The sequence below is a fragment of the Eubalaena glacialis genome, chromosome 10 (assembly GCF_028564815.1).
Source record: "Eubalaena glacialis isolate mEubGla1 chromosome 10, mEubGla1.1.hap2.+ XY, whole genome shotgun sequence".
Classification (NCBI taxonomy): domain Eukaryota; kingdom Metazoa; phylum Chordata; class Mammalia; order Artiodactyla; family Balaenidae; genus Eubalaena; species Eubalaena glacialis.
Window position 1 is genome coordinate 13,634,490 of NC_083725.1, and position 225,827 is coordinate 13,860,316.

The following is a 225,827-nucleotide window of genomic DNA, read 5'->3' on the forward strand; positions in this document are numbered from 1 at the left end:
ACAACTAGAGAGAAGCCCGCACACCACAACGAAGAGCCCAAAGATCCCACGTGCGGCAACCAATACCCGACGCAGCCAAGATAAATACATAAATAAATAAATTTTTTTTTAATAAAAGATATGATCCCCATGAGATGCAGTGAATACGGTGATATTTTTAAATATTATTTTTGTTGGCTTCCCTTTACCCCCGTAGCCCCACTTTAACCAGCCAAGCTTTTGCGTTTATGCTTCAGTGGAAGGATGTGACAGCAAAAACCAGGGGAAAAATTGGGAAGCCACTTCTGGCTTTTACATCTCATTTGCCTAGACCCTTAATAAGACAGAAAGGAGCCACAGCCTGGACAGAAGATGTGGAGAAAATACCTTGGGTAGAGCCAGGCCTCCCATTGGCATGCCTACCAGCAGACACAAGCCAGAGGGAAAGCACAGAGACAGCAAAAAAACCAGAGAGGGTTTTGAGATCTGACCACTGTGGGTCCCCACCACCCCATCCTGGGTAGGTCCTCAGATAGGGGACAGGTCCCCAGAAAGAGGAAATGACTGCAGAGTGCAGCCTATTTTGGACACAGCTGGAACCCTGGACAGCATCACATTTTCTCATGCTACTCTGGGGCCTGGAAGCCGCAGAATAATTCTCAAGTGTCCCAGAATGACCCAGAGGTAGCAGAGACACATCAACCCTAAAGAGGCCACACAAGCAGCTACCAGGAAGCAGACATCCCAGTGGACACTTGGATGGCCACTTAATAACAAGGGCCACTTCCTCCAGGGTTTTAGCAAATACGTATGGGACACCCCCTGGAGCTCAGGCAATCCCTGGAGAAAGGAGGGGCAATTCCATCAAGTGACTGAAACTCCGTGTTGTCCACCACTGCAGTAGAATAGGGGCTGGCTCCAAATAGAAATATAGTTATATTACAGAAAGACAATGTTATGTTTCCTGAGTTGGTAGACTAAGAGAATACCTCTGTTTGAGAACTATGGGAGGAGAGAAGTTGGAAACTAGCAAATTTCTGGTAGCAAACTGGATAGATGATGCTGCCATTCATAGATGTGGGGATTAAAGGAAGAGGAACAAACGGTTGGAAAATGGTAAGTTTAAGGTTTGGACGTGTTGAAATTGAGATACTGATGTGATGTCCAAGGGTATGTCAGGAGGCATTTGGATAATTATGACTGGTACTCAGGAGTGAGGTCCACCTGAAAGTACAGATTTGGGCATCGTCAGCCCATACAAGTAGTAGCTGACGGATGAGTAGCAGATCAGAGTGGTCTTAGGCACTCACTACACGCCAGGCACTATTGAGAGCTTTTCATGTATATGAACTCATTTTTTTTTTTTTTTTTTTTTTTGGCCGCTCCACACAGCTTACAGGATCTTAATTCCTCGACCAGGGATTGAACCCGCGCCCTCGCAGTGAAAGCACAGAGTCCTAACCACTGTGGACCGCCAGGGAATTAGCGAGATTTTCATGCTTTTAAGGGGAAGAATTGAGAGACTTATATGTCAAAGGGAAAGCTGGTAGAAAATGAAAGTTTTAAAGACAGGACTCTACCCAGGGACAGTGGCTGAATGTGACGGGAAAGAATACTGAATGGAGACACTTCCAATCCACGATTTCTAACCTCGGATGAGCCCTTGATGCTGCCTGACAATCCCACTGTATGTCCACAATTCATTCGTTCACTCTCCCACTCACTGGCATGCACTAGCTAGCTCTCAAAGGGCCGACCCCAGACCAGCAGCCTCAGCGTCACCCAGAAACGTGTTAGAAATGCAAATTCTCAGGCCCACCTCAGACCTCCAGAATCAGAAACTCTGGACGGGGCTTTAACAGACTCTCTAGGTGATTCCGATACACACTCAAAGTTAAGTGCCCCGAGATGACTAGTTTATTAACTAGCACCACACACACCTCTCTAAATTTCCAGCCCTTCCTCCATCCTCACTCTCAGCTGACCTTGCTTCCTAATTCACTGAGAGAAAAGAGGCCATCCTAGAGAATGTCCACTAGCTCCCACAACATCCATCCACCTCCCTACATCGGTGCCCAAATACTGTGCCTTCTCTCTTCTTACTCTGGATGCACGCTTTGTGCCCTGGCCAAAGCCAAGCCCTCACTTCTGTACTAGATCCCATCCACTCTCACCTCATCAAGGACGTTGCTCCACTGATCTCTCTCCCGCATCGTCTATTCTGACTCTACTGGCTTTTTCTCATCAACATACAAACATATAATCTCATCAACTTAAAAAATTTTCTTTGTAGCTGAGCAGGACCCTATGGGGTCCTCCCGGGACAGACCTTCCCATGTCCTCTGCCTGCTTCTTGCTTGTAGAAAAACTTTAGCCTCCTAGGGCTTCCCTGAGTTCCAAAGAACAAATTTAATCAGAGAAGTGAGAAAATGCAGAAACAAAGGAAAACAGTCAAACAAGACAAAATAATAAGAGTTTAGCCATTAAACCAAGTCAAGTACCTTTAGTTCCTCCTCAAGGGCTATAGATAATATTCTGAGCCATGTCCTTTGAGCTGTTTTGCAGATACTGAAACCCCCACCAAGTGGAAGAAGTTAACTGCATGCTGACCACAAACACTTAAGACTCCAGACAGTTGGAACCAGAAGGTTGATGATAGTAACTCCTGATTATCTCACCACCAACCAATCAGAAGAATGTTTACCAGCTGATCACACACCCCCTCAACCCTCTCCCTCACCCCATCTTTAAATCCTTTTCCTGAAAGTCATCAGGGAGTTCAAGTTTTTTTGAGCATTAGCTGCCTATGCCCCTTGTTTGGCATCTGCAATAAACATTGCACTTTCCTTCACTACAGCCCAGTGTCAGTAGATTGGCTTTACTGTGCGCAGGAGAGCAGACCCCAGGTTGTTCGGGTAACACCTTACCCTCACTTCTCCTTTTAGCTCCCACCCAATCTCTCTCCTTCCTTTACCACAAAATTCCTCCAAAGAGTTGTCTAGGGGACTTCCCTGGTGGTCCAGTGATTAAGACTCTGCACTCCCAATGCAGGGGGCCCAGGTTCGATCCCTGGTCAGGGAACTAGATCCTGCATGCTGCAATGAAGATCCCACACGTGGCAACGAAGATCCCATGTGCAGCAACTAAGACCCAGTGCAGCCAAATAAATAAATAAATATTTTTTAAAAAGAGTTGTCTATACCTTGTCCCTCCCTCTCCTCCCATTCTTTCTTGAACCACCCACAATCCAACTTTCACTCCACCACTACCAAAACCATTCTTGTCAAGGTCACCAACAACCTCATCTTACTTAACCCACATGCAGCATTTGACACAATTGATCTTTCCTCCTTGATAGGTTTTCTTCTCTTGGCTTTCAGCATACCATCACCTCCTGCGGTTTTTTCCCCTACTTCACTGGCCATTCCTTTCATGTCCTTTGATGGTTCCTACTCACTTCTAAAACCATTTAATGTTGGAGAGCTCCAGGATTCAGTCCTTGCACATCTTTTCTTTTCTATTTATATTTGCTCCCTTGGTGATCTCTTCTAATCTCATGACTTTAAATAACATCCATATGCTGATGACTCTCAGTTTTATATCTCCAACACAGACTTTGCCCAACGTGTATATCCAGCCTCTTTCTTGGCATCTTGACATGCCTAATAGACATCTCAAACTTAATATGTGTTAAATCAAGTTTCTGACCTCCCCGCCACTCCCAAATCTGCTCCTTCCACAGCCTACACATCCTCAGTTAATGTTCAGACCAAAAAATCCTTTTTTCTCACACCACCTAATCCATCAGGAAACTCTGTTGGCTCTACATTCAAAATACATCCAGAATCCAACCACTTCTCACTTCCTCTCCTGCTACCACATTAACCTGAGCCACCATCACCTCTTACCAGATGATTGCAGTGACCTCCTAAACAGTCTCCTCCTTGTACTCTGGCTCTCTTCAGGTCTGTCCTCCGTACAGTAGCTAAAGGGACTCTGTTAAAGCAAAGATGACATCCATGTCCCTCTTCTGCTCAAAATCCTCCAATGGCTCCTATCTCAGAGTAAAAGTTAAAGTCATTGAAATGGCCTAGGGCCCTGCAAGGTGAGGTCCCTCCCTTATCTCTTTGACTTCATCTTCCACTCTCTGCACTCCAGCCACACTGACCTTCTTGCTCTTCCTCGAAGGTGGCAATCGCATGCCTATCTCAGCACGTTTGCGTTTACTGTTCCCTCTACTTAGAACATTCTTTGCCCAGATTTCTAGATGGCTCACTCCTTCACCTCTTTCAGGTCATTCAAATGTCACCTTCTCATTGAGACCTCTGATGACACGTTATACACTCTGTATCATCCCCCTGCTTTATTTGCCTCCATAGCTCTTACTGCCATCCAATACTATATATTTTACTTACTTCCTTATTTGGTTACTGTCTTCTACTTCTACTAGAATGTAAGCCCCTTAACTTACTTTGCCTGTTTTATTCACTGTTATATCCTCAGTTCCTAGAAGACTACCTGGCGTGTCCAGTAGCTGTCCGTAAAATGCAATGGAATGAGGGTCCGAAGGTAAGCAGATGGGGTAGAAGGTCCCTGGAGAAAGAGAACTAGGCATGGCTTTCTTGACAGAAGAGAAGTCATTTTTGGCCTAAGCTATTTTGTGATCTAAGCCTGGCCACGATGCCAGCCTTTGAACAAGTCCCAGTAATTAATGAGATTAAGGGAAGGGAGGGAATGCAGAAACAAAGGAAAAGCAGTCAAGAAACAATAGTACAAACAACGAAAAATCAAAAAGAGAAATTAAGGAAACACTCCCATTTACCATTGCAACAAAAAGAATAAAATACCTAGATATAAACCTACCTAAGGAGGCAAAAGACCTATATGCAGAAAACTATGACACTGATGAAAGAAATCAAAGATGACACAAACAGATGGAGAGATATACCATGTTCTTGGATTGGAAGAATCAACATTGTGAAAATGACTATACTACCCAAAGCAATCTACAGATTCAATGCAATCCCTATCAAATTACCAATGGCATTTTTCACAGAACTAGAACAAGAAATTTTACAATTTGTATGGAAACACAAAAGACTCCGAATAGCTAAAGCAACCTTGAGAGAGAAAAACGGAGCTGGAGGAATCAGGCTCCCTGACTTCAGACTATACTACAAAGCTACAGTAATCAAGACAATATGGTACTGGCACAAAAACAGAAATATAGATCAATGGAACAAGACAGAAAGCCCAGAGATAAACCCACACACATGGTCACCTTATCTTTGACAAAGGAGGCAAGAATATACAATGGAGAAAAGACAGGCTCTTCAATAAGTGGTGCTGGGAAAACTGGACAGCTACATGTAAATGAATGAAATTAGAACACTCCCTAACACCATACACAAAAATAAACTTAAAATGGATTAAAGACCTAAATGTAAGGCCAGACACTGTAAAACTCTTAGAGGAAAACATAGGCAGAACACTCTGTGACATAAATCACAGCAAGATCCTTTTTGACCCACCTCCTAGAGAAATGGAAATAAAAACAAAAATAAACAAATGGGACCTAATGAAACTTCAAAGCTTTTGCACAGCAAAGGAAACCATAAACAAGATGAAAAGACAACCCTCAGAATGGGAGAAAATATTTGCAAACGAAGCAACTGACAAAGGATTAATCTCCAAAATATACGAGCAGCTCATGTAGCTCAATATCAAAAAAACAAACAACCCAATCCAAAAATGGGCAGAAGACCTAAAAGACATTTCTCCACAGAAGACATACAGATTGCCAACAACACATGAAAAGATGCTTAACATCACTAACCATTAGAGAAATGCAAATCAAAACCACAATGAGGTATCACCTCACACCGGTCAGAATGGCCATCAACAAAAAATCTAGAAACAATAAATGCTGGAGAGGGTGTGGAGAAAAGGGAACTCTCCTGCACTGTTGGTGGGAATGTAAATTGATACAGCCACTATGGAGACCAGTATGGAGGTTCCTTAAAAAACTAAAAGTAGAACTACCATATGACCCAGCAATCCCACTACTGGGCATATACCCTGAGAAAACCATAATTCAGAAAGAGTCATGTACCACAATGTTCATTGCAGCACTATTTACAATAGCCAGGACATGGAAGCAACCTAAATATCCATCGACAGATGAATGGATAAAGATGTGGCACATATATACAATGGAATATTGCTCAGCCATAAAAAGGAATGAAACTGAGTTATTTGTTGTGAGGTGGATGGACCTAGAGTCTGTCATACAGAGTGAAGTAAGTCAGAAAGAGAAAAACAAATACCGTATGTTAACGCATATATATGGAATCTAAAAATAAATGGTACTGATGAACCTAGTGGCAGGACAGGAATAAAGACGCAGACATAGAGAATGACTTGAGGACATGGGGGAAAAAAAGAAACAATAGTCCAGTAAGCAATAGTGAACAATAGTTTAATAAAACAGAGTCCTAGTTCCTCCTCAAGGGATATACATAACAATCTGATGCAAGTCTTTGAGTTGGGCTGGAACTAAGGCCCCCAACCAGGTGGAAGATGGTAACTATCTGCTGAGACCCTAGACTGGTATGAACCTAAGGAATGATGTTGACCTTTTCTGACACTCTAATTTCAATCAACTAAAGCTCTCTGTTAAACTTTGACCCAATTCTTTTTTTATTTTTTTTTTAATTTTATTTATTTATTTTTGGCTGCGTTGGGTCTTTGTTGCTGCTTGCAGGCTTTCTCTAGTTGCAGCGAGCGGGGGCTACTCTTCGTTGAGGTGCACGGGCTTCTCATTGTGGTGGCTTCTCTTGTTGCAGAGCATGGGCTCTAGGCACGCGGGCTTCAGTAGTTGCAGCACGCAGGCTCAGCAGTTGTGGCTCGTGGGCTCTAGAGCTCAGGCTCAGTAGTTGTGGCGCACAGGCTTAGTTGCTCCGCAGCATGTGGGATCTTCCCGGACCAGGGCTCGAACCCGTGTCCCCTGCATTGGCAGGCGGATTCTTAACCACTGCGCCACCAGGGAAGCCCAACTTTGACCCAATTCTATGCTGAATTCCGCTCAAGCCCCGTCACGAATACACAAGCTTAAAACTTCCCCAGTTTTGCTGTTCAGGGAGACACTGCTTTAGGAAAGATCCCTTGTATTCTCCATACTTGCTGCAAGTAAAACATTCTTCCTTCTCCTGATCTTTGGCCTGGTTGTGTCTTTTGGCTCAACACCCACCAAGAGGCGAACCCAGTTTTTGGGAAACATTAAGGAAACAAAAGAGTTGAGATCCAGAAGGGATTTGTCTTGGACAAGAAAGAGGGACACCTCTTTCACTCAGCTATGTTTGTACACAGAACTTTAAGTGTTTCCGTCCTGATTGCCTCTAGTTTCTCTAGGAAATAGAAGACTTGAAGGACTTGAGGAGGGTGGTGATGGACAGAAATACCAGCCAAAGAGAAGAGAAGGAGCTAAGGACACTTGGAAGGACTGATGGTCCAGGTGAAATTGAAAACCTGGACTTGCCTTGGCACCAATCTGCCTGGCTGTGTGGTTTTCTTCACCACTGTGGAGGATGGGGTTAAGGTTATACACAAAGAATGGGAACCGCAAAAATTCAAGTTTTCTTTCAGCTTTTTCTTGAAAGACAAAAGAGAATCTCTTCCACTGACTCAGTGCCACCGTTTACCCACTCAAGGAGGCACCATCAGTCACTGGTCTCATGCGAGAGCAGAGAGTAGAGAAAGAGGAGCGAAAAAGAGAAGAGGCAGAAGAACTGGCCCTCTCCCAGCCCGGTGGGAAGGAGCGGGAACATTTAGCCTTCCCTAAAAGCTAAAAGCTGATACATACGCCCTGGGATTCAACTTCTGAGCCTTCTCCCCATGACCCTTCCTCTTTCCCAATACCTTGCAGCTGTCCCGTCGTGTCATATTCAGGTCCACTTCAGGTGCTCCACCCCCTCCAAACTCGCGTGCCTTTCCTCCACGTGGTTCTCTGCATATATCGGTCGCCTGAGAGATCCTGGCTGGGCGGGGCTCTAATGACGCCACAATAGGAACAGGCCAATAGCAGTGAAGCGTCTCAGTGACGCGAGACGCGGGCTGTCGCTTTGCCCGCCCCGGCGCAATGAGGCGGCTGCTCGCTGGGTGGCGCCGATTTCCCAGGGAGGGCCTCCCTGGGCCCCCTGCGGAGGTGCAGGAGAGGCGGGCAGGAGCCGAGGCCAGGGAGCCCCCTCCGCCGGCTGCCGCTCATTGCGCTGCTCCGGTACCAGCCGGGACTCACCCGCAGCTCCATGCTTGTGCCCGGCTCGACTCGTCGGTCTTCGGAGAAGAGGCAGGTACGTGCCACCTGTCTGAGACTGAGGAGGGGGGATGCGGAGGGCAGTGCCTTTCGAGGCTCAGAAAGTGAGGTGTCAACGACAGCCTGGGCAGAATGGGCACTAGAAATGTAGGGCGAGCGCCAGCTGCGCTGAGGATCTCCAGCAGTGGGTACCAGTTGTCTGGGGGGCGGGGCCTGCCAGCTGACAGCCTAGGGTGCCGGGAAGAGCCATCTGTGTGCTGATCCGTGTGTTCTAAGGAAACGGTGCTTGGGCAGGACCGGGTCTCTGAGCCCTGTGTGGGATGTGGCTGAGAGTGACGCCTGGACCCTGACAACCCCTTCCCCACGTGTGGGTGGCAGCTCATTTACTCCCTCCTCTCAAAGCTCCTGGGGGCTGTCTCTGGTCAGTTTGCCAAAGAGGGTGGGGTGGGGGGAGGGTAGCAGTCAAGTGGAAGAGATTTTCCACCAATCCCAAACCAGAAAGAGGCATCTTTGAAATTCTCACCAATCCCAAACCAGCAGCAGGCACGCGGTGCTCCAAGGCAAGTAACTTATACTTAACAGTCTAAGGAAGCTCTGGCCAACCCATTCTAGCTAAGGTGTGAACATCTACCTCCTGATCTGGCTGCTCTTAGAATGGGCCTGAGCTGGATCCTGCTGATGCTCACCTCCCCAGGCACAGGCATGAGAAGGTCCCCAAGTCGGGGACGCATAAAGTGGAGGAAAGGAGAGCTGGTTGGGGTGGGGTTGGAGCAGCCACCACTCCTCTGATGCTGTAAATGATGCCAAACTGGAGTCGGAACGAGGACTAGAATGAGGGCCGGGTACGAGGGCGTCCTCTGAAGTGCATCATCATGACCTGAGCTGAGTCAGTAGCCTCTGCTGAGACAGGGTGGAGGCACCATCCCGGGTACTCCCAGTCCTCAGGGAGAGCCATCGAGAAACAGACTGGGAGCAGACAAGAGCACCAAGGCCCAAGAGGTTAAGAATCCAGCACCTTCCTCCTGTGACCCTGCCCAGCCAGCCCCGCTCCGTCGTAGGCTCGGGATCCTGAGCACTCCTACAGGTAGAGTGGACACACCAGAGCAGCCAGCCTTGCTCCTGGTAGCCTGGGGGAAACTGCACTTGCTATATTTTTCTGGATGGAGGAGGAAGGAGCCCAAGTGGGCCTGGCCCTTCTCTGATGGGTCGACTGGACGTCTGGGAATAGGGCAAGCCTCGTTTGCCTTGCCAGTTATGGGACATGGACCAGCTCAGAAAACCATGGCGCTGTTCTCTGGCATTAGAACAGAGCACTCCCGCAGGGTGGCCTGGAGGCCCTTTTCTCCCTCGCAAGCTTCACACGGGAGGTACTACTACAAATACTACTACTATAATACTAATTATAATAATAAGTGGAAGTATTCAATATAGTAATAATTATCATTTATTGAACCCTTACTATGTGCCAGGAAATTTACAAATATTATTTAACTCTCACACCTGTGAGGTATAGCATTATTATTGCTCTTGCTTTACAGACTAAATAAGGTCCAGACAGCTTAAGTGACTTGCCCACTGTCTCAGAGCCAATAAAAGGGAAAGACCCGGAATACAAGCCCAGGCCTAGAAGTCCATTATAAAAGAGTTTGGACTGGAAACTGAGAGAGGTCCCTCCTGCCTCTCCCTACCTGTGTGCCCTTGAGCGAGCTGCTGTCTGCCTCTAGGTCTCCTCCATTTCAAAACTAAAGGAGGTGGACTGAGGCTTCCTCCTCTTCTCCAGTTCAGTGACTGACACCTCCTTCTCCATATTTTTGCCTAATCCCACCCCCGTCCCTCTACCCTCTTTCCAGTTGTTTCCCCTTGAATCCTCCTTCTGTTCCATTTCAAAATGCCTCCTTTCAAACAGTCTCATAGGATCTCCTTGCCTGGCACCGGGCCACGTCGAGGGGAGGGCCTGCCACTGCCCCTTTAATTCTCCCCGGGCTTGGAATGCCAGCGAGTGGAGCTAGCCATCTCCGTGAGGTCAGATAAGATACTATATATATCGGAGTCGGTAACCTGAGCTCCGGATTACCCGGCCCGAGTCAGAGTCCTGCCTCTGGGCTGGCCACTGCACTCCCTGCCCTGCTGGGGAAGGAGAAGCCCCCAGATCCTGTCCAGTGTCCCCAGACACAGGTCAGTAACTGCCCCTTTGGTGTCCGAACTTCACAGGGCCGTTGTCCGGAGGGCCCTGGACTGTCTGTTTGGGGGAGCCCTGTCTGTCTGGGGGAGCCCTGTCTGTCTGGGGGAGCATGTGAGAGGCCGCCCCACCGGACCTGGTAGGTGCTACGGGACAAGACCAACGGCTCAGAGGCCAGGAGGAGGAATGATGAAGCCCTAAAGGAGAGGGAGGGAGCGTGGGGCTCTCCCCTGGGGTGGGTACCAGGAGAGTGCCTGGAAGGGAGGTGGTTGGAAAAGAGAATTTAAGGGTTCCAATACTGCCTGGGGGGCCCATATCTTTGCCTTTTCTTGGAAGTGTAGAGATGCCCACCCCCTCCCAACCCCAAATCAAGAAGCGCCCGATAGAGACACTGCCCTAAGCCCACCCACCTCTTCTCCTCCAGGCAGGATTCTGGCTCTAATCTCCAGTCTCTTTATCTTACCTCTTCACCCCCTCCCAGCCCTTGGGTAACTACTGGGATCTAGAGAGACTGAGAGGGACCCACTGCCCCTTGGATGACCCCCTGCCAAGGCATATTAGGTACTAAACTGGTGGGTCAGTGGGGTGGGTGCCAGCCCCTGGGAGGCAGAGCCGCTAGTGGCAGGCTGGAGGGAAGTGGGCCTGAGAGGAGTAAACAGAACTCCTGGACTATGAGAGCACAAATATCCCTCACCCTGACCTTCCACTGCACCTGCATCCTCTACTTCGGCCGGGACATTCCTCGCCCTAGGAATTGACGCTTGTGTGTAGGCAGTGCCCCAGCAGCTGGGCGTGCGGCTTGGAAAGTGTAGATGACAGGGCCCCTCTCTCAGCCCACTTTACCCTTCAAGGTCAGCTGTCTCACTGCCTCATTCCGATGTTGTTAGCAAGCGGCTTTGGGAAGCTCTGAGGTCACCACTGTGGAGGTTCCCAAGCACCTAGTGGAACTGGCTGGGATTCCCCACTCACCTGTCCCGGACACCTGAGTAGGAGGGAAGGGACTGAATCCGGCTGAGGTGCACCTCTGAAGCCCAGCTAGGGGCTCTCTATCCAGGCAGTGGCGAGGCCACAGAAGCTGGCACGCCTTCACCCCAGAAAGGAGAGCAGATCTGGGCAGAGAGGGGCCGTGAAGGCTGCTGGGATGTTGGGCATCACCCATCCCCGAGTGCTTGGGATTCCTGGGGAGCAAGTCCCTCCCCTGACTGGGCAGGTTAGGGAGCCCTTCACGTGAGCAACAGGAAATGACAGTGGCTGACGTAAAGGGCTGGTGGCCCCAGGAAGATAGGGTTCATTTAACCCCTAACTCACCTAGTCTGGGTACGTTGGGGGGTGGGCTGAGCTGCAGCAAGGGTAGGAGGCTGGGGGGCATGTCCATAACCAGGCCTTGGGCCAAGGGCCCTGGCTGGGGCCATACGCTGGTGCCAGGGGACATGCAGGAGCTTGGCATCATGGGTGAAATGGAGGCCTCCTGGACCATGTCTCGGCCGATCAGCATCGTACTGGGGCTCAGGTTGCACCTGGCTTCGCTTTCATTCGCCTGCAGTGGAAACTCGAAGGGCAGCTCCTGCGGGAGTCTGAACCTGCCATGCTGTTGCCTAGACAGTGGATGCCTGGATCCCCCCCAACCCCATGCTGCAGGCCCCCCACCCTGTGCCAGCTCAGGGAGAGGCCAGGGAAGTGAGAAGGGAGGTGGGGGGTTGGCTTCAGGGTAGCTGTCAGCGGACAGAGCCCAGGTAGGTCCCAGTCCAGCTCCGCCACTGCTCCCAGTGTGACCTTGGGGAAATCCACATCACTTCCCCGAACCCTAGTTTCCTCATCTGCAAATGGGCATAATAATAGCACCTGTCGCTTAGGGCAGTCGTGAGGATTGAGTTAATACGCAGAAGTCTTAGTGCAGTTTTAAGCTTTAATAACTTCAGAAATATGAATGCTAAATGCTTCATTTGAATGTTTCATTATTTAAACTTCTTGTCTATTTTTTTTAAATTTTGAATGAAAATATTTTGAATTTCAATTTAACGTAAAAAAATTAAACCTTCAAATGATGTTGGTAAGCCAGGGGCGCAGGGAAGGCTGTATGAGTGTTGGACTTCGGGCTGCTGAGAAATGAGAGGCTGCCCGAGAAGCACTCAGGGTGATGCCTGGTCCAGGGGTGCTCAGTACCTGCTGGCGGGGCAGTGGCCAGCTAGCTCACTCATCCTTTCAGGAAGAGGGATGCCACCACACCTCCCAAGAGAGGGAAACTGAGCAAAGCGAGAGAGAAGCCTGGCAGAGCAGGGAAAAGCCGAGGGCCCCGGTGGGATGGCACGGAGGAGGAGGCTGGCAGGGAGGCTGCCCCTGCTGTCTGAGGTGGCGGGCACCTGGGGAGGCACTGCCTGGAACCACATGCCTGTACTTGCCAGCTCTGGGTAAACAGTGAAAGGAGTCGGGGCAGCAGGGGCCCCATGCTGGGCAGGGAGGGGGACGGGGGATCACAGCCAATCGGCTGGCCTCCCACTGCCCCATGAAAGGGCCATTCAGTTCAGGCCGTTCCTTTGGCAACAAGGAGACTCGTGGCCATGTGAGTGCCCGTCCTGTCCCTGTCTTGCGCAGCAAGGCTATAGCCAGGGCCCCGGCCCACTCTCCCGCCCGGGGTGCGTTCTGCAGCCTCCAGGGACAGCCGTGCCAGGTAATGCAAGGGGCGCCAACCCAAGCTGTCTGCTCACCTGAAAGATACTGGCACTGTCTTCAAGAGTGAAACTGGGGGTTGGGGGAGGGGATAGGCATGCTCAAGGCCTCAGCCCCAATAGGGACCCTCTCCCCAGACAGGGGAACTGTAAACCAGCTGCCAGCGCTGAGAGGCAGCTTCCAGGGGGCTGTTAGTGATGGCACGACCACCTGAGACTGCAGGGAGGGAGAGGCCTGTCAGTTGCCTGCCAGATTGAAGTAGACAGGAGAGAGGGACTTAGGAGCCCTCCTGCGATTCTGGGGACCGGAAGGTATGGCTCCACCTCCAGACCCCAGCCCTTCCCAGTGTTACTTGTGGGCCACCCCAGGGCCGTCTGTCCCCGTCTGCTGCACCTTGTTTGGCCCCAGCACTTCTGCGGCAGCAGGGCCAGGAGAGGTCGCAAGCTTGGGGCACTGCCTGCAGAATACCAATTCCCTGGGAACCTCAATGTGGGGAGGTGTAGAGAGGCCCGAGGGGAGGAGGTACGAGCTCCTGCCCTGGTGGGGGTGGGGTGGGGTGGGGTCATATCTGATTGGCTGCCAGGTGTCCCAGAGCCCAGCTCCTGAGACCTGGAGTCTCTTTGACTTTGAATTATTGATGGCGCTCTCCAAAGTGAAATCGAGCAGGACTGGTCCCACGCCCCCGCCCCCTGTGCCTCTTTCTGTCTCTCCCCCTGGCCTCTCTCGGCCTTCATTCTCTTCCTTCTCTGGACCCCAGAAAGCTAAGCAGATGGGAGGGAAGCTTGTGGTTTCCCCTAGCCCTCCTCCAGTTCTCTTTTCCTAGAAAGGGGTGAAAGTCGTGCTGGAGGTGGGAACACAGTGGGGAGGGAGAGTACATGAAGGGTAGGGGGCCTGCGGGCCAGGCGGGAAAAGGCTGGACGATAACTTATAAGCCAGGCCTTTCTGATGCCGGCCTAGACTGAAAATGGCTGGAGGTCTCTGGCAGGGCCTAGAAGTTCTGTTCTGGGGCCTACATGGAAGGTGCCACCTGCTCACCTCCCAGCCCTGCACCTATCTCACGCCTTACGTGGACTGAGTTTCTAGAGCTCTCTGCCTGGCCCTCAGCACTTGAGGCTTGGCATCAGCTCCTCTCTGCCCTAACGCGCTGGGCTGCGGCCTAGGGCAGGCTGTGGGCTGCCCGAGCCACTGGCTGCCGAACAGCTAGATTCTGCCCACTGCCCGCTCATCTCCCTGGGGGCTCCTGGGAGAAGCCTCGTGCCCGGGGCTGCGGTCAGAGGCCCGCCGGGCAGGAGACAGCCAGCCCTGACATTATTACAGGCCTAGAAAGGGAGGAGCCGGGCTGCCTGGCGGGGGTTGGGGGAGGAGATAATAACCACTGTCATTGTTGAGAGCTTTCACGTTATTATCTCATTTATTCCTCGCAACAACCCTGTGAGTTAGGAATCATAATGATGATTATTAGACTGATTTTGCAGGTGAGGAAATTGGGGCTTGGGAGGTTAAATGACTAGGGCAAAATCACCCAGCTACTCAGCCACGGGGCGCGTCAAAACCGGCCCCTACGCGCACTCCTCTGAGAGTCCTGGATGACTCTGCACCCTCACCGCCCCAGGAGCCCCCCAAGAGCCCCTGCCGACCCTCAAGGAAAGAGGCCCGATCCTACCTGCTCCTCCCTCCTAGCACCTTTGCCCTCCAGCTCCATTATAGATAAAGCCTGCATGTTCACGGTGATGGAGGGACTCTGGGGGCCCCCACATGAGCCTAAATGTGATGGGGGTGCTGAGTCGAGGTGAAGTGGGAAGAGCACTGGGCTGGAAATCTGAGAGACATGGATGCCAGCCCTGGGCCTGCTAGTGCGTGACCTTGGGCAAGTCAGCGGCGCTTTTCCCATTTGTACAACAGAGAACTTAAGATGGATGACCCCTTCATCGAGTGGACACTCTCAGATGCCCAGGAAGGGGTTGATGGTCCTAACCAGTCTTAAATGGCTGGAGCATGCACTGGACACAGCTGACTCCAAGTTCCTGAAAAACAACTTGGGCAAACATCTTACGGTTTAGTCTGAGTAAGATCTGGAGGATGTGCAAGTCTTTTGTAGCAACAACTAAAGCGACCTTAACAGTGAGGGTAGGTAATAGGTGCAATGCAACTAACTGATAATCACCCTTGTTTCAGTAGTGGGGAAATCTGGGATGGATTCCCAAATCTGATGTCTCTGCGGTGAGACTTGGTTCAGGCTGTTTCACCTCTGTCTGCTTCAGTGTCCTCTATGTAAAGTGTGGTCATGGCTGCCCACTCCCTGGGACCTTGGGAAGATTCAGTTGTATGATGGATGTGGAAATGTCTTCTTTTACTTGTGGTAAAATATATATGACATGAAACTTAAAAAAAAAAGATGGATGACCCTTTAGGGATCTCAAAACTCCTCAATTCAGAGGTTCTGTGTTCCTTCAGCGGACCCACCCCAGCTGCAAGGACTGGGGGTAGGGACAGGAGTGCTGCCTGCAGTGCAGGATTTTAGCCTCTAGGGGGCCCCCTTTGCACAAGTCATTATCACCACGAGCAGTCTGTGATGGGTGCTGGTAGGGGAGAACCCCTGGGAGGCCACAGGGCCCTGACTCCACTTGAAACAGAAGTCTTAGATCAGTGAAGACGGTGGGCTCTACCACACGAGGATCCCCCACCGCAGCAGGTGACCGTGTCCAGGGAAGAACTCTGGGATTAGGTCTGGAGACCAAGGTCAGGCTCCTGCTCAGCCACTCGTCGCCGCCTCCCCCAAACCGCATGGGCCTCCTTTTCCTCATCAAGGATCTGGCTAAGTGATCCTCTCAGGTCATGCCAGCTCAGACAGTGTAAGATTCGCAGAAGACTCCTGCTCGTCCCATAGGTCAGAAAGCAGGGGAGCAGTCTTAACTCTTGGAACGTCCAGCGTTTCCAATCCAGGGGGTGAGGATGGTGGCCTCCCCCCATCTTGGGAGCATCTGCAGAAGCTGAGGAAAGGAAGCAGATGGGACCTGGATTGGAATACTATTTGTTGCTTGAAGGGCTGCAGAGGTAGGGCAGTCCCTGCCTCACCCTGGGGTCTTTGAGGGGAGCAATTGGAGTGGCCAGGACGTGCTGAGACTGATTGCCCCGTGTGGTTTATGAAAGCCAGCTCAGCTCTCATGCTTTCCCTGAGGTGTGAATGCATGGTGCGTGGAGACCTGCATGCCTGTGTGCGCGCGCACATGCAGAGGTGTGTCTCAGCGGTGGGCCAGCCTCTCGTGGAATTAGACTGTGTGGTCCCTGGTTGAGGTCTGGCCAGCTGGGGATGGAGAGCAGGTACAGTGGGAGCCTGACCCCCCGCAGGGCCCTCTGACAACTGCTTTCCTTGTCTTTCAGCCCATGAGGCTCCCAGTTCCCACTGAGTGCCGCCCTGAAGGATGTCCCAGCTCTCCTCCACCCTGAAGCGCTACACAGAATCGGCCCGCTACACAGATGCCCCTTATGCCAAATCGGGCTATGGCACCTACACTCCCTCCTCCTACGGGGCCAACCTGGCTGCCTCCTTCCTGGAGAAGGAGAAGCTTGGTTTCAAGCCCGGCCCCCCCACCAGCTTCCTCACCCGTCCCCATACGTACGGCCCCCCCTCCATCCTGGACTATGAAGGAGGCCGCCCCCTGCTGAGACCCGATGTCATCGGGGGTGCTAAGCGTGCAGAGAGCCAGACTCGGGGCACCGAGCGGCCTTCAGGGAGTGGACTCAGCGGGGGCAGTGGATTCCCTTATGGAGTGACCACCAGCTCCCTCAGCTACCTGCCCATCAATGCCCGCGACCAGGGGGTAACCCTGATCCAGAAGAAGTTGAACAGTCAATCAGACCTGGCCCGGGATTTCTCCAGCCTCCGGACCTCAGATAGCTACCGGCTAGACCTGGGCCGCAGCCCCATGCTGGCCCGCACGCGCAAGGAGCTGTGTGCCCTGCAGGGGCTCTACCAAGCAGCCAGCCGCTCTGAGTACCTGGCCGACTACCTGGAGAACTACGGTCGCAAGGGCAGCGCACCGCAGGTGCCCACCCAGGCCCCTCACTCACGAGTCCCTGAAGTCCTCAGCCCCACCTACCGACCGAGTGGCCGTTACACTCTGTGGGAGAAGGGCAAGGGCCAGGCCGCTGTGTCCGGCTGCTCCAGCTCCCCAGGGCGAAACACCATGGTGAGTTTGCCCGAGGGACCCGGTGATGGGCTGGGGAGGCAGCCACTGATGAGGAAAGGACTCCCAACTTGACCGATGATCGAAGGCAGAGGTTTTCCTTCCCAGGCCTCACAGTGGCTTCTCCTGCAGCCCAGGTGGGGAGGAGCCAGGGAAGTTACCTCAGCACGTCCAGTGCCCTCATGGTTTAATGCCTTGCCCAGGGACTTGCCCACTCTCCCCAGGAAACCCACTTCATGACCTGTGCACTCAACGATGGCCCAGCAGTGATCTTGGAAATGCTCAGCTACCCTCACGTACACTGGGATTCTTAGCCTCTACTTTCCCACCCAACATGCCAGGGTCCCCTGCAGGCCCTGCCCCATCCTGGACTGACTGCTGAGGCCCCCAGACCACCAGTGTGCCCCGTCGTAAGAGAGGCCCCCTGGCCCTGATTGCATCTCTCCTCCTGCTCAGGCTTTTACCTCCCAGTCCAGAGACGTGGCTTAACATTGGGACATAAGACATCAGGAGAAGAGGGTCTCTCCTCTGATGGACCCTGCCTGGCTCAGGACAGGGTGTCTGGACAGGAGTTGTTCTCACGTGTCTTTGGAGAAAATGGTGCAGAACATTTTGTCTAGGGCTTTAGACGATCCAATCCCTCTCTACTCCAATAGTGCCTGGGCTTGAATAAGGGAAGAGGCTCTGCTGGAGACAAAGTAAGGGCTGGCATGGCCCCACCTACATCTAATCCCTGAACACACTTCTCTTGGGGCACTGACTACAATTCTGCCTTTTCTGTAGTCATTAGTTTACCCATTAGATGGTGAGCTCTCATAGGATGAGAAAGAAATCAGATCTCTAGATCCCTCACCATGTGCCTAGCTCAGTGTAGAACTCAGCTGACGTGCTTATCATGTGGATGGATGGATGGATGGATGGATTGGTGAGTGGGTGGGTGGATGGACGGGTGGGTGGATGGATGGATGGTTGGGTGGATGAGTAGGTGCATAGAAGGACAGGCAAGCATATGGGCAGGAGAACTGGGTGTTGTGTTGCCTTCGTTGCTCTAGGTACCCTCCTCCTACTCTTAGGACACGTGTCTTTTGGAAACAATAGCTATGCCATAGCAGGAAATGCTGCATAGGGGGCTTGTCCAGAAAAATGGAGCAGGGGTGCAAGATAGGGGTGGAGCTTTGGGGCACAGATCTTGAAGCTTGTCATAACTAAAGGTCTTGAGAGGACAACTTTGATACCATTACTTAGAGAGTCTTGGCCTTGCTGGGCCATCTGTGAGGTGCCATGGGAGATGCAAAGGCTGGTGCCTCCCAGAGCGTTCAGGCCCTGAAAGGGCAGGGCTGGCTATGTCGGAGGGACGAGGAGTGGCACACGACAGAGCTGGCCCGGGAGAGAAAGACATGCTCTCAGGGCACGTGCGCTTGTGGTGGAGCGTGATTCACTTGAACAGGTCTGGTGTTGCTCCTCTCAGGGACAGTCAGAAAGCAGCTCTCAGTGGAGGGGCTTGGGTGCTAGAGGCCTCTGAGGGGCGCCCTCCCTTTGCTCAAAAGAGAAGGGCTTTTTTTTTTTTTTTTGGCTGTGTTGGGTCTTTGTTGCTGCGCGCGGGCTTTCTCTAGTTGTGGTGAGCGGGGGCTACTCTTTGTTGCGGTGCGCAGGCTTCTCATTGTCGTGGCTTCTCTTGTTGTGGAGCACGGGCTCTAGGCATGCAGGCTTCAGTAGTTGTGGCTCGTGGGCTCAGTAGTTGTGGCTTGCGGGCTCTAGAGCTCAGGCTCAGTAGTTGTGGCGCATGGGCTTAGTTGCTCCGCGGCATGTGGGATCTTCCCAGGCCAGGGCTCGAACCCGTGTCCTTTGCATTGGCAGGCGGATTCTTAACCACTGCGCCACCAGGGAAGCCCGAGAAGGGCTCTTTACGGGGCTCAGTGTTCCTCACAGTGGGGTCTGCAGACTGCCTACCTCAGGATCACCTGCACAGCTTAACAATTCAGGGGTCCGGGCCCTAACCAGACCCCCCGAGTCAAATTCTCTAGTGAGAGTGCCTGGAAATCTGCCCTTTTCACAAGACTTTCAGGTAATCGTCAAGCACACTGAGGTCCGAAAACCTCCCCTCCACAGACTAAACTGCAGAGCCACTCTCAGGCCCAATCCCAGGAGAGCAAGGCTTCCTCCTTCCCACACAGGCATATTCCAAACCTCCCTGGAGCCTGCTGCCCTCCACCCCTTCCACAGGGACACCCCAGCCCCACCTCCACCCCCAGGGCCAGGGTGAGGGGAATTCTGAGAGAAGACCTCAGAGGAGTGGCAGATTGACCCGGAGCAAACTCAGTCACCCTAACATCCCTCCTCCCGTCCAGAAGCAACCCACAACACAGGGAAGTAGCCAGCAGCCCGACAACTGAGCTAGCGTTTCACTGTGAGCTCTCGCTCGAGAAGATGCTATCAACTGGGAAAGGCCTCTCGTGGGCTCAGTGGTGTAAGACCTTGATTTAACCTCACCCTCTCTCTCCTCACCACCCTCACCACGCCTCTGGAGCTGACTACATCTTGCTGGCGTGAGATCATCCCTGTTCGTGGGGCCTGGACCACTTCTTCCTAGAACCAGGTCCAGTTTCTTTTCCGATCTCCATCTGGGGATCTTACTGTCTCATTCATTCATTTACGGTGCTCGGCTTACTAGCAGCATAACCTCAGAGAAGTTCTTGAACTTCTGAACCTGTTTCCTCTGTAAAACGAGAGCAATCATAGTTCCCACTTCATAGATTGTCGTGAGGAATCAAAGGTTGGCGTGTGAAAGGGCCTGGCACGTAGTAGGTGCTCCATACATGTCAGTCCTCCTTGCCCCCTTCCAGGTGCTCCAGGAGGCAGGAGAGGCGTGAGTCATGGCCCCTGCCCTCGGGCATATGCACAACTAACTTGGGGAGATAAGTTCCCAAAACAGTTGCAGTAGGAGGCCTCCCTAGGTGTTTTGCAGTGTCATAGGTGATGGGGAAGGGAGAGGTCATCCGAGGCTGGGATGGGCTGCTCTGACCGCTGGAAGAACAGTTTGCCTCTTTAACCTTGGACACCTCTCATCTGAGCTGTTTCCTCACCCATGAAAGGGAATGGTCATGCCTGCCCTGCCCACCTCCCAGCGATGTCATGAGGTTCAAAGCACATAATGGATGTGGAGGAATCTGAAACCAGTAACATGCGATGGGAGAGTCGGTTTAAACTTAAGGGGGGAAAGGAGATGATGGAAAAGAAGGGGCATTTGGCAGCTGACTAGAGTGGGAGAGGGGACCACCGCTGGGAGGAACAAAGGTGAGAAGAAAGTGCATCCTGGGGCGGAGCCAGCATGATCTGACTCCTCTGGGGCAGCCATGGCCCCAAGGCTCTCAGGGTAGCTGACCTGAACTACAGTGGAAGTACAGTAAAGGGAGGTCACAAGCAGGGCCACCCACCGGGGACTAGAACAGTTCTAACCAGACTCAGTCCCCTTGTTAACAGTAACACCCCACATGAACTTGGACTGTCACAGACTCAGCTGAGCACGGGTGAAGAACTGGTGTAGGGGGACAAGAATTCTGAATACCCCCCACCCCTCCCCCAGCTTGCTTAAGTACCAACAAAATGCCTCTCCACGGAGGGTGCAGCTCAGCCTAGGACAGTGAGGGCTGCCCCAGGCTCCAACTTATGACAGACTGGAGAGGAGGGAGGTGTGTTGGTTCAGAACTGATTAAACAAAACAAAACAAAACAAAAACCCTTTCACTACCCTCAGTGGGGACTCCAAGCCAGGAAGCCAGGCCAGGTGAGTTGGCCCTGCAGAGAGCCAGGGGCCCAAGCACCCAGCCTGGTCACATCCCCCCTCTGCCCCACCTTTCCTGTTCCCTTGGGCCTATGGAAGGACAAACTGTTCCCACTGAGCCCTTCCAGGGCTGCGCTTTAACCCCTACAATCCATCCTAATCCTCCTCCGCTCCCCCGCCCCCCCCCCACCCCCCCGGCCCTGGCATTCTGCCTGCTGGCCTCAGCCCTGCGCTCACCCTGCCCAGCCCTGCCGGGGCCACCCTCTTCTTTCCCCAGGAAGAGCCGGGGTTGGCCTGGGGCCCTCCAGAGCACAAGCCACGGGCCAGGCCGCTGCTGCTCAGATGCAGGGCCTGAGCCGGCCTCTTCCACACCCGTGCCCTCTGCTCTGGGACCTGTTGCTAGGAGCAAGCGGCCTGGGCACCTGGAGTACCTGGGTCCTATTTGCCGCTGGGGCTGCTGACTCATCATGCAAAGCCTCGGGTTCCAGCTGTTCAGTGACAGGGAGATTATATAAGCCGAGGTCATGTGATTTTTCTCTCGGGTGGGACTTTGGACTTGACTGCCGCCAAGCAGTGGGGGGAAGGGAGGAGTTTTACTCCAAAGAGAACCACTTGAGGACAGCAGGGGCTGCCCTAGGGCTCTGGGTGAGAGGTGTGACCTTCCTCTCTGTCCCCTGCCTTCTCACTGTTCACTCAGCCACGCTGAACTGCATGCCTGCTGTCTTATTTGTCCAGCTTGGCAGCCTGAGACCCTGGGGCTTGTCCTCACCCACTCGGCCACCCAGAGGAGGGTGAACTTCCTCAGGGCCTGAATCTGTGCTGACAGCATACGAAGGTCACATAGAGGAGCCCTTAAGCCAGAGGGGTCCCACGGCCAGGACTAGTACTAGCTGCTGAGAAAGAACGGGCAGTCGGTCTGTAGTCTGTGGTTAGAATCAGCCAGACACTGATGTCTCCAGCCCTTGAAGACCGGCTGTGGGCTATGACCTGGCTGGTGGCCTTGGTGCTGCCTTACCCAGGCTCGTTTTCTCAATCAGTGCCCCACAGTGTGCTCCCTGCCTCCCCCTCCACCCCGCCTCGGGGATGTCTCCATGAGTTAATGTGGCGCAGGGGTGGGCTCAGCAAGGCCGAAGTTAATCCAAGCCTGGCAAAATGTTCCCTGCCCCTGGGAGAGCCGCTCCACTGACCATCGGCTACAGAAATGAACAGCATGTTCAGGGCCCAGAGCTGCACACGTGGCCCCCTGCACCCTCTCACCTCAATGGGTACGTAAAAACTGGTGCCCCACACAGAGGTATAAACGAGAGAGGGAAGTGTGTGGGCCTCTGGAATCCAGCTGGTTCAGGCCAGACTGCCCAGGGGCTCAAAGGAGTACAGAGCTTTCGGCCTCCTGGAGTCTGAGTGATGCAGGGAGGCGGAGCTTCCTACAGACCTAGGTACCGCTGGCTGGCCCTCCCTCCCCAAGGGCACTCGTGGGCTGAAAGCCAAACCTCCTAACAAGGACTCTGAGCCCCTACCCGTTCAGTCAATCAGGCCACCAGTCTGTCCCGTTTGCGGTGGTAACAGCAGGTGCGCGCAGGAGCAGGGCCTAAGCAGTGTTTCCAAATCCAGGACCAAGCTGCCCACTAAGATCTGAGGGAGCAAGGTATTCGCTGTCTTGCCTTCGTAGAGCTAACCCTGACTTTAATTTACTTAAACACTCCATCCGTGCCAGGAAGGATCTGAGGTGAGAAAATACCTACGGGGGAGGCAGGCCAAGCACAGGGTCTGAGAAATGGCCGTCTCGGGCTCCAGGAATGAGCCCTGCAGAGATCAGCTCAGTGTGTCTGAGGCAGAAAGTCATGGAGCCAGAGCCAGATTCAGATCCCAGAAGACTATATGCTTTACCCACCCCACTTCACGAAATGGCCCTGAGGAGAAAGGGTCTCACGGGGGGGGGGCTTGGCTAGTTGAGAAATGACCACGGTTCTTCCTCGGCTGTGTCCTGCAGCCGTCAGACCTGCCTGACAAGACTGGACCCTGTGTGAATTCTTTCCGCCCCGGCTTCTCAAAGGGCTCCCATGCAGGAGCTTTCCCCAGCTGGGCCTCCCCTCTCCCAGCAATGCCCCTAACCTCCCGCATCCCGGGAAAGATGGAGAGAGCTGGCAGAATGTCATGATGTCCCGGGGTGGCTGGCCTACGTCATGGGGAGACAGGCCAAATGCTCCAGGGGGTGAGCACCTGATAGACAGCACTTCCTGCAGCTCACTTACTCAACGTGCAAACCCAGACTCCCCCCACCCTCTGAGGCTCAATGGGACTTCCAGGATGCCCAGCGGAGCCTGCTCTGGCCCCTTTTCATGATGAGCTCAACACCTTTATTAAGCACCCGCTAAGAGAACCCACAACCCTGCCCTTCAGGAGGTATCAGTGTGATGGGACAATCAACACACAAGCTCAGACCACTTACAGAAGTCTTAGAGACACTTATAACACAAAGATAAACATATTAAGACAAATTCATACAGTGGAAACTGAATGCTAGTAGACTAAGGGTATACAGGGATGGTGTTTAGAGCTGGGTGGAGTTCATTGGAGAAGGCTTTGTGGAAAACATGAGTTTTGAGCAGAATTTACAGGTTGGTAACTGGCAGAGAACAGGAGGGGCATTCCAGAATCTCCTGGTAATTGTTACTAGCATGGGTTTTGCTGTAGGATGGGTCTGGGTTCAAAGCCCCACACTGCCATTTACCAGCTATGTGGTCCTGGAAAGTCACTTGACCTCTCAGGGCTTAAGGTCCTTTATCTAGAAAATAGAGGTAATAGTTGCTACGTCACTGTGTTATTATGCAAGTTAGCTGGGATAATATATATAAAGCACTTAGCAGTGCCTGGCATTTAGTAAGTACTTCATCGGTGGCAGTTTTGTTTTTTAAGCGAGAGAAGGCAAGTGCTAAAGCAGGTTGGTTGGCAGCGGGGATCAGAGAAGAGTGAGGGTGGTGACAGTGGTGTCGTCCGGCCTATGGATGACAGTCTCACAGACAGGGCTACCTGAGGTTTCCAGACTGGATAGAAGAGTCGGGTGTTTCAGGGCAGGGGAGTGATGTGACGAAATGCAAGCCTTGCTGCAGACAGTGTGGGACTGGCTCAAAAGGGTGTGGTTAGGAAGAAGGAAGCATGGAGGAAAAGGCTGTTGCATTTTGTCCAGGGTCCAGGTTTGGTCACCGGCAAGGAGAGTGACGGTGGAGATCACCCCTCCTAACATCAAGCCTCACTTATCACCCAGGAGAACGCCCTGCAGCTCCTGCCACCTGCGCACTCCTCCCACCACCGCTGCTGGAACACACGGGGCAACCGTCTGTGCTCCCCTCTCAATAGCACAAAATTGCTGTTCTGTGGGAGGCCTGGGGTACAAGCCATACATGCGTCCTGGACACACTCCCCATGTGGCTGTGGTCGTGTGTGCCGTGTGCGTGTACATGTGGGGATGACAGGCCAAGGGAAACAGAAGGAGGCCACAGATGAGTAACAGCACACACTGCTGCCTCCCAGAGTATTTTTAAATGCTAAAAATACTGGCTAAAAATAGCCATCAAGCTCCAAACAAGATACTTTCTCCAGGCAGATTCTGTGTGGGTCCCTGATAGGTGAGTGGGGTGGAGCCTCAGAAATCTTCAAGCACTGCTGCCCTCAGGGTCACAGGAGTACACTCACCCCACACCAGCTGAGCACCTATTTCTCCACCGTGGTGGTACTTTCTCCCCATCTCCCAAAAACAAATCAAAATTTGAGATTCTAGGAGAGATGGAGTTGGGTAACTGGGTAGAAGAGGCTAGAAACGGTTCCTTCCTGGGGCCAAAAGGTACGGTGACGTATTGTACCATATAAAAATATGGGCATTGCCTCTCTTGACAGTGGGCCAAACTAGGGCTGGAGGGAGGAGGGGTGCTCAATGCCGAAGCCGTGGAAATCTACCTTCCTAACCTGGGTCCTGTGACCCTCACGGTCTGTGTCGATGTTGGGCTCCAAGAAAGCCCTGAATGCTGAATCCCCCCGAATGCTGTGCAAAAGTTTGTGCGTGGGTGCATTTTTCCCTGAAAAAAATGAGTACAGAGCTTTCATCGGGTTCTCAAAATGATCTGCAGCCCCCAAAAAGTTAGGAATCGTTTGCCGCCTTGGGGGAAGCTCACCCGGCTGACACTCGTCCTTGGAGACGTGTCCTCTGCGGGCCTCAAAGACAGTTTCTCGAGTCCCAACCCCGAGGTGGGTCCCGGACTCCGCGCTCCGGTCATGCCGGCCCCCGGGGGCTGCCAGGTCTCTGCGGCCCGCGGGCTCGGTCGGCGTCAGGGGGCTGGGGGCAGCCAGGCGGTGGGCGGACCCGCGGGAAGCGCGGGGTCTGGCGGGGGCTCAGCCTCGCTCGGGTCCGCGTGCTGGCGCCCGGGGGCGGGGCCCAGCAGGGGCGGGGCTGGAGCCCTGGTCCCGCCCCGGCGCTGACGTCGCGCGGCCAGCGGCGCCGGTGGGGCCGCCAGTCGGCCAGAGAGAGAGAGCCAGTGCAGGGGCGGTTGGTGGCGTGCGCCGCGGAGGTTGAGGCGGAGGAGCGCGCGGTCTGCCTGCCGTAGCGGTTGCCGCCGGGCGCCGCGGACGGTGTCCTGTGGCGGCCTCGCCGGCCTGGGCGTCCGGGCCGTGGGATCGCGCGGTACTACCCCGCGCCCCCTTGGCCAACGTTAGGCGAGGGGTCGAGCCCGCCGCCCGCCCGTCAGCATGCGCACCTCGTACACCGTGACCCTGCCCGAGGAGCCCCCCGCAGCCCCCTTTCCCGCCCTCGCCAAGGAGCTGCGGCCGCGCTCCCCTCTCTCCCCTTCCCTGCTGCTCTCCACCTTCGTGGGGCTCCTGCTCAACAAAGCCAAGGTACGCGGGGCCCTTTTCCGGGACCCCCAACGCCGAGGGCTGGGGTTCCGCCTCCTCCCCGGGATGCCCTCCCTCCCGCCCCCTGCTGCCGCGCGCCGGGCCCGGGCACGGAGGGTCCCCAGCCCCCACCCCTCCTTTCCCAGGGTCTCCCGGCAAGGAACGCCCCTCCCCGGGTGATCTCACGCTTACTCGCGGCCCCCTCCCCTTGTTGAGGTCCCAGCCCCTGAGTCCTCCGAACCCCCCTTCCCCCTCCCTCTCGTCGACCCCGGCACCAGGTGGCTCTTGGACTCTTAATTCCTGGCACCTATCAGGACAGGTGCAGGAAAGCGTAACCTTGACTAGTTCTCGGTGTGTGAGGGAACGGGCAGCTCGCTGGACTCCGCGGGCGTGACTCCTCCAAGGCCAAACCCAGCAAGAAAGGCTGGTGGGAAAGGGGCCGCCTCCCCGACACTCAGTCCCAAAAGGCCCTTTCCCAGAGGGTCGGTAACAGGGGTCCTTTGACCCCGTGAAGGGCAGAGGAGTTGCAGACGGGGAAAGAGGTCAACGTCCCTCCCCTTCGCAGCCCTCCCCAGTTCAGCTAAGTGGGCACTGGATCCCTCAAATGACGTAGCCGCCCCAGAGTGATGCTGGGGCTAAAGGCTGGGCCCTGCCTCCTCGGGGAAGAGAGAAGGGGGCAGAGCTTGACAGGTCTTATGTAGCAGCACCAGCTCCCGTGTTGGCAGTGTGTGCACTGCCCCGTGCCAGGGCCACACCAGGCTCCTCGGCTGCAGCCAGGACTCATGGCTGACCCTCATGGCACAGGTGAAGTAAGCCGGAAAGCCGTTTCCTGGGGTCTCGGGCGTGAAGACACAAACCTCCATCAGCCTTTCTTCTGTGGCCGGTGTTCCCAGATGTTTCCCCCGTGTTAACATAGAGCAGGCTCTTACGAGCCCCCTGCTCCTTCCCTGGGAGGTGAATGCTGTCTGTTTACTGGCCATGCAGGTGGCATCTACCTTCTAGAACAGTGGTTGCGACTGAGTCAAATTAGGTTTGCTGATGGCTAATTTTAAGGAAGTTCTTGACCCGAACTTTCTCCGCTCTTTGCACTTGAGTTCCAGCATCCCAACTGGAGTCGTTTCCTTGTCTCCTGGTGAGAGGCTGGCTGTGCAGGGTCTCTCCCAACTTCTCCAGTTTTGGCCTCTCCCTGTCGGCCCTGAGGTAGGATTGTTTTTCCCGTAAGAAAGGTCACTCCTGGGACATTTTGTTTCTCTCTGGAATGGAAACTGCTGACTTTCCCTGCAGCTCCTGATTTCCTATTCATGGCAGAAGAATATCTGGCCGGGCAAAGAACAGCCCTGCTCTCCCCTCCACTCCCACCCCCTGACTTCTGTCACCCAGCCGCCTTCTACACAGAGTGCTTAGAAATTGGCAAGTAGTTTTGAGCTCAGGAAATTTTAGACAAAGGCACAACCCAGAACTAAGAGGGTCCCAGCGATGCCTTGAAGGAGCCTCCCACATCTCTCCACCCGCCAGGCCATAAGCAGGGGTAGATCCTCAAGAATAGTAACCGTAGATCGTGACCTGTTCTTCTTGACCTTCCCTCTGTTGGGTCACAGTTAAAAGTGTCAACACCACAGGAATGCTTCATTAGAGAGATGCCGCCAGTCTCCCACTGCCCCACCCCCACAAGTGCTGCGTGACTGCTGCCTCAGCCAAGGGCCCGCTTTGGTAGACAGTGACAGTCACCAGCGGTAGAATGCTTTGCTTCTATGGCCTGTTTAGACAGATGTTGTCTGAGGCACAGGGGGTAAGAACTAATAAAGCACTGCCAGAAATAGGTGTAAGAGTGGGTGTTCTGGGGAAGAAAGAGCAGGTATTTGGTCGTGGGCAGACTTTAACGTTTAGTTCCGAATGGGCAACACGGAGACGTCAGTGTTTTTTTGGGCCCCATGTCTTCTTCAAAATGCTGATAAGGTCTTTGTCCAGGGAATCATCTCTGTTGTGGCCCTCTGACTGGAGCATCAGGGTTTAGATTGTCGTGAAGGTAAGATTTAAATTCTGTGTTTGGGGCCATACACTGCTGTTCTTCAGCGGGTGCTTATACCCCACCTGCTGCCAATAGGCTTTTCTTTCTAGCTGCAGGTGGACAGCAGGTCTCTCTGCTGGTTTAGGTATTTCCTTCCCTACCTATTAGTGTTAGACCTAATAATTGGCAAGGAGGGATCTTCCCACTTGTGGGATCAGCAAGGCAATACCTGAGAAAAGCCCTCCTTCAGCCTGCCTCTCCCCAGCCCACCCCCTTATGCTGACAGCCTCATGGGCTTTGAGCTGCTGACAGCACACGGCATGAGTAATTTTAGCTGAGTTATTTCAGGCTCCTGTTCTGATCAGGCTTGAGCTGGCCCCACGCATGCCCCAGCCAGTGTTGCTCCAGAGCTGCCTGCTCCCAGGTCCCCTCCCTGAGAGAGAGGGTGGAAGGCTCATCTGTAGGCCGATGCTTTAACCCTTTGAGCCTGAAGGTTTTCTCACTCCTTGGAAGTTGGGCCAGGATCAGCCAAGAGACCTGGACAGACAATGCGCAGAGTCCTCAACGGAGCACCTGTTCTCTCTCCCACCCCCTCACCAGCCTCCACAATAGGGACAAGAGCAAGAGTAGCACCTTCAGCCAGGTGCTTACCTCTGCTTGGCCGCAACCTGCCATCAGAAGGATTCCCAGCCAGTGGCCAGTCAGGGTGTTGAAACCTGAATCAGGCGAGGAGGATTCTCCCAGGCTTTAATCAGCCCTCAGGAGCTGAGCTCAGCTGGAAGGAATTCCACCTGTCTCTGGCGATTCAGAATGGCAGGCCAACTAGAGTTTTTCCCCAGCTCAAGATCTAAACTCAGTTGAGATGTTTTGTCATTGAACTTTTCAAGACCTCCTTGAAGTGCTCATTATGACAGCTGCTTTAGATATCAGACATCTCAGGATACTAATGTAGGTCACTTGAGAGAGTGCCTGGATTTGGGACCTGAAATTTCTTGGAGCCAGGTATATGAACTCCTGGTCTCTGGCTCTAATCTCCAGTCTCCAATCTGGCAGAGAATGAAAAGTAACATAAAGATGGGGGAAAACACGTAGTCGATAAAAGAAAGCAAAGCCTTGAAGAATATTTTTGTTGTGTGTTGAAAATGACAGGCATTCCACACCCCTCTTTCCTACAATGTACGTAGACTGAAGTTGAAGAGAGAATAATGTGTGCGGCTTGATGCCAGTGGCTACAACTGGCAGAAGGTTGCAGAGAGAACCTAACATAGGCCAGGCGTCTTCCTTCAGCCTGAATATGCCGCGTGTTCTTTGCTTACAGAATTCTAAGAGCACCCAGGGTCTGGCTGGTCTTCGAAACCTTGGGAACACGGTGAGTTCTTCCTAGCCCACTTCTTTCCTGAGGCCACTCCCTACCATCCCAACTGGGACCGTCTAACCAGAGTCCCCTCCTGGCTCCTGCTGACTCCCTACCCTCTAGGCCAGCTGGTACCTGCCCTTCCTGGCTGGTGTTTTACAAAGTTGCCGGGCTCTTCCTCGTCCCCGCCCCCAGCAGGAAGCCCTGCTAAAGAGGAGTCGCCCTTTGAACTGGCAGCTTAGCTGCTTTCCTGGATCCTTCTCCTCGAGGACAGCCATCACTTCCCACCCACTTCTGTCCAGCTCCCCCACTCCCTTTTGTACACCTCTGTAGTAAATAACCAGTTACATCACCTGTGCCAGCAGTGGGACCTTGCCTCACTTCACCGCTTTACTTACGAAAAGAGGCACTTGAGGCTGTGGGAGGATTCATTTCTGGGCCAGATGGACCAGAGGACTCTAGGTGGGAAGTAACTAGACGTGCCAGCCAGGGCCTTTGTTCCACGGCTGACGTGCAGGCGGTCTCTCGCAGTGCTTCATGAACTCCATTCTGCAGTGCCTGAGCAACACCCGGGAGCTGAGGGACTACTGCCTCCAGAGGCTCTACATGCGGGACCTCGGCCACAGCAGCAGTGCACACACAGCCCTCATGGAAGGTGAGGGGCGCGGCCCTGCTCCCCCTCAGGACGCTTTTCTCACTCTGCTGTCGCTGCACTGGTAGTTGTGTGTCATGTGTTCCTCTCCTATTTCTCTTTCTTTGGCTTCTTTTAGTTGGGACTCTAGTTTAAGAATTTCGTAGAGAAAATGGCTCAGCTGTCCTCCACGCCCCTCTCTACCCTCTCCTTCCAATAGAGTTTGCAAAACTAATCCAGACCATATGGACCTCATCCCCCAATGATGTGGTGAGCCCCTCTGAGTTCAAGACCCAGATCCAGAGATACGCACCGCGCTTCGTCGGCTATAAGTAAGGGCCTTGGGCACGTGACCTCCCCGGGGTGGGTGGCGGCAGCAGCAGGTTCTAGGGGCCAGAGGTGTCGCTCACTCCCTTTTCTTCGGATTCAGTCAGCAGGACGCTCAGGAGTTTCTTCGCTTCCTTCTGGACGGGCTCCACAATGAGGTGAACCGGGTCACAGCGAGGCCCAAGTCCAACCCCGAAAACCTCGACCATCTTCCGTAAGTAGGAGGAGAGTGCTGGGGGCAGAAGTACACGAACTTCTCTGGGGGTGATGATTTGGGGAGGATTTTGGATATGAAGGATTTAGATCCCTAGGCCTTTAAACTTATCATGGTTTGAGCTCTGACCCAATTATCTTCCTCTTTCTGGGTCCTAGTGATGATGAGAAAGGGCGCCAGATGTGGAGGAAATATCTAGAACGGGAAGACAGTCGGATCGGGGGTAAGTGCGGGCACGGGGGGAAATGCCTGCCTTCCCTGCTAAGTGCTTTGCCCGAGCAGAGCATGAGAAGCCCATTCTCCTGGGGACCCCTCCTGCTACCCAGTGCCCAGCACCCAAAGGTCTGAGGCAGGAGCGGTGAGAAAGGAGACACAGTGTTTAAGCATCGCATGTCCGTCTCTCCCCAGATCTCTTTGTCGGGCAGCTGAAGAGCTCCCTGACGTGTACGGATTGTGGTTACTGTTCTACAGTCTTCGATCCCTTCTGGGACCTGTCTCTGCCCATTGCTAAGGTACGCACCCCAGTCCCCCTGCTTCTGAAACTCCCGCTCTTACCCTTTCATGTCAGCGACCTCTGACCTTCATTTTCCTCTCTCCCAGCGAGGTTATCCTGAGGTGATGTTAATGGACTGCATGAGGCTCTTCACCAAAGAGGACGTGCTTGATGGCGATGAAAAGCCAGTAAGTCACCCTCCGTGGCAGCGAGAGTGCATCTCCCTGAGCCCTCTCGGGGGCGGACCAGCCTAGGAGTTGCTGGATTTGCCTGTTGGCCTCTCTTGTGAGTCCTTCCCAGCTCTGTCTATCCTGTCTTTCAGACGTGCTGTCGCTGCCGAGCCAGAAAGCGGTGTATCAAGAAGTTCTCCATCCAGAGGTTCCCAAAGATCTTGGTGCTCCGTATCCTTCAGCTCGTCAGGGCAGGGACTTGACATTAGAGAGTGACTAATGACAAGGGCCCAGGTGAGGGCCAACAGAGTAGGAACCTCAGAAAGTCAGGCGGCTTTTCTTCTCCCGCGTGCCCTTCTGCTTCCTGAGAAGCGCAGTCGCCCTCAGGGGCTCTGTCTCCTGTTCTCTGACTCTGTTCTTGCCACCCTGTCTGTCCTTGACTCACACCAATACCAGATCTGAAGCGGTTCTCAGAATCCAGGGTACGAACCAGCAAGCTCACAACATTTGTGAATTTCCCACTAAGAGACCTGGACTTGAGAGAATTTGCCTCAGAAAACACCAGTAAGTATTTTTCGGCTGGAGGCGCAGAACCAAGGCACAAGTGTCTAAGACACAGCGGGGAGGCCAAGAGGTGGAGGGACGCTGCTAAGGAGTGAGACGTGGAAACTGGGAGTAGCGGCAGGATGGGGCGGGGGCCGGGGGGCAAGGGATGCCTCGGGGGCTTGACGCCTTGTGCTTCCTCCTCAGACCACGCTGTTTACAACCTGTATGCTGTGTCCAATCACTCCGGAACCACCATGGGCGGCCATTACACAGCCTACTGCCGGAGCCCGGTGACAGGCGAATGGCACGCGTTCAATGACTCCAGGTGAGACAGGCCTCGGGCGTGGCTCCCGGCTGTCAGGCACCTGTACCTCACCGGAAAAGGTCAGGGCCAAAAGGGGTGTAGCTGTGCATTTGAAGACCCTCCAGAAGAGGGTGGCCTCGGGTGTCCAGTAGATCAGAGACGGGCCCTCACGCTCCCCCGGCCGCTCTGCCGCGTCATGGGGCCCCATGGCCGCCAGGCTGACCTGTCTTCTCTCCACAGCGTCTCCCCCATGTCCTCTGGCCAAGTGCGCACCAGCGACGCCTACTTGCTCTTCTACGAGTTGGCCAGTCCGCCCTCCCGCATGTAGCAACGAGGAGCTACATCTCATCCTTCCCCGTGGTGACCCTACACCCTAAGTTTTTTTAAAAAGGCAAAAAAAGGCAAAAAAAAACCCACCTGACTAATAAGCGAAATATAAAGGAAAGTGAAGCTGCCGAGCAGGAGTTGCTGCAGCCTGGCCAGGGTCTGGAGTGGGGAACCTGGTGTCCCCGAGCCCCGCCTGGCAGGGAAGATCGGCAGGACACAGACTGAGCCAGCACAGTGTCCCTCAGCTTCTCATGTTTGCATTTGTAAGCTTGTGGTTTCTTCCTGTGTGTGATAAACAACAGCCGTCTGTGGGGGGAAAAGATCCTCATCCACTGGCCCACTGGCCAAGGCTCCAGCCCCCGCCTCCCGGAAAGACAGCGCCCTCTGGAGCCTGCTGGGGAGGATCGCCGCCCATCTTCACCTGGACCCTGTTCACCTGTCCAGGAGCAAGAAAAACACCCATGAGCCAAGAGCCCTCTTAACGCTGCTAACTCCAGGGGGACAGATGAGGGGACGTCTTTGAAAAAAGCTGTTTTTGGTTTTTACAAGCCCACCTTTTTTTTTTAATTTACCGTAACTAAAGTTTTCAGACTGGAGATGCTCTCTTTCACACCTCTTCACAGCTGGGACGTTGTGCTGGTCATTTTTCTTTTTTTTCCTTAATTCTTCAAAATACAGCTTTTCTCGTGCCAGCCCCCAGTGGTGCTAGGTGGGAGTTGGCCAGGCCCCAAGCACAGCCACAGTAGACTGGGCTCTGACAGGTTTTTTGTTTGTTTTTTTAATGTTTTGGATGGAATCTAGTTGCCTCCAAGAATTGTGCCTTATAGCATTTGGGGACCAGGGGGTAACTGCCCCTCCCTGAAATATCCCTCAGCCTCTTCCCTTTTCCCCAGTGCCATGTTCAGAACCGCGGGGGAGCCTCAGGGTCGTGCCCGTAGCCCCTGGCTTGTTTTGCATTGCAGTGAGGTGAAGAGGAGAGCAGGTAAAAGGAGATTTCTTCTGATAGTGTTATCAAGTTCTTCCCGCCCGCTTCCTCTAACCCAGCCCCGGGCTACTCCCCAGCTGTTGGAAGGATAGCACGAGCCCCTTACCCTCGAGCTTCTCTCACCTTTAATTTATTCCTCCTTAACTTGCTTTTTCTCTCCGACCTTCCTGCCCCACCTCCCCTTCTCAGAGCCTCCTGATGTAGGCCCTTTGGACCGAGTTTCTCAGGGATGCCCATGCCGCCCCCAGCTCCTCTTGGCATCGGTCTACAGTCCAACCTGGGAGCTGGAGCCTGGGTGTTTGGGGACATCTTGCCTCGGTTGTATGGTTCCTTCCCATGGGCTTGATTCTGCCCTAAGTAGTTGGGCAAAACTCTGTGCTGTCCCCTAGAAAGAAGCTGTTCAGCACCAAGGCACGGAGGTCTGTGCTTGGAGCTCTCTGCACACCCACACAGCTGGGCCCCACTTGTGCCCCTCGGAGCCCAGAACTTTCCAGTGTTCCCAGGAGGCATCAGAAAAAGACACCCTGAGTCTAACTGGCCTGACACCCTTCTCCAGGGAAGACCTGTGAACCTGAGCCAAAGGGCTGGTGTACACTTGTTTACTGTGTAAGCAAGAGTAGAAGAATGTGTGATGTACAGTGGAACCTTGTACAGAATAAATAATAGCTTTGAGAAATAAGTTGGTAAGTGATGGAATCTTGATTTGGGAGAGGTCTGAACCCAGGAAGCGCTCCTAGCCTATCAGTGGAGATATTTTACTGCTTCAATCAGATTGTAGATTCCAAGTTCTGGAAAAAGTTAACTACCCACTTTTTAGCTTAAACTTCTCAATTCTGTAAAAAAAAAAAAAAAAAAAGCTGGACTAGTACACATTTTGAACACTCTATTCCTTATCTGGATTCACTGATACATTAACATTTTGCCACATTTGTTTACGTATACTTTATTCTTTGGGGCAAAACATTTAGGGGCAAGGTGTCCTGTCACCACTTCTAAATACCTCAGTGTGCGTCTCCCACGTAACCACAACCCTGGCTTCACACCTAAGGAAATCAGCATGTCTAACGGACATCACTTTAAATGGACTGTCTGCTTTTTAACTGCTAGTATGGGCACTCTGGTGGTTCTCTGTTGACACACTTGGGTGCCTGTATAGACCTGTGACGAGGTGAGACAGGTCTCTCCAGCAGAGACTGAATACAGCAACGTTTGCTCTTAGAGCAGAGTGGCTATGCCTGGGTGTGGAGTGATCAAGGTTTGGTCCTCAATAAATTACATGAAAGATCTCAACTTGCCCCACTAATACCTGGAAACAGCAGCCTTTACATTAAAGGTGTTGTTCTCTAAAATGGTGTTTTCAAGACATCACCAGATTTAACTCCTTGAAGGGAGGGCCTCGTTGGGGTCCCCAGGGACTTGGCTCCTTGGGTTTTCTCTCTTCTCAGAATTGTTCAGATTTTCCATTTCTTCCACCAATCCCAGAACTTGGGAAACTTAAGTCACCACCAGTTGAGCTTAAAGTGTTTTATGGGGAATTTTCCTAACTGTCATCCGTGCTCCACACACTGAGAAATCAAGGCCTATCTCTCCTTCCCTTGCTTGTCACTCTCCCAGCGGCACCTGTTGTCACACTCACCTCCTGGGCTGAGACTGGTGGCGGCAATTTTTGGGGGGGGGGCATTTCCCAGAAAGGATTGAAAATAACAGTGACTGAAGCCTGAGGTTTCTCCCCGGCCTGCCCTGGAAGGGGCCCGATGCAAGAAAAATCATTTCCCCCAAACCACAGGTGAACAGGATCACCTTCAAGATGGAAACACTAGGCTTAGAGCAAAATGGATGGCTGAGCCCCAAATCAATGTAAGGTGCTGTACCTCTCCTGTGACTAGTTTTTCACTGGAGGTCGAAGCCACCTGTGTGCTTTTGTTGTGTTCCACTGGGGAACAGACAGACTATAGCTAACATCGAGGGCGGGGGCTCAGCCCCCTCCACCCTTGCTCCCAGCCCGCCTTTCTGTACTTAACTTGTGGTGCTTTCTCATCCCCATGGCAACAGGTCCTAGTGCTGCACAGATCCCCAAACACAACCTGTCCCCGTGTTTCCTTACCCATCAGCTTTGCCTCCTAGCAACTGGGATTTCTTCCCCCATTCGCTGCTGGCATCCCAGCAGGCCTCTCCCTAGGGGTGGAGCTCTCCCTGCACCTGTTCTTGTGTGACCTTGAGCAAGAACCTCCCTCCCTCTGGGCCTTAGTGTCTCATCTGTGAATTCAGGAGATTGGACTAGAGGATCTCGAAGGTCTCAGCTCAAGTGTTATTCCAAGTCACTTTTTCCCTAAGTACAAGTCCTACGTTAGAGGACTTGCACACCTCCGGTTCCCTGATTCCACTTTAGAGAGTTTATACGTTTTAAAGTGATCAGTGCTCAGAAAATGCATACTACTTTCCGTAGGGGTCACCTTGTCCACGTTCTTATCTTGCCAGTGAGGACACGAGCTCTAAAGAAGCCTCGAGTCCACCAGCTCGTCGGTGGCAGGGGCAGGACGGAACCCAGGGATCTTGACTCCCCACCCAGATCTCTTTCCATCTGAATACTCTTCCTTTTGGTCGAATAATTGACAGCATTTTGCAGGACATTCTGCAGCAAATTTCCCAGCCCCGTGTCTATCAGCAACTGAGCTGAACAGCAATGTAACCAGGGAACTCCCTGATTCTACACATTCACACACCCAAGGGCAAAACCAGCACGATCTGTCGCATACCTGGGCCCACACACCTCTGAGGGTCCCGTCCTTCACTGTTCTAGGGGCACAAACAAGCACCTGTGCAGGAGGCAGGAGACAGCGGAGTCCAAGCATTCCTAGTCCAAGCAAATTACTTAATCTCTCTGAGCCTCAGTTTCCGCCTCTGTAATCTGAGCACAACAAGAGCTACTCAGAGTCGTGAGTGTTCGGCACATAGTAGGTACTCAGCGAATGTCTATTTCCCCCACCGCACCTCTATTTCCACTACTGCACCATCAATGCTCCACTAAGATTCTCTTAGTTGGGTGATCCTCAGCAAATGCTGAGTTCCCCTGGCCTCTCAGGGTGCCTCTGACTTTTCAGGAATGCAAAGTAAGTACAGCATCGCCCAAACCACACAGAGTTAGTGAGGCAGAGCCACTGGTTGGGCATTCCAAAGCCAAGGGCTGAGCTTTTCTGATTTCCTGATACTCGGTGTGACCTGCCTCTTGGAGACGGCGGTGGGTTGGCTGGGATGGAGCTGCAGTCATCCGGGCTCCTAGAGACTAAAGATCCAGGAACCAGAGGGTGAGAGTCAAGGGTAGGGGTGGCAATGAACAAGGAGAGGAGAGAGTATTTGACGGATCTGGGGAGGGTGGCGGGGAGTCAAGTCCTAATGCACGTCTATAACGCTGGCCCTGGGAGCCAGCAAAAGGAAAGCGTTCAGATCAGAGGACAGGCCTGGACAAAGACAGGTAGGGTGGGTACAGTGTGCCAGGGACAAGGAAGAGGCCGGTCTGGCTGGAGTGGAGGGTTGGAGCTGGAGGGCCAGCAGGAGGGAGAGCTAGTGAGCCAGAGTCTAGAAGGTGATAGCTAACCTCAAGCTGGCCTTGCCCCTCCTGGTTATAAAGGGGCCACAGAGGGCTTCCCTGGTGGCACAATGGTTAAGAACCCGCCTGCCAATGCAGGGGACACAGGTTCGATCCTTCCCCTGGTCCGGGAAGATCCCACATGCCGCGGAGCAACTAAGCCTGTGCACCACAACTACTGAGCCTGCGCTCTAGAGCCCACGAGCCACAACTACGGAAGCCCGCGTGCCTACAGCCTGTGCTCTACAAGAGAAGCCGCCACAGTGAGAAGCCCGCGCACCGCAATGAAGATCTAATGCAGCCAAAAATAAATAAATAAAACAAATAAATTTTTTTTAAAAAAGGGGGAGCCACAGAGAGCCAGCCAGGCCGAGTTGCAGGGATCCAAGCTTGCAGGAACAAAAGCAAAAGCCCAGTGGAGATTCCGGGGGTCTAGAAATCACTTGAGCAAGAAAAGAGGTAACTTCCCTTTGCTTGTTAGTTTTATCCGTAGCCGCCAGCAGGAAAGTCCATGCAAACGTCCCCACAGCAGCAAGAAAAGGGAGGGCTGGAGACACAGTGTCCCTGCAGGCAGTGGGGGAGATGGGGAGACCCCCGGAGAAGGAAGAGGCAAGAAGGCCAAGGCCCCGGGGCCTGCAAAGGAAGAAGAGGAAGCCCAAGAGGCAGCCAAGAATGAAGCAAGCAACCTGGAGCTCAATGGCCGCAGGCCGGAAACCTCCCAGGGCTTCACAGCCCAGGTGCCCTCTGCACACCTAGCCTGCAGGAGTCCTTGCCCACAGGCCCTCTCGCCCCCACTATTCTACATGGTTTATAGAAAGAACATGGAAAATGTAAAAGAAAGGAAAGAAAAAAAAAAAGGGAGGGCTTCCCTGGTGGCGCAGTGGTTAAGAATCCACCTGCCAATGCAGGGGACACGGGTTCGAGCCCTGGTCCAGGAAGATCCCACATGCCACGGAGCAAGTAAGCCCGTGCACCACAACTACTGAGCCTGCGCTCTAGAGCCCGCGAGCCACAACTACTGAGCCCGTGTGCCACAACTACTGAAGCCCACACACCTAGAGCCCGTGCTCCACAGCAAGAGAAGCCACCACAATGAGAAGCCCACGCACTGCAACAAAGAGTAGCCCCCGCTCATCACAACCAGAGAAAAGCCTGCATGCAGCAACAAAGACCCAACACAGCCAAAAATAAAATAAATAAAATGAAAGAAAGAAAGAAAGAAAGAAAAAGACCAAAAGCTGAGAATCAGGAATCCAACAGACCCAGCTCTGAAACCTAGCTTGGTAACTGGTGCCTCAGTTACATCTGGAAAATGGGAACAAACACACCTCCCTGACCTTGGCTCCCAGGGCTGTTATGAGGGTCAAATGAGCTGATGAGCTGAGGGGTGTCTGTTCTATTTCTTTCATTGTCCCTTTACCGGTGCCATTCTCCCACCCTGACCTGGCCCCTGGCCTGGCTGACCTTCTCCCCTAGGAACACGTCCATGAAGCAGCCAGTCGCAAGGGCGCCTATGCCGGCAGAGCCAGGGGTGTCGTGGAGGATGGCCATGGGCAACTGCAAAGCCAGAGAGAAGCTTCCGGCCCTCCCAGCCTCCCCCTTGCCTCCTTTCCACCACCTACCCACAAACAGGCGCTGTTCTAAGACCCGGGTCTGACTAAGCCACTCCCTGCTTAAAATGGGTTACAACCCAGCCTCCTTAGGCCCATAGTGCTAAGTACCCCCTCCTTTCTGGAATCCCTACCCAACCCCCAAGTTCTACCTATTAAAATATTTTTCAACTCTCTAACTTTAGACTAAATGCCCACCTCTTCCAAGAAGTCCCCCTGCCTGTTATAGCTATTAACATTTACCGTGTTAAAATCAGAATGGAAAGGAATTAAAATATTTTCTTATTAATTTTTTTTTTAATTATTCGGCCACACCACACAGCATGTGGAACCTTAGATCCCCGACCAGGGATTGAACCCACACCCCCTGCACTGGGAGCACAGAATATTAACCACTGGACCGCCAGGGAAGTCCCTTTTCTTATTAATTTTTAAATAAATTTTAAAATAACAGCAAACCTTTTACATGCTAATATAAATAACATTTTTTAAATTTTTTTTTTTTTTTTTTTTATGTCGTGCCGCATGGCTTGGCTTGCGAGATCTTAGTTCCCCGACCAGGGATCGAACCAGTGCTCTCTGCAGTGGAAGCGTGGAGTCTTAACCACTGGACCACCAGGGAAGTCCCTTTTTTTTTTTAAACTGCATTTTCCAAAACAAAAAGAACTTAGTAAGAAGGATAACTTTGTTTTACATTTTTTGCAAATCTCATTAACGCCTGGCTGGATTCTCACCTCCTTCACATCATGCAGCCTCTGGAAACCACGCTGTTCACTCAAGAACAAGGAAAGAAAGGGAAAAGGACAAATAACACCTACGTGTTATTATAGAAATACTTTTGACCTCTCAAACCCTCTAAAAGCAGTCCACATGTTAGGACCAAGGGAAGGCTTGTCCCCTAGACAAAAGCAGCCCCGGGCCCTCTAGGGGGTGAAAGGAGAGGATCTGCGTGTTGAGGGGGATCTCCTGAGCGTGAAGAGAGCTGCCTCGGGGGATCGCAGAATCTGTCTCCTTTGTTTCTTCTCTCCCCACTGGGTTCTTCACTTAGTTCCCCTCTGTCACCAGCCTGCCTTAGGCCGGTGTAGAGTGAAAGACGTGTGTCAGAGAAAACGTGCGCTTTGGATTTACCCAGTCCTGGGTTCAACTCTTGTCTCTGTATCTTGGGGAAGCTGATGTGACCTTGGGAAAGTTACTTAACCTCTTGGAGCCTTAGGCCATCATTTGTAAAATGGCTATGCTCCCTCACAGAGTGATTCAAGGAGAGAAACTGCGCATAGGACCTCTGGCCCAGGGCCTAATACGTAACAGACATTCTACAAACAGTAGCCAGAAATATTATGCTGCCTCCCCACCTCCTGCCCTGCCCGACTCAGCGTGAGCACGGCTAACACAAAACAGATTAACAATCCCTTTCCCTTCTCCCTGAGGACAGCTGCGCCAGGCTGGGATTTTCCAAGAGAACTTCGCTCGTGGAGAGAGAGAGTCACGGAGTGATGTAGTTTGCAGAGGGCAGGTTTTCTACCCTGCAACAGCAGATGGCACCACCTGCCGGATTCCACAGCCCATCTGAAGGGCCAGCCCTGACCGACCCGTCCAAGGCCTTGGGCACCTTCACCTCCTCCACTGCCCTTTCTCCTACGGGCTGAGGCAGCCAACCCCTCAAGCTCCCCGACTCACATCAGCACAGACACAAGCAGCCCAGAAAGACTTATCTCCTTGTCCCGGGCACCCAGGTGTTTTACGGGGACTTCCAAAGACCCGGCTTGGCTAATGCCTCAGTCGCCCTGATGGCAAGGAGCGGTGGGCTGCTGGTCTGTCCAGGACCTTTAGGACTCACAGGCCTTGAAGCTGCCAAACCGTCACACCCGGCTTCGAAGGATCCCTCGTGCCTGCAAAACTGCCCCGCTGTCTCCCTTCCTCCCCAGCACCCCTCAGCCACTCACTCAGCACCTCAGTGAGGTTAGGAGAGGGGGTGGCCAGCTCCCAGGTCACACCCCCGACAGAGCGCCTAGCTTCCTCCACGGGGTGTTCTCAGCCTGCGCCTTTAAGGACTGCCGTTCTGTGCCAGGGTCTCGACCTCGGCATCCTCAGCTGAGTTGGATTAAGGGACCATTTCATGCCACTGCGAATTCCTTCTGGCTGCTGTCCCTTCCCCCACGCAGAGACAGAATAGCCAGTAGCTGGAACCAGCCTGGAGCCAGTCTGCCCAGGGCAGCGGGAGAGCTGGTCTAGCCTGGCAGCCCTCGTCCTCAGGGAGCAGAGGCTGCCCCTTTGAGAGGGGGCCTGGGGGCAGGGAGCGGGCCCTCTGGGGTCTTGGGCTGTCGCAGGGACTCGAGAAAGCCATGCAGAGCCTAGAGCCATGAAGGACTGCTCAGACATCATCCTCTGTGTGGAGGCGACAGAGCTGAGCAAGGTAAGGGTCATACAGGACCACTCCCGCAAGACCCAGATGCCCACCTAGGGCTGGCAGTGCCCAGTGAACACACCTGCCAGGCAGTGCTGCCACTGGCCCTCAGCCCTCAAGTCTCTCCCTTCAGACTGAATTCTGCAATCCTGCTTTTGAGCCTGAATCAGGGCCACCTTGCCCCCTACCCAGCCTCCAGGAGGACGCCAGCTGTAGCACCCGAGCTCCCTGGCATGGTAACCATCTCAGGGGGTGAGCTGGGGGTAGGACAGAAAGGCCCAGCGGCTAAGGGCTGTGTGAGAGATGCCCAAGGGAAAGGGCTCTCAAAATCCCACCCCACCTGCCCGCAGGTCGGCGTCCCCGAGGGCTGCAGCCTGACTGCCACTTCTCTTGGCTGTGTGTCCTCCTGCTGGCCAGCCTGCTGCTGCTGCTGCTTGGGCTGCTGGTGGCCATCATCCTGGCCCGTAAGTTCCCAAGGCCTCCATGAGTCTCCCAGGCCCTGCAAGAGATCCAGCACCTCTGAATCCCACTCCCTCGTCTTCCCGCCTCCAGAATTGCAGGCTACACCTGCGTCCGGGGCCTCCCATCATCCACTGCCTTCCCAAGGCCTCACCACCATTGGCTCCAGCCCCACTCCCATCCCCACCACCTCTCAGGCAACTGGGACCCCTAAAGGGCAACCGGAGGCAGGCATGAGCCCCGCACCCCAGTCGGGTGAGTACTAAGGGGCAGATCTTCCTGGAGAAGGGCCCAAGACGGCAGGGGGGAGGGGAGGCCGGGAAGAGGCATCTTGTAAAAACAAGTCTCTCTCCTTTTGACCTCTGAACTCTAACGTCCGTCGCTGCAGCCTGTGGGGGCCTCCTTCCTGGCCCAAGGGGCTTCTTCAGCAGTCCCGACTACCCAGACCCTTACCCACCCAACGCCCACTGCGTGTGGCATATCCAAGTGGCCACAGACCATGCAATACAGCTCAAGATCGAAGCTCTCAGCGTGGAGAGTGTGGCCTCCTGTCTTTTTGATCGCTTGGAAATCTCCCCCGAGCCTGAAGGCCCCCTCCTCAGGTGGGTCCCTCTGCCCCCAGGAGATCCCACCCCTCTCCTGAACCACTGTCTGGAGGGCAGAACCAGGGAACTGCAGTGGGAAATTCTTGACTGGGAGGAAACGGAGAGACTTGGCCTCTGGGCCCAGCTCTGCCACCATCTTGCTATATGACCTTGGGAAGGTCACTTCCCCTCTCTGACCTTGGTTTCCAAATCTGGAAATTGGAGCTCCCACACATCTTTCCCATGGATAAATGCCTCAAGGATGGACGTGCAGGAGCCAGGGAGGTCAGAGCTCTGCTGAAAATGAAGGGAACCTTTTGGACACATCGTCCCCAGGACGGGGCTTGAGGAAAGAGGACCACAGGGCCCAGGCAGGCTCCACTCTGGCTGGCCCTGAGCTCTGAGCCTCCGTCACCCCCAATCTGGCTTCTTGCAGAGTGTGTGGGAGGGTGCCTCCCCCCACACTCAACACCAATGCCAGCCACCTCCGCGTGGCCTTCGTCTCTGACAGCAGCGTGGAAGGATCTGGCTTCCATGCCTGGTACCAGGCCGTGGCCCCCGGTCATGGTGAGTGCTTTCCCGCCAGGTCCCCAGCTACCTGTCAACTGTCCGCTTCCCCCCTCTCCAGCCACTCCCAGCCCTGCAAAAGGGGTAGAGATTCTAGGGGGTTCTGAATCCAGGTGCCCACCCCCAGGGAGCTGTGCCCACGATGAGTTCCCCTGCGACCAGCTCGTCTGCCTGCTACCTGACTCGGTGTGCGACGGCTTTGCCAGTTGCGCTGATGGCAGTGACGAGGCCAACTGCAGCGCCAAGTTCTCGGGTATGGGCCCGGCCAGCCTCAGGGCGGGTACTGTCCTCAGGCATCTGATCCAGGTTCAGGCTGGCCTCCCCAGGCCTGGTCCAGCTCCAAACCTGCCTGGTCATTCTTCTGGCCCAGAACTTGTCTCCCCGCGGGGACGGCCAAAACTCTTCTCTGCCATCCCTGCTGGCCCTACCGGGCGAAGGCACAGACCCTGGCAAACTCATGAGCCCCTCCTCCTCTCTACAGGGTGTGGGGGGAACCTGACAGGGCTCCAGGGCACTTTCTCTGCTCCCAGCTACCTGCAGCAGTACCCTCACCAACAGGTAAGCCAGCGGTCCATAGGGAGGGTGGTGCAGCCCACGTGGGCACACCTGAGCATCCGGGTTAGTGTGATTGAGAACAGCATGGCAGATACTGCCTTGTACCTGGGAAGGTCAGAGATCAAGCAGGCAGGAAGGGAACATTATTAAGTGCTTACTAGGTATCCATGTTCCCGTGCTGGGTAAGCTTATCTCTGAGACCAGATAAGTTAAAGGCCCTTCCGCCACCAGCCACCACCGATGATGAGAGCAGTGTGGGCAGGGCCCACCCACTCCCTACCCCGCTTGCAGCAGGGGGAAGCCCATCTGGAGCTCAGCCTGGAGGCCCCGATTGGGACAGAAGAAGGAACCCATAAATTACTCCACCTGTGCCCTCCCCCAGCTTTGCACCTGGCACATCTCGGTGCCCGCTGGGCATGGCATTGAACTGCTGTTCCACAACTTCAGCCTGGAAGCTCAGGACGAGTGCAAGTTTGACTACGTGGAAGTGTATGAGACCCGCAACTCAGGGGCCCTCAGCCTCCTGGGCAGGTATTGGCAGAACCAGTGGGAGGAGCTGAGGATAAACCCCACCCTCCAGAGTCCGCCGTCAAGGCTTTCTACAAATCAGCCCACGCATGCACTAGCTTCATTGTCTTCTCCTGCGCCAAGCTGGAGGTCTCCTCACTGTCACCCTAAAAAAGGCTTGTCCTTCCTCACCTTCGTACCTGTCCCTCTCACCTTTGCTCCTTACATCACCTCCTCCAGGAGGCTCTCCCCGTCTCAGTTCTCCTACCTGCCCGGTCTATTTATAGCTTCCCCCAGAACCCTCACTGATTTTCCCCAGGTCGAAGGGGCTCAAGTGCAAGCAGTTTGTTTCGTTTGTTTAGTACTTTGTCTCCTGAACATGTGTGTCTTCCTCACCAGTCCCATGAGTCAGTGACTATGCCTCCCATCCCCTCTGGCATCGCCCAGAGCACCCAGATCCGTGCCGCATCTGCGGGAGGCCTAGTGCACGCTCGATCAGCCGGGGGGGGCCCCATGCCAGGACTGCTGTCTGCTTTGGGCAGGTTCTGTGGAGCAGAGCCGCCCCCGCGCCTCATCTCCTCACACCACCAGCTGGCTGTGCTCTTTAGGACAGACCATGGCATCAGCATCGGGGGCTTCTCGGCCACCTACCGGGCCCTCAATGCCACAGAGAGTAAGTGGCCCTGGGCGAGTGGGTGTGGGCAGTAGAGGCGCCTCCAGGAGAACAGGGAAGGGCTCTGGACCCTGGTCAGGGCACTGTGAAGGCAGTGGGGGTACAGGCATGTCCCAGGGCACTGCCATGCCCCCTGCGCCTGCAGACCCCTGTGGGCCCGGAGAGTTCTCCTGCCGGGATGGAGGGTGTAAGAATCTGCAGTGGATGTGTGGCATGTGGAGAGACTGCGCAGAGAGCAGCGATGACAACTGCAGCATCCCCTTGCTCCCACCCCCAGGTGAGGAGCCTGCCCCAGGGCACTGCAGGTGGGGCTGGCAGGCCTGAGCAGGCTGGGTGCCCATCCCTAGAAACCCACTGGCATGCATCATAACAGCTATCTCTATCTTCCCTGATGGGGTGGGGGGCCCACTAGCCTGACTCTGGACCACTCCACCAAATACTGGAGGGATTCTCCCCCAGGGGTGGCAAGGGTACTTAGTGTCACCCCCGAGGGAAATGGGAATCTGGGAGTTGATGGTTGAGGCTTCAAGAGCCCGTCCGGCCTTGTCACACAGAGAGGCCCTCTCCAGGGCCCACCTCGGAGATGGGGGGAGAGCGGGGGAGCTCCTTCCAGATGCCCTGGTCCTGCCAATGTTGGTGCCCCTAGCTCCCTGAGATCATAGAGGTGCCTGCATGATGCCCAGGGCTGGCGAATGATGCTTGGAGTAGGCTCTCAAGGAAAACAGGAATCCTCGACATGGATAAAGCATCTCTCTGTGTTATCTCCTTCGATTCTCCCCATCTGACCCATAGGGAGCGCTTAGGTGACTTGTCCCGGGTCACACAGCCAGTGAGTATTCCCCAGAGTGACCCTCCCCTCCCACCCCTGCAGAGCTGGCCTGTGAGCCTGTCCAGGTGGAGATGTGCATCGGTCTGAGCTACAACACCACGGCCTTCCCTAACATCTGGGTGGGCATGGCCACCCAGGAGGAGGTGGTGGAGGTCCTCAGAGATTACAAGGTGCTCCAGGGAGAGATAAGGAGGAACCACCAGGAAGGGGAGGGAACTGGGGGAGCAGGGTGCCTGAGGGCTGGTCTCCTCCTTCCACAGAGCCTGACAAGCCTGCCCTGCTACCAGAATTTCCGGAGGCTCCTTTGCGGGCTACTTGTGCCCCACTGCACCCCGCTAGGCAGTGTCCTTCCCCCTTGCCGCTCTGTCTGCCAGGAGGCAGAGCGCCAGTGCCAGTCTGGCCTGGCACTACTGGGCACCCCCTGGCCCTTTAACTGCAACAGGCTGCCTGAGGCAGCTGGCCTGGAGGCTTGTGCCCAGCCCTGACCCTGAGGCGGGCCCCTGCCCTCTGCTGCCCATCCTCCTTTGCCTATCAGGGTGGGCAGGCAGGGGAGCAAAGGAAGGGGGCCAGCATGGGACTCTGCCCATCCCCTCTGGGTCCTCCCAGGGAGGGGAAGAGGAGTCCTCAGCGGGGCTAACGGGACTCTCCCACCCTGCCAGATCCTTCTATCCTTTCATTTGCCCCAGCTGCTGCAAACAGCAGGCCTGACTCCACACTGTACCAGTGATAATCTAGATTGCTTCCCACCCAAGCCTCTGACCCCAATTTCCTACCTTCTGCCTTCCTCATCTCCATCTGCTTTTTCAGGCTCTCTACCACCCGCTTTCTGACTTTTTCATTTATTCAAAAAAAAAATGTATCCAGTGCCTAGTCATGTGGCAGGCCCTATTCTGAGCCCTGGGGATCCAGTTGTCTACTGCTTCTAGAACCTTCCACCCTCGGTTCTCAGCTTCTATTTCTTCTGGACTAGAGTGTTGTCTTTGATCTCCGTCGTGGCACCATCTCTCCTTCCGGTTCCTTGGAGCTGTAGATGCCCTGAGCGTCTGTTTCTCATGGTTCTGCCTCTCTGTGCCCGCCTCAAATCTCTCCCTCCTTTCTCCACCAAACTTTGGCCGGCCGCCGGGCGACACCACGAGTTATTTCCCTGCTATTTCCCGGCCCGGGCTCTTGGCCCCCGAACAACTGGTTTCCTCTTGGAGTCTGGGAGGAGCAGAGCAGAGCAGAGCCGGCAAGGAACGAACCGGGACCAGGGGGACGCCGAGGGCAGGGGGCGCCTGGCTAGAGAGAAGCACAGGGAAGGAAGGTAGCAAGCAGGGGTCAACTGGAGGGTCCGGAGTAGCGAGAACCCCGAAGGAGGCCACAGAGAGAGCGAGCAGCCCCGGGAGCCGGGAGGGGGGTGAGTCTGGTCGCGAAGGGGGGGAGGCGGGGAAATGGGGATGGGGGAGGGGACTGTGGGAAAGACTGGGCGCCGGCCCCGGGTGATGGTGGGGGGAGGCCCGGCCTCTCCTTCCCCCTGCGCGGTGCTCTCGGGGTTCTTGGGGCTAGGGACGCCCCCTTCTTCGTCCCCTCGCGGCCACTCAGCCTCACTCAGGGACATGGCAGTGGGGTGGGGACCGAGCCGGCTGCGCCGGGGCGGGGACCGAGGCAGGTCCCAGGATTCTGGGTCCCGACTCCTGTCCTGCCCAGCCCACAGACGACCAGAGGCCCGCGGCGTCCGGGCTCCGCGTGCCAGCGCCATGCGGCCGCTCCTCGCTCTACTGCTCCTGGGCTTGGCGGCCGGCTCGCCCCCGCTGGACGACAACAAGATCCCCAGCCTGTGCCCGGGGCACCCCGGCCTTCCCGGCACGCCGGGCCACCATGGCAGCCAGGGCCTGCCCGGCCGCGACGGCCGCGATGGCCGCGACGGCGCGCCCGGGGCTCCGGGAGAGAAAGGCGAGGGCGGGAGACCGGGTAAGAAGCGCCTCCGCTGGGAGGCGGGTAAGAGTGCGGCCCCGCTCCTGCTCCCGGGGGCCCGGGGCTCGGGGTTGCCGCTAGGGGGCGCCGCTCCCGTCCCCGTCCGACCCGGCCGGAGCCGGGAGAGGAGTGACTCAGCTGCGGGAGCCAGAACCCCTGGGACCCTCAGATCTGCCCCAAGCCCTGCAGGAAGCGTGGAGGGGGTCCTGGGGCGCAGGGCGGCCCCGGCCGGGAAGGGGCGGCTGGGAGGCTGAGGGAGGATGCTGGAGGCCCGCGGCGGGCGCGCCCTAACTGCTCCGCTTTCCCCCCACCCCCACCCCCGCAGGCCTCCCGGGGCCGCGTGGGGAGCCCGGGCCGCGAGGAGAAGCAGGCCCCGTGGGGGCGGCCGGGCCAGCAGGCGAGTGCTCGGTGCCTCCGCGCTCCGCCTTCAGCGCCAAGCGCTCAGAGAGCCGGGTGCCCCCGCCGTCGGACGCGCCCCTACCCTTCGACCGCGTGCTGGTGAATGAGCAGGGACATTACGACGCCGTCACCGGCAAGTTCACCTGCCAGGTGCCCGGGGTCTACTACTTCGCCGTCCACGCCACCGTCTACCGGGCTAGCCTGCAGTTCGATCTGGTCAAGAATGGAGAGTCCATCGCCTCTTTCTTCCAGTTCTTCGGGGGGTGGCCCAAGCCAGCCTCGCTCTCCGGGGGCGCCATGGTGAGGCTGGAGCCCAAAGACCAGGTGTGGGTACAGGTGGGCGTGGGTGATTATATTGGCATCTACGCCAGCATCAAGACAGACAGCACCTTCTCTGGATTTCTAGTGTATTCTGACTGGCACAACTCCCCTGTCTTCGCTTGATGCCCACTGGAAAGTGAGCGCATGCTCACTCGAAGGGCGGGAGGGCGTGACACTGACAGCTGCGTCATCCAGGAGGGCGGGCCCCCCTGGAGTGTTGTGAATGACCGCGGAGGTGGGGTGGGGGCCTCTCCATTCTGCTGCCGGCAGGGGATGCGGACAGAGGCTGAGATCAGGGCCGGCAGCACGGGGCAGTGGCTGGATTTCTGCCCTAGACCAAAGGAGTGCTGGCAGGCAGCGTGCTGGCGGTGTGCTGGCAGGTGTGAGGCCCCGCAGTTGCTCTGGCCCAGGACCCCAAGGTGGGGTGCTCCCTTCCTTGTCCTCTGCTCCTCTGGGTCCTCCCTCATCCCTCCTGCTCCTGGGCCCTTTTCTCAGAGATCATTCAATAAATCTTACAACAACAACAATAAAAAAAACCCTCTTACTGGCTCCAGCCTTTCTTCTTTACTGGTGGGGATGCCCTGATTCTGAGAATGGGGAGCAGAGGGAGGAGGGTGTTGGGGAGGGTGCTCAGGCAGAAGGGAGGGCTCTTAGGCTGGATGGAGCTATGGGCCAGGAGATACAGGAAGCAGGCCCAGGTGAAGGAGAGGCCGCTCCACAGACCTGCTGCGTAAGCGGTAGAGGTTGTGAACAGGAGCCCCCTGCTGAGGAGGGTGCCCTGGTGTCAGACTTTGGCCACCCAGAAGGAGGAGCCCTTTTTCTAACTCAAAGATGTCATATGAACTGGGTGGAACTTCACCACACACATCCCTGCCCTGACCAACAGAAGGGAAGCCAGGATTTTCATTCACGGCTGCTCTGGCTACTTGCCTGGTCCCTAGATGACTGGAAAGCTATTTCTCTGTCCCCCATGCCAGGGGAGTGGAGTGTCCCTGGGTGTCTAGAGATGTCATTTTGGAGATGGCCACGAGGGGGCACCCCAGTTCCAGAATGCAGCAATGACCCTAGGTAGCTGAGCTCCTGACTGCTAGGGTGGCTAGGGGGAGGAAGGGTATTGAGCTCTGCCAGCGGGATTCCAGATGGGGGTGGAGGAAAAGGGGGTCATTGGCTCCCAGCTCAGGAAGTTTATCTTCTCTCATAAAATGTTTATCCTCACATTAAACAGAGACTGGCAGGAACCAAGCCTCCCCTTGCTCAGCTCCCTCTCCAGGATTGGGGAAGGGGAAAAAAGAGCCCTTCCTCAGGCCTCCCAACTCCAAGGTGGATGTGCGGAACACTCACTCACTGAGCCGGGCCATACCACTCAGTCTGAGGCTAGCCGCAAAGCCCCTCCGAGGCTCCGCTCCTTGCCCCACCCCCGACCCGACCCGATGACTAGCAAACCGGGGCTGGCCCGCCCACATCAGCTCAGGCTCTCAACCCAAGAGAAAGTGGAGGGGCCTCTCCTCGGAGTTTCTTCCCATCTACCGCTTTCCCCTCCCCCGCCCCCTTCCAGAAGGCTGTCCCTGGCATCATGCTCCTAGATTTAACATACAATTATGGGGTGGTGTCCCCCTCTCTCTTGCAGGTCATGTGAGGATGGGTATGACCAATGGGGACTGGACCCAGTGAGCTAGAGACAGGCCTCCCAGCTGTCCACCAGGAGGCCCCACAGCCATACTCCAGCCCATCACAGCGCCACTCTATGCCAAGAGACACAACGACAAGCACCAACTCCTCCAGGGATCTGAGGGTAGGTTGGACTCCAGGCAGCAGGAACCCCAAGTTCCCTCCTGGGAAGAGTGGCACCAGAGGAAAAGCTGGGAGGGCTGACCCAAAGGGGGAGCAAGTTCACACTCCTCTCTCCTAGGGCTAATTCTGCAAAGACAGAAAAGATAAGGAGAGCTTTCCAAAAGCTGTGCACGTGAGAGGGCACAAATCAGACAGGGTGAAAGCGAAGCCAGCCACACCTGGCAGGGGCTCTCCCCAAGGCACCCTATCTTATCCCTCTGCCAGGTCCCCCACCAACCACACTTGTGACTCCGGCAGGACTGAAGGACCCTGCTGCAGCATCCGTCACCCTAACCGACGGCTTGCCCTTGCAAGGATGCACACAGAGGCCGTCAGAGCTGTAACAGAACTTCATTCATTGGATCCTGGGCCAGACAGACCCCTCAGGGAGATGCATACCTCTCGGCCCTGGCCCCTTCTGTATTTGGACCCTAGTGAAATGTGCACAGTCTGCCCTCCCCGATGCCAGGGAGAGACGAACAGAAGGGGAACGCCATTTCACTCTGCGATGTGGGGAGTGAAAGGGATAGGAGTAGAAATCTGGCTATTCCCCCTGCGGTTCCCAGTGGTGCTGGGGTGTCAGAGGGCACATGGTCCCAAAGCCAGGTGCAAACACACACACACCTAGGGGTTAATTCTTATCCCAGCTGTTGGGTCAGGTCAGAAGGGAGCCTCCTAAGATCATGACTGGTAGAAGTAGCTCTAAGGGCACCTGAGAGATACTACCCCCAAAGCCTGCCAGAGCACAGGGGCTCCAGCTGAAAGCAAATGTTCAAGATCATTCCAAGGCCCCTGAGTTGCCAAAACACCCAAATGACACTGATGTGTGTGGCTGCAGAAGCGGGGGAGGAAGTGGGAAGGGAGCAGGGAGAGAACCTGCAAATCCCCAACAGAACCACCAGAAGTGGAGAGGGGGAGCCCCAGGCGCGGGCATCTGGGTGGGCCCGGGCAAGCTGGAGGGGAGTCCACAGAGAAGTCTCAGGGCCTCGCAGAGTGACACACTCACTACCCTCGGCATCACAGGTACCCACTGGGTAAGGATAAGCTGTTACCCTGCCCCCAGCCAAGCCACAGTCTTCCAGAGTTTCCCATCTCCATGTCCTGGACGTATGGCTTCGAGGCTCGGCAGGACGGCCACAGGGGCAGGAGGGGCTTCAGGCTGGGACCCAGAGATCAGGTGTGAATGCTGTCCTAGCACAGGTGGCTGCGTGGAGCGTGGAGGGGTGGGCCGGCGGGGAGGGAGTCTTCAGAGGTAGACGTTGAGGGTCTGCAGGATGCCCCGGCGGCACAGCGGGCAGTTGCGGTGGTGGACGGGGTGGCGCATCAGGATCTCAGTGCAGGCCTGGCAGAGGCACAGGTGCCGACAGGGCAGAAGCAGCACTGTCTTGCTCTGGTCCTGGCAGATGACGCACTTCTTCCGCTCCTCTTGCTCCTTCAGCAATTTCCATGGGTCTTGCCCAGCTATAGGCTCCTCCACATTGAGCCTCTCCCGGCCCCGGGCAGCTGTCACTCTGGCCATCCTGACCTCCTCTTCTTCTGCCTCTGATCTGGGCCCAGCTTCAGGAAGAGCGTCCTGTTGCCAGGTCCTGGCTGAGGGCACCCTCCTAGGGCCACCCTGGGGGGCCCCGGGGGCCCCTCCCCGGTTAGGCCAGTTCGCCAGCTGCAGGCTACGGCTCCAGACTCGGCGCCAGGCCTCCAAGCCCAGTGCTAGGCGAGAGAGCCGCACAACATCCTCTCTGAGCCGGTGGTAGGATGGCCGGGCATGGAGCTGACTGAGCGCCCGGGTGGCCAGCCTCAGGGTGAGGTCCGGGTGCAACAGAGTCACTGTCACTGCCAGCACGCAAGCCAGCAGCACCAGGCCAGTGAGATTGACAAGCACAAAGCTGGCCAGGAGGCGGGCAGCAGAGGCCAAGAGCTCCAGTACCAGTTGGCAGGGGGTCCAGAGGAGGATGGACGTGGCCACGGCGCTGCTGGAAATGTGGGCTAGGAAAGCAGCCACTACATCCGTCATCCTCCACAGCGGTCCCATCACTGCATCCCACAGGGCCAGCACCAGGGAGAAGAGGTTCTGAGTGCCAATGAGGCAGATGTTGACCAGGCTATTGATCACATAGGCCACCAGGCTCATGGTGATGGCACAGATGTCACAGACCTGGCGCAGCAAAGCATGGCCATTGGAGACCATATTGAGGACACCCCGGTGCAGGATCTCCCGGCTCCTAAGCGCCCCGTGGGAGGCCAGGTGCCCCAGGAGCTTTAAGCTCTCCAAGCCAGAACAGCAGCTGTATAGTACGGTACACAAGGCCTGAAAGCCCCCAAAGGTGAAGGGAACCACGGCTTCGATGAAGGCCAGCAGTGACAGCAAGACTCCACGGCCCAAGTGCAGAAGACTAGTCAGTACCGTATGTGGCAGGTTGTAGATGAAGGCCAGGAGCCAGGCCAGGGAAGCCAGGAGGGAGGACACCAGCAGGAAGTTGAGGTCCAACACCAAGGTCAGCACATCCAGCAACAGGCCCACCCCATTCACTACCAGGTACACAGCCTCCATGATAGGGCTATGGGGGTTCTGGCTCCCGGTTGAGGCGGGTGTCAGGGCTGTCAATATTTGGGGGAAGAAGGAGGTCGGGGATTAATTTGGAAGGGAAGTGAGCAGTCTCCAATACAGGGAGAATCTAAGGAAGAAGTGGGTTAGAAGGAAGTGGAGTCTCAGGGGAGGGAAAGGGGGCCAGATGCCGGTCCAGGAGTCCCGGTTTTGAAGGCGGGCTCTTTGGGAGGAAAGAGCCCAAACATCTCTAAAGTGGAGGTGATCCCGGGCTGGAGGAGAAACCTCAGCTTTGGAGGCCTGGTGGTGGCATACCACGGCCGGGCAATGGGTCAGACCGAGAGGAGACCGGGAACGGAAGGGATCGGGCCAGGCCGGGGCCGGGTGGGGGCGGCGCAGGCTGGGCGCGGGCTCGCGGTCCAGCTACGCAGGTGCCTCTGTCCCCGCCCGGCCCCCGTCCTCTGGGCTCGCGGCGCTTTGCGCCCAAGGGAGCAGCGGGGAAGGGAACGAGCCTCAGCAAACCCCAGGCGCGGCATCTACTCCGCTGGGCGCCGCCATCTTGTGTGCTACAGGGTGGGGCAAAAGGCGTGACAAGGAGGGAGGGACGACGAACTCTGACCAATCGGTGAGGCCCAACCGCAGGAAACATCGAGCACTCATTGGTCCGTTTGAACGGCGCCCAAACATATTTAGTACTTTAAGGGGTGGGGTGGGGAAACAGATTGAAATCCCCGCCCCCTTGAGGCAGGGATTGGTCAATTGAAGGGCAGCGGTGAACTTGCCCCCTAGCCCCGCCCCCTAAAGGAGCAGGACTTTGGACTGGGATGATGTGGGCGCTCTTCTTTCACTTGGCCTCCAGCCTTGATTTTTTTTAGGTGCGGGTTGGCGGTCACTGCCTCTGAGCTGGGTTCTAAGATTGCACCGCCTCCGCAGCCTCAGACTCGGTCGTTCGTCCTCCTCCATTCATCCATTTATTCTATAGTTTATTGAGCCTGCTACAAATGCAAATGATGATTTGTATTTGTACAAACGAGGATACAAAAAAATGTTTAAGACGTGCCTGCTCACAAGTAGTTCAAGGGGAAACAGATTGTGATAGGGGATTCCCAAGGTGCTATTTCCAAACTGTTTCCTCAAGCTCTATAACGTTTTCTCATCATCCTCAGGAGATTACCTCATTGTCAGTGAGAAAAGGAGGTCACATGCCGGAAATAGCTCACCCTCCTAGCCCAGGCCCTATTAACCTGTTTACTTGAACGCTCTAGTTAGATATCTGCCTGGGCACCCTTAGTAGGCTCCTCAAAAATTTACCCTTTTCTTTAATATTCAAATAATATTCAAAATATCTACGATCCTATCCCAAGTATATTGAGAAGCCTGGTGTTCTCTACTAAGGCCAAGGATACTTGGAGGTCTTATCCTTCCCCTGGCCTCCATTGCTTTAATTTCCTGCTTGCATTTGTCGACTGAAAAAAAAAAAAAAAAAAGCAAAACATGAGAGTCGTGAGTTAAGATTTATTTGGGGTGAAATGAGGACTATAGTCCAGGAGACAGCCTCTCAGATAGTTCTGAGAAACTACTCTGAAGAGGTAAGGGGGGAGGTGAATATATGAGTAATTTTGGTAAGGGGGGCATACGTGCAATTCAGCACACATTTTGGCAGAAGGTTGCTGCTGGTCACAAGGAGCAGATGTCTCCATTAATGATTGAAGTGCTTTTCTAGATATGAGAAGATGCAAGAATTTGGGCTCGTAGAATCTTCTCCTGAAAATAACTATCTGAAGGCCTGTTCTGCCAGTTTTTCCCAGAGCACAGAGTGCCTCATTCCTGATCTCTGCCCTGAACTCCTTTCAGGGGATGTTGAAGGTCAGTGACTACGGTGGCTAGTGACAGTTTTTAGTTAGCACATTGAATTCTTCATCTCCACTCTGGCCTGGACTGCTGAAAGTGTCTGTCTCTGTCACCCCACCCTGAATACTGCCTGAATCCTTTCTTCCCCAAAGCACCACTGATGCATACGAAGGTGAGGGATGCAGCACACCTTTACTGAAACAGGGGGCTCCCAGTAGGGGTTACACCATAGTGCAGGGCAAGGACTGCAATTTCTAAAACTCCACTGGTTTTTCCCCAGCCTCTCTCTCACATCTGTCAGGCCCCAACTTAATGTTTTCTCTGAGACATGTTTTCCCTTTGTCTTCCTCTTCCTTTTGAGATTTCCCCTGCCTTTCTCTAGCCATCAGACTCCAACTTCCCATTGTTATTTTATATTACAGAACAGTCTATTTCTATCCCCAACCCCATCTATGCTTTAGCCACAAAATGCTAATTTCTCTAAACAAAGGAGAATAATATAAAGATTTGTTTAACCTCCTGCCCAGATCACAGTCCGTTGTGGTTATTGTTGCTGGGGTTTTTATTTTGCATTTTTCCCCTAATTTCAAATCTTGGAGAAAATGCCCACCTCCTCTTCAAGATACTTGAACCCACCACGCATAACTTGTCCTCTTCAGAAACCTTACCTGTCCAGTGAACACTATTATGTTCTTAATTTATCTTCCTGCAGCACTTGACATCAGTGACCACTTCCTCCACCCTTGGCCTCTGGACCTTACCCTCTCCTGTATTCTTTCTGTCTCCATCATGGCCCCCTCTCCTCTCTACACGATGATTCCCAAATCTGTGTCTTCAGCCTGAATCTCTCTTGTAAAGTTCAGGTTCCACCTGCTTCCTGGACAGCTGCTGGATATCTCACTGGTGCTTCAAACTCAATGTGTCCAAAATCAAACTCAGCAAATTTGCTGTGCCTGCACTGTGTGTAATTAACCAGCCAGCTTTCCAGGCCGAGAAAGACCTTGAAGTTGGCAGGATCCTCTAAGACAGTATTTCCATTAGTCTGGGACCAAGGCCTCCCCTTTGAGTGATCTGAGACACACTTAGCCAAAACCAGCTTAGTTTAGCTTAAACAAGCCACAACCTTTGACTCTGTGGGTGTTCTAGTTGTGGGCAGGCAGAGGTTACCTGTGGCCAAAATTCTTGTCACAAATGAATTACTGCAAGATGCTATCCATTCTTAAGCTAGAAATATAAGAAAGTACCATGTTACCACAAGGCAAAAGAAGTGCTCGGATGACCCCCGCCTTAGAGAAGCCAAGGCGCTTCCCAGTGCTGAGAGGTTGTTAACACTCCCCTTGAGGTGATCATTGTGGTTGGTTTGGGTTTGGACTCAAGCAGTATCTCTACTGACTTGATAATGTTTCTTTCTCCTCTAGGACTGTGTTTCAGATAACAGCTGGTTCAAACCGACTGATGCCAAAGCAGGGGTCATCCTCTATTTGGAGGCTGGAAAACTGGAGAGTGTTGGTCGAAAGAACTAACATCAACTGACTTTAGGGAGGAAGTTCAAATTGCTTACTAGTGTGAGTTGCAGTGGTTGAGAAGAAAATACGCCAGATCTGGAGAAGACTTAATGCCTGGAGGCGCTATCCCTGCAGAATTGTGTCACGGAAGATGATAGTGGTATGACCTAAAACTCTCAGGCATCTGGCCCAGGGGCCTCCCGGAAAAACAGCTGGTTTCTGCTGTTGTGCTAAGTGCAGGGCTTTTGTGTTGCTAGGTGAGAGACGCTAGCTGGGACAACAGAGGGGGTTTTTGGAGGTTGTTCAGGCTTGAGGATTAAGAGATGGGGTAAAACCAGAAAGAATGTCTAATTCAGGAGTTTTGTTTTGTGGTATTGTGTGTACTATAACCCTCGCCCTCATCTCCCCATCAAGCATTCAGTAAAATCCATATTACTGCCATGGTCTTAGAGTTGGATTTTTTTCCTTTTTGATTTAATTTGGCTTTTTAATCATGCAAATCATTTACAGGGTCCCAAAATCAACACTATATAAAAAGGTACATTCCTAAAAAGTTTGCTTTGGGGCTTCCCTGGTGGCGCAGTGGTTAAGAATCCGCCTGCCAATGCAGGGGACACGGGTTCAAGCCCTGGTCCGGGAAGATCCCACATGCTGCGGAGCAACTAAGCCCGTGCGCCACAACTACGGAGCCTGAGCTCTGGAGCCTGCTATCCACAACTACTGAAGCCCGCGTGCCACAACTACTGAAGCCCGCGCACCTAGAGCCCGTGCTCCGCAACAAGAGAAGCCACCGCAATGAGAAGCCCGCCCACCGCAATGAAGAGTAGCCCCGCTCGCCGCTAGAGAAAGCCCGCGCACAGCAACGAAGACACAACGCAGCCAAAAAAAAAAAAACTAAAAAGTTTGCTTTTATCCTGCCCCCTCCACCCTGTTCCCTCCCAGTACACCCCTAGCCCCACAAATCACAAACATACCAAAAAATATTTTCCTCTTTCAATCAGGATCCGAGGCTTGGAACCGGTACAGGAGAACCCATAACTCTAAACATCAGATCTGGTAATAACGCTGTTCCGGTCCAGAGAATCATTTCACGTCTCATAATCTGTGTCCTGGAAACATGAGGTGACTGTCCAAAATGCCACAAAGACCTGTGGTTCGTGCCAGGGAGGATTTGAGCCATTGAAGCACTTAGGGAAGAAAAGAAATACATTAATTAACTAGTCAAATCCTCTTGCTTTTCTTCCTGTTCCAGTTTGCGGTTCCAGAAGTACTCAGAAATTAATGTGGTATTTGCCATAGTGGCTGAGGAACATTTGTAATATTAATTCTTATTTTTAAAAATCTGTCTATATGTGAGTCTGGATGAAACACGTGTGCGTATTTAATTGGTTTTAGCCCTGTTCTGACTTGAGGGAAGGACTGGAAAAAAGCAACTTACAATTTTAGGCGTTGATTTAAAAGGATGTTGAGAGCAAGTTCATGATAACGGGACTGACATGGTTTAGTAAAAATAAAGGTGAACAAGGTCATTTTTTTAACGAAAACTCCAGAAGCGTTTTTTGCGCCATATGCCCTGTATGGCACATAGTCGAACTTGTTACTAGACCTTACCTTGACTGTGATCATGATGGCTTTCTTTGGAATGTTAAAAAGATTATGTACAATATTTTCTGGATCTACCCAAAGTTGAAACATCTTAGGAAGATACATATCACATTTGACCTTCCAACCGTTCTGGGAAGCATGATGAGAATTCTGGCTACATGCTGTTAAAACAAGTAGATACAATTAACACATGATGCTAAAAGAACTTGAAGAGTTAAGCAAAACAACAGAAGATTCTCAAATAAAGAGTAAATCATGGTCACAAGTAGAAAATGAAATTATTCTTGCATATGCACTACCCACAGATATTTGAGATGGACTGTTGCTTACTATTAATAATATTGGCAAAAGTTTAACAAATCTAAATCTAAGCTTGACTATTTTAGTTTCTTTGTTTTTTTTACATTTGATGAGCCAATATTGATACATTATTATTACTAACTGAAGTCCATAGTTTACATTAGGGTGCACTTTTGGTGTTGTACATCCTATGGGTTTTGACAGATGTAATGCCGTGTATCTACCATTACAGTATCATACAGAATATTTTCATTGCCCTAAAACTCCCCCGTGCTCCACCTATTCATCCCTTTTCTCCTTCACCCCCAGCCCCAACTCCTGGCCATCACTGATCTTTTTACTATCTCCATCGGTTTGCCTTTTCCAGAATGTCATATCATTGGAATCATGCAGTACATAGCCTTTTCAAATTAGCTTCTTTCACTTAGCAATATGTATTTAGGGTTCCTCCATGTCTTTTTGTGACTTGATAGCTCACTTTTTTTTTTTTTTTTTTGCATATGCTCTTTTTTTTTTTCCCCATTTAACATCTTTATTGGAGTATAATTGCTTTACAGTGGTGTGTTAGTTTCTGCTATACAACAAAATGAATCAGTTATAAATATACATATATCCCCATATCTCCTCCCTCTTGCGTCTCCCTCCCTCCCACCTCCCCCATCCCACCGCTCTAGGTGTCACAAAGCACCAAGCTGATCTCCCTGTGCTATGCGGCTGCTTCCCACTAGCTATCTATTTTACATTTGGTAGTGTATATATGTCCATGCCACTCTCTCACTTTGTCCCAGCTTACCCTTCCGCCTCCCCATATCCTCAAGTCCATTCTCTAGTAGGTCTGCGTCTTTATTCCCGTCTTGCCCCTAGGTTCTTCAAGACCATTTTTTTTCCCTTAGATTCCAATATATGTGTTAGCATACGGTATTTGTTTTTCTCTTTCTGACTTACTTCACTCTGTATGACAGACTCTAGGTCCATCCACCTCACTACAAATAACTCAATTTCGTTTCTTTTTATGGCTAGATAGCTCACTTTTTTCTAATCCCTGAATAATATTCCATTGTATGGATTACCTTCCAGTTTGTTTATCCATTCCCCTATTAAAGGACATGACGCGGTTGCCTCCAAGTTTTGACAATTATGAATAAATCTGCTATAAACGTCCGTGTGCAGGTTTTTATGTAGACCTAAGTTTTCAACTCATTTGGGTAAATACCAAGGAGCATGATTACTGGATCGTATGATAGGGGTATGTTTCACTTTATAAGAAATTTCCAAACTATTTTCCAAAGTGGCTGTACCATTTTGCACTCCCACCAGTAATGAATGAGAGTTCCTGTTACTCCACATCCTCTCCAGCACTTGGTGTTGTCAGTGTTTTTGGACTTTAGCTATTCTAATAGGTGTGCCATAGCATTTCCTTGTTGGTGGTGGGTTTTTTTAAATATTTATTTATTTATTTGGTTGTGCCAGGTCTTAGTTGCGGCCGGCAGGCTCCTTACTTGTGGCAGGTGTGCTCCTTAGTTGCAGCTCGCTGGCTCCTTAGTTGTGGCACGTGGGCTCCTTAGTTGTGGCATGCAAACTCTTAGTTGTGGCATGCAAACTCTTAGTTGCAGCATGCATGTGAGATCTAGTTCCCTGACTTGGGATCAAACCCAGGCCCCCTGCATTGGGAGCCTGGAGTCTTAACCACTGTGCCACCAGGGAAGTCCCTCTCCTTGTTTTAATTTGCAATTCCCCAATGACAAATGACGCTGACATCTTTGGATATTTGCCATCTCTACATCTTCTTTGGTGAGGTGTCTGTTGAGGTCTTTAGCCCATTTTTTTAATTGGGTTTTTTTGTTTTCTTATTGTTGAGTTTTAAGAGCCCTTTATAAATATATTTGGGGATTACCAGTTATTTATCAGATATGTGTTTTACAAATATTTTCTCCCAGTCTGTGGCTTGTCTTTTCAGTCTCAACAATGTCTTTCACAGAACTTAAGTTTTTAATTTTAATGAAGCCCAATTTAACAATTTTTTCTTTCACAGAGTATGCCAAAAATTCACTGCCAAACCCAAGATCACTTAGATTTTATCCTGTTATTTAGAAGTTTTATAGTCTTGCATTGAACATTTAGGTCTATGAGACTGTTAATTTTTGTGAAACATGTAAGATCCGTGACTTTTGCATGTCCAGTAGTTGTTTTATTTTCAAAAGGATTAAATACTTTCTTTTAAATTTCAAAATATTATCTAAAGCTAAAACGGCTGCATTCTAATAAACTATAAGGAAATGAAGCTTGACAGTACACTCTGTTGGCAAGGCTCTGGAGAAACAGGCACTCTCATACATTGCTGGTAGGAAAGTAAAATGTTACCATGCCGGTGGAGAGGAGTTTGGCAATATCTACACAAACATTATTACAAACCTGCCATAATCCGTACAGTTTGGTACTGGCATAAAGACAGACATTCATGGACTTCCCTGGTGGTCCAGTGGTTAAGACTCCATGCTTCCACTGCAGGGGGCGTGGGTTCAATCCCTGGCCCGGGAACTAAGATCCTGCAGGCCTCGTGGCACAAGAACAACAACAAACAACAACAAAAAATAGACATTCATATAGACCAATGAATGGAATAGAGAGCCAGAAATAAACTCTCACATATATAGTCAAATGATCTTCAACAAAGGTGACAAGACCCCTCAATGGGGAAAGGACAGTCTCTTCAACAAATGGTGTTGGGAAAACTGGATAGCTACATGCAAAAGCATGAATTTAGACACTTAGCTTACACTATATAAACAAGGGAACTCTACTCAATACTCTGTAATGGGCTATATGGAAAAGAACCTAAAAAAGAGTGGATACATCTATATGTACAACTGATTCACTTTGCTGTACCCCTGAAACTAACACAACATTGTAAATCAACTATACTCCAATAAAAATTTTTTTTAAATGGAACAAAGACCTAAACATAAGACCCCCAAACTTTAAAATTCCCAGAAGAAAACATAGAGGGAAAGCTTCATGACATTGGACTTGGCAATGATTTCTTGGATATTACACCAAAACGATAAGCATCAAAAGAAAAAATAGACAAATGGGACTACACCAAACTTGGAGGCTTTTGTGCATCAAGGAACACAATCAACAGAGTAGGGAGGACAACCTACAGAGCTGGGGAAAGTATTTGCAGATCGTGTATCTAATGAAGGTTGGTGTCTGGAATGTGGAAAGAGCTCCTACCACTCTACAACAGGAAATCAAATAGCTTGATTGGGGATGGGCGGAAGATCTGAATGGACATTTCTCCAAGGACGATGTGCATTTGGCCAGCAGGCATATGAGGGGATGCTGGGCACTTCTGGTTCTGACAGAGGTGCTGGTAAAGGATGCCACCTTGTGCCCAATGGGATGGCTGTTATCAAGGAAACAGAAAATAGCAGGTGTCCCCAAGGACATAGAGAGGATAAGCCCTTGTGCACTGTTGGTGGGATTGTGGAGTGGGACAGCTGCTATATAAAACAGTATGGAGGGTCCTCAAAAAACTAAAAATAGAACTACCATATGAGTTAGCAATCCCACTCCTGGGTATATATCCAAGAGAATTGAAAGCAGGGTCTTAAAAAGATATTTCCACACCCATGTCCATAGCAGCACTATCCACAATAGCCAAGAGGTGGAAGCAAGCCAAGTGTCCACTGACAGATAAATGAGTAAACAAAATGTGGTCTATTCATACAATGGAATATCACTCACCCGTAAAAGTGGTTGAAATTCCGACACATGCCACAACATGGATGAAACGTGAAAACATCATGCTAAGTGAGAAAAGCCAGTCACAAAAAGATGAATACTATACAATTCCACTTATATGAGGTATCTAAAGTAGTCAGATTCATAGAAACAGAAAGTAGAATGGTGGTTTCTGGGGGTCGGGGGGAAGGGGAAAAGAGGAGTTTTTATTTAATGGGCATAAGGCTTCAGTTTTGTAAGACAGAAAGGTTCTGGACAGCCGTTTCACGATAATGTGAATATACTTACCACTACTGCACTGTATGCTTAAAAAGGGTGGAAAAGTTAAATTTTACTTTATGCGTTTTTTACCACAATTAACAAAACAAAAAAACCTACATATGCATTTACCTTTTGACCCAGATATCCACTTCTAGGAATTTACTGTTAAGACACTTTCAACAAAATGAAAATTTATTGTAGCATTATTTATAATTGCAAAATATTGAAAATTATCTAAAAGTCTGAACAGGAGATTGGTTGACAAAACTCTGGTAGGTAAATCCAGTGGAGTACAATGCAGCTGTTAAAAAAAAAAAAAAAGGAATAAGGAAGAACTATTTAATATAGGGTAATTTCCAGTTTACACTTTTTTTGTTGTGGTTATAAATTTATTTATTTTATTTATTTATTTTTGGCTGCGTTGGGTCTTTGTTGCTGTGCGAGGGCTTTCTCTAGTTGCAGCGAACAGGGGCTACTCTTTGTTGCGATGCGCGGGCTTCTCTTTGCAGTGGCTTCTCTTGTTGCAAAGCACGGGCTCTAGGCGCACGGGCTTCAGTAGTTGTGGCACGCGGGCACAGTAGTTGTGGCACACGGGCTCTAGAGCACAGGCTCAGTAGTTGTGGCGCATGGGCTTAGTTGCTCCGCAGCATGTGGGATCTTCCCGGACCAGGGCTCGAACCCCTGTTCCCTGCATTGGCAGGCGGGTGCTTAACCACTGCGCCACCAGGGAAGCCCCAGTTTACACTTTTAAGTGAAAAAAAGCAAAGTGCAAAATATTATATATCGTATGGTACCTTCTGTGTAAGAGAGACGGCGAAATAAGAAAACATAGGGGGTTCCCTGGTGCTCAGTGGTGAAGAATCCGCCTGCCAATGCAGGGGACACGCGTTCGAGCCCTGGTCTGGGAAGATCCCACATGCCGCGGAGCAACTAAGCCCGTGCACCACAACTACTGAGCCTGCGCTCTAGAGCCCGCGAGCCACAACTACTGAGCCCGTGTGCCTAGAGCCCGTGCTCTGCAACAAGAGAAGCCACCGCAATGAGAAGCCCGCGTACCGCAACGAAGAGTAGCCCCTGCTCGCCGCAACTAGAGAAAGCCCGCACACAGCAGTGAAGACCCAACGCAGCCAAAAATAAAAACAAAATTTAAATAAAATTTTAAAAATAAAATAAAATAAAACCATCATAGTAAAAACTGGTTCAGGCCAGAACCATTAAGGGATGCTAACGTATATATTACTTATGTAGTATTCCAGCCTGGGGTGCATAACCCTAATTTAAGCACAAGATTACACCAGACAAATCCAAATTAACAAATATGAAGCAAAGTCTGAGGAACTGTTGCAGATTAAAGAAGAGTAATGAGACCTGAGGACTAAAGGCAATAGAGAATTCTGTACCAGAGGGGAAAGACAAATGCCACAGTGGACGTTATTGGGACTCTTGTCAAACTGGAATATGGATTATAGACTAGAAGTGTTTTGTATCAGTTTAAATCTTCTAAATTTGGTAACTGTTTCATGGTTGTATTGGACAATATCCTTCTTCTCAGGAAATACTGAAGTATTAAGGGACCTAGGAGCATGATGTACGCAACCTACTTTCATGACTCATAAACACAAATTATACATATGTACACACATATCAAATAAAAATTTTTAGTTAAAAATTTTAATTTAGAGAGGATAAAAAAGTAAAATCTGGGGAATTCCCTGGTGGTCCAGTGGTTAGGACTCCTCGCTTTCACCGCCAAGGGCGCGGGTTCAATCCCTGGTCGGGGAACTAAGATCCCGCAAGCTGCAGGGCACAGCCAAAAAAAGCAAAATCTGTGGCAAGATGTTAATCATCTTTGACACTAGGTAAAGGGTATATACAAAGACTCTATACTATGTTTGCAACTTTTCTGAATGTTTGAAATTATTTCAAAATAGTTAAATACGTATACACAGAAACTAAAACAAGGAAATAAAAATGTTTGCATGGGCATAAAGGAAAAGAATCACATGCAAGTAATCCCCAAACTAATTTCTAGAGAGACTAACTTCTGGTCAAGTTCAAATTACAGTTTCAATTGCAGAGAGATTTGAAGAAATGTAGCAAAATACTACTCTTTGGGGTTTTTTTAAATAATAGGTTAGCACTGAATAATTTGAAAAAAGTAAAACTTAAAATATGTTGACAATTATAATGATAAAGCTTTATAAGATGAAAAATATTTTAATATTTATAATCTGTGACTCCTTTATAATGTTTGAATATGACATATAAAATTTATGATTCAATTCTGATCTAACTATTGCTTTAAAAATATTAGTAATAATTTCAGTTTGGAGCAAAGTTTCTCTTTATTGAAATTAATTTTTTAAACATCTAAGAACAACAACTCAAGAAAAGTAAGTTAATTTGGCATTACTGGCAACAGAATATGCATTAGGGATTTTAGCAAAATGAAGGCAAGAAAATTTTATTTAATGGAATATTATATAATAACTATGAGTTGCATATGACTTTATTCTCCATCCGAACATTGCTGGCCCATCGTGAGGACACCCAGGCATGTGCAATGATAATTAAATTAAATTATCTTGGATATTTTGCTGACTTTGTCATACAAAAACTACAGCTTCACATATTTTTTAATTTTGTCATTAGAAAGGCTATTTGTCAAGGTAAGAGGACAGAGCATATTTAACAGAGTTGGTTAGCCTTCAAATAATTCAAATATTTCAACCTTCATTTGTATCTGACCTGGCCACACAAACATTGGTGGTTTTGGTCCTTTCATTGTTTCTATTTGAAAGTATAAATATAGATGTAGACCATATAAAATATTCATCCATTCTTACACAAAAGGTAGCATTCCACATGTAGCATTCTATATCAAGCTTTTTAACTTAAAACTATATTCTACATCAACTATACCTCAATAAAAAATGTCAATGACCCCCAAATAAATAAATAAGTAAAATTACATTCTAACGATCACTCCATATCAGCGTATAGGGAGTGTCCTTATCCTTTTAACAGCTGCATATACTCCACTGAGTGGAGTTTATTCAAGGATTGTTTATAGGGGACTCAAAAGTGTTGTGTCCCACCTCAAGTTAGATGTGGTAAGGAGAAAAGGCTACCAAGAGGCTCTCAGTCATGGTGGGTGACATAAGGGACAATGTCCCTCCCATGCTTATCTTTCATTCTAGTGTGGAGTGGTTATGATCAGAGGGATGGATTGGCTTGTTGAAATAAGGTCATAACCCAGGTGTAGCAGCAGCCTCCCCAGAAGCGGCTGGAAGTTTCCAACCTCAGTCACCCAAGGGAGAGGATGAACCTGGGAGGGGAAATGGGACCTTAGAAAGTGGGACCTTTGGTTCTGTCCCTCTGGGGCTGAACTCAGATGGATCTAAACCGATTGGCAGGTGTTCCCCTGCTCAAAACCATTTATACACACCCTGCTGTGCTAGATCATTTACCAGGGTTTAAAAATCCTCTGTAATCTGGCCTCATCCCTCACTAAATTCATTCCTCCCTTGCAGGATACTAACCAACCGCTAGTCATCTCCTGCACAGAGCATACTGTCACACTCCATTTACCCAGGTACCTACCATTATCCCTTAATATGAAGCTAGGTGTCAACTCTTCCAGGAAGCCTTCCCTGGTCACCTCAGGCTGAGTTAAGTAACTGTTTCATGTGCATCTTTGCACCCTAGTACTTGGCACGTTGTATTCTAATTGTTTACTTGTCTGTCCCCCTCACTAGAGTACAGACCTCTCAAGCACACGGACCTTGTCTTAGTTATCATCCCATCCCCCGCCCCCAACTTAGTACCCTACACACGATATCCTAGTTCAGTTACAAGACAGAGAAGGGAGCCACCACAATGCCCTTTTCCTTCAAAGCAAACCCTATCTGTCCACATGTCACCTCTATTTGTACTGCAGTGCTGTCATCGCTCAGGACGAATTGAAATGAGGCCTAAGAGTTTGGTTTCTGCAACTCATCAATCCAGCTTTTCAGTCCCCCCATCCTCCCACCTACTCCGTAAGATGAGAGAACAATTCAAACTAGGGGCGCCAGGGGGCGCTCTCAGGCAGAGAAGAAATAAAGAAACCATTATAAATCTCAATTTCACCACATCATTTTGCCATTGCTCAAGAACCTGCAGTGGCTCCCCATTGCCTACTCTATCTCAAGATCCAAGTTCCTCTCCCATGACCTAACTTCACCTCATCTGCCCAAGCTCTCACATAGATGCACCCTCTACCCTGTTGAATTTCTATTTAGCCATGTAACAGTTTATTTAGTACCAGCTGTTTGCATAAGGGTGGTACCAACAGGTGGTAGCAGTGGCTGAAGCTCTCCTTAAGACACTCCAAGTAAACATATAATGAAAGTGAAATCAGTGGGCTTGCCATGCAAATAGCAAGCAAGGTCTCCCAGCCTCCCCCATCAGCCTGATCTTCTAGCCAGTTGCCTATGCTGAAACTCTTCTTATACAGAAGAAGCAGTTTTCACTGTGCATGCCTCTTTCTTTCTTTCCCACCCCCTCTCATTGCTTGTGCCACTTGCCCTGCCTGGAATGATCTATCCTCACTCTTCCCCTATCTAAACTTGACTTTTCACTGAAGCCGCCACACGTCCAGAAAGGCTTTCCTGGCTAGTGCAGGCAGAGTCCACATGGATGCTCCCTCTTCTGAACCCCTGTTGCATTTCCTGTTTATACCACATAATTCGGTGGCATTCCAATCCGCTGCTTTCATTTCCATGATATGTTTACTTAATCCTGCTATAAATTATGACAGGTATGGGGCCCGGGTTTTGGAGTTAGATCAACCTTGGTTCAAATTTTAGTTCCTTGGAGTGATCAAAAAGTTCTGGAACTAGACAGTGGTGATGGTTGCATAACATTGTGAGTGTACTTAACGCCACTGAATTGTACACTTAAAATGGTTAAAAGGGTAAGTTTTATGTTATGGGTATTTTACCACAGTGAAGAAAATGTAGCTCCATTACTCACAGGCTGCCTGACTTTAGGTCATGTAACTCTTTTCACTTCAGTTTCGTCATTTTTTGTTGCAAAGATCAAGATAAACATTAGTGATGAAAATGACCCTTAAGTGATGGGCTGAGTTGTAAAGCACTGTGCAAATATTAGCTATGAGTAGCTTCTTCTCTCATTCTGAGCGCTGCCATGTCCCCTCTGAACAGTCACTGGTTTGGCCACTTGCCCAAGATTAGCTAATTAAATGGCAGGGTTGTCTCAAAGCCACCAATTCCTTCATGGAGTTTACAGCCGGGTGTTGGAGACCAAAGTTGAACCAGCACTTTCCAGTGTGATTGGGACACAAAGGGAAGGTGCCAGGGAGAGCACAGCCCCTGGGGCTTTTCTCTGACTCCGAATCCTTCCACTTTTCAAGTCCCCTTGAAGCCCTGGGCCCTGGGGTATGGGTCAGGGAGGCAGGGTTCAGGTCCCCAACTTGCCACCCCTCTTCCCTCCCACCTCTCTCCCCACCTCCAAGATCAGCTGTGGCAACTACAGAGGGGATCGCAGGCCCCTGCAGGGGTGCAGTGGAACAAGGCTCCCCTCCTCCAGGGCTCCTCATGGGTTGTTCAAAGCTCTGTGTGGAAGGGAAAACGCAATGCAGAAGTGGCCTTCAGGGAGGAGACACAGCAGAACCCGGGATCCCTAGGCTTCCTGTAGGCTCCTCTCTGGTAGACTACCTGGGCTTTCCTCAGGGACAACTCAAAGTCAAATTTAAACAGCTCTCTGGGGACATTGCTCATCCTGGGTGGTGGTATTTTGGGGAGCGGATGTGAACTTCCCTGAGGAGAGGTGTAGGCTCCCAGCATTCTGCCCTGTGCCCTCCCCCTGCCCCCAACTTGCTCCATGCTCCAAATTTAGGATGGCAGGAGGAAGTGGGAAGACGTTTAGGTCCTCTGAGGCCAGAGAGCAGAGCCCCAGCACTGGGAGCGAGAGGCTCCATTCTCACAGCTGACAGGAGTGGATCCAGCGGGGCTAGAGGGCGACCCAGGAGCCCGCACCCCTGCCCTGATGCTGAAATCCTGGCTGCGCGGTCCTACTCTCTCCTCGATCAGAGGTCACTGCACCCCCGGGAGGCCCGTCCGCAGGGACTCCCCATGCAGCCTGGCTCTCTCCCCAACACCCCAGCCCACCCCTACCCGCAACTCTGCCCCCGCCCCCCTCACTTCCCAAAGCGGAGGCTGAATCACCACTACCAGCCCGCGCTGAGAAAGGCCTGGAGACCGGATTCGGGGCTTCCGGAGAGCCCCAGGGTCCCCTGCCCGAGTCCCTCCCCGGCCCGCCACGGCCTGAGCATTTATGGTAATGTTTGGATTGGTACGAGAGCGGCCGGATGCCCCGCCTCCCCGCGGCCTCCGCCGGTCAAGACCTGGGGAGCAGGGGCTCCTGGGATCCCCTGGGCTGAGGCCCTGGGTGCTGGAGGGCTGCCCACTTGGAGAGGCCCCTGGGGTCTGAGAGGACTCGAGGGACAATCCCGGTCTGAAGGATGGCTCAACAGGGCGGGGGCTAGGATGGCAAGGATGTGACCCCCCTCAGTATACCCCACCCACTGCTACCCCTGCCTCTGGTTTATGGGTCCCTAGTCCCCAGGAAGAGTCCCCATGCACCCACATCCTCTTTCTCTTTCTCTCCCGCACTCCCTGGCAGAGAAGGGGCTGAGAGGAGAGGCCAGTAGCTCCCAGGGGAGTCGCTGGAATGCTGGGAGCCTGGGAACAGACCCCGCAGTCAGTCCCTGGGAAAGCCAGGCTGTGGGAATCCCACCCGCAGACCCCTCCCCAGGAGGCGACACCGGATGCCAGAGACAGACCCCACCTCCCCAAGAGGGGGGCTTTGTGAGAGTGGGAAACCCCCTGTCCAAGCCCCAGCCTGGCTCGACCCCAGAGTTCAGTAGGCCGGCTGTGACGGAGACGCCCCTCCCCCGCCCTCCTCTCCCCGGCCTGCTCCAGCATAATCCCCGCCATTGTGCCACCACCTCCCTTCCCCCTCCCCTTCTCTGGACCCCTGTACAATGGGGCCTTTGCCTCCTCCAGCACTCAGGGTGGAGATGAACGCACTCACGGTTTTTCCAAGTTTAAAAATAGCCCCTCCCATCCCCCCCCCAAGTCCCCCTCCTCCTCTTCCATGGTGTTTCTGGGGCACACCTCAATCCAGGCCGCACCTCCTTCTTCCTGCCCCCGGGTCAGGTGCGAAGGACATGGGTGAGACTGCATCTGGCCAGGATGGGGGCTGCTTCCCCCCATTCAACCTCTTCCCCAGCATCTCCCACCCAGCCCCGCAGTATCCGGTTTCCTGGCCCGCTGATGTCCTCAGCAGCAGCTGCCCCCCAACCCTCCTCCTACCCAGTTTTTCACTCCCTCAGCGCAGTCTTCTCCCAGCTCAGATCCCCACTCTGGAAAAATTCTCCTTCCTCCCCTCCAAAGACTCAGACCGAACCCTGCTTTCCAGCCAGGCCGGGGCAGGGGACGCCCAGCCTTGGTCATGGCCGACCCGCCCCTCCACCCACAGCTCCTTCTCACTGCAGCTGTAAGCTTGTCTTTCTAAGCTTCCTTCCTCCGCCCAACCCGCCCTTCTCATATCCTCCTGGTTAAGTCCCCTCCACCAGAGGGGTGAGTGGGAGACCACTGTACCCACTATGAGAGAGCGAGAGAGGGCTCCTGGGTTTAATCTCACCCCAGCAAGCCCCCAGGGGCAGGCCCAGCCTTGTCTTTTGACCTCCAACTCCACCGGGGTGGGGGGCACAATGAAATGAAAGCCCCCGCTCACTCTGGAGACGGGAGCTGAGGGACCCAGACCACAGCCACCACCCCACCCAGCCTCAGTTTCTCTACCTGTGGTCAGACCTATGCCCATGAGACACACCGAGGGCATTCTGCACCGCGAATCCCCTCGTGTCTGAGTAGCCTGAGTCTACCATGGGGGTGGAGGAAGGCAGCCTTCCTACCCTTTCCTTCCGGAGAGAAATGAGGCAGGGCATTAGGACTCTGGCCTGGGGCTCTTCTGATCTTGGCCTGCATCTGGGCGAGGCTGCCTCTACCCCAGTCCAGGCGCAAGAGTATCTGCCGACGGAAGGCCCGCCGCGGCCTCCTTGATCTCCCCTTCTGCTGGACCTCCATCCTCTCTCACTGGAAGTTCTTCCCCTGCCGCCTTCTCTCTTTCCTGCGATTGCTGAAGCTCTGTCTTCCGGCCTCTTGGAGGAGTTGGAGGGTTGATCCCCTCCACCTCCTTCACCCTGTGCTGCCCGCCGTCACTCCCCTTTCTTCTGTCTCCAGTCCCCTCTGAGTCCTCTCCAAAGTCCTGACCTCTTTCTGGTTTGGAATCTTAGTGTGCCCCCCTGGTGAAGCCGTCCTGGAGTTGTCTGCCCCCTGACCTCTGGCAGCCCAGATCGCCCTAAGCTACTGGCTTACTTAAAGGACAGTCTTTGTGCTTCTTTGGTGGGGACGTGCAGGGCACGGATGTCACCCTGGGCTCTAACCTCACTTCCCCTTCACTGCAGAGGCAGCTTCTCCACCCCCACCTAGATCCACTCGCCTCAGGACGGAAGAAGAATTAAGAACTGACCGTCCTTGGTGGTTAGCTGGCTTTGTTTTCAGGCCAGAGAGAGGAGAATGATTAGTTAATGGTGTTAAGTGAAGGGAAGGGGGTGGGGGCAGGGAAGCAGAGCAGCATGCCCAGCTCTGAGCTTGCCAGGGCAAACAGCATCCTTCAGCCATTCCCACTCCTGCCCCTGCAGACAAACAAACGCATCCATTCCATTCTGGGCCCTGGGCCAGTCCATACCTTCACTCTGGGGGATGGGGAAGCACCATTCTCCTCTTGTTTCTCCCCCTCCCCCTCCCCACCTCCCCCAGGCTCTAGGCCTCTGGCCTGGCCGGCCTGGCATGGCCTCTGGCTGGAAACTAATGGAGGTGAGGAGGGGGTCAGCAAGGTTCTGAAAGAAGAGGCTGATGTGGTTTGAGAGTCATTTCCGCGTCATCAAAACGCCATCCCAGAGCATCCTCTCAAGTCACCTGCCCATCTCTGGCATTTGCTGCCTCACCCTGCTCCTCCCCCAACCAGCATCAAGGCTGCCCTGCCTGGTGACAGGACTCTACCCCAAATCCAGGCCCCCTTTTGACCCTCCCTGTTGAAGGAGTCCCCGCTGATGTGGACCCCTTTCCCAGGGCCAGGGTGCTTGGGGTCTCCATGAGGCAAGACCGTCTCACTTGCCAGGGCCTTAGTTCAAGAGGCCAGAAGACCCAGGATTTGGGAATAAGAGGAGCTACAGGGTCCCCTTCGCCTCACTGTGTGGCAGATCCCGCTCAGGCAGGGCAGCCTGAAGTCAGTTCTGATTCCTCCTCCAAACCCCTACCCCCAGCTGCTGAGCCCTAAGCCATAGGTGAGCTTAGGGGGCTTGGTGGAAGGGGGCGGAGCCCTGCTGCAGGGGGTCCTTTCAACCCTCAGGAACAGCAACAGGTGCTGGGGGTCAAGCTGGAGACCTTGCACCCGTTAACTCTTTCTTCCCCCTCTTTTCTTCATTCAGGCAAGAGGAAAGTGAGTCCAGGCCGGGCTCAATGAGTGAAGAAGGCAGAAGCAGAATTCTCAAGATCTGGGCTTGGACAAGTGTGACAACCTTGGGCCTATGAATTCAGCCCCTCCCTCCTTCCTCTAGTCCAAGACGGACTTGCAGGAGCTGGGGTTGAAGGGGCAGTCCTTAGAACGCCATCTCCACTCCCCAGTACAGGTACCTCTGGGTCTGCGGGCCCCGGCTCAGTGTTCTTCCCTCAGAGCTGCCAGGACTGCCAGGCTTGGGGGCAGTGCCAGGCCGGCGGCAGCTGCAGTGGTGCAATCGTTCTGGGAAGCCTGATTTTCTCTGCGGCAGGGGTCTGGCGGGGTGGAGGAGGAGGCGGGGAGAAGAGCCTAAATGGGAGGGAGGCCCCCATCAGGGACGCCAAGAACCCGCTCGGCGGCTGCCCCGCCAGGAGGTCCCCCAGGGCTACACGGGCTGGCTGGGGCTGAGCAGGAGTGAGCGCGGCGGGGGTCTGACCCGGCGGGACTCCGGGCATCCAGGCCAGCTTCTCCTTGCTGCCGCCTCGGCCAGGCAGTCCGGCCCGGAGACACCTGTCACCGCCCCCTCTCCGTTCCCCAGCTGGGGGCTGGGAGGAAGGCTCCGGCCTACCGCCCCCCCCCCCCGACCCCGGCGCCGCGCGGCTCCGCGGCGCAGCTCCGGGCATCTCGGCGCCGGGCCCGCCCCCTAGGGCTGCGGCGCGCGGGGCGGGGGGGGTGGGGGGGGTGGGCTGCGCGGGGCGTGGCGGGCCGGCCTCGGCGCTCTGGCCCCCTCCCCCGCCCCCCTGACGTCAGCCCCCGGCAGCTGCGAGCTCCTTCACTTGGCTCTCGCTCTCCGGCCGGGAAGCATGGGACGGTCCGGGCTCATCTGCGCCTTCCTGATCGCCGCCTGCTGCTGCTGTCGCCGCGCCGCGGGTGAGTGAGCTCGCTGGTGGGGGGGGTGGGGGGGCCGCGCCCCCAACGGCGCGGCCCGGCAGTCTTCGGCTGAGCGTGCCCGGGAGGAGAGCTGGCATAGCGGCGGGGGCCGGGGCTTTGCGCTGCGTCGTGCGCTCCTCTTCTCCGGGTCCCAGGCACCCGGCGCGTTGCGCGCGTGCAACTCTTCTTTGCAGCCAGTTTGCAGCCTCTATTCCAGACCAGCCCGGGAGCAGAACTGGGGAGGCGGGGAGGGGGCTGCTGCCTGGAGCGGGAAGGGGTGGAGCCGAGTCCCTTGGGCCGCTGGTGAGAGCTTTTCCTCAGGTGCTTTCTCTGAGGGGCCCGTGATTGGAGCCTTGGCGGGAGGCGCCTCTACAGCGCATCCCCAAATCCTGAATCCCGCGCCCGCCTGTTGCTGGGAAGGGAGCTTTCTTAGCTGGAGGGGTGCGCCGACCCCTCTCTCTCCCGCCTGGGCTTCGAGCCAGGCTGGAGGTGAGCGAGCTGGGGAGGAACGGCGGCTCCCGCCCCGGCAGGGCGTTGGCAAAGACTGGAGGGCGGTGTGGGTCGCCTCGCGCCTACCCGGGTGACGGGATCACAGGTGGCAGGGACGAGGGATCGAGGATTCCCAGAGTGGAAGCGCCCCAGACTTGTTACACCCCCCGGAATGGGACCACGTTCAGGCGGCAAATGCGCCCCTGCACCTCGGAGTTTTTCTCTGGAACTGCCTAGGAGCCTGGCGCTCCCGGGTTCACGCTGCCCTTGTATGGCCCGCAACGGTGTCGCTTGTTTCTCTTGGCTCCCTTTCCCGGGCTCCAGCCGCTGCCTGGCTGGCGAAGGGGAGGTCTAGGCAATACCCAACTCGATGGCCTCGTGCCCATGCCGACGGTGTCCCTGGGGTACCCTTGGCTGCTGCCTTCCAATCCCTTCTGGGGAAAGGGCTAAATCGGGCTCCATCCGCTGCAGAAGGTCCAGCCCCACCCGGCCCTGCTCTTCTAGCTCTGGGGAAACGGAGTCAGGGATATGAAGCTTTTGCTCTGGGTTGAAGACCACTCCATCTGCCCTTGTTATCTGGGAGCTAGCCCAGGGCAACCACCCAGGCACCCGAGTCCAGCCAGATGGTATGGAGTGACATCACCCCCTCGCAGGGCGGGCAGCACACTAGCACCACTGACGTCACTCCTGCCCACTGCCTGGCCCTTGCCCTGACCCCTGCCCTGACCCCGGGGAGAGATTCTGGCCCCCTCCATGACTCTGAGCCCTCCATACTCACAAGACTCCCAGGATGGGGTCCCCTGAGAGTGTGGGATGTTCATGGCGGTGCTGCTTAAGGAGTATGAAATAAGGGCCTCCTGGCCAGGGTTGCCCTTTGGGTTTTATGGGGGATTTGGGGAGGGGGTTTGGGGGGGCAAAGGGTAGAGATGTCTTCCTCTGGGTGTGGGGACAAAAAGGGCCTGTGTGCCCTGGCCTGGCACATGCCTTGCATTCCCACACTCTGAGCTCACCCGGAGAGGAGGGAGCCTGGAAGGAAAGGGGCCTTCCTCTTGGCCCACAGCCTGGGTTGCCCCTCTGCCAGCCTCATCTGGGACGTTCCTGGTGCTCAGGGTCTCTGCTCCAGTGACCAGAAATGTCCATCCCCAACTCCCTTGAACCGGGAGAGGGCTGGCCCAGGGTTGGGGGGTAAAGAGTGGTTGAGGGGTAGGAGAGGACAGTGCCCTTCAGACCCTCGAAGTGGCAGGAAGAGCAGCTGCAGCAAGCGGGTGTGAGTGGACACCCACAGCAGCTGGAGCTGACACTGCTCCTCCCCCACCCCCTCCCTGCCAGGTGTGCCTGGAGAGGCTGAGTGGCCCCAGCCGGAGCTGGTGGAGGTGGAAGTGGGCGGCACGGCCCTTCTGAAATGTGGCCCCTCCCACTCCCAGGGCAACTTCAGCCACGCGGACTGGTTTTCTGTGAGTGCTTGGGCCCCAGAGAGGGCAGCAGGGGCGGGAGGCTCTGGCCTTCACGTAGCCCCAGGACGCTCACCTCCTCCCTGCCACCTCCCCTTAGGTCCACAAGGAGAAGCCAACACTCATCTTCCGTGTGAGTCAGGGCCAGGGCCAGAGCGAACCTGGGGAGTACCAGAATCGGCTCAGCCTCCAGGACAAAGGGACTACTCTGGCCCTAACAGGCATCACCCCCCACGACGAGCGCATCTTCCTGTGCCAGGGCAAGCGCCCTCGGTCCCAGGGCCACCGCATCCAGCTCCGTGTCTACAGTGAGTGCCCTGTCCGTGCCTTGTGGGCAGCGTGGGGCATCGGAAGTGGTGGTCCCATGCCCCTCCCCATTTCTCTCCCTTGTAGAAGCTCCGGAGGAGCCAATCATCCAGGTCAATGCCTTGGGCATTTCTGTGAACAGTGAGGAGCCTGAGGAGGTGAGATCTGCCGGGGTGGCCAGCGGGTAGGCAGGAGCTAAGGTGGGCTTGGCGGGGTCGCAGAGGCAGGGAGACTCACACCCTGTCCTCCTTAGGTCGCCACCTGCGTGGGGAGGAATGGGTACCCCCTTCCTCAAGTCACCTGGTACAAGAACAGCCAGTCCCTGAAGGAGGAGAAGAACCGTAAGTCGTCCTCTCTGCCCTTAAAAGTCATGCTTGTGGCACAATATGGGGACTACCTTGCATTTTATTTTACTTTTTTTTTTTTGGCCACACCATGCAGCATGCGGGATCTTAGTTCCCCGACCAGGGATCGAACCCGCGCCCCCTGCATTGGGAGCGCAGAGTCTTAACCACTGGACCACCAGGGAAGTCCCTATTTTACTTTTTTTTTAAGTACACAAGTGATCCTTGAAAATATTCTCATAAGAATTCAAACTATGGAAAATCTAGAAGGAAAATTTCCTGCCTGCCCCAGACCCACTCCCAGAAATAGCTCTGCTATCAGTGTGTATGTATTCACACTGATACAAGCCTTGATTTCAAGCCAACTTCTAGGTACTTACTCACACATGTAAATATATCTAGGACTATATAGGCTTTTTTTTTTATTATTATCTAAATCAGTGGTTCTCAGCTAGGGGTGATTTTGCTCCCCTCCGGAACACTTGGCAGTGTCTGGAAATATTTTTGGTTGTCGCAAATGGATAGGTGCTACTGGCGTCTAGTGGGTAGAGGCCAGGGATGCTGTAAACATCCTACAGGGCACAGGGCATATCCAGCCCCAAACATCAGTGGTGCTGAGGTCGAGAAACCCTGATCTGAATGGCACTGTGCGCTACACATTGTTACACAACCTTGTTTCCTTTTGACAACAAGTCTTGGAAATCTTTCCAGGTCACTCTATTTAGATCTACCTGATCGTTTACCTACTGCCGGCATTTCACACGGTGTATATGATATAGTCTAGCTAACCATTCCTTCCCATTAGTGGATGTCCAGAGTGTTTTCTCATTTCCTTTTTTTAAAATCCCTGCAGCAGTATTTGCACACATCCTTGTATGTGTGCCTATGTGTGTTTGTCTAGGGTAGATTTCGAGCAGGAAACTGCTGGGTCGAAGGGCCGCAGCTGGCATTGGTACCTGGCCCTCTACAGGGGCTCCCCTGCCATTCCCCCGACCCAGGAGATCATAGGGTGGGGTTGGAGGCGGAGCTGAGGCCGAGCCCTTCGCCCCTTCCTCGCTGCCCAGGGGTCCACATCCAGTCATCCCAGATCGTGGAGTCGAGTGGTCTGTACACCTTGAGGAGCGTTCTGAAGGCACAGCTGACCAAGGAGGACAAAGATGCCCAGTTTTACTGCGAGCTCAGCTATCGGCTGCCCAGTGGGAACCACATGAAGGAATCTAGGGAGGTCACTGTCCCTGTTTTCTGTGAGTACCGACCCCTCGCAGCGGGGCTGGGCCTGGCAGAAAGCCCTGCTAGCTCTTGGGCTGAGAGCTGCCCCCTTTGCCTGTGCAGACCCGGCAGAGAGAGTGTGGCTGGAAGTGGAGCCTGAGGGGATGCTGAAGGAGGGGGACCGCGTGGAAATCAGGTGTTTGGCTGATGGCAACCCTCCGCCCCACTTCAGCATCAGCAAGCAGGTGCGGGGGCCTCTGCTCTGGGTGCAGGTGGGCATGCAGGAGTGGCTGGAGGTGCACTCTCATCACGCCTTTGTCCTCTCCCAGAACCTCGGCACCAGGGAGATGGAGGAAGAGAGGACCGATGACAATGGGGTCCTGGTCTTGGAGCCTGCCCAGAAGGAGCATAGCGGCCTCTACGAATGTCAGGGCCTGGACTTGGAAACCACGGCATCGCTGCTGAGCGACCAACAGGAGCTGGTGGTGAACTGTGAGGGGCTGGGGGCCCAGGACAGGGGGACCAGGCTGGGGTGAGAGGGAATTTGCTCCGCCCTATCCTGCCTGACACGATTGCTGCGTCCCCAGATGTGTCTGAAGTCCGGGTGAGCCCCGCAGCCCCCGAGAGCCAGGAGGGCAGCAGCCTCACCCTGACCTGTGAGGCAGAGAGTAACCAGGACCTTGAGTTCCAGTGGCTGAGAGAAAAGGTACCCAGGTGGGCTCAGGTCTCCGGGGCAAGGGGCTGTGGGGTGGGCGGGCCTAGGAGTGACCTCTGACCCATCTCTCACCCCAGACAGGCAAGGTGTTGGCAAAGGGGCCTGTGCTCCAATTACGCAACCTGAAACGGGAGGCAGGGGGAGGCTACCGCTGCGTGGCATCTGTGCCCAGCGTTCCCGGCCTGAACCGCACCCAGCTCGTCAACGTGGCCATTTTCGGTGAGGCCCTAGGCAGAGATCGGGCGGCCCCTTGAAGCCACCTTGAGTTGGGTGGTTTCAAGCTCTTCGGGGACCCAAAGCCACCCGCTGCCCTGGGGGGCTCTGGTGGGGAGGGGGTAGCAGGCTGGCAGAGTTTGCTGTCTCACCCTTCCCCGCCCTCCCACAGGGTCCCCGTGGATGGCGCTAAGGGAGAGGAAGATGTGGGTGAAGGAGAACTCAGTGCTGAATCTGTCCTGTGAAGCATCAGGGCATCCTCGGCCCAGCATCGTCTGGAGCGTCGATGGCACGGTGAGCAGGCACATGGCAGCCTCCCAGGCTCTCGTCCATCCCTGCGCGGGCTCTGCTGCCACGACCCGGCGTCCTCCCCACCCCTGAACCGCGTCTCCTTCCTTGTAGGCCAGTGAACAGGACCAAGATCCGCAGAGTGTCCTGAGCGTCCTGAATGTCCTTGTGACCCCAGAGCTGTTGGAGACAGGCGCTGAGTGCGTGGCCTCCAACTCCCTGGGCAGAAACACCACTGTCATTATCCTGGAGCTGGGTAAGGGCTTGGTCCTGCAGAGTGGGGCGGGGGCAAGCCCAAGCAGGGCACGTTCCTATCCCACCCCCCCCATCCGTTTGACCTCTTTCACCCCAGACTCCAACAGAACCACTAGCCTCAGCACCTCCACCGTCAGTCCCTATGCCAGAGCCAACAGCACCTCCACAGGTGAGCCGGGCTGGACCGGGAGCAGGGCTGTGCCAGGGCAGCCTCATTCTGCCCTGACCGGGAGCCCAGGGCAGCCTGTCAAGAAGAGCGATCAGCGGCCCATCTTCCATCAGCCCTGGGCTGGGCGGGGCCGCGATGGTAACATGGCAGCCTGGGGCAGGGAGTGACTCGGGGTGTCTTTTTGGGACAGAGAAAAAGCTGACAGAGCCCGAAAGCAAGGGTGTGGTCATCGTGGCCGTGACCGTGTGTGTCCTGGTCCTGGCTGTGCTGGGCGCTGTCCTCTATTTCTTCTACAAGAAGGGCAAGCTGCCGTGCGGACGGTCAGGCAAACAAGAGATGTAAGCACGGCACCTGGCACCCCACGCCCCACCCCATCTCACGCTGCCAGCTTGTTGCCTCCTAAGGGATGTTCCCCTGCTGGCCCCTGTGCCCACTCAGCCGTTAGGAGCAGGAGGGGGACCCTGGGTCTGAGCGCTCCCCGCTTCACCGCCACTACCCAGCTTCCATCCACCACACCTCCTCCCTCTCACCCCTGTTGCCCTTCCCTGAGCCGGCCCAGAGCACCTAAGAGCCCTTCAGTACCCAGTCCCACATCCCTGCCAACAGCCCCCCTTCCCTTGCCCCCGAGTTGCCAACCTCTTGCCTCCCTCCCTCCTCCCAGCACGCTGCCCCCGTCTCGTAAGGGCGAATTTGTAGTTGAAGTTAAGTCAGATAAGCTCCCAGAAGAGATGGGCCTCCTTCAGGGCAGCAACGGTGACAAGAGGGCTCCAGGAGACCAGGTAGGAGGCAGTTCCTGTGGCCAGAGCCTGACACATCTTCAGGCACTGGGAGCGGCAGGGGCTGGCGGTTGCTGAACACTAACTTTATCCTTCCTCCTTCCCTGTTGGAGATGGGGAGCCGGCCCCATCTCGCCTTCCTAACACCACGCACAGACGGTAGGGCCAGGCAGGTGGCTGAGGGACCCTGAGAGAGGGTAGCTGCCAGGACTGAGAGCAAGACCCCGTCCCATCACCATTTCCTGAACAGCGCTGGCGGCTCACGTCACTAGGTGTGAAGTGTGGCCCAGTGCGATTCGGGGGCCTCATCTCTTATTCCCCGCCTTGCCATCCCCACCCCCTCCCCGGCTTCTTCCCTCCAGGCGGCTGCACCTAGTTCATCAGCTGTGGCTTCGGTCCCGCCTCTCTTTTAGCGCTCACAGCCTAAACCCTGGTCAGTGTCTCCGAACACCCCCCCCACTTCTGCTCTTCACCCATCTTTAGGGAGAGAAATACATCGATCTGAGGCACTAGCCCACCGAACCACACGGCGCTCCCTCCCCTACCTGGAACATTTCCTGTTCCCTGCTCACCTTCCTCCCCAGCACTCAGGATGGTCACCAAAGCCTCTAAAGTGGACTACAGAGAAGATCCCCCTCCAGCTCACCTGCAGACCCCATTTCAGCGGGCACATGGGCTAGGCCCAGAGCTGCCCTGAGAAGGACCTCACGTGGCCCTGGAGGCCCCCTCTTCAGGGACCTGTCCACCACTGTCTCAATTTGTTGAGGGATGCTCATGCCAAGGAGGGGGCCTCGGTATCCCAGAAGCGCATAGGAGAGTTTCTTGCAGAACTTGTTTTCTCTTTACACATATTATGGATGTAAATACCTGTCTTCTACCAGCAGCCGAATTAGGTAGCCTATTTATCTTGAGCTGATTTCCTGCTCCACTGCTCCAGGGCTGGCTTCATAATTCAGCCGTATCACTGAAGTAAGGATGCAGTGAGCCCAGGCCTCTCTCTGCTGGTGAAGTACGTTGCTCACACCAGTTCTGGAGAGACCCCAGCAGTATCTAGAAGCAGTTGCCTGCCTGCCTGCCTGCCTCTGGAGTCCCTTTTGTGACACTCTTTTCTTTCTCTGGGCAGAAGTCAGGACCTGGTGTCGTTCCTTAAAAGGTATCCTGGGTATATCTCATTGTCCCTGCAGTAAGGAAGCTGGGCGCCGCTTTCCAGAGTTAAGGCGATTGGGCCCGAGCCCCCGCATTCATTTGGCTCCCCTACCCTCTCAAGGAATCACGTAAGACTGAATGCTGGGGGTAGGGGTTGGAGATGAGGTCCAGACTGTCCTTTACGAGGGTTAAGGCTATAAAGTTATATTAGCACCAGACTTCTACAGCCTGAGCTAATGGGCCTAGACCTTAGAAGAAAGGCCGTAATGGGAGAATGGTACTTGGAGATGAGAAACGGGCCTGGCTAGAGCTTTGGGCTATGTATGTGTCTCTGCGTGTGTCTGTGCGCACGTGTGTGTGTATATATATGTGGTTTTGTTAGGTTGTAAATTTGCAAATTGTTTCCTTTTTATATATGTGTATATATATATATGAAAAATAAAGCTTAATTGTCCCAGAAATCTTACCCTGTTTTTTATTCATCATGGGTACCACAGCAGCCTGGGGCCTCCAGAATTGGAACTGCACCAAAAAGGAACACAAAACCCTTTGCAGTTGGGAGCAGGGACCAGGCGTTACCTCTGCTTCTGAGCAGAGGGCTCAAGCTCTAACTCAGGGGAAAATCAACCTACTCAGCAGCAAAGCTGCCCTGCTCTATCTAGGCAGCTTGCAGAGCCTGGTGAGCTGCTGGCAAGGAGCTGTTGCCCCTCTCCTGTCACTGAGACTGCCCTCAAGGTAGCAAAACAGACTTCTGCTGATGAATTGGTACGACTAGGCATCTGGCCCTATAGCTCCCCAATATATCACTCCCTAACCCACAAATGACCAAGAACTCGGGTCTGCTACAACAAAAGAAACTTTATTTAAAAATATTTTTTTACAGACATGGGTGCCTGAAAAAGCTCTTTAGTTAACTGTGTATGGAAATGAAAAAAATTAATAAATAACATTAGTATAACAGAACCTCTAAACATTAATACACTGGCAAAACAAAACGGACTTAAAATGAAAATGAATCTTAAAGCTCTGCTATTCTCTGTAAGAATATTTACCTTCTGTTTTATTCTTTACAGGTGAGAATGATTAAATACTGCTAATATAATTTTTTATATTAATGACACATTTTTAAAATAGTCCACAAAAATCTCATCTAAGTTTTCATTTTGTTTTATTTTTAACACTGATATACAAATGGGACTCTTCATTCTGGAGAAAAGTATCAAGTTCTCTCCAGCCCCACCCAGGCCAAGAATGTCAAAATCCTGAATAAGGAGGACTTTGAAAAGAATTGTTTCTATCTCCCAATTCTCTATTAGTTAAAGGCAGGGAAGAACTGAGAAAAGGAAAAGAGATAAGTAAAATGTCATCATACAGAAAACTTTCTTTCTTTTTTTTTTTTTTGGTTGAAACCTACAGTGGCCACAATACTGAGGACAGGCTTCTGTTCCGGTACGTGGTCCTTGCTGCCCTTCCCAGGGGAAAACTCGCCCCTGCAGAGGGCACTAGTTGCTTAATGCTCTATGTCTGAAGTTTTCAAATGAAAGGAAAGCCAAGTCTAAGGGAGAGGCAGGAGGTCTAGGCCAGTTCAGGACCCAGCAAAAACACAAGACAAAACGAACAACCAAACAACCTCCCCTTTTCGGGAGGGTCCACCCTACACTGTTCCATGAAGTTGGGTCATTAATAGGATCAGGAGGCTGGGTCACTTGAAATGGTCCAGAGTATGTCTGGAAATCGTGGAACGTTCTGTCTCCTCCTGCTGAACACAGAACATTCAACCTGATAACTAAGATTCTGACTGGAACCAACCAAATGATCCTGGGATACAATGCTCATTCCTTCCAACTAAGCACCGTGGCAGGGAGAAGGGACCGCGGATACGCTGCACCTGGGGGCCATCTCCCCAGCCGCACGGAGCACTTCCTCTCCCCTAGACCGGAGGGACTAATGACACTCAAGGTAGAGGAGCTAAGACTCTGGTATTTCCATATTAAGTCCTAAAATGCAGCCTGGGATACAGTGCTGCCTTAGAAAGGCACAAAATGTTTGGCTTTTTTTTTTTTTTTCAGTGTGCTAAAAATTGTTTTGTTTTGAATAAAGGAAAAAAAAGATATATAAGGTTAAAAATCCCAAGTCACCACAGCCAGGAAGCAGATGTAGGAGGTACCTCATAGCTGCCACACCCCTACCACACGTTTCAGCAGGAGGTCAAGGCCAAGACACTAAAACAATGCTGAGAAGGGCAGGTCAGGAGAGGAGGCATCCACTCTCATGGGCATGGCTCACTCACCCAGGCAGCAGAAGGAAGAAGCCAAGGAAGAGAAAACACGTAGTCTACAGATTTGTAAGCAGTTCTCTGCCTCTTCAGTTTCCAGACAGCCAAAAGCATGGCCACCCTCACCCAGGACAGGGTCAGAGGTAGACAGGGCGGAGGGAACTGACACAAAGGGCACATCGGCACCCATGTCAGAGTGCCGGGCGTGGGCACACTGCACACCCCACTTCAGGGCTTCAGCAGGAGGCAGCGCAAGGCCTGAGGAGGCTCAGAGAGCACGTACGGAGCAGTACTCCTCTGGCCTCCCGAACTGGCCCAGGGGTAGAAGGAGAACTGCGGGAGGGCGCCTCGCACATTCATTGTGGGGACTGAATGAGAATATGGGGCCGGGCAATCAGAACGCTGATTTGTTCCACTGCCAAATCAGTAGGAGACCTGAGGTTCACTTTCAGCCTCTGCTCTCTACAAGCACAGGGAGTGGTCAGCCACGTTCTTCTCAAGCACTGAACAAGGGAAGGGGCAGCGAGATCTCCAAACAGTTGTTAGTCTGTTAGTCAACAGCTGGCCCTCTGGCACCATGCTCTCTAGCCAACTGCGAGTGAGCCTCCAGGCAGGCCTCGCTCTCCCCACCCCGACTTCCCCCACTTACGCCTGGCTTACTTTCTGGAACCAAGAAAAACTGGTGCTCGCCTTTGAAACCAACCCAGATTTCCTAGAACTCTGTGAAGGCGAGTGGCACTGCTGTCCCTCTGCCCCTTAATTCTGGCGCCTAGGAGGGAATTTCAAACACGCAGGCCCCAGCCTTCATCACGGGCCTCTGTGTATATCTTTGGATTATTAGGTTACTTCTGTGTACATCAAATGACTCCAGTAGTTTAAAAAAGTTATAAGTAATTATGAAATGCCTTAATAATACAGGACAGGCTCCCGGATGAGATAAGAAAGATCAAAAGATTCAGGCAAGCGGAAGCACAGTTTTAAAAAACCAAAAAATAAAGGCTTTACTATAGGACGACAAAGGAAGCAACTGGACAGGGAGGGCAAATGCATCCTGTCTAAAGAGCTCTCAGTAAAAAGTCTCTCCAAATTGGAATCTATACCTAATTTATATCCTGGCAACTGTCCCAACTTTATAAATTCTTACTGGCAAAGTAGTTTCTGAGGTACCTCGGAAGGCCTGCCTAAGAATATTACTGCAGAGCTCCCCTCATAGAGGAGAGACCAGATAAAAGGGTGGGGAGGAGGGCGTGGAGGGAGGCAGGCCATGGGCCCATAGAATGAGCATGTTCTCAGCACTAAAACCTGAAGAGAGCCCAGAAGTCCATGCGTAGGGGCTACAGTGGATTTGTGATCCGCTCTCTAAATGACATCAAAGAAGGCTAGAAACCTGAGACTGAATGAAGGCTAAGAAATGTCACCTAAGAAAAGACTAGCTCCGGAACAGGAGAAACTGGTCCTAAAGAGGGAGGTAAGAAATCTTGGATGCCAAGACTCATAAAGGGAAGAAAAACAGGAAATAAAGAAACAAAGAAGACAGTAACCTAAATTAACTTTAACCTAAGCATTTCCTCCAAGTCCCAGACATAGTCCCATGCCTGCCTTTCCACTCTCAAAAAAGCAGTATGGTAAGTTTTACTACTAGAGTAAAGCATTTTAGGGTATCTATCCCCTCCTCCCTGAGAACCTCCCCCTGCCCCTACTTCCCATCTGAAGCAGCATGCCGCTGCTGCCCTGTGCGGCAAAGTCGGGGGTCGATACCTGATCAATGTGCTGGGCTGATCATAGTCTTTCTTGAGAATATGAACCAAGAGGCGCTGGGAATCTGTTAAAATGGTGATCCCATTTAATGGTGAGCTGGGGGTCGTGAGGACTGGGGTGCCTATTTTGGGGCCATGCATACCGACAAACAGACCGACGAGCAGGAGAAAGGACTAGCTGCAAAGTTTCTCAGCTCCACGCAGAATCAACTGTACCGCTTATCCTGGGTTGTGGGAAATACCCTGCATCCTTATGATTCCCTCCTTTCTTCTGCTTGAATACTTCTGTTTCTTGCATCCAAAGGATTGCTCAACAGGACGGTCAAAGATACAGCCCTGACCTTCCTCCACTATGCATCCATCTCCGTGCATTAAATGGCTACACACATTTCTAAAGAGAGACTGCTAATGTAGACTGAGATCAAAGTAGTAATAGTAATGCTTTATGCCAACTGAGAATACTTTAGATAGAATTTCTAGGGCCTGAAAGTCTAGGAGGATAATAACGTGTTGACTTTCATACTAAGTTCTACGGTCTCTAAGCTCCGTACCCCTAGAGATACAGGCTGACATTTTTGAGAACTGACTGAGTTCAACCTATGTTACTGCCTGGCTCTTGGGAGACCAAACAACTGGTTGAAGATCAGGACCCAGAAACAGGTGCCCATCCCTCTCGCACACCTTCAGCCCTTCTAAGACATAGGATTAGCTGAAAGGTTGTTGAAGGATTAGAAAACAAGTTCCACATAGAATGGGAGATGGTGAGAGGTCCCAGAAGGGTGATAAGAAAACTTCTTTATAAAGGGGATCAGAGGTACAGGCAGCTCAATAAAAAGATCAAGGAAGGCACTAGAGTGGAAAGGGGTCTGTAGGCAGATGCTTTACTTAAACATTTAACTGCCCTATTGTGCAACTCTGAGCCAACACACCAACCTACCACCAAACAGATTCTACTTAAACACATAAAAATGGTGGGTATCCATGAGACTTACATGGAGGAATCTCCCAGACATTGTCAAACCTATAGGAAGACGATAGGGGTTAATGGGAGTGTCTTGAACTGATTTTTAACCAGGACAGCTCTATAAGGAAATGTCTACATAAAAGAGCTGTGAATATAACCCGCACAATCTTACTGGGAACGGCTATTTTAGGGCCAAATGCACATGCTAGACAGCCCAAGTACAACCGCTAAACATCAGTAAACCACCATGTGGTGGCAGGGGAGAACACAGAGCTGACGCTTCAGGCTCATGGTAATCACTCATAAACACTTGCTGAATGAACAAACACAATGTTAGAGCCAAGCCAATGGTCAGAACACTGTTATTCCATGGGCAGTGGTCACTGCAGAGTCAGAAAGGCCAACAGCAAGAAGGGGGACTTACAGTTTGGGAAGAGGGCCTATATCCCTCCGCCTTTCGTGATGTGAGGTAGGAGAATATTCTGCACTAACAGCATGGCTGATCACACACAAAAAGGTCTACATCTTGTTAAAGAGAACATATAGCTGGTCCCTATTTTGCAAGCAAATATACAAAAATTCATGTGTAAGATTGCTGATTGGACCATAAAATATATTTTACCTTTCTATAGAGGAAATAAATATTTTAAGTGTGAGGAATAGCAACCCCCCAATTTTTTTTTTTTAAATCCACAAAACAGCTAAATGATACTAATAGTACCATCCCACACCCTGGGTCCTGGTGTTGAGAGTCTGTATAGGAAGCAAAAGAACAGAAGAATGGCAGAATATGTAGAGTGGCACTGGGGGACAGAGAGAGCTAGTGGAAGAGAATGGCCATCCACAGGTATATATCACTATTTATATAAATATTAACACATAAATGCTGAGACGATAAACTGCCTAATCTATTATTTACCTAAAGGGAGGTATATCATTGAGCCCACAGGGTTTTTCCACTTTGATAACTCCTGACTTTAATGGAAGGAGTACAGCAGGTGCAGCTGATTAAGTACTGCAAAGCAGGCACCCAGCAACAAGGCAGGCTATGTAAAGCAACCCAGGGAGACATGGGGAAGCAGGAGACCAGGTTGAACAGAAAAGCCTAGTGCACTTGAGAAAAAGGAAAACATCAAAGTGGTTTTTACCTTACTTACCTGACAGGTAACAGAGGAGGAACCATTTGTAATTAAGAGCGGGAAAGGGGATGTGTTTGCCGAAAATGGCGAAATTCAAAGCCCACTTGTGAAAGGGCAATCTTAGTTAAAATCAGAGCAGAGCCAAAGAATTTTAAATTGCCATACAAATGGAGGACGAAGAATGGGTTATTGGTGCCTTAGTCAAAGGAAAATTTAAGAAATTAAAGTTTTGGAAATATCCTCAAAACAAAAGCCATGCAAAAACTTTCCTGAGCCTCACCTGGCAATCTCAGGCATGGACCCAGGCGTGACCTCAGAGCATCCAAAGAGAAAACCCCTCACAGAATGGTCTAAGACCCTGAACACCTGCAGATACATGGCCGACAAGCTAAGAACCAAGCCATGCAATGGTGCACACCTAGTTCAACCTAGATCCCCACGTTCAACACAGGGATCTGGCACCTAGTTTGGGGGCTGACCTGACAAACCTCAAGGGTATTCAGTTATGAAAAGAAAGGATGAACCTGCCTTTAGCCTATGTAAGTAAGGACATAATCTTCAAAGAAGATTTGGGATGCACTCTGAAAAGGCAAAAGATATGCAGAACCAGTGCTTTGTTCTCTTGATAGAGCTTCAGACTATGGGTAGTATCTACAGACAAGGAAAAATTCCAGTGTGGAGAGGTATGCAAACTGCTGCCATTTTCTCTAGTTCTCGGTCTAGGCCTTCAACATCTAAACAAAGTGCAAAACTGAATGCTACCACAAGTGAAACACTATGCTGGCTTTGAGAACGAGATGCTAGTTACTGTTTCCTACTCTCTGCCGCTTTCCTCTGCCCTCTCCATCGCGATTCAGGCCTTCCTGCACCCGTTGGGGGCTGTATCATTTTCTGCCATGTAGAGGAGACACTGGGTAACCACAGCAAGTCAGCAAAAAGCCCTGAACTATCTCCTCTGGGAATACACATGGCTCTGAGGCAAGAGGAGAAAATCAAAAGACCTAGGAGTAGCTGAAAGCCAAGAGAAGAGTTAGATAAAGTTTTAGGTCCAAAGACGACAAGATGGGAAAGAAAACAGGCGTAAGGAGAGTCATTTCTCTTTGGATCTCATGACAAAACCATGATTTAGGTTGTGAGGAAGGTAGATTTATCAAAGAGGAGGCTTGCTTCTGACACGGAGGAAGGTTACACCCTGCTAGGGAAGTCAGTAAGAGGCTCTGGCCAGAGAACTAACTGAACTCAAGTGGTGCCTTGGCAGTATCTGCAGGAATGTACCAATGGTGCCCCACACAAGACTCTTGAGTCTTCTTTACAAACCGGCAATGGCACAAGCTGCAGGGCTTTTCACATGTTGTCTGCCTGCAGTAAAGTCATTTATTACACCCAGTGATGTCTAATTACTGTGGGGAATGCAGTCACTAAAGAGTGCATAGGATCTAACATGAAGAAGAAAGGGGAAGGAAAGGAAGAAGGAAGTGCTACATTCCCAAAGCCATAGGCACAAGAGAAAAGCAAGCGTGGCACCAAGGTAGGGTTGGTGCTCATTATCAGCAGAATGCTGTGCTACCATGGCTGGTATTCCCCCCATTCCTTAAAGGGCAAAGAAAAAAATCACCTCTGAAAATACCACCTGGCTCATATTCAAAGGGAGACACCCATATAAGCTGAAATTCACTGGGAAGAAAAACTGAAGAGATAAATCTTTATTGTCTGTTTTGTGCATTTTATGTACAACAAGGTAAAGAGCATGTGAATAGAGCTTCCTAAGAGCTTCATGGTATTTGGGCCAGAAAGCCATGCTGGAAACAAATGTTTTTCCTTCCCATTAAGTAGAAAACCTCGTGACCTACATTAGAACACACACCTGGCACCAAGGCAACTGACTCCCACAGACTATCTTCTGGGGAGGGCGTGGAATGTATCTGAAGGCCTCTATCTCAAATCAGTCACTACGTAATTAGGATAATTAAAACACCTTTTTGAAAACAGACTCAATGTTCCTATAGAAACAGTGCTTTGGAGTGACCAGTGTTCGCTGCGAGTATCAAACAGGACCATAATGATAGAGCAACAGTACTTTTTTCCCACCTATCTACCAAACAAATCAACACCATCACACACAATAAAGAACATCCTATAGGTTGCTCGGCTTCAGTAAGGCTGGTCATAGCAAGCCCACTGCCAATGACAGACACCAAGGAGGAGGAGGGAGGAGGAGACTGAGGAAAGGACAGAGGGAGGGTGTTCTAAAAATACAAGACTTCAGCTATGCACATGATAATCCAAGCCAAAGGGGAGTGTTGGAGTTGTAATACACACTGGGGTTGGGTATAAAACCACAGTTGATGGAAGTCTTTAAGATTCCTTATTAAACCTCTTGTGCTAATTCCCTGCCTGGGATTAACACACACAGCAGGTAAATCTTATAATCACAGGACACACACAACCACAGACAGACAGACAGACAGGACGCACACAACCACATCCTTAACCTAAGAAAGTCTTAAGTCCTCAATTAGGATTTACAGCACAGTGCTTCTCCTACTGCTTTCTGGACCGTTCCCCAGGTAGGCTACCATTTAATAAAAATCCACACTCTCTCCAAGTGGGGAGGGACTGAAGGACACCTTCAAATGCACTCTCAAAACAAATAAAATAATAAAACATCCTAGCTGCTCCATTCTCATTCCACTGCTTTGAAATCTTGGAACCACAGATGTGATATCCCACACAGGGCAAGACCTCATTGTGAAGTCTCCAAAGGAACCTCTTTGCCCTTTTAGGTGCTACTCGAGCAAGAGCTCCCGGCTCCTCGGTCCTCTAAGCTGCGGCATGCAGAGGGTGTGCTAGGTGGCTACATGGGCGGGAGAAGAAATAGAAACAAATTCCCGGAGGATGTTTTTGGCCATTTCAATATTGTTGTGGGCAATGACCAGAGCCTTCTGAATGTCCTGGTAGGAGTACCCCTGACTCATGAGGCTCTCAATCTCGCTGGAGAGCTGCGGTGAGGTGGCGGCGGTGCCTTGCTGACAGCTACCTGCTTTTCGTTCAGAGTTGATTCTCCGAGGGAACGGTTTGGGGGGCCTCTCAGGAACTTGGGAACCCTCAGTGAAGTCTGGAAGAAATAGGAAAGAGAATGTTTGCAAATCGGGGCGGGGCGGGAATCCTCATCTAAGAACAATGTGCTCATACGAGACATTATGGACCTACTGTCCGTCAGGTACACGTGCGGTCACAAGGCAGGTTTTTACAGTTTCAAGGGCTTCTGCCTACAGCCTCGTCCCCTCGCAGCACAACAACCTTCTAAAGACACAACGCGCCTGTCCTACCGACAGGGACCACGCTGCCCTCCACACAGGACACCTGCACCTGCACCACGCTTTACACTGAGCACCAAGTTTTCACACACATCATTGCCTGAATTAGTTAGAAAACACTTCTGAGGGTCCAGAGAAGACACTAAACTTCTCCCTATACAAATAAGGAAACAGAAATAAGCCTAGGTTGCAGCGAAGAAGCATTAAACAAGGTTGGGTGGGTGGGGATTACCGCCTGTTTGGGCAACTGGATGCCATGTATCTTTTTCACCAGCTGTCCTGAAGGCTGTCTTCCATTTCTAAAGTGACAGCAACTCTGGCTGCTGCCCTCCCAGGCGGCCACAGGTGCAAGAAGAACAGTCCTTAACAGTCAAGGCTCAAATGCGGGCTGGCTCCAGGCCTACTCAGTGTGCTTTGCAGAGCTGGCACACCTCCTTTCCAATGGGACAGGGACAGGGCCCAGAAGTGTGGTCTGAACCATCAAGATGAATTACTACTGTCATCATGCACGCTCAAAAGAGCCAGAAATCCTATTAATACTTACCCCCAGCACACAAAGAGCCAGGGTTTAAGGAACAACCTCATTTCTAAGTATGGCAAAATCCTCAAGAGTCTGAATACAGTTTAACTTCCTAATTTGGGACCCAGGACCAGCTTTCCTCCCACTTTAGTCCACTCCTTCCAGCTACTGACTTACTGTCACCAGGCAGTCATCTCTGTTTCAGTATAAATAAGAAGCCATACAGCATTTCAGGACAAACCCAAGGTAGCCTGGAGACTCACTTGTTGTGGGATCACCTTCCAGAGACAGCCAGCCGAAGGAGGAGCTGGCGTTGGAGATGTCAGAGAGCGTGCGGCGGGCCAGCACCGCGGGCACAGGTGGCTTGGGGACATCGTACCCGTCGTCTTCATTTTCTGATTCCTCAGGGCCAGTGTTGGCATGGGCTGCAGCCAAACTCCCTTCACCTAGAGAACAGTTTGTGCAGTTATCTTCTTTTTCCAACGTACTTCACCTTCTAACATTTCAGTACGGGGGCATCCGTTCATTCAAGCATATACAGAACCAAATGGTTACCGAATAACCACTAGGGGCCAAACACCGTGTGGCCCTGTGCATAGAGATAAAAGAAACAGGGAAAATAAGATCTGCACCAATCCTGCAGCTCTACTTTTCTGAACATGTCAAAAGCTACCCTTGCCAAGGTTAACAGTCACTGATGTCCAAGACTCAAGCACCACTTTATAGCATTCATTCATTGACGGAGCTAGCCGTCAGCACTGCCGATCCAGGCCATATAACACAAAGGCCTCCAGGCCCTGGAACGATGAAAAACACAAAAGGAACTAGCTGTGTAAATGGGAAATAAAACAGAGGAGGTGGTTTTACTGCCATAGATCAAAGATATTTTGCAAAGAAAATTATTTACGAATATTCTGCTTAGGTCAAGTTCTCATTGGCTAAACATTACAGGCTCATTCCTCCGGCACATCAATGATTGTTAAAGTAGCAGAACGACTACTCACCAAAGGTGCCGCTCTCTGTGACAGACGGTGCCGCCTGGGACTGAATATTATACATTGCTTCGTATGTACAGCTATCGATCTGCTGGTCACAATCACAGGCTCTGGACCAGAAGGAAAGTGGCATAATGATCTTCAGAAACAGAACTCTGTTATCTGCAAACTTATTAAGATATACCTATTCACAGCTTCTCTAGACCCTGATTCTATCAAGAATCTCCATTCTCCTCTTGCCAGTATCACTAGTAAATATCAAAAGATTGACTCTTGTTACTAGTAGTAGCTGTGTATGTTTTTGAAATTACTGTGAGGTTGAAGAAACATTAAGTGGAATTGCTTACAGCTGCAAGAAGCTTAAAACATTAGAGGTTACACACATCTTTCTGCTTCATTTCTGGCTGGGTAATGCTATGTGCAGGCAGCAAGCCAAGCAGGTGAGTTGGTGTCAACTGAATTCCCAAATAGGATTGTTGTGAACCTACCGTGAACTCTGGGTTGTCTCCAGAGGCCACTTCACTTCTGGCTTTTGAAGTCCCACAGGCCTAGAGGAAGGAGTCATATACTCTGTGTCCTCCTCACTTTCACACTGCTCCCCAGCTGGCGGCTTTGGCACAGGAAGAGGTCTGGAAGATGAAGAATAAAAAACAGAAAAAGAAAACAAAAAGAATGAACTGCTTTCCAATTATCTGAAATAATGTGAAAATCATTGTAGAAGAAATATATAACATTCTACGATGTTCAAGATACTCCTAGTGAAAAATAGCATGTACAGCATGATTCCATACACACAAGACTGGCAATGAGCATATTACATGTTGCTGATTACTGTCTGACTCTAGGTGGTAAGATTATGGATAACTTATTTCTTTAGCATCACTTACCTGTGTTTTCTAAATATTCTTATAATTAACACATACTATTTTCATAAAGAGAAAAGGATCATTAAAAGGGTAATCCAAAAATTTTAATTCTTTTGGTTGATGATGTTAATAAAAATATACAGTTGCATCTCTTACTCATTAAGCATTTTGGCAATACATACTTTAAAACATTCACATTCTTTTGTCACAGTAATTCTACCTTGGCTGCATCTCTGGCTATGTAAAAAGATGTTCACTGAAGCAAAGTTATTACAGTAAAAGCTTTTAAACAAAATAAATATACAACAACAGGGAATGATTAAATATATGATGTTACAGCCACATTACATAATAATATGCAATAATTAAAAGTGAGGGGGCTTCCCTGGTGGCGCAGTGGTTGAGAATCTGCCTGACAATGCAGGGGACACGGGTTCGAGCACTGGTCTGGGAAGACCCCACATGCCGCGGAGCAACTAGGCCCGTGAGCCACAACTACTGAGCCTGCGCGTCTGGAGCCTGTGCTCCGCAACAAGAGAGGCCGTGATAGTGAGAGGCCCGCGCACCGCGATGAAGAGTGGCCCCCGCTTGCCGCAACTAGAGAAAGCCCTCGCACAGAAACGAAGACCCAACACAGCCAAAAATAAAAATAAATAAATAAATTAAAAAAAAAAAAAAAAGTGAGGATTTTGGGGACTTCCCTGGTGGCACAGTGGATAAGACTCTGCACTCCCAATGCAGGGGGCCCACGTTCGATCCCTGGTCAGAGAATTAGATCCCACATGTATGCCACAACTAAGAGTTCGTATGCCACAACTAAGGAGTCTGTGTGCCACCACTAAGGAGCCCTGGAGCTGCAACTAAGGAGCCCACCCACCACAACTAAGGAGCCCACGTGCTGCAACTAAGGAGCCCGTGAGCCGCAACTAAGGAGCCCGCCTGCTGCAACTAAGACCCCATGCAACCAAATAAATAAATAAATATTAAAAAAATAAAAATAAAGTGAGGATTTTGAAGAACTTTTTAACTGATAGGAAGAAATGCCCAAGATATAATGCTAAGTTTAAAAAAAGGGAAAACATAAAACTACATCTTGATCTAAAATGTACATACATTTTACATGTCTATAGCTATGGCCAAGTAACAAGCACTGTCTAACCGTCTGCCTAGAACAGCTAGCTATAAAAGCAGGAAAATATGCAAAAGAAAGAAGGCATTGGAGAGCAACCAGGCAGCCAAGATTTTAGAGGCCAAGATTCCAGAGGCAAGGAGAATACACTGCAATAAGCCCCATATTAGGGGTTCTGAATTTGGGGTTTCAAGGTAGTTTCAAGAGACTGAGGAGAGAGGGATTGGAATTTGGGCCAAGGCATGAGGGGTCAAAAATCCTGGAGAAGGGAACAGTAGAGAAGTAGGTTTGAAATTCTGCCTGTAATTTTCCCCAGAGCTACTGCGAATCCTTAAACCACGCATGAATGGGACTAGATTCTGAGAAACCAGGCAAAAAGTAGTACTTTGGTTGTCTTGCCAAACTAGAGAGACAAAGGTGGAGGTAACAGACATGGCCTTTAAAATAATTATAATTTATATGTTCCATTAAAACAGAGGATGGAGAATTTTATTAGAAAACTACAGAATAATTTTTTTTAAAAATTCACATGGAAATTCTAGGACCTAAAAAAACACACTATCTGTAAATACAATAGATGGATTCTGGGGCAGATTAGAAACTGCAAAACAGAAGATTAGGGAACTGAAATAGAGTAGAAACTATTCAGATTCAAGTAAAGAGAGGAAAAAGAATGGAAAACACGGAAATGAGCATAAGAGCTATATGAGGTGTGGTGAAAAGGTCGAACTTTCAGGTAACTGGAGTCACAGAGCGAGAGGAGAAAGAGACTGCACTACTCAGTGTATTTTAAGAAATAGTGTACCCCTGAAACTAACACAACATTGTAAATCAATTATACTCCAATAAAAATTTTTAAAAAAAGAAAAAAGAAATAGTGGCTGAGATTTTCTATGCTGAATTTTTCTTTCTTTTTTCTTCCTTTTCTTTTTTTTGGCCGCGCTGCCCAGCTTGTGGGATTTTACTTCCTGACCAGGGATTGAACCTGGGCCCTCAGCAGTGAGGGCGCAGAGTCCTAGCTACTGGACCGCCATGGAATTCCCAGTGGCTGAGATTTTCTAAAACTGATTAAAAACATCAAGTGACAAAATCCATAAACTCTACAAACCTTAGAAGGATAAATATAAAGAAAGCTACACAGACGCATTATAGTGAAACTGCTGGGATCCAAAGACAAAAAGGTCTTATAAGTAGTCAGAAAAAGAATCATACCCTTAAAAGAGCAACATTACGCTAATTTTCCAACAGAAACAATGAAAGTCAGAGGGCAGTGGGATGATATTTTTAAAGTGCTGAAAGAAAATAACTCCAGTTCAGAATACAGTTGACCTCTGAACAACATGTGCTTGAACTGCACAGGTCCACTTTTACCCAGATTTTTCCCCATAAATACATACTACAGTACTACACAATCCACAGTTGGCTGAATCTGCAGATGCAAAACTGTGGATACAGAGGGCCCACTGTAGTTATATCTGGATATTCCACTGCAGGGAGGGTCAGCGTCCCTAACCCCCAAGTTGTTCAAGGGTCAAGTGTACTATGTTTAGTGAAAATATCTTTAAAAAAATGAAAGTGAAGTAAAAGATATTTTAAGTCAAGCAAAATTTGAGAGAATCCATTAATAGAAGATACACTAACACCCCCTCCTCTTTCTCTCCTCCCCACACCCTGTCTCTCTAAAGGAAGTTATCTGGGCAGAAGGAAAAAGATTCCAGGTGGAAGTGTGGTAAAGCAGGAAGAAATGAGGAGTGCTATAGTATAAATATGTGGGAAATTTAAATGTCCAGGAAGTGTTAAGAGGGGCTGATTCAAAGTAGACTCTAATGAGTCAAAGGTATATGTTGGAATCCCTAAGATAACTGTTAAAAGAGTATAAGGAGTGAAACAGTATAATAAAAAATACTTTAATCCCAAAGAAAGAAAGTAGAAAAAAATGAACACAGAAAAGATGGGGAAAACAGAGAAAAGAGTAGGAACAAATATTCCAATTATTTTAAAACAAACAAAAAAAATGCTAGACTGGATTTAGGGGGTAAAAAAGCCAACAAGTATATACTACTTATGAGAAACATACCTTCAATGAGGACACAGAAAAGTTGAAAGTAAAAGGATGGAAAAAGATCATGCAAACACTACAAGAGAGCTGATGTGGCCATTTTAATATAAGTAAAAACAGACTAAGGCTGGTTAGAAGCAGAACTAGAGAGTAAATGGAATAATCAAAACAATTATCATTTAGTTGATAATTCTAAATTTCTATGTATCCTAATTACATATACTAAATACATATACAATACAAACGGATAGACCTAAAGGAAAAAAGAGAGACCCACAATTATAGGGGGAGACTTTAACGCACTCCTCTTGGTATTTGACAGAACATGTAGACTTAAAAAAAAAAAATCAGCAGGAAGATAGTATAGTTGAATACAATTAACAAACGACACATACAGAATGCTGTGCCCAACAACTGCAGAATATACATTTTTATAAAATGAAGGTAGTAATATGTATGGAATTTACCATAAACTAGTCAATAAAGGTCTCAACAAATAGCACAAATTGAAATCACAGAGTACGGTTTCTGACCACACTGGAATGAAACTAGGAAGCAGTAACAGAAGAGTAACCAGAAAATCTTCCAATGTTTGAAAATCAGGCAACACATAAATAACTGATGAGTCAAAGAAGAAATCACAAATGGAAAGCCATATATTTTGAAGTGAATGATAATGAAAACAGGACATATCAAAATTTGTGGAATGCAGCTACAGCATCTGTTATGGACTGAATGTTTGTGTCCTCCCCAAAATTACTTTTGAGGCCCTAATCCCCAGTGTGGCTGTCTGTGGACATGGGGCCACATCTGAGGAAGTAATTATGGTTGGATGAGGTCCTAAGGATGAGCCCCTGACTCAATAGGATTGGTGTCCTTATAAGAAGAGACACCAGAGAGCTTGCTGTCGCTCCCTATACCTCTCTGTGTGTGCATGTATCAAGGAAAGGCCATGTGAGGACGTAGTGAGAAGGTTATGCAAGCATGTAAGCCAGTAAAGGATTCCTCACCAGAAACCAAATATGCTGACATCCCGATCTTGGACTTCCAGCCTCCAGAACTATGAGAAAATTAAATTCTGCTGCTTAAGCTGCCCAGTCTGTAGATAGTATTTTGTTATGGCAGCCTGAGCAGATTAATACAGCACGCATCTCATGGAGCTAGAAAAATAACAAATACAACCTAAAGGAAGTTGGAAGAATAAAATAAAGAGGAGAAAGCAATGAAACAAAAAGCAGATACTCAACGAGGATTCTGGGAAGATGGTAGAGGTTGTCTGATGTAACTATTTTGGAACTCTAGAGTCTGTTGAAGGCTTGTAACTTCCAGGTGAAGACTGGGAGGCTAAATTGCTGTTAATTTCAGCTCTTAGCATAGTAGCAGCTACCCATTCTCAACCCTGCCACATAGCAGGCAGCTGTGCAAATGTCCCTGGAGCAGCCTGCACACAGCTTGCAGGAGCCAGGGTGGCAAAAAGGACTCAGCCCTCCAAATATTGGGAATCTGTGTTCTGATCGCTGATTGCTGCTCCTGTTCACAGAAGGGCTGACAAAGGGGCAGCAACCACTGTTGTTGCACCTCCCAGCATTGTTGTAAGCCCCTCCTGCTCTGGCTGAAGTGACTTCCATGAGATTTTAAAGGAAGATGTGGAGAAAATCAAGAAAACGATGTGTGAATAAAATGGAAGTATCAACAGAGACAGAAAACCTAAGAAGAAACAAAAAAGAAATTCTGGAACTGAAAAGTACAAGTGAAATGAAAAAAAAAAAATCACTAGAGGGATTCAAAGGCAGATTTGAGCAGCGAGAAGAAAGAATCAACGAACTTGAAAGACAGAACAATGGAAGTTATCAAGGCTGAGGAACAAACAGAAAGAAAAAGTATTGAAGAAAACTGAACAGAGCTGTGGGAGCTCTGGGACATAACACCACCAAAGGACCAACATACACATTGTGGGAGTCCCAGGAGAGAGAGAGAGAAAGGGGCAGAGAATATCTGAAGAAATAAGGGCTAAAAACTTCCCAAAATGATTAATATAAACATCCAAGAAGTTCAACAGACTCCAAGGAAAAGGAACTCAAAGAGACGCACATTTTCAAAAGACAAAGATAAAGAAAGAAGCAAAACATCATGTACGAGGGATACTCAATAAGATTATGAGCAGACTTCTCATCAGAAATTTTAGAGGCCTGAAGACAGTGGGCCGATATATTCAAAGCGCTAAAAGAAAAAAAAGCTGTCAACCAAGGAGCCTACACAGGCATACCTTGTTTTACTGCACTTCACAGATGGTGTTTTTTACAAATTAAAGATCTGTGGCAACCCTGTATCAAGCAAGTCTGCTGGCACCATTTTTCCAACAGCATTTGCTCACTTCAAGTCTCTGTGTCACACTTTGATAATTCTCAAAATATTTCAAGTTTTTTCATTATTATATTTGTTACAGTGATCTGTGATCAGTGATCTCTGATTTTACTATTGTAAAAATATTATGACTTGCTGAAGGCTTGGGTGACGGTTAGCATTTTTTAGCAATAAAGTATTTTTAAATTAAGGTATGTACATATATATTTTTAGACATAATGCTACTGCACACTTAAAACCACAATATCTCTGAGGTATGCCTGTATCTGGTAAAACTGTCTTTCAAAAGTGAGGGAGAAATCAAGACATTCCCAGATAAACAAAAGCTGAGGGAGTACGTGACCACTAGACCTGCCCTGAAAGAAATGCTCAAGTGAGTCCTGCAGGGTGAAATGAAGACACTAGACAGTAATTTCAAGCTGTATGGAGAAATAAAGACTTTAATAAGGGTAAGTACATGGACAATTATAAAAGCTAGTACTACTGTAACAATGGTTTGTAACTGTACCTTCTGGTTTTTTCCAAATGATTTAAGACAGCGATACATTTAAAGGGAAAGTGTAAAAGCCACTATTACTGTAACTTTGGTTTGTAACTCCAAATCTCTTTTTTTGCATAATTTAGGAAACTAATGCATTTAAAAGAACTAGTTCATGAACCCGTTTAAAAGAACTAGGGGTACACAATGTATAAAGATGTAATCTTGTGACCAACAACCAAAATGGGTGTGGTGGAGCTGTAAAGGAGAAGAGTTTTTGTATGCTATTGAAGTTAAGCTGGTATAAATTCAAATTATAGTGTTATAACTTTGGGATGTTAAATGTAATCCCTATGGTAACCACAAGGAAAATATCTATAGAATATACACAAAAGGAAATGAGAAAGGAACTTAAACATTTCACCACAAAAACCCAACTAAACACAGAAGACAGTAATGCAGGAAATAAGCAACAAAAAACTACAGGGCATACAGAAACCAAATAGCACAATGACAGAAGTCTCTCCTTATCAGTAATTGCTTTAAATATAAATGAGTTAAGCTCTCCAATCAAAAGACAGAGACTGGCAGATTGGATTAAAACACACGATCCAATTATATGCCGTCTATAAGAGACTCTGATATTATACTAATATCAGACACAATAGACTTTAAATCAAAAAAGGTTACAAGAGACAAAGAACATTATATACACTAGAATATTTAAAAATTATAAACATTTATACACCGAATGACAGTAAAATATATGAAGTAAAACCTGACAGAATTAAAGGGAGAAACAGACAGCTCTACAATAACAGCTGGAGATTTCAATACGCCACTCATAATAATGGACAGAACAAGAGGACAGAAGATAAGTAAAGAAACAGAGGACTTAAACAATACAATAAACCAATCAGATGTAACAGACAAATACAAAAAACTCTACCCAACAATAACAGCACACACACTCTTCTCAAGTACACACGGGACACTTTCCAGATAGACAATATGTTAGGCCACAAATTAACTCTCAATAGATCTTAAAATATAGGTATCATACGAAGTATCTTCTCTGATTACAAGAGATGAAGTTAGAAAATCAATAACAAAAGTGACACTGAAAATTCACAAAATTGTGGAAATTAAATGATACACTTCTGAATAACTGTGTGGCTGAAACCACACTGACTCCATTTTGTGAGCTCCATCTTAGGTAGGCCTGCAGTCCCACCCCCTCCCCTCTGTGTGACTGATCTTTAGCCTACTCACAAGGAATACATCCAAGCCAGATAAGTTCCCTACAACTTTTACCTTTGCTTCATCTGATATGAAAACTGGAAGAATGCCTTTTGCTGACACAGATGGTTAATGGTCTGTGAGGAATAATGGCATGAGACCCCTGGGGGTGAGGAAAAACCCCCAGTTCCTATTGCCATGGACATGCTTCTCCTTTAGCACCAGATTCTATCTTTAGCTTTAGCCCCTCTAAATTCCCCTGTACCCGTTTCGGTGAAGTGTAGTACAGCTGCGAATGCCTCTGGATGGCAGTCTGCCTGATACTGCCTGCATATAAGTTACCCACAATAAACTTCATGATTGTACTTTACGGAGTTGCTTGCTTTGTTTTTTGGTCTCCAAGTTTCTTCTCATTTTGGGGGATATTATTCAATATCCCCACCTTCAAACAATAACCAATGGATCAAAGAAGAAATTACAAGAGATATTAGAAAATATTTAAAGGTGAATGAAAACAAAAACACAACATACCAAAACTTACGGGACGCAGCAAAAAGCAGTGCTAAGCGGGGAAATTTATAGCTATAAATGCTTACATTAAAAAATAAGATCTCAAATCAATAATCTAACTTTACAACTTAAGGAACCAGAAAAACAAACAAACCAACCCTAGGCTAGAAAAGAAATAGGAAAGAAATAATATAGATTAGAACAGAGATAAATAAAATAGAGGATAGAAAAATAAGAGAAAATGATTCTTCAAAAAAATCAACAAAACTGACAAACTTTATCTAGATGGACTAAGAAAAAAGAGAGAAGACTCAAATTACTAAAATCGAAATGAAAGTGGGGACATTACTACTGATTATACATAAATAAAAAGGATAAGAGAGTGTTACAAATAACTGTACACCAAAAAATTACATAACCTAGATGAAATAGACAAATTCCTAGAGACACAGACTTACCAAGAATACATCATGAAGAAATAGAAAATCTGAATAGGGACTTCCCTGGTGGCACAGTGGTTAAGAATCTGCCTGCCAATGCAGGGGACACGGGTTCGACCCCTGGTCTGAGAAGATCCCACATGCCACGGAGCAACTAAGCCTGTGTGCCACAACTACTGAGCCTGCGCTCTAGAGCCCTTGCTCCGCAACAAGAGAAACCACCGCAATGAGAAGCATGCGCACTGCAAGGAAGAGTAGCCCCCGCTCACCGAAACTAGAGGAAGCCTGTGCACAGCAACGAAAACCCAATGCAGCCGAAAATAAACAAATAAAATTAAAAAATCTGAATAGACCTATAACTAGTAAGGAGATTGAATCAGTAATCAAAATCTCCCAACAACAAAAAAAAAGCCCTAGACCTGACAGCTTCGCTGGTGAATTCTACCAAACATTTAATGACAAACTAATACCAAATCTTCTCAAACTTCTCCAAAATTGAAGAGGGAACACTTCCTAACCCATTCCATGAGGCCAGCATAACCATGATACAAAGCCAGACAAAGACATTACAAGAAAAGAAAACTACAGACCAATATCCCTTATGAACACTGATGCAAAAGTCCTCAACAGAATGCTAGCAAAAAGAATTCAGCAGCATATTAAAAAGATTATATACAATGAATGACCAAGTGGGATTTATACCTAGAATACAAGAATGGTTAAATATATGAAAATTGATCAATATAATACACCACATCAACAAAGGAAAAAATACCACATGATCATCTCATTGATGCAGAAAAAGCATCTGAAAAAACTTAACACCCTTTTATGATAAAAAATACTCAACAAAATAGATAGAAGGAATGTACCTCAACATAGTAAAAGCCATATATGAAAAACCCATAGCCAACACCATACTCAATGGTGAAAGACTGAAAGCTTTTCCTGTAAGATCAGAAACAAGGCAAGGATGCCCACTTTAACCATTTCTGTTCAGCACAGTACTGGAAGTTCTAGCCAAATCAATTACACAAGAAAAAGAAATAAAAGGCATCCAAATTGGAAAGGAAGAAGTAAAATTAGCTCAGTTTTTGCAGATGATGCGATCTTATATGTAGAATACCCTAAAGACTCAACAAAAAAGCTGTTAGAACTAATAAATCAACTCAGCAAGGTAGCAGGATACAAAGTCAACACACAAAAATCAGTTGCATTTCTATACATGAACAATAAACAACTTGGAAACGAAATTTCAAAAAACAATTCCATTCGTAATGGCATCAAAAAGAAGAAAATACTTAGGAATTAACTTAACCAAAGAGGTGAAAGACTTGTACAATAAAAATTACAAAACACCACTGAAAGAGATTAAAGAAGACAAATAAACAAACACATTCCATGTTCATAGATTGGAAGACTTAATATTGTTAAGATGTTAGTACTACCCAAAGTGACCTACATATTAAATGCAATCCCTATCAAAATCCCAGTGACATTTTTTGCACAAATAGAAAAACTCGGGACTTCCCTGGAGGTCCAGTGGGTAAGACTTTGCCTTCCAATGCAGTGGGTGCGGGTTCAATCCCTGGTTAGGGAGCTAAGATCCCACATGCCTCACGGCCGGAAAAAAAAACAAACCCCAAAACATAAAACAGAAGCAATATTGTAACAAATTCAATAGACTTTAAAAATGGTCCAGGGACTTCCCTGGTGGTGCAGTGGTTAAGAATCACCTGCCAATGCAGGGGACACGGGTTTGAGCCCTGGTCTGGGAAGATCTCACATGCCGCGGAGCAACTAAGCCCGTGCGCCACAACTACTGAGCCTGCGCTCTAGAGCCCGTGAGCTGCAACTACTGAAGCCCGCGCACCTAGAGTCCGTGCTCTGCAACAAGAGAAGCCACCGCAATGAGAAGCCTGCACACTGCAACGAAGAATAGCCCCCACTCGCCACAACTAGAGAAAGCCTGCACGCAGCAATGAAGACCCAACGCAGCCAAAAATAAATAAATTAAATAAAATAAATTAAAAAAAAAAAAAAGAGTGTGGTGTTGGCATAAAGACAGACATATAGACTGATGGAATAGAGTGGAAAGCCTAGAAGTATCAATAAATCATCACATATATGGTCAAATGATTGCTGCTGACCTTTTTGTTGTTGTTGTTTTTTGTTTTTTGTTTTTGGCCACACCGCGAAAGTGTCCCGGTTGGCTTTTTAAAAAATTTCTTTTAGGGACTTCCCTGGTGGTCCAGTGGTTAAGACTCCATGCTCCCAATGCAGGGGGCCCGGGTTCAATCCCTGGTCAGGGAACTAGATCCCATGTGCCTCAACTAAGACCCGGTGCAGCCAAATAAATAAATATTTAAAAAACAAAAAACAAAACCCAACCAAAATTGCTTCTTTGAAAAGATTAATAAAATTGATGAGCCCCAGCAAGACTGATCTATGTACATATACACAGAGAAAATAATAGAAAGAAACAGTCCAAAACATGATAATTTTTACATAATGGAAATACAGGTCAATTTTAATTTTCTTCTTTATACTCTTCCGGGTTTTCTAAATTTTCTATAAATAAGTTGTTTAAAAGTATCAACTCTACTGTATGAAATATAGTTTTAGTAAACTTACCTGGCAGCCAGAGAATAAATGGCATTGGCAGATGCAGAAGGTTTGATTTTGGGATGCTCACACTCTGGACCTGCTAATGGGCTGCTATTCATATTCTGGAAAGAAAAGTGTTAAAAAAGAACCTTCTTAATACAGCTAAGTATCTCCTCTTACTTACTTAATCTATTCAAAATAACAAGAACAATCATACAGACACAGACCTCACCCCCAATGCCATGCTTAAGGATTATTATATGTGACAAAAGTATAGTTGAAAGTTCAAATGTAAGGGTTAGGGAGACAGTTCTAAAAAGAGCCAAGGAAATGGGTTTTTTTTTTTGTTTGTTCTAATTCTAGAAAGATTTGAGGAAACTGGCTGTCTGCACAAATACCATTCTAGCTTAAAAAATCTATACATCTTTCTATACTGATGCCACCAGAAAGTCAAACCTAATCCACTCTCACTAATTAGACTGCCTATCACATAAATGCCACTTAAATGCTAAGTTACCCTCCTCTTTCCCTTTCAACCAAGAAATACATAGTTCATTTAAGGACCACAGCATTTCTCAACTTCACCCTCCAATTCCATCTTTTTCTTGGATTTCTAACTACCTACTGGACAATTCTTCCTTCAATGGCTCATCTCAAATTCAACAGGTCTGTCGCTAGTTAGCCAGATTCAAAACCTCTGGGGTGTGTGCATGTGTATATGTGTGTGTATGCGATTTTTCATCCTTTTTTCTACCCACTGACTGCTTTCAAGCCTTTCTGGGTCTTTGTTTCATGCTCCCTAAAGTCTTGACCTAAACTGGCTCCCCCTCCTGCTCCTAGACCAGGATTCTTCCCCTTGTTTACCCAGTACCAGCTATATGAGACCCCTTTGTTACTCCTCAAATAGACTCTCCCAAACTCACTTGCTTTTCCCTCATCCCGCGTTGCTCCAGGTCACTCCCCACACTACTCCAGGTCTTTGCTCAGAATTGTACCCCATCCCTCCATGTACCTGCCCCATCCCAACTTTCCCTATACCCTGTTTTTACCCTATTTTTCTCCACAGCATTCGTCGGCATCCACTATCTTACATGTTTTGTAACTTATCTTGTTTATTTTCCATCTTTCCTCCAGTGGAATGTTAACTTTGTGAGGGCAAACTTTTTTGCTGAGTGTATAAACAAAACAACAAAAGAAGGAATATACCTCTCCCACCCCCCGTTCTGGACCCATTATCTCATGCTTATCCAATGGACTGCTAACCTCCCTTTTTTCAATCTATTCTCTTTCCAATCCATTCTGCATACTACTTCCTAGATTCCTCTCTTTAAACCATCATTTTGGTCACGTCACTCCACTAATTTAATCTTCACGTACTCTTCATTTATACCAAATAAATTCCAATTCTTTTGGAAGGGGGTATACAAAGTGCTCTAATCTAGCAGCAATGCTCCTTTCTAGCCCTTTTTCCTACTCTGATACACAAAATTTCTGTTTCTCTCAAATTAAACTACTTCTTATCCCACAATACATCTTGAGCATTTCTGTCACTGTAGGTCTATTTTAAATTTATTTATTTATAGCTGTGTTGGGTCTTCGTTTCTGTGCGAGGGCTTTCTCTAGTTGTGGCAAGCGGGGACCACTCTTCATCGCGGTGCGCGGGCCTCTCACTATCGCGGCCCCTCTTGTTGCAGAGCACAGGCTCCAGACGCGCAGGCTGAGTAATTGTGGCTCACGGGCCCAGTTGCTCCGCGGCACGTGGGATCTTCCCAGACCAGGGCTCGAACCCGTGTCCCCTGCATTGGCAGGCAGACTCTCAACCACTGCACCACCAAGGAAGCCCCTGTAGGTCTATTTTAAAACTGTATCCACTTTGGAAAGAATAATTCAAATTCAGATGCCACTCTTTCCATAAGCCCTCATGATTGCTCTATCTAGAAATAATCTCTCCTTTCTTTAAAACTGAAGTGTTTTCTATTTATACTACTCATGGCATACACACACAGAAACACATTTATTGCATTAACAAACATATTAACATATACACTTCTTGAGGGTAGGGATTAATATTATCCCTGAATCCTGTACAAAACATACCACAAAACTGACCCATTCAATGTCATCCACGAATGTTTGTTATTAAGATAAATAATTTCAAAATCAGGACTCACCATGGAGGTTTCCAGACTGAATGTGCTTCCGAGCCTAGGCACATCGGTTCTGGGTTCCATTTGTGAGGGCAAGGAAAATGGAAGTGAGTGCCGGTTGGTTAATTCTCTCCCTGTCCAGGGGTCACTAGGGTTTGGGGCAACTACTGGTACTTTGGGGATTGGCCGAGGCAGCCATGATGCTTCTCCGGCACGGCCAGAGGGGACAGGGGGCAGTTTGTCTCTGGACGGACAGTCGCCTGGTGTACAAGGCAAGGGGCGTCTCTGAGGCCGGGTTTCTGCTCCACCAGAATATGGCCGGTCTGGAGGGGGTGGTGGTGGAAGATCTCGAAGAGTGGGAGGTATTGGTAATGGTTTGTCCTTGTGAAGGGAGCCAGAAGGAGCCTGTGGAAGCATGATGGAAGCAATCAATCAAACCCCACTAATCCACAACAAAGAATCAGAAAACGCAGAAATGGATAATGCTTTACCTTAGAAGCAGTTCCAAGACCAGAAGCACTTGAAGGAATAGATATTCGCTGTTGTAGAAGGTCAAGCCGTGGTGGCACTGGGGGAAGGGAAGCTTGTGGGGCCATGGAGAATGGAGAAGGAGGTCGTTCCACCTAACACAAAAAAAATTTCCTAATAGGTTATTCTTGTCTGGAGGAGTGGCATCTCTCAACTCCTCCGAAAGATGTACACAACAAGTACTACATGAACACAGAATATACCAATGAGCCTGACTTTGGCTTAAGGTAGCGCTTCCTGAATTATTTCTATGTCACCAGAAGAGGGCGCTCTCAATCATAGAAATACCATGCAGATGCAAGCTACAGGCAAAATGTAATATCTAGAAAAGGCTGTGCTACATAAAAAGCTTCCTTGCTTATAATTTTAGAAAACTTTACAATTTCCCATATTTTCCTCTTCAGAAAAAGAAAAAATCTTTTCAAGATTAAAAACAGAAAACCATATTAAAAGAAAGGGGCATACATTAACCTCTCAACAAATCACCTAGGAAAATAATGATTAAGGGGCAGAATGAGGAAAGAAATCAAAGTTAATAAATTCTCCATGGGTTATTATGATTAAAAGAAAAAGAGAGATTTATAGGAGAAAATGATCAATGGTATTACTAAAAAGCATCTTTAGTTCTTCCAAAGAAATGTTATTTCAATTCAGTAATTAAAAGGGATAATTTTTTTTTGTCAATTTGTATTCTAAAAATTGAGGTGCCAAATCAAAAGAAACAAATAAATGTATAACCTTTTCCATTTCCCTGCCTACAGCAGGGTGATGAGTAGCTGATAAGCTTGTCCAAGTAAGCTGTCAAGAGATATACAAGAATTTATACAAAATACTAATTCACATTTGCATTCCCTAAAAGCAAAATAGATGGAAAATAGGCAAATATGTATTACAAGCACTTATGTAAGATGACAGAGAAACAACCATCCCCATACTGAGTCCTATCATTAATGCTGGGAGGTGAATGAGGGAAAAAAAGGCTGCATCATCAGCTACTTGCTTTTACTCATGCTAAAGAAAACGGGCTCCATGTCAATGCAGCATGAGCAGCTGAACACCTCAAGGGTTAAGGAAGTGAAAAGTTATTAGTCAAACTAACTGTCACTTCATCATCAATATCTAGTCACTGTATCTTGTTGATTTTTCCATAAAATAATCTCATATCTATATCTTCCTTTTCATTCTACTTACCAACCTCAGACCTGATTTATTAAAACCCCCTTCTAGTGATTCTCCCAACTTCTAGTTTCTTATTTCACCAAATCATTTTGCTCACCATTACCAGCTTAACCATCCTTAAATACTCACTAATGGTTCAAAAACCATCCATCAGTAACTTCCACTTTCCCATGTCACAAAATGTCACTTTCCTGCCTGGCTTTCTCAGGTCTCTCTAATTTGATCTCCCTAACCAACAGCATTTTCCATAATGCCCTGTGTTGGAATTCCTACCTCCTTAACTTTGTTCAAGCTGTTTCTCAATTTGGAAGGCCCTCTCTGCCTATTTTGATCCCTCCCACCATCCATCCCTCCTTCTCATTCCTAAAGGGCAGAGGATTGAGCTAATCATATTCTTCAATTCATGTTTCAATATCATAACCGACCCATGAGATGTTCTTTTATCTCAACAAACAATAAAGTTCCAGAAAAGGATAAAAGCACATATGGGGAAGAAATTATCAAAGAAATAATACAAGAATATTTCTAAGACCTAAGGGACATAAATATCCATATAGAAAGCGTTCACTGCATAGCTAGCCCAAAGAAAGAAAAGAAAACTAATAACCAATCAACCAATCAATAAAACACTTAAATTTTCAGGGAATCAAGGATAAGGAAAATATCCTAAAGGCTTCTGAGGATGGAGGGAAAGGGGGTACTAAAGAGCAAAAATACACTAGAAACTAGAAGTCACTGAGGCTGTAACAATTCATAGAGCTGAATTTTTTTTTCAACCTAGAATTCTGTACCTAGTCAGTTTGAGGGTTGAATAGAGACATTTTAAGATATCAAACATCTCAAAAATTTCACCTCTCACCTTTTCACAGAAAGCTATTTTGAGGGCATACTCCACCCAAACAAGGAAGTTAAAGCAAGAAACATAAAAACATGGGAGTTAAGAAATAGGCACTCCAACACAAAGGAGAGGCAATGAAGTCCCACGATGATGGTGAGGGGAGACACCTCAGGGTGACATGGAATGCAGCACACCCAGCGAAAAACCAGTCCAGACTGGAGCCAAAACATGGCAGACTCTCATATATTAGTATACTATATTACATAATATCTACTATATTAATATGTTAATAGAATTTACTCCACAGAAAATCATATCAAGAGGATGTTTGGTAAGACGTGGTAGTGACAGGTACAAACTGAACACTAAGGAAATAAAAGCAAATCAATTATTTCAGAAAAGCAGAAGGTTGTAAAAGAAAGCAAAAGTAATTATCAACACATTATAGTATATTACTTGATACAATAGGGAGCAAAAATCACTTAAACACTGAATACTGACAGAACCAAAAAACATTCAAATTAACTATAGTCGGAAGATAGGGAGTAGGAAGGAGGGAGATAAGACATTTAAATCCTTTTCTAAACAGATAACTAATATTGCAGAATCAAGAGAAAGCAGTATAGTATATGGTTAAGGAAAAGCTTTAAGAACCGAAAAATCTGAATGGGACACAGGGGTTAGAGGGGATAGAAGCAGGGAACTGACATTTCTGTAAGCCTTTTAGCAATTCTTTTCAACTTAAAAAAAAAAAAAAAATCCAAGAGCACTGATCACATGGATTTTTTTAAAAAGTAGATTCACTATTTTAAAAACAAATCAAAACAAAACAAACAGCACAAAGCAACAACAAGCTACTAGGATGTGATGAAACAGGCACTCTCATAGTCTCATATACTTTGGGAGTGACTTTAGGACAAAAAATTGGGAACAAATTTTAATGTCTATCCAAAAAAAGTTAAGATATTTTTATTCCAGTATTTTATTCATACAAAGTAGATAATGAACTATAAGGTACAAAGAACAATTAAAGATGAAACACCCACGTAGAACCTACCATTCAGCTAAGAAATGAAACACCATGGCTTTCTGAAATTCCCATGTGCCCCACCTCTAATTATATCCCTCTCCTCTCTCAAAGAGTTTAAATGCACATACTCTAATCTAGCAATTCCACTATTAGAAATTTACCCTACAGAGAGACTTGCAAAAGAATGTCCATATGTGTAAGCCTGGAAACAAAAGGAATGTCCATTAAGAAGAGACTAAATGAATTACAGAATAGCCAAGTGCAAAACAATAGATGAAGCTGTTTTTTTTTCTACTTGAATTTTTACAGTATGCATTTATTACTTTTATTTAAATGAGTAAATTTAATCTCATTTATATATATTAGCTACAGAAAAAACTGTTAATTTTCTTCTTTCCTCTAAAGTCCTAAAGCACTTAGACTGTGTACCCAACAATTTAGAATAATGTGCACTGCCTGGCTTGTATTAAATAGTGTTTCACCTGTATATATAGTCTCTTCCCAAATAAAACTACTATCTCCTTTTGGGCCTTTGTCTTAGGTTTCTAATCCCATATAGCACTCAAGAGAGCTACTTAACTAGCACAATAAACAGCTTGCAAAAGTAATATGTGTTAACTGTGAAAAATTCAAACATACCATAAAATGAAAGTCCTCTGATCCTGTAGCCTCAGAAATAATAGTAATGTGATGTGTAGTCATCCAATTTTCCCCCCATGCATGTTAAAATAATTCTTTTGCAACTAAATAATTTTAACAGAAATAAGGTGATATTATATATAATATACAGTTGTTTTTTTAATTTAATACACATTGACAGCTTTCCACTAAAGTATATGTAAACTGAATTCATTCTGCAGAGCATTCTGTTATATGGACTGTAGTAGACAGAATAATGATCATGGTCCCCTCTCCCACAGGAAGATGTTCATGCCCTAAAACCTAGAATCTGTGAATCTGTTATCTTACTTGGCAAAAGAAACTTTGCTGATGTGATTAAGGGTATGGATCTTGAGATAGGGGAATTATCCTGGATTATCCAAGTGGGTCCAATCTAATCACATGAGTCCTTAAAAGTTGAGAACCTTCATGACTGAAGGAGGAGGAAAGGAGTCCAGGAGCCAAAGAATGGAGCTGGCCCCTAAAATATACCGTCAGCTGACAACCAGCGAGGAAACGGGGATCTTAATTCTATGACTGGCAAGGAACTGAATTCTGCCAAACCCAAATGAGTAAAGGAAGGCCGACTGTATTCATTGCACTGTGCCATTTTATATAAGGGACTTGGGTATCTGCAGATTTTTTTATCTGCTGGGACTCCAGGACCCAATCCCCTGCGGATAATTTTTTTTGTTTTTTTTTTGGCCACGCCACGTGGCATGCAGGATCTTAGTTCCCCAGCAAGGGATCGAACAGGTGCCCCCTGCAGCAGAAGCGTGGAGCCCTAACCACTGGACCGCCAGGGAATTCCCTGGAAATACTTTTAATATAATATTACAAGGTGATAAGTTCTATGGCAGACATATTCATAGCATCCCAGAAACACTTGGCCAGACCTCGACTACTTGTGGGTCTTGGGGGTGGGGGAAACAGGGTAGAGTAATGGAAAGGTTTCCTAGGAAATGAAAACTGAGCTAAATTACATAGAAACTATCAAGACAAAAGCATGGAGAAATTTTTAGTGGTTCAGCCTTGCTGGATTACAAAATACAAAGTGGAAAGGATTACCAGGGCAAAGTGCCTAGAAAAGAGAATGGACTTATTAATCCATTAAGTAATGAGAAGTCATTAAAGAGTGTGAGGCAAAGGAATGAGGTAGTCAAGGCATGTGCTGTAGATCAATGACTCTGGAAGCGGGACGAACAAATGATTGTAAGAGCCTGAAATAAGGCAGTGGCATTGAGGACAGAAAGGAAAAGATACACTGGATACAATCATTTAAGAGATAGAATCCATCCTTTCAATATTTATTGAGCACCTACTATGTGCCAGGCAGTCAGGTGCTGGTATAAAAGAAAGCTTCTTTTGTACAAAAAAATGCCTCCTATGAAGTTATAACAGTCCAAACTAGAGAACTGACAGCAAATTAGAACCTCTGTTTGCCCTATATTTATTAAAATCTTCAATGACTGCCTTACTTCTAATTAGTGAATAAATCCCTGTTTTACCCTACCATTGACGTAACAGAACTTGGTCACATCCTTTCTTAGCCTTTATCTGTCCCATCTTTACTAGGACCTTTCTAGTTTGTTTAGTTTCTGTATGGTACCTCCTATCACCCTCCAATCACTGTAGTTGCCATTTATTTGGTTGTTAACGGTGCCTCATTTCTCCCGCCCAAACCTAACTTTCCAATGCCAAGACTCCGTTAGAAAAAAAGACAAGGAGAAAATATTCTATTCACAGTAGCAAAATGGGTCCAGTTCTTTTACTCACCCTTCATTTTCTCCACCAAGCTATCTGAATAGAGCCCAGTTCTAGCATACAGACAATAAGAGCACGGGCCTTGAAGCCGGAATGTCTGGCCACAGATTCTGGTTCGACTTACTAGCTGTGTGACCTTCAGCAAATTCCTTAACCTCACTGTGCCTTGGTTTCTCCCACTGCTAAATGAGGATAACAGTAATATCTACTCATAGGGTTACATGAATATGTATCAGTATAGGATTATGAGTTAAAATAAGTAAAGTACTTAGCATCATTTTTTCTCACACAGTAAATGTTCAATAAATATTAGCTATTGTTACTCCTTGTATTTTGGATGTCATTAAGTGCTCTATTGCTTTAGGACACAACGGATAATGGATCTTGCCACAGTCTCTTAAACTGAAGCTTACCTTGGCACCAGCCAATTCCTTCATCATGAAGAGAGAATCGTCAGCTCGTTCATCGTCATCATCGTCATAATTTGGGGAGGGAGCTCCCTCTGCTCCTTGCCTCAACAGGCTGCCACTTCCTCTAGGATCAAAGGGATCAACCACGATGGGCTCAGTACCTTTAATTTCACATCGGCAGAAGGGACAGCCCTGGCCTTCTGATTCCTGCAAAGGAAACAGGAGATGGTAACAGACACATCTGAAAGTTCTTAAAATATTCGTCCACTAAAAATACATTTCCTAGAAAGGAAAAAAGAATCAAAAGTTTAGAACCTACCCCACAAACCAGGCCATTCTTTATATCCATAAAGGATATATAATCCCCAGTTCTTCACTGTCATTACTTAGCTGAGAAAAAGCATGGTTTGGATCCATACCTGCCAGGATGTTAGACAGGATGTGCACATGAGGTGTCCACAGGGTTCAATCTTTACATCTTTATCATTTTCAGCACATATTTTACACAGTTGGAATGTGGAGCCCATCTCACAGTATAATTCATATTGTTCCTTTGATTAAAAAGAAATTAAGAGATTATTCAGCCTATTGCAAATATTTGTTGAATGAATGACTGCAACTGTAAATGCTAAAAACAGGAAAATTGAAAACTGTTACTTTTAATACTAATTTTGGTTGTATAAAAGTGTCACAACAGTGTTCAATTAAAACAGAAAGCACCTAGTCTTGGTCCTTTTTTTTTTTTTTGGCCACACCCTGCAGCATGTGGGATCTTAGTTCCCAGACCAGGGATCGGATCTGTGCCCCCTGCAATGGAAGCACGGAGTCTTAACCACTGGACCACCAGAGAAGTCCTTTGGTCCTATTTTAAGAAGCACAGTTTAAAAAGAAACCACACAGGATTTTCCTGGTCTCGCAGTGGTTAAGAATCTGCCTGCCAATGCAGGGGACACAGGTTCAAGCCCTGGTCCGGGAAAATCCCACATGCCGTGGAGCAACTAAGCCCGTGCGCCACAACTACTGAGCCTATGCTCTAGAGCCAGCAAGCCACAACTACTGAAGCCCACGTGCCTAGAGCCCGTGCTCTGCAACCAAGAGAAGCCACTGCAATGAGAAGCCCGCGCACAGCAACGAAGAGTAGCCCCCACTCGCTGCAACGAAGACCCAACGCAGCCAAAAAAAATTAAAATAAATAAATTTATTTAAAAAAAGGAAAAGAAACCACACACACCTAAATTCACTGATCTAGTCAATGGTTTAAAATTTAAGTGTTCCAATCACTTAATATAATTCTACTGTCAGTTCTGTAAACTAATATACAAAAGCTTGGCTCTAGTAATATGGTTATAATTTAAAACAAAGTTCACCTGGGTCACTTTGATGTGGTCTTGGGGAGTTGGTTCACATAAGCCTGTCAGGTCTGGATTCTGATTCCGTCCATCGGGAAACAAATAGCTATAAAAAGAGTAACCAATCTTGGGGTTCTATTGAAGCCAATTTATCACTGCTTACTAATATAGACAAATGTTATCTAGGAATTCTCTCATTCTAAAAGGGCAATTTTGCATAAGTGCAAAGATAAATTTTACTAGTACTTCAAAAAAATTAAATAACACAGATCAGTTCCAAGAAGATACTCTCCAAACACTGATATTCTTTCTCCAGGGCACAATGCCACAGGCTCTATTTTAATCAAGGGATTGACAAACTTTTTTGTAAAGGACCAGAGAGTAAATATTTCAGGCTGTGCAAGCCGCGTAAGTCTGTGTCACATATTCTTCTTTGGTTGTTTTTTTAACAACACTTTAAAAAGGAAAAACTATCTTAGATGCAGGCTGTACCAAAACACCTAGTCTGTGGGCCGCAGTTTACCGACTCCTATTTTAATCTGTGGATGGCCACAAAGTGTAAATTCTTAATTTAAACGACATTTGCTTTGACCAAAGACCTGAAATACCTTTGTTTACAGACTTAACACTGAGAGACACTAATTTAACCACTGGACCACCAGAGAAGTCTGTTAATTTAAAAGAAATGTAACAAGAAGCAAATTAAGCCACCAAGATCAACTACCAGGAAGCTTCTAGCATCAAACTGCTCTGACATTTGGGGAAGTACCCCTTTCAGCGCCAATGTTACTGTAGAAGATGATGCATAATGGAAAATGGATTTTCCTAATCACTTTAAAACACAAGTAGTTTTCTGATACCTGGTCAACTGTTAGTATTTTTAGTGTTTACCAACTGATAATCAATTTGAATTCCAAAAGGAATAGCAATTCTGGAATAAATAAGAACTTAGTCATAAATATTAGCAGAGGTTACAAAAGCCCATAGCCTGAAGAAATGCTGCTGAATCAAAACCAAGTTAGGATGAAGGCAGATGAAGGCCACTGAGCCTGCTGCCATCAGGAACATCTAATCATTCTAATGTTGGCTAGTCAAATAACAGGTAACGTTTTCTGCTAATTGGCATATTTTAAAATCTAGTATAGATTTGAAAATAAATTAACATTTAGAAAAAAAGAAAGATAAAATTTACTCAGGGTAACAAGCGAAGTAGTAGAGAAAAATAATTTCACTCAAGGAATCCTTTCAAAGTAAAAACAAAAGTCCTACTGAAGCTGAGAATCCAAACAATATAACCTGTCAATATGTGTACTGAATCTTTATCTGTAGAAGAAACCTGGAATAAAGTCATTAATGATGCAGTTTTACAGCCCCTAAGTTCCTAGACTCTAGCAGATGGAAAACAGTATGTACTCACAAGCCTTCCCTGAAGCCATCAATCAGCGCTTGGAAGAGAGGTTTATTGTGAGGGATTGTCTGGAGAATGTTCCCATCAGCAGTGACATACCCAATAGCCCACTGACCCAGACGAGTACAGCTCAGCCGGAAAATGTAACTGAGAACAGAGAGAAACAAAATCTTTAATATACACACTTGCATTAGGGTGGAAAGACAAGACAGAGACAAAAATCAAAAGGACCATCAATAATAGATTCTTCAATGGCTTCAGACCAAAAGCAAAAGACATATAAGCTCAATTCTTAAGTGGCTTGAAAGCATTTATCAAATCATAGTATCTGAATAAGTCAATTCCTCTGATAAACAGACATCAATCCTGCCGCAGAAATGTGGTCACTGGGGAACTAGTAAAAGATCATATTTCCTCTATTTCAGCAAAGGTCACAGGAGAATAAAGTTCAGGTGAATAAACCTCTTTGCTTCATTGCACTGACCTGCCAGGTTTGTGAATGAATTTCTGGAGCCGAGCTTTCACTTCATCATATGTCAGGAAAGCCATGTAACCAGGATGAGTTACAGCAAGACTGTTCCAGTTCCTGAGCAAAGAAGACCAGGGCTAAGGAAACAAGAGATCAATCAGACCATTTGGCTCAAGACATACAACCAGCCTCAGAGCAATGAAGAACAAAAGGAAAAACAACCTGAATTCTCAATTATAAATTCTCCATTTAGTGTCACATATTTTCAATCATGTTGTTACTTTAAGGGAAGACAAACATGTTTGGGAAATAAGAACTCTGAAAAGCTAAGAAGAAAATTACACATGCTTACAGGGAGAAACTTAACTGTACAAAATGAAATTCAGAAAATTTCCAAGCAGCTCTAACCAACAGTAGTGAGGCTAAACAACAAACAAAAACAGAGAAACAGGGCAAGGCCTAGATGTGCAAGTAAGAAGTTTCAAATAAAGGTTTATGCAAGGTGGCATATACACCCATTGTTTTTAGAAAAAGAAAGAAATGAGTTCTTTGTGAAGCATCAATACATCTCAATATTAACAATCAAGAATTTCAATACCATAGGAGAAAAAGCTGGAAACATACATAAATGTTCAATAACAGAACTCATTAAATATATTATACCCATCTTTAGGATGTTCTACAACCACTAAAATGATGCAAAGAAGAATATTTAATAATAGAGAAAGATTATAAATGTGAGGGGAATAAAGCAGATTATATAGTTATTCTTTTTACAAAAAAAATATGTATATATAAAATAGAGTAGTTTTAACCTTTTTTTTTTTTTGGCTATAGTTTCTAGAATGAATAAAAATATTTTCATAATAGGCAAAATCCCAAATGTCCAAATGTTATTTTTTAAAAAGGTTTCTCTTCAGAAAAATAGCAATAACTAGTTTAGCCAACGTTTTAGTATCCTACCTGAAAGAGTCGTGTAAAGATGTCGAATTCAAACACTGAAATATAATCATTGCAGGTCAGATCAATAGTGGATTTCAGAGCCATGGCCTCCAGCCCAGAACTGATGGGATGTACTTCATGAAGGGCCTGTCTGAAGCTCTTCCAAGGTACTATTGTCCTAGGATGGGAGTGGGGGTAGGAGAGAAGGCACAGAGTGAGATAACAGATAATTTCAGGCATTGCTACATTCAAGGAAAAGAGAGCCACATTAAGCTCTCAATATCAATTTCAATTTTCTTAAAGAAGCTCAACTATATTTTACATTGAGAACAGAAAGGGCATAAATGATACATTTCTTAACTTTCTAATGAATAAATTAATAATAGAGACATCTTTTTCTACTTTTCTTTGGCAGAATGCCACAAGTTCATTCCCTTTCTCATCTTTCTTCAGACATTTGTTCTATTAGAGAAGCATTGGAAAGAGAGATAAGATTATCCTTCTTGTATAACAGATGTAACCTGTGTCCAGATCTTTACTAACTGAAAGCTTGTGTTTAACTTTTTAAAAGCACATAAAACACTCTGTGTTCTTTTGAGGAACCCACACTATCAAGGACTTCACTAGAGGAATATAGGCTTAAGGTACAGGAAGAATAGAGTTCTGATAGAGATGAAGAAGAAATTATTTAACATAAGAATGATTAAACCCCAGATATGGCTAGCAAAAGATATTGTGGGATTTCTATTTCTCAAGATCTTAAAAAAAAAAAAAAATCTCATTGCCTTTGAAAAGTTTATGTATTCACCTGCCTGAAAGTAAGAGAACAAGTGGCGTTTCAAACTCTTTTCCAATGTAGCTAGTTATTAAGTTAAAGGAACAAAGTTAAACTCATTCCCATTCTCTTCAACTAAGTTTTTAAAAATCACTAATTATTCTATATTTAATGTTTAAACATGATTTTTAAAATAAATCAAGCGTTTAACAAACGTCAAATCAATATGTAGTATATACCTGAAACTAACTTAATAGTGTGCGTCAACTATATTTCAATTAAAAAGAAAGAAGGAAAGCATTTAAAGGGAGATTTACATTAGGATCTGTATATTCAACTGAGAAATTTTATTGTTTTCTACCTTTTCAGTTCTTTGAACCAAAATTTCAGAGGACTTTCAAGAACATTTATATTAATACTTAGAAACATAAACTTGTCTCATAAATCTGTCTATATAACGTAAGACTTCTGAATATCAAAAAGACAATATAACAAAGTGGAAAAACAAGCCGTAGACTAGGAGAAAATATCTCTAATGTAAGTGACTAACAAAGAGTTAGTATCTTACAACAGGAAAAATACAAACAACTCAATAGGAAAATGGACAAGTCAGGAATAGGAATAGGAAGGTCAGAATAAGAATCTTGATTGGTGACAAATGTGAAAAGGTGCTCAAGCTCCCTTGTCATTTAGGAATATAAAGCAAAATATGATACCAATTCATATCATCAGTGTTAGTCAAATTGCAGAACTACTGGAACATGTGTACACTACTTATAGGAATATAAACTGGTACAACCACTGTGGAAAGCAATTAGGCAATATTTGGCAAAGCAGAAGATGTGAAACCCCCTGACTCAGCAATTCCACTTCTAGGTATGTAACTATTGAGAAACTCTTGCATATGAAGACAAATACAATTTTGCTTTCTGCAGCACTGTTTTGCAATAGCAAATAGTTTGAAATGTAAATGTCCATTAACAGCATAATGGATGAGCAAAGAAAGAGAAGAGCATTCAATCAAAGAGCGTGGGTTTCAACGGAACTGCAAAGGTTTATTTCTTTTAAAAAAAATAATCAGAGCAAAAAAAGGTTGGGAAGTAGGTACACACATATTATTTTTCTGTTTCCCATGTTTTAAATATTCCATCAATAAAAAACTAAACAAAAACCCAAAACACAAGCTTCAGTTCTTCATAGTTCAAATTCATTATTTTGAGTCTTACTTTTCCCCAAAAGCTTTCCTCCAAAATTCTGCAGCATCTGCTTTAGTAATCCGAAATGTGTCTCCCTGAAAGAGTCCACTTGGAAAGATTCCTTTTAGTTCTGCCAGCATGTGGCTGAAGATCAGGGACAGTTTGGTTAGGTTTCGCCTACAAATGATCAGAAGTGCAATGATTAAATGAACACATAAAATTATTTTTATTTTAAATGTGCTGAATTCACTACACCAGGTGTGTAATTATAATGCAAGAAAGACTGCTGCATTCACTAGGTCCACTCCTTTCCCTCTGTTCAATGTTATATGGTAAATAAAAAAAATTTAACAGTAATCTATTTTAAGACTTTTAATCTTAAATTAATCAGACCCAATAACTGAGCATAAACTTACATGAACAAACTTACTTTTTTAGGATGACAGGTAAAGAGGACTCAACAAATAAGTGAAAGAAGTTGTACACTGCTATAACCATTCACTCACAAAAGAAATGTTAGAAAAGCAAAATATATTATTTCCTGTTTTGCATGAACTAATCTGGATGTTTAAATTACCACAACTGATCTAAATTAAAAATAAAGGCTTCCCTGGTGGCACAGTGGTTAAGAATCCGCCTGCCAATGCAGGGGTTCGAGCCCTGGTCTGGGAAGATCCCACATGCCGCGGAGCAACGAAGCCCGTGTGCCACAACTACTGAGCCTACGTGCCACAACTACTGAAGCCCACGCACCTAGAGCCCGTGCTCTGCAACAAAGAGAAGCCACCGCAATGAGAAGCCCGTGCACCACAACGAAGAGTAGCCCCCGCTCACCGCAACTAGAGAAAGCCCGCGCGTGCAGCAATGAAGACCCAACACAGCCAAAGATAAAATTAATTAATTTTTTAAAAAGTCAATTTTTGTCATACAAGTGGACTATGAAATTTCAAGTCAATTCATGATCAATTTTATTGCCTAAAAATTCTCTTTAATACAGATCGATTTTTCTCTTTTAATGCTATACTGGAGGGTCACCACTAGTCCCATCTTTGTCTTTCCTGGATAAAATGCTGCACTAAGTCTCTATGGCCCTAACTTTTCTGCAAAACACTGCTGAAATCTTTCTAATCAGCTTTTCAACAAATCAGCTTCAGCTTTTTGATATTTGTCTTCCCGCACTTGTATCAAGTTATATTCTTTCTAGTTTCCTATTTCTGAAAGTACCTACAAAAGTGATAAAATTAATATTCTTTGAAGACAGCCTAAAATAATTCATATGCTAAATAGCTCAAGTAAGATAAAAAATACAAGCACTTATCCAATCCCTAAACTCCATTAACTGTTTTCCTCCTGGTACTTTGAGAGCCTTCAATTATTGCTGGTTAGGACTTTTACTATTTTACCAAAGAGGAAACAAAAATAGAAACTATCGAGAATATATCACAGATAACATGATAGAAAATCTGCAAAGCACAAATTAGTCCCAATGACTTCCCAAAGACTTCTGCAGGACACCAGACTGCACTCAATATTTATATAACATTTTGCCAAATGTTAATCCTTAAAGATAAGCAGGAGAGAGTCCATGATTCCCTTAAGATATGCTAAGCTGTTGAGAACCTACTATGTGTAAAGAGCTATGCTAAACAGTATAGCAGAAAAACGTGTATCAGAGAAAATACTGGGTGGGTCAAAAAGTGCCTTCGGTTTTTTAAGTAAAAATAAAAGACACATTTTTCACTTTCACCAAGAACGTTATTGAACAATGTATTCACCCTTTTGTTCCACTACCTTCTGCCATTTTTCAGGCAACTTCATAATTCCATCTTCCCAAAACTTTTTATCTTTTTGAGCAAAGAACTGTTCCAGGTGCCTTTTACAGTCTTTCAGGGAATTGAAATTTTTTCCATTAAGAGAATTTTGTAAAGACCGAAATAAATGGAAATCCGAAGGTGCAATGTCTGGTGAATACGGCGGATGAATCAGAACTTCCCAGCCAAGCTGTGACAGTTTTTGCCTGGTCATCAAAGAAACATGCGGTCTTGCGTTATCCTGATGGAAGATTATGCGCTTTCTGTTGACTAATTCTGGACGCTTTTCGTCGAGTGCTGCTTTCAGTTGGTCTAACTGGGAGCAGTACTTGTTGGAATTAATCGTTTGGTTTTCCAGAAGGAGCTCATAATAGAGGACTCCCTTCCAATCCCACCATATACACATCACCTTCTTTGGATGAAGACCGGCCTTTGGTGTGGTTGGTGGTGGTTCATTTCGCTTGCCCCACAATCTCTTCCGTTCCACACTATTGTACAGTATCCACTTTTCATCGCCCGTCACAATTTGTTTTAAAAATGGAATGTTTCATTATGTTTCAGTAGAGAATCGCATGCGGAAATATGGTCAAGAAGGTTTTTTTCGCTTAACTTATTTGGAACCCAAACATCAAAGCGATTCACATAACCAAGCTAGTGCAAATGATTTTCAGCGCTTGATTTGGATATTTTGAGTATGTCGGCTATCTCCAGCGTGGTATAACGTTGATTGTTCTCAATTATTGTTTCGATTTGATAGCTATCAACTTCACCTGGTCTACCCGACCGTGGAGCATCGTCCAGTGAGAAATCTCCAGCATGAAACTTCACAAACCACTTTTGACACGTTTGATCAGTCACAGCACCTTCTCCATACACTGCACAAATCTTTTTGTGCATTTCAGTTGCATTTTTACCTTTCTTGAAATAATAAAGCATAATATGCTGAAAATGTTGCTTTTTTCCTTCCATCTTCAGTATAAAAATGACTACACAAAAATTCACCAATTTTGATAAGTCTTTTTTTAAATGCACACTGATATGACAGCTGTCACATACAATCTAACAAAATTGTTTTGAATGAAGTTAAAGACAACCAAGTGCTGCTAGAGCCATCTTACAGAAAAAACTAAACGAACCTTTTGGCCCACACAATACATATATCATACTCCCAAGGTTACAACAGAACTCTTTCTGCAAGAAACAGGTTTGAATCTTACTTCTTCCTGAAAATGTCTTTCCTTAGTTTCTCCAATGTCATCCTCTCTTGGTTCTCCTACTTGCTTTTGTTCTTCCTTTGGCTATTCTTTCTATTCTCCTAACATAACTATTTCCCAAGAATTTGCTCTCCATCATTTTCCTTTCTTTCCCCATGTACTCTCCTGACTCTTCCTTTGCAATCTCAAGGCTTCAAAAACTGCTTTGCAAAAGATTCCCAAATCTTAGGCCTTAGTTGCTTTCCAACTGCCTACTGCATTTCTCCATTCAAATGCTAGTACCAGAAAGCAACACATTCAAAATTAAACTAACCTTCCTTGGGGATTGGGGGGGGCGGTAATAACAGATTTTGGGAATTTGGGATTAACAGATACACACTACTACATACAAAATAGATAAACAACAAGGACCTACTGTATAGCACAGAAAACTATATTCAATATCTTATAATAACCTATAATAGAAAAGAATATGAAAAAGAATATATATATACAACTGAATCACTTTGCTATACACCTGAAACACTGTAAATCAACTATACTTCAATTAAAAAAAAGAAAAACAAATTTGTTAATTGGAATTAAATAAATCTTTATACCTCTAAAAAATAAATAAACTAACCTTCTTTCTCAAACCTGCTCTTTCTTCATGTTCTCTATTTTCTGTATTTAATGACAACACCATCTTACTTCCCACAAGTTCAGAACCTTAGAGTCAGTCATCTTAGCTGCCTCCATTTTCTTTATTCTCCATATCTGACTTGTCAATTTGCTAATCATCTGTTGTCAATCCTACCTTTGAATTTGTATTATTATTCTAATATGCACTCCTTGCTACCTGCGCCTACCTACTCCATAATTCAAACTTCCGTCTTCAGTCTATTCCTATGCACGTTCAATCATACCGCATATAACTGCCTTTCAAGGGGTGGGGGGGAACAATTTCTACAGTACTAGTGGGACAAAATCCAAACTCAACTTTGATTTTTAGACTTTCCACTAACCTGGGTCTAACCTACCTTTATAACTAATTTCACTAGTATATTCTACTCAAACTGAACATTTTACCTCTTCTTATACATACTACCCTTATTCACTTTTGCACCTCTGAACCACTGCTTATTTGTTCCTTAGTCTGCAAAAGACCCAGCTTAACTGTCATTTCCTAAGAAGCCAGCTAGAAGTAATAAACCTCTAAAATACCCCCAGTATTTTCACTGAAGTTCTCTTATGTCATCTGAACCCATCTTGTACCACAGTTATTTGTGTACATGAGGGCTGAATTCATTTCTGATATATATTTATATCCCTTTGGCATCTGGCATAATTTCTAACCTTTATTATACCTTTAGAAAACATCTGACTGTATACTGTGTGCTAGGCACTAGGGATGGATACAACAATGCAACAAAACAAAATTCCTGGTTTTATAGCATTCACATTCCCATGGCAGAGTATCAGGTAGTAGGAGAAAAAGGCTTTGAAGAAAAACAAAGCAGGGTATGAGAAGAGAGGCATGTAAGATTGCCGTTTTAGAGGGGGTGGTCTTAGGAACCTCTCTTATTGTTGATTTTTAAGCCAATTCTGAAGTGAAGGCAGGAAGCGAGTCTTTGGATGACTGGGCCATGTCAGCATCTTTGACTCTTTAAATAATTTTCCACTGAGAATCTACCAGGTATCCAGTACTATGCTAGATCAGAGATAAAATATACATACCAAAATATAATGGACAAAAAGCTTTTTTAATTTGTGAAGTAAGCCACAAAAAGGTGAAAGTTATTGACCGCAAAGATGTAATGGCACCAGGTGCCTAAGAGCAATTTGAAGTGCTGACTGAAATAGTTACTGAAAATCAATTTAAGACACTTTCATACTCAAGGATGCATCCCCCAAAAAGCCAGCTTACATTTCTTAAAACCACCAGAGATGTGCACTGTAAGCATCACACTTCCTAAAACGAAAAAAAAGAATCTACAGAAGCCCATGGGTCAGAGTATTCTGTAAGTGGTATGAGTTTAAATTCTGTTTCAATAACATTTTAAGGCCTTAGGCTTATGGCTCAGTGTCTACAGTGTATAGGGCAGAATTTAATCAGCAAAATCTGTCTAAACATGTAAACTAAGAACAATGAGGCATGATGGATATTTGGGCTTATTACAAGTAAGCAATACATTTCAAAATTCTGTCAGCAGTTACTTCAATTCATACAATATGTTCTAACATTTCTCCAAATATCCACAAAGAAACATAACTGTTCTATTTTTTGTAAATGCCCTGAAGACAAAACTTTTCTTTCTTTGAGTAGCAGCAAGTAGGATCAATACAAGCTTTTCTTTAACTCAGTATTTGAAAAAGGTCATTTTTACTATCTTTCACGCTAACCATTTACATCTAAGTAACTGCAAATTCTACTCTATAGCTTCCATCTTTCCCTTCTCTTGTCCCCTCACAACTTCCCCATAATCAAATGCTGATTCAGTATGCAGTGTCAATTTTTAAAAAGGTTCAAGACTGGTGTGAGTTCTTTTCCCCCTACCTCAGGTCCTACTCTAAAAGCCAATGTACCTTTGTACCTCAGGCCTAAAGTAATGGTATACATTTTCTTGTGCATAATTTCAGCTAGTAAGGGACTAAGATTTATATGTCACTAATATTTAAGTACATAAAAATTAAATGCACAATTATAGCTCCTGTTTTAGCTTCAAAAGTAGAAAGATAAATACAACCTGATAGAAACCACAATCACCATTTCTATAGATCAAGCAAGACAGTGTGGGAAAGTAGCCTTTATATGAATATGAGATAAACAGAAAACTCCTCAAATGATGCCAACCAATGCATCTTCTATTACACAAAATACTGAAAAACAAGCTGCCTTGTAACTCTTGGCCACAAAGTACCTTGCAGAGAAAAAGGAAATGGAAAAAAGAACATAGTATGGGGAGATATATTAACCCTCTATATTAAAATGTATTTATTAATGTTTAAGACAAGTACGAGGCTTCCCTGGTGGAGCAGTGGTTGAGAGTCTGCCTGCCAATGCGGGGGACACGGGTTCGAGCCCTGGTCCGGGAAGATCCCACATGCCGCGGAGCAACTAAGCCCGTGTGCCACAACTACTGAGCCTGTGCTCTGGAGCCCGCGAACCACAACTTCTGCGCCCACGTGCCATAACTACTGAAGCCCATGCACCTAGAGCCCGTGCTCCACAACGAGGGAAGCCACCGCAGTGAGAAGCCCGCGCACCGCGACGAAGAGTAGCCCCCGCTCGCTGCAACTGGAGAAAGCCCGTGCGCAGCAACGAAGACCCAACGCAGCCAAAAACAAATAAATTAAATAAATTAAAAAAAAAAAAAAGACAAGTACGGAGAGTAGTACCACTCTTTTTTGTTTTAATGAGAATGTTCCATCCCTTAGAAGTACAATAAAAGTTTCAAGAAGAAAAAGACTGTTGAGAAATTAATATTAAGAGATTGAGATCTTCTTGGACTTCCCTGGTAGCGCAGTGGTTAAGAATCCGCCTGCCAATGCGGGGGACACGGGTTCAAGCCCTGGTCCGGGAAGATCCCACATGCCGCGGAGCAACTAAGCCCGTGTGCCACAACTACTGAGCCTGTGCTCTGGAGCCCGCGAACCACAACTTCTGCGCCCACGTGCCATAACTACTGAAGCCCATGCACCTAGAGCCCGTGCTCCACAACGAGGGAAGCCACCGCAGTGAGAAGCCCGCGCACCGCGACGAACAGTAGCCCCCGCTCGCTGCAACTGGAGAAAGCCCGTGCGCAGCAACGAAGACCCAACGCAGCCAAAAACAAATAAATTAAATAAATTAAAAAAAAAAAAAAGACAAGTACGGAGAGTAGTACCACTCCTTTTTGTTTTAATGAGAATGTTCCATCCCTTAGAAGTACAATAAAAGTTTCAAGAAGAAAAAGACTGTTGAGAAATTAATATTAAGAGATTGAGATCTTCTTGGACTTCCCTGGTAGCGCAGTGGTTAAGAATCCGCCTGCCAATGCAGGGGACATGGGTTCAAGCCCTGGTCCGGGAATATCCCACATGCCATGGAGCAACTAAGCCCGTGCACCACAACTATGCCCGTGCGCCACAACTACTGAGCTTGCGCTCTAGAGCCCGCAAGCCACAACTACTGAGCCCACGTGCCACAACTACTGAAGCTCGCATGCCTTAGAGCCTGTGCTCGGCAACAAGAGAAGCCACCGCAATGAGAAGCCTGCACACCCCACGAAGAGCAGCCCCTGATCGCTACAATTAGAGAAAGCCTGCGTGCAGCAACGAAGACCAACGCAGCCAAAAATAAACAAATAAATAAATTTATTTATTTATTTTAAAAAAGAGAGAGAGGTTGAGATCTTCTAGAAAAAAATTAAATGATGACTTACAAAACAATCAGTCCAATGTATTCATAAAGATATTCTCACTTATGGTACTTTTTCTGAAACTCCATTTTGATAGAGATAAATTCTATAACATGACAAGCATGCTCTGTTTATTCTTTCTACAAAAGAGTACCTGAAAATATATATGATAGTCAAGATGACTAGAAATCTAAAATGTATTTCCTGGTCTCCCATTAATTTATTGTGTCCTGTGAGGTTATTTAACCTCTCTGGGCCTCCATTGATTCCAATGTAATATAAGGAAGCTGGAACCAGCTACTCTTAAAGATATCTTTCCATTTATAAAAATGTATAAATTTATGCTATATCACTGATTTGAAACTGGAAAAGAAACCTTAACTTCAGCAGTTTAATTTCATAAGATTGAAGAAGAAAGACATGAGAGAAAGAAAGCTAGCACTTTATCCTTATGTGACAGAGGACTAGAAATTATGTCAAGAAATAATTTTTAAAAGTATATTTTATTTCTGCCTGCAAAGAATTTAAATAAACTTATATCTTATGGAATTTAAATGAACAGTTAATTGTATGAACCATATATGGGGATAAATTAAAATACTGTTATCTACTCGTAACATTAGGGATCTGGCTAAACTCCAGAATCTGTAGTGAATTATTTTACTCAAAGAATTTTATCATTTCTGAAGAAATAACATGGAAACACCAAAAATCATCTCAGCTATATGAAAATACTATCACATGTGAAAATGGTTCAAAGACTCAGAAGTCTTTTTGATTTTTAAAAAGAGAAGAAAGTGGAGCTTTCCTTTTGAAAACAATAATTTAGTTAATATGTATATAATTATTATAAAAATTCTTCCAATTTCTGTTTGACTTTTATAATAAAAAAATTTTTATAATAAAACATTGGGGGAAAACCCCAATAATCTATTTTAATAATATCTGTAGACCCAATGATCCTGTACTTCCCAGCGGGTAAATTTCAGAATGATTAACACAATACAATGATTGACAAACAAACTGCACAACATTATACAATACCATTTTGGAGCTGTAAAATGTTTCCCAAATGAGGTCACAATATAACTCACTCTTTGCCATTCAGCCATGGTGTGGGCTGTAAAACCTATATAGATGATGATAAATAATTATACTGCTCAATAGTGAAGTGATCAATACTTTTAAGTATTTCATTTACTGGTACTATTTCAGTGATAACTGTGCTGCTTTTTCTATTCATTAAACTCCAAAACCTTATATGCAAACACTAGTGTCATCCAAAGAATGCTGAGTGAGAACCTACTGAGATGACATTTATAACTCAATAGCAGCATCCTCTGTTCACAGTAATCAGCTTTAAAAATAGATACAACGGAACTTCTTTTAACAAAGCTTCACAGGAAGTCAGTGAAGTACTGTTTAACTCTTATCTGCTTAAGCTGCTAAAAAAAAGGGTGGGGGGCGAGGCAAAAAGCATCACCTATTCAAAAAAATTCTAAGCCAATATATCTAAAAATATCAATGGCCTTTTTCACTAAACATATTAAGTATATTTGATAATATACTAATGGTCCTGCTTCTGAGACCCCCAAGTTACATGGTAACAGATTACAACATTATCATTCAGAGCATTTTAAGCTGTTTCATAGAATTTTAAACCTAAAGAAACACTAATCTAATTCACCAGGTAAAAGGGAAGGCAGCAGCCCACATGAGACTCTCCAACATGCCCCTCGTACTTCTATCAGATTAATCTTAAAACACAGACTCAACTTCCTTAATCCTTCTACACCAAAATCCTCAATGACTTCCCAATAACCACCAAAAAAGTTCAAGTTGCTATGCTTGTAAGTCAAAGCACTCACAATATGGTCCTGATTCACCTTTCTAGACATATACTACTCAATATTTCCCAAAACATTCTATACTTTCCAGGCCCCAGGCCTTCAGTGATGGTGTTACATCAGTAATATATGTCCTCTCCTTCTCTAATAGTTAACATTAAGAGCTTACTGTGTATCAGATACTTTGTTAAGCTACATGTATACCTCATTTAATTCTCATAATAATGCTTTGAAATAGAAATTACTAATCCTATTTTACAAGGAGAAACAAAGACTTAGTGACATCAAATAACCTGCCCAAGGTCACAGAGCAAATAAGTGGCAGAGCAGGTCTGTGATTCAAGAGCCCAGGCTTTCTGGTATGATACGTATTTCCTTTCCAATGACTATGGTTACTGAAGTCCTGCCCATTCAAAATTCATTTTAAATGCTATCTTCTTGGTGTGGATGCTGGGGGGCGGGGTGGGGGCGGGCAGGCGGGGAAGGATTCCCAGTCTTCATTCAATGTCTACTTTCAAACTGAGACACCCCACACCCACATGCCCCACAGCATCTTGCTCACACTCTGTACTGGCTTCATCATGTTCTACTTTGTATCAGTTGTCCTATTCCCCAGCTGGATGACAACTCCTTCAGGGCAGGGACAGTGAAGGTGCCTTACACACTCTATGCCCTGCAGTGGTGAGCACACTGCCTTGCACTTAAGAGACATTCAATACGTTTACAGACTTGAAAAATATTACTTATTTTTCAAATAAACTTTTTATTTTGGAATTTTAGATTTACAGAAAAGTTGCAAAGATAGTACAAAGCATTCCCATATACCCCTCATTCAGCTCTGGTTTCTCTTAATATTACTGTCGTACATTTGCCAAAACTAAGAAACCAACATCAGTACAGTGCTATTAACTACACCCTAGACCTTATTCAGGTTTCACCAGTTTTTTCCATTAATGTCCTTAACTATCCTGGGATCCAATCTAGGATACTACATTATATTTATTCGTCACATCTCCTTAGTCTCCCCTGGTCTGTAATAGCTTCTTAGTCTTTCCTTGTTTTTCATGACCTTAATAGTTTTGAGGAGTACTGGGGTTAGGTATTTTGTAGAACGTGTCTCAATATGTAAAGCCGATGTTTTTCTCATGCTCTGACTGGGGTTATGAGTTTACGGACACAATATCACAGAAGTGAAGTGCCTATCTCAAACACATCATATTGGAGGGTACATGAAGTCCACATGACATCACTGGTGATGTTAACCTTGACCACCTGGTTAAGGCAGTGAGTATTTGCCATGCTTCTCTACTGCAGTCACTACTGGAAAAGATTTATTTTTTCACAGATATATTCCTTCTTTCCTAACTCATGTAAAACAGATCACTTACACCCAAGTTAGTATTTTTAAATGATTAATGTGATACATTCTCATTAAAGCACACACCATAGAGACATAATATTTATAAGTTAATACCTTTGGTTTTAGTGTGGTTGAAAAAAAAGAAAAATAGCTTAAAACTCATTGTGAACATTCAGCAAATGTTCACTAAGTTACGTTAACTTATGGTACTCTCATCATTATTTCCTAAAGAGTTCAAGAATATAATCAGACTTCTCTATATTTCAAAACAACCTTTGAATTTACTCAACCCAAGTTCTGAAAGACAGCTATGTAAGTTACATACACTGGAGCATCTGTCTGCAGCTAAAAGCTTATTAACCCTGAGAACTGATTACTATTTCTCTATACCAGTTCCTTAAAGAACATACAAACACATCAGTAACATAATACAGAAACCTCCAAACTTCTCATACCCTCCCCCCGACAAATGACAAAAACCACCAAGTACTTTTCAGAAGTTTTATCCTGTGAACTTAAAAAATAAACTTAAAAGTATACAGATACATAGACAGACAAAGCAAATTATATACCGAGCAAGAGACAGCTCTAATACAATCTAATCAAGTATATAAAAAGTATATCTAATTATCATTAATTATTTAACTCCTGAGTATATGACATATCAGACATCCATTTCCACTTAAATATATTGTTTCTCTGAACAAACACAGAGTAGCTACTAAACTTTGTTATTCTCAAAACTTGGGAAAGATAATGAAATTTTCTATATCTATCTGCATCTCCTCTGTTTGGAGGCATCAATACCAGAAAAATCTTCATCACTGCCGTTTTCTTCAATATATTTTCCATGAAAAATAATCCTCCTCAAGTTCAAGATTCTACGTCTCTGTACAACTCTGGTATTAGCATTTTACTTATTTAGTTAGTAGTATTTAGTATTTAATTAGTAGTATTTTTATCAAATTCAACATACTTTTATTAAAAAGCTACAAATAAAGACAATGTCAGATAACACAGGAAAGAAGGTGTTCCTGGCCCTGACTAGTTATCAAAGCAGACTCACATTTAGGCAGACTTTGGTGAGTGCAAGAGTAAAGTATCAATAAAAACGAAGAGTCACAAGAGCATGGGTAGGAGAACCACTAATTAAAACTAGTGTAATTCAGGAGGCTTCTTGGATTTTAAAGAATAGATGGGATTTCAACAGACAATATGGAAGGGAAAGGGATTCTAAGCCAAGGGAATGACCAAAGCAAAGGCTCAGTAGAAGAAAGTTCAGGGACTCGAAAATAAACGGACATGGCTAGAATGTAGAATCATGGTAGCATAGGATAAAACTGAATAACACAGGCAGGACTCAAAATGTAGAGATTTAACTACCGGGGTGAGAGATATTACAAACGCAGCAGGAAGTCATTAAGGGTTTGGAACTGGGGAGTGACATCGAATCTGTTTTGAGGCCATAAATGACGGCAAGCAGTATGAAAGATGAAACAGTGAGGAAACGACAAAAGCAGCAAGCTCAATCAGGATGGTACTGCAGTAGAAAGGTAATGGGAGCCCAAACACGGGCAGTAAAATAAGACAGATTTGAGAGATACTGCAGAAGTAAAACCAAGGAGATGACTGAGTAGGAGGAGATGATGAACCTGAAACTGAGCCTGAGCAGCTGAGAGTAGGGTCTTAAAAATATATATATATTAATAAAGCTAATACATTTAAAGGGCTTACTATGTGTCAGGCATTTTATATTTTTTATTATTTAATTAATTTTCATTCACAATCCTTTAAGATTGATTCTGCTATTACCCTCACTTTATAGATTAACAAACCTCAGCTGAAAGAAATTAATCCAAGAATCAATCTCAGTAACTCACACCTGTCACCACTACATAATATTAACTGAGGGAACTCAGAAGAGGAAGTTGGTTTGCTAATGAAGAGGATACATTCAATGTTCAGACATGTCGAGTGTGAGATGTCTGAAAGATATTAATATGGCATGTCTAGCAGGCAACTTGGGAAAGAGGAGCAAGTAGGGAAACAGATTTGTGAAATCATGTATAAAACTGTTGACACAGTTGGGAATGGCCTGTCTGCTAATTCCCTCACACGGGATAATCAAAATGAAATAGAATTTTTATCAAATCAACATGTTGCACACCTTAACCTTAAATAATGCTGTAAGCCAATTATATCTCAATAAAATTTTAAAAATTAAAAAGAAGGACTTCCCTGGCGGTCCAGTGGTTAAGATTCCACTCTCCCAATGCAGGGGGCGCATGTTCGATCCCTGGTCAGGGAACTAAGATCCCGCATGCCACGCTGTGTGGCCAAGAAAAAAGAAAATTAAAAAGAAACTGAAGTACAGTTTTGAAAAGATTTGGAATTTCTCCCTTTGGGAGTAGTGGGGTAGGTAGTATGATGGAGTCAGAAAAGGACAGGAGTGGCAGGCTTCTCTTACTTAAAACAAAAACAAAACCATGTGAAAAATATTTGGAAACACTGGGCAATCAATGTTCTAAGTGTGCTATATTCACCTTTATAAGAATATCGTGCTCATTTTTTTAGTTGTTCTCACATTAATGCCATCTCTTTGAGACCCAATCTTTGTTTCTCCGTATCTTCTATGCAGATGAAACACACTGAGTTGATGAAAACGCACTGAGTTTCTTAACACTTCTTCATAGATTCTCAAATGTTAGGGCTTCTAACACCTATTCAGCGGTATTTATCATACTTCCCAGCAGGAAAACTTATATGGAACTTAAGCATTAGAGGCACTGTGCAAAAGTAAACAACATTTACTGTGTTTACTAAACTCAGTAAAGTAAAACTCGTGATAAAATTTCAATTATTGTCAAAGGAGCAGAGGTATATTCATGAATGGGGGAAAATAAAGCATAAGAATACATAAAAAATGGAGAAAAATCATAAATGTATCTTGACTTGAATACAAGAAATTTAAAAGCTTCATAAGAGTGCCAAATTAAACCTCTCATGACGAATTGGTAAAAATCTTCAGAATGCACAAACTCTAAATCTAACAAAATTAGAGACATAACTAAAAATATAAAAGGTAATTTAATAACAGAATACAATGAACTCTATTCCAGTAATTTTCACTAATTTATTTATTTCATAAACATTGAATGCTTACTATATGGCAAGCACCATACTTAAACTTATTTAGGGGAAATGGACTATTCCAAACCCTGAGTAAACCAAAAACCATTAAACAGAGTAGGTATCAAAATCCATTCCCTACTCTCACACATAGACACAGTCATACACACATGTGTGTACAAGCACGCATATTAGACCATGATGGTATTACGGAAGAATTTTTGCTATACGTTCCCCATAAAAGCTAACTCTTATTTCTACAAGCTGTTCAAAAATACAGAAAGAGAACTCATTCATTTTGATTACTTCCATAATCAAAGACCATGAGAAAAAAACTATATGCTAATTTCACTTACCAGAATAGATGGAAAAATCCTAAATGATTATTAAATAGAATTCAGTGAAGCATTATATATCACCCTAGATATCTGCACCAAAGAAATTAAAATATATGCCCACACAAAGATTTGGACATGAATGTTCCTATTAGCTGTATTTGTAATAGCCAAAAACTGGACACAACTAAAATGTACATCAACAGGTGAACAGATAAACAAGTTGTGGTACACCCATATAATAAAACTACTTAGCAAACAGAGGAATAAGCTATTCATATGCAATATATATATATGATTATTTCATAGAGCCAATGACTTTATTTCCACTATAGTTCAGTTACCGCTTTAGTCCAAACCGCCATCATCCTACCTGGATTACTGCATTTGACTCCTGACTGGTCAGTCATCTTGTTCTTTCTGTATTGCTTGGCAACGAGCTAACTAGGACCAGGGGTTCCTCCTAACATCTTCCCAAGGGACCTCTGCAGTCTCTAGTTACCAGACAGCTGGTTCTTAGCAACTCCTGTAAATAGGTGGCACCCAAGACTCACACTTTTTACCTCACTTATCACATTGACCCCCATAAAAAGAGAGAGTGCAGGGGTACATTGGGGTAGGTTGAGTGCCTTTTCTGGAGCCCAGTCTCATGATACAGCCAACTGTGCTCAACTCAAGCACTCCTCTCCACAGGACACCAAGAGAATACGGCGTCTCTATACAGGATCATCCTTCCACCTATGAATTCAAGCCTGATGTTCACGTGGAATGTACTGAGAGCAAGATCTCAAAAGTACTTGCTGAATGAATACTTGCATAAAGAAAACCTCAGTAGCCTGTGAACCATGACATTTCTTTTTTAAAAATTATGATAAAATATACATGACATAAAATTTATTACTTCAACTATTTTGAAGTGTATACAACATTTTTCTTAACAATTTGCTCCCTCCCATAATTTTTCAACGAGTGTATATCTCTAATTTTTTTTAAAAAAATCAAATACTTTGGTCCTGCTTTTTGTGAACCAGGCATTATTCTAGGTGGTTTCTAACATTAACTTATTCATTATAATACTCACAACAATCCTACGAAAGCACTTTTAATGAGATATCTGAGGCAAAGAGAAGTAACTTGTCTAAGGTCATATACTGAGATAGTAAATGGCAGAGGAGTCCATCTGGCTGATCCAGCTCACACACTTAGCATCTAACGCTACGACTGCTTTAACCTCGCTGCGCCATACTACATGTTTACTGACCTGTGTGTGTGCCACTAAGTGAAAGTCACACTGAGAAACTGTGCAATTAGGCAGTACCTTAATCACTCACCTAGTCTAGAAAACTTTAATCCAGTGATAAAAAATAAAATAGATAATATTCAGTCATACACAGGCCTAAAGAGCCCTTCACAAAAGTTCATGTCAAGAGAACTTAGCTCAAGCTCACAGCAATAATGATGAAAGATTTCCTTTCTTAAGTGGTTTTTTAATCATGCTCTTTGAAGTTAGAACAGAAGAATAGAAGAAAAGGGATCACTATAATCTGGTTTAACGTTACAGGTAAAATAAAACATTCAACTAATTATTTTAAATGTAAATAATATAAGAAAAATACCATAAGAATAAGAATGAAACAAGTTAAGAAATATTAACTCTGAATACTTAAATCATTTAGATATATTTTATTAGACACTAAGCAGGATGAGTGTTTTGCATGTAAAGGAGTGGGGGGAGGGTTTAAACAAAGAGGAAAGAAATATGCTAACGAACGTTTTTTATTCCATTTCTTTAACAAATTTAATACATAGGATTTAAGCTTTCCGAAGAAAACATATATTTCAGGTTCAACACACAGTAAGTAAAAGTAAAAAAAATACACTGCCAGGATTCAAGTTCATAATGCTTCTAACATTTTCACACTACTAGGTACCTCTAGCAAGCATTTGCTGCTTTGTATACTACAGCCTGGCAAAAAAAAAAATTCTTGTAGCCAGCTTTTGAGCTTGTTCTTTAAGATGTTCTAATTTAAATGCAGTTGTAGACTTCACAAGTATTATGGTTTTAGAGCAAGTCTTGGTTGGCACTATTAGAGCAACGTGATTAGAAAAGAATTTTGCACATTCTACTTGACATTCACTGCCTACTTCTCTATACTGCTCTGGTTTTATAAAAGTCATCACTGATGCTTTGAGGGGAGGCAAGGGAGAGTACCTTCACATTCTCTCTCTCTCTTTATCTGCATAATCAAGCCTATGCTCTATTAGAAATATTTTGAGGGAAATTCTCTTGCTATGTGAATACCTAATGCTGTAGTAAATCACAGTATTGATATTTTTTGTGTTCAAATGACATGCCTATTAAAACGTTTTAACTTCCCCAAGTTTATGTAGTTTACCATTTCATATACTACTTGAAATATGGCCTCCATGGGATCATTTCTGCAATGTGAAAATAAATACACAATCATCATCCCTTTACATTCAAACAAAGAAAACCAAAGTAATTGGTAATAAACATGTGGGAGATTAGCTTAAAAAAAAAAAAAAAAAAGGCCCTGGCACTTACTAGCTGTATGTACTTGGGTAACCAATTCTAACTTTCCGAGCCTTGGTTTCCACATTTATAAAGTGTAAAATACATAAAGGCAAAGGCCATGTTCATTTTTGTTCAACATAAAAGAGAGTGCCCAATTAATATGTGCGGCGAGGTAGGGAGCGAGTAAAGACTAGACCACATTTGAACTTTTCAGGCATATAGCAAGCACGTAATATTAATGGCATCTGAATTTGCAAAAATCCCGAATTAAATTTTAGACCGAGACTCCTGCTTTCAGCCAAGAGGGAACTGCAGGGACTGGATTTACCCTCCTTGAAAGAACTGAAAAATTGGACAAAACATATGAAATAATGGTTTCCAGACAGTAGACATCATGCAGCAGAGGACTGTGATCCCTAAGAGAGGGGAAACAAATGGAAGTGAACTCTGTGACTGACTGAACTTACTGCCTGGAGTTTCTAGGCCTCAGCACTGGGAGGGGGAACTCAGGCAGAGCCTGATAGTCTCTTGAGTTGAGGAGACAGAATTGTGAGTCTGGGGAAACCATGGCAGTTGGAGTCCTCAGTACAGAATACAAGAGAGGAGAGAGCTGCATAGAGAGAGGAAGCTTAGGAGATCTGTAGCTGAGCACTGATGAACACAGGGAAAGAACCACCTGAAAGGAGTACAGCAAACACTCCCCAGTTCTCACAAAGGAGAAGGAGTGGGGTGGAAATCTGTAGATGGGTAGAGCACGGGTAGAATCTAGCATGTGGCTAGATTAAAAGCTATTCATATATCCAGAGAAAACTCTAATTTGAAAAGAGTTATGCACCCTAATGTTCACAGCAGCACTATTCACAATAGCCAAGACATGAAAGCAACCGAAATGTCCATCAACAGATGTATGGATAAAGAAGATAAAGAAGATATGTATACACATACATATACACACATAATGGAATATTACTCAGCCATAAAAAAGAATGAAATAATGCCATTTGCACCAACATGATGGACCTAGAGATTATCATACTAAGTGAAGACAGAGAAAGACAAATACCATATGATATCACTTATATGTAGAATCTAAAAAAATGATACAAATGAATTTATTTACAAAACAGAAATAGACTCACAGACATACAAAAAAAACTCATGGTTACCAAAGGGGGTAAGGGGCGGGGGGAGATAAATTAGAAGTTTGGGATTAACATATACACACTGTTATATATAAAATAAACAACAAGGACCTACTGTATAGCACAGGGAACTGTATTCAATATAATGGAAAAGAATCTGATAAAGAATATATATACACACATACATATAGAGAGAGAATTACTGCTGTACACCTGAAAATAACATGACATTGTATTACAAAATTAACTATACTTCAATTAAAAAAAGGTTAATTAAAAAAAACAAAAGCTATTCTGGCCTTGCCTAACAAAGTTTAAAAGCATCAAACTATTCAGCTGTATCCCAGAACACAGCTCAAGAATATTTATAAGAATACAAAGTATCCAGCACCTACCACAGTAAAATTAACAATGTCTAGCATCCAATCAAAAATTAGCAAACATGCAATGAAGCAAGAAAATATGACTTAGTGAGGATAAAAACAAATCAATAGAATTAAATCCATGAGTGACACAGATGACAGAATTAACAGACAAGGATATCAAAAGTTATTATAACTATATTCTATTTATACAAAAAGGTAGAGAAACTCTTGTACATGTTAAGACATGGAAAACATAAAAAAGATCTAAATCCAACTTCTAGAGATGAAAACTAAAATGGAAGAGACTCGCAGCAGATTAACTACTGCAGAAGAAAAGATTAACTGATTCAAAAACACAGTGATAGAAACTCCCCAAAATAAAACACTGGAAAAAAAGTGAGCAGAGCACCAGTGGCCTGTGGGACAATATCAAGTGGCCAAATATATATATAAATGGAGTCCCCTGAAGGAGAGTAGAAGGAAGGGAACAAAAGAATTTTTTTCTGAAGAAATTATAAGATAAATATTTTCCAAAACTATAAATTTTGGATTAAAATAGTACAAAGAGCAAATTATGACATTGTCATATCTCTTTCCCAAGTCCAAGGAAGACATTTCTATTCCACCCAGGAACCTTTATCCACTGAACCCCTCAAGACAACAATCTAAGCAGCTACAACCTATCCACAGGACCAGCAATTATTAAAATCTATTTACCAGCCTTGATATTCTGTTCCCTTGAAATGTACAATGGTTCAAACATAAAAAGGGGTAAGATTAGCCTGCCTTGTGCCAGAATTATAAAGCAGTATTGGAACAGTATAACAAGTCTACTCTTTAAGAGATTAGAAGGAGCTGTACCAAAATGACAGCAGCAATAATCACTTTCAAAAATGGCTATAGCATTTTTGAAATGTGGACATCAATATAGCAGTTCTTAAAGTGTGTTATGCAATCCCTAGGAGTCCTTGAGACCCTTTCAGAGGGTCTGCAATGTTAAAATTATTTCCATAATAATATTAAGACACCACATGATTCATCTTTTCCACTGTGTTGATACTTGCATTGAAGGCACAAAGTTGGGTTGAGTCTGCTGGTGCCTTAGCTGAATCAAGGCAGGAGCGCTGAACTGTACATGTAGGCACTGTACTCTTCACCATGACTTGCAGTAAAAACAAAAACAAAATGCTAGTTGCACTTAAGAATGTCCTTGATGAAGCAGGAAAGACCATTAATTTTATTAAATTTTGAATATTGAGGACATTTTTAAAAACATTGTGTGTGACAAAATAAGAAGTACACGAAAAGCACTCCTGTTGTAATAACAGTTGTCCTCAGGAAACACATTTGTACAATGTCTTTCTTTTGTTGTTGTTTTTAAAAAAAATTTTTATTGGAGCATAGTTGATTTACATGTGCAATGTTTAAATAGTTGAAGTAGTCGCTCTTGGTGGAATACCTTTTTTTGTAAACCACTTAAACCATTTTTTAGTGTACAATTCAGCAGCATTAAGTACATCCACACGTTGTATAATCATCACCTCTATCCATGTCCAGAATTTTTCATCATTCCAAACAGAAATGTTAGCAGTAACTACCTACTCTCTCCCGACCCAGCCTCCTGGTAACCTCATTTCTAACTTTGTCTCTATGAATTTGCCTAGATACCTCATATAAGTGTAATCATACAATATTTGTCTCTTTGTGTCTGATTTATTTCACTTAGCACAATGCTTTTAAGGTTCAGCCATGTTGTAGCATGTATCAGAACTTCGTTTCTTTTTATAGCTGGATAATATTCCATTGTATGTATACATCACATATTGCTTGTCCATTCATCTATTGAGGGACACTTGGGTTGTTCCTACCTTTTGGCTACCATAAAATGCTGCTATGAACACGGGTGTACAAATATCTGTTCAAGTCCCTACTTTTGATTCTTTGGGGGTAAATACCTAGAAGAATCACTGGATCATATGGTAATTCCATTTTCAACTTTTTGAGGAACCACTAAACTTTTTAAACAGTGGTTGCACTATTTTACATCTCCACTAGCAAAGGATGAGGGTTCCAGTGTCTCTTCGCCAACTTTTGTCAGTTTCCCTTTTTTCATAATAGACATTCTAATGGGTGTGAAGTGGTATCTCGTGGTTTTGATTTGCATTTCCCTAATGACATTGAGCTTCGTTTCATGCACTTATTGGCCAACTGTATAACTTCTTGGGAGAAGTGTCTATTCAAATCTTCTGCTCGTTTTTGAATTGGGTTTTTTTTGTTTGTTTGTTTTTAAGGAACCATTTTGAGATATGTCAGAGCACACAGTTCTTTTATTTTATTTTATTTTTTTAATTTTATTTATTTATGGCTGTGTTGGGTCTTCGTTTCTGTGCGAGGGCTTTCTCTAGTTGTGGCAAGCGGGGGCCACTCTTCATCGCGGTGCGCAGGCCTCTCACTATCGCGGCCTCTCTTGTTGCAGAGCACAGGCTCCAGATGCGCAGGCTCAGTAGTTGTGGCTCACGGGCCCAGTTGCTCCGCGGCATGTGGGATCTTCCCAGACGAGGCCTCGAACCCGTGTCCCCTGCATTGGCAGGCAGATTCTCAACCGCTGCGCCACCAGGGAAGCCCTGAATCGGGTTTTTGTGTGTGTGTGTTTTTCTGTTGAGTTGTAAGAGTTCTTTACATACTCTGGATTTAAATCCCTTACCAAATATATGTTTTGCAAAAATTTTCTCCCAATTTGTGGGTTGTCTTTTCACTCTCTTGTTAATGTCCTTTGATGGATAAAGTTTTAAATTTTGATGAAGTTCAACTGATCAATTTTTTCTTTTATTGTCTATGCTTTTGGTGTCATAACTCAAGAAATCATTGTCCAATCCAAGATCATGAAGATTTTCTAAGGGTTTTTATTTAGCTCTTAAATTTAGGTCTTTGATCACTTAAACTTAATTTTTGTATATAAGGTAAAAGTCCAACTTCATCCTTTTGATTGTGGTTATCCAGTTTTCCCAGCACAATTTGTTGAAAAGACTTGGCATCCCTGTTGAAAATTAATTGACCATATGTGTGAAGGTGTATTTCTGGGCTATTTTATTCCATTGGTCTATATGTCTGTCCTTATGCCAGTACCACACCATCTTGATTACTGTAGCTTTGTAGTAAAGCTTTGAAATCAGGAAGTGTGAGTCTTCCAATTTTGTCGTTTTTCTAAATTGTTTTGTTTTTCTGAGGTCCCTTGAGATTTTTTTTTTTGGCTGCATTGGGTCTTTGTTGTTGCGTGCAGCCTTGCTCTAGTTGCGGCAAGTGGGGGCTACTCTTCGTTGTCGTGCATGGGCTTCTCATTGCGGTGGCTTCTCTTGTTGTGGAGCACAGGCTCTAGGCGTGCGGGCTTCAGTAGTTGTGGCACATGGGCTCAGCAGTTGTGGCTCGCGGGCTCTAGAGAGCAGGCTCAGTAGTTGTGGCACGCGGGCTTAGTTGCTCCGCAGCATGTGGGATCTTCCTGGACCAGGGATCGAACCCATGTCCCCTGCATTGGCAGGCAGATTCTTAACCACTGTGCCACCAGGGAAGTCCCACTGAGATTCTTAATGAATTTTAAGATTAGCCTGTCAATTTCTACCAAAAGGGCAGCTAGAATTCTAATAGGAATTGCACTGGACCTCTAGATCAATGTGGGGAGTACTGCCATCTTAACAATACTAAATCTCCCCAATCTATGACATGGAATATCTTTCCATTTATTTGGTTCTTTTTTAACTTCTTTCAGCAGCATTTTATTGTTTTCAGTGTACAAGTCTTTAGCCTCTTTGGTTAAATTTATTCCTAAATATTTTATTCTTTTTGATGCTATTATAAATGGAATTGTTTTCTTAATTTCATTTTTGGATTGTTCACTGCTGGTGTGTAGAAAGAATACAATTGAGTTTTGTAAAGTTTTGCATTTGATCTTGTATCCTGCAACTTTGCAGAACTCAACTACTGGTTCTAGTAGTAGTGGTTTTTTTAGTGGATTCCTTAGGATTTTCTACAAACAAGATCATGTCATGTACAAATAGAGATAGTTTTACTTCTTCCTTTTCCTTGTGGGTGCTTTTTACTTCTTTTTCTTGCCTAATCGCTCTGGCTAGAACCTCATATGTTGAATAGAACCTATGTTGAATAGAAGTGGTGAGAGCAGACACCCTTGTCTTATTCCTGATGTTAGGTGGAAAGCTTTCAGTCTTTCACCATTGAGTATAATGTTAGCTGTGGGATTTTCATACATGGCATGGAATACCATTTCTACTTAAAAGAATGACTAATAGACAAAGTATGGTTACTCAGACTCGAATATTTGGCAGACAGTTTCTCCAAAATAAACAAAGTGACCTGTCACCTCAAGGAAAACAACTGATAGTTTTTGTTGTCAACGATAAAACTCAAGCTTTTAAGCAAAAATCAGAATTTTTAAAAAAGCCTATCCTCCACTATGAGCTTAACAGTTTCCAAATAAAACTTTTCTAATGATATTTAATTAATGAATGTGATTGTAGAATGATGTGTCAACACTTGAAAATCTACATAACCTAGTGAACCAATATTTTCCAAGTGACCAAGGTATGATGCTACAAAATTGTGCATGGGTAAAAGATTCATTCCAAATGCAAGATAGACCAATGAATGTTAATGTAACAAGGTATAAAATGTTCGTTGAGGCGGTTTAAGAGATTTACAAGAATGTAAAACTACTTATATTTTAAAATATTTTCCAGGGAGTTCCCTAGTGGCCTAGTGGTTAGGATTCCAGGCTTTCACTGCCGTGGCTCAGGTTCAATCCCTCCTCGGGGAACTAAGATCCTGCAAGCTGTGCGGTGTGGCCAAAAGGAAAAAAAAAAAAGAATGGAAAAAAATTTTTTTCCATTATGTCTTCACTTTTAAAAAAATGTTTTTATGTCGACATGTAATGGACTTGTTACTGTTATTATTAAATGTTAACAGTTATTTTAAATATTTAAATATTTTTCAATTTCTCGGTTTTAATATTGAATATAGTAAATACTGATACATATAACCCACATACATGAAAGTTCTTTGAGGTCCTCAATGATTTACAGAGTGTAAAAGGGTCCTGAAACCAAAAAGTTTGAGGAAAAAACTGTATTAATCAACAAAAGCTCTACACAGCAAAGTAGATATTTGGTTTAAAGCAAACAAACAGTACTTTAGGCACTCATTCAGCCAACCCCTACATTAGAATTTCAGCCAACCCCTACATTAGAATTTCTTAAGATCTTATTATCACATATTAACAAACCACAGTAACTTATGATTGACTGGTTTGCAAGCACTGTCATATTAGAGTTGTACAGGATGGTTTTGACAACTAAATGTGACTTCTTCACTGTCATGAAACTTCACCTTCTCCATTTTAGCCCAGTTTTCTAGCCTCTTAAGCTGGGAACTTAGGACTTTGTCTGACTAGGTTCACTGAACTCAATTGAATCTACCAATCATGTTACTACAAGAAATGGGAAGTTTTCCAGGATTGTCCTTGTGAATCCAAGCTCTCACCTAAGAGGTATCACATCTTTTTCTTCGTTTAAAAAATAATTTGATTATATATTAATTATAGAAAATTTAGAAAATATATAAACAGAAAGAAAATTTTAATTACCTCTAATTCCAGTACCTAGTAATAAGTACTGTTGATATTTTGGTATCATTCCTTCCAGGTTTTTTCTATATTTCTTAACTACTTTTTATAAAAATGAGATCTTATTAGTTATACATATAATTCTGTGGTCTCTTTTCTTCTCCTTTATAGGAATATTATAGTCATCATGCTGTACATTATATCCCCAGGACTTACTCATCTTATAACTGGAAATTTGTACCTTTTGACACCTTCACCTATTTCTTTAATACATTGTTTGCCTATAATTAATCTTTATTGACAAAAAATTTTTAGTGTCTACATTGTACACCATATCTTCTCTTGTTTATGTAATTCATCTTATGTTGGACATTTAGGTTGTTTCTAGGTTTTGCCTTTCATATACAGCATCTAAATGAATGGCTTTGTAATTGTATTTTAACCCAAATCCCTTTTCTGTTCTTTCTGATAAATTTCTAAAAGTGGAACTATTGAACAAAATTCTAAATCTTTCTATATAAATCACCCTCCAGACAGAAAGGCTAAACCAGTTTCATTCTACCACAACGAGTATGAGAGTACTCACATTCCTATACCTTCCTTTTAAACACTAATTATAAGTAGATTTTTCCTTTTGTTGTGTTTGATTTTTCCCTTTTTTTGCCAATTTTGCAGGTCAAAAGAAAATTATTTTATGACTAACAAATTGGACTGTTCTTTAATATTCATATTTGGTCTTTTACGCTTTTTCTTTCATGGAGTATTTATTTCCTTTGCTAATTTTCTATTTAGACAGAATTTGGAGGGGGGCAAGGGAGGATACTTATTTATTTTTCTTTCCTTTTTTTTAAATTGAAGTGTAGTTGATTTACAATGTTGTGTTAATTTCTGCTGTACAGCAGAGATTCAGTTATACATATACATACATTCTTTTTTATATTCTTTTCCATTATGGTTTATCACAGGATACTGAATATAGTTCCCTGTGTTATACAGTAGGACCTTGTTGTTTATCCATTCTACATATACTAGTTTGCATCTGCTAACCTCAAATTCCCACTCCATCCCTCCTCCACCCCCCTTCCCTTTGGCAACCACAGGTATGTTCTTTAAGTCTGTGAGTCTGTTTCTGTTTTGTAAATAAGTTCATTTGTATCATTTTTTTTAGATTCCGCGTATCAGTGATATCATATGATATTTGTCTTTCTCTGTCTGACTTACTTCACTTAGTATGATTATCTCTAGGTCCATCCATGTTGCTGCAAATGGCATTATTTCATTCTTTTTTTATGGCTGAGTACTATTCAATTGTATATATATACACACACACACACACACCACATCTTCTTTATCCATTCATATGTCAGTGGATATTTAGGTTGCTTCCATGTCTTGGCTTTTGTGAATAGTGCTGCTATGAACATAGGGGTGCGTGTATCTTTTTGAATTACAGTTTTGTCCAGATATATGCCCAGGAGTCGGATTGCTATTATCATATGGCAACTCTATTTTTAGTTTTTTGAGGAACCTCCATACTGTTTTCCATAGTGGCTGCACCAACTTACATTTCCACCAACAGTACAGGAGGGTTTCCCTTTTAGAGAGAATTTTTGTTTTTGTTTTTTTATTCCTTGCCTACTACTTTAATCTATTCTCTCCTTTCTTCCTTTGTTGTGCCTCCTTTTAAATCTCCTTTGCTGACTTCTCTCCCCCGCCAGATGATTTTGCCCACTCTCATGGCTTTAAATACTATTCTTGAACATCACCAAATTTCTATCTCTATTCCAGACCTCGCCTTCTGAACTCCAAACTCTAATATAGCCAACCAATTGCCTGCTTGACATATCACCTTAGATGGCTCATGAGAATATCTCAAACTTAAAGTTGTCCAAAATGGAACTCTTAATTCCCCTCTCTCAATGTACTTCTCCCCACATTTGTACTCTGAATTCCCCATTTTAGTAACTGCCGCCACCAACTGGCAGAGTTAATGACCACAAACCTACATCCTTGATTCTTCCCTGTCATCTTTTCTCACCCTCCTCTTGTCCAATCCACCACCAATTCTTATTGAGTCTAGCTCCAGTCCACCTCTTATCGGTCCATTTTTCTTCCTTTCATCTTTTTCATCCTTAGTCTATACTATCTCATCTCTTACCTGGTATACAGCAGTAAGCTTTTAACCTATCCCTCTACTTCCATCATTGCTACTTCCACAAGCCTAATCCATTTCCCACACAACAGCCAATACTATCACTGTAGAAGAAAAATCAGATCATGACTTTCCCCTGTTTTATACCTTTCCATGGCTTCCCATTACACCATCTATACACTGGCTCAAACCAGAAACCTATCCAATCCATTAGCAAATCATGTTATGCTAGCTTTAAAACACAGCAAGTTCCGTCCATTTCTTTCCATCTCTACTACCACGACTTTGTTTCAAGCCAGCGTCATCTCTCTCCTGAACCAAAAAGATACAGGAGCATGGTGCTGCCCCTTTCCCAGTTGTAAGAAAGGCATTCCTAATGTAAGTGGGAATCTTTTCTCACCAAGCCCAAACTCCTCAACAAAAAGTTCTAAGCCACCATTATCTACCAATAGGATTTGGCACACTTGTTGAAACCTATTCTCAGGGTGCTAGGGAAAAACTATAGCAGTACGAATACTGCTGTTAGCTTGTGAATCACCACTTTTCCACTGGAGGATAATCTGGAAACCGAAAGAATATTAGTTCAGTGGTTATAGCTTGGAAACTAATAGAAAATGAGAGGTTATAAGCATCATGAGCGCTGTTTACTGCTCTATCACTGTTCTTAGAGCCGTGCTTACCACAGAGAAAATACTCACTACTATTTTTTCTTTAATGAATGGTTAGCACATAAGCTTTTAGTTATTTCTGAATTATTCCTGGCTGAATACAACAAAACCAAATTTTGACAATTTCAGTTTATAACTACCTCTAAAAAGACAACATAGTTACAACAGAAAAGTTTAATCTTACTTCCAAAATGGATACAATAAGACAATGACAATTTAAAATTAACTGCACTGTATAATCCCATTCAGCTTCTACTATAACATCCTGCGCTCTAATGAAAACAGGCGCAAAAACGAGAGTTAAAGATAAAAGGCAAGAAAGCAGCTTATGGTTTTGCTGAATTAATTTTTTATAAAGTCTAAGAAGAATGAGGGTAAATATCTTTAGAGAAGTTAATTTACCTAATATCCTCTCTAAAACAAAAACAGGAAGCAACTATATTATATACTGATAGATACACTTATGTACACTCTTCTAGAGAATATTTAAGGGATTAGCTCCTCAACATCCAGTCTGGCAACAAATTCCCTCATGTACATGGCTTTGGGGGAACAGATATGTTCCCCAAGCCATAGAAGGTTTGTTTAGAGATGACACCTTGCCCACACTGGACTAATCACAGCACTTAGCTTTTCTTTCCAGAGTTGATCGGCCCAGAGATAATCAATTGATCTACACCAAGCCTAAGTCAAAACTGGAACCAAGAGGTAGATGCTCTGTTACCGTAAGAAACCCGTAAGATGTAAATCTTGGGTGTAGCAGAGGCCAGATTTCCCCACAATTCAGACATTAATCTGCATTGAGAGAATGCAGATAGTGTCCTGGTAGCATTTTCAACCGTGGTTTCAGTTATTCCTGAGGCTTGCTTGCATTCTTGCCCTTAGTGCAACTCAAGATATTCACTTTTTCTAGAATATTACAAGTCTACAAATTTTCCTCTCCCAAGAAGAAAAAGCAGGAACAAAGCATAAAAGGCCTATAACATTATTTTGTGATAAAAAACAAAAACAAAAACATTGAGTAAAAAAGAAATAGAAACTTTCTCAACCTGATAAAGGGCATCTATGAAAATCCCACAGTTAACATCATACTCAATGGTGAAAGACTGAAAGCTTTCCTCCTAACATCAGGAACAAGACAAGGATGTCTGCTCTCACTACTTCTATTCAACATAGGTTCTATTCAACATATGAGGTTCTAGCCAGAGCGATTAGGCAAGAAAAAAAGCATCCACAAAGGAAAGGAAGAAGTAAAACTATCATCATTTGCATACAAATAGAGATCATGCAAGATCATGCAAACATGATCTTATTTACATAATATTCTAGGGAATCCACTAAAAAAACGACTACTACTAGAACCAATAGATGAGTTCTGCAAAGTTGCAGGATACAAGGTCAAATGCAAAACTTCACAAAACTCAACTGTATTCTTCCCACACACCAGCAATGAACAATCCAAAAATGAAATTAAGAAAACAATTCCATTTATAATAGCATCAGAAAGAATAAAATATTCAGGAATAAATTTAACCGAAGAGGCTAAAGACTTATACACTGAAAACAATAAAATGCTGCTGAAAGAAGTTAAAAAAGAACCAAATAAATGGAAAGATATTCCATGTCATAGATTGGGGAGATTTAGTATTGTTAAGATGGCAGTACTCCCCACATTGATCTAGAGGTCGATTGCAATTCCTATTAGAATTCCAGCTGCCCTTTTGGTAGAAATTTTCAGGCTAATCCTAAAATTCATTAAGAATCTCAAGGGACCTCAAAAAGCCAAAACAATTTAGAAAAAGGACAAAGTTGGAAGACTCACACTTTCTGATTTCAAAGCTTTACTACAAAGCTACAGTAATCAAGATGGTGTGGTACTGGCATAAGGACAGACATATAGACCAGTGGAATAAAATAGAGACCCCAGAAATACACCTTTACACATACGATCAATTAATTTTCAACATGGATGCCAACTCCATTCAATGAGGAAAGGACAGTCTTTTCAACAAATGGTGCTGGGAAAACTGGATGACCACAATCAAAAGAATGAAGTTGGACCCTACCTTACACCATAAACAAAAACTAACTCAAAATGATCAGAAGTGTGATCTTCATGACCTTGGATTAGGCAATGGTTTCTTACCTATGAAATCAAAAGCACAAGTACCCAAAGAAAAAATACTGGACTTCATCAAAATTAAAAACTTTTGTGCTTCAAATGATACTATCAACAAAGTGAAAAGACAACCCACAGAATGGGAATAAAGTTTTATGAATCGTGTCTGATAAGAATCTAGTACCCAGAATATGTAAAGAACTCTTACAACTCAACAATAAAAAGACAAGTAAGGACTCCCCTGGTGGCGCAGTGGTTAAGAATCTTCCTGCCAATTCAGGGGACATGGGTTCGGGCCCTGGTCTGGGAAGATCCTACATGCTGCAGAGCAACTAAGCCTGTGTGCCACAACTACTGAGACTGTGCTCTACAGCCCACGAGCCACAACTACTAAAGCCCACGCACCTAGAGCCCGTGCTCCGTGGCAAGAGAAGCCACTGCAATGAGAAGCCCACGCACCGCAACAAAGAGTAGCCCCCACTCACCACAACTAGAGCAAGCCCGCGTACAGCAACAAAGACCCAAAGCAGCCAAAAATAAAATAAATAAATTTATTTTAAAAAAAAGACAAGTAACCCAGTTCAAAAAATGAGCAGAGGATTCAAACAGACATTTCTCCAAAGAACATATACAAATGGACAATAAACATGTAAAAAGACTGCTCATTATGTTACTCATTAGGGAAATGAAAATCAAAACCACAAAGAGATACCTACTTCATACCCAGTAAGATGGCTATAACCAAAATAATAATAATAATAATAAGTACTGGTGAGAAGTTGGAACCCCCATACATTGCTCGGGGAATGTAAAATGGTGCAGCTGCAGTGGAAACAGTTTGGTGGTTCCTCAAAATGTTAAACATAGAATTACCATATGACTCAGTAATTCCAGTCCTAGGTATATACCCAATAGAACTGAAAACATAGAGCTTCACAAAAAATTGTACATAAATGTTCATAGCAGCATTATTAATAATAGTCAAAAGTGGAAACAACCCAAATGTCCATAATCAAAATGTCAATACAATAAAATATTATTTAGCCATAAAAAAGAAAGAAGTACTATTCTATGCTACAACATGGATGAACATGAAAACATGCTAAGTGAAAGAAGCCAGACAAAAAAGGCCACATGTTATATGATTCCACTTAAATGAAATGTCTAGAACAGGCAAATCCGCAGAGACGGAAAGTAAATATTAGTGATCACTAAAGGCTGGGGGGAAGCAGGAGTGGGGAAAGGGGAGTGACTGCTAATGAACATGGGGTTTCTTTTTGGGGTGACAGAAATGTTCTAGAATTATATAGTAGTGATGGTTGCACAACTTTGTGAACACACTAAAAACCACTGAATTATACACTTTACAAGGTAAATTTTATAGTATATGAATTATATCTCAATTTTTTAAACTGAATACAAAAAAAGCCTCTAAACAACCAAAATACAGATCACAAAGATGGTACAGTAAAGCCATATATTTTCCTTTACTGGAAAAAAAAAATGTATTCTCACCTCAAATTTATTTATTCTCACTTTATATATAATTTGTACAAACCTGGTTGTATGGTCAAAGCATATAGTGGATTAAAAGCTTCATATTAGGGGAAATGAAATTGATACAGACAGACATACTGACAGTAAGGTTTTGTTAAAAAGGTAAAAGAACTTACAAGCACTGTGTGAAGCCATTTAGTAAGGGCAAATTGGTCTATGCGTTTCATTAGGTTCTGGCAGTACCAATGAGTAATGAAAATAATGCAGATGATTAACATAATAAGAGCTAACCCACTTATCACTTTCAATGTGCCAATCACTGTTGTAAGTACCGAACATTTAGTTACTTATTAAACTCCCAACAATCCTACAAGGAAAGTAATACTATTATCTCATTTTACAGATGAAGAAACCGAAGAATCACACAGCTAAGTTAAGTGGAAAAGTTAAGATTCAAACTAAGGCAGTTGGCTTCAGAGTCCCTCCTCTTCTTAACCAGTAGACTATTCTGCCTCTCAGTGACGAACTGTCAGTCATTAAAAAAAAAAAAAAAAAAAAAAAAGTCAAACAATGTTCAGTGTGCTCTAAGAAGACTGAAAAATCTACAATTTTTATTCCACTATTTAAAAAAAAAAAAAAAAAAAAACCTGTTCTATGGCAGCCTGTTATCTATAGGAGAAAGTCTTGAGGTCAAAAAACAGCTCTTTACAATCTGACTCCAACCCATATTTCCAGCTCATCTATCTCCCCTAATTCTAGCCAAACCAGACCGCTCACGTTCCTTAAACAAACAGAGCCTGCATTTTCATGCCACTGTGTTAAAGGCCTTTTCTTCACTTCTCTGCCTAGAAAATTCCTACTTACCCTTCAAAATCTAGCTCAAATAACACTTCCTCTGTGCCACCTTCCCCGATGCCACTAGGTAAAACTGTGTTCATACAGCATTTTGTACACATCTCTATTAAAGTATTTATCACATGACATCAGAATTGAATACTTAACTCTCCTTTTCACCTCCTAGAATTAGAACCTAGTACACTGTGGATAATAAATAAAAATTTTAAGTTTTGGTACATAATAAAGTCCAAAATTATTTTTTTAATTCAGCAATACAAAATGACAAAAGTCATGAAATTTAAATAATTAAAATGGACAAAGTTCATTTTCACATAAATGAGATGTTACAAAGGTCCCTACAGATTGAATTCAGTTACCAGAAACCTTTTTAAGAAGAAAATACTAATACTCTGGACCAAACCTGAGTAATCTGTCACAGTAAAGGTAACACGAATAATGATGTGGGTAAAATTTTAAGTGAGAGATGAAGGTTCCCAGAATCTAAGCCAACAGAGTCAAACGCTACAAGGATACCATTTAGTAAGTTACTGCTCGGCATGCTAACTGAATGCCCTCAGAAATTACTGTCCCTCCCAATTCAAGTCACTTCTCAAGAGTAAGTTACTCCCTAAAAATTATAATAGAATTTACATTTTATTACTTGTTCCAGATGAGTTAATATTTAATTCCAATTAGACAAAACCAAACACAACTATACCATGCATACAATCAACCTGTTTCTCTCCCAGTGCATAATATACGACAACCAAGCCAATAACATATGGGACAGTCAGTATAGTTTTTAGTATTTAATAAGTACAAAGGAATACCTATTGGTCCTTCAAATGTTTATTGAATTAACTGCATTTTGCCAATTCTATTTGAAAAGTATTCTATTCTATCCTATTTGAAAAGTTACTTTACCTATAAGGAAATGTCATTTCACTTGGCTTTATTAAAAAAAAAGTTATCCAAACTACTGGCTAATTTTTTTCCTATTATCCCATACTTATAACCTACCTAATATGCTACCAACTTGGGCAAAATCCTCTTACTGTTTACTGCCAACCCCAACTTCTTTCTTTCAAACTCTCACCTATCCACAAACTTTCATGATCTTCAGGGCCTCTGAAAGACCTACTGCCTCCAACTCATCTTCATGACTGTAAGTCACTGACTTTTCAGAGGTAAACAAATAATCAGAGCTAGGGATGGATCAATACCCTCCAAGGTAACCTTTTATACAAAACACAGCTTTAAGTCAAATGTCAACTTTGCATTCTATTCTTGTTGACATAAAATTAAAACCAACTCAACTATTTCTATGTGTTACCTATTCGGGCAGTCACAGACCTGAATAAATATTTGTGTAGTATTCTCCATTACCTAGGCTGAGAATTCTCCTCATACATTCTTTCTTTCCCCTCCTTGAAGAGGCTTATGGTCTGCTTAGTTTTCTTCATCAAATTCTCCATGAACACCCTAAAATACTCATTTTCTCCAAGGGTCTCCATCTTCCCCTCATATCTTGACAAGATAGTGCGGAGATGCTGGTAGGTGTCTGGCAGCAGGTCTAAGATATAAGGTGGGCTATTCTTTAGCGCCAGCTTTGGGTTCTGACACAACCGCACCACCTGCAACAAATGGAAAAGAAGGGCTATTACTTGGAGGATCTTAAGGGCAATTTCCTTTTTTAAGTTTAGAAAGTTATAAAATATGTCCTCTTTTGCGGAAATACGAAAAATGCACAAGAATATAAGAAATGATCCATAATCCACACACACACCCACAGGCAATCACTTTACATTTTTAGTAGTCTCCCTAGAGGGTGGGTTCTTAAAACCATATCTAACAGTTCAGACAACACATAGAAGACTAAACAATTGGGGTGGAGAAGACATCCACATACATGCCTAAAAAATGCTAGATGAAGCATGGCGAATTCCTCTGAAATGCATGGCTCACGCCACAGTAGAATAAAGAAAATTTCCAGGGGCAAAAATAAAGAACGTGGCTGCCCTGGGAGGTAAACCTGGTAACGCAGGAGCCTAGAGCTTTAACAACCACTAGGGGACAGGAGCACAGAGGCCTTGGACCCAGCAAAGAGTTGAACTGAGACACCATTCCTTCCCATATAAATGCAGAACTCTCAGAATTTGCCTGGTTAATTCATTTTACCTTCTTTTACTTTCAACTTTTCTCAGTTCTTAGTTTTAAGTAGGTCTCTTTTAACGAACATATAGTTAGACTTTTTAATCCAATGTAACAATCTTTGTTTTTAAACTGGTGAGTTTATATTTGTTGTAATGACTAATAATTTGTATTTATTCCTACCATCTTATTTAGTACTTTCCATTTACGTGGATTTTTGTGTGTCTGGAAGATACATAAATTAGTGGGACAGAAAAGTCTAGAAATAGACCCACACATATATAGACCCTTGACATCACAAAGGAGTGATCTTTCCCAAAAACAGTAGTGGAACAATCCATATAGGAAAAAAAGAAAATCAAACTAAACCCTTACCTTACACTATGCAAAAAACAAAACAAAACAAAAAACCTAGATGGGCTCTAGACGTAAATGTGAACGGCAAATAAAGCTTTAGAAGATAAGAAAACTATCTTTCATTACTTCATGATGGAGAAAAAATTCTTAAACAGGACCATAAAAAACATTAATAAAGGAAAATATTAATTAAATTCTACTATACTCTGAAAGAACTTCTAAGATACCACAAAAGAGTAAAAACACATGTACAAAATCAGAGAAGATATTTACAATATGTATTTATCCAGACATACATATCCAGAATATATAAAGAACATCTACAAATCAGTAGGATAGGGACGATCTTTTTTTTTGTGGCTACACCGCGCAGCACACGGGATCTTAGTTCCCCGACCAGGGATCAAACCCGTGCCCCCTGCAGTGGAAGCATGGAGTCCTAACCACTGGACCACCAGGGAATTCCCAAAAATGGACAAAAGACTTGAATAAAAACTTGACAAAAGAAGATATCCAAACAACCAATAAACATGAAATGGTGCTTAATCTCATTAATCATTTTAATTTCATTAAAATGACAACTGTAAGCTCTCAATTAGATACTATCACTACACACACCAAATTGGCAATGCCAACCACTGGCAAGGAGCAAGGACCTTCAAATACTGCTGGTGGGAATCTAAACTAATAAAACCACCTTGGAAGATAGTTCAGCACTGTATTGTCAGGCTAAAGACTTATATGCCCTACAAACCTGCAGATCTCCGCCTGGAAAGGTATACTGGGATACACATACAAAAATGTGTAACAACTAACAACTGCAAACAACCCAGATGTCCATCAACAGTAGAGTGGATAAACTGTAGTATATTTATTAGCAACAATACACTACCACATGGATGCTCCTCTCAAACAAAGTAGATCTAAAGAAACCAGAAACAAAATATATATATTACAATTACATGTGTATGACTACATTAGTATTACAAAGATATCCCTCTAAACTATATTGATGCAATATGCATACATAGGTGGTAAAAATATACGTAACAGAAAGAAAATAATTTTACTTTACTTGTAGCTGATATAACTGTCCATGAATAAAATGAAAGAGAATTGACAAAACATTAGAAACAAAACAGTTTAATAGGTTGCTGGATTCAAAATTGATATACCAAAATGGCATTCGTAAAAATTTTATAAATAATTTTAAAATATAATTTTAATTGTTGCCATTTTGAATGGCATAAATAAAAATTTAAGGCTCCTAGGAATATATCTAACAAAAAATGTGTAAGACTCTTATGAAGAAAACTATAAAACTTCACTGAAGAACATAAAAACAGAAATTAATGAAGAACCCTATCATGTTTAAGGACTTGTCAGTTCTCCCCCAAATTAGTATATAAATGCAGTGCAATTCCTATCAAAATTCCAAAAAGCTTTTTCATGGAACTTAACAAGTTGATCCCAAAACCCACATGGAAGAAAAAGAGACCAAAACCAGCCAAGCCTATTTTGAAAAGTCACAAAGTAGGTGGTATTTACCCAATGAGTTATCAAGACTTTTTTAAATCTTATAATTAAAATAGTGTGATGTTGACCAAAGACAGATAAATGGCCAAATGGAAAAGAAGAGAGCCCAAACAGAGACACACATGTATGGAAATTCAGCATCAGAAGTGGCATTACAAATCAGTTCAAGAGGAATTCCCTGGAGGACCAGTGGTTAGGACTAGGTGGTTCCATTGCAGAGGGCACGGGTTCGATCCCTGGTAGAGGAACTAAGATCCCTCATGCCGTTCAGTGTGGCCAAAAAAAGAAAAAAACAAAAAACAAAAAAAAACACACACAAATCAGTTCAAGAGAAAAACTACTGGAAAACTGGTTATCCATATGGGAAAAAAAATTACATCCCTTACAATTACACGAAAAGTAAATTTCAGATGAACTAAAGATCTTGTGTGGAGAAAAAACTTTAAAGTTTTTAGAAAAAAATTTGGAAAATATTTGTTGAACTTTATGATCTCAGAGAGGAAGTATTTCTTAAGACACAAAAGCAAATCATAACCATAAACAAAACAAAATGACAACCCATAGAATAGGAGAAAATATTTGCAAACAAAGCGACCGACATGGGATTAATCTCCAAAATATACAAACAGCTCATACAGCTCAATATCAAAAAAACAAATGATCCAATCAAAAAATGAGCAGAAGATCTAAATAGACATTTCTCCAAAGACATATAAATGGCCAAAAAGCACATGAAAAGATGCTCAACATCACTATTAGAGAAATGCAAATCAAAACTACAAAGAGGTATCACCTCACGCTGGTCAGAATGGCCATCATCAAAAAATCTACAAATAATAAATGCTGGAGAGGGTGTGGAGAAAAAGGAATCTTTCCACACTGTTGGTGGGAATGTAAATTGGTACAACCATTATGGAGAACAGTGTGGAGGTTCCTTAAAAAACTAAACACAGAACTACCGTATGATCCAGCAATCCTACTCCTGGGCATATATCTGGAGAAAAACATAATTTGAAAAGATACATGCACCCCAATGTTCACTGCAGCACTATTTACAATAGCCAAGACATGGAAGCAACCTAAATGTCCATTGACAGAAGAGTGGATAAAGAAGATGTGGTACATATATACAATGGAATATTACTCAGCCATAAAAAAAGAACGAAATGATGCCATTTGCAGCAACATGGATGAACCTAGAGATTGTCCTACTGAGTGAAGTAAGTCAGACAGAGAAAGACAAATATCATATGATATCACTTTTATGTGGAATCTAAAAAAATGGTACAAATGAACTTATTTACAAAACAGAAATAGAGTCACAGATGTAGAAAACAAACTTATGGTTACCAGTGGGGGAAAGGGGAGAGAGGGATAAATTGGGAGATTGGGATTGACATATACACACTACTATATATAAAATAGATAACTAACAAGGACCTATAGCACAGGGAACTCTACTCAATACTCTATAATGACCTATATGGGAAAAGAATCTAAAAAAGAGTGGATATATGTATACGTATAACTGATTCACTTTGCTGCACACCTGAAACTAACACAACATTGTAAATCAACTATACTCCAATAAAAAAAATTTTTTTAAATCATAAATGCAAAGACTGATTAGTTTGACAACACTAACATCTTAGTAATGATAAATCATAAGAACTACGGAACTTTTTCCTTTTTTTCCATTTGTTTAAAAAAAATCGGGCTTCCCTGGTGGCGCAGTGGTTGAGAATCTCCCTGCCAATGCAGGGGACACGGGTTCGAGCACTGGTCTGGGAAGATCCCACATGCCGCGGAGCAACTGGGCCCGTGAGCCACAATTACTGAGCCTGCGCGTCAGGAGCCTGTGCTCCGCAACAAGAGAGGCCGCGATAGTGAGAGGCCCGCGCACCGCGATGAAGAGTGGCCCCCGCTTGCCACAACTAGAGAAAGCCCTCGCACAGAAACGAAGACCCAACACAGTCATAAATTAATTAATTAATTAATTAAATAAAATAAAAAAAGAGCCTCTTATTAAAAAAAAAAAACAATGCAATTATAATACTGTATTATTTTTTTCAACATCCTTTTTATTTTCTTCTTGGTAAACTGCACTTTCATCAACGAAATATCCTTCTTTAGAAACACTTCTTGCCTTAAAGTCCCCTTTAATGTATCTAATATAGCTAAACCAACTTTCCTGGGTTGGTGTTTGCATGGTGTATCTTTTTCCATTCTTCTACCTTCAAACTTTCTGTATTCTTAAATTAAATGCATAACTTTGTCATGCAGAATATAGCTGGTTTCCTTTTAATTCTGACAATCTTAGATTTTAACCAATTTGACCTGTTTACACTTCAACTATGAAACTGTTATTATTGTAGGTCAAATACTGGCAATTTCATATGGTTCACTTAATAAGTACTGATCCTATAATAAATAATAAAATAATTTACTATTTGTTTCCTATGTATCTCTCCTGTTTCATCTTCCTTTACCTCCCCTTTCTTGCCCTCTTCCGGTTTAAGCATTTTTTTATTTTCCCAATTTTCTCCCCCATCAGCTTGCCAAATATATATTCTTTTACTACTCTTTAAATGAATACCTTAGTAATTATAAAATGCATCTCTGACTCATTAAATCTTATATAAAGTAGTAGTTTTACCACTTCCCAGACAACGCAAGGAACTTGGGACACTAACTCCATTTACTCTTTTCAAGTTAGGTGCTATTACTATCACACATTTTAATTCCATATATCATATAAAGTCCACAAGTCATTATTATTACTATTACTTCTGTTATTATTTTATACGGCCAATATTCATTCACATTTACCCACACAACCCCTCTTCCCAATGCTCTTCATTGCATCTGAAATCATTTTCCTTCAGCCTAAAGAACATCCTTTAGTATTTCCTTTAGGGAATGGGCTGCTGGCTACAAATTCTCCTCAGTTTTTGTTTATCTGAAAACATCTTTATTTTGTAACCACTTTTAAAGGCTATTTTCCCTGGATAAGGATTGGCAGTTATTTTCTGTCATCACTTTATAGCTACAGGCATACCTCGGAGATATAGCAGTTTCGGTACCAAACCACTGCAATAAAGGGAGTATGGCAATAAAGCAAGAATTGCAATAAAGCAACTCACACAAAATTTTTGGTTCCCCAGTGCATATAAAAGTTATGTTTACACTATACTATAGTCTATTAAGTGTGCAAGACATAGTATTATTAAAAAACAATGTACATATCTTAATTTAAAAATGCTTTATTACTAAAAAATGCTAATCATCAACTGACAACACAGGGTTGCCACAAACCTTCAATTTATAAAAAAATGCATTATCTGTTAAGTGCAATAAAATGAAGTGCAATAAAATGAGGAATGCCTTCTAGATGCCACTGTCACTGTTGAAAAGTCAGGCTGTTAGTCTCACTGTTGCTCCTCTGAAGATAAAATGTCTTATTCTGTGGTTGCTTTTAAGATTTCTCTTTGCCTCGGGTTTTCAACAGTTTTACTACGATGTGCCTAGGTGTAGTTTACTCTGGATTTTTCCTGGTGTTTATAGAGCTTCTTTAATTTGGAACTTGATAATTTCTGTCAGTTTTGGAAAATTCTCAGCCAATTTCTCATCAAATATTGCTTTTGCCCCATTCTCTTTCCTCTCTCCTTCTGAACTTCAAGTACTTATACATAAGACCTTTACTCAATATTCCATATGCCTCTCATACTCTTTTCTGTATTCTCCATCCTTTTGTCTGTCAATGCTTCAGTCTGGATTTTTTTTTTTCTGACTTACCTTCTACCTCACTAATTTTTCCTTCAGCTTTATGCTATTAAACCCACCCACTGAGTTAACAATCAGTTCTTGTGTTTTTCAGTTCTAGAATTACAATTTCATTATTTACCATTTCAGATCTCTGACAAAATTATCTATTTTATCTTTAATTTTTCTAACACATTAATCATAGATATAAGTCCATGACTGACATCTCAAATATCTGTATCCCCCATAAGTATGTATCTTTTATCAATCTTTCCTGTTGGTTTTCAGTTGTAGTTTGTTTTTTCATAAGCCTAATTATTTTTTATTGAGTGCTGAACACTGTATATAAAAAATTATAGAGACAATCTGAGGCTACGGATGATGTTATTCAGAAAGGATTTACTTTTGCTTCTAGCAGACAGATTTGGCTAGGGACACTAGGAATTCCAGGTCATCTTAATCTAACCCAAAATTGAGAAGATTAAAAAGCTGGGCTTCAGTCTTCAGTGCCCTGTAAAGACTGGTTTACTTCTGTTTCACCCTTACTCCTACAATTCAGGCCCTCAGGGACCCAACCCCAAAACCTAGAGTGTTTCCCAGGGCCCTCAACCTTGGCAGGCCCTAATTCCAATTTTTTGTCCTCCTTGACATGAGCACTTTGAAAACTCTATTCAGCCTCTCAGCTATCACTTCCAGAATCAGCAATGACCTCATGGAAAAGGCGGCCTCAAAAATAAGGCTTACCTCTCAGAGCTTTCCTTATCTTCCAGAACCTGGCCTCTAATTCCTCACTGCCTTTATAGCTCTTCAACATCTTCTAGCTTTTCTAGTTGCCAGCAGTATTATTTGGTTTGAAACAACCTACTCTAACAATGGTAGAAGCAGAAGTCTGACTTCTTACTCTTTATTTAATATTTTAAAATGCCTATTTTCTTGCATCACCAAAAGCTCATTATAAACTTTTTAAAGATGTCTAAATGGTTCCACTCTATAGACATACCATATCTTAAACCATCCCCTCCACTTTAACATTTATACTGTTTTTAAGTCTTCGCTATTACAAGTTATCACTGTGATGAACATCTTTGGGCATTTTATTCTTCTAAACATCAGATTATTTCCTTAGGATAGATCCCCCAGAAGTGGGATCACTAGGTCCACCTGGAACAATTGCAAAATTCCAATTTAATTACTAATGTCTCTTCAAATGATGTAAGACAATATTAAAATTTTTAAACTAAATATTTTATCCTCTGTACATCATTTCCTGTACTCTTGAAAAAGAGCCCTATATAAGCCTGGCAAATAAAGACAAGCTGAATCAACAAAAATATCTGATTTATGAATATTTTAACAGTGTTTTAGGAAGCTGCTCATCCTATCAAGGGTTTCAAGCCAAAAGGGAACAACATAGCCAAGAAAAAAAGACTCTACCTCAGAAGACAGCTATATTCTAAATGCAACAGAGTTAAGAACTCATACTAATTAAAATAAATAGTACCCAATTTATAAGTATTACATTCCAAAACCTCATTTGGAAGACAGGTATTTATGATTCAGAATATATTTTTACAGAATATATATTTATAATAAAAATATTAAAATGGTAGGTTCTTAAATTAGTCCATGGAGGGAGTTAGGGGAGACTGACATTGAGACTAAGAGATCAAGATTCAGCAAAGACTACAAGAGGTATATGATCGAAGGTTTTTATCTTCAGAGAATACTGAGCATGTTTTATATGGAGAAAGAACCAGAAGAGAAAAAGATAAATTAAAAGAAAATGGAAAACGGGATCTACAACACAGCTAGAACACTAAACACCCAATACCATTAAAAGAAGGGACACCTCCTTCCTTTAAAACAGGAAGAAAGGGAATGAGGACAGGTTTAGACAGACACAAATTCAGAGATATGAAGGCAGTACGTTTAAGAAGATTGCACCTGGTTTTGATTTTTCTCAACGTATCCATTCAACAAATATATGTCAGGCACTGGGACACATAAGTAAAAATACCATACCCCTGAATCTGAGAGGAATCAGGCAAATAACAACAAAAAGGAAATCAACAAGAAAAATATCAGGTTCTATGCAGACAATTAAAATAGAATAATAAGAAAATGCTGGATGACTACTTTAGCACAGTGAGTAGGGAAAGCTTCTCTGAGGTGAATTTAGGCTAAGAGTTAAAATTACAGGAAGGAGCCCATCATGTAGAATCAGCAGAAGAGTGGCCCAAACAGAGGGAACAACTAATCCAACAGCCCTAAAGTGAGAATAGGTTTGGATTTGAGGAATAGAAAGGTCAGTGAGACTACAGTGTAGACAGCAAGGTGAAGAGGGTCATTAAGGGAGAGATGTGGAGTATCAGGGAATTAACAAGGAGACAGTATGATGAAGACTAAAATATAAGCTTTTATGTGTTGAATTAAAATTAAAATGTTTTAGTATCTTGACAAGATTACACCAAATAGCCACATCAGAATGTCCTGTTTCAGTCATTTACCTTCAGTAAATTTCTTAACCTCTGAGCCTCAGTTCTTTTACCTGTAAGACAGCGGTAATACCCACCTCATAATAAATGTTTATGAAAGGACTGTACAGTTTCCAATAAAGTAGACATTCAATGCTAGTTCCCTCCCCATTTCCATACAACTCGACCAGGTTTATCTGCAGGTTAGGCAGGAATTATCTATTGAAGACAGAATGTTAGACCTCACATCACCCTTTGTTGACTCCCAGAAACTGACACCCTTATTCCTACCATCTCGCCATGACACAGCTACCCTTCCAAACCTGCATGGTCTCTGACTACTTGGTAACCAAGGAATAGAGAAAAGGCAGCAGGCCACCCAAGAACAGGGTGACCAACAATCTGCAAAAACTACAGTAACCACTCCTTCAAAGGTCCAAACCAAGCAGAGCTCCCCCCAAATTATTTACATTTATATCCAGAGCTACACATGCCAACCCATAATATATTCTCCCTATTTAAAGGCAAATGCATTAACATTAGGAATTCAGGTTAAAATGCATTATTTGCCTAATACCTCTGGAAAAAAAGGTATACTTCCTTTCAACAACAACAAAACTAAACTAAAATTGCTCTGCCCAACCTATAGTAAGCAATTAATAAACGCTGATTAATGACAATGACCTGAAAAAACATATTACCCCTCAAAACAGATTTAAAATATCATGAGTTTTTAAATGTCTCCCAAACACTTGATTAGTTCGCATTTTCAAACTACTATCATGTACGTTCCACAAATGTTATCAGTCCCTCCTTAGAATGTGACCTTGTAAAGATCAATTGTAGATTAAATATCTGCTTTTCTCAAGATCTTTCAAAGATAAATCAATCACATGACCAGGGAAATCAGCACTCCTTAACACTAACACAGACCATAAAGTAAGTATATAGGTAGAGCAACTCTTTTGACATTAAAATCTTCTGTAAAGGAAAAAAAAAAAAATTCCCTAAATATTTATAACCTCTAGGGAAAAAGTTTCCAAAAGGCTTTGTGAATAATTCAAGTCAATAGTTAACAAACATCAAAAGCCAAAAGAACCTGCCTTTATTAGTGAATGTTAAATTGGCAGTTTTAGTTAACCTCTAAAGCACAAATGTGCATTCTGAGCTTAAAAAATTCACCAAAAAATTTCCGAAAGATATTTTCCTGCTTAGTCTGTTCTCAATTTTATTTTGCTTTCCAAGTCTTACAATAGCAAAAATGGCTTCCTTTTGTTTACTTCTGCCTGTACATTTACAGCATCACTCAGAACAATGTCAAAAAGAAACATGCTTAGCTCTGGGAAACCAACAGTATCCTTGTACAGCTGCCATATACTCCATTCATAATAGCTTCCTCACTGGCCTAGCTCCTCCCTTTGCTTCTGCCAAGGGCTCAATGGTCAATAGAAAAAATTTGGAAAGTGCTATGATTACAATAAAGGGGAATAAAATTATGTTTGGAAATTGCTGAATTTTTAAAAACAGAAAAGTTACAGAGAACAGTGCCTATGCCTAATTCTGTTCTGAACACAGAATCTTACCTAACACTAAGGAACCGTATTTCTAACTAGGCAGAAAACTATAAGTATATATGATTATGAATGACTAAGTATTTTTATCTCTGTAGACCTTAACTTATCCATAGAAGCATTTTTCATTTCAAACTTTTTCATATGTTAAAAAGCATGATTAAAATAAGCACTAAGCTTCAAAAGCAAGTATTCAGTATGGTGAGCTATACATAAAACACATAAAATTTGATTACAGTTTTAAAAGAATCAGTTGCTCAATAGAACAGGAGGTACAGCAGAAAGGACACCAGGGTAGGAGTCCAGAGACCTGGGTCTTAGTCTGGTGACTGACATTAACTGGCTATGTGACCCTGGGCAAGTTACTCACCTCTCTGGGTCTCTCTCCCTCTATAAATTAAGAGTTAGATCAATTAATTTCTTTTCTTAAAGCTTCAAGTTTTAGAAGCTAATCAACTCAGAAACTTGAAGAGATTTAACAGTTCTCCAAGTGTAACTACACAGTGAAGCTTTTAAATGAAAACTTATGACTGTTTTTCAAAGAGAAATCAGAAACCCATACTTTTTTTAAAAGAAACATATCATCACTAGATAATGGCCCCAAGAAAAAAAAGTCTTTTACTTCTAATTACTCTTCTCCATTACTGATTTATCAAAACCCATTCAGGGACTTGAACTGTAATTACTACCCAACACTTCTCAAATACCTCCCAACACTATTTATTAAAAGCACTATGTCACTTACAACTAATTACCAATCTCATTACTTTCATTTATCATATTAATTGCAGAAAAAAAAAATACAGCCAGTACAATGTAGGAAATTAAATAACCGACATGTGCTAACAGCTTAACCATGCAGTTTTTATACAGGGATTCTGTTTTTAAAAGGAAAATATAATTCTCTTCTCAGACTTATCAGTGCAACTTCAAACCAATACTTAGCATAACTAGAGATTAAATGATTTTAGCATCATTTTTGGATGTCAGACCCTAATTAAGGCACAACTGTGAATTAGGATATTGTGGAGTTCTCTGCTTGGTCTAGTCCCTCCCCAGTCCCAATCCTCTTTCTGGTCTCAAGGATTAAGTAAAGATTTGCCTAATGATTCCCACAGCGGGTTCCCTGATCCCTTTGAACACCTTCAGTTATATCCCCAGTCTGCAAGTATGAGGACTGAGTCATCCTTAACTCCCTAGCACCCAGCAAAAAGTTCATGTTCACTGAAAGTGTGATGGTGGAAAAGGTGCCAACGTAATTTTCACCTAAAGTAACTAGGAATCAGCTACCATATTTAAAATCAACAAACTAGACAAGGATTGTGGATGAAAGCAGACTTTCTGGAAGGCAATGTGCCAATATATACTTTTCAAACTTTAATGTATGATTCCTTTGACCCAGTACATTTCATTTCTAGAAGTTTATTCTAAAGAATGTTTAGCAACTGCATAATAGATAGTCACTGCAGCATTGTTTCTAGTATTAAAAATCAGAAATAACCTAGAAGACTATCAATATGAATTTGTTAAATAAACATATATATCCATATTATAAAATCTTATACACCCCTTAAAAAAAGAATTCAGAACTTCCATAGTGGCGCAGTGCTTAAGAATCCACCTGCCAATGCAGAGGACATGGGTTCCAGCCCTGGTCTGGGAAGATCCCACATGCCGCAGAGCAACTGAGCCCGTGCGCCACAACTACTGAGCCTGCGTGCCACAACTACTGAAGCCCGCCTGCCTAGAGCCCATGCTCCGCAACAAGAGAAGCCACCGCAATGAGAGAAGCCCACGCACCGCAACGAAGAGTAGCCCCTGCTCACTGCAACTACAGAAAGCCCGCGCACAGCAACAAAGACCCAATGCAGCCATAAATAAATAAATAAATACATAAATAAATAAATAAACAAACCTATAAAAAATAATTATTCAGGGAGACCTACATGTAGTATTAACATGGATAATCTCCATAATGCAGCAAAAAATTTTTTTAATTCTAGAAGCATTTTTGTGTAAAAATCCCACTTTTGCTTAAAAATGTGTAATTTTATAAGTATGTATTACTTTCCAAATTTAAGAACATAATAATTAATACCTTAAACATAAATAAGATACTCTACTGCCATTTCTTTTTTTTAAAATAAAATCTGTCAAGCTTATCTATAAAATAAAAGCAACTGTGGTATGGGGCCTTGCTACTTGAAGTGTGATCCCTGTCAGCAACACAGAATCTCAGGCCCTACACCAGATCTACTCAGACTCTATGTTTTAACAAGATCCCCAGATGATCTGAATTCATGTTCAAGTCTGAGAGGCACTGGCTTATAAGAATCACTTAGAGGGACTTCCCTGGTGGCACAGTGGTTAAGAATCCACCTTCCAATGCAGGGGACACGGGTTCGGGCCCTGGTCCGGGGAGATCCCACATGCCGCGGAGCAACTAAGCCCGTGCGCCACAGCTACTGAGGCTGCGCTCTAGAGCCCACGAGCCACAAGTACTGAGCCCGTGTGCCAAAACTACTGAAGCCCGCGTGACTAGAGCCCATGCTCCGCAACAAGAGAAGCCACCACAATGAGAAGCCCGCGCACTGCAAAGAAGAGTAGCCCCGCTCGCCGCAACTAGAGAAAGCCCGCGTGCAGCAACGAAGACCCAAAGCAGCCCAAAATAAATAAATAAATAAATTTTTTAAAAAAGAAAAAAGAATCACTTAGAGTCTGAACAGCAGTTCAAGATCCACATAAAAAAACAAAAGTATTAGTTGGGTGGCTTAGGTTACTTAAACTCTCTGAATCTGTTTCTTTCTCATAAGACACATTATTTTGAAATTTTTGCTGTATCAGCAGATGTGAAATTGTAAACTGCTCAGCAATATAAGGAATTATTAGAACTTAGTTATCAGTCTTAGTGAGTAAATGCTAAAAAGGCAACAACTTGCTCAAGTCATAAATCTTTCAAGGGCAATGCTATCCATCCGGCCTTCTCAGAGCTGCTTAGAACAAGGGACTGGAGGGATGGACCCCAAACAGTAGACAGTGGATACCTCTGGAGAGGGTAGTCATTTTGCAGTATGAGAGTAAAAGGAGACCTTTACATTTTGTTCTGCATATTTTATGGTTCATAAATTGTTTTTCACAAAGAGTGCTACACCTGTGTACTGCTATTCAAAGTAGCTCTAAGAAAGAAGGAGGCAGGAATTAGTATCCCATCCTCCTCAATGAAGTAGCAGTGAGTTGGCCTCATTTTAAGATTTCTTGTGGTTGATCCCAGAGCAAGAGGGAAGGTCAGTGGTGGCTGTAAGAAGGCGCCCAAGGCAGAGGAGTCTGCTAAGCAAGACTCGCCATCCATCCCAAAAGTTGCAGAGGGGAGACCCAAGGTCATTGCTGATTTAGGAGTTTCTATGGCAGTGACATTCCATCTCCTAGGGCTTGAATCCCCAGTGGGTGTGTACTACCAATACCATCACTGCACCCCTTTCCCCTCCTCCCTTTGGAAGCTGCTGCAGGAAGGAACATTGTGGGGACAGAGCTGAGGCTGGCTTCCAGTGCTCCTGGTTGACTACTCCCACCTATTTCCTTCCAGCACAAAATGTGCTAATCATGAAAACATTTCACAATGACTTGCTTGTTATAATCCCCCTCTTCCAACAAACCTAATGATCAGAATTAATTCTAAGATCAGAATTAACAACTTCATTGGAAAATGTGATTGAAATTTAGGCTCAGTTTTCAAACTAATGCTTAGTCCATTTTTCTTTTAATGCTCTAGGTTAGTCATTAGGGGGGTGATTTTCATAGTATAAACATTATCCGTATGTTTGACTATAACATGAACTCCACTGAAAGTGAAGACTTGGGGACCAATCTGCCCATGTGTATACAGCCAACAAACAACATATTAAAAATAGGTTGTACTACAGCAAGGGTCACCAAAAACTTCAACCAAAGCCACGAAATGAACAGAGCAGATTATGTTCTTCCCTGGCCTAACCCTACTTTTATCCCATATACCCTTCAAAATTTCTATCATGAATCACATGAAATGCTCAGTGAGCTCACGTTTCATACGGAACTAGGGAGAATTTTACATCCCTTGGGGGAATTCTTAATAGGCATGAAAACAACACAACCTTTTTGTTTACAATGACTGTATATTACCCTTATAACCAAAAAAGGTAAAACTACTTTTAGTAAATGTTACTTTAATTCAACACTCAAAAAAAAAAAAGATTCCCTACCTGATCCTCCTAATTAATCACATAGAAAATGGGGGAACATGTTTTGATCCCATTTTACTTTGTTAAAATGTTTGCACTTCATTCAGCAAGTACTATGTGTTAGGCACAGGAACTGATGTTAAGACAAAGCCTTGGGACTTCCCTGGTGGCGCAGTGGTTAAGAATCCGCCTGCCAATGCAGGGGACACGCGTTCGAGCCCTGGTCCGGGAAGATCCCACACGCCATGGAGCAACTAAGCCCGTGCGCCATAACTACTGAGCCTGCGCTCTAGAGCCCACGAGCCACAAATGCTGAGCCCGCACGCCTAGAGCCCGTGCTCCGCAACAAAGAGAAGCCACCACAACGAGAAGCCCCCGCTCGCCACAACTAGCGAACACAACTAGAGAAAGCCAGTGCACAGCAACGAAGAACCAGTGCAGCCAAAAATAAATTTTAAAAAAAGACAAAGCCTTGATCCTGAAGAGCTCTAGTGGAGGGAGAGACAGATGAAATAAAAAGTGGTAGATGCTATCACTTTTTTTTTTTTTTAATGAATCCCAATACCTTTATTTTGAATCACAAATTCCTGGGTGACTAAAATTCCTAGAGTTAAAATTAAATTGGGAAGGGGCTGACTACCAGAAAATAAACACCTACTTTATTAATACAATAGCAACAGAAAGGGCTTCCAATTTTTAGAAGAAAAGTAACATGAACCAGCACCACCTGGTGGGTGTGACAAGATGAAATGCCCACATTTATTGTTTTGAGAGCCCCCCACCGCACTGCACATGTTTCATCAAGGACAGCTGCCATCAGAGCTGAATGGCATGAATTAAGTGCAATGGGAGAATAACGTGTACAAACCTCCATGATAACCATGCAAAGTAACCAGTCCACATAATTTGAAGAGACACAAACCCTTAACTTAAAGGAAGATATTTCTTTTAATGGTACTAGTTAAACACCACGTTAACATCATTCAAGAGAACATCTACTTTGCCTGAGTGTGTGAATGGCAGGTGTGAGAGTGTGTGTGTGCGTGTGTGAGAATTGCTGTTGTATACCTACACAGGTCACTTTCTGAAAAATGACTTTTGTTATCGAGACTTTGTTGTATACCTGAGAAGTTACTGTATGGAGGAAATAACTAAGCCTTAGGAGTTGGGTAATCCTGGATTCCAAGTCAAGCTCCCCTATTAACTAAGTTACATAACCTCTCTGAGACTAAGTATCCATAAAATAGGGATGATACCGCCAAAGAACTACTGAAAGAAATAAATAAGTTTAATGTAATTAAAAATGATTCCCACCCCCATACCTTTTCCTTTCAGAATTCCTTTGGGGCACACAAAGCAGTTTAATTTAACAAATATTTACAACGCACTTACTATTGTGTAAGGCCTTGTGACTGGACACTGCAGGAGATAAAGAGATTATAGCTGCTGTCCTCGTGGAGTTTACAATCTTCAGAGGTTAAGATAGAGGAGAAATATGTACATGATGTTTAAACTTAAGAGATCCCATATCACTTTGAACATACAGTCACTTATCACTATAATGTAATCTCCTGGAATGTAAGAATTTACACCTAGCACTACTGTGCTCCTGATTTAGTGAGCATGCAAGCATAGGAAGAAAGGTAAGAAGAAAGGGAGAAAAGAGTTCAATGAAATATACTGATTCATAAATTCTATTAAGTGCATCTTACTTCCAAAATACAGGAAGTTACTTAAGGTGCTTTTTTTAGGGCAAGCAGGAGAAGGTAGGTAGCAGGATTATCTTTTTAAAATGCTTTTTTAAACCCATGCTTTAAAGGAAAGCATTTTTCCAATAAATTATAGCCCATTAAATAAATGAACACCTTAAGGTTTTACTAACATAAGCTAATTTAAAATAAAAACATAGCATGGACCTAAAATACTGCCAGCATGATGCTCTACTTCAGAGGTGGACAAACTACAGCCTGCAGCCTTTTTTGTACACCTGCAAGATAAGAATGGCTTTTACATTTTTAAAGAGTTGTAAAAACAACAACAGGAAGAATATAGTGGGCTTCCCTGGTGGCGCAGTGGTTAAGAATCCGCCTGCCAATGCAGGGGACAAGGGTTCGATCCCTGGTCCGGGAAGATCCCACATGCCACGGAGCAACTAAGCCCGTGTGCCACAACTACTGAGCCTGTGCTCTAGAGCCCGTGAGCCACAACTACTGAGCCCGCGTGCCGCAACTATTGAAGCCCACGTGCCTAGAGCCCGTGCTCCACAACGAGAGAAGCCACCGCAATGAGAAGCCCGCGCACTGCAACAATGAGTAGCCCCTGCTCGCCGCAACTAGAGAAAGCCCGCGTGCAGCAACGAAAACCCAACACAGCCAAAAATAAATAAATAAAATAAATTTATTAAAAAAAGAATATAGGACTGCATATGTGGCCAGTAATGCCTAAAGTATTTACTATCTGTCCTGTGACAGAAAGTTTGCCAACTCCCGCTCTACTTCATAATGGAATTTTGAGTCTCTCACTAAATTAAATACCTTGATACTTCTATATTTACATTCAAGGCAATTTATATGATTGCTCTCTCCACTCCCCTGCCCTGCTGTCTCTCTACTTACTAGCCACTTTCTTCACATACAAGTATCTTCACAAATATTAATTACAATATACCAGGGTGGCAAAAAAAAACCCTAGAGGCTGACCACGTCTTCTGTTTAATAACAAGCATTCTAGCACAAGCATTTTTCCAAGAATGAGTTTAAGTTCTGCAATGGAATAGTAAATTGGGCCTATGTTGACCAGAACCCATGACTTATGCCAACTTCTCCATCCGTATACATCCAATATTGGAGAAGAGGAGACAGTTCCCAGGGCTAAACCAATAAACTGATTAATAATAGACTGGGATAATATTCACCTAGCTTCAAAGACAAGGTTAAAACAGATATGAGATGGTGACTTAGAGCTAAATTCAATAAATGTGTGGGACATCTATAGATTTGACACTAAGTTCTTCTCCACTTATATCATATGGCATAAAGTCAAGAAGGGTTAGTGATACATTTAAGACTTTCAACAATAAAAAAAAAGTGAAAAAAGAGAACATCTATGCTCTAAACAGCAAGAGTAAAATAGACAGTGCAATCTAACAACACTACAGAATTAGTCAGAAAATCTGGAAAGCAGTACGAACCTACTGGACTAATACATCAGGAAGAACTATTTTCATTTCAGCACAACCAGTAATATGTGATATGGGGCAAAAAGTACTAAAAATGATTTTCCAAAACAAGCAACACAAGAATAAAACATTCCTTTCCCAACGCTAGAACGGAAAAGCTAGAAGCCTACTTTCCTTGAAACTACCAAAACCTGAAAAGCATTGACTCAAAACTGAGAGGTCTTTATACTTCCCCAATAATTAAACATTCTGCAAAAGAAATCATAATTTAACACACACTCTTTAAAGAGATGAATGAGAAAGACTTAAGGGGAAATCTTATTTTAAGGACTATGTTACATAGACTCAAAAGTTTGATTAAAAGTTTACTATTTTTAAGGAGAGGTCTCTAATCAATACGATTTTGATACATCGCATGTTGCTACAATGAGAAACTAACTAGAAATGCAAATGTTTTTTCATTCCAGGAGAAACTTTTTAAGTCATTAACTCTAAATCCCTAAAATGCACACCTACAATCTTCGGATTTTGAATATATTCCATATATATTTTCAAGGTGTCAATGCATTTAAAATTTCCTTTATGCCTAACTTTCTTTAATGGTTTTATTACAATTTCTAATAATGAAATTAGCATTATAACGCCAAAATAATCAACATACAAATACTTGTTTATTCATTACCATACCAATTACTTAACATGAGAAGAACCAGCAGTGAAAAAGTAGCTTCTGAAACCACTGGTATGCACTACAGGAGCGCTAGCTCATACACAGGACTTATTAAGCATTTATATAGCACATTTATATTTGCCAAGTGCTTCATAGTCACTTTTATTAGCTGTTTCTAGTCCAAAACAATCCATGAAGAACTTTACAGAAGAGGAACCTAGGCCCAGAGAGGAAGCAAAGAAAATTTTACTCTGGAGGAAATAACACCATTCTCTTACAATATACGCCTGATCCTTCAAGTCACCTTTCATCTGCAGAATGAATTTTGCAAAAATAAGTTATTAATAAATGTGAAAAATAGCAAGGAAATATTGAATTCTCTGGAACAAACCATTAGACTGTTTAAATACTTGGGACTAACTACTATGTTTCATTATACAGACACAACTATAAGGAAGTAAAATTCTCTCAAATGCCAAACTTAAAGCGGGGTTATTTTTCACACTTGCTAAAAAAAAAAAAAAAAAAAGAAAAAGTAACCAAAGCAGCTCATCTAACAAGTTTAAAGTCAGGTTCTGTAATAAGGAGTCAGGTTCTGTTACCAAAAAAAGTAGAACCCAACGAAAAGCAGTGTGTGTAAGGAGGAAGTTCTGGAAGAAGTCAGAATCTGCTGCCTAACCCGCTCAGTCAATATATCTCTCCTAAAATAATGGTTATGACCAGAACTTGTGGTTTAATCAGTGCATATCTATCTCAGCACCAGCAATGGATCCCATTCAATGTTTTGGAGGAGAAAAACTTGAGCCAGCGCTAGATGTGGAGGAAAGTTCCTTCCTTGGCCCATTTAAACACCCCCCATTTATTTTCTCTCGGTGTTGCATCTTAATGACAAGAAAAAACAGAAACAAAAACTATACGCTCACCTAGAGCGCAGTTTGCCTGCGGAGTTGTCAGGACCCCAGGTCTCTCAATCAGAGCCCGTAAACCTAATTCCCTAGTCAGAGCTCATCCAGCTAACAGTCCCAGCCGGTAAATCAAGCGCTCTTCCTCACCCCCTCCCTCCTATCTCCCGGGGCCAACTCCGTGACCCACATCCCTACACCCTGCACAGAGCCGCAAACTCTGCACCCCCATTATACTTCCTCCCTGGTGGCTCCCCAGTTACCCTTCACCCCAGCCGCCACCCCATCTTTGTCTCGCAACCCCAAACACACACCTCAACCTTCCCTCACTCCCAACCGCAGCCCTTCCCCCACCGCCGACCCCCATCCTCCCGGTCTCCTCCCCACCCCCATATTCCCCACCCCTGCGCCCCGTCACCCCAGCTCCTCGCCTCCCCAGCCTCGCATGACCCGTCCCCTCCCCCAGCTTCCTCTGTCCCTTCCTTCCCGTCCCTCGGCCCCTCCGCCCACGCCCACCCCTGCTCCCGCGGGTCCTCTGCAGGCCTTTCACCTTGTCCATGAGCTTCCAGCACTTCTCCACCATCTTCTTGTCCACGGTCCCCGGAGGGTGGGGGCTGAGGTGGTGGTGGTGGTGGTGCGGCTGGAAGGCGTCCTTCATGAGCCCGATCAGGCCGCCCGAGCCCGAACCCCCGGAGCTGCCGCCGCCCCCGGCCCCAGAGCTCTTTTTCACATTGCCGGCCATAGCCCGGGGAGGGTTAGGGGCCCAGCGGCGTCCGCCGGCTCCGCTTGGCTGCGAGTGAGGGAAAGAAGGAGGGCGTGAAGGAGGGGCCTCTCCCGGCCGCCGCCGTCACAGCCGCCGGCCGTCCGGGAGGAGGGAGGGGCGGTCGCGGGGAGGGGAGTGGGCGGTGCCGGGAGCGTGGGTCCGCGCGGGCGCGCCCCTTCAGAGAGCGCGAGCCCGGGGGCGGGAGGAGCGCGCGGAGCGGGCGGCCGCGTCCAGACTGGGGAGCGACCCCTCTTGCGCCACCCCCTCCCGAGCCACAGCTCCCGGAAAGCTGCGGCCAAGTTTCCGCGCCGTCTCCCCCGCCCCTACCGCGAGTGGGGGGTGGGGGGTGGGGGGTGGGGGGCTGCCCAGGCGGAACCTTCGCGCTGCGCCCCCTGCTGGAGGAGCGGGGAAAGGGCGGGGCGGGGTCTAACGTGGAGCCTGCGCACTAGGCAGAAGGCGAGCCCTCCGTGTTCCTCGTGGGTTGTGGGATGACCCTCCTGGGGGCGGTCATTGGGCTATTTAAATTAAGACAGGTGGCCGTAGAAAGAATCTGAACTTCAAGTCTTTACCCCACACCTGACAAATGAGGAAATTGAACTTAAAGTTGTTTGCTTCTTAACACTGTGGGAGAAAAAGGGAAATTTTTCCCCCACTCTCTAGTGTTTTAAACTCCTAGTTAAGTCAGGACCAAGGACAGGAATGTGAATGCTGCAGATTGTTGCATCCTGATTAGATCCCAGAAAGGCTTGAGACACTTAGGCCTCGAGCTCTTCTTCCAGGCCCTTTGACCCTTCTGAAAACAAAACACTTCCCCCTTTTTTTGCTTTGAACACAAGTTCCTTTTCTGGAAATTGAATATGTACTTAAGATTCCCCTGCTCAGCGCACTGCACCACAGGTGGGCACCGCCAGCATCAAGCCCTGACCACAGAAACCTTGAGCTTCAAGCCCTGGCCTGAGGAGTCCTCGCTCCTCCCAGGGAACAGCAATGCAGTTCCCAGTCACTTCCACTTTTCTAGTCTCAAAGTTCCGCTGGAGGAACTTTGAAAAAAAGAACCTCTCTCCCAAAGAAGGAAGTGCCCTGCCCTAATTTGCTAATTCTGAGCCTCAGCTTTGGGAGCATGCAGGCCCTGGTGTCTCAATAAGTACTCACTTCCGCCTTAGATTCCCCACCTGGCTCTTCTCCAAACTCTTGACTGATTAGGGAATTAAGCTTATCAAACAGTTCTGTAAGAGGGGAAAAAATATCCTTGTCTGCAATTCAGTGGCCTGTATCTAAGATTGATTGTGGAGTCAAAATTATCATTTCCTATCAGTAGAATTTCCATTCGTCAATTCCTACCTAGAAAGAGTTAAAATGTCTAAATAAAACATATAGACAAAGCTCTTAGATAATTGTCAAAACTTCCCATCCCTAGTGCATCCACCCTTAGTTGCAGGCTCTCCTTTCCTCTCCCTTGGTCTATTGAAACCTTTTCCTCACTGATTTCCCTGCCACCTCCAATCCATGCTACCACCAGACCAGTGTTCCTAAAGTATGGGTCTGACAGCATAAAACAAAACAAAACAAAAAACTTTAAACGCTCCCCATTGCCTCCTGAATGAAATTAATAGTTATGATCTAACTCCAAACTACCTTGCAGTTTTATACTATTCCAGTACATATATCCTATGCTGGGTGACTCACCAACTCACAAAATACCACAATTCTTTCTTTTTTCATCACTATTACTCAGAGCATTCCCTCTGCCTAAAGAGTGCTACTAAAGTCCAATCCATTTTTTTATACTCAACTCAAATATTGTCCTCCTTACCAGACAGTCCTCCTCTAAATTTCCGTAATCATCTATTTCTCACCTGCCACACATTAATTTATGCTATATTGTCTTATCGACTTTGGTCTTCCACAGTACCTAGCACACTGTAGACATGCAAGGGTACTTTTTCCCCTCGTAGTCAAATCCTAGATTTTATGGAGTATAGATTAAGAAATTAACCCTTGGAGCTGTGTATGAGCTTGTAGGTCATCTTCACAATGTACATCATCATTGTACATCTCTGGCTTGGTTTAAGGCTTCCAATTTGCATTATGTTCAGTATGGTCTGTATAGAATGGAATTGTAAAATTTGCACTCTGTTTCTGCTGCGGTAAGCCATATTTCTTTTTTTATTATTATTTATTTATTTATTTATTTTTGGCTGCGTTGGGTCTTTGTTGTTGCGCGCGAACTTTAGGTGCGGCGAGCAGGGGCTACTCTTCGTTGTGGTGTGCGGGCTTATTGCGGTGGCTTCTCTTGTTGCGGAGCACAGGCTCTAGGCACATAGGCTTCAGTAGTTGTGGCACGTGGGCTCAGTAGTTGTGACTCGCGGGCACTAGAGCGCAGGCTCAGTAGTTGTGGCGCACGGGCTTAGTTGCTCCGCGGCATGTGGGATCTTCCCGGACCAGGGCTTGAACCCGTGTCCCCTGCTTTGGCAGGCAGATTCTTAACCACTGCGCCACCAGGGAAGTCCCCATATTTCTTTTAATATATGATGACCTATATTTGTCTCACATTTGAATGAAGTAGAGAGGGTGACGCTTCTCTCCTCTGTATCTCTTTAAAACCCCCAGAAGGGATCCTATTCAAAGGAAGACAGAGTTCTGCTGAAATGATGGTTCCTGTTTTCACTTATGAACTGAGGTTAATGAAGAAAGAAAGAAAGATTGACCCTTCTTTCACAATTTTCACTTGGCTTGTTTTCAAAATGTGCCTGAGATTGAATTGTTGATCACAATGTCATTCTCATTCCTGGATTATTCTAGAGCTGGCTCAGTTTGTATCACATCATGTGACCTGTGGCAATTTTCTTATTCCATTTCACCTTCGCCCCAAACCACATCCTCTCTGCACCTGAAAGTCGGTTGACTGAATATATTTGAAAAGTAAATGCTCTTCTGAGACACGATATGTTGTTTATACTCTGTAATTTCTGTCCTCAATATGGGACTCCGTGCATCAGCACAACAGAGACACGAATTATTCTATTCAAAAGTCCTCAAACAGGCTTCTGGATGAAGGGAAGGACCAGGACAGGAACCTCTACTGCATTCCTACTCAGGGAGACAGGGTTCTGGGGGGAGGGGGGGGGAATAAATGAAAAACATGCTTCAAGATTAGAAGGAAAATCTCCGATTTGGGAGATGTGCACAAGGTTATCAGACACTGAGGTACGAGAACAGTAAGCAATGGGAAGGACAAGGCCAGTTCTTCTCTTTACTCTGTAAAATGTCCCCGGGGTCAGAGAGGTACCCTGCAGCCACGAAGGTGACAAATAAATATCATCAGCCTCTGCCTGAATCTGCCTGCTCCCTAGAGGAAGGATTTTTTCCCCCAGATCTCATGGCTATTTCTTCAGATCTGTTCCTGACAACAGGCAATTGGCCAAAAATGACCAAAAAATGTTGAGGAAGACAGAGATAGAAATATCTAAAGAAAGAGTCTGCAGTTCCCTTAATCCGCAAGGGGAAAAGCCCTGAAGTTTCTGCTGTTTTCATTCTAGCCAGTATGGTGTCCAGAGATCCCAGTGACAGACAGACAACAAGGCTCCCAATAGCACAGGGCTGGAGAGAGGGGGTGGGGGACGAGCGCTGCTGACCAGGGCAAACCACTCGTCATTGTCCCTTCCCCAGATTTATTTTTCCAACTCTTCATGACTCCAGCAAGAAGCATCCCTAAGTGGGGGGCACCCCCCTCCCGGCAACATTGCTCAGTAAATAATTTAAATAGAAAAACGCAGGAGACTCAGTAGAAGGTCAAGTAAGTCCACTAGAGGGAGCCCCAACCAACTCAGTACGGCAGGGAGCCAAGCAAGGTATTTTGTCAGCACCTGTCTGCAAGTCAACCACAGACCGGAATACGGGAAAAGAGGCAATACATTAAGTCACAATGAGAGAAGACAGTCCTGTAAATACCCAGGGAAAATCCAGGCCTTTCAAGATTTACAAAATCAAAGATTTCTTTTTTGGCCGCACGCTGTGGCTTGCAGGATCTTATTTCCCCAACCAAGGATCGAACCCGTGCCCCTTGCAGTGGAAGCGCAGAATCCTAACCACTGGACAGCCAGGGAATCCCCCAAAATCAAAGATTTAAAGACCAGGAAACTGAGGCTGAACGAGTTTAAATGGCTTGCTCAAGTTTACATATCCGGACGGAGGGCATAAGAACTCACAGCTCCTATCTCTAACCAGTGCCCTTTCTTCTCCATTTGCATCTCTCTATGTCAACACCCTGGGGTCCTGGGTCTACCTCTCCTTTGCGTCTCATTTCTCTGAAAGGGGAAACTCTCTCAACCACCTTCTTCTGCACTTCTTTCCATACACCACAGAGTGCCTTCCTGAAGGAGAGCTTCCATTTTAAACCTAATAATGTCATTTTGTTGATGAGACCTTGGGATGTGTAAATTGCCCAAAATGGCTACTGTCAGTCCTTTTCCTCTGTATCAGCACAACAGCATTATTTCAGATGTGTAAATCTGTAATTTGTAAGTCTCCAAATTGCAGGCTGTGCTACAGAGAAGTGAATCATAGATGATCGGCTCCAAAGCCCTTTCTCCTCCAACTACACTTAGGATTTGGGGATAAGGAGAGTATTGGCCCTCTGAGACCTTGGCATTTTAAGCTTTGTATTTAGTCCCTTCTACCTTCCTATGAACACCATGTTTCCCAGTTGCCCGGACAACATGCAGCCTCCAGAAACCCAACCTTCCAGTTCTCAGTCCCGCCCCCGACGGAAATTTGCCATTCTGGATTGGTTCCCAGAACCCAGTCGCCTCCTCTGGCTCCTAGATCATTGGGCCTTTTCTCTGCCCCTCCTCGTGAGTGGGTCACACCACAGGGAGACACAACAGAGGCAAGAGAAGGTCTTGCAGGAAGGAAGAGGCAGGGTAAGGATGATGGGAAGAGGGAAGGGACCAGGTACTGAGCTTTGTTTTCTCTGAAAGAGGATTGAGAGGAATGATTTCTGTACTCAGAACCTGACCGGTAGAGAGAAACAACTCCATCCTTCCCAGTGGCCTCAGCCTTGCCTAAGTTTCCAAGGAAACCAAGAACAGAAGCTTCTGAAAAGTATAAGAAACAGAGTTGGAGACTAGAACACTAATTCTCCTGGGACTCCTGGTTCAGTCTAGGGGTCAGGAAAGCACCTCCATAACCAGACCTAAATACGAGTCCCCTCTCTCCCCCAGGACAGCAAGGAAATACGACCTAAGACCAAAGAAAAAGGGACAAAAGCTGGGACACAGAAGAAGAAAAGGAATGCAGCTGTTGGTGAGTCAGGCTGGGTGGAGGTGGGTGCCCCCTGCCTCTCCACGTTCTGGCTCAGAGACCGAGCAGAGGTCCTCCAGAGAGAATTCAGCCCTCTGCATGATAAGACGGAGCTGTCTTGACCCTCCTCCTTCATATCTGCATCCAGGTTCCATGGAGCCGGGGAAGTGGGGAAATCAGCACCCATGCCCATCTGAGCCCCCTCTGGCTCTGTGCCTTCCTTATGTATTCATTACACATCTTTTGAGTACCTGCTATGTGCTGGGCAGTGAACTCATTAGACTTTGCCATCAGAGATCCCTCATTTAGTGGTCCTGAGATCTGCAAAAAAAAAAGTCCAGGGTGTGGGATGAGGATGGGAGGGGAGTAGGTAAGGCTGAGATCCTGACAAGCTGAGGCTCTGCCATCTTGCCAGGGCAGATGTGGAGACTGAATCCATGCACAGGCTGGCACTGCTGGAAAAGGAGCTGCTCCAAGACCACTTGGGTAAGAAGGGTGGAAGTTCTGGGGGCAATAGAGGTGGGACAATGGGCATTTCTGTATCCCTGGGAGCTTTAAGGGTTGGAGCTATGGTGGAGGGCTGAGCTGATCTCTAACCATCCCCTAGTGGAAAAAGATTGTCAAGAGTTGGGGTTGTGAGGAAACGGTGGGCAGTAAGGGTTGATAAAGGCAGCTATTTTTTTCTTAATTTTTTGTCCATACCACGCGGAATGACAGTTCCCCGACCAGGGATCGAACCCTCACCCCCTGCGGTAGAAGCACGGAGTCCCAATCGCTGGACTGCCGGGGAAGTCCCAAGGCAGCTATTTTTCATAGCCAGAACCCAGAGGGAGTTTGCGCTTCTTAGTAACGAAGAGCCTGTAGGATTCTAGGGGGGAAAAAAAACAAACACCAGAATGACAATGAGAGGCTGGCAGCCTGCTGCCAGGTTTCCAAAGGTGGGCAGAGTCCATCAAGGCCATGGGGGCTGATTTAGTGGGGTCCCCAGCCAGTCCTGAGGGCTGCTCTGGGACTGTTCACAGCTCTGTGGAGGGATGAGGCCAGCCGAGCCAAGGCTTCTGAAGACCAGCTGAAGCAGAGGATACAAGAACTGGAGGCTGAACTGGAGGGGGCCCGGAGTGAAGGGAAGGCCATATATGCAGGTGTGCAGTTGATGAAGCAGGTGGGCAGGAGACAGGGGCCTGGAAGAGGACACCCAAGAGGGCCAGAGGATGCTGGGTAGGGAGACAAGGAGGACTCCCATCTGCCATGCCTAGTCTCAGCCTTCCCAGCACACACAAGAATCCTGAAGGAACCAAACAAAGGCCTCTGGGATCTTGGGCAGGGACCTTCCACGATGGCCCATGCCACGCGCTTGATGCTGTGTGGGTTACAAAACGCAGCCACAGCCTTTATCTCATTCATCCCGTGGGACTGAGTGGGGAGAAGGGCCTGAATCCCCATCCTGAGTGGCAGGGGGAAGGGGACCTTGTTTCCTAGCTCCTTCCCCAGCTTCTCAGAATCACCACAAGAAGAACCAAAAGGCCTTTATGCACCTGCCCCACTGGACCAAGCAGAGCCCTCCCCACTCACAACTTCCCATCCTTTCTCCATCGCTCTGTCCCCACCTGGGTCCCTGGCCACCCACCGTCCCCACCACAGAGATGAGTCTTCAGTGCTGCACCCTGCAGGAGGCGATGGAGACCCACAGCAGGCAGCTGGAGGAGGAAGTGAGGGGCCTTCGGGAGCAGTTAGGTCGGCTTCCCCACCCTCAAAGCCCTTTCTCTCGGAGGATCACTGCTGCTGTCCAGACTAAAGAGGTGGATTTAGGATGGTTCTTCTCTAGAAGACTGCAATCTAAGCTCTCACACTGCTTTCCCCACTGACTTTCCCACCATTGAGAATTGCAGCAGACGGTTCAGGACGGCAAAAAAAAAAAAAATCTTAAGTTATAAGAAGAAGACCTAAGTCTCTCACCCCATTTCCCTCTCTCAATGATGTCTCCAAATCCAGTTCTAACTCCCCACCACCGCCATGTCTCCCATAAGCAAAACATATTCCTGCTTAGTTTGGCTGATTTTTATAATGAAACCAAGCTTAAATGAAACTGTTTAACTTACTTATTTCCTTATCTTCAAGGCCTAATGTATGGCAGGTCCTAAATAACTATTTGCTAATAAATGAGTGAGCTTCTAAATAAGCATATACATGTATGTGTGTGTGTGTATGTATGTATATATATATATAAGCTTTTGCTCTCTTCCATCTTGGTAACAGGATAGAGTTGAAAAATTTTAGCATGGCGCACAGATTTTCCACAATTTTGGCCTCAAATTTTCTTATCCTAAAATAGCTTTAGTTTAGCTATAGATATCCAAGAGCTGCTTATCTGCCATGCAGGCCCTGAGCCCCTTTCCTAATCTTTGCCTTATCTCAAATTTAAATGCAGTCAGCATTTATGAAGCACTTCCTGCATACTAGGTGCTTTCCCATACATTATCACATTTAACTCTCACGGCAAGCCTGTGAAGTATGGGTCATTTTCTCTATAAAGATGAAGAAACTGAGTCTCAGAGAGAGATATGTCAGACATTACACAAGTAGTAAATGACAACCAGATTTGGGACCCAGATCTCTTGTCCCAAGCCCACTCTCTCTACTCTACCTTAATGGTATATTTCAGCTCTTTATAGGAACTATGGGAAAGTTGATCGCTCTGGGGAAGTCTGGAATGATCCCACTCAAGTTCTGCTCTTTGGGTACCTTTGGAGACTCTGTTCAAGGGTAGAGTGTCACCACCCTGTCCTCTTTCATCCTTCTGCCCCCGTCCCCAGAGATGTACCAGAGGGAGACTGAGGCCACACAGAGAGAGGCCGTGCAGGCCCTTGGAGAGCGGGACCGAACTCTGGCTCAGCTTCGGGCCCACGTGGCAGACATGGAGGCCAAATATGAGGAAATCTTACATGTAAGCCCTACCCTCTGAAGGCCAGCCATCCCGATGCCCAGCACCCCCCCCCAAAATCCCAGCTAGTGTGACAATGACAGACCAGGGGGAAGGAAAAGAAGCATCTCCATAGGGGATTCTGCTCTATCCTAAGGGGATACAACCATGCCTACCCACTAAGAATAAGAGCTCTGAGAAAACACTGGCTAGGAAAGCTTACAGACCAACCTGGGACACCCCTCATCCAGCCCTCTCCCTTCCTGAGATCTGAAGCTTGGTGTCTGCAGGACAGCCTGGACTGGCTCTCGGCCAAACTGAGAGCCGTCAAGCCTCAGTGGGATGGGGCTGTGCTGAGACTCCACGCCCGGCACAAGGAGCAGCTCCGCCAGTTTGGACTCAACCCCCTGGATCTTTGACTGTGAGCCTCTAGTCTCTGGGGCCCTCTGAGGCCCCAGCAATAAAGCTGTCTGGATGTAGAACTCAACAGGAATGTGGGCTGTGATTTTTGGCAGAGATGAGTGCCCGTCATGGGAACATCTCAGTTCTGGGCTGACCCACTACCCTGAAGACTGAATAAGAAGAGGGAAATTTGACAAGGTCTCAACTTCTCTCCTAGAGAAACTGAGTCCCACCCCTTGAGCCTGAGGCCCTTTTGGTCACCCTACCCCCACCAACACCAACAAAGTCAGCCAGATTTGTGGGGAAAGGCCATTTCTATAATAGACCAACAGTGTGACCAGGCACCAGCTCCCACAATTCTAAGGTGCCCACAGAGGGAAGATGCAGCCGGTCTCCAAATTCCTGCAATATACCCAACAGTCCTGGAGTCATGCTTAGGGCAAATTCCAGGTGGCTTCAATCCTAGCTGGCCCCACAGCCCACCGGGAAAGGGAAAACTCTCTGTTTCTCCTCTATTTTACTACAACGTTCTCAGTTCTACTTCATTTCTGGTGAAACGTGGAGGAGGGAGGTTTCCCACACCAAGTAATTCTCCGTAGACACAATTTAACTTTTGTGTTACAATTTAACTCAATTCCGACACTTTCTACTTGGAGGTACCATCAGATCCCGCAGGTTAAGGGCTCTGTCCCACAGACTGCCCTCGACCTCAAATACCAATCTCCAGTCCAGGTTGTCACTTGTGCCTCTGACCTACTAGCTATCACTCAGAGGTTCCCACAACCCCCTCCTTGGGTTCAATCATTTGCTAGAGTGATTGAACTCAGGGAAACAGTTTACTTACTAGATTACCAGTTTATTATAAAGAACACAACTCAGGAACAGCCAGATGGAAGAGATACACTAGGCGAGGTATGAGCATGGAAGCTGCATGCCCTCTCCAGGTGCGCCACCCTCCCAGCACCTCCACGTGTTCAGCAACGCGGAAAGCTCTCTGAAACTGTCCTTTTGGGTTTCTATGGAGGCTTCATTATGTAGGCATGATCCATCAATCCATTGAACACGGGCGATTAACTCAACCTCCAGCCCCTCTCCCCTCCCAGGAGGTTGAGGGTAGGGGTGGGGGTAGGGCACTGAAAGTTCCAACCCTCTAATCACGTGACTGGCTCCCCTGGAAACCAGTGCCCCATTCTCAGGTGCTTGTCAAGAGTCACCTCATTAACAAAACTAGGTGTAGTTGAAAGGGGCTTATTGTCAAAAACAGAAGACAGCTTTATCTCTCTTACTACTTAGGAAATTCCAAGGATTTTAGGAGCTCTGTGCCAGGAAAGGGTATGAAGGCCAAACATATATATCTTGTTATAAGTCACAAAATCATACCACTCATCTCAGGCAGATCTTCATCCTTGGGGCACAGCTCCCAAAGATCCCACATGACTTCCTTTGGAATCAAAGGGGAGGCTCCCTCGTGGGCCCACCTGAGGCCTCTGGCCACACCCTCTTCCAGGAGGTGGGCCCATGGGAAGGGAGGGAGGCCAAGGACTATCCTGTGATTGGAGGTATCCGGAGTCCTAGAGCTGCAGCTTCTGGTTTAAAGAGAGCATCTCAGCTCCCACCACCTCAGGCTGGAGAGTGGAGACAGGAAAGCTTGGGCAGATCTGTGCCAGGCATAGGGGGTGCTACAGTAGATCTGAGGCTACAGCCCAGTCCTAAGCAGAGAAAGAAGGGAAGAGGTCATTCAGAGACCAGAAGAGTTCCCTTTCCCTGCGCTACCCCCCCCCCCCCACTCACTGGGATGCCCAGGAATGGGGCTTCTTCCCTGGGTCCTTCTGTCCCCACCTACCATGGCCTAAAGTCCCAACCTGAGTGCCCCACACTGCTCCACGCTGCAGCCTCCTGCTCTGCCCTCTTCTCTGGCTCCCCTCTGTCCTCTTCTGGCAGCTCACAACCCATCCGTCTCTCCTTCCTCACCTCTCCAGACCCTGGGGGAATCCAGGCTTCCAAGCCCTGCTGAGATCTGGCCGCCAGCTTCAGGCATAGGGGTGGCTCCGCCTCAGCCAGCTGCTGAAGTCTTTCCAGGTCATTCTCTCCGCCCATGGGATACCCGTTCACCTCCAGAATCACATCTCCCATTTGCAGTCCTGCCCGGGCAGCTGAGCCTCCTAGGGTCACCTGGTGGAATGGGGGGATGTAGAGCTTGGAACACCACGGAAAAGTCTGCTGGGTGTACTGAGGCTCTGGGAGGGAAGCAGAGGAAGACTTGTCAAGAGGCAAATGATTGAAAAGATCCAAGGTCCCTGGGGCATCAGTCACCTGGGAGATGAAGAGATGAGGCCCACTGGCCACACAGCTGAGTCGGAAGCCATAGCCACCGCCAGGCCCAGGGTACAGGAAGCACTGGCGGAAGCCGCAGGGGACGGTTGTGTCTTCAACTGGTGGGTCCTTGGTCTCAACCAGAGAGGCTGAGCCGGTATCCTGGGGAGAGTCGGGAGCCTCTGTGCTCTCCAAGAAGAGAAGTGGGGACAAGCGAACCTGGAAAAGAGGAAGATAGGACAAACCCTGCTGCTTCTCCCCCCACCCGAGCCCTGCTCTCTTCCTGCCCCCTCTCCAGCCCCCGCCCCTCAGCTCGCACCATGTTGAAGAAGCGGTCAGCCTCGGGGTCGACGACAATGAGCGAGACGCAGGAGCCTTGCGCCCGGATCTTGGACACTGTCTCTTCATGGCCCAGCCCTTCCACGCTCTCCCCAGCCACAGCCACCAGCCGGTCCCCAGCCTGCATCCCGGCCTTCTCCGCTGGCAGTCCTGGGTCCACCTCCCACAGGAACTGACCTGGGATGCAGACATCCTCACTGCTCCTTCCCACTGATCCCCAGTGCCGGCCCAGGCCACCGTATGCACACCGGGGGGCTGACCCGGGGCTGCACAGGAGGAGGAGGCCCGGGCTGGGGTTCAGCCAGGGCCACCACTTGTGTGCGCTGAGAGGTGTATATATACACTTGTGTGCCCACCCCGAGGCCCACCTTCCCGCCCCACCCCCCGGGCTCCCACTCACCGAGCCGACCGTCAAGGCCCTTCTCCTCTCGGAGCATGAACCCGAAGCCCTGGGGCCCTTTCTCTAGATGCAGACAGCGGGGCTTGGTGGGCAGTGCCCAGCCCTCTGCCAGGGGTGCAGCCAGGGGCATTCCCAGCTGGCGACACTGTTCCTCCACCTCTGGCCCTGCCACCAGCAGGGTCACCTGCTTGCCACTCTGCCAAAGCTGTGGGGACCCAGCAGGGCATCGGCATCAACCGCCTGGGTAGGGAGGGCAGAGGCAGGCACCTCCTCACAGCCCCTCTTCCCAGGCCCAGGAATGAGGCACTAGGGAAGGGAGGGGAGGGCCTAGCACAGAGTGTAAAGGGAAGGATGGTGACAGAGGTACAAGATCGGATCAGGCGATTAGGCGCGTCGAGGAGTCGTCTGCTTCCCAAGGCAGGGACCAGGCCCAGAGGGGTGAGGACGGATGGGAAACAGGCAGTCGTACCTTCTTGCTGAGTTGGTTATGCGTGAACTTCTCCACGCTGACCCCATTCACTTCTAGCAGTCGGGCCCCAGGGGGCACTCCTGCCCGCTCAGCTGCTCCTCCAGTGCTCAGCACTAACCAGAAAGGACCCCGATGTCCTGGAAGCCCAAACAGCAAGATTCTGCCTGCTGCCTGCCCACAACAGGGCTGAGATCCCCCTCCTGACCCCTCCCGAGCTCTAAGCTCACCTTGGGTGATACTGAAACCAAAGCCACCCTCGTCTTTCACTACGTGGCACAGCCGAGGCCGGACCCCTCGGCCGAGAGTGGGACAGAGGTGGGCATCGTTCCCCCGCTGAGCTAGGGCCACCTCATGCACGTGCTGCGCCAAAACCGTCAGCAATACCCGAGGACCGCTGGCCCGGATGCGGCGTATCACCTGAACGGTGGGCACACAGAGCGGGCTTGGGCTGGCCCCTCTTGCCAGCTTCCCCTCCCTGGAAGCTACACTTTTCACCATGGGAACCAGCTCTCTGGAGGGTTTCACGCAACCATTCGGACCTGGGCATCCCTAAATTCTGGGAGATGGGGGAGGTTGAGGCTTGGGTCCTGCCCCCATATACCCAGGGAGGTGACCAACCGGCTTCTGTCTTCCTGAGGTGCTATAGAATGTTCTCCTGTAACACAGGGGTCCCAGCCCAACCTCACCACTGAATAGTCTTCATGTTCCACGACATGGTTGTTCACCCCCAGGATCCGGTCTCCTTCCCGAAGACCCTGGTGCTGGGCAGAGGCGCCTGGCTCCACCCTGCACACCACATGCCCAGCCCTGCCCCGCTGCTGCAGCAAGTGGAAGCCAAAACTCCTGCCCTCCTCTCTGTTCAGCAGATAGAAGCGAGGTCGTTCCAGGCTCCAGAGATCTGGAAGGGGAGGTGGGCAGCAGAAAAGGGGGAGGAGAGGGGACATGACCCAAATACCAGTCACCTTGTGTCTGGCAGACCCTGCCCCTGTGATAGAACACCAGACAGGCTTCTGCCCAGTTTGGTATTGGGGAGCGGGGCTGAACACGGCCCAGGCAGAGTGGCGGGGACAGAAGGAAATGCCTGGCCCCCTTCCACCTCCACGCGGTTACTCCCACCAAGGCTGTTATCAGAGGGAGACAGAGTGAGTGGTTACCAAGGAGACGGGAAGCTGTGTGGAGCCCTGGTGGCTCTGGGGAAAGGAAACGGTTGCCCCAAGTGGTGGGGGGTTACCAGAGGGCTCGTGGTCTTCAGCCAGGGAGAGCACAGGATTATCAATGCCCAGTTTGGGGTTAAACTCAAACTTCCTGCAAGGAAGCAAGTCAAGCAGGTAGGAGAAAACTGACATCCCGACTTGGGTCCCAGGCTCGCCTTGAGGTGCTAATGGCAGCTGAAGAGCTTCCCCACCTTCAATCCCTCCTCCCCTTGCCCCAATCCTTCACAGCACGGCACTTACGGGGCCAAGGAAGCTGTGTCCTGAAGATCTGCTGGGAAAAGAAGGGGTGAGGGGAGGAGAGGCACATTCTGCCCCCCGAGACTCCTCTTCCACGGTCATTAACTGAAAGGACTTCGGGGAACCCCCAAATTCAGGACTCGCTCCAAAAGGGTCTTCCCTTCCCCTTCCTTCCCCTCCCCGGCCAAGGCCTGATATGCGCAGAAATCTGAGCGTATCAGTACAGGGCGTGGACCAGGAAGGCAGACACATCCACCCACTCACCTCTCCCCTCCTGACTTCCAGTCTATTTGCCTCAGGGCTCCAAGCCCCAGTACCAAGTGTGTCCTGGTCCCAAAGGCTTCCAATCTGCCCTCTGCCCTAAAGTCCCCCCCAGAGGATTTCTCCTGGCCTCTTACCTGCAGCTGCCTCCATGGTTGGATCAGCGAGCCAGGCTCAGTGTAGGGACAAGGTCCATCGAAACCAGCTGACCCTCCCACCTACCCCGCCACGTCCCGCCTCCTCCAAGACGCTGCCTTGGAAGCAGTCGGTAATGGTTAACGGGAGGAGAGTCTTGTCCTCTGGGGAAGTGTGTATGTCCCTCCTGCCCTATTCTTGAGCCCTGACTTCCTCAGGAGACTCTGCTGCCGTCCCAGTTCCCCCTCTGCACAGAGAAAGGTCACTGTAATTGCTGGGCACTGTAATTCCAAGCCTGGGATAAGTGTATGAGAAGGGTGACAGGAGCCCTATGGCCCAACATGGCCTACCCCCACGCTGACATCTTGTTCTTGCGCCACCCTCACCGCAGCCCTCAGGGCCTCTGAAACTAGTGCCCAAGAAACATTTGCAACAGAACGTGGTCAGTGGTTTAACCAAAATGACCAAGAACAGTACCCTTTCTTGGAAGCAACAGTCAAAAAAGACTCCACAGTAGTTGGAAGACACAGCTCTTTAATAGCAGCAAGTCAGCACCCATGCCCCTAGGGGCCACCGAGGTTGGGTACCATTGTGGTGAAGGGGAAGCAAGGGTGAGGACACAGCACCAGTGAGAGAGGAAAGTGGCTGCTGGCATCCTGGGGGTCCCAGGGTGTCCCAAGAAAGCATAAAGGCAGGACGCGGAGGCCCTCCAACACATCTGGATGGCAAAGCCCCTGGCAAGGCCGACGAAAGAAGTGTGCCCCCTGGTGGCACAATCCAAGAGGAGATTGGTGGTGGTGCTACAGGACAATGTGGCCACCAAAACGCCACATCTTTCAGTCCTTCTAGCCGAGGGAGGGCAAGCATGTTCCGTGACCCTGAAAACTCCAGACTTGGAAGCACTGGTTGGACATGCCCCAGGAGAGCAACTGGCACAGCTGTGCCCATTCCTTTGCGTCCAGCCCTGAAGGGATCTTTCTGGAAGTGGTAGTGCAAGCTAGGAGACCACAGACAGAAGCGGCTTGGGGCCAGGGGACACACACTGCTGCCACTGTCTCAGCTTCCAGGGCCTCCCAGCTGCTCCAGGAGGGCCCTGACCTCGCCCTCCACTCGAAGCAGCTGGGCTTTGCGCCAAGGATTAAGGGTGCCTCCTCGGTTATCTTCCAGATCCCGCAGCAGAAGCTCCAGGTGGCACCGGACCCTGCCCCGATCCCAGCTGTTGAGGTTCCGCTGGACTTCACCCAGGATCACTGACCAGTACTCAGACACTGCTGTCCCCTCTGTCAGTGACACCACGACCCGGGCACTGCCCTCAGTGGTGTTCCCCAAGTCCCGCAGGGCCTGGCGGCACTCTGAGCTCAGCTCGTTGAAGTAGAGGCTAGCAGGAGAGAGAAGAGTAGATGTCGTTCAGCTCTGAGAAGAAGGGGCAGAGGTGGGTGCACAGAGAGTTAAGGAGTCTCATAACTGTTCCCCTGGCTGTGAAATGCAATGGGGTAAGTGTTTGCAATAAGCCAGAGATGGAGGGTGGTGGCCACTGGGAGGCAGGGATGACGCTAGAATTCAGTGGGACCAGGGTCAATAGAAATGGGGCCACTAGGACCCTAGGAGAAATGGTGGTGGAGAATCAGGGCAGGGGAAGGGCCAATCACCAAGGGTGGGTGGGGAGATGGGAGTGGAGGGCAAGACTCACTGCAGCAGCTCCAGGGAAGGGTGCTCCCGGGCAGCCTTGGCTAAGGCCAGGGCCGCTGTGTCGCCAGCGCCGTTGTAGGCCACATTCAGCTCCTGTAGCTGCTGGTTACGGTCTAGCTGGGCAGCCAGCAGCTCCAGGCCCTCGTCCCCAAGGCCCGTGTGCAGCAGAGACAGGTGTTTCAGCGAGGTGTTTCCCGCCAGCCCCTCCACCAGCAGGGCCACACCCGCCGCCGTCAGCGGGTTGTTGGACAGCCTAGGGCCACAAGCATCCCAAGGTTATGAGGGCCCCTAGCAGATGCCCTGTGCTAAGCACTGGGACTTGGGCCAAAACGGTGCACCGGTTGGGGCAGAGACCAGCCTGGATGCAGAGAAATGCAGTCCCAGGAAAAGAGGATGGAGAAACGGGGGTGAGGCTCACTGTAGAGGAGGGAGAGTGGGGTGGAAGCCGGCTTCTCCCTCCCCTCCTCCCGCCTTCCATTCTCCTTTGAGACGCCCCTCTTCCCTCTCCCCTTCCTCGTTACCATGTTCCTTCTTGCTCCTTTTTTCACCCCCTTCCAGCCCCTGCTTCACCCTCCCTTCCTGTTTCCCCATCCCCCTCTCCCTCCCTCCTCATTCATCTCCCCTTACTCCAATCCAAAATCAGGAACCCAGGCGTCTGGGTTGCTAGTAAATCAGTCAACACTTTAGGAGCATCTATTGAGTGCCCAGCATCAGGGTCATCCTTGTGAGGCGACAGGGAAAATCCTGGGAGGGAATCAGTGGCGTTGTTACCAGGTAACCAGCCTGGGTGTTATTCTACCCCCCACCCCAGGCTGATTTTAGCCACGCAAGAGGCTTTCTTAGCACCTATTTACTGCTGGTGGCATCTTTCCCCCTGCCTGGCTGCTTGTACTAGACGTCATGGGGTGGAGAGCAGGTCAAGGTCTACACTCCCGCCTTCTTTACTACAGCATGGGTGCGTCTGTTCCAGGCATGTCGGGAGGTGGGGAGCTCACCCTTGACCTTAGCTGGCCAGCAGGATGGAGCCCCCTCCCAGGGCACTCACCGCAGGGTGGTAACTTGGCACTGGTCATGCAGCAGCAGGTCTCGGAGGTCCCTGCAGGCCTCGGGGCCCAGGCTGTTGAGTTGCAAGCTGGAGCAGAAGGTGGGCAGCGAGCAGGTGAGAAACCAAGGAAGGAGTTCGGCATGGAGCCTGCCCACCCACCGGGCCCCTCCCTCACCATCCTGCCTCTCGTAGTCCACAGCTGTGTCCCCTTCTGTAGCTCTTGTCACCTCCACCTGTACCAGATTTCACCCCACCCCCTGGTCCTTCCTCACTCCCTTTGCTTTCCCAAGCACCTTCTCTTCCACCCGTGCACGAGGACAGGGCCTCACCCCAGCTTCTGGGCACGCAGGAAGACAGGCCTGAGCGTGCGCAGCCCGGCAGGGTCCAGCTGGCAGGAGGCCAAGTTCACCTCGTCCAGGGCATGCCTTCCACTGCCCAGTACAGCTGCCACCACCGTGCACTTGAGGGGCGTCATGCGCACGCCCGCCAGGTTGAGCTGGCTCAGGGAGCCGAGCACCTCGGCGGAGAAGCGCTGATTCTGGAACTCATAGTGGAAGAAGAGGTGGTCAAGGAGCTCCGAGGGGGGCAGCACCTGCCGGCCCAGCTTGCCCAGCTTCCTCTTGATGGCCTGGGCATTCTCCAGGGCATCCAGGGTCTTGATGGGGCAGCCAAGCTGAGCCAGCACTACCCGGTTATGGGCAGAGAGAAGGCCGCCCATGAACATGGGGAAAAGCTCAAAGACCTCATCCTCTGTGGGCTCGTCCAGGTGGCACCGCGGGCCCTCCACACCCAGGATACTGGCACCCATCTGGTCCAGGACATCGTCGTTGTAGTAGTCCTCCTCTCGGAACATCTCCAGCACCATGGCCTGGGCCACTGCCTTGCGGCTTTTAACTACCACACGCCCGAACACACGTGGAACCACCTGGAAGGGAAGAAGGGAGAGGGCGCTGCAGCCTACTGCGTGCTGTTTAGCCTTCTGGCCTAAGCTTAAGGTGCAGTCTTCCTGACTGCTCCAGCCTGGTGATCTCCCTTAAACTCGAGCACGATTTGTCTGATCATACTACTCTCCCTGCTGCAGCACCTTCCGTGGCTCCCCACTGCCCATGTGGAATATAAAACTTTGCATAATTTGGCCCCAATTTGACCTTTCCGGAGTCACCTCTCAACACTCGTCTCATGTACTCCAGACACTGGGAAATTCTTTCTTTTTCCCAAACACCCCGTACATTTTCAAGCCCAAGCATGGTGGGAAGGAGTTAGCATATATTATGCATTCAGCTTGGTACCGGGCTAGGTGGTATAAATACATCATCATCTTCAACATCATCACCGTCATCCCAGCAGCGATGACGGATGTTGCTCCTACTGCTTCAGACCCTGCACGATTTGGCCTCGTGAAATAAAATTCATATTTTAAGGAAAGACAAGAAAAATTTAAACATAAAATTTTTCTCTGCCCATTTGGGCCTCCTCCCTCCCCTCCAGTGTGCATTGTGCATCTGCATTATGCATTTAACTAGACCTCCCCAATGGCAGAAATACCCGCTCAATCATAAAGATCAATTTTTCTCCTTCTGGCGCCAGCCATGTAACTCCTTAGAAGATAACATTCATTTCTCAATCCTGTAAGGGGTCACAATGACCCACCACTCGCCTTGTATATGCAGACGTCTTTGGTGAACTTTATGTACGATGCCAACATATCATTTTCCTTAAAGACAGAGATAGGTGCAAAACAGACTGCTGAGAGACCTGAGGAGATACTGGGCCTCACCTTGTGGAAGATCTTAGTTTCAATACTTACTTATGATCCTATTAATACTACTAGCTATATTACTTGTATTTGCCTATTTTATAAGATTGTTGTTTCTTGCATTACCAAATGTGTGACTGAGCCTCAGATAAAATTAATGATGATTAGGTGACTTGGAACAACTGATCAAATATATAGTTCTGTAAGATGAATGATTGTAATAGTGTAACTCTGGATAAGGGAAGAAACAACAAGAGGGAACCGTTCCTTGGATCATAACGGACTAGTAAGACAGGGGGTCCAGAGGATTTTGGCTACTGTTAATAGGGTCTAGTCCACTAATAGCACATTGAGTGACCTATCAATGAAATCCTTGCCTGACCTGGGAATGAGCATTCCTAGTGCTGTGGAACAAATTGGTCACGAAATGCCTCCCAAACCTTGGTTGAAACTAAGACTGAAAGGGAAGGGATTGTAAAATAAAGAATGTTGCCCACCACCCAATTCTACAAAGTCAAGTCATTAGCCACTGCAGTCACTGGCTACAATAACCTCGAAAGGAATTCAGGGCGAAGATCAGGATAAGGCACTTTGTGCTTTGAGAAAACTGACAGAACTGGTCCTTAGATATTTCAGGAGAAATTTTTGTGAACCCGGATTCTTGCATTTTTCCATACTTAGAAAAGCACTAAAACCATTAACTGAGATGTCTGTCCCTCGTGACCAGGTGCAATCTTCTACTGCGATGTATGTTTGATTACACATACCCCCGTTGCCAAAATCACATATATTGAATACGTTGGCCTCCCTCTTTATCTCTTTGGAATAGTTCCCAGAACTCTCTGAGAGACTGTCTCCTGGGTTATAATCCTCAGATTGGCTTGAATTAAAATTTCCATTTCTTTCTTAGATGTGTTAGGGAACCGTTGACTAAAACCACCCGCCTTGGCCAGGCACGATGATGACCACTTGCATGAGTTGTCTCATAACAGGAGGTCCCGATAAGGAACATGGTGCTGCCGTCAAAAACTAGAGAATTCAGGAGGGGCCAAAAAGAGGGAGAAGACGCCAGCCCCATAATATTGTCCTATCAACCTCCCAGAATCCTTGGCGCTGGAATCCATCTTGGCTGAGACATGCGTGCCACCAGGAAGGACCTTGAGTCAGACTAAATATGGGCCAAGCAAGATGATTGGCCAGAGACAGCCCAGAAACTAACCCCATTACCATAAAACCTGAGACTACAAGCCATGTGGTAGAGCAGTTCTCCTGGGTTCCCTTACCCCACTGCTCTCTGCCTGGGCGGCCCTTCCCAATAAAGTCTTTTGCTTTGTCAGTACGTGTGTCTCCTCAGACAATTGATTTCCGAGCGTTAGACAAGCGCTCGCTCTCAGGGACTTCCCTGGTGGTGCACTGGTTAAGAATCCGCCTGCCAATGCAGGGGACACGGGTTCGAGCCCTGGTCCGGGAAGATCCCACATGCTGCAGAGCAACTAAGCCCGTGCACCACAACTACTGAGCCCGCGTGCCACTACTACTGAGCCCATGTGCCACAACTACTGAAGCCCGCGCGCCTAGAGCCCGTGCTCTGCAACAAGAGAAGCCACTGCAATGAGAAGCCCACGCACCGCAATGACGAGTAGCCCCCGCTCACTGCAACTAGAGAAAAGCCCGCGCGCAGCAACAAAGACCCAACGCAGCCAAAATAAATAAATAAATAAATAAATAAATTTATTAAAAAAAAAAAAAGAGCTCGCTCTCAGGCCCTGGAAGGGGTCCCCCTTCCAGGAACAGATGGACTATCGATCAATTTTTCACTGACAGGCCCCTGTCAACCACGGCGCCTTCACGACAGCCTCTCACCCTCGCTCACTCTGCTCCTGTCCTCTCGGCTTCTCTCTCTCTCTTTTCCGCTTTTTGTTTTTTGACAGTGCCAAGATTGTTCCTCCTTCAAAGCTGTGCCCTCTTCCTGGAGTGTTCCCCCCCACACACCCAGTTCTTCTCCTGGCTAATCCTCCAGGGATCAGATTAAAAGCCCTTCCTGCAGAGAGGCTTTACTTATCCCCCCAAACCAGGTCCCCCCCCCCTTACATACTTCCATAGCACCTGGAACTTTGCTTTCCAGGCACTTCCCAGAATTTTTAATCACATGGTTACGTTGACATGTTTATGTTGAGACTGTATGATCAGAAAAGGCAGAAACCTGGGGTTCTGTTGCTTTTTCCTCCGAATCTAACACATTGCCTGGCACACAGCAGGCACTCAAATACTTATTGAAGAACTGAATGTTTGGGAGGTTGGTGACATCAGCTGCCATCCTTGCAATGGTTCTGAAAGGAAAGGAGAGGTCCATTCCTCTGGCAAGAGCCACCAGGTTGTTTTGTGGCACCTCCTCTCACGTGTTTTCTTCACTTTTTACAGGCGAGGTTCCCACCATGGAGGTTATAGTGCCCCTCCCCCAACAAGCATCTGGAGACAAGACACAAAAACTGTCACTCTGGGAAAATGAATCAATAGGCTCATGAAGAAACAGATGGGACCCATCCTCTGCTAGGCAACCCTCCCTCCGAGAGGGCTTGTGGGTGTGGTGCCCCCTTAAGTAACTGAGTGGCTTTCTGAATCCTGTCAGGAGACCACAGCCTCTCACTGCAATCCAGATGAGGCAAGCACATCCTCAAAGGGGTGGGTGGCCTCAGCAATGGACATTACCTCCCTGCCTGAGGCAGTGGTGTAAGAAGGGATGGGCTGCCTGAGACTGTTTTTGTGTTTAACAAACAATTAAATAGCGCTTACTATGTGCCAGGTCCTGCAGATGAAGACATTTAATCCTCATATTGGGCCAATGATATAGATTCTATTATTATCTATTATTATTCATTTAACAGATAAGGACCTTGGGGCACAGAGAGATTAAGTAACTTGTACAAGGTCACACAGCTAGTAAGTGGCGGAGCCTGGATGTGAACCAGGTAGCTGCGTTACAGAATCCCTGTTTTTAACCCTGAGGCTTTGCTGCCTATAAAAAGGAAAACTTGTTAAAATGTTGTCAGCTCACCAGGGCTCTGCTTCCCCAAGACCGATTACTGAAACATTTCTATAGCGGACCAGGGTTACCTAGCAAGGCGCCATAGCTTCCTAGAAATATCCATAGTACATCAATAAAGTTTGGCGGAAAGAGCACAGGATTCAGAACCACAAAACCTGCACTCAGACCCCAGTTATTCTCCTTACTATCTGAGTGACCTTAGTCAAGTTATTTAGCGTCTGTGAGCTCCAGTTTCCTCACCTATAAAAGGGATCATAATTATATTTCATTTACAAGGCACCCGGGCAGACGTCAGCCGAGAGTGGCTACTTCTTCCCATCAAAAACTTAGTACATCCGCCCTGCTCACAGCACAGTCCTCAGGCCTGTAATTTGGTTTCCGGAGCAGACCTGCACCCAAGACGGACTGTCCTAAGCCAATTACCAATGCCATTTATCCTCCTGGTATAAATGAATAAAATGGCATCTGCTTTATAAACCTGTCTCTGGTGATTAAGTTAGGATGAGACATCACTCCCAGAGTCTAATCACCTCTGAGGAACAGATACAATTGGGTTTCTGGACCTGCAAAGCTCAGGACAGACCCTGGACAGTAGTGACCCCTGCCGCCCAGCAACAAAGACTAGGAGGAGAGGGGCAAAAAACAAAAAAAACAAAAACAAACAAACAAACAAAAACCTATCATTAGAGTTATGGGATTGTTATGAAAGTCCCTGCACCCTCAGATTCCCCTCCAAGCCTTCCCCAGCCTGTGGCTTCTCTCTCCCCCTTCCTTATGCCCCATTCCCACTAAAAGCCAGATTGCCCAAATCTGAAACAGAGCCAAGAAGAGGATTCACAGTCATGCAGGAAGAAGCAGTTTCCTTCTGGGGAGGAGCAAGGGTGAACAAGGAGGATGGGGGCCGGCAGCCTGGGATCCTAGGGCTGTTACCTTGAGCAGGTTGAAGAGCAGGGGCAGGGCCCGCAGGGGCAGCAGTTTGGCCATGATGCCCAGGACCAGGCTGATGTCCTCCCCGACACGGCCCACGAGCTCGGCCACTTCCTTGCCCACTCGCTGCAGAGTCGTCTTCCGCAAACCCAGCACAATGTAGAGGGCAGCCAGGTATTCCTGCATGGCGGGCACAGTGAACACGAAGGTACCCAGGTGCCCTGGCTCCACGCACGGGGCCAGAAAAAACCTCAGGGCATCCCGGCGGAACACATGCAGTAGCTGAAACTCCTCTTCCGTCTGGATGCCAGCTTCCAGGCAGCCACAGACATCCTCTTCAGAGAAGTACGTCTTGCGGGAGGACACCCCCTCGTAGGCCAACTTGCCCATGGTTCGGGCTGCATAGGCCATCAGGGACAACTTGGAGGGGTCAGTGCTGTCCAGCATCTCCCCACTGAAGTTTAGATGCAGGAAGCTGGTGTAGATGCTCGTGAGGGTCTGGCCGGCTGGTGTGGGAGCATGCAGGAAGTGCAGGGTGGCACAGACAAGCCAGCAATACGAGGGCAGGAAGCAGGCAGCGGCGATCTGGTGGTGCCCCTCCAGGTTCCGGGAGAGCATCTGCACCAGGTGGTCCCGCTGAGCCGGCGTGGCTGAGACCCCTCCAGCTCCGTGCCTGTGGTCTGGCTGGTTGAGGCGGAGCTGGAAGTAGAGCTTCTGTAGGTTGGTATCAGAGAAGCCACAGATCTCGCCATAGCGGCCCACATACTTGCTGGGGATGCGGCCGATGGCAGAGGGCCGGGTGGTCACCAGAATGCTGGCCTGGGAAGAGCATGGTTGAGAGTTAAGAAAGACACTTGTGGGCTTCCCTGGTGGCGCAGTGGTTAAGAATCCGCCTGCCAGTGCAGGGGACACGGGTTCGATCCCTGGTCCGGGAAGATCCCACATGCCACGGAGCAAGTAAGCCCGTGAGTCACAACTACTGAGCCTGCGCTCTAGAGCCCACGAGCCACAACTACTGAGCCTGCACGCCTAGAGCCCGTGCTCCGCAACAAGAGAAGTCACCTCAATGAGAAGCCCGCGCACCGCAACGAAGAGTAGCCCCCGCTCGCCGCAACTTGAGAAACCCGTGCACGGCAACGAAGACCCAATGCAGCCAAAAATAAATAAGATAAACAAATTTATAAAAAAAAAAAAAAGAAGACCCTTGTGTCCTAATCGCCTCACTTGCCAGGGAGTCCCTGAAGACTGCGTGTTCAAGGATGAAGATAATGACGACCACAGTAATATAACTCACACTTACTGAGCACCCGCTATGATCCAGGACACTGTGCTAAGCACTTCATATGCAGTATCTCATTTGTTCAGTACAACTCAAGGAGAGAAGGAAACAGAAGCCTGGAGGAGTTACTGACTTGCTCAGTCCCACGGCTTGGAAGTAGAGGGGCAGGATTTGAACTAACCCAGAGCCTACGTTCCTACCCATTAAACATGCGGACTCAGGACACGAAAATCCTGAGGGGGCAAACTGGGGACAGTGGAGGCAGAGCAGGGTGCACTCACCTCGGGCAACATGTATTTGCGTAGCAGGTTGACGATGATGGCAGCTGGCGCCTCTGACTCCTCCGGGTCACTGCAAAGCCCTGTGCCCGCCAACCGGAAATCAAGGTTGAGGTGCTCCAAGCCGTGGAACACAAAGAGCAGGCGGGAACCGGCAGCGGCCATCAGAGGCAGAGTCTCCTTCAGGGGTGTGTAGCGCTGGGCCACAAGTTGGCACAAGGAGGCCGGCGCAGGGCCCAGGGATGACAGGTCCTTGCAGGAGAAGGGGATGAGCAGCTTGAAGGCTGGCAGCCGCCCGTGACACCAGTCCAGGACCATCTTGCGCACCAGCGTGCTCTTGCCTGTGCCCACTGTCCCGTAGAGCACCACCGTCTGCACCCGGCGCCCACTGGCATCTGGGTCAAAGAGCTGAGACAAGGCCAGTTGGGGGAGCCCAGCAGAGGGCGGCTGATGCTTCAGGGCCAGCTCAGCCAGTGGGCGAAGCAGCTCATCAGGGCTGCTCTCGCGGATCACAGGGTCTACATGCACCGTGTCTAGTGCAAAAGTTGGGCCGAACTGGCGCTCTTCCCTGGGCAGCCGGCTGAACCACTCGGCCAGGTTCTGGCGGTGCCGCTGGATAGCTTCTGGATGGGAAGGCAAAGGGAATGTGTCAGGGAGAGGGGCTGAGAAATGCAGGAGCTTAAGGAGGTGGTAGGGTCAGGCTGCGGAGTCAAGACACAACACCAGGAGATGCCAGGACCCAGAATGGTGCTGGACACACAGGACTCCCTCAGACTGTCCAGAAAGTTTGGACCCCTGTGGCAGAAAGTGGGAAGCCATGGAACGAGTGAGGGTGAGTCTGGGCTGACTGGCTGCATGATTATCCGTGTGTGATCTTCACCTGACAGCTAGAGGCAGTGTGTTGAAGGTAGGGATATTATATCCCTCCCAGTGCTTTGTACATCGTAAGTGTGCACTGCATGAATGTTGCAGGAAGGGATACATGGACAGATGGATAATGGGGCCAGGGAGAGTCGGTCCACTGATGGCTGATTGTAATGGATCCTCTATACCTCCTTCCTGCTTGTTTCTCTCTCCAAGCCCTTCTTCCCCACGCTCCCTGAACCCACCCCCGCACTGGGAGCCCAGCAGCCCCTCTCCTCAGGCTGACTGAGGAGCCAGTCCCTTTACCAGCTGCAGCGATGCCCTGGAACAACTGTCCGTGCCTCCCTGATGGGGGACCACTGCCCGCTGAGCTTCCGTGATGGCGTATAAAGGCCCTGTGAGCAAGGAAAAGGGATGAGCTGGGGCTTGGCTATTGGGCTCAGGCTCTGCACAGGCTCAGAGGCCAGGCCTGCCTGGACTGATGAACTTCTGGCTTCCTGAGATCCAGGCCTGACTCTGGACACCCAAGTCCAGAGCCTCATCTGACTCTCATACCCTTCCCAGGGCCTGAGGTCTTGCCCCTACCTCTCCAGCCCCCCACTGTTGACTGCCTGCCTGGAACTCAGACTGACCACTGCCAGACTCCACCCACTTCCCACCGGTCCTCCCTCTGGCTGACCACTGTGACTTGTACTATGGATGATATAAGCTAACTTCCTCTTAGGCCTGGTAGCTGAGTCTGTACCCTCTCCAGCCCCGGAAGACCAACTCTCCCCAGGAGATCAAGCTCTCTCCAAGTCCTGACCTTTCCCAGGCTACTCTGCTGTGCCCAGATGTGTCCTAAGGTATGACACTGAGGCCTCACCTAGGGGGCCCAAGGGGGCGCTCCCCTTTAAGGGGCCAACTCCAGTGGATCAGGAAGGGGATACGTTCATCTACAGAGAGAAAACAGAAGGAAGAAACAGCATCCAGAATTCACCCACATTAGCTCAACAATACACAGATCCCACATCTACGTCAAATCGCCATCATTTGCTCTCATAGCATCATGTCCTTTGTAGCAGTTATTATGAAATTTTATATTTCATTATGTAATTATTTGATTAACATTCATTCACACACTCACCCCCATTCCTCCATGAGAGCAGGGATCACATCTGTTTTGGTTCACAAGTACCTACTCAGAACGTAGCACGGGGTCTGGCACATAGCAGGCACTCAATAAATATTCGTTGAATGCAAAATGAAATCAGACAAGTGTTCCTGGACTTATGTAGCTACAGGGACACTCAAAGATCATCTAATCTGACTCCCTTAGTTTAGGATGGGAAAAAGGAAGCTCAGGGAGGTGCGGTGACTTGCCCAAGGCCAACAGCTAGTAAATCACAGAGCTGGGACTGGCACGCCTGGTGTCTGGATCCCTTCTCTCTTGGAGGTGCCATCTGGACTCTGGAAAGGGAGAAGTGGCAACAGAAACCCCTACTTCCTGCTCACCTGCTGGCTGCAGTACTCTTCCCAGACCAGGGCCCCAAGAGGCCCTGGGCAAATGGCAGCCCCACGTCATGGCAGGAGAGAAGGTCAGGGCCTGGGGGACTGAGCACACCACCTTCTATCCTGTTCCGCTGCAGGAAGAATGGTGTGAATGGACCCCACACACCCCCACTTTCCCACTCCACCTCTCATGCAGGCCAAGGGAGGCCCTTCCTCCTCAGGAGAACATCAGCCTTTCCTTAAATGCCAGCATCACCAAAGCCCTGGCCTGGCTTTCAGACCTCTCTCCACTTTCCCCACCTGAGTGATCCTACCACCCACTGGTTCTCCCCTGAGGCTTCACGATCGATTGCCTTTCTCCTGAATTCCAGCCTAGTGAACTGTTTTATTTAGGTGTCCTTTTTTTATGCTTAGCTGCCAGCAAGCTCCTATGAGTCCTGTGTTCATTTTCAGTGGCTTTTCTGAGCCAACATTTTCCAGTAACAATCATCCACTCTCCTCTGAAGTTTTTCCCTAGCTATCAGGTCCTTTTAGCTGAGTTTTAATGGTTTGATCATTTTATCTTCTCTGTGACTTTTATGTAGCCTGCCTTTGAGGCTGGCATAAATAATAGATAAATGAATGAATGACTTCCTATTTGATATCTCCATATGGACATCCTGCCAATGCTTCGAGCCGCACGCTCGCAGAACTGAACTCAGCATCCCTCCTCCCCTTCCAGTTACTTTATTGCAAATCTTCCCAATCACATGATTTCTACTTGAAATCTGACCTCGTTGTCTTCAAATCCTTCCCCCCTCCTTCACACAGTGGAAACAGCCCTGCCGGTTCCTCATCCCAGTACTTTGCCAGCCTGTTCCTATTGCATAATCCCTACCACCGTGTGCTAACTTAGACCCTCCTCCTCCTTACCGGCCTCTGCCTTCAGTCTCATTCCATTCCCATCCCTCATCCCAGCCACCAACCGCCTCCCTAAAATCCTAGGTTATGTAGCGTCCAAACACCTGGCCCACACCAGCTATTTTCCTGAGTTTCCCCCTGACCCGTACCTCACCTGCCAGGCTTACTGAATTCTTGCTCCCACTTTCCTAACTTTGTTCATACTCTCTCATCAGCTTGGAATGACCTTTCTCCCCTGTCAGAAGTCCTACCCAATCTTTTAAGAACCTGCTCAAAGGTCCTCTCTCCTGGGAAGTCTTTTCCTGATCCCTCTGAGCTCCCTTAAATGAAGCATACAGCTATCTGGCACCTGGTCTCCACTGAGATGTGACTCCTTAAGGGCAGGGCAGACTTAGGGAGAATTGGGTGCATTGGGCGCTATTACCAGCAGGGCCAACCAGTGGAGGCGCAGCCTGGGGCTCAGACCAGGAGTCCCGGGGTCGGGGTCGGGGAAGAAGGGTTAAGAGACGGCCCTGGAAGGCTGGAAAAGCTTGGGGAAACTAGCTCAGTGGGATAAAATCAGTTGGAGGGCCTCTGACTCAAGATGGGACTGGCGGTGGGGATGGGGGTAGGGAGGTCAATTGTCGGAAGATCACCGCTGGTCTCCAGGGCAGTGAGAAAAGGAGAGGGCACAGCAGGAAAGGTACGGGGCCTGTGCTCGCACGGGTCCAGAGCTCCTCCTCTTAAACTGGGTCCCAGCTTTCCTAGTTCTACTTGGTTTCAGAGCCCAAGAGTAAAGCCCGCCTGAATGCCCACCTCTCAGAGCACCGGCTGCGTCCCACGCGTCCCCAGCCGCTAGCTCCTAGTGACACCAGCCCAGCACCGCCCCGCCCCTGCTACTTAGACCTTTACCGCCGCTGCCCGGGCCCGGGAGCCGGTCGCCGCCGGAGTCTCCCGCTTGTTCCCAGAGGCCCCGGCGCGGCGCGGCGCGGCGCTTCCTGCACGCCCCGCCCGCCTGCGCGGAGCCCTGCCAGCCCTGGCATCCGGCCCGGCAGCGGGCAAGCGCCAGCACGAGCCCAGGCGCTCCGGGCCGCCGGGTCCTGGGAGGAGGGAGATGGCGAGAGGGGCTAGTGTCCCGCAGAGCAGGCCTGGGGCGGGGACTTCTTCCCCATCTGTCTCTCCTCCCCCCACCCTCAGTGGTACAGCCCTCCATCCAGGCGGGCCCTGCCGCTGGGACTGCCCTCTGCAGGTCACTAAGCGCCAATTCCATCCCATTACTCACCACCTCCCAGGCAGGGCTTCTTGTTATGCCCATTTTACAGATGCAGGAACTGCAGCTCAGAAGGGTGGAATGACTTGCGCAGGTTGACCCAACTAGGAAGGGGAAGAGCCAGAACAAGAATCCGGGGCCTGGGTCTTCCTACCTCACCCCTGGACCTTCCCGAGGTGACCCCCAGCCCCCAGCCCCCATCCCCAGGGCATTCTTCCCTCTGTGCCTCTTCACCGCTTCAGCCTGCCTCCTAACAGAAATCTGAGTCAAGGTCTTCTTGGGTCCTCCCTCTGTACCTGGCTCTCTTCAGACCCCAGACCCCTGTGTATGGCTTCTGGTCATTTGGGTCAAGGCAGGCAGAAGAATGGGGCTGAGGGACAGCTCCCACCTCAACCTGCTCCTCTTGTCTGGCACCCAACCATAGCCTGGCCCTGGGGCTTCCTGGTCCTCAAAGCCCCCAGCCTCATCCCTGTGCTTCCATACCGGGCACACCCAGGACCCACGTAACCGATGGAGGAGCCACCCACCACCCACAGCCAGGGCATGCCTCCACATGCAAACACAGGTTGCACTGAACGGAGGTGTGCAGTCGGGAACTGGTAGAGAGGCGCCTTGGGCAGGGCTGAGAAGAGGGCTTTATGATCTCTACCCTCCGTCCAGACTGAGGACAGTGTGGATATTTCACTTATACATGTAAACATCTGTTCTTTCACTGAACACGTGGTATTGGGCTAGTATCGAGCAACCAGAACAAGGTGAACAGGGACCAGACCATAGCAGTTCCCCTCCAGGGGGCCCAAATGATGGTACTTCAGAGGGAGACAGAAGCCTTAGGAAAGCCTGGGAGAGGAAGTTACTAACTGCCTCTGGCACAGGAGGTGACATTTGAACTAGATCTTAAAAAATAAGCTGGGGGACTTCCCTGGTGGTCCAGTGGTTGAGAATCTGCCTTCCAATGCAGGGGACGCGGGTTCGATCCCTGGTCAGGGAAATAAGATCCCACATGCCACGGGGCAACTAAGCCCACGTGCCGCAACTACAGAGCCCACGCGCTCTGGACCCCCTGCACCGCAACTAGAGAGAAGCCCACGTGCAGCAACTAAGACCTGATGCAGCCAAAAACAAATAAATAAATAAACATTAAAAAAATAATAAGCTGGTACTCAGTCATAAAAAAGAATGAAATAATGCCATTTGCAGCAACATGGATGGACCTAGAGATTATCATACTAAGTGAAGTAAGTCAGACAGAGAAAGACAAGATATCATATGATATCGCTTATATTTGGAATCTAAAATAATGATACCAATGAACTTATTTACAAAACAGAGATAGAATCATAGACATAGAAAACAAACTTATGGTTACCAAAAAGGATATATTTGGAATTTGGCATTAACAGATATACACTACTACATATAAATTAGATAAACAACAAATAGCACAGGGAACTATATTCAATATCTTGTAATAACCTATAATGGAAAAGAATCTGAAATAGAATATATATGTGTATATATATACATACATGTATAACTGAATCACTCTGCTGTACACCTGAAACATCGTAAATCAACTATACTTCAATTAAAAAATAAAACTTAAAAAAAGCCAGAGAAGGGAAGGGCATTCCAGGCAGCAGGGAAAAGAGCACATTTGATTTTAACAAAGTTCTGAACGAGGAGTACGATGGGGTGAGGGGAGAGGAGGTAGAGTAACGCTGTGAATGTGATCTTAGGGGTGACATTTCAGGCCTGGAGGACTCCTCTAGCTTCACTCCACTTACCTAGCCACGCGAGACAGACAGGCCCCTGGCTGCGTTACTGGACACAGCTCAGAGCAAGACATTCCCCTGCCCCACCCCACAGCGGGCATGACAGCCATATAGGTTTTATTAATAACATATAATTTGACTGGCCTCTTGCAGACAGAAGTACTGTGAGTCATACTGTGGGCATGTGCTCTGTCGTCGGACCTCAGGATGGGGCAGCAGGTGCTACAGAGCCACAGCACAGAGAAGTGCTTTGGTCATCTCTGCCCTCCAGCACCTTGCACAGACCCTGTCACAGAAGGCAGCTGCGTTGAAGGAAATGATCTCTGGGTCCAGGAGGTTCGGCATTCAGGGAGAGTGGGCCCATTTCAAAACATGCTTGGATGCCCCCCCACCCCTGCAGGTTACTGAGACTGCGGGGAGAAATCGCAGGTGGTTCTCAGGGGCAAGAGCACAGCATCTTGAGAGCTTGCTCAAGTCGCTTCTCCAAGCCTTGGTTTCCTTCTCTGTAAAAGGGGGAAATGATCATACTCATCCTAGTAGCCTCATGGGGTTGCTCCAAGAATCAAAAGTGCTTTCTTCGCAAATATGTGAGCCACTCTACGAAAGTTCTCTGTGAGCCACTCTACGAATGTTCTCTGTGAGCCACTCTACGAATGTTCTCGGTGCCTGAATGGCCCTTGCTGGCTCTGGAATGGCTGTTCATTTCCTTTAGCTCCGAGGGGAACTTACAGATGTGTGAACTTATACATTTTACTCTTTGGGGAGTATTTTAAATTTCATCTTAAAAGAGAAAGAGTAAAAACGAAGAATCTTAAGAAAGACTATATAGTGGCAGAATTTTGTGCCCTCTGACTTTTAGGAGCCACGTATTGGTATCATTCCAGGGAGAAGGTGGCACCCAGAGTGCCCCCTAAAGCTAGCTAGAATTCCAGGAGCTAGGACTCAGACTTCCCACTTCCCATTCCCATGCCCCACTTCCCACCCCCGGCTCCCACCCCCATAAGAAACAAAGTTAGTCCATCTCCAGGCAATCACCCATCCGCTCATAGATTGGGCCCTACCCTAGCCCGGGGCATAGCACAACTAGGGTATTCCAGGCAGCCGGCAGGACTGATGGCAGCCCCTTCCTTCAGTCCCCAAGCTCAGGATCAGGAGGGAAGAAGGAGAGACAATGTACTGCTTCTTGGGTCATCCTGCCACCAGCCCTCAAGGCCTTCTGGACAATTGCCTACTCCAAATCTCAGGCTACCAGAGCCATTTGTAGTCCTGGTGGTTGATGGCTTGGCCATGGGAGTGTGGCTCGGTAGGAAAGAAGTGAGGAAGAAATGAGGAAAGTTGTGCTGAGCCCAGTGGGGTCCCTGCCACTCTCATCCTGGGGCTTAGGTCCCTGGGGCTTTCTGCTTCTCACTGCCTTCACAGCCCCTAACCTCCCCACTCCCCCATAGGCACAACCGGGGAACAAGGGCTCAGTGAGTTCTGAAAAGAGAGTCACGTATCACTCAGGCAAGAATGCACCTATGCAACAGACACAGAGCCCCTGCACGCAACTCGCAGATCCACCAGTAACAAGCATCATGGGCCAAGGCCAAGGATGAGGAGTCCGGAGGCAGAAGACCTGGTTGCCAGAGCTGGTTCCCACTTCCATTAGCTAAGGGTCCTTGGGCAAGTTACTTAACCCAAGTCTCAGTTCGCTCATCTGCAAAATGGGTTGTCGTGAGAGATAATGCAGGGTTGACCTGACACTCCCTTGAGATAATGAACATAAGCATTTGTAAGATGTGAAGCTTGATACAAATATCTCATAAGATACACATTCACCAGCTTGACTTCCCATCCCCTGCCACAGCCTCCCTGAAGCTCATAGACTTCTTGCCAAGAGCTCTCACGGCCCATGGTACCAGGTGCCAGACCCACACACATTTACACACTGCATACTGTATAAATATAGGTTTTATTAATAACGGGTGAACTCCCACAAATACAACCGGCATCTCTGTGTGATGGGGAGAATCCGTGGCAGGGTAAGGAAGGTAGAGAGGTGTGTGTACAGGACAAAGGGGGGACAAGAGCCCTAGGGGAAGGGGAAATCAGAAGTAGAATGAGCCTGGACCCGCACCCCCAGGAAAGCCAGACATGTTCTAGGTGTGTCTGTCGCTCTGGTGCCGTGGGCATGCTGCTCTGGTGCCCAGGGCCCACCTTGGCTGATAGAAAGCAGGTGGAGAGACGTGGACGAGAGTTTGAATGAGCAGCAAGTGGCCATGGAAGGAGAGGGGGAGTGAGATTGCCAGCTTGACGCACAAAAGAAGAGCCGTGGGGTGGCAGCGGCCAAGTTCATCTTATGCTCGTGCTTGTGCTTGTGTGGCGTCCTGAACTCCAGGGAGCTGGTGCCCTGTGCCACCCCTGGCTTGGGACGGAGGGAGGGAGGGAAGACTGGGGGGTAGACACCTGTGGATCCTGGAGACGCCCCGAGCAGCACCAGCCTCATCCTTAGAATCAAAGCGGGGTCCCCGGGAGGAGGGTGACACGGCCCTTCCCACAGCACCCACCGTCACCACCACCATCACTCTTCCTGTGAGCCACAGCGGGACAGCGAGTGTGTGTAGGGCCGAGATTGCCTGTTCGCATATTTGTGCCTGTAACTCAGGAGAGGTGAGGGAGCATTGAGGGACCACGCGAGCAGCGAGAAAGGAGGCTTGGGTCTTCTCCCACTCACCCCCCAGAATAAAGTGCATTCTCCAGTTCCAGTGGCAGATGGGAGAGAAACACAGACATTATTGCAGAGGTGCCACAGGCCCAGCCCCCACCAGAGGTGACGGGGAGGAGTCCAGGGGACAGCCCATGGCGCCAGGCCTCTCCAATCCCCAGGATTGGGAGGGATGATCCAGACAGAAAACCCAGCTTCTGTCCCAACAGATTGTCCAAATCAGCCAGGGTCTAGGGGCAGGGAGAGGTGAGGAGGAGGAAGAGACTTCCAGAGTCCGTCCCTGCTCCATTCCAACGTCCAAATGGGACATCCAGGGGACCCCACCAAGGCCCAGCCCTGGAACACCAACCTTATAACAGCCCAGTTTACAAACACTTGTGTGGTGGGGACCCCCGGGGGGGCCGCTTTGGTCAGTTGTCAGTGGGGGCCTGGAGAGCCTGGGGCTCCCAGACAGACAACAGAGAAGCGGGGGTGCGGGGGCAGAAGGCAGGTGGCAGCCTCCCCGTGGTCTTTGCATGCAGATGTTGGAAAGAGGAGGGAGGAAGCTACAGACCTACAGACAGCATCAACTGGGGAAGACTCCTGGGCATGGCGGGGAGGCCTGGCACCCCCAGCCCCAGGGCCACGGCTGGGAGCACAGTCCGACAGCCAGCCTGTGGAGGAGCTGAGAGAGGGGAGGGCGGCTGCACCAGCAGCCGGGGCCCAAGTCTACAAGGTTAAAACAGTCCCAAAGGGCCGGGGCCAGGGGCTTCCTGCTGCAGGGGCTGGGGTGCAGGCCAGGGCAAAGCTCTATCTCTCTGACTTGACCCGGTAACGGAGCACAAGGTATGCCAGCAGCCGCAGGGCCAGAAAGAAGATGCCCAAGACCAGGAAGTCCATGTAGAGCTTGGCATCCTCCACATCCAGTGCTCGGAGGATGCTCTGTGGTTCCTGGAAAGGGCAGCGTTCCTCCAAGCAGGTCAGATCTCCTCGCTCCATGCCATAGATGGTCAGAATCACACCCTCAAAGCCATACCTGGGCAAGCAAGGGCATCAGAGCGGGACACAGAGCACAGGGACCCTGCTCCCTGGCAAACTGCCAGAGCCCAGGTGCAATCTCTCAGCCTTGGGGTATGGCCTCCTACAGGGAGGAGCAGGGGGAGATGGTGAGGAAGGGGCACTGACCTGACATAGGAGAGGTAGGAGCTCCACTGCAGGTAGGTGGGGATGGTTTTGAAGCTGACAAAGAAACCGGAGAACAAGAGGACAGGGATGGCGGTAACTGGGCCCACAAATGTGGCCACCTGGAGGGGAGGGAAGGCGACCGGGCCGTCACAGGGGTGATCAGGACAGACCCAGGACTGGGGTGGACCCCAGGTTTCCCATAGATCCATCCCATTCCTTAGGCCAGCCTCTGATTCCTCCCACCAGACTCCGTTCCCCCTCTTGGGGGTCCCCACCTACCATCCCCTCACCTGTAGGGAGTTGGAGGCAGCTCCGATCAGCAGCCCCAAAGACTGGGCCACCAAGGCCGTGGCAGTGGCCAGGGCTGAGAAGAGCAGGAAGCGGCTGGTCTCAGCTGGCTGGCCTGTCATCCAGTACACAATGCTGCAGTACACGACCGGGCACACCACCTGGGGAGTGGGCACAGGGCTGGGCAGAGGCCAAGACCTTCCACTCCACCCAGGCAGAACCTCTAGGACAGCAATTGCTAGAGCATCGTGCCTGCTCCTGCCTCTGCACTCCCGTTCATGCAGTCACATGAACTTGACACGTCCCCTTCCTCCCCGGCTCTAAGAACCTCATTCATGCTCCAGTCTCACCTCTTCCATCAGGCCCGCTCGGACCCGTTCAGGCACAGTGACTTCTCTGAAGGCCCTTCCCATCTGGACCAGCATATTCCTTATATTGTTAATTAATTAACAGTATATATGAGAACGTTTTGCCCCCCGGATGCCATCAACTCCTGGAGGACAGGGACCGAGCCTACCATGTACAGTAGGGCAGGTTCTTCCCTGCACAAGGCGCCCAACCAAGAGGCAACCAGAGGTGGAGCCCCAGCTGAGCTCTTCTCACCCCAGCACAGTGCAGCCTCCACCCTGAGGAAGGGAGACATGTTTTCTAACTTGCTTAAAGGTGCCCTACGGATTTCTGGTGGCCCTGGTGCTTGGAACAGGGTAGTGGTGGCAATAACAACAACCAAACCCAGCAAACATTATCGGGTACTTTAGTATGTGCTGAGAACTATTCTAAGTACTGTACATGTATTAACTCATTTCCTTCTCAGAAACAATCCCGAGGTAGATACTATCATCATTCCACTTTATAGATGGAGACACTAAAGCAAAGAGTGATTAGGTGACTTGCCCAATGTCTCACAGCTAACGAGGAGCAGTACGGCTCCAGAGCCCACGTTATTCTCTACTGCCTCGAATAAGATTCACAGAGCCATTTGTAGGGCTGTTATTTCCATCATTTTCTGTTTGTCCTCTCTTATTCTCACCGGAACATAAGTTCCACAAGGTCAAGACTACTTCCATCATGTTTGTTGCTATATCCCTAGTGCCTGCCATGGAGCCTGGTGCATGGCAGGTGCTCACCACCTGTTGCTAAGTGAGAAGAAGTCAAGGAAAGGATGGCAGGTAACAAGGTTAAGGGAGGCAAGCAAGCAAGGATGGAAGGAGCAAGACAGGAGGGAGGCAGTGGGGGGGGAGGAAGAGGCTCACCTGGAAGGGCACATCGGCCATGGTCTTGGCCAGGTAATACGCTTTGAGGCTGTACCAGTAGTTGAGATGCTCCCTCATGAAGACGGCCATCTCTAAGGGGACTGAGGACACAGACCGGTTAGGCACAGCTGTCCAGCACCCTGGCCTTACCCCGTGCCCCCCACTCCCGCCCCACGCCCAGGGCAGCTCGGCTCACAGGTGAGCACAGTTGGCATCAGGGCAGCAAACATGAGGAAGAGCATGGAGAAGAAGAGGCAGCCCGTGTTGTTGAAGACCTTGCTGGCATCGTCACCGATGTGCAGGTAGAGGAGACCAATGAGCACGCCGATCACCACATGGGACACAAACCGCAGGTGGGTCAGGACCTGTGTGAGGGGTGATCACGAGGAGAGAGGATGGATCACAGGCTAGGGATGGGCAGGCCACACTTGGGTAGGAATGTGGGTGTGCCCTCACAGGCACAGAGACCCACGGGGGCATTAGGGGGAGCTGTTGGGGGAGGGGCGCCATCACTATCCCAGCTGCTGGGATCCTACACCCCACAAGGCCAGGCTTATGCCAGCCTCCCCTCCCCCAACTTGATGTCTCACCATGTCCCTGAGGATGGACAAGAAGGTCCTCTTGAAGAGGATGCAGAACTGTGTGAGGGTGCTGGTGGCAAATGTGTGGCTTTCAATGGGATCCACTTCCTGGAGAGAGGAAACTGGATCAGGTGAGCCTACCCTACCCCCCACCACGCACCCAGCTCAGCTGGTGGGAAAACCCCTGAGCCCGTCCCGGGGGCAAGGGTCCTCCAGAATTCTCCACCATTGAGTTGGGTACCTGGAAGCTGGCCTTAGCGGTGTGAATCAGAGTGAGATTCAGAGAGAGACAAAAAAAGGGAGAAAAAACTTGGGAGGGAGGAGATAGAAAGGAGTTAAGGACACCCATGGGGGCTACTAATAGATCAGTCACTTCTCTTTATTTATTTTATTCATTTATTTATTTTTTTGGCCGCGCTGCACAGCTTACTGGCCGACCAGGGATCGAACCCGCACCCTCGGCAGTGAAATCACAGAGTCCTAACCACTGGACCACCAGGGAATTCCCCAGTCACTACTCTTTAATCCATTGAAAACATTTACCCTAAGGGTGTAATACCTTTATGCCACCAGTTTCACAATATTATTAACAATGATAATAATGATGACAAAAAAAAAATAATGATGACAACAGCAACAATAACCCTCCCAGTCTTCCAGGGTTATAGTATCTCATTTAAGGAAGAGAGCTGGCATGGAATGAACACCAACTGTACCAGCTACGGTGCGAAGAGCTTTGTGTGACGATCTAATTAGTCCTCCCAATAACCCTGTGAAATAAGTATCGTCACCTCCAAGTTAGTGATGATAGTAAACCACGCTGGCCCCGAGGCCAGAGACAGCTTCAGTCTTGTTTACCAGGTGGCACTAAGGACAATGTGCTACAGATGCTCAGTAAGAATTTGTTGAACAAATAAATGAATGAGAAAGTCGAAGCTCAGAGAGGTTAAGTAATGTGCCCAAGGTCACACAGCTAATAGCAGGTCTATTCCAAGTCCTGGGTTCTTCCTAAGTACCCAGTGGTTGTGATGCCTCTGAGGCATGTCCTCTTTGGTAGGGCCATGTCCATGGTCCTTTCTCTCCTCCCCCACTCTGCACTCTGCCCTCTCCACCCCTACTCACCGGAGGGCAAGGGGGACAGGGGGCAGGGACCTCATTCTTCTCAGGGCTGCTCTTCTTCTCTGCCATGGCACAGAGCCCATTCTGCACAGCCCTGAACAGCAGGGGATTCAGGTCTCCGTACTCGCCAGAGGCCACCTCGATGACTGGGGGACACAGAGGGGTGTGCTCAGCTAAGATCTATCCTTGCTTCCCAAGGGCAAGCCAGCCCTTCCTTGGGTGTGCGCGGAAGGCAGGCGACAGTGAGATCTCTGCCCCTGGGAGGCCGAAATGCATGATCTGAACCCCCAAGTTTGGCCCGCCACCATAACCCAGCCTCTACCAACAGGCCCTCACTCACTGAAGTCAGCTGGGTTGTGGTAGGTGGGGCAGTGCAGGCCGAGCCCCTTCAGATAGGGGATCAGGTTGGTGACCACGCCCTTGAAGATGCACTGACCCTGGCTCAGGATGTAGAGCTGAGACAGAAAGAGAAGGACGAGGAAAACACCACGAGCGGGTCAGGCAGGTCCCACGACACCTCTACTGACCCCTTCCCTCTCCCCATCGCAGGCCGGTCATCTTTGAGTCCGAGACCCTCACCTTGTCAAACATCTCAAAGAGCTTGGCACTGGGCTGGTGGATGGTGCAGATGATAGTACGGCCCCCCTGGGCCAGGGACTTCATGAGGGACACCACTTGGAAACAGGAAGCGCTGTCCAGACCACTGTCCAGAGAGAGGCCACCAGGGGGCGGGGTGAGGTGGGCAGAGACAAGGGAAGGGACTGTTTGGATGGGGCAGCTGCTATGAGGGCGAGGGAGCTGGCAGGAAGGGGGTCACCCTGGCCATCTCTTTATCCCATCCACACTGTACGATTCAGGCATTTGGAGGTACCAAGAAGCCCAGAGTACTGTTAGGTGTAACAAGCAATTATTAAGCACCTGTTGAATGCCAGGCACTGGGATTACAAAGATGAATAAATAAGACATAGACTCTGGTTGGGAGGGAGAGAGAGAGAAATGCACAGATCATTTGAGATAATGTGGACCATGCTGTAGAAACATGGGGTGAAGTAGGGGGAGGGTTAAGCTCTGTTGTACAAAGGTGTTGGAGGGTAGTCAGAGAAGCTTCCTGAGTGAGTCTGGCAGAAGAAAGAGCTAAGCCAGGTGAGGGAGGGAGGAAGGGCAGGTGCGGCGGTGAAGGGCATTCCAGGCAGAAGACACAGCGTGTGCAAAGCTCAGAGGCATGAAACACACGGCTTGACTCAGAGAATTATCAGTGACTCAGTATTATCAGAGCATGAAATACAAGACAGTGTGAAGCAAGATGTGAGGCCAGAGAAATAGGTTCAGACCAGGACCTTGTAAGTCCTCTGACTTCATTCTGAGGGCAAATGGGAATCACTGCATATTTTTAAGCAGCGGAGTGAGCATTGCCAGACTTTTCTTTTAGAAAGTTCACTCTGGTTGCAGTTTGGAAGAAGGATGGGCTGGGAGAGACTGGAGATGAGGAGATAGGAGTCTTTTGAAGAAATGCAGGCAAGAGTTGATGATGTCCTGAATTTAAGCACTGGCACTAAGAATGGGGGTGGGGCGAATCTGAGAGATGGAAAAAGAACGTAGAATCAGCAGGACTTGGCGATTGATTGGCTGTGGGGGAGAGAAGGAGCAGGCGACATCTGTCAAGGAGGACATCGGGATTTCTGCTAGGGTGAAGGATGGGGCTGCTATGGCAACAGGATTGGCAGGGGTGGAGCCCTTCTCTGGCCCCAGGAGGCTGCAAACACATGCTCTTGTCTCCAGCAGTGGAGCAGATGCAGCCTCTAGCCCTGGCTCTGGGCTGAGGGGAGGAGGCATCCTGGTGGGAGAGGAGGGGGAGAGATACCTGGTGGGCTCATCAAAGAACATGACAGGTGGGTTGTTGACCAGCTCCAGGGCGATGGCCAGGCGCTTCCTCTGCCCTCCGGAGAGCAGGGCTGTCCTCGTGTGGGAGCAGGACATCAGGCCCAGTGCTGTCAGGATCTCTGTCACCTGGCCCGCCCGCCCACCCACCCCAGGTCAGCTTCAGAGTCTCTGCTTCCCCCAGCACCACCCCAATTTAAGTAAGCATCTCCCTGAAGCGTGATGTCCCAGCCTTGGCCGCCCGTCTCTTACCACCCAACTCGGGGGCCCCAGAACTCAGCAGCACTGAAAAGGGCAGCTGACCCGTTCCCCTCCCCCCACCCTCCCCCACTCACCAGCTCCTTCTTCACCTCCTGCTTCTCACTTAGCTTCAGGTTAGCAGAGACCTGGGGCCCAGAGAGAAGGCGGATCAGATATGTGTGGGAGGGGGCATAGCCTTGACCCCTTAGCCAATGGGAAGGACGGGGACAGCAGATAAAGGGAAGGACTAGGAGGAGGGGACGGCCATCCAGCTCTCACCATCATGGCTTCCAACACTGTGAGGTGTGGCAGCAGCATGTCGTCCTGCATGATGTAACAGGACATCTTTCGGAAGGTCCTCAGTTCCCTCGGCCTCCCATTGACCAGGATCTGCCCCTTCATTCCAGACTCCCTGAAGGAACGTTGGTTGGAGATGGGGCTCAGGGTCACTTCAGAACAACTTCTGTGCTCCCCAGGGGACCCCTCTGCCTGGTCCTGCCCCCATTCTACCCCAGCCTTGTCCTCACCTGTATCCTGCCAAGATGTTCATGAACGTGGACTTGCCAGCCCCTGAGGGGCCCATGATGCCAATCAGCTCCCGGCGGCAGAATTTACCTGATAGGCACTTAAGGAGAGTCTTATAACCTGCAGTGAGGGAGGGAGGAACTTTTGATCAGGGCTACAATGAACAGAGACACCCCAAACTCTTAGGAGCCATGGCTGTCAGTGAAATAGGCAGTCCCTACTCACTGTAGGGCGACCCTACAGTGGAGGAGGAGCGACCCTCAGAGCCCCAACAATAACCTATACCCTCTCACCCCGTCCCCCTAGAAACGACCACCACTAATGTCAAAGTACCCGAGGTGACAATGCTCTTCCTTTTTTTTTTTTTTTTAATTAATTTATTTATTTATTTTTGGCTGCGTTGGGTCTTCGTTGCTGCGCGCGGGCTTTCTCTAGTTGCAGTGAGCGGGGGCTACTCTTCGTTGCGGTGCGTGGGCTTCTCATTGCGGTGGCTTCTCTTGTTGCGGAGCACGGGCTCTAGGCACGCGGGCTTCAGTAGCTGTGGCTCGCGGGCTTAGTTGCTCCGCGGCATGTGGGATCTTCCCGGACCAGGGCTCAAACCCGTGTCCCCTGCATTGGCAGGCGATTCTTAACCACTGCGCCACCAGGGAAGCCGGCAGTGCTCTTCTGAAGGCTGTGGGAAAACCCCCACATCTGACGGATGGGCGTGGAGAGGAGATCAAAGTTACAGTAGACTCTACTCTTCTACAAACACAGCGGCCACTCTCTCATCCCCTCCAGGAAGACTTTCCCAACGATCCAGCCTGAGCTGGCTGACTGTCCTCTGTGCTCCCATAGCACTTCTCATATGCCAACACATTTGTTACTTGATGTGCCCGCCCCTCATTCCCCTCCTCCAGCCTCTTAGTCAGTGAGCTCCTTGGGGGAAGGGTCTGTGTCTTACTCATCTTTGTAACCTTAGCAGACTGGCTGGCACATACTAGATGCTCAATAAGTGTTGGTTCTACCTTGGTCTCATTCTAAAAAGCCTTCTTCAGGGTGCTCTCTCTGCCCACCAGGCTTGTCTCTGCAGACTCTAACATGGCCCAGTAAAATCTCACCTTTCATTCACTCACTGGGAGGCAGCATATGCATTAAGAGTACCAGTTTGGAGTCGGGTGGATCTACGTTCAAATTCTGGCTCCACACTTACCAGCTGTGTGACCTTGGGCAAGTTGCTTAACCTCTCTGAGCTCCAGGTCCCTCATCTGTAAAATGAGGATGATAGTACCTATCTCATAGGGTTGCTATAAAGATTCAATGAGATAATATATGTAAAGCATATGACACAGTGCTTGGCACATAGAGCCCATTAAAAACAAGTGATATTTTATAATTAATCCCATTTGGCAAGCGCTTATTGATATATACTACATTCCAAGCTCTGTACCAGAGAGTGCACCAAAAAAATGAGGAAGACATAGTTCCTGCACTCAAGATGGTGATAGTCTAGGTTAAAAAGATGGACAAGAAACCATCTATGGATCTGAAGAAAGATAAAATAAGGGTTATAACAGAAGTACAAATCATGTGCAATGAGAATGCAGAAAATGGAATTGATGAGGGTGGAAGGGCAAGGGGAAAATCAGGAATGGCTTCATGGAAGAGGTGGCATGAGCAGCATTTCAAAATGGGAAAGGAAGGCAGAGGCTCTCCAGGCTTTGGGAGGAAAAGCTCTGCTATATAACAGCATATATGTAATACAATCCAGGGAACAAAGGGCAGAGACTCCATGGAGTCAACTGGTGAGACAAGTGGGTGGAGAGGAAAGATGAAGCCAAGGAGGCTGGCCTTGCCTGCTGTGCTTGCAGACCTGCCTCGGTGAGGCCGAAACACCAATCCCCTACCAGGTACTTTGCTCACTACCACCCTCCTCCCACCCATACGGAGCCCAATTCCCTCTCCATTCTACCTCCTTAGCCGAGGCAGTGAAGGGATGTGATCTTTCACCCTCCCTCCACAGCACCCAGCCGTCCCTCTGGACATATCCGTGAAGGGATGTGATCTTTCAACCTCCCTCCACAGCACCCAGCCGTCCCTCTGGACATATCCGGTCAGACAGGGGATCAGCTGCTGCCCACTCTGGGATCCCGATCACACCAACTGCCTGTATGGTGCTTTCCAGTTTACAAAGCTCAGTGCCTCAGTCACTGCTGTAGCAACATGGATGAGGCAACTGGGGCCCAGAGACATCCAGTGACTTACCCAAGGTCACACACACAGCAAGTTCTTTACTGAGAGAGGGGAAATCATGGATTCCAACCCTCTGCCTCATTCATCATCGCCGTCAATTAGAAAGAAGTGTGGTTGTGCATGCCAGTGTATGCCTTTCAGAGCTACTCACAGGAAGCGATTTCTTTTGCAGGGGAAGAAATTGACAATGATGACCCCTCCCTTCATTTAATCCCCACCAAGCACTTGATTGAACACTATTGCCAAATTCAGATATCACCCTACGCTTGCCTTTCACAAAGCATTTTCACAGCTAACATCTCAGCTGAGCCGCACAACAAGCCTGTGTGGTGGGTATTCTTATCATCCCTGTTTACAGACGAGGAAAGTAAGGCCAAGAGAGGGTAAGCAGCCTGCCCAAGGTCACACAGCTTACAAGCGGCTAGGAACCCATGTCTTGGGACTCCTGCTGGACCACAACTGCTCAGCATGGGAGGGGCCTGCCATGCCTTCAGGATGGAGACCCACCACAGTTCTAGATCTGCCTCAGTCAGTAACTCTCTTCACAATTTTATGAAGTCACTTAATCCTTCAGGGCCTCCATTTCCTCATCTATAAAATAAGGATAGGGGCTTCCCTGGTGGCGCAGTGGTTGAGAATCTGCCTGCTAATGCAGAGGACACGGGTTCGAGCCCTGGTCTGGGAAGATCCCACGTGCCGCGGAGCAACTGGGCCCGTGAGCCACGATTACTGAGCCTGCGCGTCTGGAGCCTGTGCTCCGCAACAAGAGAGGCCGCGATAGTGAGAGAGGCCCGCGCACCGCGATGAAGAGTGGCCCCCACTTGCCGCAACTAGAGAAAGCCCTCGCACAGAAACGAAGCCCCAACACAGCCATAAATAAATAAATAAATAAATTAAAAAAAAAAAAAAAATAAGGATAGTATATCTCCTCCCAAGGACATAATAAGGTTATTATGAATAATAAGTAAGATAATTAATAATAATTAATAGAAAAGGGTTTTAAAAATCAAGAAATGTCCTTTGTAATTAGGAGAGGTGAGTGACAAATCCTTACGTGGGAAAGACAGAAATCTCCCTCTCTCCACGCCCCTTGCTCTTTTTCCTCTCTGCCTACCTCTAGTTGCCTTCTGTCCTCCAGAGAAGGGGACAGGGATTCAAGTGAAAAGAGAAGGCAGAAAGAGGAGGACAGAGGGCAGAGAAAGGGGCAAGGGATGGACGAGACGGCAAAATGGCCAGTAAAGCAGAATCGGGCTGGCAAGGACAAAGGAGGGAAGGACCTGGTCAGGGGTGCCCATTTGCTGTGGCTGGTGGCTTGAAGCAACCAGAGAGCTGGCCCATCTAGACACATTTCTTTTGTATCTTCATTTCTCCTTAAAACTGTGAGGGCTAGGAAAATAACAACTACCTCCTCATTTGGCCCGGAGCTGGTCTCAGGGCCGAGAGGCTGCTTAGGGTTAAGGTGCTGAGCAGGGAGCCCGGATACCTCAGTTTCCAGTGGCTCAGGCCCTGTGACCTTTTGGTCCCTCATGGGAGTGAGGGTAGGGAGTGCAGAGAGAGCTCAGGCTCAGTCCTGCTCTGAAGCACCCCAAACATTTCTTAAACCTCAGAGAACAATGTCCCAGCTCCACCCCTGATCCACACCCAGGCTCTGGGGAAAAACCCAGCTTCCTTATTCCCAGCTCAACCTGCCCAGGGCAGGGAGGGTGGGGTGGGGGGCAAAAACTGCAAGGGATGCAGGAGATGGTCAGGGTTCAAAGGAACTCAGAACCCCAGCCAGACCTTACCCCCCTGTCCTAATGGGAGAAACAAGGAGGAGATGGGAATGCTTAACAGGGAAGTTAAGAGAGAGAAAGGAACGCTGCATGGAGAGCTGGAAAACCTGGCTTCTGGTCCCAAGTCTGCCACTTATTAGCTGTGTGACATTGGTCAAGTTACTCAACTTCTCTGGGCCTCAGTTTCCTTATTAGTAATACAGGGATGTCATCTATCCTGTCAAGCCTTCACCTTCCATGCCTCGGAGGACTTCGGCAAGAACGAAGTAAGAAGACAGGAATGAGAACATCTTTTAAAATTAGCAGAGCTCTGTAGGTCCAAGGATTTTTGCTAACCACTGAGGACAACCCCTGCAGCACAGCCCCTAATTTCTCATATCAGCCCTCAGAGGCAGGAGCTCTACCTGAAACAACGAAGGAAAACTCCTCATGGACCAGAGGTGATAGTGTCATCTTGGAAGAGGAAATAACCAATTGCATCTAGTGTCCCATGATGCTTACAGGTGTAGGGGGAGTGCAGACCCCCGGCACCTCAGCTGTGTGCACAGTGAATGAGGGGCATAGATTTTAGTGGACCCGCTCCTGCCGGATTTGCAGAAGAGGGAACATCCAGGCCTCATGCTCCCAAAGGGGCAACTCATCGGGGCTCACAACTCCCCATCAGGCTGCTCCCTTACCCCGTTTGCGCCAGCAGGGTCCCTCCCTCACGGAATAGGACAGCTCCACAAACTCGATGTCCACGGCTGACCGCTTGGGTAGGTGGGAGAAGCGCTGGGCTTCGGTGATGTGGTTCTCCACCTTCTTCAGGTGTGTGGTCAGCATAGGGGGCTCCGCCCCATCCTCCAGCGCCACGGCCATGGCCACAGCCCCAGGTCCTAGTCCACAGCCCACGGCCTCCAGCGCCTTCTCCGCCATCACGCCGCCGCCGGCCTGCAGGGAGAGGGCGTGCTCAGTTTGGGGCAGACCCCGATCCCTGGCTCAGAGCTCCCTTGCTTTCTAATGTGCCCTCGCCCCCACTCCCCGCCTCCTTCTCAGGGTAGACCGGCTACTGGGAGCAGCCCACATCCCACCGCCAGAGCATCTGCCCTCCCCCGACCACCACTCCCCGCGCAGCAACGATCAGTCCCGACCTCTCCTTGGTCCCGGGCAGCCCCAGCCCTAGCCTGGCCCCAGCTCGGCCCCTCGAAGCCCGCACCCCTCCCTCCTCCCCACGGAGGCTCTAATCTCCTTACCCCGCAGGCCAGCAGCCCCAGGGGACTGGATCGGGGGGGGCGGGGGAAGGGGCGGCTGGCGGAGGCTGCCGGCTAGGAGGTCAGGGTAGCAGGGTGAGCACAGGGTGGACCAGGCGAAGGCGGAGGAAGAGGAGGCTCTGGGCCTCCCGCTGCGTTCCCCTCCCCATCCCTGGGCGAGACGCCCTGGCTAGCCCCTCCCGCCTGCGCCCCTGGGTCCGCGCGCCCTGGGCTCTCCCCAGGGATGGGCGCACCACCCGGACTCCAAATCCCCGCTGCCAACTAAGCCCCCCATGGCGGGCTCATCCCCCTCCCATCTTCCGCAAGCTTGGTCACCTTGAGGCGCCCCCGGGCCGGTGCGGAGCCGAGATGCTTAGCGCTGCCGCGGGCCGAGGATGGAGACTCCAGGCCCTCTTACCTGCCTCCGGCTGCGGCACCGGCGTCCCGGCTCCCGGTCCCGGCGGCCGGGCCGGGGCGGGGCCGGGCCGGGACGGGCGACAGGGGAGGGCTCGGGCCTCAGGTCTGAAGAGAGATGACAGGGTTGGGGAGGGGCGACTGGGGCGCGCCCCTACTCAGTTTGGCCGCGCACACCTGGTTCCCTGAGCCCGACCCTCGGTGCCTTGTCCTCCCGAACCCGCCGGGCGATTGCGCTCTCCTCCAAGCTGCCGCTCGCCCTTCCCGCTGTTCTTAAAGAGCCCGCGCCGCCCCGCAGCCCCCGGGGGGCGAGGACGGCGAAGGGGAGCGACGCGTCGGAGACGTGGGGTGCCGCAGCGAGTGCAGTTGTGGACCCGGGACTGGGGAATTGGTGGCAAAGGGCCGACTTGGGGCCACTGAGGAAGGGAGAGCTGAAGTCACTCAGTGGGGACACGTCCCTGGATTACAGACTATACAACGGTGGTGGCGGAGGGGGAGGGGAATTGGGGGTGCAGATTCCGTCACTCTCAAGGGATTGTGGAGCTGTCAGCCTGTCTGCACCACCACCACCCCAATTAATTTCCCTCAGTTCTGGCCCTTGAGCTCAGGCATCCCCTGGGAATCCCCAAACTAGATAAAAATGCTTTGAAAGCAAGAATCGTGGGACATCCACCCCCCCCCGCCCCCTCCCCCGCCTACCCTTTCCCTCTCTAAAGGCGAGGAGACTAGTTAAAAAGAGACAGAGGGTGGCTGCTTTGGGAGAGCTTGCAGGCAGCTCCAAGGTTAAACTGGTACCCAGAGCTCAGCCTGCTCCAAGTGTAGAAATCTTTATTCTCCCAGGCAAATTCGGGCCTTTAAGACAGGCATTGCCTGACGCTGGAGGCACATGTGTGCCAGGGCGTGCACAGGGCTCACAGAACACTGTCTTTGGCGTCTTCTCACGTACGTGTGCATTCTCTCCCTCACCCGACAAGCCTTCAAACGGAAATGCCCAGAGCACCCACGGGGTTTTCCCCTGCTCCGCCCCTTCCTCAGGCAACTCCTCTTGGCCCCTGCCTGCCCCCGCCCCAGTCTTCAAGGGGTAAGTAGGTTAGCCAGCAGAGCCACGTGACCTGAGCTTTTAAATTCCCACCTGTCCCACAGCAGAGATGGATGGGAGGGGAGGCTGCTGGTGCTGCTGCCGTGGCTGAGGCTTCTCCTTGCTGCAGCAGATGAGAGGTTACTAGCAGTCAAACCTCTCCCCCGCTGGTCCCCCCCTCTGCCAGCCTCTCTGAAGCCTGGAGGCTGGCGGCCCCTGCAGGACGTCTCCAGGCCCCACCCTGTGACTTAAGAGTTTCATACAGATTTTGGATCCAGCCCTCTCTACCTTCCCCTGACCCCATGCGCCACATCACCACTGTTCCTCAGGAACCCCCATTTTCCAAGTTAACCCGCAGTGCTCTACTGTAGATTCCCCCCCAACAGTTGCATTATCTCATTTAATCCTCACAATATCCCTATGAGGCTGGTGTTACAACCTCTCTTTACAGATAAAGAAACTGAGGCATAGTGAGGTTAAGCCATGTGTCAAGAGGACACATTTAGTTGGTAACAGAACAGGGCTTAAACCCTAAAGTCCTCTCTGCTATGAAGCCTCTGGGAACCCTATTCCCAAATGGACTGTCTCCCTCCACTTCCTAGACAGGCTCTTCATTCTCTCAAGATAACCTCCATAGCTTAATGACACTCCCCCCCATTCCCTGGCATACAACTTTCCAATTTTCAGGAAAATTTCCTCCCCTTCCTTAGGAATGCTCTGTCCCCATTCCTCAGGACAGCCTTCCCTATCTTCAGAGACCAACATTTCCAAGTCTTCTGCCAGTTTTCCACCCTGTGTGGTTCACACCCACTGCCCCAGAGCAGTAGTCCTCAGCCTTGGTTGAGAGTTAGCATCACTTGGGGACTTTCAAAAAGATGTTTAGATAACACTCCAAAGCAGTTCATGCTGATCTCTAAGGTAGGATCCAGGCATTAGTATTTTAAAACGCTCTCCAACTGATCCCACTGAGCGGGCAAAGTTGAGAACCACTGCCCTGATGAAACTTCCATTCCCTGGGTTAGAACACCTGTCATGCACCCACTAAAAGCCCTTCTCTTCCCTGAAACAGGCCTCCCCATTCTCTAGGACACAGGACACCCTCTCCCCGTTTTGTGAACACATCTTCCATGTCCTGAATTTGCAGTCGGAAGATTTGCATTCTACCCTTTGTGCTTTTACTAGTTTTGTACTCAAGCAAATTTCTCCACCTCTCTGAGTCTCATCCATGTCATGGGGAGGATAAAAAAATCCTGCAAATCTGCCTCTCAGAAGAAAAGGTTCTTATGAGATTCAAGTGTTCAAGTGCTTAGCAGTAGATGATGATTTTTAATTCTCAAGAACAGATCATACATCCTTACTCTCCAGGTCAGACTTACCATGGTTCAAGGTCATTTCATTTCCCGCAGAAGAATCTCCCATTTCCTTGGCAAAGGAGGGGAAACTACATTTGCTGAATACCTGCTATGTGCCAGGCTCTCAGCATAGAGATATGATCTCTGAAGAAAGAGCTAGGTCTGTCTCTTTCTCCCCTGAATTCCCAGAACTTGTGCACAGAAAACCCACTGTATAGCCATGTATTGACTAAACAGTCTAACCAATCCTCACAACAAATTTATGAGGCCAGTATTATCCTCCCATGTTTCAGATAAGGAAACTGAAGCTCAAAAATGTTAAGTACAAGTATGAGGTCACACAGCTCATGTCGTGGATCCAGGGATCCAAAACCAAGACTACACATTCTAAACGATGACTTGATCTACTATGTCAAACTTCCTCATTCCCTAAGTGTCACCTTCCCATTTTATGAAGCAGATCCATCTCCACTCCCCTGAACAGGCTTCTTCCCATTCTAGGATATAAAAGTTTTCCAACCTTCTAGAGGTCCACTAGGACAGACCCTTCCCATTCTGGGAGATACCCCCAACTCCTTCCACATACCTTCCAAGACAGAACTTTGATTCCGTAGAACGCACACCTCTAACTGCTGGAAGAGACCTTGTAACTCGAGAGCAGTAGTTCTCAAGCTTAGCACACATGAGTATCCCCTGGAGGGCTCCTTACAACACAGATCACGAGGCCCCCTTCCCAGAGTTTCTCAGTCAGTATCTGGGATGGAGCCAGAGAATTTGCATCTCTAATAAGTCCCCAGGTGATGCTGACGTTGCTAATCTGGGGGCATGCTTTGATTTCTCATCCTCCGAATAAATTTCCAATCTCCTACCATGGTCTTTCCCTCAACGCCCAAAATGGATCCTCCCCACCTTTCCTCAAATAGACCTCCTCCATTCCCTGCGATTTATCCTCTCCTATTTCTAGGATCCTCCCCAATTCCCATCCCAGAGCCTCCCCTCCCACCACCAAGACAGCCTCCATCCAGGACAGGTTCCCTAGACCCAGACAGGTAAGGGTTGGTGATAACTGGCTTGTGAGGAGCAAGGCAGAAGCAGAAAATTCCTGTCTCAGCTTAGTGCTGCGAGCTAATCTAGCAGACACAGGGTGCTCTGGGCAGGGATTTGTGGCAGAAGCAGTTGGTAAGGAGCTTTATGGACTTATGGGGAAAGGGGGATAGCAGGATCCTATGGGAGCTGGAAAGGAATTGGATTGTGGACTTTGGAACTGACCCAGTTCTGCTTTCACCACCCCAGGTTTCTGGTCCACCCCGACAGTCTCTCATCTTTGGATAGAATGATTTTCAAGTGTATTTGTCAGTGGAAGGACCCTCTGCTGGCCACTTGGGGAAATGCAGTCCAGGCCTGGGAGAGAGTGGTAGATAAAGAGGGAGGCTGCTGGAGACAGTCAGTAAAGATGGGTATAGGCACCTGAGTCTGGGCAGTGGAGGGGTACCTACTAGGCAGATTCCCGGCTTTTGCCTTTTTAAAAAAATCCTTATTGTTAAAAAATACGAGAATATAACATATATAACAAAATCAAGCAATACTGAAATATATTTTAAAAGTGTGATATTTATCTCTCCATTTCTTACCTGTGATGTAGTTCCATTTCCTTTTCTTTAAATTTTTTAAAATAATTTTTTTTTTTTTTTTTTGGCCGCATTGGGTCTTCGTTGCTGCGCGCAGGCTTTCTCTAGCTGGGGCGAGCGGGGGCTATTCTTCATTGCGGTGTGCGGGCTTCTCATTGCGGTGGCTTCTCTTGTTGCGGAGCACAGGCTCTAGGTGCACGGGCTTCAGTAGTTGTGGCACGTGGGCTCAGTAGTTGTGGCTCGCGGGCTCTAGAGGGCAGGCTCAGTAGTTGTGGTGCAGGGGCTTAGTTGCTCCGCGGCATGTGGGATCTTCCCGGATCAGGGCTCGAACCCGTGTTCCCTGCATTGGCAGGCGGGTTCTCAACCACTACGCCACCAGGGAAGCCTGCCATTTCCTTTTGATGAGAAGAAAATGAGGGGTTCTTCGAAGCTGCCAAGGTTCTTTGCCCGAGTCACTGTCTCTTTTTCCTTGAGAACCCACACACCCTCTGCCTCCCGGTCTCAGCTTGCCGTCTTCCTTCCCCTAGAACTTGAACTCCCACCACACCCCTTTGTACCCTTTGCATGGAACCAGCCTGAGACCAGCCTGTTTGCCCAGCTTTTCTCTGGGACTTGTTCCCCTGCTCCAAACACAAGGCCAACTCCCCTGGAGGGTGGGGAGAAAGGCCACTGCTGGTAGGTGTTCAAAATGCCTTATTTCCCTTGATCTCTGCTATTCCAATGACCCCTATCTCTACTCAGCAGCCTACTTCCTGTGGATATACTTGGCACTCCAACTAGCTCCATTTTATTTATTTATTTATTTATTTATTTATTTATTTTTGGCTGTGTTGGGTCTTTGTTGCTGTGCGCGGGCTTTCTCTAGTTGCAGTGAGCGTGGGCTACTCTTCGTTGCGGTGCGCGGGCTTCTCATTGTCGTGGTTTCTCTTGTTGCAGAGCATGGGCTCCAGGAGCGCAAGCTTCAGTAGTTGTGGCACGTGGGCTCAGCAGTTGTGGCCTGCGGGCTCCAGAGCTTAGGCTCAGTCGTTGTGGCGCACGGGCCCAGCTGCTCCGCGGCATGTGGGATCTTCCCAGGCCAAGGCTCGAACCCGTGTCCTCTGCACTGGCAGGCAGATTCCTAACCACTGCGCCACCACGGAAGCCCTAACTAGCTCCATTTTAAAATGTCCCTTTTCACAACAAAAAAACTAACAAACCAATCGAAAAATGACCAGAAGACCTAAATAGACATTTCTCCAAAGAAGACATACAGATGGCCAATAGGCACATGAAAAGATGTTCAACATTGCTAATTGTTAGAGAAATGCAAGTCAAAACTACAATGAGGTACCACCTCACACTGGTCAAAATGGCCATCATTTAAAAGTCTACAAATAATGGGACTCCCCTCGTGGTCCAGTTGCTAAGGCTCCGCGTTCCCAATGCAGGGGGCCCGGGTTCCATCCCTGGTCGGGGAACTAGATCCCTCATGTCGCAACTAAGAGTTCGCATGCCACGACTAAAGTTCCCGTATGCCGCAACTAAGACCCGGCACAGCCAAATAAATAAATAAATAAATGTTTTAAAAATCTACAAAAAAATCTATCTGGAGAGGGTGTGGAGAAAAGAGATCCCTCCTAGACTGTTGCTGGGAATGTAAATTGGTGTAGTCACTATGGAAAACAGTATGGAGGTTCCTCAAAAAACTAAAAATGGAGTTGCTACATGATCCAGCAATCCCACTCCTGGGCATATGTCCAGACAAAACTATAATTCAAAAAGATAGGACTTCCCTGGTGGCGCAGTGGTTAAGAATCTGCCTGCCAATGCAGGGAACACAGGTTCGAGCCCTGGTCCGGGAAGATCCCACATGCCGCAGAGCAACTAAGCCCGTGCACCACAACTACTGAGCCTGTGCTCTAGAGCCCTCGAGCCACAACTACTAAAGCCCGCGTGCTACAACTACTGAAGCCCACGTGCCTAGAGCCTGTGCTCCGCAACAAGAGAAGCCACCACAATGAGAAGCCTGCGCACCGAAACAAAGAGTAGCCCACGCTCACCGCAACTAGAGAAAGCCCGCGCGCAGCAATGAAGACCCAACACAGCCAAAATTAATTAATTTTTAAAAAAACTATACTTCAATTTAAAAAATACTTTAAAAATGTCCCTTTTCTGACCGCCTTTCCCTCCTGCCCTGATCTTCAGAGGCTTACTGTATTTGATTCTAACTAGTCTCCTAGGGCCTCCCTGCCCAGTTTTGACCTCACGATCCTTCTCTGGCTGCTCTAATTACCCTGCTCCTTGACCCTAGGCAATTCATGTCCAAGCAGACAAGCCATGGCCGAGGATCAACCCAGTGGTCTGTCTTCTGCTTTTGCTCCGGGGATGCTGGTATCTGCTACAAAAAAGTGTCTGGTTGTGTTGAAGTTGCCTGATCTTGGTCTTCAGCCTCTGCTGAGTTGTCAGGTGATCTATCTCACTCCTATATCTATAAACGGCATTTCTAAAACTTGACAGTTGTTATCAATCTCCTTAATCCAACAAATTATCCCTCAATAACATTAATCCCTACTCTATCAAGGAAATAGAGACCGCCAGGCATGAAATCCCTCTCACACCTTACACCTCCTACAAACTAAATTCACATCCCCTCCCATCCTGCCTTCCCTCTACTCGAAGGAAGGGATGTCTCCATTACTTCCCAAGCTTCGTCTATCTACTTGTCCTCCATGTTCCTTGCTCAGTCAAGAAATTCAAGCTATTTAGCATGCTATGAAAAGTTTTCACAACCTCCCCCTACCTTCCCTCTCAGCCTCAAACCCCTCTGCTACTGTACACGAAATGAGTATGCACCTCATTCGCAAAGTGCACCGTGGGATTCCTGATCTTGAGCAAATTCATTCATTCATTGGGAGCCTATATTCACTAGGTCACAGAATGACAGAAATGACTTGATTCCCCATGACTATTCTTCCCTCTTCTCATCTTGGAGAATCATTTCTCTTTTCTACCCACTCAGCTCTTCTGTGCTCTTGTGTGAAGTTATGGACTTGCCCTAAATAAGAAAAATGAAGCATCAGCTTCCACACTCCTGGGCCACCTGCCCTCTCTTCCTACCGCCACCCCTTTGAGAAGAGTAAGACAGGGTATCTCCTTAATCTTCAGGCACCATGATGTCTGACTCTAGATGAACTTTTAAGGCAATCAAGTTAGTACTGGCACCCTCCTCCCTCCAGGGATCTGCTGTCACCCACCCCCAGCCTCTATATTCTTCCACAGGCCTCTGGCTGCTTAGACTCAATAACCCCTTTCTCCGGTCCGGTGCTTTCTAACCCACGCACACAGAGCCCAGGATCCCCTCCTCCTGGAGAACTGGAATCACACGGTAGCAGGCCAATATGTCTTCTGCACTCCCCATGGTCCAGACCGAGCAATGGGATTTGGTGGGGGCGTCGCTGGTATGACTGGTAGGGAAGGCCCTTTTCACGGGGTGCTGGCCTGATCCTGAAGGCACTGCTCAGCTGAGGAATGAATGGCATCAGTAATGCTGAAGAAATCCCTCGAGTGGCAGCCCCAGCCACTGCTTAGAACACCAGCAAACCAAGGGCACCAAAAAAATGAAAGAAAAAAATTGAGGCCAGGATTTGATAGTTTATAAATATATATTTTTGAAAGTATAATCATGTTGTACTTACTTGTAGTTGCTTCCGGGTTTAATATTTTCATTTTGCATTATACACGGAGAATGGGGCACCACAGTCTTATCAGGGTTCAGAGCCTTTAGGCTTCATCTCATCTTGATTGGGAGAAAGGTCTCTAATGACTTGCCCTTGGGGTCTGCCTCTGGCCCTGTTCTATTCAACCTTTTAACCCACCGCTTGGAGACAGTTGTCCATCCATCGAGTCTCACAGGTCAAAATTTAATGAGGATAAACACGAGGGCTTGCTGTTGGGTCCAAGATAACCACTGCAAACATCTAAAGTGAAGGAGCACAGCTTGGGCAATAACAAAACATGTAAAGGCTTAGGGGCTCCAGAGGGCAGCGGCTTCATACTAAACTGAGAGCATGGTGTAACCACCAAAACTAGAGGCCCCAAGGACACGGGGGTGGAGAGGGGACTCCAAACTACACGACACAGGAGGTTTAGAAGAAACTGAGGGTGCTTAGCCCAAAGAAGCCTCCGTTGTCTTCAGTTATCTGAAGGCCTGATGGGGGAGCAGAATTATACTTGTTTAGTGGAAGGACAGGGTGTGGGTGGTGAAATCGATACAGGATCCTAGAGGAGTGAGCCTGGAGATGCAGTGGCTTTGCTTATGGAAGTCTTCACTTGCGTTTCCTCTCTCCTCTATGTTGCCATTTGAAAAAAAAAAAGAAAAATCTTTCTCAATGCCTTTTTTTAATATATATATAATTATTTATTTATTTATTCATTTATTTATTTTTGGCTGCATTGGGTCTTCGTTGCTGTGCACAGGTTTTCTCTAGTTGGCGGTGAGCGGGGGCTACTCTTCGTTGCGGTGTGTGGGCTTCTCACTGCGGTGGCTTCTCTTGTTCCGGAGCGCGGGCTCTAGGCGTGCGGGCTCAGTAGTCGTGGCTTGTGGGCTTTAGAGCGCAGGATCAGTAGTTGCGGCACATGGGCTTAGTTGCTCTGCGGCATGTGAGATCTTCCCGGACCAGGGCTTGAACCCGTGTCCCCTGCATTGGCAGGCGGATTCTTAACCACTGCGCCACCAGGGAAGTCCTGCTTTCTTTTTAAAATTATTTATTTTTTATTGAAGTATAGTTGAAGTGCAATATTATATGTTACAGGTGTACAATATAGCGATTCACAATTTTTAAAGTTTATACTCCATTTAGTTATTATAAAATATTGGCTATATTCCCTGTGTTGTACAGTATATCCTTGTAGCTTATTTCATACATTATAGTTTGTACTTCTTAACCCCCTACCCCTATCTTGTCCCTCCCCCCTTCCCTCTCCCCACTAGTAACCATTACTCTATTCTCTATATCTGTCTTTCTTTTCTCTTACATTCACTAGCTTGTTGTATTTTTTAGATTCCACAAATAAGTGATACCATACAGTATTTGTCTTTCTGTCTGACTTATTTCACTTAGCATAATATCCTTCAAGTCCATCCTTATTGTTGCAAATGGCAAAATTTCATTCTATTATATGGCTGAGTAGTATTCCACTGTATATATATACCACATCATCTTTATTCATGCATCTGTTGATGAGCACTTAGGTTGCTTCCATACTTGGCAATTGTAAATAATGCTATGAACATTGGGGTGCATGTATCTTTTCAAATTAGTTTGTGTTTTTTTCGGATATATACCCAGGGGTGGAATTGCTGGATGGTATGGTGGTTCTATTTTTAGGTTTTTGAGAAACCTCCATATTGTTTTCCACAGTGGCTGCACTAACTTACATTCCCACCAACAGTGTACTGTTTTCTCCACATCCTCACCAACACTTTGTGTTCTTTTTGATGTCAGCCATTCTGACAGGCGTGAGGTGATATCTCATTGTGGTTTTGATTTGCATTTCCCTGATGATTAGCCATGTTGAGCATATTTTCATATGCCTGTTGGCCATCTGCATGTCCTCTTTGGAAAAATGTCTGTTCAGTTCTTCTGCCCAATTCCTAGTCAGTTTGGTTTTTTGATGTTGAGTTGTATGAGCTGTTTATATATTTTGGATATTAACCCCCTATCGGTCATATCATTTGCAAATATTTTCTCCCATTCTGTAGGTTGTCTTTTCATTTTGTTTATGGTCTCCTTTTCTGTGCAGAAGCTTTTACGTTTAATTAGGTCCCATTTGTTTACTTCTGCTTTTATTTCCTATGCTTTAGGACAGATCCAAAAAAATATTGCTACAATTTATGTCAAAGAGTGTTCTGCCTATGTTTTCCTCTAGGAGTTTTATGGTTTCCAGTCTTACATTTAGGTCTTTTACCATTTTGAGTTTATTTTCGTATATGGTGTTAGAGAACATGTTGCTATTTCTTGAAGGGGCTCTTGCAGAGGCGAAGTGAACATCTACATTGACTTGACCTTAAAGTCCTCATTATTTCTTGCCTGAATTCCTGCAGCAGCTCCCTAACTTGCATCTGCCTGCTCTCTCACTCCCCATCACGGGCAGAATCGCCGTTCTAAAACTTGATGCAGTCCTTTTGGGCGGCTTTGCCTTCCTTCCCAGTCTTGTCTCTCTCCACAACCCACTGCCCTCTGTGCTGCAGACCACAAAGTACCCCTTTAGATTCGTTTACAGACCTAGTCTCCTCTACTCGGAATAAACCGGCCACCCCTTTGTAGATGGTAGCTCTAGTTGTTTCCTTGACAAAGCCCTTCTTGATCCCTTGGCCAAGTAATACTGTCAGCTCCTGCTTTGAGCCTCCTCAACGAACCCTGACAGGCCTCTCATTCCACTCATTTAGGTCTTTCCTCGCCTCTGTACTGCAAGTCCCTCCGGGGCAGATCCTGCCTGGGTTTATCCATCTTTGTATCCTTAGCACCTGTCACAAAACCCGGACTATAGGAAGAACTCAGTAAATGGCTGACGGAATTAATGAAGAGACTTCTCTTTCCTAATTCTTTCAGCAGTAGGCACACAGTTTTTGTAGTAAGAATTATTTAGTCCTTTTTAAAAATGTCTTTTTAAAAGACATTTAGTCCTTTTTAAAAAGTGTTAAAACAACACTTTTGGGGCAGCTTCCTGCCCATCCAAGACCCCTGAGAGTACTTCCTTGACCTCTTGAGGGTGGCAGAGACCCTAAGAATGGACACAGAGCACTAAGATGTGACTGGACAGGCCTAAAAAAATGGTTTTTGTTTAGGAGGGTTCCA

General features: G+C 47.2%; 10 protein-coding genes and 1 non-coding gene across 20 annotated transcripts; 6 read left to right on the plus strand and 5 right to left on the minus strand.

Annotated features, from left to right (window-relative positions):
• The first annotated feature begins 2,987 nt into the window (after positions 1 to 2,987).
• On the plus strand, positions 2,988 to 3,060 carry TRNAG-CCC (transfer RNA glycine (anticodon CCC)). Its single transcript has one exon. It is a non-coding gene; the product is annotated as a tRNA-Gly (tRNA).
• A 5,210-nt stretch (positions 3,061 to 8,270) lies between these two features.
• On the plus strand, positions 8,271 to 34,025 carry USP2 (ubiquitin specific peptidase 2). 4 transcript variants are annotated; one of them, XM_061203368.1, is made up of 13 exons: positions 8,271 to 8,327; positions 16,518 to 17,326; positions 29,314 to 29,364; positions 29,881 to 30,004; positions 30,201 to 30,312; positions 30,411 to 30,521; positions 30,680 to 30,744; positions 30,930 to 31,033; positions 31,122 to 31,202; positions 31,337 to 31,415; positions 31,641 to 31,748; positions 31,935 to 32,055; positions 32,275 to 34,025. In XM_061203368.1, the coding sequence occupies exons 2-13, from the start codon at positions 16,559 to 16,561 to the stop codon at positions 32,360 to 32,362; spliced, it is 1,812 nt and encodes a 603-aa protein (XP_061059351.1). In that variant the 5' UTR covers positions 8,271 to 8,327; positions 16,518 to 16,558; the 3' UTR covers positions 32,363 to 34,025. The 4 variants fall into 4 exon arrangements, with proteins under 4 accessions (XP_061059351.1, XP_061059347.1, XP_061059348.1 ...); XM_061203367.1 differs by lacking the exons at positions 8,271 to 8,327; positions 16,518 to 17,326 and adding exons at positions 25,884 to 25,990; positions 27,082 to 27,187; XM_061203364.1 differs by lacking the exons at positions 8,271 to 8,327; positions 16,518 to 17,326 and adding an exon at positions 25,623 to 25,990.
• Positions 34,026 to 40,757: 6,732 nt separating this feature from the next.
• Positions 40,758 to 46,050, plus strand: MFRP (membrane frizzled-related protein). Its single transcript, XM_061203373.1, has 13 exons — positions 40,758 to 40,955; positions 41,080 to 41,182; positions 41,297 to 41,410; positions 41,499 to 41,660; positions 41,794 to 42,007; positions 42,426 to 42,556; positions 42,684 to 42,809; positions 43,038 to 43,114; positions 43,494 to 43,642; positions 44,161 to 44,291; positions 44,437 to 44,568; positions 45,163 to 45,290; positions 45,381 to 46,050. Exons 1-13 carry the CDS (start codon positions 40,902 to 40,904, stop codon positions 45,603 to 45,605), a joined length of 1,746 nt encoding a protein of 581 aa, XP_061059356.1. The 5' UTR covers positions 40,758 to 40,901; the 3' UTR covers positions 45,606 to 46,050.
• Positions 46,051 to 46,309: 259 nt separating this feature from the next.
• On the plus strand, positions 46,310 to 48,342 carry C1QTNF5 (C1q and TNF related 5). 3 transcript variants are annotated; one of them, XM_061203371.1, is made up of 3 exons: positions 46,310 to 46,516; positions 46,807 to 47,070; positions 47,399 to 48,342. In XM_061203371.1, exons 2-3 carry the CDS (start codon positions 46,857 to 46,859, stop codon positions 47,914 to 47,916), a joined length of 732 nt encoding a protein of 243 aa, XP_061059354.1. In that variant the 5' UTR covers positions 46,310 to 46,516; positions 46,807 to 46,856; the 3' UTR covers positions 47,917 to 48,342. The 3 variants fall into 3 exon arrangements, with proteins under 3 accessions (XP_061059354.1, XP_061059355.1, XP_061059353.1); XM_061203372.1 differs by having other exon boundaries at positions 46,313 to 46,423; XM_061203370.1 differs by lacking the exon at positions 46,310 to 46,516 and having other exon boundaries at positions 46,577 to 47,070.
• Positions 48,343 to 49,957: 1,615 nt separating this feature from the next.
• RNF26 (ring finger protein 26) lies at positions 49,958 to 52,726 on the minus strand. The gene has a single exon (XM_061202473.1). It carries the CDS (start codon positions 52,169 to 52,171, stop codon positions 50,870 to 50,872), a length of 1,302 nt encoding a protein of 433 aa, XP_061058456.1. The 5' UTR covers positions 52,172 to 52,726; the 3' UTR covers positions 49,958 to 50,869.
• Positions 52,727 to 71,837: 19,111 nt separating this feature from the next.
• On the plus strand, positions 71,838 to 79,750 carry MCAM (melanoma cell adhesion molecule). Of its 2 annotated transcripts, XM_061202475.1 has the most exons (16): positions 71,838 to 71,928; positions 73,747 to 73,871; positions 73,969 to 74,176; positions 74,262 to 74,332; positions 74,428 to 74,515; positions 75,583 to 75,762; positions 75,851 to 75,972; positions 76,057 to 76,219; positions 76,315 to 76,433; positions 76,520 to 76,661; positions 76,828 to 76,949; positions 77,058 to 77,199; positions 77,296 to 77,367; positions 77,558 to 77,705; positions 78,029 to 78,146; positions 78,627 to 79,750. In XM_061202475.1, the coding sequence occupies exons 1-16, from the start codon at positions 71,862 to 71,864 to the stop codon at positions 78,654 to 78,656; spliced, it is 1,917 nt and encodes a 638-aa protein (XP_061058458.1). In that variant the 5' UTR covers positions 71,838 to 71,861; the 3' UTR covers positions 78,657 to 79,750. The 2 variants fall into 2 exon arrangements, with proteins under 2 accessions (XP_061058458.1, XP_061058457.1); XM_061202474.1 differs by lacking the exon at positions 78,029 to 78,146 and having other exon boundaries at positions 71,848 to 71,928.
• A 527-nt stretch (positions 79,751 to 80,277) lies between these two features.
• On the minus strand, positions 80,278 to 169,375 carry CBL (Cbl proto-oncogene). 2 transcript variants are annotated; one of them, XM_061203379.1, is made up of 17 exons: positions 169,032 to 169,375; positions 149,050 to 149,297; positions 116,674 to 116,820; positions 114,694 to 114,850; positions 113,746 to 113,867; positions 113,271 to 113,408; positions 111,872 to 111,959; positions 110,924 to 111,055; positions 110,508 to 110,711; positions 105,362 to 105,421; positions 104,587 to 104,718; positions 104,120 to 104,500; positions 101,976 to 102,070; positions 90,745 to 90,885; positions 90,266 to 90,366; positions 89,525 to 89,707; positions 80,278 to 88,539 (listed from the first exon to the last, which is right to left on the minus strand). In XM_061203379.1, exons 1-17 carry the CDS (start codon positions 169,221 to 169,223, stop codon positions 88,271 to 88,273), a joined length of 2,790 nt encoding a protein of 929 aa, XP_061059362.1. In that variant the 5' UTR covers positions 169,224 to 169,375; the 3' UTR covers positions 80,278 to 88,270. The 2 variants fall into 2 exon arrangements, with proteins under 2 accessions (XP_061059362.1, XP_061059363.1); XM_061203380.1 differs by lacking the exon at positions 105,362 to 105,421.
• A 4,587-nt stretch (positions 169,376 to 173,962) lies between these two features.
• Positions 173,963 to 177,898, plus strand: CCDC153 (coiled-coil domain containing 153). Its single transcript, XM_061203665.1, is given in 8 exon segments — positions 173,963 to 174,166; positions 174,467 to 174,548; positions 174,966 to 175,031; positions 175,568 to 175,687; positions 176,187 to 176,279; positions 177,359 to 177,489; positions 177,756 to 177,788; positions 177,791 to 177,898. Coding segments are annotated over 8 exon segments (837 nt in total).
• An 804-nt stretch (positions 177,899 to 178,702) lies between these two features.
• Positions 178,703 to 183,264, minus strand: NHERF4 (NHERF family PDZ scaffold protein 4). Its single transcript, XM_061202476.1, has 11 exons — positions 183,238 to 183,264; positions 182,843 to 182,870; positions 182,620 to 182,693; positions 182,075 to 182,286; positions 181,616 to 181,805; positions 181,389 to 181,525; positions 180,920 to 181,124; positions 180,500 to 180,696; positions 180,181 to 180,399; positions 179,839 to 180,039; positions 178,703 to 179,576 (listed from the first exon to the last, which is right to left on the minus strand). The coding sequence occupies exons 1-11, from the start codon at positions 183,251 to 183,253 to the stop codon at positions 179,547 to 179,549; spliced, it is 1,509 nt and encodes a 502-aa protein (XP_061058459.1). The 5' UTR covers positions 183,254 to 183,264; the 3' UTR covers positions 178,703 to 179,546.
• Positions 183,265 to 183,749: 485 nt separating this feature from the next.
• Positions 183,750 to 197,491, minus strand: NLRX1 (NLR family member X1). 2 transcript variants are annotated; one of them, XM_061202478.1, is made up of 10 exons: positions 197,402 to 197,491; positions 195,614 to 195,741; positions 194,985 to 195,054; positions 194,426 to 194,514; positions 193,259 to 193,878; positions 191,702 to 192,517; positions 186,299 to 186,894; positions 185,970 to 186,056; positions 184,926 to 185,177; positions 183,750 to 184,613 (listed from the first exon to the last, which is right to left on the minus strand). In XM_061202478.1, the coding sequence occupies exons 2-10, from the start codon at positions 195,681 to 195,683 to the stop codon at positions 184,292 to 184,294; spliced, it is 2,922 nt and encodes a 973-aa protein (XP_061058461.1). In that variant the 5' UTR covers positions 195,684 to 195,741; positions 197,402 to 197,491; the 3' UTR covers positions 183,750 to 184,291. The 2 variants fall into 2 exon arrangements, with proteins under 2 accessions (XP_061058461.1, XP_061058460.1); XM_061202477.1 differs by lacking the exon at positions 197,402 to 197,491 and adding an exon at positions 197,306 to 197,397.
• Positions 197,492 to 203,027: 5,536 nt separating this feature from the next.
• ABCG4 (ATP binding cassette subfamily G member 4) lies at positions 203,028 to 214,205 on the minus strand. Of its 2 annotated transcripts, none has more exons than XM_061202479.1 (14): positions 213,968 to 214,205; positions 209,289 to 209,406; positions 209,041 to 209,173; positions 208,857 to 208,907; positions 208,505 to 208,650; positions 207,223 to 207,346; positions 206,984 to 207,098; positions 206,647 to 206,789; positions 205,534 to 205,632; positions 205,140 to 205,308; positions 204,944 to 205,044; positions 203,693 to 203,851; positions 203,403 to 203,521; positions 203,028 to 203,253 (listed from the first exon to the last, which is right to left on the minus strand). In XM_061202479.1, exons 1-14 carry the CDS (start codon positions 214,203 to 214,205, stop codon positions 203,028 to 203,030), a joined length of 1,941 nt encoding a protein of 646 aa, XP_061058462.1. The 2 variants fall into 2 exon arrangements, with proteins under 2 accessions (XP_061058462.1, XP_061058463.1); XM_061202480.1 differs by lacking the exon at positions 213,968 to 214,205 and adding an exon at positions 210,479 to 210,533.
• Positions 214,206 to 225,827: the final 11,622 nt, after the last annotated feature.

What these genes read in the sequence shown, in the direction of transcription:
- MCAM (XM_061202475.1), top strand. Translation starts at nt 71,862, where the DNA reads ATGGGACGGTCCGGGCTCATCTGCGCCTTCCTGATCGCCGCCTGCTGC. An exon ending in TCCAGTGGCTGAGAGAAAAG is followed by an intron (nt 76,434 to 76,519) that starts GTACCCAGGTGG and finishes CTCTCACCCCAG; the next exon opens with ACAGGCAAGGTGTTGGCAAA. An exon ending in CGGTCAGGCAAACAAGAGAT is followed by an intron (nt 77,706 to 78,028) that starts GTAAGCACGGCA and finishes CCCTCCTCCCAG; the next exon opens with CACGCTGCCCCCGTCTCGTA.
- NHERF4 (XM_061202476.1), bottom strand. An exon ending in AACATGAAGACTATTCAGTG is followed by an intron (nt 181,806 to 182,074) that starts GTGAGGTTGGGC and finishes CCCACCGTTCAG; the next exon opens with GTGATACGCCGCATCCGGGC. An exon ending in TGGTTTCAGTATCACCCAAG is followed by an intron (nt 181,526 to 181,615) that starts GTGAGCTTAGAG and finishes TTGGGCTTCCAG; the next exon opens with GACATCGGGGTCCTTTCTGG.
- RNF26 (XM_061202473.1), bottom strand. Translation starts at nt 52,171, where the DNA reads ATGGAGGCTGTGTACCTGGTAGTGAATGGGGTGGGCCTGTTGCTGGAT.
- NLRX1 (XM_061202478.1), bottom strand. Translation starts at nt 195,683, where the DNA reads ATGACGTGGGGCTGCCATTTGCCCAGGGCCTCTTGGGGCCCTGGTCTG. An exon ending in CGCCCCCTTGGGCCCCCTAG is followed by an intron (nt 194,515 to 194,984) that starts GTGAGGCCTCAG and finishes CCTTGCTCACAG; the next exon opens with GGCCTTTATACGCCATCACG. An exon ending in CTGCGTGCCCAGAAGCTGGG is followed by an intron (nt 186,057 to 186,298) that starts GTGAGGCCCTGT and finishes CTTCTGCTCCAG; the next exon opens with CTTGCAACTCAACAGCCTGG.
- ABCG4 (XM_061202479.1), bottom strand. Translation starts at nt 214,205, where the DNA reads ATGGCGGAGAAGGCGCTGGAGGCCGTGGGCTGTGGACTAGGACCTGGG. An exon ending in ACCCTGCTGGCGCAAACGGG is followed by an intron (nt 209,407 to 213,967) that starts GTAAGGGAGCAG and finishes CCCTCACTGCAG; the next exon opens with GTTATAAGACTCTCCTTAAG. An exon ending in CTGCCTCCAACTCCCTACAG is followed by an intron (nt 203,522 to 203,692) that starts GTGAGGGGATGG and finishes CCTCCCCTCCAG; the next exon opens with GTGGCCACATTTGTGGGCCC.
- C1QTNF5 (XM_061203370.1), top strand. Translation starts at nt 46,602, where the DNA reads ATGGTGGGGGGAGGCCCGGCCTCTCCTTCCCCCTGCGCGGTGCTCTCG. An exon ending in AGGCGAGGGCGGGAGACCGG is followed by an intron (nt 47,071 to 47,398) that starts GTAAGAAGCGCC and finishes CCACCCCCGCAG; the next exon opens with GCCTCCCGGGGCCGCGTGGG.
- USP2 (XM_061203368.1), top strand. Translation starts at nt 16,559, where the DNA reads ATGTCCCAGCTCTCCTCCACCCTGAAGCGCTACACAGAATCGGCCCGC. An exon ending in GGAAGACAGTCGGATCGGGG is followed by an intron (nt 30,745 to 30,929) that starts GTAAGTGCGGGC and finishes GTCTCTCCCCAG; the next exon opens with ATCTCTTTGTCGGGCAGCTG. An exon ending in ATTTGCCTCAGAAAACACCA is followed by an intron (nt 31,749 to 31,934) that starts GTAAGTATTTTT and finishes CTTCCTCCTCAG; the next exon opens with ACCACGCTGTTTACAACCTG.
- MFRP (XM_061203373.1), top strand. Translation starts at nt 40,902, where the DNA reads ATGAAGGACTGCTCAGACATCATCCTCTGTGTGGAGGCGACAGAGCTG. An exon ending in CACCCGAGCTCCCTGGCATG is followed by an intron (nt 41,183 to 41,296) that starts GTAACCATCTCA and finishes ACCTGCCCGCAG; the next exon opens with GTCGGCGTCCCCGAGGGCTG. An exon ending in GGCCGTGGCCCCCGGTCATG is followed by an intron (nt 42,557 to 42,683) that starts GTGAGTGCTTTC and finishes GCCCACCCCCAG; the next exon opens with GGAGCTGTGCCCACGATGAG.
- CBL (XM_061203379.1), bottom strand. Translation starts at nt 169,223, where the DNA reads ATGGCCGGCAATGTGAAAAAGAGCTCTGGGGCCGGGGGCGGCGGCAGC. An exon ending in AGGAAAGCTTTTGGGGAAAA is followed by an intron (nt 114,851 to 116,673) that starts GTAAGACTCAAA and finishes CTCCCATCCTAG; the next exon opens with GACAATAGTACCTTGGAAGA. An exon ending in CACAGAGAGCGGCACCTTTG is followed by an intron (nt 89,708 to 90,265) that starts GTGAGTAGTCGT and finishes ACTGTTCTCTAG; the next exon opens with GTGAAGGGAGTTTGGCTGCA.